The sequence below is a fragment of the Azolla caroliniana genome, unplaced genomic scaffold (genome assembly GCF_043228905.1).
Source record: "Azolla caroliniana isolate FFs.n. ecotype wild unplaced genomic scaffold, voAzoCaro1.0.p SCAF_14, whole genome shotgun sequence".
NCBI lineage: Eukaryota > Viridiplantae > Streptophyta > Polypodiopsida > Salviniales > Salviniaceae > Azolla > Azolla caroliniana.
Genome location: NW_028230449.1, coordinates 19,918,120 through 20,206,477, shown reverse-complemented (window position 1 = coordinate 20,206,477; position 288,358 = coordinate 19,918,120). Strand labels below are relative to the sequence as shown.

The window sequence follows — 288,358 nt, the reverse complement described above, 5'->3', positions numbered from 1 at the left end:
AACATATTCTTTAGGGTTTGCATACTTATGTGGCCAATCCTTTTATGCCACATTTCCACATCTGAGACTACACTCATTCCATTTGCAAACATAGCTGAAATCTGTCTAGGCATGTCAACATCCAAAATAAACATTCTTCCTTGTCGTTTTCCTTTTGCAATGAGCTTCCCATTCTTTTCTATATAGCATCCACTTTGCTTAAACTTTACTTGCATACCTTGCTCTACTATCTGTCCAACAGAAATCAGATTCTTAGCAAGATTTGGAACATGCATTACATTCAACATATACTTAGTCTTTCCTTTTTCTTCCCACAATGGAATATCTCCAACATGTTCTATTTGGTGAGTACTATTATCACCCGTCTGTACATAGCCAGGAATCTCTGGTTCTCTCAACCTTTCAAACCAGTTTGCATGTCCAGTCATATGGTTAGATGCCCCCGAGTCTACATACCATGTAAACTCTTCATTACATTTCTGTGAGCTTTCAGCCACTGCTGCTATCTCATGTTGTACCACAAATGCACCATCTTTTTCACAATCTTCACTAGTTTGGGCATAGTTATTCTGCTGACTCTTTCCTCTTTTCTCATCATTTTGCTTCTTGTAACATTCAGCTTGTGTGTGGCCTGGTTTTCCACAATACCAACAGCCATTATCATTTACATATGTTTGCTTACCTCTACCTTGGTTGCTCCCCCTGCCTCTGTTGTTGTTTCTTCCTCTAATGGTTTGTTGTCCTCTTCCTTGATAACCATTATTGTTGGTTCTTGCTGAGCCAAATCTTCCATGGTCTCTTCCTCGGCCTCTTCCGGCACTATTATATAGGGCTTGCCCCTCATTCTCAAGATTTCCTTTATTTACATCATCCATCTGATTCCTTTCTTCTACTACAAGCATTGAAACCAGATCTGGAAAACTTGGGATACTATCCCTTGTAAGCATAGAGGTTTTAAAGCTTTTGTATTGAGGTCCCAAGCCTCTCAAGCATATTTCTACCTTATCATCATCTTCTATCTTTACATTGATAGAGGCAAGTGATTCACATATGCTCTTTATTTTCAAGGCATACTCATTTATTGACATCTTACCTTTTTCTAAGGTATTTAGCTCAGTCTTCAACTGTAGCTTTCTAGCTTTTGTGTTTACTGCAAACAATTTTACCAAACTGTCCCAAGCTTCTTTTGGGAGCATAGCATCCTGTATGTGCCCAAGCATCGAATCTGAGATGCTAAGTGAGAGCCAATGCATTACCTTCCTTGCCCCTTGATTCCAATCTTTGAATGCTTTAATCTGTGCTGCTGTGGCATTTTCTTCTGGGATCTCCGGAGCCTCTTCTAGGTCTCCTTCAATGTAATCCCAGTATCCTTTCCCCATTAGGAAATTTGTCATTCTAAATTTCCACGCCGGGAAATTGTTTTTATCTAGTTTCTCTGTAACTATTTGGCCCGCATTCTCTGCAGCCATTGTCTCTTCCAAACTAGGTTTTCTGTTACAATTACTTCAGCAAGTAACTTTCTGATTCAGATAAGCAAACAGAGAAATACCTTTCTCAGATCTATGCACTTTTGTACTCTTCTTTATGAGCAACTCTGCTCTGATACCATGTTAAGAAAACATGAAGAAGGCACTTGGGCTCTTGTTATGTGCGCGGCGGATCATGGTGTGCTAGATCGTTTAGTGCTCAAACACAGAAGGGAAGGGGGAAGGAGACTTACCTCTGTAGCAGCCAAAAACTTCTTCTATTTCATTATGCGCAGAGCTCTACTTGCTCTCGTTTGTTTCTCTCTCTCGCTCTCACTCTCTGAGTTCTTTCTCTCTATACTTTCTATCTCTCTCTCAGAGTTCTACTTCCTGTATATCTTCTTCTCTCTATTTTTCTTACTCTCTTACTTTCTACCTAAGTAATAAGTTACTTACGTATGCAGCTAATTAGCTGCCTGTAGCTAATTAGCTGTTAGTCGCTAAATAGCTGTCAGTAGCTAATTAGCTGTCAGTCGCTAAATAGCTGTCAATAGCTAATTAGCTGTCAGTCGCTAAATAGTTGTCAGTAGCTAATTAGCTGTCAGTAGCTAATTAGCTGTTTCTCCTTTATGTTCACAAGTAGCTAAATAACTACTATAGCTTATTTCCCAATAAGCATCGCATACCATGTTGAGCTTGCTTCTCAACACGGGACAGGGTCATGAAGGCTACAAATCGGAGGCCTACGGAGGATCCTTCACACCGGTTCTAGAGACTTCGGTAGTTGGCAACGCGATCGACGTAAGACCAAGATACCGACGGTGGCGGCGAGGTGACAAAGGCAAGGGCTACCAATCGGAGGCCTACGGAGGATCCTTCACACCGGTTCTAGAGACTTCGACAGTCGGCAACGCGGTCGACGTAAGACCAAGATACTAACGGTGGCGGCGAGGTGACGAAGGCAAGGGCTACAAATCGGAGGCCTACAGAGGATCCTTCACACCAGTTCTAGAGACTTCGGCAGTCGGCAACGCGGTCGACGTAAGACCAAGATACTGATAGTGGCGGCGAGGTGATGAAGGCAAGGGCTACAAATCGGGCGGTCTACGGAGGATCCTTCACACCGGTTCTAGAGACTTCGGCAGTCCGCAACGCGGTCGACGTAAGACCAAGATACTGACGGTGGCGGCAAGGTGACGAAGACAATGGGCGTAAGGAAGTCCGGTCCTACGGGATCCCCACACCGGTTCCAGAGACTCCGGCTGTGCTGCCATCGTGGCAACGTGAGACCGAGGGAGAAGGAAGGTGGCGGCGGGAAACGGGACCCGGCTACGCGGAAGACACGAGGAGAGTCCGGGAGGGACTCAAACAAAAGTCACCCGAGTTTCGGCAAGCATAGAAACGAAGTCCGGTCCTATGGGACCCTCACACTGATCCGGAGACTCTGGCAGTTCGGCCAACATGGCAACGTGAGACCGAGGGAGAAGGACGGTGGCGGCAGGGAACGGGATCCGACGACACGAAGTTCGGAAGAAGCCGGTAAGGGCAAACACGAAGAGGTGTGTCAGGCCGGAAAGGCACACCTTGGGCAAAACAAGAGTCTCGCAAGTGGCCATCGCGGGCCGGATCGAAGCGTGACTACGGAACGGTGTTCGGCGCGGGCGGGCCGAACAAAGGAAGCGGAAGACGGCACAAGGGAGGTGCCGAGAATGAAGTGACAAGTGCCTAGTGGACTGCACAGGGTCGGGATCAGGATGGCAAGAGAGGCCGGAGGAGGATCCTCCACACTCGCTTCGTAGATCTCGGTAGCTCCGTCGAAGTAACGAAGACTGACACGGCAAGCCGGGGTGACATGCTGGTGGGGGCGAGGGGACGACGGCAAGCGGAAGACTCTGGACTTATCGTGGCAGCATGAAGACGGGAAGGGCCAAGCGGGCTACTACGGGGTGTTCCTCGGATGCAAAGGACACCGGTATGAGGGTAAACGACGATGCACGATCTGGCCAAAAAGGGGGCCGACGAGGTGTGCAATAAACCGGAGTGCGACACGGGCGGTGCCAAACAACGGGCGAGGGAACATGGCACACGGAGGTGCCGAAGCGGAAAGGCGAGCGCGGAGATAGGTTGCGCGGTTCGGAGGTAGCGCGGGGAAGGGACCCTCCACACCATTCCGGAGACCATGGCGGTTCGAGCCGACGCGGCGACGTAAGACCATGGAGAAGGAAGGTGGCGGCGAGAGGACGAGGGCAACGCGAAACGACATGGGACGGCAATCAGGATGACGCGAATCAACAACGGAGGCCAAGCGAGCTGCCACGGGCATTCCTCAAGTGGAGGACATCGGGCATACGACGGAAGCGGGGCGTTCATACGGCCGAACAAGGGCTAACAGAAGTACGCGTACTACGGAGATCATGGCCGAGGACCCATCGACGGATCGAACAAGCCTACGGGGAGGCGAGCGCGAAGGAAGACTCGAAGCCGACGGGTCAAACCGGCAGCGAGCCGGGATGCGGATCACGGGAGACCGGTTTCTCACCGGCCGAAATCTCTCACCCTTCAACCAGATTGGCACGTACCGGTGGACGTGCGTGCAGTTAGGTGGGGGCGGATGTCGTGAAGAATTTCGGCCATAGGCGAAAACCGGGAAACATTGGCTACATCGGCGGGGTGCAGCGTGTGTACGCACCCATGTACATTTAGTGTGAATATCGAGGGCGCCTTTATGGCGCCCAAGAGTAGTCAAGTCGGGACAGATGATCCCATGTAAATCAGGATTTGTCCCACATTGTAACGCATCCCTTTCCTTGATCTATAAAAGGAAGGGAACGCCCTTTGTGTAGGGGTTGCCCATTTTTGCATTAGAGGGTATACCGGTAGGTTTAGGGTTAGGTTTCTTCTACTTCTTCTTCTTCCCCTTCGTGTTCGCTTAGGGTTTGCTTCAGCTCATCTCCTGCGCAAGACCCCGCTCGGCGTGATGAGCCCGTGAGCTCCCCGACGGCGGCTTGGCAGCAGACGACTACTGTAACCTACCTCAGTCCGGCTCAAAGCCGGGAGTGTATTCTTCTTATATATATATACATATACGTTTGCGTCTGTCTATGTATATTGGTGTCTTGTTGGTGTCGGGTGCTCCCCTCCTTCCCTGCGTTTCCTGTACATAAGGGCTTGAGTCGGGTCGGGCTGTGTGTGCGTGTGTGTGCATGAGTCGGTGTTAAGCACTCTCTCTCTCTCTCGCTCTCTCTCCCTTTGGTTGCTTCTTGTGTGCTTCTGAGATGCCCCAGAAGTAGTGAAGCACGACTTCCTACGCTCCGTCGCTCCCTAGTCCAAGACCCCCGTGGCCCCGCCTTTCTCCACGCACGCACGCGCGTAACAACGCGACACCGCATTGGGCCAGGGCGACTACGGAAACCCCTGTACGGATCGGGAACGTTCTGGAACCAGTGGTGGCATTGGTAGACCATGGATCCGAAATCAATCTGATGTCCATGGATTTCTACAAGAAGGGTAAATGGCCGATCAACACCAAGCATGGCTGGAAGATACGGGTAGCGACGCGCGCCACGGAAGAACTACATGGGGCCTGTCCGAACGTACGGGTGAAAATCGGCGATGTCGAGATCGACCAACACTTCTTCGTGCAGGAGACATCCTCGCATCCGGTTATACTAGGAAAGCCATATATCACGGCAGCACGGATGGAGACCAAGGTGCCGGAGAACGGTTCAGCCTATGGAAGAGTCAAGAGCCAGGACGGGCGTCACTCGGTCCAGTTCCTAACGATGCAACCAAACCACGAGCGTAACCGTGAGGCCCTCGGCAGCGAAACCCGAGGGGATTTTTAGAGAGGGCTATCCAGGCGTGGGGCCACGATAGTCCGGACACCCGGGAACAACCCCACAAATGTACAGTACGGAAGAAGACTTGTACCATGGGTAAGAAGTTTTGGTTCTTTGACAATGGAGGTTGTACCATAACCGGCGTCAGCGGCCAGGAGAGGAAGCGAGCAGAGGAGTGGCTCAAGGGATGCAAAGTCCTCTTCCCCGACGAAGACATCAGTGGCGCCGTGGAGGCGGTCTCTTTTGACAACACCTTGGGCGAACTACGAAAGGTGATCGATGAAGATCTTAGAGAAGACCGGACCATTCCGGTAGGATCGATGGGAATGTACGAAGTCATCGCGGACTTCGGAGAAAGGATCGGGTCGGATCAGACGGCCCGTGTGGATACAAAGTACAAGACGGTAGACCGGAAGGTGAGGCCAGTCGCGACACCCTTACCGGAGGGCAGCGAGGGGCGGATAAAAGGGGTCGCGTCGGACCCAAGTTCACGGAATCCGGCCGGCATAGGGCACCGGTTCACCGACATAATGCTACGGGAGCTCAAGGTCGGTGGGGGCAGCTTCCTACTGCCGGCGGAAGAGGACCGGTTTCGGAGAATGCTCGGGAGGCAGGGGAAGGCTTTCGCATTCTCACCGGAGGAGATCAGGTGCGTAGACCCGATAGTTGTCGAACCGATGGTGATCTTCACGGTACCTCATGTACCGTGGAATCTCAAGCCGATTCTGGTGCCGAGAGCTCACATCCCGAAGTTGATGGAGCTCCTGAAGCAAAAGGTGGAGATGGGTGTCCTCGAACTGTCGAGTGCCCCGTATTCGAATCGGTGGTTTACGGTGCCGAAGAAGAACGGCACGCTGCGCTTCATTCAGGACCTGCAACCAGTCAACAAGGTGACCATCCGTTGTCGTGAAGAAAACCGTCCGCAAGCGGAATCGGTGCACAGGAGCGTAGGAACCGGCTCTTCTCGAATGTTGTCCATAGAAGATCCTAGGCAGGTAGATTTAGTGGGTAGGAAGTAAAGGGGGAAACGGCTCCTTCCTTGCCTATAAAAGGAGGGAGACGCGAAAGGGGGAGGGCATCGCGGAGAGTCGAGGACGAAGTGCTGGCGGTTTGTGTGCGAAGGCTTCTCTCTCTCTCTGGTTCGCAAGCTCCATAGCTTCCTTCTGTGCAGGTTTCGGGAGGCTCGCGCTGCTCTGAGGAATGCCCGAGTGCTTCCGGCAGCACCTCCAACCTACTCCTTCCTTTCTGTGTGTTTACGAACAGGTATCAGCATCTGTTCGCCGGCCTGTTCGGTTGTAAGCGACTTCGCGTTTTGTCGTTTGTCTTTGTTAATACATACATACATTCGTGTCTCTCTATGTCGCTGTCCCACTCGCGTCTTTGTGTCGAAGGGCCGTGTCCCTGTGAATCTACTCTCGCACGTAGTGGGTCTCTTCTCCTTTCTCTTTTGCTCTTCGGTACAGGACCCCCGAGGTCCCGCCTCATTCCACGCATCCGCGAGGAATACCTCGACATCTTTGGTGAACCCGACGTGAAGGAGGCGGCAGAAGAGCAGAAGATGAAAGGATCGGATCTTGCGGAGGCCATGGCTTCGGCCGTGGATCGAATATTGAGTGCACGCGAGGGCACCGGCACCCTCGACAGAGCCATTGAGGCGGTCGTCGGTACGATCGGCCGGTTCAGCGGAAAAGATGCCACGAAGTATTTGGCGTCCTACGGGGCAGAAATGCTGATTCGGGACATTCCAGAAGAGAGGCGTCTTGCCGGGTTTCCTCGAGTGGCGATGCCGAGCATCCATGCGGAGGTGCTCGAGGTGCGGTGGGAGAGCCGTACCTGGGAGGAGTTCGAAGGCCGACTCCTGGAAAAATACGGGCTGGACGACGCGCTCCGGCTTTCGAAACAAGACTTCATGGAATGGGTGGAGTCCCCCGGCAAGGGAAGAAACGCGTTGGCACTCCTCCGGGAGTTCGAAGAACGCTTTGCGCGCCTTTCGGCGCTTGACCGAACCGTTCTGGATACGAGCCGGGTCCTACTGTTCGTCAAGTCGGTGGACGAGAGGGACAAGGATCAAGTCGGCTCCTTGCTGGAAACCGAAGATGGGCTGACAACGGGGCGGCCGATGCGGGCTCTGTCACAGCAAGGAGGCTTGAACCGGCACCGCAAGTGTGAAGGGAAGAAACCCGGGAATGCCTCGAAACCGGTCCGGCTTCGACCGACGTGGTCAATGGCTCGTCCGGAGGAGCAGCGCTGGAGGAGTTGACGCGGGCGATAAAGGATCTCCAGATCGCCCAGACTCGAAGGGAAGGCGGCGAACCGGCTTGTGACCGACGGCCGACAGCGGGGAACAGGTGCATGTGGTGCGACGAGGTCGGCCACATTCAGAAGGATTGCGGCGATTTCGCAGAGGCGTTGAGAAACCGGGTGGTGTACCTGTGGGAAGGCCGGGTGCACGTTGGCGACACCAGGAGGGCCCTGAACCGAAACAACGGGCGAGGAGGTATGAAGAGACTGATGGAAGAGGCAGCGGCCCGACACGTGGAGGCCATCCACTACTCGGCGTCAGCCGGTATTCGGGTCAGGGGCAGCGAGGCCCGAAAGGAGAGCAAAGACGGTTTCTGGTCGGCAATGCTGGAAGGCCTCGCCGGCGCACGGCTGAGGAAAGATGAAACGGACCGCGCTGAGAGACGGGTCCGGGAAATAACCGGGTGGAGCGATCCGGTCGAGGAGAAGACGGGCTTCGTAGAAGCCGCCTGCCGGAACTACGAGGCTCTGGTAGAAGAAAAACGAGTGGGGAAAGCCGGAGCGGCCGGGCCCTCACAACGGTACAAGACCCGATTCGGGCAACGACGGAACGATGCCGGTGGGTCCGGCTCGCGAGATAACCCCAGGAAGGGCGGGTACCGACTGGGGACGGAAATAGAAAGGACTACGGACCTACGAAAGGTCCTAGAAGAACGGATCCTCGACAGCAAAGTGGAGCTGTCATTGCGGGAGGTGCTAGGGATCGCCAAGAAGGAGTTCCACGACTCCATTGTAAACTTGGTGAAACGGAAGAGATTGTCGACGGAGACGGAATCGGAAAGACCGGTGGAGCTGCGGACGACGCACATCGACGACTCGGCGCTGGAAGATGAGTGGGCGGAGAGCCACTATTCGAGGCCACACTGGGCCCGAGCGACCACGAAGACCCCGGTAAAGATCGGAGATGTTCAGGAACCGGTGGTGGCGTTGGTGGACCACGGTTCGGAAATAAACCTAATGTCCATGGACTTCTATAAGAAGGGAAAGTGGCCGATCAACACTAGGCACGGGTGGAAGATACGGGCGGCGATGCGCGCCACCGAGGAACTGCACGAGGCCTGCCCGAATGTGCGAGTAAAGCTCGGCGACGTCGAGATTGACCAGCACTTCTTCGTACATGAGACGTCCTCGCATCCGGTCATATTAGGGGAACCATACATCACGGCGGCGATAATGGAGACCAAGGTGCTGGACAATGGTTCGGCCTACGCGAGGGTCAAAAGCCAGGACGGGCGCCATTCGGTGCAATTTCTGACGGTGCGGCCGAACCACGAGAGAAACCGTGAATCCCTCGGTGGCGAGAGCCGGGAGGATTTTTAGAGAGGGCTGCCAAGGCGTGGGGCCGAGATAGCCCGGACACTCGGAAAAGACCCCACGACTATACGATAGGTAGGGAATTTTGCTTCTCCAACAACGGAGGGTGTATGATAGTCGGCATCGTCGGCCGAGAAAAGACAAGGGCGGAAGTGCGACTTCGTGCGTGCGGAGTTCTCGGCCCGGACGAGGAAATCAGCGGAGCCGTGGAGGCGGTCTCCTTCGACGACACCTTGGGAATGCTGAGAAAGGTAGCCGGAGAAGACGTTAACGAAGACCGGACGATACCGGTATGTTCCGAAGAAATGTACGAAGTCATCGCGAACTTCAGTCAGGGGCTCGGGTCGGATCGGACGGCCCGAGTTAGCACGAACTACAAGACTGTCGACCGGAAGGTAAGGCCAGTCGCGGCACCCTTGCCTGAGGGCAGCGAGTCCCGAATCAGAGGGGTGGCGTCGGACCCCAGTTTACGAGATCCGGCCTGCATAGGACACACCTTCACCGACGGGATGCTCCGGGAGCTCAAGATCGATGGGGGCGGGTTCCTACTGCCGGCAGAGGAAGACCAGTTTCGGAGAATGCTCGGAAGGCACGGGAAAGCCTTCGCATTCTCGCCGGAAGAGATCGGGTGCGTAGACCCGACAATCGTGGAGCCGATGGTGATATTCACGGTACCACATGTACCGTGGAATCTCAAGCCGATTCCAGTACCGAGAGCTCACATCCCGAAGTTGATGGAGCTATTGAGGCAGAAAGTCGATATGGGTATTCTCGAACCGTCGAGTGCGCCTTACTCGAACCGATGGTTTACCGTACCAAAGAAAAACGGAACATTGCGCTTCATTCAGGCTCTGCAGCCGGTCAACAGAGTGACCATTCGGAACGCAGGAATCAGACCGACCATAGACGAGTTCGCGGAGGCCTTCGCCGGAAGGTCGATTTACTCGGTCGGTGATTTGTACTCGGGGTACGACCAGTTCCAGCTAGCCGTGGAGAGCAGAGACATTACGACGATGCGAACTCCACTCGGCCTAGTGCGAATGTGTACCCTGCCGCAAGGAGGGACCAACTCGGTGGCCCACATGGTGAATGCAATGAACAAGGTACTGAGGGATTGCATCCCGTCATGGTTTCCGGATGCGCGACACCGGACCTGGCAATGCTCAGGTGGATAGCGTACATCAGGTCCCTGGATCCGGAAATACGACACATTTCCGGAAAGGACAACGCCATGGCCGACATGCTTTCGAGGGCGAGGTTTGATGACGAGGGCGGCATGGTTTCGGAGGACGAAGAAGTCGGCGTGGACTTCTTCGAGGCGGCGTACGTGACGACCGATGGGACGAGCACTCCGGCACTTAACGACTTCGACGAGAGCAAGTACGACGGCGAGTGGCTCCAGATCGGTGGAATTTTGAGGACAATGACGCCGGATGCGTCATGGACGAAGGACGAGGCCAACCGGATCCGGAAGAAAGCTTACCGATTCTTTCTCCGAGACGGATACTTATGGAAGCACCCGAAGAAGAGGAACGGTGTCCCGCTCCGGGTGGTGGCGATGAAGGAAGAACAGGAGGAGCTGCTGACGGCCTACCACGACAGCCCTTGGGCCGGACACCGTGGAACCTGGGCCACGTTCGAGAAGATAAAGGGGAAGTACTGGTGGGCGGGACTGTACCGGGACGTGCATCGGTTTGTGACAACTTGCGAGAGCTGTCAGATGCACTCCATAGTCCGACACCGGGACGAACTTCACCCTACGTACCCTCCGACCATCCACTTCAAATGGATGGTAGACCTGGTAACAATGCCGATGGGAGTAGGACAGATGCGGTATCTGGTCCTGGCTCGGGAAGATCTGACGAACCAGGTGGAAGGCCGGGCCCTTCAGAACAAAATGACTGCAGCCGTATGTCGGTTCCTGCTCGAGGACGTAATATGCCAGTACGGGTGCGTCGGGAAGATCGTGGCTGATCGCGGGGAGTTGGACGCCGAAGAGGCCAAGGAGCTGTTCGACCGGTTAGGGGTCAAGCTCTCGCTTACCACTGCGTACAATCCGGAGGCAAATGGAAAGGTGGAGCGCGGACACGGACCGATCGTCAAGGCGTTAGTTCGGGCATGTGGAGGGCAAGTCGGGAACTGGCCACGGCTGCTGCCTTACGCGTTGTGGGCTGACTGAACTACGCATAGTTCGGTAACCGGATTCATGCCGGCAGAGCTCATGTTTGGGCAGAAGCCGGTCATGCCGATGGAACGTACGATCTCCTCATGGGCAACCGTGGACTGGAGAAACAAGATGAGCCGGGAGGAACTGTTGGCGGCGCGCATACGACAGCTCGAGCGAAGACCGGAGGACGTGGAGCAGGCTGCGGAAAAGCTTCGGGAAGCAAGGATGAGGAACAAAGCCCGGTTCGACCGAAGAAGATCGAGGAAGGCGACTGGGTGCTAGTCTACGACAGCAGCCTTGACAACTAGCACCGAGCGACACGGAAGTTCGCAAGAAGGTGGTTCGGGCCTTACGTGGTACAAAGCGCCAACGACAACGGAACGTACCATCTGGCGGAACTCAACGGTACGAGAATGGTGATACCGGTAGCGGGGAAGTGGATCAAAGCGTTCAAGAAGCGTCACGACGACGAGCCGGATTCGGTTGACCTGGACCGCGACGACGAACGATCCGAAACCGAGAAAGAACCGACGAGCGGGGAATGAAGGCTGGACCGGTTTTCTCCGTCCCAACTCAATTTGGCGCATGTCGGTGGATGCGCGATTAGGTGGGGGCGGATGTCGTGAAGAAAACCGTCCGCAAGCGGAATCGGTGCACAGGAGCGTAGGAACCGGCTCTTCTCGAATGTTGTCCATAGAAGATCCTAGGCAGGTAGATTTAGTGGGTACGAAGTAAAGGGGGAAACGGCTCCTTCCTTGCCTATAAAAGGAGGGAGACGCGAAAGGGGGAGGGCATCGCGGAGAGTCGAGGACGAAGTGCTGGCGGTTTATGTGCGAAGGCTTCTCTCTCTCTCTGGTTCGCAAGCTCCATAGCTTCCTTTTGTGCAGGTTTCGGGAGGCTCGCACTGCTTTGAGGAATGCCCGAGTGCTTCCGGCAGCACCTCCAACCTACTCCTTCCTTTCTGTCTGTTTACGAACAGGTATCGGCATCTGTTCGCCGGCCTGTTCGGTTGTAACCGACTTCGCGTTTTGTCGTTTGTCTTTGTTAATACATATATACATTCGTGTGTCTCTATGTCGTTGTCCCACTCGCGTCTTTGTGTCGAAGGGCTCCACGATCGTGAATATCACCATCGGCTCCACGATTGTCGGGTCTACGCACCCGATCTCTTCGGGTGAGAATGTGAAGGCTTTCCTGTGCCTTCCGAGCATTCTCCGAAACCGGTCTTCCTCCGCCGGCAGTAGGAACCTGCCCCCACCGATCTTGAGCTCCTGGAGCGTCCCGTCGGTGAAGGTGTGCCCTATGCAGGCCGGATTTCGTAAACTGGCGTCCGACGCAACCCCTCTGATTCGGGACTTGCTGCCCTCCGGTAAGGGTGCCACGACTGGCCTTACCTTCCGGTCCACAGTCTTGTACTTCGTGCTAACTCGGGCCGTCCGATCCGACCGGAGCCCCTGGCTGAAGTTCGCGATGACTTCGTACATCTCTTCGGAACATACCGGTATCGTCCGGTATTCGTTAAGGTCTTCTCCGGCTACCTTCCTCAGCATCCCCAAGGTGTCGTCGAAGGAGACCGCCTCCACGGCTCCGCTGATTTCCTCGTCCGGGCCGAGAACTCCGCACGCTCGAAGTCGCTCCTCCTCCCTTCCCTTTTCTCGACCAACGATGCCGACTATCATACACCCTCCGTTGTTGGAAAAGCAAACAATTTTACTTATCGTACAAGGTTTCTTCGGTTTCGCTTGTGGTTCGGTCGTACCGTCAGAAATTGGACCGAATGGCGTCCGTCCTGGCTTTTGACCCTCGCGTAGGCCGAACCATTGTCCAGCACCTTGGTCTCCATCCGTGCCGCCGTGATGTATGGTTCCCCTAATATGACCGGGTGCGAGGACGTCTCATGTACGAAGAAGTGCTGGTCAATCTCGACGTCGTCGATCTTGACTCGCACGTTCGGGCAGGCCCCGTGTTGTTCCTCGGTGGCGCGCGTCGCCGCCCGTATCTTCCACCCATGCTTGGTGTTGATCGGCCACTTTCCCTTCTTATAGAAGTCCATGGACATCAGGTTTATTTCCGAACCGTGGTCCACCAATGCCACCACCGGTTCCTGAACATCTCCGATCTTTACCGGGGTCTCCGTGGTCGCTCGGGCCCAGTGTGGCCTTGAATAGTGGCTCTCCGCCCACTCATCTTCCAGCGCCTGTCGTCGATGTGCGTCGTCCACACCTCCACCGGTCTTTCCGGTTCCGTCTCCGTCGACAGCCTCTTCCGCTTCACCAAGTCCACAATGGAGTCGTGGAACTCCTTCTTGGCGATCCCTAGCACCTCCCGCAATGACAGCTCCACTTTGCTGTCGAGGATCCGTTCTTCTAGGACCTTTTGTAGGTCCGTGGTCCTTTCTATTTCCGTCCCCAGTCGGTATCCGCCCTTCCTGGGGTTATCTTGCGCGCTGGACCCACCGGCATCGTTCCGTCGTTGCCCGAATCAGGTCTCGTATCGTTGTGAGGGCCCGGTCGCTCCGGCTTTCGCCACTCGTTTGTCTTCCACCAGAGCCTCGTAGTTCCGGCAGGCGGCTTCTACGAAGCCCGTCTTCTCCTCGACCGGGTCGCTCCACCCGGTTATTTCCTGGACCCGTTTCTCAGCGTGGTCCGCTTCATCTTCCCTCAGTCGTGCGCCGGCGAGGCCTTCCAGCATTGCCGACCAGAATCCGTCTTTGCTCTCCTTTCAGGCCTCGCTGCCCCCGACCCGAATACCGGCCGACGCCGAGTAGTGGATGGCCTCCACGTGTCGGGTCGCTGCCTCTTCCATCAGTCTCTTCATACCTCCTCCCCCGTCGTTTCGGTTTAGGGCCCTTCTGGTATCGCCGGTATGCACCCGGCCTTCCCACAGGTACACCACCCGGTTCCTCAACGCCTCCGCGAAATCGCCGCAGTCCTTCCGAATGTGGCCGACCTCGTCGCACCACATGCACTTGTTCCCTGCTGCCGGCCATCGGTCACGAGCCGGTTCGCCGCCTTCCCTTCGAGTCTGGGCGATCTGGAGATCCTTTATCGCCCACGTCAACTCCTCCAGCGCTGCTCCTCCGGACGAGTCATTGACCATGCCGGTCGAAGCCGAACCGGTTTCGAGCCACTCCCGGGTCTCTGCCCTTCGCCCTTGTGGTGCCGATTCAAGCCTCCTTGTTGTGACAGAGCCCACTCCGGTCGCCCCGTTGTCAGCCCATTCTCGCCGTTTGTCGAAACGGACACAAACTCTCTTAACCGCAGTCTAGTCGGTCGTCAGCCCGTCTTCGGTTTCCAGCAAGGAGCCGACTTGATCCCGGTCCCGCTCGTCCACCGACTTGACGAACAATAGGACCCGGCTCGTATCCAGAACGGTTCGGTCAAGCGCCGAAAGGCGCGCAAAGCGTTCCTCGAACTCCCAGAGGAGTGCCGACGCGTTTCTTCCCTTGCCGGGGGACTCCACCCACTCCATGAAGTCCCGTTTCGAAAGCCGGAGCGTGTCGTCCAGCCCGTATTTTTCTAGGAGTCGACCTTCGAACTCATCCCAGGTACGGCTCTCCGCCCGCACCTCGAGCACCTCCGCATGGATGCTCGGCATCGCCACTCGAGGGAACCCGGCAGGACGCCTCTCTTCCGGAATGTCCCGCATCAGCATTTCTGCCCCGTAGGACGCCAAATACTTTGTGGCATCCTTCCCGCTGAACCGGCCGATCGTACCGACGACCGCCTCAATGGCTCTGTCGTGGGCGCCGGTGCCCTCGCGTGCGCTCAGTATCCGATCCACGGCCGAAGCCATGGCCTCCGCAAGATCCGACCCTTTCATCTTCTGCTCTTCTGCCGCCTCCTTCACGTCGAGTTCACCAAGATGTCGAGGTATTCCTCGCGGATGCGTGGAATGAGGCGGGACCTCGGGGGTCTTGTACCAAAGAGCAAGAGAGAGAGGAGAAGGGACCCACTACGTGCGAGCGTAGATCCACAGGGACACGGCCCTTCGACACGAAGACGCGAGCGTGGAAACCAACACAGAGAGGCACAACGGTATGTAAGTATATATTAACAGAGACAAACAACAAAACAGGTAGTCGGTTACAACCGAACAGGCCGGCGAACATATGCCGATGCCTGTTCGTAAACACACAGAAAGAAAGGAGTAGGTTGGAGGTGCTGCCGAAAGCACTCGGGCATTCCTCAGAGCAGCGTGAGAGCCTCCCGAAACCTGCACAGAAAGAAGCTACGGAGTTTGCGAGCCAGAGAGAGAGAGAAGCCTTCGCCCACAAACCGACAGCACTTCGTCCTCGACTCTTCGCGATCCCCTCTTCGTCCTCGTCTCCCTCCTTTTATAGGCAAGGAAGGAGCCGTTTCCCATTAACTTCCTACCTACCGAATCTACCTACCTAGGATCTTCTATGTACAACATAAGGCGTACGTGTATGAGGAGCCGGTTCCTACGCTCTGGTGCACCGATTCCGCTTGTGGACGGTTTTCTTCACGACAACGCGAGCACACTTTTCATTGTATAGTAAGTAGGTAGGTACAAGTCGGCTGAGGTGAAATCCTAGGTAGCACGCATTCAATAGGGAGAGAATCAGATTGTATCTCTGTCCGAAAGGACAGAGAATTAATATGATGTAACGGGTGATAACGGCCTCCCTCCTTGTGCTATAAAAGAGAGGGAGAGGAAGAAGAGAAAAATATTGCGCGTTGGTGAGGAGGAAGTGTTGTTGCAGAACTGAGGGCCGAGCTCTCTCTCCCAATCGTCGTTCTCTGCGGGCGTCGGGAGTTCGCTGCCTCTGCTTCGTGGACAGCCCGTGCGCTTCCGGCAGAGGCTCTCCCCTTTTTGTTTTCTTGAGTCATGTGTGTTCTGTCGGTGTGCGTGAGTGGGAACCCCGTGTCGGGTCCATCACCGCCTTGACGGTTGTAACCGTCAGAGTGTGCAATCTCTGAATATTGTAATCTATAGTTACTGTAATTAAGTGTGTCGTTTGTTTCTCTCTCCTTCTCCGTGTTGCGTGTCTCTCTCTCTCGCTCGGTTCAAGGCCCCCGTGGTCCCGCCTCTTTCTGCACGCGCGCGCGTAACAACGCGACATATTTGGTGAACCCGACGTGAAGGGCGGAAAGGAGTCGAAAGATGAGGGGATCAGAGCTACCAGAGGCAATGACGGTAGCAGTCGACCGGCTGGTAAGCACTCGTGAGGGGACGGGTACCCTCGACAGAGCCATTGAATTGATCGTCGACACTATAGGCCGGTTCGGAGGGAAAGACGCCACAAGTTATTTGGAGGCTTACCAGGCCGAAATGATCATGAGGGATATCCTGGTGGATAGGCGGTTGTCCGGATTCCCTTGGGTGGTGACGCCGGGCATCCACGCAGAGGTGCTCGAGGTGCTGGCCGAATGCCAGACTTGGGAGGAGTTCGAGTTGCAGCTCCTCAAGAAGTACGGGTTTGACGACTCGCTTCGGTTGTCGAGGCGGGACTTCATGGCGTGGGTGGAAAGCCCCAGAAAGGGGAGGAACACATTGGTGCTCCTCCAAGAGTTCGAAAAACAGTTCAAGCACTGTTTGTCAAGTCGGTGGACACGCTCGACAGGGAAAAGGTGGGTCCCCTATTGGAAACGGACGAAGGGCTCACGGCAGACTGGGCCATGGTAAAATGGGTCTGCAGCCATTTCGACAAACGGCGCGATTGGAGCGACAGAAGCTCGTCGGGGTCAAGGCCGGTCTCGGGGAGGAGGCTCGAGGAGCCGGTATCGATGCCGGCCGGTAGGAAGGAAGAGACCTAATTCTGGCTAAAGTCGGGGTCGGCATCGAATGACGTGGTCAGAGGCCCATCCGGAGGAGCGGCTCTGGAGGAGTTGACACAGATGGTGCGCGACCTGCAGTTCGCACAGGCCCGGAGAGACAGCGGCGAACAACCTCGCGACTGGAGGCCGCCGACTGGGCAGCGGTGCATGTGGTGTGACGCGATCGGTCACCTTCGGAAGGATTGCGCGGATTTCGCCGACGCACTCAGGGCCAACGTGGTGTACCTCTAGAACGGGCGGGTGCACGCGAGCGAGACACGGAGAGCCCTAGAATTGAATACGGGGCGCGGCGGAATGAAGAGGTTGATGGAAGAGGCCATGGCACGGCATGTAGAAGTCGTTACCTACTCAGTGTCAGCGGGAATTCGGATCAGGGGTGACGAGTCCCGAAAGGTGAAGGACTCTGGATTCTGACCGCTAGTGCTAGAAGGCTTCTCTGGAGTTCGGCTGAAGAAGGAAGAGGCGGACCGCGCGGAACAGCGGGTCCAGGAGGTCACCGGATGGGACGATCCGATCGAAGAGAAAACTGGCTTCGTAGAAGCCGCTTGCCAGAACTACGAGGTTCTGGTGGAAGACAAACGGGTAGGAAAGGCCGGGGGGGTGGGTCCCCCGCAGAGGTATGAGACCCGGTTCAGACCGAAACTGACCGGTGCCGGCAACCCAGGCGCGCCAGACGGAAAGAAGTAGGCGGGGTTTCGGTTGAGCACCGAAATCAAGAGAGCAACGGACCTACGGAAGGTCCTTGAAGAGCGGATCCTCAACAGTAAAGTGGAGCTGTCGTTGCGGGAGGTGCTGGGAATCGCCAAGAGGGAGTTCCACGACTCCATCGTAGACTTGGTGAAGCAGTAGAGGCTCTCGACGGAGCCAGAACCGGAGAAGCCTGTGGAGGTGCGAACTATGCACTTAGAAGACATGGCCCTAGAAGACGAGTTGGCGGAAAGCCACTACGCGAAGTCGCATTGGGCCAGGGCAACTACGGACACCCCTGTGCGGATTGGCGACATTCCGGAACCGGTGATGGCCTTGGTAGACCATGGGTCCGAAATCAACCTGATGTCCATGGATTTCTACAAGAGGGGTAAATGGCCGATCAACACCAAGCATGGGTGGAAGATACGCGCGGCGACACGTGCTACGGAGGAGTTGCATGGTGTGTGCCCGAATATACACGTAAAGGTCGGTGACGTCGAGATCGATCAACATTTCTTCGTGCAGGAAACATCCTCGCACCTGGTGATTCTCGGCGAACCATACATTACAGTAGCACGCATGGAGACGAAGGTGCTAGACAACGGTTCGGCGTACGTGCGCGTCAGGACGATTGACATTCCGTCCAATTCATGATCGTACGTCCGAACCATGAGAGGAATCGTGAGACCCTCGGCGCCGAGGGGATTTTTAGAGAGGGCTATCAAGGCGTGGGGCCGCGGTAGTCCGAACGTACCAGAAAAACCCCACACATGTACAGTAAGTAGGAAGTTTTGGTTTTCCGAAAACGGAGGTTGTACTATAGCCAACGTCAGCGCCCGGGAAAGGAAGCGAGTGGAGGAGCGGCTCAGGGGCTGCGGAGTCCTCTCCTCCGACGAAGAGATCAGTTGCGTCGTGGAGGTGGTCTCTTTTGACGACACCTTGGGCGAGTTGCGAAAGGTGATCGGTGAAGAGCCGGACCGTTCCGGTAGGGTCGATGGGAATGTACGAAGTCATCGCGGACTTCTAGGAAAGGATCGGGTCAGATCGGACGGCCCGCGTGGATACAAAGTACAAGACTATGGACCGGAAGGTGAGGCCAGTCATGGCACCCTTACTGGAGGGCAGCAAGGAGCGGATAAAAGGGGTCGCGTCGGACCCAAGTTTACGGAATCCGGCTGGCATAGGGCACCGGTTCACCGACATAATGCTACGAGAGCTCAAGGTCGGTGGGGGTGGCTTCCTGCTGCCGGTGGAGGAGGACAGGTTTCGGAGAATGCTCGGAAGGCATGGGAAAGCCTTCGTGTTCTCGCCGGAGCAGATCGGGTGCGTGGACCCGACGATCGTCGAACCGATGGTGATCTTCACGGTACCGCATGTACCGTGGAATCTCAAACCGATTCTAGTGCCGAGGGCTCACATCCCGAAGTTGGTGGAGCTTCTAAAGCAAAAGGTGGAGATGGGCATCCTCGAACCATCGAGTGCCCCGTATTCGAACCGGTGGTTTACGGTGCCAAAGAAGAACGGCATGTTGCGCTTCATTCAGGACTTGCAATCGGTCAACAAGGTGACCATCCGTAACGCAGGAATCAGACCGACCATAGACGAGTTCGTGGAGGCCTTCGCTGGAAGGTTGATCTATTCGGTCGGTGACTTATACTCAGGGTACGACCAGTTCCAGCTAGCAGTCGAGAGCAGGGATATCACGATGATGCGAACCCCTCTCAGCCTAGTACGGATGTGTACCCTACCACAAGGCGGGACGAATTCGGTGGCGCATATGGTGAACGCAATGAACAAGGTGCTGAGGGACTGCATCCTGGACATCACCATGCCATTCTTGGACGATATCCCGATAAAGGGGTGCCCGGTGGATGACGCGGACGAGACTATCGGGCCAGACGGATGCCGGAGGTTCGTTGTAAACCACATCAACGAATGTGAGAAGGTGTTGCAGAGGCTCGAAAGCGCACGGCTCACCTTCTCCGGAGAAAAATCGGTGTTCGGGCAGTCAGAGATCTTGGTGGTCGGACACCTGTGCGGGCCTTACGGAAGGAAACCGTCTCCGGCAATGGTAGAGGTCATCTCCGCAATGAGGAACGATTGCGGGTCGGTGACGGAGGTCCGCAGATTCTTGGGAGCATGCGCGTTCTACCACGTCTGGATCCCGCACGACGCACATGTCGCGAAACCCCTCTACGGACTATTGAAAAAGGGGCATAGCTTTGAGTGGAGGACGGAGCACACGGAGTTGGTACGGAGACTAAAGGAGGCGCTTACAATAGCACCGGCTCTTCGTAAAGCAGTTTACGGCAAGGATGTTCCCATTTGCGTTACGGTGGACACCAGCCCGATTGGAATCGGGTGGGTAATCAGTCAGGAGGACAAGGACGGCGTACGATTCTCGATCTGGTTCGGGGCGAAGGTATTGAGTGAACGACAGCGAGGATACGCCCAAGTTAAGTGCGAGCTTTGGGGTATCGTTTCGGCAGTCAAGGCCGACAGGGACTATCTGATCGGGACGGAGGTGATCGTCGAGACGAACTGCCTGCCGATACTCGACATGGTTTCTGGATGCGCGACGCCGGACCTAGCAATGCTCCGGTGGATAGCATACATTAAGTCCCTAAACCTGGAGATACGGCACATCTCCGGAAAGGATAACGCCATGGCCGACATGCTTTCGAGAGCAAGGTTCAACGACGAAGACAACATGGTTTCAAATGACGAAGAAGTCGGCGAGGACTTCTTCGGGTCGGCTAACGTAGTGATGAGGGAAAGGGACACTCCGGCGCTTAACGATTTTGACGAAAGCAGGTACGACGGGGAGTGGCGCCAAATCGGGAGGTTCCTACGAACGATGACGTCGGACACAACATGGACAAGAGAAGAGGTGAGCCGGGTACGGAAGAAGGCATACCGATTCTTCCAGCGGGACAAGTGCATATGGAGGCACCCAAAGAAGAGAAACGACATCCTGCTCCGAGTAGTGACAAAGAAAGAAGAACAGGAGGAACTACTGGCGGCATTTCACAAGAGTCCCTGGGCTGGGCACCGCGGAACGTGGGCCACGTTCGAGAAGCTGAAGGAGAAGTATTGGTGGCGGGGGTTATACCAGGACGTGCATTGGTTCATAACGACTTGCGAAAGCTGTCAGATGCACTCCACAATCCGACACCGGGACGAGCTACACCCGACCTACCCTCCCACGGTCCATTTCAAGTGGATGGTGGACTTGGTGACGATGTCAATGGGAGTAGGACAGATGCGATACCTGGTGCTTGCACGGGAAGACTTAACGAACCAGGTGGAAGGTCGTGCACTATAGAACAAGACAACCGCGGCGGTATGCCGGTTCCTGATCAAAGAGGTAGTGTGTCAGTATGGGTGCGTCGGGAGGATTGTGGCGGACCGGGGAGAGCTAGATGCGCGGGAAGCTGAGGAGTTGTTCAACCGGCTAGGCGTCAAACTCTCCCTCATTACGGCGTACAATCCGAAGGCGAACTGAAAGGTAGAACGTGGGCACGGGACGATCGTAAAGGCGTTGGTGCGTCCATGTGGAGGGCAGGTTGGGAATTGGCCGCGGCTCCTTCCTTACGCACTATGGGCGGACCGAAGTACGCACAGTTCTGTGACAGGGTTTATGTCGGCAGAGCTGATGTACGGGCAGAAGCCGATCATGTCGGTGGAACGGACGGTTTCTTCATGGGCGGTGGTAGATTGGAAGGACAAGATGAGCTGGGAGGAGTTGCTGGCAACGCGGATTCGGCAACTCGAGCGGAGGCCGGAGGACATGAAACGGGCGAAGGAAAAGCTGCGGGCGGCAAGGGAGCGTAACAAGACCCGGTTCGACCGGACGCGCCAGTTGCGACAAAAGAAGATTGAGGAAGGCGATTGGGTCCTAGTGTATGACAGCAGCCTCGACAACCAGCACAGGGCAACGCGGAAGTTTGTACGGAGGTGGTTCGGGCCTTACGTAGGGACAAGCGCCAACGACAACGGGACCTACCATCTTGCGGAGCTCGACGGTGCAAGGATGGCAATACCGGTAGCGGGGAAGAGGGTCAAAGCGTTTAAGAAACGACACGAGTACGAGCCGGATCTGGGAAGCTTGGACGACGATGAAGGGCGGTCCAAGGCAGATGACGAACCGGAAGACGAGGAGTAAAGCATGGACCGGTTTTCTCCAGCAGGAGCCCAATTTTGGCGCATACCGGTGGATGCGCGGCTAGGTGAGGGCGGATGTCGTGAAGAAAACCGTCCCTAGGTGAAAACCGAGTTTAGCATGTGTAAATCGGCACTTGCACACGAGCACACTTTTCGTTGTATAGTAAGTAGGTAGGTACAAGTCGGCTGAGGTGAAATCCTAGGTAGCACGAATTCAATAGGGAGAGAATCAGATTGTATCTCTGTTCGAAAGGACAGAGAATTAATATGATGTAACGGGTGATAACAGCCTCCCTCCTTATGCTATAAAAGAGAGGGAGAGGAAGAAGAGAAAAATATCGTGCATTGGTGAGGAGGAAGTGCTGCTGCAGAACTAAGGGCCAAGCTCTCTCTCCCAATCGTCGTTCTCCGCGAGCGTCGGGAGTTCGTTGCCTCTGCTTCGTGGACAGCCCGTGCGCTTCCGGCAGAGGCTCTCCCCTTTTTGTTTTCTTGAGTCGTGTGTGTTCTGTCGGTGTGCATGAGTGGGAACCCCGTGTCAGGTCCATCACCGCCTTGCCGGTTGTAACCGTCAGAGTGTGCAATCTTTGAATATTGTAATCTATTGTTACTGTAATTAAGTGTGCCGTTTGTTTCTCTCTCCTTCTCCGTGTTGCGTGTCTCTCTCTCTCTCTCTCTCTCTCTCGCTCCTCTGTTCAAGGCCCCCGTGGTCCCGCCTCTTTCTGCACGTGCGCGCATAACAACGCGACAACGTGGAACGGGCTAAGGCGAAGCTGCACTTGGCAAGGGCGAGGAACAAGGGCCGGTTTGACCGAACGCCCGAAGAAGATCAAGAAAGGCGACTGGGTGTTGGTTTACAACAACAACCTTGACAATCAGCACAAGGCGACACGGAAGTTTGCAAGGAGGTGGTTCGGGGCCTACACCATAACGAGCGCAAACGACAACGGTACTTACCACCTTGTGGAGCTCGACGGGACGCGGATAGCGGTGCCAGTAGCCGGGAAGAGGATCAAGGCTTTCAAGAAGCGGCATGAAGACGAACCAAACCCGGGAAGCGAGGACGTCGATGACAACCAGTTCGGAGCGGGTGAAGTTTCGGAGAGCACCAGGTGAACACGAGCCGGGTTTTTCCAGCACTTGTCCCTCTTTGGCGAATACCGGAGGATGCGCGGTTTGGTGGGGGTGGATGTCGTGGAGAAAACCGGCCTTAGGTGGAATCAGGGAATTCGGCGCGTGAAACGACACTTTAATACGCGTGTGCATTGAAACCTACGCGTTGTACATAACTAGGGATAGGCCGGTGTGATGTGTATATCCTAGGGAGAATTTATGAATAGGCTAGTAAATCGAAGTGGATCTCTGTCCGAAGGGATGGAGAATAAAGGTGATGTCGCCAGGATGCAACGGTCCCTCCCCGACGGCCTATAAAAGGAAAGGGGGAAGACTGAGATTGGGATCGCGTTTTGGCGAGGACAAGGTGTTGTCGAACTGGGAATCGAGCTCTCTCCTCCTCCATTGTTGTCTTCTATAGGGTTTCTAAGTTGGTTTCCTCTGCTTCGAGGAAAGCCCGTGTCTTTCCGGCAAAGGCTCCATTGCGTGTGTGCGTGGGTGTGTGATTGTCTGGGTTGGGTCTGTCGTCGGCTATCCGGTTGTAATCTTGCAAGCACTGCAACCTTTACTATTATTGGAATCGAATCTCTTGTTTCCCCTTGTCTGTGTTTCTACGAGTCTCTCTTTTACGCGAGTGTGCATCTTGTTCAGATACACTTTAGTGGTTCATTCAGCTAGCAAGCACTGTCAGTTGCAAACAAGCCTAACCGACCCTACGCTTGCACTCTTCTCTCACTTACAAGATAGACTTACAAGAGGACATGCATCCCTCTCACTCCTTGAGAGACAATGCCACCAAGCATACTTCCAAGAGCCACGAACTAAAGGGTGGCTCTTTGACTCATTAGTGACTCCCTCTCTCATGTATGCATCAGCGGTTTGGGCTCCAGGACTACCATCTTTCATGTGGACGCAATTAGAGAGACCATTGGTGATGATGTTATCACGCCAACTCCGAAGCAAATCGTCGGTACCACATGGAATTTTTAGGGCTGAGTTCACTCTACCCCCTATGTTAGTAGAAGCACTTTTTCAACTTGTAGTCTTTATCCACAAGATACATAAACAACCACTTGATAGAATATCCCATCAAGCCTTTTAGGCTTCTCAAGCACTGTATGAGTCCGGCTATACTAGCTCATGGTATGGCATGATGGTGAGTTGGCTTCTTGCCAACGGTCTAGACATTGATAACATCCCCCCCCTTAAGTACGACCACACGATTAATAATACTTTAATCTCTCATGAGGACCGTAATAAAGTAATACGCCAAGAAATATGGCAAATTTATACTCGGTATAAATGGATCACCCCACTAGAGCCAATCCCATCTAAAATGTCGTACTATAAGGAGCACTTTATGCACTTCTCTAAGTTAGGTTTTATCACGCGACCAAGATATCTAGATGTATTCTTACCACATGCACTAAGGGTTGCCATTGGTCAACTTAGATGTTGTCGCAGTAACGAGGAGTCGGATCCTTGATGGAAACGCCCAGATCCTTCAAAATCCTCTTGAGCCATACAGCTTCACATGCAGCTACGGTTGCGCCCCTGTATTCCGCCTCCGTACTCAAAAGAGCGACGGTAGGCTGCTTCTTGCTACTACAGGATATTGCTCCACTGCCAAGGGAGAAAACAAATCCGGAGGTTGATCTTCTATCGGCTTTGTAGCCGGCCCAATCGGCGTCTGTGTACCCCTCAAGTCGTATTGGCATCGCAGTCTTGTAGAGGATGTCGCAATCCATTGTGCCGCTCACATATCGTAGAACTCGCTTAGCGCAATCCAAGTGAGGTAGATGAGACTCCCGATGAGTTGTCGATACTGAGTCGGCTCACACGCGTTGGTGCCGGAGTTCGCATCTAGTCTGAGATTACGATCGAACGGGGTTGCCACGGATTTGCACTGAGCCATACCAAACTTGTATAACAAGTTGAGGATGTAGTGCTGTTGAGAAATCATGATTCGGGCTACAGTCCGAATTACCTCGATGCCGAGGAAGTAGTGGAGTTCCTTCATGTCCATCATCTCGAACTTATTGGAAAGGAGGGATTTGACTTTATTGATTTCGATGAGATGCTCACCTCCAATGACTAGGTCATTCACATATCAATGATGACGATCGGACTTGCGGAATCGCTTCGTATGTAGAGGGAGTTGTCCGATTTTGACATACGGAAGCTGATTTGATGAAGATATTGCGTTATCTTCGAATGCCAAGCACGCGGTGCTTGCTTGAAGCCGTAGAGTGGCTTCTTGAGTTGGCACACAACTTTTGGATGGGTGCTCGAGTTGAAACCGGGTGCCCTAAACCCTTGTAGAAAGGTGTTCTTGACGTCCATTTGATGGAGGTTCCACCCTTTCGCCGCGGCAAGCACAATTACGGTCCGTACTGTCGTCATATTTGCCACCGGGGCAAAGGTCTCCTCGTAGTCAATTCCGTGCGTTTGGGCGTAGCCTTTCGCTACGAGTCGCGCTTTGTAGCGGTTGACGGAACCGTCGGTGTTGTACTTCACTTTGTAAATCCATCTACATCCGATCGCCTTTTTGTGTGGTGAGGTGGGAACGAGATCCCACGTCTCGTTCTTGCGTAATGCCTGCATCTCCTCGTTCATGGTTTCGATCCATCGCGGATCCTTGGCTGCTTCGGAGAATGTTTCCGGCTCGCATACTGTCGCCACCTTCATCATAAAGGCATAGTGATATGCCATGTAGTCGTTGTGGCCGAATCAGCTTACTGGATTCTTTTCACGGGTGGAGCGATGGAGCTTTTCATTTGCAAAGATGAGGGCTTTCTTAGCTCCAATTGGTACATCGAAGCCATTGAACTCACTATCGAGTGAGTGAGTCGACGCATCGTCGTCGAAGTGATCATTTGCGTATTCCACCATTTTTGACTTGCCTTTGTCCATCTTCAGGCTAGGTCGTGATGTGCTTTGATCGCTCAAAGGCTCTTGTGGTCTACTCAGTCGAGTCATGATCGGACTTTCTTCGAACATGCGCGTAAGGCGATCTTCATCCTCTATCTCTTGTTTGGTGGATTCCAGGTCAAGCGGAGTCGGAGTCGAAGTTGTCTCTGGTGCGTACAAGGATGCAGACTCGTCAAAAACGACGTCTCGACTTACTCAAGATTTTTGAGTTTAGGGGTTGTAGCACTTGTACCCCTTTTGCTCTAGTGAGTATCCTACGAGGATACATTTCTCCGACTTCGGGTCGAGCTTTTGACGCTTCTTGTCGGGGATGTGCACATACGCAATGGAGCCGAATATCCGAACATGTGATAGGTTCGGCTTCTTTCCGAAGAATCTTTCGTGCGGAGTGACCTCGTGCATGTCGGATGTTGTGCACCGGTTCATTAGGTAGACGGCCGTATTTGCAGCTTCGGCTTAATAAGACTTGGGCATATGCTTCTCATTCATCATTGCCCGTGCTACTTCGAGGATGTGCCGATTTTTGCGCTCGGCTACCCCGTTTTGTCGCGGAGTGTGTTAGCAAGTGAATTCTCACCGAATTCCTTCCTTTCGGAGATACACCGTGAAATCATCTGAGAAGTACTCATTGCCGCCATCCGATCGAAGACAACGTACATGTCGGCCCATGGCTTTCTCGACTTCATTCTTGAATTTTTGGAAGTGTCCGAACACTTCGCTCTTTTGCCGCATCGGATAGATCCAAGTGTGCCTAGAAAAGTCGTCGATGAAGAGCGCATAATATCGGCATCCGCCGAATGTCGCCGTTTGAGACGGACCCCATACATCAGAATGAATTACGTCGAGTACACCTTTGCTCACGTTCCGCTCCTTTGGAAATGGGTGTCGGTGTTGCTTGCTGAATTGGCACGCTTCGCATACACCTTCAATCTCCTTCTCTTTGAATGTCGGGAGTTCGATGATGACTCCTTTCGATTTCATTGCTTTGAGTTTGTTGAGATTGATGTGGCCGCTTCGCTTATGCCATAGCTCTATGTCGGAGTCGGCTTTCGTGCTTTTCGCGAACATGGCGGATTTCATCTCATGCAAATAGAGAATGAACATCCGACCCTCTCTTCTTCTGCGTGCGATGATTCGGCCTTCTTTTTCAATGAAGCACCCTTCTTGGTCGAATCATACTTGCATCCCTTGCTCAACCATTTGGTTGACCGAGACCAAATTCTTCGTGATGGTGGGAACATGCAAGACATTTGAACATTGCCGATGTGCCGAATCGGATGCGTAGTGTCATCTCCGGTTTCGACATAACCGGGTCGCTCCGGCTCTCGAAGTTCGAGAAACCATTATTTATGGGATGTCATATGGTTTGAGGCTCCGGAGTCAACAAACCATACATCCTCCGGATTGAGGGCACTAGTTGAGGTAGAGGCCGACATAGAGTTTGCTCTATGTTTCATCATGAACATTCCGCCACAGTCGGAGTTGTATGCGTACATTCCGCCAAGATCCTCGTAGTCGGAGTTGTGCCCGTACATTCCGCTATATACTCTTCGTAGTCGGAATTATGCGTGTAATTCGTGAGTTGTCAGCTTGTGGAAGCTGATTCACGCATCTTCTTTCAGCACTCTTCTTCGTGGTGGCCGAACTTTCCGCAATATCCACATTGGGTTGCGTTTTGACGGCTCGGGCCGGAGTGGAAGCTCCCCCTTCTTGCGAAGGTTCCTCGTTGGCTTCCATTTTGCGGCCGAAATTGGGAGTTGTTATCGTAGGTCGGACCTCGTCCGCCTTGTCCTTGGCCGAATCAGCCTCTCGATCGTCCACGTCCTCTTCCTCCGTTCGAGTGCGTGTAGAGCATGTGGCCTTCCGACTCATTGCTCCTTGTACGCACGTGGTTTTCTTCGACCAATAGCATTGATTGGAGCTCGACGAAGGAGGGAGATTTCTCCCGTGCTAGAACGGCAGCTCGCATCGCGCCGAACCGTGGTGCGAGGCCGTCGAGGCATATTTGCACCATCTCATCATCATCTATACTTATGCTTATTGAGCCAAGCGAGTTGCAAAGCTCCTTGATCTTCAAGGTGTATGTCGTGATGGACATGTCCCTTTGTTGAATGTTGTTCAACTCTTGGCGGAGTTGAAGCTTCCTCGCGGTGGTGTTGGCGGCGAAAATCTTTCGTAGATTTTCCCACGCTTCCTTCGGCGTCTTGGGTTTGCAAATGTAGCCGAGCATGTGATCGTGAACACACGTCGCCAACCAATACATCACGTAGCTTGCGGCTTGCTCCCATGTCGCGTATCCGGGAGCCGCTTCGGCGGGTTGGTCTTCATGCGCTCCTTTGATGTAGCTCCAATAGCCTTGTTTGACAAGGTATTGGTGCATCTTGTACTCCCAAGATGCGAAGTTGTTTCGATCCAACTTCTCAGTAGGGAGAGCACTCCCCATTTGAGTATTCATTATGTCGATTCTTCTTCTTCTTCTTCTCTCTTCGAATCCGAGCTATGTAGCGAAGCTACGATAGCGATGAGCCGGTTCTTGGTCGTCGGCGTGGAGCACAACACACGATCACGATGAGGCGAATGGGCTAGATCGAACTACCAAATCGCTCTAATACCATGTAAAGAATCAAGAGATAGAGAGAGAGAGAGAGAGAGAGAGAGAGAGAGAGAGAGAGAGAGGAGTAATACATAGAGAATACGCAAGATAAAAGTATATTAACAAAGGAGAAAGACTCAACACAATAAAGGTGGAAGGAGGGTGCTTTATATAGTCACCCTCTCTCTTCATTAACTACAAGACTCATGGAGCATGGGGAATGTAAAATCTCATAAGTTATGTGTCATAGAATATGATGCTAGAATACAAAGAGGTGACATAATGGTGACTCTTGACCATTGGAGTGTCTATTCACTCTCAAGGTGAGTTCACACACTAGACCAAGTTGAGCTTTATTCTCAACAACTCCTTAGGGAACTTCCCTCTAGTTGTAGTTACTCAATCTTCAACATGGGGTGACAATGATCAACCATTGTTTGGCGGCAGTGATGTGGGATAGGAAACCAATCAACTTGGAAATGTCCCTTGAATATTGAGTGGGAGTTGATGTTTAATCTCATGTATGGATGAATGGAAGGAAATTGAATGAAGCTTGATCCTTGATTTGACTCATTTGATGTCAAACAAAACCATTAAGTGATGTTGGGAGAATGGTATCAATTTTCATCAATGTTGTTGTGGTTTCGTGTTTTTTTGTACATGCAAAATCCTTTTACATGAGGAACCAATGTTTGTAATGATCCCATTAGTGGATAAAGCTCGTGAATCGTGGGAGGAAGGCACACTCAAAGAAGCAATGTCTATTTGATCTACAATATATCTTAACTATTTGGATGTAACTTTCTTGTGAGTTTATACCAAGGCGTATCTTTAATTAAAAAAATAAATTATTTGGATACAAGAATGAAATATCTTAGTATCTTTGATTTGACTTAATAACAACAGTGGAGCACATAGTGGTTGGATAGACCAATTACCAAATGAAACAAATATGCTCAAGTGATAAACTATTACGAGGCTATGAACATTAGGTAATAGGTTCCACTTTTCCTAACCCACACGCCAAATTCGTGTATCGAACTCACGACCTCAGAAACGTCCCATAACCCTATCATATATCTCTACTTTCTGATCCCCCTTTGAATTGGCCATAATTTGAATGTAAAATACTAATTCGATATGTGGGTTCGATTGAAACCTCTTCAGTCTAGGCAAGGCAACCATAATTCTACAATCAGTCATCACTGAATGAGCACGTTAGGTTAGTAGCCGTGGCGTGCCACTGTTTGTGGTGAGAAAGAGCCACATCATCATCATCTTGTTCTTGTTCTTGTACTTTCTTTTTCTTTTTTTCGTAAGTGTATGTTTATATTAAAACAACATGACAATACAAAAAAACCTTGCTATCAAAACTTCTTCAAAAGTAGTGATGTGGCAAGGGCAACCTTCTAAGGTGTTGCAATACAAAATGACATAAATGTAACTCATATGGGGACAAAGTTCCCATACAACATAATTGTGGAAACTGCCAAATCATCTTTCCTCTTATCCTGCACATTTGTTGAGATACTCTAGAAAGCCCATCAAATAAGAAACCATTCCGCAAGTTCCAAATATACCGCATGCCCAAAGTACCTCAAATAATCAAACACATACTTATACGCTGGGGTTGGTAAAACTCTATCACCTTCAATGAAAACCCATTGAGAAGGTGATAAAACATTTCCAGTTAATGACCCCCACAGTTGTGATATAAATATCCATATACTTTTAGTAACATGGCAAGATATAAATCTGTGTCGAGAATCTTCATCAATCGTCATAGTACAAAAGACACATGTTGAGGGTCTTCTTGTTCTTCTGCTTCTTTCTTCTTTCTTCTTCTTCTTCTTCATTTAGCTTGGTTTCATGCGAAGAGGCCTTGTGAAGGGTATTTTGGGAGTTTCGAAAAATAGGGGGCAAATATGTAAGTAAATGGAAAATTGTTTCGCTCGGCTATATAAATCTGTGTCGAGAATCTTCATCAATCGTCGTGGTACAGAAGACACATGTTGAGGGTCTTCTTGTTCTTCTACTTCTTTCTTCTTTCTTCTTCTTCTTCTTCTTCTTCATTTTGCTTGGTTTCATGCGAAGAGGCCTTGTGGAGGGTATTTTGGGAGTTTCGAAAAAGAAGGGGCAAATATGTAAATAAATGGAAAATTGTTTCGCTCGGCTATATAACAGAAAGCTGCGTGATCGAGCGAGGGCTTCTTCTTCTTCTTCTTCTTCTTCTTCGATTTCCCTGTCACTGTTCTGCAGACGATTCAAGGAGCTCTCTCTAATATCGACGCTGTGGCGATGGCAGACCTTTCTTAGCTCTGAACTCCTCGTATCCATCTCCATCTTCTTCTCCATCATCATCTTCTTCTTCTTCATCATCTTCTTCTTTGTCAGCATTTGATTCCCCTCCACCAAGCAGAAGAGATACAGCGCCGAGCTTCTCCACATAACAACAAATCTTGACAGTCTACCTCTTTAAGCTTCTTCGCGAAGAAAAGGACCAGTTTCCTGCATCTGTTTCTCAAGCTTTCTCCATGGCTCAACCTGACGAAGTTGCGGTGGTAGAGAAGTTGTATGAATTCGGCCAGCGCCTCGCAGAAACTTCTGGAACCAAGGTAAAGTCAGAAAAAGTTCTCTCTGTATTTTCTTTTCTGCTTTTTTAACCAACAGGAAAACTGTCTCTCAGAGCCTTAACATTCGAAGATGGTTTTATAAGGAGTTCTTAAAAAATCTCCTCTCCTTGTATAATCACTCCTTTTGTGAAGGAAAGTAGATGTAATTTGCAAATAATTTATTCAGGATTTTGGATGCAGACGAATTATGAGGTCATGAGATCTCCTTCATTTGAAATGCCTTTTTTGCATTCGTGAATATGATACAGAAGTTTTCTGCATTCTTGTATCCAAAACACACACACACACACACAGACAGATCATGCTGTTCAATGAAAAAAACGTTTTTCAAACATGTCCATTGCATTTAGGAATGTTTCTCAAGGCCCATAAATGCCTTCATGAGAATGCCGTTTTATGATGGAGAAAGCTTTATATTCCAATTATTTCTTCTCAGTTTGTATGCATACTGCTTTCGCAAAAGCTCTGCCTATTTTAAAATGCCCTTCTTATTGTGAAGGAAATTGGACACTCTGCAAAACAGTTCTCTACTCTATGTACTCATGTCATTATTTTCCTATGTTTTCTTGTTTTACTTCCGAATTTCCAAGGAAACTAGAAAATTAAACTGTAGCGTCCTAGAAATAGCTGTACTATTCATAAAGGCTTCTGCTTAAACAGTTGGGAATTCGAAATTTCTGCATGTTTAGGTGGTTATTTAAAGCTTTTCTGAGAAGGAAATTCTATTTTGTGGAGTTTTGGATTCTCTGCAAAGAATTCCTGTGCTTTCATAATATATTACTGAAATGATCAGTTTGCATTTCTTTGGTGTTATCTCAACGTGGCCACATGAGATTATAATAGAAGCAAAATGTATGTTTAGATCTTGCTTATTCGTTGTTTGAACTATAATTTCTTACTTATCCGTGATATGATTAAATTACAGGATGAGAGCGACTATGTTGGCATTATTTCAGCAGCCAAAGGGAGTAGCAAATCTAAGCAGCTTGCTGCACAGCTTATTCCACGTTTCTTCAAACACTTCCCGAATCTTTCATCAGAAGCTATCAATGCACAACTGGATTTATGCGAAGAAGATGAGCTGGGGGTGAGTTGTTTTTTTCTTTGCTCGGATGCTTTTCCTTTACTCGAAAGAAAGCAGATGATGATGGTCTTGGCCCCGTAAACATTGAGGTGGAAAATGCCAGATGGATGGCCTCAGTGTCAATGGACATGAAAAATTTCAAGAGCAAGCTCTTGTATGGTGAATTAGATACCATAATCCATGCTTTATCAAAGGTGGTCGAAGCAAAGTCCCTAATTATGCATTCACATTGCAATTGAGAATAAGTATTTGACTTTTTTGTTAAGAATGCATGAGAGTTGTTGGAAGTGACCCAAGAAAAAGCAAAGCGACTAAGCATTTCTTTGAATTTAGGATCGAGAAAACCTTTATTCGTTGTCAGAATAAGTATGGGTATTTGTTAAGATATATAAGATTTGTCAGAAGAGATCAAAGAAACATCGTCCATTGCTTTCTCAATGTCATTCTGATATTTCCCATGCATATATTACTGGAGAATGATGGAGCTGTTTCCTAATACAATCATCAGCATAAAGTCTTCTCTTTTCAGAATGAATCATTGCCTTCTGTTCAATGGAAGAAACACACACATTTTGTGGTTTAGGGATGTATTTGGAGGTGCTACTTATTATAGTTGCAAAGTGTTCTTCATGCTAAAGGAATCTTGAGGAAAAAGTTCAGTATATGAGATGATCTCTTGTGGCGAAGATCTGTAGATCTGTTGTGTTTCTATCTCTCTTATTTGTCACTCATCCTAATGAGCTGCAGTAGGTATTGGCAAGAAAATCTGAAGGTTCTGATTGAAAGCTGTAACTGTAGTGCAACTAAAGTATTTTCCGTTCATCTGAGATCATGAACAACTGCCAGTTGGATTTTGGCACCCTAAGACAGAACACAAATCTGTCTTTCTTCAAGGGATTCTGATTACATACATTTTTCAGCAGTAGGTACTATATATTAGATCACAATACAACTACTGTCTCTAATCTGGGCTTCAGAATTAGTGAGTGAATATAAAGATATACTTCAGCAGGGTTCAACCAGTGTCAGAATTTATTGAACTATTCTCCTATGCTCCAAACTGCAGTGGGGTCAGGGAACTAGCGAGTTAGTAAATGAAGTCCTAACCAACATCTGACAACAATGTCTGTTCATTGGTATGATTTGATGGATTTTTGACATCGAAGATGTTCGTTGCATTATATCCAGGCAGATGGTTGCTATGCTCTTTTCTGTTCCAACAATAATCCCTTTTTTGCATAACCACTTTATATTTCAAATTTGGGTCTGGGAGTATCAAATAATTATTAATATATAGAGTGAGTTTTGCATCACCGTTTTTGTTCCATTAGACATTAACCAGGCTGATCTTTAAAAGTTTTGTAGACATTTAAGCTAGCACTTATTTTCTGTATTGGAAGACAGGTTCTCCAAATCCCATTTCATTTATTGTCATATTGCTGAATGCCAGCAAGTATTTTCTTTAACTTCAAATTCCCCCTCTTATTCACTCCAGGGAGGTGTATAATGTAGCAACGAAACATTTTCTCATGTTGATCAAGTTTTATGCAGATAAGAGTACAGGCGATTCGTGGCCTACCGTTGCTTTGCAAAGATACTCCTCGACATTTACCAAAAATAGCTGATGTACTGGGACAATTACTGCTTGCAGGTGTGCTGAGTTCGAAATGTAGTGTTACTTAAGTTAATGTTGTGTATAATGTTTAGTTTGTTGATTATTATTGTGGCATTGATTGAAGGTTCTCATTCTATTAAAAATACTGCGTTGAGAATTTCATGTTCTTGTGTCCTTGAATGGACATTAGTAACGGTATTCTATAAAACTTATGAAATAAAATTCAAGCATGTTACTTGTAACCAAGTATCAATTACATCAAAGGTGGTTTCAAGCTGCAGTAAATAAATCAACATATTATGCAAGAAATACCAGCTCATTTTCTAAAATTGAAACAAAATGATTTTTCAAGTAAACTAGTATATGATCTTATGAATTTTAATTTGAGTATATGCATGAAACTGTAGTGTATAAATCTACATAATATGCAAGAAATAACTGCTTTGCCATTTTCTAAAATTGAAACAAAATGGTTTTTCAAGTAAACTAGTATATGATCTTATGAATTTTAATTTGAGTGTAAGCATGAACCTGTAGTGTATAAATCTACATAATATGCAAGAAATAACTGCTTTGCTGTTTTGTAAAATTGAAGCAATTGTTTTCAAATAAACTAGTTTATGATCTTATTAATTTTAATTTGAGTGTGCATGAAGTTTAATTCTAACTTCAATTAGTAAGTAGATAATCTGGTTATTTATTAGGTATACCCTTTTTTTACACGTATACACCAGAAATGATCTATTTTGTTTTGTATGTAGCTGGAAACTCCAAGGGAAAATGGAAATGAGGGAAATTGTTTCGAAAGTCAGAAAGAAGATGGGAGTATTAAACTTTTTGTAGTTTTACAGAACAAAATATCTCTCTCCATCATGGCGTTTTAATTTATGATACCCATTTATCAATAAGTAATTGACAAAGTGGGAAACTTCAGGAGTTTTAAGTTACGGGTCTAGCATAGAAGCCAATGATGATAAATTTAGAGATAAGTAGGGAAAGATTAGAAGGAATAGCAAAAATTTCCACGTTAGAGAGAAATAAGTTAGCATGGACTTCTGAATAATATAGAGATATAGAAGGCAAAAAGAGTTTTTGTTCTTGTAGAATTTCAAATTGCTGGAAATCCACGGCAACCAATGATTAAGAGATGATGGCAAAGGTTGGGGAAGTGATTATGAAAATGAATAAGATGCTTTTATTTTTCTATGGGCAGAGGACGTTGTTGGTGCTCGATTCTTGCAGAGAAGAGAATGTTGTCCAAGTTTTAAGATTTACATTCACAGTAAATAAAAATGAGTTACTATGTGTAGTAGCCTTAGGAAACACATTTAAAAAGTAACCTCATTTATTGTTTTAAAACTTGGCATTGAAAATTTGTGTCGCACTGAATAGCATGAGAAACATTTATCTGGTTTTCTATGGTTTTCTACCCTTTTATCTTCATCTTGGACTCCTGTAAAGGCTCTCTCCTGGCATCATGGTGGCAAAGATTATGTTGTTTAAATTTATCCATATGAGTTTGTTGTTTGGATTAATTATATGCTATTTGCATGAATTGATTTTATTACAATCTATGGAAATCTCTATGAGTACTGATCTCAAAGTAAAACTCTGACAGAAGTGTTCATAGATTGCTGTTTAAAAAGAAATTTATAAAAGAAATGTCTTGTAGTTTTGATTAATCGTCTGACAAATAGAATACTTTTGGTTTTGTTTAGAGGAAAGCTTGGAGAAAGATGCTGTGCAGAAAGCGTTGATGTCGCTTCTTCGGCAAGATGTAAAAGGTATCGTGGATTGGTTTGGTTCAATGGTTACATCTATAAAGTTAATTCCTTTAAAATTAATTTAAGAATTTGGTCTTGTCAGCATCTTTGACGACACTGTTTGAGCACATTGAGAAATCTGATGAGAATATTCGGGATAAAGTTCTTATTTTCTTGAAGGATAAGGTAAAAATGGTGCTAACATTTCACAATACAGTATGATAATTCGTTTTTAGCATTCTGTGTGAATCTTTGTGTGAACAGGTATTCCCTTTGAAAGGAGAGTTGCTGAAACCCCAAGAAGAAATGGAAAGACATATTACTGACCTTATAAAAAAGGTAAAAACGTATTCTCAAGGCTTGTGTTCTGCATTTCTCTATAATTGCACGGCTCAACTTGTTTGATGCCTTGTTTTTTCAGTGCCTACAAGATGTCACAGGGGCAGAATTCAAGATGTTTATGGATTTCTTAAGAAGTCTTTCTATATTTGGGGAGAAGGCATCTCCCGAGCGAATCCAAGAGTTACTTGAAGTTGTAGAGGGTCAAGCAGATTTAGATGCTCAGTTCAATGTAAGAAAATTATCTTAAAAAAGCTTATGCATCATTTGGCATCTTCATTAAGAAAATTTGATGAGTATTATTTTACTTTTCCAGGTTTCTGATACAGATCACATAGACAGGCTTATGTCTTGCTTATACTTGGCTATTCCAATTTATATGGTAGATATCATTATTACATTCACCTCATTCTATCCTTAGACTATTGTTTACATAGTAACTACAAAATATACGTGTATCACTTTCAGAGGGGAGCCTCAAATAGCAAGTTTCTAAATTATATCAACAAAAATTTGCTCCCGGTATTTGATAAGGTCTGCAATGTTAACTTTCAAATTGTAAATTGCGATATTTTTTAACGCTAGTTTTTTGCTATATGTGAGATTTTATTGTATTGATTGGGCGTTATTTCAGCTATCGGAGGAGAAAAAGCTTGATTTATTAAAGAATATTGCAGAAAGCTCTCCTCACATAACTGCACAAGATGCAAGGCACTTACTTCCATCTATTTTACAGCTCTTAAAGGTATACATGGGCTGTAAAAACCATCCTTTCTCAATTTTGTGCATGTTGCTATGCTGCCTGTTTATGTTCTGAAGCACCTTTTTTGACAGACGTACATGCCTAAAAAGAAAACAATTGATGAATTTAACTACACATTTGTGGAGTGTCTTCTGTATACTTTCCATCAACTTGCAAATAAGGTAAGCATAATGGTCATATCATACAAGAATCATGAATGCATTTGAGAACCAGTCCTTAAGCATCATATGTCTTTTGTCAGACACCCAATACAACCAACAGCTTATGTGGGTACAAGATTGTGACGGGTCAACCATCTGATAGATTAGGAGAAGATTTCTCTGAATTATTCAAAGATTTTACAGAGAGGTATGTAGTTACTGTAGAGTCAAGCTTATCAGGCACTTTTTACCAACTACACGAAAATATAATAACATGTCTACCTTGGTTGAATAGATTAGGAAAAGACTTTGAGATCTCCCATGTTTTTGTTTATTCCCTCAGATACCTGTAACGTTTGTCATTTCCCCTAATACTGTGTATCAACCCTTCAAAGAGAGAAGAACAGGATGAACTAAGCATATAATTGTTCAGATAACTCATATTCATGCTCTTTTAGGGGTTGACCATGGTGTTTAGGAAAATAGTGAAAACTCAGGGGTATTTTGAGGAGGCACGAAAACTCAGGTGTATATAAGACATTTTCCCAATATAATTATCTTGCAAACACATTTTACTTTTTCCATTAGGTTGACTATAGTTGAAGAATTGGCTAAAGCTACCAACAAAAAGCTGACGCAAGGTGTTGGTGAGTTTGGAAAGGCCATGTCTGCTGCTAAGGATGAGGCAACAAAGATTGATGTGGTAATCCTGATTTGTCACTTCAGTTCACTAAGTATAAGACACTAGTTGTAACTGGCTTCGTATTAATTACCTTAAATATGCAGAGAGCTAAACAAGCGAAGACATTGTCTGGAATGAGGACTTGCAATAATATTCTATCATTGACAAAGGTAAGTTCAACATTTAAAAGATAAAGACGTTTGGGACTCTCAAATTACTAGGGGATTAACAAGGCCATTGCACAAAAAAATGTCAGCCACTACACCAGAAAGCTCCAACATTCATTGGTGATCAAAGGATCAATTTATCATGGAAAGAAGCTGCCAAACTGTCGCCATTGGCCACTACAACAAACGGAAGGTAAGCAGTTCAAACCGACATCAGGAAGTATAATTATTCCAAATAGTTTTTATTTCTATATATAATATCTTAACAAATTTCGAGTATATTTTCTTGTTTTCTTCAAATTATTGATCTGTTTGTATGCATATTTATAGCAAACGAGAAACCTCAGGACCAGAGAATGGAGCTAATGTAAAGAGAGTGCGTAGTGGTGATGCTCCTCCATCTCTAGTAAACCGTGCATTAGCTGGACTATCTCGTGGGGATAGAGGATCATCATATAGAGGTTCCAGAGGTGGTAGAAGGGGTCGAGGGAGAGGTCGTGGATTTTGGTGAAATTGGGTTGAGTAAAATTATCTTTTATATTTGCTTTCTTCCTCTCAGCATTTAAAGGATATATATGCCCATGTAACAACTGCACAAGCATGTCTTTTGAGATGTGGAGCGTCCAAAAGAATTTTTATGTATATGGAGAGGAGTTTTGGGTCTATGTTTCACACTTTTGCAGTATTACGGGTAAGAAGATCTTTAATTTCTCATTGGCAGAGCTGACGTATAATTTTCTTAAGTAAATGCCAAGCAAGAAGAGAAGAACGTGGAACATCAGACTGAACTATTACGTGGAACCTGTGCAGTCTAAAACATTTCAGGAGAAAGACTGTATCCCTGCTTTGTTTCAAGGATGGTTAAAACGACAAGAGCTTACTAATGTTTGCTGCATTTTCTTAGTTTATGGGAAGATTGTATTATTACTTAATCAATTACTTAGCAAAACTAATGTTAGGGTTTTATCTGTTTTCTTATTTGCACCTTACTTACCATACATCTCTTGTTATCATTCTTTGCTTTTCTTATGAATTAGTTATGTTTGTTTTACTGTTTTATTTATTTGATTACAAAATGTGAGACATTTTTTACAAAAAAGCTGCAAAACGGCTGTTAGGGTTTGCTGGAGTTATCGTATGTGAAGTTAAATGATGGTTTACTGTAGTCTTGTTTGTGAAGTTCTTTCCATTTTAAATCGATGGTTAAGAAAGCTCTAAATGACCATCATGTCAAGTTCTAAATGACTTTCATGCACAGAAAGTAGTTGACTGACAAATGACAAGTTTAACCATTTGCACCGACTTTGGAAGGTAATAAATAATGAAATCATTGATATGAGGGGCTCAAAAGATTTATAACTTTCCAGTAATGTATAAATAATAGACATCCAATTTTTTAGCATACATGATATCTTTGGTGCTTTTGTGATCTCTCTTGTATTTTTTTGGGTATTTTAGTGAGATCTATTTGATCATGTCAACTATATTTGAGAATCATTGATATGAGGGGCTCAAAAGATTTATAACTTTCCAGTAATGTATAAATAATAGACATCCAATTTTTTAGCATACATGATATCTTTGGTGCTTTTGTTAAATCTCTTGTATTTTTTTGGGTATTTTAGTGAGATCTATTTGATCATGTCAACTATATTTGAGTGAATGCACATTGCATATGCGTTAATGGATGTCATGTGTGCTACAATTGTTGTTGTCGTTGAATTGAAAAAGCCACATGTAGAAGCAAACTGTGTTTAAATTCACATTTGGTAAAATTTTGGAGAGTGCTATACATGCATGCATACTTTGTTATCAAGGTTACAATACCCTATATTCAAGACTAGTCTTGGGGACAACTAAAAGTTAGGGTTCCCATGGGCAGCCGATTTAGATGAGCAAAGTTATGTTTGTTGCAAAAGTGTCAAGGGGAACTTGACACCTATCCATGTGGGTGAAAAGTTAAGATGTATCCAAATATATGCATTCTCCCCATTCGTTTTTCCTGAATATATACAAACCAAAAAAACGATAGCTTTTATTAATACATATGTACTCATTCATACATCGTACTTATATTAAATGTCCGACATACATGTTGATAGTGTAACACATGAGTGCCTTACCTTGAACTTCGAATGTTGTTCAAGAGCCATTGAATTTACGTTTGTCTTGATGTCCTTTTGGTTAACTGCCATATTTAAATGTTTTGTGAAACAAAAGAAAATTTCAAGATTGTTTGATTTTAAACTACAATGAGTTGCTAGAGTTTGCATTCATGCTAATGTTGTGATTACGTGCACTTGATGCATGCTTTTCACTTAAAGAGATTCACCTACCGTCCTTGGAAATAAGTGTTTCTTTTTTCATAAGCTTCATTCTATTATGATTCAAAGGCATCAAGAGTACATATACTCTTGACTTAGGTATATTATTCTCGAAATTGTTTCATTACACTTGAGCACATACCAATCTCTTTGTCATGATAATGAAGAGATGATACATTACCTACAATGGCCACTATTTTGTCAAGCTAATACATGCTTTTGAATCATGTGTCATAAAACTTGAACCATGTAAACTACCAAAACCATGGAAATATATTAATTTATAACTTATGCAAAGATGAAGTCGATTATGATTTACCCTCTTAGACATAGCAAAAAATGTAAGGTTCAAGCTTGATATGAATGCATGTAATACAAAATGGAATTGTGTCAATGTACAAAGACAACGATATTTCCTTATATACTAGGGAATGTCATTCTCATGTGGCAATTTGGTTGTTATTGTTCAAACCTTGATCAACCATTGACATGAAGACTAGCGTGTATACGATTCAAACAACTCTAGAGTAATTGACATCTCTATAAAGTAGGAAGCCGAGTTATTTTAAACATAGTATAATAGTAAACAATCAACATGAAGTCCTAACTAAGCTTTCTCAAACGATCTTAGAAACAATCATTTTCATTCATCAACCTAGATATTTAGTTTTCTTTTGTTGAATATTATGTTTAGTCAATGGAGCAAAATCCTCTTAGCATACAACTTGACATAAGAAAGTGATTGCATACATGTAAATATTAAATGGTGTATCAGCATTGGGTAGCACAAAGCATAAAACTGCCATTCCTTTGGCTGGGTTGTCTACGTGAGTTGAAACCTAGGTTTGACCACTCCTCGTTGGTCGTGTCCTCATCAATGATCCAAACTTGCATACTACGTGGTTATAGAAGGGTCGACCACGATAAGTAGTGATAAGCACTAACGGGGCGGGTTACTTGGCCTTGGGTTGAAGAGGCTTGACACGTATGTGGGTTCAGTAACTCTTGTATATAACAGGTGCACCTCTTCAAAGTTGTATTTGGGAATAACATTACCCACATGGGTGGAGTCTAACACGAGAGTGGTTTCCGGTGCATTCTAGGTCGGCTATTTAGGGTGTGGGGGATTATATCGTGGTGGAGATGGGGATGGAGGTGTGAGAGTGCTACCGACATGACATGCATGCAATCGGTGCGGGTACTTGTGATGCAGAAGGATCCGAATCTTGTTATGAGGAATGCAGATCTAGGGAGTCGGTATATAGCTCCTTCACCAGGCCACACTTCTACAGGGGCTAGGGGCTAGGGGCTAGGGGCTATGCTATACCACACAGAAAGCGATATAACTTTGAGATATATATACATTATATGTACATATCAATAATCATATCATAACATATCATATCATATTCATATTATGTGAATGTGTGTGGAGTGTGGCATTTCACATGACAAGAAGGAAGCTTTGTTTTTTGCTTTGTATTTTGGGAAGGCATGGGTTTTGCATGGCAACTGTTGGGGACCCAAAAATCAAAAGAAAAAAATTTCATCCAAATGATAATGATATGATGAAGAAAATATGTACATACATACATATTTGATATATGGTGATTCATGCCTTCTCTCTATCTCAGAGAATGTCATCATCATCCTCATCCTCATGCTCATCCATGGCCATGGATTTACAGAACAGAGAAGCCAACGGTCAGGTCAGTACACACATTAACATTTGCCTCTTCCTTCCTGTTTATTATGGCCATGGATTTTCTATATCCGATCCCAGAAGATAATCAAGATGCCCTGTTTTTTGCTTTTCTTTTTGTCTTTACTCTATCTTCCTTTCGGCCCTTCCCGCTCCCTCTCTTTCTCCCTCTCTCTCTCCCTCTCTCTGTGAAACAACAGAGTAGTAGATAAATCGTCTCGTTACCACTGTGGAAAAAAGTCCCCTCCTTTTGCTTCTTTATTCTTATGTTAAATTTCTTTTTCCCATTCCTGATTCATCATGGAAACACCACTAACCCGCTATGAAGAAGATCCTTGGAGATTCTCTGCCTTTATATCTGCAACTATGGAGATTCTTTTGCTTTTCATGTTACTTGTTTCTTTATCTCTTTCCCTGGTTATGTCATTCCTGGTGAAGATCTCGGGGTTGGACCCTCCTTGCACATTTATGAGATGCTCGCACAGATCCCTCCATTGTGACCATTTTTTAAAATCAGACAACGAAAAGAAAAACATTGTTAGCCCTTTTTGCTACAAGGGCCTCTCTTTTTCCCGCAATGGCACCATCGCTCACGATAGATTTTTGGTTAAAGATGGGCATGGCAATGTAAAGGAGGCTAAAAATAGTGGAAATGATGTGGTCCGTTCCAATGCATGTAGTAGACATTGCATAGAAGACCGCCCTATAAGTAGAGGAATTGATGTAGGTCCACCTCAAAATGATGTGGGTTTACTTCAAAGTGAAGGCCATGATATCTGTTTTCATGTCCATGATGTGGGTACCCTTCAGATAGATAACCAAGATGTGGGTTCGCTTCATAACAATGACCATGATATGGATTCACATGAAAATTATAAGCGACAACCAGGTTCTGATGAACATAATATGGGTTTGCTTTTAAAAAAGGGTCCCCAAGATGAGGGTTTTTATGGGTGTGATGTGGGTTTAATTGGTAATGATGGTCAAGAAATGGATTTTGAGGAATGTATTGTGGCCTCGCCTCAAAATGATGGCCAAGTCTTGGCTTCCTATGGACATGATGTGGATTCACTTCAAAATAGTGATGCCCAAGATGTCAGTTTTTATGGCCATGATGTGGGCTCCCTTGAAATCAATGACCGCAAAGTAAGGTTTGAGGGACATGAAATGGGCCCACTTCAAAATGATTCTTGTAGTCCAAAAAAACAATCTCATGAAAACGAGAGACAATTGGAGTGTTTGAAGAGGGAAGAACTTAACTACATGCCTTCTAAGGATGATAAAATTCATCGAGACTCTAGAAGGTTGGGACGTGTGAAAATGTACATTCAAAGGGATTCCTCAAAATTATTAGATCGTGGCCCCATTCATGTGAATGATGCTTTGGAGATAGAATCATTTAGTGATGATGGTAGGGCTGATGCTTCTTCATACCATGATGGAACTTGGAGTGGTGTTGATGATGATATGAGTGAAGAACTATTTGAGATTCCATTGCTTCTTTGTGGGTTGGATCAGACGAGCAAGTCTGAAACGTTCTCACAACCATCTTCACAATGCTTTGGTGATGATATATTCGTGAAGAGAACGGAAGAAATAGATAGTTTGGGTAATGGCGAAGATGCCGTGGAGAAAAAGGAAGTAAGTTTGTCTTTCGATGCCCTGCTTAAAGAAAAGCATGATAATGTACAAAAGAGGACATCAGAACTTGTAGAAAAGGGCGTTTTCTCTTTGGAAGTTCAAGAGAAAGATGAGAATCATCTTGTGGATGATGACTATGGTGAGGAAGGTTTAAATTCCTTGAAAGAGGCTCTGAAGGTAGAAAGAGCAACATTAGCTTCTTTAGAAGCTGAGCTCGAGAATGAAAGAAATGCATCGGCGATCGCCACTAGTGAAGCAATGGCCATGATATCTCGTCTTCAAGAAGAGAAATCGGCTATGCAAATGGAGGTAGCACAACTACAAAGAATGTTTGAGGAGAAAGCGAATTATGATGGCGAGGCCATCACATTCTTGAAAGAAAGCCTTCTGAAAAGAGAGAGGGAGAACCTTGCGTTAGAGAAGGAAATAGAACTCTATAAGGAAAGGCTTTTTGCACAAGTGGTTCGTAATAGGTTGATCATGCATTCCCCAAAGAATTTGTTGACATACAACAAGATTAATGAGAAAGCGGAGCTGGTTTCTATAGTGGACAATCTTGAAGTGTGCTCTAGAGAAGTTAATAGTGTTTTCAGTGGCTGTGACAATAACATACAACACATTCTTGAACGCTTATGGTTATTAGAAGAACAACTCCAAACTCTCCATGAGAATGATGAAGAGATTATCCGAAAGAGGGGTCTAAAATCATATAAAACTCAAGGTGAATGTTATGAAATGAATACCGAGTTATGGGATTTTAAGGCTTCTTTGATCAGCCATAAAAGTAGTGGGCGGGAGGAAGATCTAAATGAAGGATCTTTACCTATTCATGATAAATATGAGGTGCACTCTGCCTTACCTGTTGAGGAGAAAAGTAAGTGTGATGATCGAGGATATGATAATGTGGCACTCTATATAGTCAAAGAATCACTTGGTCAGGGGGAATATCTAGGATCTGGATCAGATTATATGGATTCGAGTATAGATAATAATCACAAGGAAACGAACGTGGCTCAACAACTTATATCGAGGCTAGAAGCTCTCGAGACGGACCGAAGTATTGTTAGAGATGTGACGTGTTTGTTGAAGCACCGAGATGTTGAGACTACACTCCTTCAGGAGATATGTCGGCACTTACGGAAGCTACGGATTTGTGGTTTCATGAAAGGTTATGTCAGTACCTTAATCGGAGATTTATCATTTGAGAAGGTACGTATGTCAATATGTCTATTGTGTATGTATGCATGCATGCATGCATGTGCTGTTTCCCAAAGTCTCTCTGTAAGTTTTGATGCTTGAACTTTGGGTTAATGGGAACAGGGTGCATCAAAAAAGCGAAGATGGTCCATTGGGTAAGCACAGCTTGTAGATAGTTGCTCAAATCAAAGTAAAAAGACTGCATAGAAATAATTTGATTGATTTTACCGTGTGAGGTAACTAGGTAGCTAGCAATGCTGGTTATTAGTATCAACACGCAAAAAGAGTTAATAGACAATATCACATATCCAATGTAAAAGTAGCATAGAAAATAGAAAATGTAATAATATAATTCAATGCGTATAGTTTTAGATGTCCATGCTTGACTCAAGGTTATTTTTCCAAGGTGCAAAGATCAAAATTTTGTTCTCCCTAACTACCATCTTCAATGATCGCCTTTTGTGGCTAAGATTATCTTTAAAATATGGTAATTGTGTAGTAGCATCAATGCATGCTCAATTTTTTGTAAACATGCAAGGTCTTGGCAGCACGGTGTTTTTATCCTAGGCTTAATCCAGGCAATATGCCAGGAACAAACAGTGACTATGCCTCTCCATTTGAAAAATCTTCTCTTTGATGCTCAACACATGCACACATTGTAAAGCAGTTTTCAAACAATTTAAAACAGTTAATGGTCTTTATGCAATTGGTAGAACTAAACATATGCTTAAAGAAAACACAAACAATTATATATCTCCAGAACAATCTGATCAATCAAATATGCTGAAAATTTTGGAGAATAGATATTGATGTAATGTTAAATAAAATAATGCAATTTATGAGCAATATCATCTTTGTAGATGGCAAAGAAGAGCAAATCAAAAGGTTCTAGACAAAGATAATTGACTCAATAATTCACACGTAACTAATATGTAAAGTTTGGGTGTGGCATTGTGTACAAAGTGACTAATTTGAGTGTTTGTAGGTCCCTTTGTTTGGGCACTCCATGCAAAATTACTTATGGGTTGAGCTATGTTGCTACATTGGTGATGAGCGGTAACACCTTTTGAAAGTTAATGAGAGTAGGGAAATAAGGATGCTATTGTTCTTTGTGATGTTTGAAATACAAATGTATCATTGCATCTCTTACCTATTACGACACACTTCTTGAAGCAAGAAGCCAATTTTAATAGTACTTTAGGGACAGCCAACAAATCTATGCATGAAAGAAAATAGCCTCATGTATTTGTTGTAGTTAAGATAAGGAGTGTTAGGACTTAGCAACATATACCAACTTTCAAGTTTGAAGGTAAGATATTTTAGAACAATGTGTTGCTTCAAAGTTGAAGTGGATTTTCATTTATGTTTTTTATTTTAGTCAGGCTTTAGTCTTTTTAACCTCTCTCCATTAACACTTGGTGACACTAAACATTGCAGGATTCCTATTCCTTGTTTCGAGATGGAATCTCGCAATGCATAATTACATAGTTTTACAAAGTTTCCAAGTCACTATTCTTCCCCTTGGGTTTGAGTTCTTGTTGGAGGGTGCTTCTCTTCAAAGATCACTTGATTCATTAGCTTCAGTACATCTTTTGCAGAAGTATGTTGTTTAACTTTTTTCTTCAACATGATGGCGTCATCAAAGACAATATCTTTATTGATGATCTTATGAAGCCCAAAACGGACACACACTTGTGTTTCTACTAGTGTTACTATGGATTTGGGGTTTTGCAACAAACACACACTTGTGTTTCTACTTTGCATTTAACCCTTGTATACAAAAATGTGCAAAGTACAGTAGTCAATTGACCCTTGAGTCGAAACCACAGGAACAAACTCACAAATCGTAGTTGAAAGAATCTAAGGTTCCCAAGGAGATGAATTCTTTTCTTCAACTCAAGCATTTGTTAAACATTGGCTAACATTATAACAATTTTGTTATTACATTTGATCTTCATTATACCCATTTTGATAACCTTCCAATTAATATGACTACCCATTAAAAAGGTATTAACATTGCAAATTGGTAGATGCTAAACCATTCCTTGTGATGACACATAGTATCTACATCCCAAGTCGTATCCATGAATTTTTGAGACATCCTCCATTGTGTTGTGGACAACATAGCCTTGGTAGTTAACTACCCATTGCATGACAATATAATGAGATGTTGTGTTCGAGTGAGTTCAATGGTGCAAAAAAAGTATTAGAGGAAGGGAATAACAACAAGAAAACACAAGTATTTTTGGGGTGAGTTACGGGTTTATGGCAAAAAGTAGAGCTTGATGAATTTATGGAAGTGATGCAAAAGGTTGTGGAACTCCATCCTGAAATAGGCCCACAACAATATTTTCAAACAGAAGGAGTAGCTACCATACAATGCCCAACCAAACCTTGAGAACTTAGAGGTGATATACAGAATTAAGAAATCGGAGAGGGAGAGGTAAAGTAGGACGTTGATAATGTGATGGAGACAAAAAAACTACCATAGTTAAGTCACTGAGTGGATTGGCAAAGGCTTGGAAGAGGTGAGACTAGTTATGAGTCATGACCTAGATCAATACTGAATTTCTGGAACTAGTGGTAGACAAAGAAGAGTATGAATTTCAGAACTCCAATGAAACAATAGACAATACCCTTAATTAGCACAAGCTTTGAATAAATACCATGTATGAACAAATTGTGTCTTAAAGAAATGTAATGCCTAAGAGAAATCCTAAAGAATGAACGGAAGAAGTAAATGTGATGACTAGGTTTCCTTCAAAGTAAACTTTGGAATATTTTGGGCTCAATCGGAAAGGGTTGGGAATTATGTCGACTTCTTGGAACTAGGAATTACCATGTTATTGAAGAGATGACAATTGCTACAATGGAATTTGATATAGTGAGTGCAATTGTGTTGTTGTGGTAGATGTCTACCTAAAGGTGCATTGAAACATGGATACCCTACCTGGAGAATAACGCCCAACTTCATTTTCTCCCAATTGGTTTCCACACCTTTAGTGAGGGAGAGCTGCATGGCATCACTCTTAATCTCATTTGCATATTGGTCAACTTTTTTATTGTAAGGTTGCGTAATGGACATATTTTCCTTTTGTACTCTAATACATAGAAAAAAATGTATGGGTTTTCTATTGTAATGTGCAAGTATGTGGGCACGTGGTTGGAGTTTAGTAACAATGTGTCAAGTTTAAATGTATTCACCAATACAAGTAAACTACACTTCCTTCTCCTGGTGTCGGGAGACATGTCAAAACACTTGCCATTAGAAATGTGGAGATAAAGGTGGAAGAGGAGCAATAGAAGTCCATTCCTTTTTTCTTTTCCTCTTCTTTTATGGGACGTTACGAAGGGACAAACAATTGTATTGACAGTGTTGTTCCAGCATACAATTAGTAAAGGTTGTTGGTTGATTGAAGCACATGTTTACATGACTTTTACTAAGTAACTACAAGAGAACTTAGTACTAACAATGACATAGTAATTTGATACTAGGGCTCCTTTATATTGATAAGCCTCTAGTCCTAAGTTTACTGATTGTTATAACACTATAGTCAGTCAAATAACTAACATTATGGCACATCCATAGGATAATAGCATAGTTGTAGATAAACCCGGAGAACAAAACATGGAAACAATTGTTGTGCCCCTCATGCTCACTATCAAATGGAGAGCAAGATCATTAGTGCATGCAAGTTGGTGATTTGAGGATAAAGTTAGTCGGGGGAGTGGTTGATGGTAGAGTGACTCTTGAAGGGGCTGACACAAGTTGTCCTCAAAAGTGTTGGACTTCCATGGGGTGCTATTGGGTTTTGTGTGGTTGCCTTCCGTACAATGGGGTAACTAAGGAATTTGGGATGTCACTCCCTGATGGGAAAGACTACCCCATGCTTCAACATGTAAAAGAACTTTCCTCTCCATTTTATGTATCTCCGTGGAAGCCTCAAAGGCTTTAAGTTAAACTAAATTTAGCACAAACCTAATCACTGCACTAATTAAGAAATATGTTTGTTTTAATTAAATAGATCATTTCTACATAATAAAAACATGAGGTGTCTCAATTAAGTAGATAATTGTTATATAAAAAAATATGCATATATCAATATTGTTTTCCAATCCATTTCTTGGGGCCATTTTAAAAGTAGGTGTAATAACTCTTTAGAGTCAAAGAGGAATTGTGGTAGCGTTTTATGGGAAAGGCAATACGACTTGTAAAATTTGTTGTATGCTTTTGATCAATATTTTCTTATCAAACATGAATCTAAAAGGAAACATTACTTGCAAAGGTGGGAACTAGGTTGAAAACTAGAGCACGGAATGACAATAGGCGAGCAACCAGCCTATCAAAGAGATTTAAGGTTGATTAGCCTGATAGCAAAAAATGGAAAGGATATGTTTATTGACCCTAAGCCAAGGGAGATCACACTAGCGACAATGTGTTGGCCAATAGAAGGGCATTTGGATCAATTATCATGGAACCCAACAATGTATTTCTAGAGAACTCAAGCACGAATTGATGTGGCAAAGCTGGTTCAATTTTTCAGGTACAACACAAAAATTGGGAGGCAAATTATTCTAGAACAAGAACACGACAAGATTGCAACACAGAAATTTTGGATACAGGAGGGCATTAATGAAATGAGACTTGATAAATTCTGGAAAATGATATGGCATGACAGTTATGACCGCAAGATAATGATGTGTTTATGGCTTATTGTGCATAGAGCCTTGCTGGTAGGGACGTGCGGTAAAGGCCCCAATGTAGACCCTAGATGTTATGCATGTGGACAGATAGAAAGCATTTCCCATTGTTTATGGGAATGTCGCGAGGCAACGACTGTATGGGGAAGGGCATTACATTTGCTTTGCTATGCCTCTAGTTCGTTCACCCTCAACTGGGGACATGCTTACTAGAACTGTCTTGAGGATGATGTGGCGAAATACGATATCACATGCAAAGCTAAGTATAGAGGAGAGAATTACATTGTTCAGTTGATCACTGGCAACAGGGTACCTACAGTTAGTGCGTAGAAGCAAAAACTTGGAGATCGATGGACGATGCTTCCACCCATTACCATATGGTGCATATGGACAACAAGGTGTACCCGGGTATTTTCAGCAAACAAACGCCCTCCATCTGAATCGATTAAGCTAATATGACACACATTAATAACTACACTGAGAGCTCAATATGAGCGGGTTGATGGTACTGATGATCCTTCAAAATTAATGAGGTTGAATTTCAAAAAACGGCGGTGGATGACCACACCAAATGGAATGGATATACGATGGCAGTATGTAGTACCCAGATGACTGTTCCCCGTGTTGAATGAGGGGCGTGAAAGAGATGTCATGTGGGATATTGAATGTAGGTGATGTGGTGATGTGTATGAAAGGATGGCTAGAGACACATGTGAAAGTGTAAGATAAATAAGTGAGATCTCTTATGAAGGATAGGATAGTTTAAGCAAGGCCTACCCGAGAAATAGATCGAGTTTGTGTATATTTTAACTAATGGAGTATATTCTTTTTTGGTAAAAAAAAAGCTATATATACTAGCTCATAGTATGATTGTCCAAATGAAAAGAGTGTGAAGGTGTTGAGCCACCATTAGCTTTTTGAGGTTGGTGAAAACAACATTATGATGTTGAGCCAAGTGGTTGAGATTGCATACTCGGTGGAAAGTTGTCATGTGCAGTTTGCAACAGTATCTTCACAAAATTTATCACAAGAGTATTACATATTGATTTTGGAAAGGATTGATGCAATATGTTGATCCGCCTAAATGGGAACAAAGTTGATCCCCATATTCTGAAAAAAACAACCAACGGTATACATTGCTTGATAGGATACCCAAGGATGCGTTGGTTCTATGTTAAGTGAAGGTGTTTCTTCTCTTGACATTGCTTCGAAGGATGGCATGACCTTTGAGTGACATTAATCTACCTCAAATGTATCTAATATTGCCTCTTACCTATGACCTCTTACAAGAACGAGGGAAGGCTATGGAGAGTAAGCTTAGGAATCGATAATAATGTAACATCGTACCATAGATTAAGTCAAAGATCCAAATCAATAATGGGAGAGAGAAATAAAATCATATATACTAGAATACAAATATTTGATTCACAATCAATAAAAAATAACATATATATATCATTCTCCCTTCCAATGTGTCATGTTGGGACCCCTTAGTACCTTACGACACAAGAGTCTTGACCAACGATTCCTATCCTACTAAAACTAGTTTAGATACAAATTGACAGAAAATGGGAGAGAGAAATGGAATTATAGTATTTACCAAATGTAGAATCTTTTGACTCACAACCGATCAATAATCACACAAGTATATCGTTCTCCATCACAAATGCACCATCTAGGTCTCTTATATATGTTACACGGCCAACCTCTATTCTATCATTTAGTTCGTAATGTCATATTCCTTAAACCCATTGATTAGTTGATCCAATTGTACTAAAACTAGTCCTAGGACCTAATTAGTGTATTTAAGTTTTCTATTATTTTACATTTGGCCCTTTGGCCGTTTCATACCTATTGAATGGCTATGGGTATGATAGAAAATCCCATTCAAGAGAAAAGTAGAGAAAGATACAAACTTTGTTTTGGATGAGGGTGTCTAGACATATCTCATAGAATGTTCTCCTATTGTACTTGATGAGCAATAGAGGTTTTGAATTTTTCAAAGAGGTTAGAGTATGGATATAACCGTATTAGTGAATGCTAATCCAAGTCCATTTTTGTATTCTCAAAATATGAGGTCACGGTTAGGAGGCATTATTGGCATTTCTATTTCTAACTAAATTATAGTACAACGCCATTATACTTTACTCAACTTTTGCAGATAGTCATGTCTGATACAAAATATTGTTGTCGAAATTTGCCGATGTTTTCTTGACTTTTAGAATTATCATTGCATTTTGCCAGCTATTGCTTAGTTTGATTTTTTGTGCGAATAATTTGTAAAACATTATTGTACATTGAGATTTTGTGTACAACAATTTTTACAACTTTTAGGAAAGAAGAAGGAAAACAAGATTAAGATGGCATGTCTCAATTAAATATGTAACCCTCTCCAATGTCCATTAAATACTACATTTGGAAGACCAACTTATTGATGATGTTGCTTAGGTCCCTCTTTATATGCCAACATTTGCATAAGTAGTGCTATAAAATTCAGTTAGAAGAGATTTATAGTTGACACTAGAACAAGAAACTATTGACGGAGCAAGATTATGCACAAACTAAAGATAGACAAACAATCAAACACAAAGAGATTAGAGTACTTAAATGTTCTTTAGAGGGAGAGAACATCCAAGAGTCAAGTTAATGTGTGTGACAACTCAGACCTCGGAGTACTTGTTGAGAAGACAAGCAAAGCGAGGTTGCAAAAGAAAAGGGAGGCTAAAGGGTTTGCGTCCTTTTTTTAGATGTTTATTTTTCATATGAAATAGGTCAAATGCATGCTAAAATTTCCGGTTCGAAAACGTGAATTGCCTAAATTCTAAAGTTTTGAAAATTCTAGCTGGAACCACTTCTACTCTCTGACACGGTAGACAAACAAAGTCCTCCCTAGATGGGACACTTACACTGTGCCTAGAAATTTGTCTACTATTGATCATGACCATAGCCATTTTCATTTAAGTACCAACTGTGATGTGATGAAAAGACTAAAGATGAATAATATTTTAACATAAATTATAAAAATATGCATTTTATAGATATCGTTTATATATCATCATACACTATATTTTGGGTCATAATTTCAAGCAATCTATGTGGCTTGTGACCAGATAAGTAGATTATCATGTCTATATATTTATAAATGTCTATTCCAAGTTAATAGTTTCTTTTCGGTAGAGATAAGATTGGGACACTTGGGAGTCTCGCTATAGTTGTGCTGATAAAATCTCGTGTATCTTTCTTCTTAGGTTGTTAATTATATGATAGAGATGGTCAATGTTACAAGTTGTTTTTTAACACTTCTAAGCGTAGAAACCATTAATGTAACAATTGTGAACTACTAAGGTAATAGTCATTCACACCTTGTTATCGTCAACATATGATTCAATAATTAGTTTAGCAAAACACCATGTACATAATATTTCCTAACTTTGTGTCTTGTCCTAGAATACAAAGGTCCATTATGGTGGAATGTTGTATGTATTGCTCAAAATCACTTGGAAGAATCGAAAACAGATATTTATTTATTTATGATCCATTTGCAATCCTCTACATATCCATTTATCCATCCCATAAATGGAAGACATAGATTTGCGTACACATTTGAAAATGTGAAATATCAAAATTTGGTGCATATATGCAACATGCTTAAAAACATACACTTCATTGATTTCTACATGGAAGATGTGGTTGTCGAGACAAGGTGGACGATGTCGTGATGTGGCGTGCTCGAGAGTGGGAAAAACCGGCGAAAGGGGGGGGGGGGTTAAAAATGTGCATGTGCAATGTGTGTGCACACAAAAGCAATTAGTTATGCATATGCAAAATAAAAGGGAAAAGAAAGGGTGGAAAGGATGTATAGAAGCTCGTGCAAAAAGTAAGAGAGAAGAGAGATAAAAGGTAGAGGGGAAACAGACTAAGAATTTATAGAGATAGAATTATATATTATACAAGAGAGAGTTAATGGGCTAGTGGATAGTTACATTGACTTCTAGCTAGAGGTGCACGGTTTAAATCTACTCTTAAAGTGCAGCGTGATTTAAGGAATTTTATTCCTTTTTCATTGAAGACAAAATTGGCGACTCCCCCTTCTTTTTTTTCCTATAAAAGGAGGTCGAGGGGGACTCATTTGGGGAGGACGTTTTGGGAGGAGAAGACTATTGCCAATTTTCCTTCGGAGCTCTTCATCTTCTTATTCACCACTTCTCTTCATTTCATAACCCTTCATCCCCCCACCACCACGTGCCCGTCTTCTTCACGTCGGCACTCGAAGTGCTCATGAGCCCAAGCTTCGTTGGTTTGACGTTGCTCTGCCCCGTTCGTCGTTGCGAGCCTGTGTGCTCGCCCTTCGGGTGGTCGTGGTTCGTTGGGATTGACATTTTGGTGGTGCTCGTGTGTTCATCTTCGTCGTGTTCGGATTTGCTCTTGTCTCTAAGGGCATTTAGTATTTATGTTTTGATTGAGCTCGTGGTTAACTATAAGTTGCCATTGGAATCGAACACATATTTATTTCTTTGGCGGATATCATTCGTGTTTCTTTCTTTCCTTCTTTCTTTGTTCGTGTCTTCCTTGCACATTCGGCCGTCTTGTGACGAGGGACCGTTTCGGGCTTGCCCATGCACCTCTCCTCCTCATAAAGGCATACGAGCATTTTGTGTGTGTGTTTGTGTCTTCCTTGTATGTTCGGCCGTCTTGTGAAGAGGGTCTGTTTCGGGCTTACCCATGCACCTCTCCTCCTCATAAAGGCGTACGAGCATTTGTTAGTGTGTTTGTGACTTCCTTGTATGTTCGGTCGTCTTGTGACGAGGGAGCGTTCGGGCTTGCCCATGCACCTCTCCTCCTCATAAAGGCGTACGATCATTTGTACGTGTGTTTTGTGTCTTCCTCGTATGTTCGACGTCTTGTGACGAGGGAGCATTCGAGCGTGCCCATGCACCTCTCCTCCTCATAAAGACATACGAGCATTCGTGTTTGTGTTATCGTCCCCTTGTGCGTTCATCTTGCGTGCTCATCTCTCGCTTGTACCCGTTTGATCACTTGGCTCGTGCGGTGATCTCGAAAGGTCGACGAGTCGTGATCAACGAGAGCCATCGGCCTCACAAAACAAAGGGCAACGAGCCCTTGCTCGGGAAGGGGTCGGGAAGTAGTATTGTCGTAAAGCAAACCTCGGGTCTTCTCTATCCCTTGAGTACTCCCTAGTCCAAGACCCACGTGGTCCCGCCCAAGTAACACGCGCGCGCAAAACTTCGCGACAACGCTGGCCAAACAACCCACTTTGGGGCTTTGTGCCGGAAATGAGACCCAAATATTGGGGAAGTATGCAGAGTCGTCGTGCTATTGGAATTATGAAAGCATGGCAAGAAATAAGAAAGGGGATCACATGTAGGTGAAAGGGGATCACATGTAGGTGGAGAAATGATGCATATGTGCGGATGTACATGCCAATTGTATGGAACCCATTGATTAGAGATTGGATGGGCTGATGATAGGCCAAAAAGCAGGTTTCAAATGGGCTGAATCAATCAATGCCCAAGGGAATGCATTAGTGGAGTGGGAGAGGTTTTTGTCCAATGAGGTGGGCACTCAAAAGGCTAGAATATGGAGAATAGGCAGGGGTAAAGGCATGCTCAAGAGAATTACAGATGCCATTGCATGCTACAGGAATACCGTGGAAGAGGAAGAACTAACAACCTCTGAAATTGCGTGGACAGAACTTATAGATGTTGAGAACTGTTTAATTGGCATTAAGGGAATGAAAGTAGAATCAAATGAGGTATTCTACTACAAACTAGAGCACGAAATGGTAAGAGTTGAGCAACAAGCCTTTCAAAGAGAAAGGTCGATTAGGCTAATCGCAAAAAATGGCAAGAATGTGATTATTGACCCTAAACCAACGGATATCACACCAGCGACAGTGTGTTGGCCTATACAAGGGCATTTGGATCAATTATCATGGGACCCAATGATGTATTGTTGGAGAACTCAAGGACGAACTGATGGGGAAAAGCTGGTTCAAATTTTCAGGTATAACACGAAGATTGGGAGGCAAATTATTCTAGAACAAGAACACGACAAGATTGCAACACAGAAATTTTGGATACAGGAGGGCATTAGTGAAATGAGACTAGATAAATTCTGGAAAACGATATGGCATGACAGATATGACCGCAAGATAATGATGTGTTTATGGCTTATTGCACATAGAGCCTTCCCGGTAGGGATGTGGGGTAAAGGCCCCAATGTAGACCCTAGATGTATTGCTTGTGGACAAATAGAAAGCATTTCCCATTGTCTATGGGAATGTCGTGAGGCAATGGCTGTATGGGGAAGGGCACTACGTTTGCTTTGACATGCCTCTAGTTCGTTCACCCTCAACTGGGGACATGCTTGCTGGATTCGTCTTGAGGATGATTTGGCAAAATACGATGGCACATGCGATGCTAAGTACAGAGGGGAGAATTGTCGAATACAAGTGTATAATGGACGTATTCATACTATCCCCTTGTATAGCTCAAGTTTGGGCCATTTGTGTAATTAGCATAAAGGGTAGTTGCCCTAAGTCGGTCACTATATAAAGTGACATTGTAACCTTTTTGTAAGGTTGGTTGTATTATTGTTTTCTATTGAATAGAAAGAGTTCTTTTGTGCCTCCTCTCTCTCTCTCTCTCTCTGTGCACGATCTTGGAAACTGTCATACGCAGGTACTCAACCCCAATCGAATGCTACTTGATCTTCCGCGACACGGCCTTGTCTCCAACATTTGGTATCAGAGCAAGGTTCCTCAACCCACTGTCGGCCGTCGTCTCAGCCTGCACAGCATTCGGTCCTTCGCGTCATCACAGCCTGCACAGTATTCGGCCTTTCGCTTCATCCTAGTCGTCATTCGAAGAAACAGAGAAGAAGAAGAAAAACGAGGCTTGCATCTCATCGCGTTAGATCATCTTCGCTTGGAGTAAGCCAGCCGGTTGTACTCTGTTCCTTGTGATCGTAACCGCTCGAGGTGAAATCCCCTTGTGCAACATTGACACGATCGTGCTCCACTCGGTTAAACGACATCCGAAGAGGTCATCAAACGCTGCTCGCCGCTCATTGTAACCACTCGGTGCAGATCGGTCTCAAGACAACAACCCCAATTCGTGCTTCATCCGGCTGATCGACATTCGGGAGGATCAGTTGGATCCGTCTCTCTCGTCGCTGCAGCCACCCGAAGCAGAATTGGTCCAGACAATCGGTTTCAATAATCGGTATTTGGCATATATATTCGGAAGCGAACCGGGCTCACTCCGACTCGGCAACATTCGGGAAGACCAGTCGGTTCTGTCCCTCAAGTTACCGGAGTCAATTCGAGCAAGTTCAACAATACATATATCCGAAGCCGAACCGACTCGGGTTCAAATCCGACTAGAACGATATCGGGTGAGCCAACCGGCTGCACTCCAACAAGGTTCGTAGTCAACTCCGAACCGAGCTTCGTCAACCGAAACCAAATTTGATGGCATCAACATCCGGCTCGTCAGAAATGAGTCTACGAAAGTTCGATGGATCGAACTTCAACTTCTGGAAGGAGCAAATGCAGGACTATCTCATAGTCAAGGGGCAAATCGATCCCATCGAAAATGAAGAACCTCCAGAAGGATACAAACCAATTGAGTGGCAGAAGCTGGACAGAATCGTCCGCGCCACGATTCGGATGCACCTATCGGAATCGGTATACTTTACGGTGCAATCGTGTACGACAGCATTCGAACTGTGGAAAACACTGTCGGACACCTACGAAAAGAAGGTCGCTGCAACGAAGATGTTTCTGATCCGGCGTCTCTACAACTTGCGGATGAAAGAATCAGACTCGGTTCAAGCACATCTCAATGAGTACGAAAGCATAAGCTCCCAAATCTCATCTCAGGGGACGGCAATCGAGGATGAACTCAGAGCAATGATACTCATGAGCAGCCTTCCCTCATCATGGGAAACTTTCGTCACAACCGTGTGCAACGCGTCAACCACGGCTGTTAAATACTCCGAAGTCACGAGCGCAATCCTGACCGAAGCAGCTCGGAGAAAGTCTTTCGCTAAAGATTCAACAGACGACGCTTATGTAGTACAAGGTTCGACAGACCGATCGAACATACGAGGAAGAGATTCCTGACGGCAGCCGAACAATCAGCGAAGACGGAGCCAGTCACGGGATAATCGAATCTGCAACTATTGCAAGAAACCCGGACACATCAAAGCCGACTGCCGCGCACTCAAGAACAAGAACGACAAGTCTCAGAAATCAGACAAGAAGAGTGGCCGACATGAGGAGATCAATTACGTCAGCTTCTCAGCTGATGTGCTACCAAACGACCCAAATATACTATCAATCGAAAATCCAGTCGGATCAGAAGTTCTACTCACGACTGAAGAATCGAGCACATGGCTCTTAGATTCGGGCGCGTCATTTCACGTGACTCCTCATCGATCCCAATTTCGGCAATATACGATCCGTCACTCCGACTCAGTTCGAGTCGGCAACTCGCAACACTGTGACATCATTGGAATCGGCACAGTAGAGCTCAACCTTGCAGGTGGCTCTACACTTGTACTTCACAATGTCCGACATGTACCCGAGCTCTCAAGGCCATTGATCTCAGTCGGACAACTAGATGAAGACGGCATTCTTGCCGGTTTTTCTTCGGGAGGGTGGACACTCCACAGGGGGAACCTCCTGCTTGCTAGAGGACCCAAGATACACTCACTGTATCCGTTACATGTTACGCTCAGAGAGGGTAACCTGTTTTTGGTGGATATTCCTGTGTCATCACTATGGCACAGAAGATTAGGACACCTCAGCAAGGCCGGCATTACGCACCTATCTAGAGCCGGATACATCCCTAAACTCTCCTTCTCGGACCATCAATTCTGCGAACATTGCCAGTATGGCAAACATGCAGCCGCATCACACCCGACATCAGCACCAAGAGAAACGAGACCTCTCGATTTAGTCCACTCGGACGTCTGTGGCCCAATGCCGCATCAGTCTCTCGGCGGTGCCTCTTACTTCGTCAGTTTTATTGACGATTCGACTCGAAAGGTGTGGGCTTATCCAATTCGCACCAAAGATCGTGTCCTCTCGATCTTCTCCGATTGGCTCGCTATGGTGGAAAATCAAACTGACCGAAAACTGAAATGCTTTCGGACCGACAATGGGGGAGAGTTCAAATCAGAAGAATTCGTCAAATTCTGCCGACAACGCGGCATCCGACGTGAATTTACGGCACCACACAGTCCGGAGCAAAACGGGATTGCAGAACGCATGAATCGGACAATCCAAGAACGGATAGTTTCCATGCTCCAACACTCCGGACTGTCGGATGGCTTCTGGGCAGAGGCTCTACTCACGGCAGTACACATAATCAATATGTCGCCAAGCAGACCTCTAGGACTTCAAATTCCTCAGGAACTATGGATCGGCAGTAAGCCGAATTACGACAAGCTGAGGATTTTCGGATGCGAGGCGTACGCCCTTATTCCGAAAGATGATCGCCGAAAACTTGCACCTCGGTCCAGGAAATGCATTTTCCTTGGATATGGATCAGACGGCGAAATGGGATACCGACTCTGGGACCCCGAACGCAGACAAATCGTTCGAAGTTCGGACGTTGTGTTCAACGAGTCGGCTATGAATCCATCAGTCAAAACACCGATCGAAGTCCGAAGGGTAACATTTTCCGATGTGCCGACCCTTCAAGAAGGCCCCGCTCTTAACACACGGTCAGCTTCACGGGTAGCTGAACCTTGCACTACCGACTCGGACAACTCCGACTCGGTACAGCAGAATAATTCGCTTTCGGACCATCCGACCTCGATACCCGATGCGACCAGTCCAGTCATACCTCGACGATCCGAGAGACTGTCGCAACCTCCGGAGAGGTATTCTCCTGGAATTTTCTTCACCGACGCCGGCGAACCGACGTCTTACGAAGAAGCATCGACATCTGTCGATTCAGCCACCTGGCATCTGGCGATGGAGTCGGAAATGCACTCCATTCGGGCAAACAAGACTTGGGACCTGGTCGAATTACCTAAGAATCGACGTGCTCTTCCTTGCAAGTGGGTTTATCGACTAAAAGAGACGTCTGATTCGACCACCCCAAAGTACAAGGCCAGATTAGTTGCGAAGGGCTTCCGACAAGAATATGGCGTCGACTTCGACGAGATTTTTTCACCAGTGGTGAAAATGACAACCCTTCGTTTTCTACTCGGCGTAGTGGCAGCCGACAACTTGGAGCTGATTCAGCTAGATGTCAAAACAGCCTTCCTCCATGGTGATCTTGAAGAGGAAATTTATATGGAGCAGCCAAAAGGCTTCGTAGCAACTGGCCAAGAACATCTAGTCTGCCGACTCAGGAAGAGTCTATACGGCCTCAAACAGGCACCGCGACAATGGTACAAGAAGTTCGACGACTTCATCCAATCGATCGGCTTCTCCAAAAGCGATGAGGACCATTGTCTCTTTACCACCACAGCTCAAGATGGATCACCCATCTTCCTCATCATTTACGTGGACGACATGCTAATTTCTGGACGCCACGCGGGCGAACTTGCCGATCTCATTCGGCAACTGCGGTTGAAGTTTGCCATGAAGGACCTCGGTCCGGCACGACACATACTTGGCATGAAGATTAGTCGGCACCGCGATAAAAGACATCTTTTTTTGTCTCAGACCGACTATATCGGACGTGTCTTGGAACACTTCAACATGCAATCAGCCAAATCTGCTTCAACCCCGCTCCCCATGAATCTTCGGCTCTCTCAGCGAGACTGCCCGACATCCGGCCCGGAGGGGGAAGATATGAAGTCGGTACCGTATGCACCGGCAATCGGCTCCCTTATGTACCTGATGGTCGCGACACGGCCTGATATCTCTCATGCCGTAGGAGTCATTAGCAGATTTATGCACAATCCTGGCCGATCGCATTGGAACGCAGTCAAGCATGTGTTCAGATATCTGGCTGGCACAAAAGACCACGACATTCTTTTCGGTCCGAACCGAACCTCAGGCGTAGTCGGTTACACCGACTCGGATTTCGCCGGCTGTATAGACAGTCGGAAATCAACAACCGGATACTGCTTCAAATTCGGCAATGGAGCAATTTCGTGGAAGTCGAAACTTCAGGAGTGCACAGCGACCTCAACGACCGAAGCAGAATATGTAGCTGCGTCCGACGCTGCAAAAGAAGCTTTGTGGCTCGGCCGGCTGGCGCACACGTTTCGGCAAGTCGACCATGACTCGGCCCCAGTTGTCTATAGCGACAGTCAAGGTGCTGTTGCCCTGTCGAAAAATCCGGTTCACCACAACGCCTCCAAACATATCGACGTTCGATATCACTTCGTTCGGGACTGCGTCATTTCAGGGAAAATCGGTCTAGAGAAAATATCCACAACCGACAATGTCGCAGATGGAATGACCAAGTGTCTTTCGGCAGACCGCTTTCGGTCTCTTCGGCATCAGATGGGCGTAACGACAAACCAGTCCGGTTAGAGCCGGACACAGCGCAGGATGGTTTCCGACAACCGACATCAGTTCCTTAATGATCGGCTTCAACTCTTCCGACCCGACCAGTCCGGTCTTCTGCCTTCGGACCCTGCCGACTCGAACAAAACTGATATGTCCGAGAACCTAGGTTTATACCTGTAATCTAAGATAACCCATGTATACGCCCATTACGGGGGAGTGTCGAATACAAGTGTATAATGGACGTATTCATACTATCCCCTTGTATAGCTCAAGTTTGGGCCATTTGTGTAATTAGCATAAAGGGTAGTTGCCCTAAGTCGGTCACTATATAAAGTGACATTGTAACCTTTTTGTAAGGTTGGTTGTATTATTGTTTTCTATTGAATAGAAAGAGTTCTTTTGTGCCTCCTCTCTCTCTCTCTCTCTCTGTGCACGATCTTGGAAACTGTCATACGCAGGTACTCAACCCCAATCGAATGCTACTTGATCTTCCGCGACACGGCCTTGTCTCCAACAAGAATGGCATTGTGCGGTTGATCACAGACAACAGGGTACCTACAACTTGTGCACAGAATCAAAAACTTGGAGATTTTTGGATGTTGTTTGCCCCCATTACTATATGGTATATATGGACAACAAGGTGTACCAGGGTATTTTCAGCACACAAACGCCCCCCCAGCTGAATCGATTAAGCTAATCTTGCACACATTAATAATTACACTAAGAGCTCAATATGAGCGGATTGATGGTACTAATGATGATGCAAAACTAATGAGGCTGAATTTTCAAAAGCGATGGTGTACTACACCGATGGCCGCAACAAATGGAATGGATATACTATGGAAGTATGAAGTACTCAAATGGTTGTTCCCCCCTCCCATTAGATGAACGAGGGGCGTGAAAGACATGGCATGTGGGATAGTGACTGTAGGTGATGTGCATGAAAGGATGGCTAGAGCCATATGTGAAAGTGTAAGATAAATAAGCAAGATCTCTTGTGTAGGATAGGATAGTCTTGTCTCGGTCTTCCCGAGAAAGGGATCGAGTTTGTGTATATTTTAACTAAAGGAGTATATTCTTTTTTGGAAAAAAAAAACGATAACGATAATGTACAATTTGTATGCTCAATAATCGTATTTCTAATGCATGAAACCCATGTTTGAAATATATTTAGGGTAAATTGGGGAGGGGGGTAGAGAGAATGAACTCTATCAATTTCTTCATGAACAAATAAACTTATGAAACAATGTTCCACTTGTAACGAGTGTAATAAGGGTTTCAACATGATGATACAACGAGAAGATAGAGAATAGAGATGGGAGAAAGCCCTATATGATCGTGGGTGTATTTAGTGACTTTCGGATCAAATGTCTTGGATGACCTCTTGTCCCCATCTCAGGGGATAGTTCAAATGCCCTCTTCTTATCTTGTAATATGAGCAATTAAAATATTTCTAGGAGTGAAATATGTAACTTTTACAATTTAAGGACATAAAGTTTGGAAAAACGGAACATATATTAGAGTAGTTCAACAATGTATGGGGTAGTTGCCAAATCTCAAAGAGTAGGTCAATGGGAAAAGACTAACTAAAAACCCACATCCTTTGTCTAGTGATGGTAAGCACACCATGTACCTAGATAGAGACGGAGAGAGACATAGAGTTAAATTGACATGTATCTTTTAACATCTATTGGAGATTGATTGTGATATGTGGGACGAGGCCGAGCCTAGGAATATAGACAAAAGGGGAAGGAGAAAAAGAGAGAACAATAGTAAAATAGTATATCCCAAGTGCATGAGAATTGGTAGTTTCCATGATTTGTCATAATGCATATATGATATACTACCATTTTATCATAGTGTTGGAAAGCTTGAAAACAAGTAATGAAAGTTCTAGTAATTGAAACTAATGTTGGAGATTCAAAACTCATGGGAAGGGCTCAAATATTTGATAATTGTATGTAGAAAATGTTGGAAATTCTGAAAGTAATTAAAAGGGAAAAGTACCAGGATACCCCTGGAAGTTCGTCTATTTACCAGAATACCCCTGGAAGTTCCAAATTGACCAAACTACACCTATGTCCAAAAAATACACTTTATAAAGTAAGTATACACTCAAATCTTTGGTAAATAGCGCTAGTTCGGGTCCATTTCTTCCATCTTTGATAAATAGGGCTTGTAGATTTGTGTGTATAATTACTTTATAAAGTGTAATTTTTTGGACATAGGGGTAGTTTGGTAAATTGGAACTTCCAGGGGTATCTTGGTACTTTTCCCTAATTAAAATTGCCAAAAGTTGTTTATGGTCTACAATACACCAAAAAAATTGACTCTAGTAGAAAAAACAAAATTTATGTTTGTTTAGTTGTGAAGGAAATTTTTTCACAATTATATTGAAGGGTTGAAAGATTCCAAAGTCATGGTGATTTGCGAGGAATATCCTTTTGGCCATCTACTTTAGTTGTTATTGAAGAATCACATGGAATGTTCAAGGTCTTGGGGGATCTTTATGTAAACAATATAAAAGGAGATTTCGGCAAGAGCTACATAAATGTATAATTGGGCAAGTGGACATAGTGATGTTACAAGAACATCACCTAAATGAAAGGCGTACTAAACCCTATGGTTCATTATTGCCTGGAAAATGGGAAATGGTGTGGGTTCCAGCATATGGATCAACACAACTTAAAGGTGGATTATGTATGGCTATTCGGGATATATGGCAAGTAAAGATGTTGGAGGTAGGAAATTTGTTCTTGGGAAGAGCACAATATGTTATCATGGAATTTCATAATAAAAAGGTTGGTGTTTTGAATTTATATGCTCCTAATTCTTCTAGAGAACGATTAAAGATGTGGATTGAATTGGATAGATCATTGCCAACTGTACATCATTGGTGTATAGCAGGAGACTTTATATGATTGAGGACCCTGAGGATAGGAGTGGTGAGGGTGGAGTAACAATGCATGGTCTAGAATTATCTGCATGGGAAAGATTTACTATAAGTAGAAGGTTGGTGGATGTTTGGCATTTACCATCATTTGGAAAACTACATAATTCGTTACGGTTTTCTAGATCTGATAGAAGAGTAAACGGGGCAAACCTGTCAAGAATTGATAGGATTTATGTTGATGATTTATTTGCGGAGATAGGAGGGAGTGTTGGCATTTATCCAGGTACGACTTTCTCCGATCATGCCCCAGTTGTATTACAACTTAAGGTTGGGAAAAAACATAAGCAGCAAGGGAGAATAAGAATTCCACCAGAATTGTTTACAAAGTCTATAATTACTGAACAAGTTATGTATATATGGAGACAAACTTTATCGCAAATTGGAAATGTGGAAGACAATGTGACCTTGGCAATATCTCATATTAGTAGTTTTTTAATCTCTTGGGTACAGGGGAAAAAGGAAACATATACACAGAAAATTAATAGTATGCATCGTGCCTTGGCATCGTTGCAACATTTTCAAGAAAGGGATCCATTGTGTGAATGGACAGCAAATGCTTTACATAATGCGAAATGGGAATTAAGAAAGATTGAGGACAACATTTTAAACTTTCAATATCAAGCTTCCGCTTCAAAATGGACACAAGTAGGTGACAAAGTAAACAAGATGTTTTTTTCCCAAGTTGCACCGAAATGGTCGACAATAGGAATTAAACAATTAAGGAGGGAAGATGGCTCCTTAACAGTAGATGAGTCAGAAATTGTACAAATTGCTACTACGTATTATGCTAAATTGTTGACTGCTGATGTGGCTACAGAATCTGTCCACATAAGTAGGAAACGGGTGTGGGATCAAATTAAGCCAAAAGTTACAAATGAAATGAAGGTTGCATTAGTTAAGCCCTTTGACATTATGGAAATACATAATGCACTTAGAGCTTTAAGTCTTATGTCTTGTCCAGGGGAGGATGGAATTACTCCACATTTTTTCCTCAATTATTGGGAATATATTGGGGAAGATTTAACAAAAGCTTATCAAAGAATTTTTGACACTGGGTATATGCCTCGTAGTATGGCAGTTGGTTTGATTTATTTAATACCTAAGGGTGAAGGTATATCAGATGATATTAGAAAATGGAGACCAATAACTTTGTTAAATACAATATATAAAGTCTTTGCAAAAACATTGGCTTTGAGAGTGCAACCTTTTTTGCATGATTTGATTCATATCACCCAAACAGGTTTTATTCAGGAAAGAAGTATACTGGATAATTTGTTCTTTTTTTGGGAAGTCATTGCCTTGGCTAGGAAGAAAAAAGAGAATTTAGTGATTTTGTTACTTGACTTTGAAAAAGCATATGATCGTGTTGATTGGGAATTCCTTCAGGGTACTCTTGTAAGATTGGGTTTTCCGGAGAAATGGGTGATAGGAGTGTCTTCTTTGTATAATTCAGCATGCAGTTCTGTTTTGGCTGGAGGGGTTAAAGGTGATGAGTTTCAAATTTCCCGAAGTGTAAGACAAGGCTGTCCACTTGCACCATATCTATTTCTGTTTTTTGCTGAAGCAATGAGTTTGTTTTTGACTGCTGAAGATGTTGGATTAAAAGGAATAGCAATGCCCATTGATGGGACAAATGTGGTTGATGTAGAATTTGCTGATGACACAAGTTTGTATCTGGATTGTCACAATAATAATCTGCAGAAAATGTACACAGCAATGCAAACATTTTGTATAGCTGCAGGTGCAGCAATTAATTGGAATAAATCAGTGGGTTTTTGGGTGTCGTCCGATTCCACAACTCCACAATGGAGTCCTCATCCAGATTTCAGATGGGTTCCCGAGGGCACTTCAGTTAGATATTTGGGATGTCAAGTAGGGTTGAATATTTCTTCAGAAATTCAGGTTGCTTCTTTGTTATTGAAAATTAGGAAAAAACTTATGTTTTGGAGTAAAGCTAAACTATCATTTGCGGGTAGAGTGATAGTCGTTAATCATGTTTTGTTGTCTAGTCTCTGGTATATTATGTCATGTTGGAGTTTTTCGAGATCATGTATGGGACAATTGCAAAGATTGATTCGAAATTATTTGTGGTCTGGTAATGATGGAAGCCATGCTAGGGCAAAAGTCTCTTGGTCCACAATTGTTAAGCCATTGGATCAAGGAGGATTAGGGATTGTGGATCCATTACAACAATCGAAAGCTTTAATGGCAAAATTGGTGATTCGAGGATTATTGCCAGGATCGGAACCTTGGAAACAATTGTTGTTTTATGAATTGGAAAGGTTTTGTCCCAAGACGGGTGGAGATTGGACGCCTAGTGCTAGATGGGCTTTTATGGAACATAATAAATTGGCTATTGCTACAAGTTGGGAAGATAGATTTGCTCGATGTGTTCTTAAAGCATGGAAAGATATTTCTCGTGATGTAGTTAAGACATTGCCAAAAACAGAATCTGAATTCTGTAGGCAACCGCTGATTTGGAATTCATGGTTGACTGATCTAAGAGGACAAATGTTGGGAAAGCGTACTAAATGTGCATGGGCAGAATTAGATCGTGGGCCAGCACAGTCTATAGGTGCATGGATAACTTTTTTGTCTAAATCTATAGATCAACAAATGCTATTAATTAGTAATATAAGGGGTGGGAAGATAATGTATTCTGCGATCCAGAATGCCCTTGTTAATGTTCAAATGCAAATTGGATATACTACACACAAGTGGATGGGTTTATTTACTCCATTGGATGTTTTAATTGGAGTGAAAGCCTATATTGCGGAACAAGAATGCATGACTTTTGATGTACAGGATGATGGTAGGTTAATCTGTACATCTATGGAACATGATTTGTTTAGTTTTTGTTTACATAAAGAAGTGAGGGTGATTGCAAATGATGGATCAAATTGGGTATTAGACCCGGATCCTCAAAAGGTGAATTGTTTGTGGAGGATTTGGATTTTGGAAAGGAGATCAATATCTACACTAACTTGGGATCCTGGAGAACTGTATTGGAAGGTGAGGATGCAAGATAACATCAATTATGTGCCGTTTTTTCAGTATTCTGTGAGGATTGGTAGGAAAGTATTAGCTGCTAGATCATGGAAAGAACCAACTGCAAATATTGTTTGGAGACGAAATGAACTTTCTCCACAACATCTTAAACAATTTTGGAAATGGTTATGGGGTATAAAGATGAGTAGGAAAATTGTTGGTTTTCGATGGTTGTTGGTTCATAATGCTATACCAGTTAATGGGTGGCGAAAAGGAAATGTAGACAAGATGTGTCCTTTTTGTACAGATGTAATAGAGACTGCTAAACATTGTTTGTGGAGTTGTGGTTTTGCTCTGGATATATGGAAACAAATTATAAAATTTTTAATTCCAATATATCCTAGAGCAGTGTACACATGGGGTGCAGTATTATGGGCAGCGGTACATGATAAACCGATGGAATATGAACATGAGGAGGTTGCGGATGCTATTATGGTGAGGCATGGTATGATGGAAAAAATTTTGATCCCTCCGAATCCACAAATACAAACTGATAAACCTCAAATATGGCAATTGGTAAGTAGTATTACAATTTGGTATATTTGGAAGGCTCGATGTTTGAAGGTATTTCAAAATATGATTGAAAGACCTGCTCAAATAATCTCCGGAATTTGGATAGAGATTGTACATAATCTTAGAGGGATTTTGGATGGTATAAAAGGTAATACGCATCAAGCGGAGCTTAGGCGGGTGGAGTTTCATGCCATTTGGGACATAGGTATATTTTATAGACGGTATTTTGGTAAGGTGGAGTGGTTCTACTCAACACCAAAGTGTTTATTCAAGCCAATGGTTAGACTTTAGGAAAATATAGGGGATCGGTATAGCTTGTATGTTTAGCCTTATGGCGGTTTTCTAATACTAATGTAGTATCTTTTTTTGGAAAAAAAAAAAAAAAAAAAAACATATATAGTACAAGTTACAACTCATGGCTTTGAGGAGCCTTGTGTTCCCTGGTATGTGGTTATGAGAGAAAACATTGTTGGTAATAATCTCTTTGATGAATAATTTCGTTATTGATGTTGTGGGCTATGTGGCTAGCTATGAAAGAAATAAAACAGTGCAAGCGATAATCTCTTCGATGAATAAAACACAAGGTAGTGATGCTATGCGATTAAGTTGGATCAAGGAATTAGAATTAACGTCTATTTTACCTATATAAGAAAATATACCTCAATGAAAAATGGATGGAATATCTATAGATAAAGTAATACTAACTAAAGTTTTGTTTCAAATAACATGAACTTATAATAGGAAATTTGGGCATTTACAATAGCATATATCTTCACGTTACTACCAATATTTTGTTCATGCCTAGAACATACTGCATGCAAAAGTAGTTGACATGAACATAGAAGAGTGTACATTTATAGATGGGCACACGTGTACAACTTGAGAACCTAGGTCGTAGTACCAAAACGGTTGTGCCCAAGACAAAAACAAATTATTTCAATTCTCATCCTTTCTCTCAAAATGACCAATTTGTATAGTACCAATGGCATGCATAGTTGTGACCATCTTAATAAAAAGGTGATGACTTGGGTAAACCTTTCGGATTCATAAAACTATTGATAGAGGTTTCGTGCATACATGAAGAGTATGCAATATTAGATTAGGCGTCAAAGACCTCTTAGGGAATATATTAGTAAAAAAGGTTAAGCCTTCTTGAACCATTTTATGGCACCTAGTTGCTAGAACAATTTAGTACCAAGTTAGTAAAATTACATGACATATTTGAAAGATAAACATGAGGAGATCAAAAGTCCAATAAAAGAGAGTTGGGATTTTCACAGAAGAGAAAGTACTAGTTGTCATGGAAGAGGCCAACGTATTGGATAATAAGCTGATAAATAATTCTTTTAAAATGAGGTATAATGCAAATCCATCAAAAACAGTAAAAACCTATGGAAGATGCCAACTAATGCTAACCACTTCGGTTATATTGATAAAAAGGGTTTTCATCATACATCTCTCAAGAGTAATTATGACTTGTTCGAACATTATCGTCATCGTAGGAAGGCTTTATATAGTTTTTAAACATACTAATGATTTAATGTTTATAGCTCCCTCACCATTTAAATTGTAACCCAAATGAATTTTCAAGAAAAGGAGAATTAAAGAGGTGAAAATTGTAGAGAGCCATACAATGTCTTTTAAATTTCAACATAAGGTAATTTCTCTAGACTCCTTCAATAACACTCATGTGTATTATTGAAGTGATTGTGACAAGCATTGCGCTATGATTGAGGATACCTTAACAATTGCCCATTGTGAACTATGTATAGTTATTATAGCAAAAGTTGTGAATATTCAACGGTTTTGATACAATTGTAGAGCTATGAAATCACAAACTAATTCTAGTTTCTTGATAAATAATGTTTGACAAATAAACTGAGTTGTTTTTCTTACAAAATTAAGGGTAGGTCTGAAACTCATGCAAGGTTTACAACAATTTTTGCATCGGTTCATCAAGTGAATCTAATTGAATAAATTAACCTTTTCGATGCTTTGTTGATTTTGTCGATTGGCAATCCATATTATGTAATGTTTGGTTGGTAATCTCTCTAAGCACTCCTTCTTATACTTTCTTTAATGCATAGTCCATTTCATGAGTTGTAATTAAAGTTAAGGGAAAAGTACCAGGATACCCCTAGAAGTTCGTCTATTTACTAGAATGCCCTTGGAAGTTCCAAATTTACCAAACTACCCCTATATCCAAAAAAATACACTTTATAAAGTAATTATACACTCAAACCTACAAGCCCTATTTACTAGAATACCCTTCAAACACAATTTATTTGCTTAAGCAATTCAATCACAAATTTCTACAAATTAAATTTCTCTTAATTAACGCTTAAATTTTTGCAAATGTAATTATTACATTTCGATAATTAATTTTGATTTGCAAGTGTTTTTGAAATTGATGAGATTTAGTTGTGATTGCATTTTGCTAACAAAATTTAGTGTAAAATCATGAAATTTGGTTTAAGATAGCATTTTAATAGCAAAGTGTTATGTGAGATTTTGTTTAAAATGACATTTTGGTAGCAAAGTTTTTCGTGAGATTTGGTTTAACATTTTGGCCGCAAATTGTTTGTGAATCCGCAAATTCCTAGAATTTGGCTTCAAAATGGCATCCCAATGGTAAAATTTGGTGTGTGATCAAATGTTTTGGTTTTAAGATTAAATTTTGGTCACTTCAATCACAAATTTTGGTTTTATGGGATTAAGCCAGTATAACTCGGTGTAAATTCATAGAATTGGATTTTCAGGTGACCTTTCAATTGAAATTTTTGATATATAATATAATCTTGATAATTTAGTTTGATTTATGATGTATTTTGAAAAATAAAAGTGGTATAAATTGGTCAAAATAGGTATATAGTGGCATTATGGTAAATAAGTTTAGGTTTAAGGGTACTCTGGTAAATAAGGCTTGTAAATTTGAGCATATAATAGGGCTTGTAGATTTGTGTTTGAAGAAGTTTGTGTTTGAAGGGTATTATGGTAAATAGGGCTTGTAGATTTAAGTGTATAATTACTTTATAAAGTGTATTTTTTTGGACATAGGGGTAGTTTGGTAAATGTGGAACTTCCAGGGGCATTTTGGTAAATAGACGAACTTCCAGGGGTATCCTGGTACTTTTCCCTTAAAGTTAATTTCGAGATTCGAAGTCCTTAATATACATGGAAAAACATATGTTGGTTATAAACCCCAACTATGTACAAAGAATGACAGAATTTTATTCTTCTATACAAGTTCATTCAAGGAACGTGGTCGATTAATTTTTTTCGAAATTCAAAAGGCTAGATAGAGGGCTACTTTTGTAGTTTCTTTAATATAGGGGATCCTTAAAATTAAAGCATAACAACTCATAAAGGATTTCCTTTAGAGTAAAGTGTGTGAAAAGAAAGAAGATTTTCTTTTTTAAAGGAAGTGTAAGAAGATAACCATGGTATGAATAAACCGATAAGCATACCACGACAAGGAGATCTCAACCCCACGAGATGCTAAACAAAAGTGGGTAAAGTGGAATTCTAGTTCCACTGAAAGAAACCCTTAAAATACATATGATAATGAAACATCCAAACGATGTCGAAGTAGTCAGGTTTTATTAAAGGCTAAGACATGTCATGCTTTCTTGATTCCGTGGAAATCTTTTGGCAAATATCATATATATTGCGAAATATCTCCAAGAACTAACCTAGTCCTTCCTTTAGTAGTTTCAACGTATTCTTATATCGTGATAGAGAGAACAATAATTAGGTTTGGGTTAGGCAACACAAACCATACAAAGGTCATGTCACACCTTTTCATATTGATGTTCAACGATTTTGATAATTAGCAAGAAGAAAAAAAACTATCCAAAGTCATCGAAAAAGTTCACTAAGATCGTGGCATGCTAAAGGTGGGCCTACATATGATGATTACGCGTGGTGGCAACAGGTGGTGTCCACTAAGAAATTTCAGATGACCTTTTTTTAATGTTGAGGGGGACAACAAAGTAATGTTGTGTACATTGTTCTTGTGATGATTGATGGACACTATTACTTACATAGGGGGAGAAGACATGTCGGGGATTCAGGGTGGGACAGATCAACAATGGCTATGGCTATGAACTCATTATTGACGGAAGAAATAAATCTCACTTTATTTTGTCACTTGGTGTCGATAAGTCTCCTCTATTGTTATTTCTTGTGGTTATGGCATATTTATAATCAAATAGCTCTCTCTCTCTCTCTCTCTCTCTCTCTCTCTCTCCCCATGTTTTCTTTGTTGTTGTTCAAAGTTGGCAAAACAAACCACCCAAAAATAATGTATTAGGCTGGCTCTCTCAAGACTTAGCTGGGTGGGTTGGGTCATTATGTTGGTCACAAGGTTCTTGAACACATGGCCTATCATTAAATTTGAATAAAACCTTTGATCATTCTCTTGGAGCCAATGACTTGTTTTTATTGTGTTTTTCTTTTCTAACTCCATATATAGCTTCCTTTCAAACAACTAGAATTTTGCAAACATTTCTTCTAAGCAATCCATTTAAACCAAGCATATCATTTCTAAACACCAAACATATAGAGCGACACTACCCCGTGTGGAGCCGGGGGTATATATGGGGAAATTGCTACACAAACTAGTACGCGGCATTGTGCCCTCTTGGTTCACGAGAATCAAAGGAGGGTCGGACGCATCGCCTAAGAAATTGTTGCCCTTCTTCAAGGGAGCTGGAATGCAAAGTCCAAGGAAGAAGAAGAAGAAACCGCCGGCGTCTCATTGGTCGGGAAGTGTCGAGGTCTTCCAACTAACGGACAAAGACAATGAAGAAGACGAAGGCATCATCGGGGGGTCGGGGTCCGAAGGACAAGAATGTGGGCGAGTGCACATGGAGAACACAATATCTACTACTACCACCATGGTGGCGGAAAGCATATTGATGGAGAATTACGGCGATGATAGTGATGATGACAATGCTTTCTATGAGGAGAGCATCCACCACCACCACCACCATAGCCAAGTTCATGAAGAATCTTATATCCATCATCCACAACATGATGAGGATGGTGATGAGGATGATCACATCCACATTCATCATCCGCGGCATCATCGCGAGGACATCGCCTATAGCTACCATCCACAACAACATAATCATCATCATCATGAAGACCATGGAAAGACCCATCATCAACATCACATAGATCACAATCATCGTCGACAACACCATCATTGTGATGATGAAGACGGCATCGATGAATTATATGACCATGGAAAGGCCCATCATGATGATGATGAAGATGGTATCCATGAATTATATGGCCATGGAAATACCCATCATCAACATCACATAGATCACCATCAACAACAACATCATCATCATCATGAAGATGGTATCCATGAATTATATGGCCATGGAAAGACCCATCATCAAGATCACATAGATCACCATCCACAACAACAACATCATCATCATGAAGATGGCATCCATGAATTATATGGCCATGGAAAGACCCATCATCAACATCACATAGATCACCATCATCATCATCATCATCAACAACAACAACAACATATGAAACCAGAGGTGAGAGAGGCAGAGCATTCTAGTAATGGCGCCCATCATCATGTGCTCATGAGGTCTTCTAACAAGAGGAAGGTGAATGCATGTGGTGTGCAGGAAGAGACAACCGAAGAAGCAACAAGAAGGATGAAGAGGCCAAAAGAAGAAGGAGGAGAAGGAGAGCAGGAAGATATGGTGCTTCCACAGGGCATACGTGCGGTTGTGGGCGATGGCAGAGCAATTGTGAGGTATAGCGAGGATCCAGACATGGCATTTTGGGAGTCGATGGTGGAGATGATAGTGAGCAACGGCCTGTCTGATGACATGGGGACCCTCCAATTCCTGCTATCATGCTACCTGAGCCTGAACGACCCCCACCTCCATTACACAATCCATAAGAGCTTCATCAGAGCCTTGGATGATCTTCACATTGCCTGACCTGACCCACCGGTTCCGGTTTAGGTTTAGGTTTAGGTTTCGGATTCGGTTCCGGTTTAGGTTTAGGCTTCGGATTCGGATTCGGTTCCGGTTCCGGTTTAGGTTTAGGTTTAGGCTTAGGATCCGGTTCCGGTTCCGGTTTTTCTAAACCTAAACCCAAATGGACAAGCTTTGGTCGGTTCTCTTTTTCTATCAGAAGAACCAAATCTTTTCCACACTCTTGTAAAAAGTAAAGAATGTATTTGAGCTTCATACAAACAAGTGTATCCTATAGAAATCAGAATTGAATAAAGAATATAAGGACTTCATGTAATTCTAGCAATGTATTCTGCCTCGAAGCAAGTTAATTCTCTAAATATCAAAACCTAATCTAGGAGCAGAGGACTATATTTAGTCATACGAAAGCGCGCTTGCGTCCTCGAGGTAAAGGTAGACATCTTTTAGAAGAGATTGAAAGAATGAGAAGACGTAGCATTCCGAATAATCCAAATTATTATCAAGGAAAGAGAGGCCTTACTTATATACTCAAACATGATCAAATTATGAGTGTTAATTTGATTTTTGTATAATTTTAAAAAAACTTAAGGGTATTCTAGTCCATTATGTAACCCAATGTAAGGGTGTCATAGAATTTTGTTAAAGATCAAAGGTAATCTTGAAAGCTTCCCTTTGTTAAATGGTTCTTGTGGAAACTTTGGTCAGAAACACAATAATAGGAAAGGGTGCATTCATATATGATGTGGTTAGCAAGGTCTCTAGAGAAACTTTGACAAACATTATTCAGATAGTTTATGACACAACATGGGAAGTAACCTAAGGTGTACAATTCAAATCCCCAGTATTTTGCTTGAACAAAAACAAAATTGTATATATATCGTCCTTTATTCTTATGGTTTGCGTTGTGTGTCAAAATTCGTTTTAATGATAGGTAGCATGTCTATTGTGATTTTGTATTCAAATTATAAATTTATTACCCCAAGCTCCCTTAACATCGTTCAAGCCTAGAGATAATTGTTAATAGAGAAGACACTTACTCTTCATTGTTCAACTCATCTCATATGCCCAAATTGAATAACGTTATTGGTGCCACACAATCGGGAGTACATGGATGAGAATCACACTTTACAACAGAAGCATCCAATTCCTAATCATATAAAAAGGGAAGTTCAACAATACAATGAACTTTTGGGTAGGGAGAGAATAAAATAAAATAAAATAGATGTTGAATTGCCCATGAGGAGGCGAGGTGGCCAATTTTAACATTTGTCACTGAATTAACATTCTTGTTCCATGTGATTCCTTCCTAAGGAGGTTTATAATATTGCAGTAAAAACTCTCTATGTGAAAATAATGCACACACACATGTGCTCACCCTTCTTGGTGGAGATCTAGAAGTCATCATACTTCTCGTTAATTACATTATATTTTGAGCATGCAAGAGTAAGTGATATTCATCATCCATGTCTTCATATTCGGTGATGATTCCATGATGCTACCTCAAATCCTAACGTGTGTGAGCCAGTTCGAGGAAGTGCGAAGGTTCTATGAGAGCCTGAGCCAACGCTCATGTGGGTAATGATATGTGGTTTGATATGTTCTAACATATTTAGTATTCATCATCCACTAGGTTATTATTGCCTACCTTACATGTCTTCATAGTAGGTGATGATTACATGGTGCTACCTCAACGTGTAACGTGTGTAAGCGAGTTCAAGGAAGTGCTAGGGTGTGGGTAGTGAGATGCAATTGGATATGTTCTACCATTTTTACTTTGTATTGGGGTCAACATTGAGGGTTAACATTTAAAATGCAGTATTCCAATTTTGACATTTTCTCATTTGTGCACTTCATCCGAAATAACTCTACCTTTGATGATCATACTTCATACATTACCTAATTCTTCTACTCTCCATCTTCTAAACCATGTCATAATGCAAAGCACCAAGTTGGATGAAAGGATTTTTCTCAAACTAGTTTTTTTGTATCTTGAAGCCTATCTTCCGAGTTTGTTATGGAAACCCAAGATCAATCATTTTTTTATATTTTTGTGATATATTCATATACCATTTGCATTGTTAGAACCCCTATGGGCCAAGCCCATGTTTCTATTATCATGACAAGACAGGACGTTGAGGATTTCTCTTACTAGTTTTTTTGTACCATGCAGCCAAGCTTTCAGGTTTATTTTGACAGTCCATGATCATGTGCATGCATATTATTCACTTTTATGACATATTTGTATACTATTTGCGTTGTTATCACCTATACAAGTAGAGCACATGCGTCTAATAGCATGATAAGATAGATGTTGAGAAATTAACACCCCATTGTCTCTTGTAAAAACAATTTTTGAATTTTCTCTATTTCATTCCATGCACTAAGTGATGATATGTGCCAATCTATAAACAAATGCTTTGATCACCATAGCATTTAATAGCTTCTCACCCTCATGTATTACTTTGGTTGCATTGATTCTCAAACATATAATAACTATTCCAACTTACTTGAAGTTCATATTTATAGCATGTGCTCCACCTATTTGTCGATGGGACATTAATACCAAGATATTTGAAGCTTTGCACCACTTGTGTTGGCTCTCCCTTGTATGTAAAAGTCGCGTAGTGTCTTGGTTGTATTCCCTTGGTAGTGTCCAAGAATAACACCACGTCATTGAGATATAGGGGTACAATAATAAGCTCTTCCATATGTTTTGGGCCATCTAATTTGTCTTTCTTTTTGTAGCCTTTCATACTATTTCTTCTACACAATGTGCATAGACTTGATTGACACCCTTGATTGACCCTCATGTTTCAAAAAAGGTACTTCGAGAAACCATTATCCATTTTCAATCGGCATCAAATTTGCTCATATAATTCTCTTGCATTTCCTCTATCCTTTAATAGCATTGTAATTTATATTGTTCTTTTCCAGGTCACGTCTTTGTATGGTGTTAAAGGCTTTTGTCAAAGTCCATAAAACAATAACATGGGGTTCCCACTTGTAAAGAAATGACAGAAATGGAATGTTGTGATCTAATGCCTACTTGACCAAGAGTTTATTTGTTATGATGACGTTCATGTCATGAAGTCATGAGACGACCTTTTGTTCCATTATAGACAATGCTAACACCATGATAGTTCCATAGATATTGAAATCTCCTCCTTTATGGATTGGTTCAATCCAACTCATGAGCAATTCTTCGGATTAACCTTGGTTGAAAGCTTCATACACAATCGTTGTTATCCATTGCCATGTTTGGCTCTTGTCGATTTCAAGAGCTCACTTGTCACCAAAATTGCATCTAGCAATTTGTCATTAGACATATTTTTCTTGGTTTATTAATATCTTCATAGAATATGTATGTACTATATGTTATTTCCATAATTTGGCAAGGATTATTCAATTGTGCATATAAAGTTTATGTACATAATGTTCCATCATTTTCCAATAGATTGTGATAGACATATCTCGGACACCTATAAAAGCTTCCCAAACCCATAGGAATCAATCAGATCTAGAAATGGATCTTTTGATGCCTTTAATTAGGCTCACCTTAACCTTCCACCTTTATGTTGATCTATCAAGATACTTTTCATGACAATTTGATCTTCTCCAAAACCAATGAGAGGCGAGAAGCAAAGATCAACATATATGCAATATAATCCCACAAGTTTGATAGAGAAAGTACATAACAATTGGCGTACACATCTATGAGTTACATTTTGATACTAATATAATTTCTCATGAGGGAATCTAGACTATATATACAACCTTAGAATCAATGTCATTTGGGCTCATCTTCCCAAGTATTAGGACTTTAGATAGCTTTCTTTAATCATTTGCTTGTTTAGATTTCAAGTTCATAATATTCATCAAACCTTTCAATTTGATGCCCCCCAATCACTTCCAATGTTCTTGTGGTTTGTTTTGTTTTCGTTTTTTAATACAATACATATATACAAATTTACATGTGTTACTACATTTGACGTGTCCCATACTCTTTTTAAGCCAAGTAATATTTTGTATATAATGATTGTGTGGCTTGTAGTTCAAGAATGCTGAATGATAATCACCACTGAAATCCACCTATAAGTGGCCCCCGTGTGCTTCATAACGTTGGTAAATGCCACGTTGAAGAGAAAATTACCAAGCTCACCTCATACCCATCAAACACAAACAAGTAATGTTGAAAGGGACTCTAGAAAAACCATCTTCAACATTAAAACAAATATGATCCCCGTTTGGACATGTTTTGATGCAATGATGCTAGCATATCTAATCAAAGAATCACCGTATGTCTGCCACCTGGGAGAAGCACTGAGACCAAACCTGAATCGGTTAATCGTGTAGTGCACATTCTGTCTAAGTAAAAATGAAGTTCGACCAACAGCATAACTAAGAGATCTAGTGCTCATCTCATCAGTATATGCATGATATGATATAGCGAATGCTGAAGGCCGACGTATAAGCCGTTTCTTTTCATGATTGATCAACTCATGAATAGCTTCTGTGTACATCTTTTCACGATTGATCAACTCATGAATAGCTTCTGTGTAGCTTCGGTGATACCGTAATATCGTACCATTGAAACCATAGGACCCAATATCACCAAGCATATCTAATGGATGAGGCACATTTAGAAAAGCTCTCTGAGCTGCTCGTAACTCGGTCGCACTCCCGATCTCATCATTGGGATGCCGTACTATGTATAATCCATGTCCATCTGGAAGGAAAGGGTGAGAGGGCGTAGCATTCACATTAGGTTGCAATATAAGCATCTGGCCCATAGGAGCATATAGGAACTTCTGAAATTTTTATACATGGTCAGTTCGTATCATGTCTGAAATAATGTTGTAATTTGGAATATATTGTTGGTAAAATTGTAGAAAGAAAAAAGAATGTTGAGTACCTGATTCTTTAAACAAGGATGGTCCCGGAACCTTCCATTGAACCTCTTCAAAACCTCAACAACATGATCAGGATAATCGCAAGAAAAAGCACGTGGTACAAGGTCCCTGTGCATCATGATACATTTGATATGGCTTGATGGCCTATTCATCTTGTGTAGAAGATGGTCACCTCCACACATAATGCAAGGAGATCCGAATGTTATGACAGGAAGAATGGCCGACTGAGGGAGTAAACCTCGCCATTCGAACATGAGTGCCAAGAGTGTTGCAAGACTACCTCCCAATGAATGCCCTATGAACCGAAACCGAGCAAAATGTCCATGTGTTGAAACATGGGCACGAACCTCAGGAAGCACTTGCTCATACAATGCATTTGCAGCCTCATATATCCCACGATGCACTAGAACATCCGATCCCTACAGATGTCCGTCCAAAAGAGATCATATTATACATTGATACATGCATACATAAGAGCATACAGCATACAACTTACATACATACACACATACATGCATTGTGCATCCATGCAAACAACAAAGATACATCCATTCATACACACATATACATGAAATACTGTTGAAGTATACCTCAAATTTAGTCGGTTCGAAACTTAGGTTAGCTTGCCATGATGCCAGTGATTCTGAACCCTAAAAATACAAACCTTCAGGAACTTGATAAACCAGCTCAGAAACTACCATCACTTTCAAATTCTTACCTGAATGGCAAATATACGTAAATGCTCTGTCGGATCATCACAAACAAACCATTCTGATGGGCATGATCCTGACGACTGTGAACTTTGTGCACCACTAGATTTGGCCTGTTCTTCAGGAACAATCTCAGTCCTAGAGCTGGGAGTTCCAACAAATTCCAGTTCCTCAAGATTAGATCCACCTGTGTACATGAACAAGCCCAGTGTTTGGAAGCTTCTGTCACCCTTTTGAACATTGCTGTCATAAGCTCCAATTCGTTCATTAACCATATGCAATCGGAAACCATCATCACTCATAGGGCTACTGGATCCTGAATGTACTGATTCCAACTTTAGAGTAGAATGGTATGCAGCACTCGATGTCTCAACCATTGAGTTCACTGTATGAGCTTCATATACAATACTTGGCGACATCATTGTTTTAACTTTAGGACCCTTGTCTATGATACTTGGCACGACCATTGATTTGACCATTGATTTAACACTACGACTCTTAATGTTCAGAGGCAGTTTCTTCCTTGAGTCAACTTCATTTTCTTTGGAAGCAATTGTCTTGGCTTTTTTATTGAGTGAGGATGTAATAAACTGAAGGCCATGATCCTCAAACAACAATTGATCCTACATACACAAACACACCAAAGCAAAATGTTTGAAGCATATCATGGAAAAAACAAAGATCGGAGAATACAATGAGAGACAGAAATATAGATAGTTATAGATCTCCAATATAAACATAAAATATAAGATGCAGAATAATTGTTGATGAAAAGCATGAGAGACAGAAATATATATATAAGATCTATACTGTGAGTAATGTCAATTAACATATATAATGATAGAAGAACCTAAAGATCTAACAAACGATCTATGATTGTAATAGATCTCCTATATCCATATAAGATGCAAAAGAATTGTTAATGAAAAGCATGAGAAAGAGAAAAATAGATGCAAGATCTACACTGCGCTGTGCATATTCAATTAACAAGATGGATAGCTGTTATATACAGAGATTCTATGATGCTTCTTAATAAAGATATTACAAAGTAGTACCTGGATATCTAGTATTGCGTAGGTCATGTCACAGAGGGACGACATTCGAGCCAATAATTCCATCTCCTCCAAAGAAGCATCCACTAAATATGTAGACAAAGATTCCTTACTATGAACAACTGTCGTGTGAGGAACCTCCAACCAGCAACCAAGGCAGCGAGTTTCAGAATTGGATTTGGTAACTTCGGATTCTTCTCTTGAAGGATCCGTTGCCCTATTTTCCTTAACTTTATCCGATGCATAGAAGGAATTTTCACTCACGATTTTCCCCAGTTTTTGGTTTGATAAATTTCCAGTTAATAAGGTCTTGGGATTTAGCCAAGTTGTATTGATATTTTGATGCCATATTTTACCCTTACTAACTTTATATTGATCAATGAGATCCTTGTCTTCAGATTTATCAACGTCCACATGTTTGCAAGCATCTGATAATACGTTTATGCCCATCAATGAAGACTTATGATCATTACCATTGCTATGAAGTTCCATTACATCCCCTGTTTCATCATCATCATCATCATCATTACTATCAAGCTTAAATCCATCCACTGTTTTTTCTTCTTCTTCTTCATTTGGTTCCATTTCTTCTACTAATATGAAATCATCTCCCATGGTTTTCTCTGTAGATAAGTCTATTTCTTTTCTGGGGAACAGAAATGCGAGGGGATCAGGAACCACGGAAAATTGAGAAGGAAATGGTAGAGGTTTAAACTTAGTACTAATCGACTCATCTGTTCTGATCTTCTGATTACTAACGATAGAAGGAGGAGGAGAAGACGAAGGAGGAGGAGATTGGCAAACACAGAGTTTCACAGATCTCTTGGACGATGCTGATGTTTCTGCTGCTGCCTCATGATGATACTTCTTGCGAATCAAAGAATAAAAACTGAATTTACTCAGAAGTAATTCCATGAACGAACGAACGAACGAACAATGGATCAATCAAACGAGCAAACAAATGAGCAGAGTAGTAAGAAAGATCAGGAGAAACAGAGCAGCAAGGCTTGGGTACAACTAGAATCTTTCTTCCGATCGAACAAATGAGGGCAAGGCAACTGTCCTACACGGAACTGTATCGATGCCTGCACACACACGCTTCTTGTAGAAGAAGCAAGCAAAGAAAGGAAGAAATGGAGGGGAAGCCATCGCCGCCATCAAATCATTCGTGCACTTTTACTCTTCTCATTTTCTATATTTGTTCAGAGACTCTGACAGATTGACTGCATGGTAGAAACCCTAAACCCAAGGTTAAAGTCTAAAGAAGAAGAAGAAGAAGAAGAAGAAGAAACAAAAGAGAGAAACAAGAAAACCCTAATGAGTTTTTATATGTATACATACATAGAGACAAACAAACCATATAGGGTTCTTGTCGCGGAAACAAGAACCCCAAGAGAATTGTGAGAACATGTCGATCCAAAAGAACACGGACGATTTTTGTTGGGAAGGGGTCGGTCAGAGTGGACACACAACACAACACACTCTGAGAATGAGATTTCGGTCAGCCTAGAAAAGAGGGTCCCGAAGAATCATACACACACACGATTCTGTCGGGGAAGCAGTTGAAGAAGATCCCGCCTCAAAATGAGGATCCAGAATGATTCGGCTGCTGCCTCGGAAAGAGGGTCCAGAAGAATCTGAGTTCGTGGAAAACAGGACCATGGCACACACGCCCATCGGCCTCAAGAACCTACCCAATGTAGACCTCAGAATGGCTTGCCACGCACAGGCGATGCATGCGATTGTTTGGCAAGCTTTTCGCCTTGGCATCCAATGAAGAGGTAATCTATCTATAGCTCCATATTTGCCCCTCCCTTTTCTCCTTAGACCATGTGTTCCTTAGATTCCCTTAGACCTGATCCATGTCCTCTAGTCCCTAGTTCTCACATTGACCACTTGTGTGGATAGTTAATATTGCGGTGGCATGATACATGTGGGATTATGTGGACATGCATAATATAACATATACCTAATGATCCTATAAGCATCTTCACAACAATGATTACGTATACTTCTTGTGTCTCCTATTAAAGGGCTTGATTATGAGTATCCAAATGATTCCTTATAGCCATTGCATCAACAATAACCCTAATGTGTACATTGTGAAGAAGAAATTAGAAGCGATTAACAGATGATGATGATGACAATGAAGCTTGAGGATCCATTCACCTTATGAATAAATTAACCTCTGACTTGTGAAACAAAAGTATCTTCTTCTTTTCCAAAAAAGAACTCTTTCCATTAGTTATAAAATTTTACAAATGAGACAATTATGTACAAATCCCTATAGGGACGCGATAGTTCCATCTTATGTGGATGCCCACTGACTCAAGAAAGGGAGAGGACGACCATTGTTGGATGAAGGCTATTCATTGTCTTTCAACTCCATCGGAGCCACCCTTAAAGCCATCATATTGGCTCTTCAGAGTGGCTACAATTTCACTCAACAAGAGTATCTATGGACAGGTACCTTATGTTTCTTCCTACAATGTGATCATTTCACTTCAAGAAATAAAGTTGTCTATTGTTGCAATAAACATATGAACTAGAACCTTTCCATATCAAAAGTTATTAAGTAGCCTTGCAATTTAATTCTTTTGGCCTTTTTGTCATTTGTGTGTTTTCAAACACAAGGTTACCCTTGTTCCTCTCCAACATAGATCATTAACTTGTCTTCATTAAAGAGCATTAGAAATACAATGACAAGGTTGGCTCCCTCATGACATGAAGAACTTAGAGACTTCTATTGAGAGGTGTTACTAATATACATAAGTTTTCATTGTTGTAATTCAATCACAATCTCAAGGTCTCGGCCCTTAGGGATATTTATGTAGAGTTTTAGATGAATGAAGATACAAATGTCATACTTAATTTACCCAGGTAACTCAGTAAGTGAGATCAAATAGTCATTTCTAAAACAATAAATAATCAATACAAAAATCGAGCATATAATGTGCAAATAACTTGTCAATTATTTCCAACCAAGTGACATGCTTGATGTGGTAGTGATGGCACATGTGATAGTAAAAAGAAAAATACATAGAAATTACACCAAGAGGAGAAACTTTTTGTTCAACAAACTATTGATACCAAGGCTTCACCATAGTTGAAGTGTATGTTGAGAGTAAGTCATGATAGCCAAATGAATCAATTGAATGGATGCTTGTATCAAGTATAGATTTTGACTATGTATGCGCTCACTTGTTCATACCATGTAAACTCAAGAATGAAATGTGTAGCAATTTCCAAAAATGTAAAGACTATATTGTTCAGAGCGACAAGATACACATTAACAATGTGTTGATTTCATATAAAGCTTCAATGTTTGAGTTCATTATCAATACTCTGTCTTGATACATACGTTATTACAATTTACGTTGATCATAGAGTGCTCTTATATCAAGTGACACATACTATCATTTAATATTATTAAGTATATTTTCCATGTCATAATATGGGACCATGGAAAAAAATAAAAGAGATATTTATACCTATCGACCTACAATGAGCACTTCATCGTATACAAGAAATGTCAACCATGAGCTGGAGTAAGAAGAATACAGTTGGTTGGGAAGTTAATGAAAAATGTTGGATCTATGCATTATACGTATGGTATTAAAACTTTTAAAATTCATTGCAACGTCGGAGAAGTTTGAGTGTGTTTGATATTATAATAGTTGTTAGCAAGAAATATCCCAACACGCTTTATGTGTAAAAGTTGTTGTAGTGTGGGCAAGCATTTGTGATATATTGTTTATTAGACATTAGAGGGACGGAACCTAAATTGTCGGTGAAATCATTTGCATTTACCATATCATAACTCAAAAGCGAAGAAGTGGGACTCCTTAAAAGCTATTTCTTGTGTTTGAGAAAACAATTGGAGTACATACATTAATAGTTACCTCTAGTGTGTGATCAAATTTGTCATGATAAAATTCATGAATTTCGATAGAATCCATGATGCGAGTTTATCAAGGCTTATGATGTAAACATGTTTATGACAACTATTGATTGCAAGTATGTGCCCACATGTTAGTTATACTATGTATACTCAAATATCCTACATGATTTTCCTTATGTTATGCATTTTAATTGTGAGTTTGGTCATTGTAGTAACTTTATTGATGAAAACATATTAGAGTACCCTACGCGATTTTTCTTATGCTAGAGGGAAATCATAAATATGTTTTCATGTTGACCTACACGACGAGCTATACAAATACAATACATCATGTATGTGGCCCCAAGCTGGAGTAATCCTTTTATTCAAGAAAATTGTTACGTAAGTTTGCACCCATTGATGCTCTACATTTTCAAAGAGTAAATTGGAAAAAGGTAAATATGGTTGCATTTATTCGTCCTCTATGTCTACATATGCATACGAGGCCATAAGTTCATTAGCTACCCATGAAGATAGTCAAATTGAGAAATTTGTCCGGACCTAATTAAATTTCATTAATGAATCTCTCCTCCCCCCTTATAATTCTTGGTTTCATGAGGTTTGCAAGGATCGTATAAAAAAAGGTTAAGTTCACAAAAGGGGAAAATGGAAGAATTGAAGAGTCGCGAGGAAGAAAAAGGGACAATACTAGCAAATGGACAAAAGAAAAATGAAAATCATGGTTAAACACTAACCAAAGCTAGCTTGGAGACAACAGAAGGATAAGAAGGAAAATGTCAAAGGTGAATTTAAAGATAAAGAGATGCAAAATAGAAGAAGACGAATATGTACAAAAGTTTTTTTTTCCCAAAAAAACCACTACTTCGCATTAGTTAGCAAATAGAATACAACAAAGTTTATCCAAATCCACAATGGGATCAACATATACAACTTGGAGAAACAACTCCAAAACTATCAACCAAAAGCAGCAAAAAAAACTCAACCGATCCTTAACTCAAGCAAAATTGAATTAAACCCTATTTTACCCCGACTCTACAACTCCATGACGCATGTTTGTGTCAGCTATACATACATAATTACAACCCATGTACAATATTGGAAGCCATCGATGGAAACAACCACCTAGGTGCTTGGTAATTCCACTTAGGCCTCGATGAAGATTTGACTAGCATGGGAGAGCTACTACATTTTAGCAAGAACTTTGACCTTGCCCTTTCTGCTTCTTCCGAATCCCCTTGAATCGAATCATACCGACTACGCAACCAAGCCACAAGATCAAACCGGATATTTAACATCATCTCCCCGCATGAGATCTTTTGTTGCTGAAAAATAATCTTATAACGCTTGATCCAGATGTGCCAAGCTGTCAAACAGGCCACCATAAGCCAAATCTCCTCAAAAATTTCAGAATTTGTGCCTGGTTTCACCCCATCACATTGGAACACGCTACCACCCTGCACTATAAATCCATGTCCTTGTGGGTTTAACCGTTCACCCCAGCTTTCCCCTTTTAAGGACAACCCTTGTATTGAGCCCCACACAATGTTCCCTTTCACACCACAGGCTGCCACGATTCGAAGGTTTCTACTCCAAATGCTAATCGCCTTTGTACAATTCCAAAAACAGTGAGAGATTGATTCCAAAGCCTGTCCACATAACTTACAGCTAGCCTCACCACCACGGGAGCTCAATCACTCGCCTATAGGTATCGCCTTGTGGCTAAGAAGCCACCACCAAGCCTTAATTTTTTCTGGCATATCCAATGCCCATAGTCTCCTCCAAAACGACTTCAAATCGTCGTCTGAAATGCCTTTATCCTTCCAGTTGTTGCGAATCATTCCAGCATCCACGGTTTTGGAGCCAACGATTCGTCTTCCTAGCTTGGTATTGTATTCAAAAAACTTTTTCAAGTTTTTTGTTCTTGGTGTCTGCCACCAAACCTCCAATGGGTCCCACTCCAAATCATATAAGTGCTTGTTATTGTAAAACCATATTTTACAATCATGATCCAGTGTCTTAGGGTTTGGGTTCAATTGCCACCACTTACCCTCCAACACTGCCACCCGCACTGCCATCCACCTACCATCATCTGTCAAAGAACTTCGGTTACCCCACAAATGATCCTCGCTAGTTGAGCACCTACCACGGATAAGTTGTGCATCACCCTCACCTACAAACTAGCCCGACCAAACTGTCTCTTCCGTAGTCAACTTATCCAATCCATCAACAATCCCATCTATCAATTGGGTTACCTTTGCTAGTCTTCCAGTAATCCTACAATTAACAGTCTGACCCGTCCGCCTCTTCATGCTGAAAACCTCCCAATCGTGTACCGACTGAATCTTGTACCCTAGCATCTTCCCCCAAGGCAAGTACTTTTGTTGTCCAAGCATCTTACCATCTTCACTTCTAATCCTAAGGTTCCAAAACAACGGTTGTCGTAGTTGTTCATCCAGTGTTTTCAGTTGCATTAAGACTAACCCTTCTCTTAAACTTGACCATGCCTTCATTATGGTGCGAACCACTCTATCCTCCATGCTAGCCGGTTCTTTCAACTTTAGAGTTGGGCTGAACAACCACCATGTATTTGCCTGCCAAGGACCACCATTCCTGGGACACCAAAGGTAAACTCTATTCCTAAGGAGCACCTTCCACAATTCTGGTCCGGGTTGCAAACTTCACACTAAAAGCTTACCAAGTAGAGCCTTACTTTGGTGAACCGGATCCACCAGTCCAAGTCCTCCCTCATTCTTTGTCTTAACTAAACAACCCCACGCCACTTTAGCTAATGCCTTTTCATTGTCTCTACCCGACCACAAGAAGCCTCTCACCATTGCCTTAATATTTTTTATGCAGGCTTTGTCTAACCTCCAACATGCCACTGAATGCCACATGGTGGCCAGCAAAATATAGTTCACCACCATAACCCTACCAGCAAGGGAGAGCTTTACTGATGCCCACAACCAAAGCTTTTTTCTAATTTTGTCTTTGACCTGCTCAAGCTGTTGATTTTTAGGTGTCTCAACTCCCACCAAAAAGCCCAAATACGTAACAACCATGCCATCGGGGACCCATTGAAAATCAACGTTGGGACACCATAACGGTCGTGGGTTTGAACTTACCCAGAATCCTCTACTTTTGTTCTAGTTAATTTCCCCCCCTGATGCATTGCAAAACCACTCAATCTGTCCTTCCACCTTCTGTAAATTAGCATCATTCCCTTGCAAGTAAAGCATAGTGTCGTCTGCATACTCGGAGTCCAGCAACTCCTTACTCGCATGTGGGATAGCTAAACCTCTTATTCCTGCATCCGATCTGTTCAAAAAGAAAGAGAATGCTTCTGTAATAAATAAAAAAAGGTAGGGGGCCAGCGGGCACCCCTGTCTAACATACCTACGTAATGGAATCGATGGGCCACGATGCCCTGTCACTAACACCCTACTTGAACTTCCTTTGTAAAGGGATAGCGCAACTAATCGCCATTGGGCCTTTCCATGAATTTATCTAAAAAAGGTCACTGAACTCTGTCATATGCCTTCTCAAAGTCAAGCATGAGACAGACAATGTGTTGATTGGTTTTCTTTGCCAAGGCAATCGCCTCCCAAAATGTTAGCACATTATCAATTATGCATCTGTTTTCCATGAACCCTGTTTGTCCAACATGGATTAGTTCCTGCAGGTAGGGTTTTACCCTCTTGGCTAGTATATTAGCAAATATCTTATATATTGTGTTTAGCAACGTGATTGGTCTCCATTGCCTTGCATCAGCTGTTACACCTTGTACCTTAGGAATTAGAAATATCATCCCCTCTTGAAATTGCTCAGGTAAGTACCCAACATCCCATGCCTCCTTTAGCCCATTGACCAAATCTGCCTTGATTACGTCCCAAATTTTTTTGAAAAAATCTCTTGATAACCCATCGGAGCCTGGGCAAGATGTTCTACAAATACTTGCCAAAGCATCAGCCACCACCTCCTCCTCCAAGAGAGGCCTCACCAAATTAGCTTGTGCCACATCTGAAATTTTATGTTGCATTCCCTCAAGCACATATTCTATCATAGCAGGTTGTTCGGGGCTATTGTAACTATCCGAAAGCAACTCATGATAGTGTGAGGTGACCGCCTCCAAGATCTCTGAAATATCCTCCGAGATAGAGCCATCTTCCTTAACCAGCTTCGGATTGTAGCTATAGTTTGTTCTAGGTTGTTTATGCATGAAAAATTGTTTATTCACCTTATCCCCATTTTTGCTCCACCATGCAGCCGAACTCCTAAATAACATTGTATTTCTGGATGCAATCAAGCATTGCAACGTTTCTCTGGCAGCCTCGAGGCCTGCCCTAGACCATTGGCATCGGGGATCTTTCTCTAGTAGCCTTTGGGCAACCGCTATTGATCTCCTTAAACACATTTCTTCCTCCTTAGACCTCGTAATTCTACTTTTCGTCGCCTTATGGAGATAAGTTGACGTTTCGATAATCTTCCCTTGAAGTTTATCAAGTGCGCCACATCCAACCGAATTGCTTTCCCATATACGCCTTATGTTTCTACTCACCTCCACATCCTCAAAAAGTTTTTTGTTGATCCTCACATTGCAGTCCCTTGATGGTCTCCTTTGCGTTTCTAGCGTTATCTTAACCGGCATATGATCGAAGTAGGCTAACCCTGCAATGATTTCAACATTGGTTCCAAATTTTTCTAGTGCCGGACGGATGTATATTCTGTCTATGCATGACATGCAAAAACCATGCATACTGTAGCTTGCTCTCGAAAAACTTAGCGAATTTCGAGGTTTTTTTATTACATGCCAGGCATCTTTCACCCCCATTCTACCCATCAGCAAATCCCACGCAACAGCTCAGCCCCCTGCACCACCATTGGCAACCCTCAGCCCTGGGCCTTCTTCATGACATAAGTCAATCAATCTCTTGCGAGCCTGTTGGTAAACCTGCACCCCTTGTCGAACCTATCCTTGATTGATCTTTTGGACTCAACAAATTTCACTGGAACTCGAGCATCTATGCCTAAAGTTACTTGTCTTGTCTCATGCAACTTCTGAGTTTCGGAACTGAGTGGAGAGCTTTCTTGCCCCCTCCTAGTACGCAACCACTCTTTCACCGCTCTCAATCCGATACTTCCACTCTTACCAAGCAAGGCATCAGGTGTGCACACTACCACCTCTTCAACATTATTTGAGCTTTGATCTTAAAACAGATCCTCTTCTTCCAACAATGCCTCAAAGCTATTCTTCAACCTTACATGAGGCATACTTGTGTCTCCTTCTTGCTACAAACGATTTTTTCGCCCCAAAACCAGAGTCTAAGAGTTTGTATTAGCCTTCTCCTTCACTACCCCATTGAGGGTGTTATGATATTTCACTCCTATATTCTCTTGCCTAACAACCTACCCTTTGTCCTTTCCCACCCTCCCATTACCATTGATCTTCCTAGGGCATTCCTTAGCAATGTGGCCCTTCTTTTTACAATAAAAACATTGACCAAGTAAAAGCCCTCGTATTCCACCGCCACATCTATCAAACCTGCTTCTATATCATGAACCCTGATTATAGGGGGGAGTTTGGACGAACTTTGCACAAGCACTCTAATCTTAGGGTAGCCCCTAACTCTATCTACCATCGTTGCCTTTGAGGGACAAACGAAGCCAATCTCATCCCCAATCTTTGGGATCAAGGGGTATAACTGTCGAGGTAGATTTGGGAATATCATAGAAATCACCCAAGGGTTACCAATTTTCTTGTCTTCCTCCATAGTGTTGAAGTTAGCATGCCACTCCAACAAAAGAGCTCTTCCATATTTGAGCTCTACAAATTTCATATCCACAATCCGCGATACATCTGATTCACCCCCCTTGACCACTTCAACATGGAAGAAATTTTGACCCATAGTGTGCACATTTAATATTTGCGGCACTTGATCCATAAGAGCTACTTGTAACATGTCACGAACCATACCTCTATTAGGTCTACCACCAAGTAGCTTACAAATGAACGAGCATTTCCTTAATCTTTCAATCTCTGCATTCAAAATTTTACTTTCATCTTCTGACAAAAAAACCTCTAGTAACTCAGAGCTCTCATTCATATCCATATCCTTATCATGACCTCCTCTCGGGCATGCATTATGTGCATGACCACATTCCTGTAGGAGATTTTCTACTTGCAACATGTCCTCTGTGGCGTCCAATTCCGCAACACCATCCAACCCTTGTGACGATCCGCCTACCTGTCCCCGCGGCCTCCCTGCACTCATCACTTGCCATAATGCATGGCTGGAATTATTCCCCCCAATTGTTTGCTTCCCAACTTCTTTATTCCAAACCACCAGCACTCCCCACACTCTCAAATCCTTTGAGCATTCAACGGTGAAGACCGTTTCTGCCTTGCTGTTGAGAGGAGCCCTATCATCCTCTTCCATCCAACCCGCCTTGTCTAATTGATTGAGTGATTCCTTACCCAACTCCCTATCTTCGCCAATAATGTGTTGCCTTGTTTCTTTCATCATCTCATCTACTTTCCTATGCCCCCCATTTGCCATCTGATGCTTCTCCCTATCCTTGTTCCCACCTTGCAATGTGTACCTCGATTCCACTGCCCTCATAGTGGGTACCCTTGCCGTTGCTACCTTAATTGCAACCACTGATGCGTTAACTCTCACTATTGGATCCTTCGCCCACATTTTTCCAACATGTTTCTGCATGCCTGTGTCCCCGACTCCTACCTTACACCTTAATGGACGAGACATACCTATCGCTTAAGAAGGAGAGTAGCTTTGTCTCAATCGTTTGCTTTCGAGGCAGGCTTTGCAACCCTAAACCACATCCCTCTCCCTCCGGCTTTAACCCTGACAACACCACAGAGCAGAAGAAAAGCCACTGATGAGCGGCCAAAACACCCTCCGGAGACAGCCGCTGCGCGTGAACTTGGACAGTAGCTCACAGCTAGCCAACGTGCACGCTCCTCACCGTGCTCCTGCTCTTGCTCGCCATTTCCTTTTCCCGCCATGCTCTGCTCCTACTCCTCGCCATCGTTGTTTCTCTCAATGCATGAATTTATGTACAAAAGTTATACATGCAATGTTTCAAAGAATTGAAATGCCTATTGATACATGTGTGGATATTGGGGATATCAATAAAGAAACTAAAACAATGGCTTGTGGTAAAGCAACATATGTAGCTTCTATTGCAAGCAGGGTCTTAAAATGGACAAGGTCACAAATTCGCCATTGGATAGAATCTGTCATAGACTAAGCTATGAAAGAAGAGTTTAGAGATTATTTGCTCACGAATTGATTAAACCAATCTCTAAAGTAGGACATATAAATAAAATATAAAGTTGTCGGATTTCATGTTCAGGTCAACTATAACAAAATTGTCTAACACATTGTAGTATCATGGAGCAAAAGATAAGTGCACGGGCTAAAAGATGAGCACTTGGGGAACCAATATTTCCACCAAAATACTCCACATTGGATCATTTGGTTAAGTTATGAGTAATTATGGGGCAAAATTGTCCCAATCAAAGACCTTCATCTTTGTTTTGTTAATTTCACTAAAGCATTTGATATAGTACCAAGAGGTGAGGTTGGAATAGAAAGGTTGAAATTGGAATACCATTAGAACATGCAATGACTATTGCACAATTGTGTTAGCAAGTTATATGCCAATTAAAAATCAATTGTGGAACATGGAGGTTAAGCAAATATGTCCACCCTCATGTACACTCTTTGGTCTATGAATTGATAAATGGGATAAACTAGTGAATAAGGTTGAATGAGAACAAAGATTAAAAGCCCCAAATATATGCATGTGATGTGGTTCCTTTTTCATATGAGCAAAGGGTTTGCAATGTTTACTTGGTGTTCTAGAAGCATTTTGCCAAACTAGTGGACTAATGTTAATGTGGATAAAATAAAAATGATCGTAATGAGGAATATGTGACCTCACCAATACCCTAGAGCAGTGTTGGGCAAAGTCCCAAGAACAGTGTTAGCGTTCCGGTTGGGTGAGGACTTTTGCCGGCCAAGGTGGGGAAGAGCCGGAATTGATTCCGGCTAGAATTTCCCCAAAACCGGAATCTAGCCAGTTCATATTTTATGAACCGGCTATTTATGCATTACAAAAAAAAGTAATAAAAAAGTAACTCTCTCTCTCTCTCTCTCTCTCTCTTTCTCTCTCCTACACACACAGAGTGTCTGTCACTCTCTCCCTCTCTCTCGTATAAAAAAAAAGTAATTCTCTCTCTCTCTCTCTCTCTCTCTCTCTCTCTCTCTACTACACACATACACAGTGTCTATCACTCTCTCCCTCTCTCTCGTATTTCCCCCTCCCACTTTCTATCTGTCTTTCTTTCTGTTTCCCGCACATTTTGTTTGTTTTTCCCTGTTTCCCTACACTATCCAATCCCTCTTTCCCCCCCTCTTTTCCATGTTTCCCCCCCTGTTTCCAAACTCTCGAATCCCTGTTTCCCCCTGTTTCCCCTCTCTTTTCCTATGTTTTGTATTGCCTCTTCGCGAATAGTGTGTTTTGTTTTCAAGGTTTGTGCTTAAGTCGTTTGGTTGGGTTTTTTGTGCTTAAGTTGTTTATCATCAACTCTATTTATTCATTTTGATCTTTTGTGCAGTTAATATGGGGATTGCTCTAATCTGTTGTCTCTGTGTCAATTGCATAACAATGATGTGGGACGCAAGGTCATCTGTTTGTACTCATGTTGTGGAGATTATCATATGTTTGATAGCCTTCCGATCCACGCAAATGCAGAAGGAACCCTCGACTCGTCAAACCATTAGATGTATGTTTTCGTGGTTGCCTTAATGGGGCTAATTCATTAGTTTATTAAACTCCAAGTAGTTTGCACATACATCTCGATTCTCGACTATGGGCTGCTTTGTTTCTTTAATCTCATACACCTTTGTGGGTTAATAATAATGCAGGAAGAGATTGATGATGAGACAGATGAATATGTGGATGTTCATAAAAGGTAATGCCTAGAAAGTGAAAGTTTAATTTTGCATGTTCAAAATCATCAGTTAAAGAATATGCATTAATTTAAAAAACAAGTTCTTTTGGGGAAGATAAATTGAACTTAATGATTTTTTATCTATTGATTTGAACGAGAGCAAAATTAGAGTTGTTGTTTCTTTTTGTATCATCAACGAGGTCTACATCAACTACTTGGCTCTTGAGTTTGACTAGAGTGAGTATCATATCATTCCCCTATCTAGCTTTCTTTTGTTAGTTTCACTTGATATGGTGTATATGTAGAGATATTGGCTCTTAAGTTCAATTCATTCCATGTCATGAATCTCACTAATCAATTCGTGGAGGGGATATATGCACACTTACAATGATGGGTCTATGTCAATGCAATACAATTATATTTGTTTTATGAGAATCAAGCTGTATTATAGACTAAATGAAGGTGATTTTTTAAAATACAGGACTATCTTGCCTGTGCATGTTGTTTGAAAATAGGGATTGATAGAATTTTTACTGTGTTCTGATTAATTATAATCTACCATGTTTGATCAAGGCTACCAAAGAAGAAAGATTGGGCAGGGAATTTGAGGCGGAAGGTCGAATTATTCCTCCCAAGGAGAAGTCTGAAGCTTGTGATTCAAATGTAATCACACCAGGGACTCCTTTCATGGACAGGTTGGCAGTTACTCTTTGATACTATATACACCTTTGACTCAATCATGATCCTGGATGGCGTCAGATCAAAGTAGGAACCTAGAGTCTACTGGCTAAATAGCATGACCATCACATGTTGTTCCCACCCTGTAGTATTTCTACATCTTAGGTTATTTTGTTGATGCAAACTCCCTAGGTGAAGGGGGGCATAAAGTCATGTCATACATTTGCTTGGAGATAAATCTTCGTGGCTTTGATTCCAATACTTTCCATTGTTTGTATGGACTTCTATGTATTTTCTACTGTACATGAAATAAAAATGGTTTTGATTGTTATCAACTGTTTCTAGTATAGCATCTTTGACACTCTAGAAATTGAGCAGGATGTTGATCTTATAATGTTGGCTCTTGCAAACCATGAAATAAACTTTTCCATGTTAAGAGAGGTAATATTCCTATCATTGCCAATCTGATATCACATACAAGACAACTGGTAATTTATTTGCTGAAATTCAGGTTACATGACCCTTGTTTGTGGAGTTGTGATAGTAACATGCTAATATGGACATACGACTAAGTTTTGGATGCTTGGACTTGTATGTCATTACTCATATCTTAGAGATTATCCTTTTCACTTAAAGGTATACTCACCTATACGGGTTTAGTGGTGCTAGTCATTGTTTTTGACTGATGTAACAATGCTTCTATCATCAAAGGGGGAGGGTTTTGTCAATTGAACTCAAATGATCTCATGTGGGGTGGATAGTTTGCTATATGTATATTTAGGACAACATAATGATTAGTGGACTCTCTATGTGCATGTGTACATGGGGCATCTTAAAGCCCATATGGTTGTTGCATCATACATGTGCTAAAAAAATTTGGTATGTGGTAAAAAAATAATTTAACATGTTCACTTGTAGGAAAGTGGCCGGTTAAAAATTTTAATTTCCGGTTAGGATCACAAGCAACAGGAAAATTTCCGGTAGGAGTTAAAAACTTTGCCCAACACTGCCCTAGAGAGAATCCATATAATCCGTACAAAGCTTAAAATATCTTGGTATTGATGTATTGAATGTCTTGAATCTAGGCTTCAAGGTAGTTGGAAATTTTATTAAATGTTGGAAGGTCAATAAAGTGACAATCATGGATGGGAAGTGATGCTAATGTTATTTAATGTCATGGTAACCCAAGTCTGGCTCTATGAAGTAGAACTGGGGGATGATACTATCTCACTAAATTCATGGAATGAGACTGAGAAGATTCAAACTAGGTTTTTGAGGAGACAATTAGGAGTTAAATCCATTGCTACATACACTAGGTTATGCTATTGGTCACAATCATTGGTTCGAAAGAGATGATGGCATTACAAAGAGTATACTAGTACATCACAAAAATGAAAACCATCAATTAGCAAATACAATTTGAAATTTTGGGGGCAAACTACAAAAGAATGATTAAAGCAAAACTCTCTCATGTAGTTGGATGGTTGACATAAAGGTGAAATGTGGAAGACCTCTTAGAGGTTTTAGGTGATGTTATATAATATGTGGTTATTAAGGAAAGACTAATGGTAAGTTCAAGGATGAAATGACAAGATGGTATAATGTCCAAATTGGAATATTACACTACAAACAAGTTAACAACCCCTTGTGAAAGTTGGATCCAATATAATGTAAGGATCCCTATAGTTTGATCGTGTTCAACCATACCATATAACCAACATGAATCTTAACTCTAGCAAAACCTTCACACACGCTCACACAAGCTAGGTACTAAAGTTGCATCATGGCACCAAAATACATAAAGTATGATGACATGTAAGGTATACAATGAAAATCTAGTAGAGGTTGAATATCACTTTTTCTTTTTTTAGATATGCTCAACAAATAAATTTTTTTGTGAGAACTTTAGTGACATATTAAGAGAGTTTGGTAACTTAGGCAACATCCTTATAGCGCCAACTAGAAGGTTGAGCTTGTATGTGAGTGCACTATTCACAGATAGACACAGTTTACTACAAAGCATGAAGATCCATTCTTAGGAAGGAGATACATATCAAGAAAATTTGCATTTTGAGGTCCCATAAGTCCATATGACCTCTTTGTGAACATTAAAAAATTTTGAATTCTAATTATCTTTCTTTCTCTTCTTCCTTTCCTTTATTATGCTAGTAACATAAGGTCATGGATTAAAATATTTTGTTTCACAAATCTTTGTTGTACCACAAATCTCATGCCTTAGACCACATGGTAGATTGTCATTTTTTTAGTTTTTTTGAAAAAGATTCACCTCAGGATTAATGGAAAGATGCCCAAAGGTTACAAAGAACTCATACATGAATTTTTTGGAAAAAAAAAAGAACTCATACATTTGACATACCCACATCAATCAACATGTTGAATAACAAAAGCCCTCATGTAACTACCTTAGAAACCGCATTTACACATCTAAATTTGAGATCCTTCCATAATGGGGACGGAAAAAGCCACCTTGGTGGAGCATATCTCCACGTTATTCTCTCCCCAAAAGAGGTGAAGACCTCTGCCTTTGTCTACATTTCTCTAAAATGTTGTTGCTTACGAAACACAATATCAAGCCCACCAATTATTGCCTCATATTGACCTTTGATAGTATGCAGAAGCATCAACCATATCTCCTTGACTAACTTGACCACATTCTATTTGACTTTCTGAAATACACATTTACATCTTGCCTTCCCCATTACCCAATTTACTAAAGAAGATATTGTAAACCAAACCTTGTCCTCTACCAAACAACAGACTGTTGTAGCATAAGAGACATCCAATACCTACCTTACACCAGAGAGAAGAAGAAAATCAAAATAATCTATTTCATAATTCTATATTTCTTCAGCAAGCCTTCCCCATCTCACAAAACCCCCCATGTACATCTGTTTACCATAAACAAGATACACAATTCTCAACACTCTTTTCCAAACTGCTCTAATAATAAGACATCCATAAGACATGGTGAACCGATTCAATGTGAAAACCACAATGATCACATTTTAAATCATGGCAATGTCCCCACATCCATGACTTCACAAGAATCCCATAATGTACCAACAACCATCTAAATAATATAACCTTTTTAAGAATTTGCATGGCCCACAACCATTTCCAATAAGCACCCAACCAAGAGTCTTGTACATTACCAAATCTCCAAATTTATAAGTTGATGGCACAATAGCCAAACCACTCCTTAGCATTTCTCTTCTTTTTTTTGGTAGATTGTCCTTTTTCCTTTTTATTTGGCTATTATATCAACATAAGGTGATTGGTTCAAATATTGTACATCCTCCCAATATAGTTTGGATATTTCAATAAGTGAGCCTCCTTATTGTTAGCAAGACCTAGAGCAAGAATTGGAAAAACATCTCACTATATGGTTTTCCTAGAACCGAATCTATTGTGATCATGTTTGTTCTGTTAGGGTGATACTTTTGGAACGATAAAGTTCCCATTTTTCCTTCATTTTGGTTAGAATCCTATTAGGAGGAGCTAACTCAACCCCTTTGAGTAAAATATGAACAACACTTACATTCAACCTGCCCTTTTTTCCCATAAGCAAGGACTTGTTTTACATATGTATCATAGGGAATCTTAATGATTGCTTTGAGATACGAGTACGTCTAAAGCTTGACAATTAGTGAAAAATGAAAAAACCATCAAAAGTTTCTATATGAATACAAAAGACTAATAAAAAATAGGAAGGTATTTGAGTATTACCCTTTCACTTATCTATGAGATTATGCTAGCACTTTTCAATTGGCATTTGTAGGAAGTGAAGAAAGCCCTTCAATGTCTATCTAGAGGGAAGATGTTATATACACTTCACCAAGAAAGTGGAGCATGTATAATGGTACATGTTTTTGCTTGAGAGTGTATATGCACCTTTCTTAAGTAAAACTCTGAGGAAGACCCGCCCAAAGAACTACAGGAATATCAGTTCAAACTCATATGAAAATGTGCAAACAAGAATGAGCTTTTAACTAGGATACTAGGCCCAATGTCTTGCAAAATTGTATGATACAGTCATGAAAAAATGAATCAATAAGTAGGCAAAGGCCAATACAATTTCAGACCAAACACTCCACAACGAATTATCCACTTTTATCATCCACGCCATAATGAAAGAGAGTTTGCTTAAAGGAGAGTTGCTTTATTGTTGTTTTTTGTGTTAAAAAAAGGTTGAGGTTTGGGTTAGACACTCAATGAAGTAGTGATCGAGAGTTATGGGGAGGAAGTATACTCTTATATGTCTGGGAATGACATTTGATACTCTTGAGTCTTATCTACTTGGAATGACATCTAGAAGGTACAAAAGAACAACATTTTGAATTTTGTGTGAAAAGGTAACACCAAATCTTATGTCAAGTTGTTGGGTCTTCTCCTTTTTCATGTCACCATTGCGGAATTGGTCGACTTCCATACTTGTAGGTGTAAAAGTATCAATCATAGAAATATTTTCCTACACTTTCAAACTAGGTTTAGTTGCAAGTCTAGGCAAACATTTTAGACAACATATCACTTTCAAATGAGGTCCTCGGTAACAAGACATAAAAACTCATTTTTTATGAACGTTTCATTATTCAAAATAAAACCTCACTAAGGATTTGGCACGGAATTTATAAAACACAAAGACTCATAGTTTTATTTATCATGATACTCTATAATTTTGTAAAAGACAACTCCTAAACACTAGCCCAGTAAGCCCATTGTTGACCTCTACCATGATACCCATGTGATAGAAGCATTGTCTTAGGCCTCTTACAAATGTTTTCATCCTTCAAATGGGAAGGCAAATTCATGTAAAATGAGAGTAGTGAACACATTTCACTATACTATCTCCAGACATTCAAACTATTTGAGTAAATCTAATCTTAAAGTAGAATGATGACTTTGTTGTTCAAATGCTATAATCAATTGTGGGTCATATGGTAAGGTATCGCAATCCTTAAATAGATCTACCACAAAATCATGAACAAATACAGAATATAGTGTAAATATGCAATGGAATAGAGTACATAAGATTGTTTGTGTGTATGTGTGTGTTTGAGAGGAGAGAGAGAGAGAGAGAGAGAGAGAGAGAGAGAGAGAGAATTAGAATTAGAATTAGAATTAGAATTTTTATCGTCCATAAAGAGGCCAATTTTGACCTATGGGACCAGAGTATACATGTGTTCTTGATATATGTCTCCTTCCTAAGAAGGGTTATTCATATGTTGAAGCACAAAGTCTCTATGTGTTAATAGAGAGAGAGAGAGAGAGAGAGAGAGAGAAACATTAGCAGAAGGAGAAGGAGATTTCTCGAATTAAAGGAAAAATAAAGTGTGAAGATCACCACATGGAATGTGAGGGTATTGTGTTCTAGATTTAGAATGCATGAGGTTTGGAGGATTGTGTTAAGTGAGCAATGGGATGTTTTATGTGCAGTAGGGCATAAAGATCATTGTAATGTTGGGTTAATTAATCTAAGGGTTATACACAATGTTATGCTGGCAATGTTCATGGGAATTATTATGGGATTGTCATGTTTATAAGAGATGGAGCTTTACCATTGGGGGATGCATTAAAAAAAAGAAACATTAATAAAGGATCATGTTTCTTTTGTTCGGTGGAATTGGAACATAATAGGCATTGATTTTATGCCCATGGCGAGTATGGTTTGGAGGTCTATCAATTTAGTGTGGATGTCTCTAACTGGAGTAAGCATATCTTCCTTCAGTTGGGTGTTTGCACATATGGAGAACAATGAACCGATGCCTCATTTCCAAATTAATTTCAAGTTCTTGATGTATTGGGGGTTATGGTTCAATTGGAATATGCGAAATTCCTTCACTTTTGATTCGTTTGTGACCATTGACAATGCTAGAGAAGTCATGAAATCTCAACCATGAAGAGAGAGAGCTATGCAAGGTCACATATAATCATATTCATCATTTGAATTGGTGTGTAGGGTGGCATTGAGTTTGGAGTCGTAGTAGTAATTAGCTCCCTATAAGGGTTCTATACTGTGTACTAAGTTTGTCATGTGGGTGTATTTTTCTTTCGTAATGGAAGCCATTATTTATGAGAGAGAGAGAGAGAGAGAGAGCCCAGATGGATGTAGCTTAGTTGGTAAGGTTGCCCAATGGTGACTAGTAGTCATGGGTTCAATCCTTACATTCCATAGTGGCATCTAGTGAAATCAAAGGGGAGAGAGAGAGAGAGAGAGAGAGTGTGTGTGTGTGTGTGTGTGTGTGTGTTATACCAATGAGAGTAGTAGATGAAGATGAAAATATTAAAGTGATAAGAAACACGAGTGAGTGTGTGTGTTATACCAAAGAGAATAATACATTAGCAAATGAAGAAGAAAATATTAAAATGATAAGAAACACTCCTAATCAAAAGCTAATAAACAAGCGTAAACACTTTATAAAAGAGGGAGAGCATGATTTATATAAAACTTCACTGAAAGTACACATAGAAGTTAGAATGCATCAAGTACAAACATGAAAGTAAGTTGGATGTGTTTACTTTATAAAGGAGGGAGAGCATGATTTATATAAAACTTCACTAAAACTACACATAGAAGTTAGAATGAATCAAGTACAAACATGAAAGTAAGTTGGATGTCTAAAGTCTGCACTTTGTTCAATACAAAGGTATCTCATGTTCAATAAGTCCATGACGGGCTTCAACACACATATGCTTGGTTGACCTTGTTATACCAAGAGTCCATTCAAGCCAATGATTTTAGGTGGGCATAGGCCACATGTTGTTTAAAGTTGATTAATCTCGTATACTACAACTATAGATGAGTCAAGATGAGGTGTAATACTTCAATTTTATAGGGATCTTGAATCTCTTCATGCATTGTTGTTACCTAATGAAGTCATAATTTGTTTGTGTGAAGCTCTTTGGCTCAGGGATGGGTGCAACCTTTATCATGACAATGTAGTGTTATGGTAAATAACTATTACAATTGAACTTGGTCACCCAATTCTTCCCACAACTTGCGTAATGTATTTGATTATAACCTTCAACAATGCCTTCTTCGCTCTTTGTGTATACATTTTTAGCACACCAAACTCATTGTCTAGGGATGAATTGAGCTTGTGCAATTATTGGATTGGCCTCTACATGGAAGCTTATTTCCTTTTCCTTTGATAGAGTGAGTGGAATTAACAAAACTATGTTGTTGAGCTTTTTTTATAAATATTTGGTTGTTTTAGACAGCTTGGACGTGGTTCCAAAGCTGATAATCATAAATATAACAATGCACCTAGTTCATAAACTTGTTTGGTAACTCCTTGTCTTGTTGTTGCTTCTTAATCTTCTCAATACTAAATTGTTATAAGTCATCGAGAAGTCATCGATTCTCTTTCTTAGTGTTCCAAATTTAGTTCTAAGACAATTGAGCTATGATGTGTGAGTATCCGTATGTTTTAATATACTCCATTGCTACGAAAAACAAACTTGCAACAACTCTCAAGGAAAAGAAGGAAAAAATGATTTTGGTTAATTAGAAAATAGAGAGTAAGAAAAGGAAATTATATTATGAACAAAGGGGACAAGATTTATAAGGATACATTGAAGACTAGCATTGAACCAAACTGCTAGAGTGAAATGGCATCTTCAATACAATGCGACACCCGTATCGAATACAGGGCAACAGATCAAACTGAAACTGATAGGCAAAAAGTGGTTCAGGGAAATGTGTGGAATTGAGATGAAGAAGGACAACATGTGTAAAATCAATATCTATGGTAATTGTGACAAAGAAGGCCAAATCGTTGGACTTAAGGAACCCCACAACAAAGAAGAAGCACTCGGATGGCTAGAACAACATATGGGTGCTCATGTAGACTTGTCATATGGTACCGCAATAGGCGTGAAAATGAAAAGACAATGGAAAGATGCCATGATATGGAGTTCGGGCAAGGCGAATGAGCAACACATATGCTACATAAATGTGAAATTTAGGAAGCTTCCTAGAATGATCAAGGAGTTCATGGTATACCACCTTGAAATGTTGACACTAGAAGAGGAAAATCTCCAAGATAGGATCTTAGCTAACCTGGTGGAAGTTGAAAATGCATTGGCTAGGCCACAAAAGATGCAGGCTATATGTTGAAATGAATCTTAATAGCTTGCTAACATGGAATATACAAGGAATTGGTGGCACCCAATTCAGAATGTATTGGCTGCTGAAATTCAGCGATGCACTGAGGCAATGTTGCCTGATATTATCATGGTGAAGGAGCACCATCTAGATGGGGATAAGATCAACAAAATTGGAAACATTTGCCCTAGGAGTTGGACCAATACATGCTCGGCAACTACAGGGGATAGACAGATTCATGGGGGAGTACTTACAACAATGAAATGTAAGTTTAATGCAGCATACATAGGCAGGGGGAGTTTAATAGAGGGCCGCGTTGTCTATATAAGGATAAAACATAGATATGGGCACTTGGGCATATTGAACATATATGCCCCCAATTGAGCTACCGAAAGAAAAGAATTTTGTTTGCAACTACCTAGACAAGAAACCGGATGCAAAGTTGTGAATCATTGGAGGAGATTTTAATATGGTGGAGCAACAAGAAGATAGAAGAGGAAATGCAAATGGCACGGTGTAGGGGCCGAAAAGACGCATGGGATAAGTTTTGTTTAGCATATAATGTGATAGGTTGTTGGAATGCACCTAACTTTCAGATACAAAAAGAAAAATATCTTCTATACTTTAGAGTAGGAGGAAGTGTGCATGGGAGGACAATGTCTAGGCTGGACAGATGGTATTTGGACCCTTTGGCTCATTGATAGCAAAGCCAAATGCATTATTTGTACTGGAACGATGTTCTCAAACCATGCACTAGTTCTGTTGCATATACAAGAAAACAATTGATGCAGGCCACATAATGTGAAGGTGAGCAAGGAATTGGTTATGGACAATAAATGGACTGATGATATAAGAAGAATATGGTCTAATGTCAAATGGATGTATCATGAACTCGCTCATAGGCTGGTTGGGAAAATTGAGGAATGTGCATGCTTCTTTCAGAAGAAAGCAATTGAAATTAGAAAAGAGATGAAGGAGAAACTATATAGAATGCAATGGACACTCACTTCTATGCAACAACTAAGAGAACAATACTCGAATAATGTATGGATTGAGGCCCGACTAGAGGAGGCCAAATGAAAACTAGATATGTATCAAAAACTAAGGACTACCAATGCCCATCGAAGTAAAGTGGCAAGTTGGATGTGGGTAGGAGGCCATGTTACGAAAGGTTTTTTTGAAGTTGTCAAATGTAGAGGCTCCAGGACTCAACCTTCATGTTTAAAAAAGATAGATGGCACAATGACCACGTGCGAGGAGGAAATGCTTGAAATGGCCACGAGCTATTATATGCAACTACTAAATGTATGCAAAGAGGAACATATTGATCAAGATGCCTTTAGAAATATAATAAATAGGATACCGAAGAGACTACACAAATGATGGACCAACTAAATACCCCTATATGTATGCAGGAATTGTGGGATGCAATTGTAAATATGAACAAACAAAGTTGTGTAGGCATTGATGGACTCCCTATATACTTTTACATAAAACATTGGGATCAAATTAAGGATGAAATGCTGGTAGGGATGCAATACATTATGACAGAAGGTTTAATGCCTACAACAATGTGCAAAGGAATGATTTATTAAATACCCAAGGATGGAAAAGATCCGACAATACTCGATAATTGGCGACCATTGATGATTCTCACCAATGCCTATAAGATCATGGCTAAAGTTGTAAGTGCCAATTGAAAATGGTACTAGGGGACATTATACATACAATGCAAACTGGCTTCCTAGAAAACCAGAGCATTGTTGACAATGTGATAACTTTCTGGGAGTATTCAGCATGGGTGGAGGAGCAAGAAGTGGGCCTAGCAATAGTTCTAATCAACTTTGAAAAAACATATGACAAGATCTAATGGGAATTCCTAGAGGCAGTGATGGAGGCCCTAGGCTTCAAGCAACAATGGATCCTTGGAATGGCTGCCTTTTACAGGGATGCCACCTGTTAGGTTTTAATGGCTGGAAGCATGGGGAAGAGCTTTAAGACGTCACGATCGATACGCCAAGGATGCCCATTGACCCCATACCTATTCATTATTGCAGTAGAAGCTTTACATTATCAGATTGCTGATAGATCTTGGCAAATACAAGGCCTTCCCCTACCTGATGATGCAGGAATGTTGCTTGATACAAAATATGCTTATGATACACGACTTACGTTAAGGGGGATGCAAACAACTTGGACAAACTGCAAAGTGCAATTAATGAGTTTTGTAGGGGCGCGACTGCTAAAATAAACTGGAATAAATCAGTGGGCATTTGTATTAGTAATAAGCCCGTGTTAAATTGGGCACCAGACCCCAATTTCAAATGGTTGAGGAGAGGAGAAGTTCGATATTTAGATTTCAAAATCAATATGGACATTGATCGATCAGAACACTACAATCTACTTGTGGACAAAATAAAAGCGAAGCTAATATGGTGGAATGCAAGAAAACTATCCTTTGCAGGCAAGATTGTGATTGCAAATCAAATTCTAATGGCCACTATATGGCATACTACCGCATGCTAGATAATTGTGCCCAAGTCAATGAAAGTGATAAAAAGGCTTATTGGAAATTTCTTATGGGGGGCACCGAGGAAAAACATGCTCATGCAAAGGTTGCCTAGACCACACTTATAAAAGAAAAAAGTGAAGGTGGGGTGGAACTAATGGATCCCGTGGTGCAAACGAAGGCCTTACTAGGCAAATTGGTGGTTAGGAGCTTGTAACCACCTAAGGCACCTTGGACAATTCTTTGGAGATGCAAATGGAAGATGTGGCTGCCGAGAAAAGGTGGAAGCTAGCCAAGCAACCCTTTTTGGGATTTTGTGCCAGAGATGCAATCCAAATACTAGGGATGTACACAAAGTATATGTGTTGTTAGAATTATGAAGGTGTGGCAAGGAATAAAAAAGGGAATCATTTATAGGTGGAGAAATGATGCATATCCCTAGATGTATAGGTCAATTGTGTGGAACCCCACTAATCAAAGATGTGGATGGGCTATTGATAGGACAAAAAGTTGGCTTCAAATGGGCCAACTTAATCAATGCCCAAGGGAATGCGTTAGTGGACTGGAAGAGATGTCTCTTTAATGATGTGGGCACTCAAAAAGCTAGAATATGGACGATAAATAGGGGTAAAAGCATGCTAATGAGAATTACGGATGCCATTGCATGCAATAGGCAAACCTTGGAGATGAGGCTATAATTACCCCCGAAATTGAATGGACAAGACTTATAGATGTTGGAAATTATCTAATTGGAATTAAGGGAATGAAAGCAGGATCTAATGAGGCATGCTACTACGAAATATGTCAGCAACCAACCTATCAAATTGAAAGTCTAATTAGGGAAAGGATATGATGGTTGACCCCAAGCTGAGTGAGATCACACCGATGACAATGTATTGGCCAATAGAAGGGCATTCAGATCAGTTATCATGGAACCCAGTGATGTATTTCTAGAGAACTCAAGGACGAATTGAGGGCGCCAAGTTGGTTCAATTTTTTAGGTACAACATGAAAATCGGGAGGCAAATTATTCTAGAACAAGAACATAAAGATATTGCAGCACATAAATATTGGATACATGAAGGCATTAGTGAAACGAGATTAGATAAATTCTAGAAAGTGATATGGCATGACAGTGGTGACCGCAAGATAATGATGTGCTTATGGCTTATTGCGCATAGAGCCTTGCTGGTAGGGACGTGGGGTAAAGGCCCCAACATAGACCCTAGATGTAGTGCATGTGGACAGCTAGAAAGTAACATCCCATTGTCTATGGGAATGTCGTGAGGCAATGGTTGTATGGGGAAGGGCATTACGATTTTTATGCCATGCCTCTAGCTCATTTACCCCCAAATGGGGACATGCTTGTTGGAATTGTCTTGATGATGATGTGGAGAAATTTGATAGCACATGCAAAGTAATATATAGAGGGGAGAATGGAACTATTCAATTGATCATTGATAACAGGGCACCTATAGTAGTGCACAAAAGTAGAAAATTGTAGATCTATGGATGTTGCTTGCACCCATTATCATATGGTGCATATGGACAACAAGATGTACTAGGGTATTTTCAGCAAACAAGCGGCCTCTAATTGAATCTATTAAGTTAATATGGCACACATTAAAACCTACATTGAGGGCACAATATGAGCGGATTGATAGAACATATTCATGATGCTTCAGAACTAAGGAGGCTGAATTTCAAAAAACGTTGGTGTACTACACCGATGGCTCTAGAAACTGGAATGGATATACGATAGTAGTACGTAGTACCTAGATGGTTGTTCCCCCTCCATTATATGAAAGAGGAGCATGAATGACATGAGATACATAGAGAACAAACATGTGGGCTATTGAATGCAGGTGATGTATAAGATAAATAAGTGATGTTGCCCATATGGAAGTATGCAAGGACTATTTGATAAAGGGACTAAAGTTGTGTACTGAATGACATTTTAACTAATGGAGTATATTTTTTTTTGGAAAAAAAAGGGCTTTTAAGAAGAAAAATACATGCTCCCTATATATGTATAATGCATAGTTATGCAAAGCATGATTGTTATTTGGTCATTGAACGAGAATAGTTTTACTTAGAAAAAATATAGTGCATTATTGTGCAATATATAGGTTGCAATTTTGCCATCATGGATGTTGTGACTTAGCTAGCATTCATGCATGCCATTTGGTGATCAATTGCCTAGGTAATGTCTATCATTTAAAATATTATAATATAATGTTTTAAGTATTGTATATGATATATTATAAATTATTATATAATCTTTTGGGATGTCATGACACGTGCTTTCTTCATAAAGTGGGTTTTATAATTCTTTATGGGCATCAATGTCCTGAAACTTGTGCTTGGTTTATGATTCTTTAGGAGCACTTTTCGATAAACGCCATCTTCAAAGTTGGCAATGTAGTTGGTGAATTGTCGGTGTTTTGCACTATCACTCGTCTTTTCCAACAATTTTCCTCCACAATTGATTGGAGTGCCGAAACACCTATACTGTATACATTGACTTGTTTTGATGGTTTTCTCCATCGTGGAATCTCCCCACTCTTTTGAACATATACAAACCTCAATGTATATGCATGTCATTCACCACCTTTTCATCATCAACTTGCACATCGTAGATATAAGAGAATCACACAACAACTTGATATTGAGGTTTTGGTAATCAAATGAACATACCCCTTCATTGCATGACATTAAACTCTTGTTGGAGTTGAAGCTTGCATGTAGTTGTGTTGGTAGCAAACATCTTACATAGATTTCCCTCACATCCTTTGCCATCTTCTTATCTTGTATACAACCAAGCATGTGATTGCGCATGCATGGTATTTAGAACTATACTCAATTAGACCCTTGCAATCATCCACATACTCAACACTTCTTGAACTCAGCAAATCTATCAAGTTGTTATCAAGTTGTTGTCTTTGTAGCCCCAATCTCCATGTCCTAAGGGTTTTCTTTTTTCATTTTATACTTCCAAACTGTGAATTTGGTTCTATCAAGCTTCTCACTAAGATGAGAGCTTCCCATTTGCTTATTCATCTTGTTGGTGGTGATGTCTTCTATTAATTTCTTTTTATCGATCTTCACTCACGAAATGTGGTGCAACTCCTCCACATACAAATTATGTATCTGCACTACAATAACAATAATCATTGACCACAAGGACACGTATGAACTAGTTCTTCTTGATTGGCCCATCAATGAGAAACACACAAGCAATAGAGAAGTTATGTCAATGAATAAACCTAGCATTCTAATACCTTGTGAAACATTAGAGGATACATTTTTATGGAGGATCAATTATATATACATAGTGGAATAGATCAATGATAAGAACACTTCTGATGAAAGGCTAATCAACAATAATATACCATTCATACAAGACATGGCCTTGATCTATATAGAAGTCATCACAAGTAAACATAGAATTTAAGGTCAATCTAATAATCATGGGAGAGTGAAGAGGATATTAAAGATATTCACCTTATTCAATGCAAAGGCATCTTTCTTTTATAAAGTCAATGATAAATCCCAACAAATGTAAGTGGTTCAAGTTGTAAATTTAATCTCAACAAGTCAATGTTCGTAGAGTATAAATCTCCATGTTTAATATACGTTTGTTGTGCATTCTCAATCATGCGTTATCGATGGCTTTAACAAGTAGCATTGCAAGTAGGACACCTCATATGACCAAGGCCAAGAATGCCAACAATATTCTCAAAAGGGAAGCTTGGCAAGATAAACTACAAGTTGTCAATATTCACCATGTTCAATTCATATGAGCTCCCATACACCATGCTTGGACTCCAATGGCTATGATTGCTCCAAACGCAACGTAATTATTATTGATAAGCAAGAATGAAGATGCTTTGTAAACAATTTGCATGGGGAGAATGCATTTGTTATTGACAATTATTGAACTTAAAATGAGCTCGACAAATGGCTAAAAATTTATTGATCCAAAACCTTGAGAATAAATTGGTAGATGTTGGGTTGACAAAGTTTGGAATCAAGTTGGTCTAGAAACAGCTCTATGAATTGCCTCCAAAGTATCATGTGTGGGACACATTACAATTGAACCATTGTTGGGATGTATGGCTAAAGGAGTGAAAATGTGCAAATTTTCCTATGCTAAGAGAGTTAAGATTGTGGCATACATAGTCATCTCAACTTTCACATCCAAAATAGAAAATGTGGCCCCATAAAATGCATGTACAAACAAGAAATTTGTCCATGCATTTGAAAATGTCATAAAGTCAAATGTGCACATTCTAACAAATGCAAGATTAAATTGGATACCAACAAAATGAAATCCTTGTTCGTAGGATACAACCCAAAGTCTAAGGTCCATGGGCTCTATGATTCACCTAGCAAGAAAATGAGTCAAAATGTGCGATTCAATCAATGTCCACATACCTTAGATGGTAGATTCAAAACATTTGAAGGAAAACATCCCATGAACTATCAAAAGATGGAACAAGTCCAGGCGTTAGAATTCATACATGTTGACAAAGTTAAGGATCCATTGAGTGCTTAAGGAACTCTTATCTACCTCAAGATAGGATGTCACTCATTGATATTCATGACAAATTGAGACTGAGTTAGTTAATTGAAGATTAACAATAGGACCAAGAAAGTTGAGGAGAATAGAGAGCTCATTTTACAAAAGCATGTAGCAGATCAAATTGCTATCCTCGCGCACATGGTTGATGTACTTTCTGGGGGTAGCAATGAAGGATCCAAGGATTTTGAGCTACACAGTATTGTGGATGAACCAATTTTGGTACTGTGATTCCAATTGCACACTATAGATATTTCATTTCTTGGTAGGATCAGAAATGTTCTCTTGGATTGCTAATCAATTACTTTACAAGATCTAGATAAAGAGGTGGCTTTCCCAGTTTAAACAATATAAACTAATATCCATTTAGTAGGCACTAGATTATGCACTTTTAGAAGGTTTCCCAGAACAATTGATAAGATTTCATATGGAAATCACTACATAGTTCAATGTTTCCCATTCCAACAACTTGAAGAAAGGGTTTCCTCCAGATGATGACTATCCACTTGTCATCACCCTCATTAGGCGAGGACCGATCAATATAACTTGTCCTTGAGCTGATCCACCTACATGGAACTCCTTTAACTCAAACAGTGAATTGTCCTTAACTCCACTGCTTCCGCGATTTACTCTTCATTTGGTGTAAGTAAGAATCACAAAGAAGATAAAAAAGACGTTTAAACCAGACTTCTCTGTGCACAAAATAATCATACTGAAGGTAAAAAGGGCATGCAAAGTTGAAACCAGAACTGTTGCACTAAATACTATCATATTACCAGTGAAAACCCACAAAACCAACTGATATCACAAGTGCTTCTGATCTGAAGCTGCATGAAGCATATGTATTGTCCAAATAGAAATAAATTGAAATTCAAATATGAACACAAAAAGAGGGTGAAAATTAGAACATATACTTTTTTTTTAAGTTAAAAAAGAAAAACCATGTGGCTGAAATACCGAGGTTAGTTGGTTGTCCTAATACACACTACTAAGAAAACGATCCGACGCCGCAATCCGAGGCATGAACGCGCTAGAATCATATCATCAAAATAGTTAAAATATACTGTTTTTCTGTTTTGGTTTTTATTGGTGGTAATCAAGGGCGTGCCCGTTTGTTATTGGTGCATGGAGGACACTTGTATTGTTTGATGTGCTCGGCTCTTGCCGCAGTCATCTTCACACACTTCCCATGGTACCACTTTTGACAAAGATCACACGCAATCCAAAACTCTGATCCTGAGTAGAGCCCTCCACATATACCACAATATGTCTCATTATCTTCCTCTTCATCCTCTTCATTTTCATCTTCTTCTTTTGGTGGAGGCGGGGCTTGTTTCATAACTTTTTCCTACACAAATCCATCAAGCAAAGTGGTTTCTTATGATGACTTATAACACATTTCCTTGAAAGAATCCATGACCCAACATCATGTATATGAAGATATATAACACCATCCTTATAAGAATCCATGAACCAAAATCGTGTTTACTGCAAAATTAAAAACATAATCCAACACGAGGTCTTTTTCCCTATAAGAATCCATAAACCAATATCATGTATATGAAGAATTACAGTGCATTTTTTTTTTCAACACAACTATCTAAGTTTACATGGAAATTAATTTGATACCTTTTTCACACTTGACTTGGTTTTGCTTGACCCATTCGTAGTTACGATCTTATCTTTCATGCTAGACACATTTGTATTAATGATCTTCTCTTTCGTGCCAGAACCATTAATATTATTAATGGTCTTCTCTTTAGTACTAGACCCGTTAGTAGTATTGATGACCTTCTCTTTTGTAGACTTTCTTCCACTCACCACCTCATACACAGTTGGAAGCTCATTGATCAACCCAAATAAACGTTTTCTGCAATAGTATGAAGTCATCAATGTTCATAAGGATCTTGTATTAGTCAATTTCCTTGTTTCAATTTGCAGATTTAGATATATGTCTATCCACACAAGAGTATTAGGGGGTGAGCCTTTCAAATAAGTAAATCTCACATAACAGCCAAAATTTTGACTGAGTGTGTAGCTCAAGCATTACATAGCAGGTGTGTATATAAACAATGTCTTATCGAGAGCACACAAACTGCTCTTACCTTTCTAGTTTGTCAAAACGAGCGCAATAGTAGAATGCAACCGCATAGAGCCATGAATCACTGTGAACGGCAATCAGCGAGAGCCAATCACGATGCTCCATCCCATCACGTGCAAAATTGATGCCAAGGGCGGGTTCAGGGAGCTCTGGGGGCACTTCCTCTACAGGGAATGTCACCTCCCAATTCCCCTGAGGATACCCATAAAGGCACAAATTCTCTTTCTCTGTACAACATCAAAACCAAAGACCAAACTCTCACTTATTATTTGCATTAGCTTATATCTTACCAGCTACATTGTGTATGTAGCTTCTCTCTCTCTCTCTCTCTCTCTCTCTCTCTCTCTCTCTCGTACTCTGTGAATTTTTAGCTAAATAATGTATCAAATGATGGTTTTACCTCTGGTCTTATATGTATTGGTGCCCTGCTGTAGACACTATGAATACTACATTTCTTTTTCCATCAATCCTGTCTATCTCTCTTGATCCCTCTTCCTTATTTCTTTTCTCACATTCCTTACAGCAACTTTGCATTCAATGAAAAGCATTCAGGCTCATTTACATAACTTTATCTATGCATAGCTTCATCTTGTATTGAAATCTACCAGCATTGTCTCCAGAAACATGCATACAATTTACAAATTCTCTCTCTAGATCAATATTGTGCATTTGACTTGATCCTTTTTTACTAGTTTTTCATATGAAATTTAGGTAACAGTGCCTTCAATGAAATGCTTTCTTAATTCATTTATACCATTTCTTCCCAGGTAAATAGATGTATATCCTTTTATTATGTTCACTTACAGCAACATTACCTTCAATAACTGTACATAACTTGTATTAATGCAATTCATGATTGATACATTGGAGGAAAATATTGATTTGAAATGTGACTCATTACTTACAACCAATGTACATAGCTTATCTTAACCTCCCTCTGTATGCTTCTCCGTGTTCGGCAAATGCACATGCAAATGCATCATAGAAAACAGCCATTATAAACCTATGTGCTGAACATGTTAATCATACTTTGTAATATGTATGTGTATGTACACATATACATACATACATATATGCGAGTAGTATCATATATTCTTGTATAAATAATGGATAGAAAAAGTATAGGCTTTTGGCAGCAAACCTGGATCACACTGGTTGTAGAAATCAGTCACATCTGCAGAGAACAGCGAAATCGAAGAAAAGTTAGGTGCAAAATAAAAAATCCCTACACCCTAATCCTAAAATCCTAACCGTGAAGAAAAAAGGAAACGGGGCATAGAATCTAATCGAGAAGGATCTAAGATCATTGAGTCACCAGTTGTAAGAGCCGTAATGAGGGCGGCTCGACGACCTCTATAATCATCGAACACTTCTTCCACCGTGCTTGGCATAGAAGAAACCTCCATGGATTGATCAAACAGTACACAGCAAAATATTCGGCGGAGAAAAAACAAAACAAAGAAAGAAAGAAAGAAAGAAAGAAAGAAAGAAAGAAAGCGAGAACAGTGGAGAGAAGGAATTTTATATAGATAGGCTTTTCTCGGAACAGAGGAAGATTTGGGTTATGTGTTATGGGTTTTTTATGTCAGTGTTAGGGTTAGGGTTAGGTATTTGGGTTCAGGATCAATATTAGGGTTTAGGGCTTCTAGGTTACCGTTTGTTGGGTTAGGGACGAATTTAGAGTTTCTGGTCTTAGGAATGGATAAGAGTTAGCGGTAGAGGGGGGGGGGGGGGGAGGTCAGCGTTAGGGTTTTTTTTTGTTTCTCACTCGGGAGGAAGGATGGCTATGGAAGGAGAAAAAACAGAGGAATCGAATTAGAAGGACGAAAGGAACCCATTAAAGCGAAAGAACTCAAAAAAAGAAGGAAGGAAGAAAAGATTTCAGAGAAGGTGGGAGATGGAGATGGAGATGGGAGATCCAGTGATGGGTTTCTCTGTTTTCTTCTGAATCTATGTATGGATGTATCTTCAGAGACACACAGAGAGAGAGAGAGAGAGAGAGAGAGAGATTGGGGGGGGGGAGAGGGTTTCTTCTAGGGTCTAACTAAGTCTACTACTACATACTTGATTCTCTCTTAATGTATGTATGTATAGAGAGAAAGAAAGAGTTTTTTGCCTTTTATTTTTCTTCTGATCATAGTGATGATGATGATGATGCTGCCTCCTTTTTTCGGTTTGTAATTTATGTTCTCTATCTCCTTTTTTTTACATGCATCCCTTCTTCACTGATCTCTCTCTCTCTCTCTCTCTCTCTCTCTCTCTCTCTCTCTCTCTCTATGTGCTTGCCTCTTGTCTCTGCCTCTTTGGCCTTCCCAGCAAAGCCTTTCATTCATTCATTGCCTTCATCCGATCTTGACTCACTTCATTCATTCGCTTCGTGTCCGATCCCGACTCACGCACACAATCACTACATAGTTGTGTCGAACTAGCACTAGCATGCTTGTTCCGAGGATTCACTTCATCGTCCTCTTCAGATGAGGAGGATTCACCTGAATACTCTGTATACTCGTTCCAATGTCTCTCACTCTGCATGTATCCGTGTTTTTGTCTCCCCCCCCCCCCCATCTCGAATGCCGCATTGAGGATTTTGCTTCATCAGCTAAACTTGTATGCTCAAATATGTTTGCATTGGCGTGTTGGCTTGTTTCTACAAGAACACAATTTTAGAAGAACATTGGTATAGACTATAGTATTGCAAAAAAAAATGTTCAATGTGCTTGCTCGATGGGAACTTGAACTTGTGCAATTTTTGTTCGTTTCCGTGGAGAACAAATGATGAACGAGAGGACCTCTCTCTCAACGATCCAATAGACATATAAAAGCAAAGTTGTGTGTTCGATTAGAGGCAAGATATGAAATAAATGGTTTGTTGTATTGGATGGAGCACAATTGCTTCACAATGCATCAATAGATTCCTCTATGAGCAAGGCCTTGCAACGCCAATGTATCATGACATGGGAAAAATGAGGACGCTCACACTTCACACGTTATGCTATATACGTCGCACCTAACTACAAAACCATATTCTTCCTTGAGTGGGGTAATCACACACATCTATACTTGTTATAAGAGCCCATTCGTTTGTCCACTATCCAAACCATTGCTTCCATATGTCTTACTTCACATTTGCTTCGATGTGAGATAGGATGTTGGGGCACATGTGATGAGACTAGTCCATTATGCACTTTTTTCCCTAAACAAGTTTGGGAGTCTAAGTATCATACTAATACAATGCTTTGTCTTTGATTACATTCAACGATGCTTTAGATGCATCTTTGACCCAACCCAATCCTCGCACGAATTTCTCTCACAACCACAATGTGCAATCCCAATTGCAATGGAAAATGTGATACATTACATGTGCTTTAGGTGTATCAATTGAACATATGTTGCACATTCCTCTATCCACCATCTACACTATTTCTTCCACACAAGTTAGCTCACATTTGCTTAAATGTAAGACAGGGTGTTGGGGCACATATGAGAGACTCATCGACAATGCATATTATTCCTTGAAGAAGTTTGGGAGTTAGAGCATTACACTTTGATCTAATGCACTACATTCAACCACATTCAGGTTTGCTCTCCACATATTTTCAACTTGCTCCACTCTAACAAGGTAAACACACCAAGATGATGCAATATTAGTGGTGTTAGAGTGTTGGTTGTTTTACAAAACCAACTTTTCTTCATGGAAGAATTATATCTACAATGTTTTGAGCCAAAGGAGCTGGCAATGGAGATCGATTGACCAAAAGAGAGCCATTTGTATGAAAGATAAAGATTGGTCAAAACTAAATAAATTGGCCATGTTGATGAACCACTTGCAATAATGTTCAACAATTGAAGGGACAAAAGACATGCCTATATCTAGAGATGCAAGTCTTCATGCTCAAGTGCACATTGTCTAACTCGAGGGACAATTAACGAATATTAAGATTACGCAAAATTGATTTAAGTGTGCTTAACCACTTCTCCTAGCAAAGGATAAGAGACCAACATAAAATACCATCAACGCCCCAAAACATTGGATATTGCCATATATGAGATGCACTCTCCCCTATCAATCATGGAAATATGAGATGCACTCTTTGAGTTAGATGCAGATAATTTCCCTGGAATAATGGCCTAACTCCTCACTTCTTCACTAGCCTTTGGGATATTATTAAAGAAGACCTCCTCCAAACATATGGTAATATGCCGAAGGAATGCTACATCTCATTCCCAAACATTGTTGTAGAATACTTAACATACAATACATGTAAAATACATATGTTAAGTGCTCTAACTTTTTTTTCTAAATACTTAGAATACGTATTTTATAGATAAAATACGTTAAATACTTGAATACGTGTAGAATATTTGTAAAATACATTAAATACTTCTTAAAATTTTAAGTTTTTTTTCAAAAAATTAAAAAATTTTAAACTTTTTTGAAGTGATAAATGCTTGTTAAATACGTCAAATTCTTAGAATACGTGAACATTTGCAAAACAACCGTTCTAAAACGTAGAATACGTTAAATAGAATAGAATACGTGTAGAATACTTCAGAATATCTAAAACGTAGAATACACGCTTTTTAACAACTATGTTCCCAAAGGTGGCGGGAATGCCAACAACATAAGTAAGTAGCAGCCCATAACTTTTCTCAATATTGTCTACCATTTGCTAGCAAAAATCATGGCATGCCTTCAAACACGCCTTTTCAATCAACTCATTCACTCCTCCTAGATAGGCTTCGTTAAAAATCAGAACATCTTAAACAACCTCTTCTCATTCTGGGAAGTAATAGCCCTTGCGAAGCGTACCAACAATAAGGTGGTTGTGGTGCTTCTAGATTTCGAGAAAGCATACAACATGGTAGGTTGGGGTTTTCTAGAAAGAATGATGGGGAAACTTGGCTTCCAAGGGTCGTGGATTAAAGGCACGGTAGCCCTGCACAAAAATGTCAGCAATTGTGTATCAATAGCAAGTGAAAGGGGGCCCTTCCTCCAAATATCACGTTATGTGCGACGGGTGTGCGACAGGGATGCCCACATGCTCCATCCCTATTTCTATTATATACAGACGCACTATCTAGCTTCCGCAACCGGAGGCATGTAAACCTACGTGGTGTTCTTGTGTCACACTCTCACCAATGACTCCTAGATATAGAATTTGTGGAAGATACCACAATCTACATGCAAGGGGACATGGAGAATCTAAAGAAGCTAGAAAGTGGACTATCTTTGTTTTGCGAGAGATCAAACGCCATGATCAATTGGCATAAATCCTGTGCAATATGGCTCTATGATGAACCGCATCCAACTTGGTGCCCACATCCCAATTTCACATGGATAAACTAGGGAGTGAGCACCAAGTATTTGGGTTTCCAAATTGGCTTCAACACGCCTCCTGAGACAATGATTGCACCAGTTATTCACTCCATACAACAAAAGTTGATACATTCGAGCTCGAAAAAACTTTCACTGGCAAGACACATCATAGTGGTGAATCAGGTATTTCTTGCAACAACACGGTACAACCTACTATGTTTGACGATCTCCAAAGGAAGTATAAATAAGAGGCAGAGACGGGTACACAATTACATATCATCATGTAAGAAAAACTATGCAGCCTCAACCAAGGTGGCATGGCATGTTCTCACTTCACCCAAGTCGAGAGGAGGGATCGGTTTGATTGATTCCCTCTCATAGTCCAAAGCATTACTCGCCAAATTTGTGATGCAAGGACTCCAACCAAGGGATTATTGTTGGAAAGCGTTATTGAGACTACGCATCGCTTACTTTAAGCCGCGTACATGTGCTAATTGGGCCCCTCAGATGGGATGGATTCTAAACATGGGTCTCAAACCAAGATTCTCACGCCAATTGGAGGATAGATTCAGTGCATCCATGTAGAAGGTGTGGTGTGACATAAGAAGAGGGCTCACATGCGGTCAACCTAACTTTGAACTTGCCTAACTCAATCAATGCATCTTGTGAAACCCATGTATCTGAGATGAATTAGATAAACTAATTGGATCAAGTAAGGGGTTGTTGTGGGGAAGCATTGCAAAAGGTCCATCAAAGAGCATAGAATGTCGGAGGCGGCTCATGGCATTGCCATGACAGGATCAAACCAACCTACTGCATGGAATCAAGGGCGAATGGACTATGAGATTTGAAATTATGAACGCTCTACTACGTGGGGAAGTTACTAGTCCAAGGACGACAATGGAGAAGTGGATAGGCAATGAGGAGGGTTCCTTGATTCCAAGAGTCAAGGAAACACCCAATAGGATCCAATGCCACAAGTTGTGAGACAATGCGGAACCAACACTAGTGAACATGGCTATTCAAGTGCTCGCGTATACATGTAGTAAGTGGATTGTAGATCCTGTTGAAAAACAGTGCTCGGCCACAACCGAGGAATAGGATCAACTCCAAGAAAACGGGAAATACAAAGTGCACGAGGACAATAGAGAGAAAGGTACACTAGATATTTTACGTGGAAAACCCTAAATGGGAAAAACCACGGGAGTCCTCAAACTCCAACTATCACTATGAACAGGGATGTACAATGGTGAGGCTTCAAGGCAACAACCTTGAGCTCACTGTCTTCGCCACAGGCGGCGGTACTACACAGAGGCAACGACCTCTTCGTCTCTCTCTCTCTCTCTCTCTCGGCTGCTCTCACTTCGCTCCCTCTAAGTGGAAAACAGAAAATGAGCAGCAACATTTAAACTGTTTGCCCTAAGTCATATTTATACCCATATGACTTTCGGGCTATTTACAAATATAGCCTCGAGGGCCCTTGGCAAACATATTCACAAATATGTCCCCGCATCCGGATCTCTCTCCGGGTACATGCGTCATCCGGCTCCGTAACCGGGGTCTTCAGCATCCGGCTCCGTAGCCGGGTCTTCGTCATCCGGCTCCGTAACCGGGGTCTTCAGCATCCGGCTCCGTAGCCGGGTCTTCGTCATCCGGCTCCGTAACCGGTGTCTTCAGCATCCGGCTCCGTAGCCGGGTCTTCGTCATCATCCGGTTCCGTAACCGCAACCGGGCTTGCCGTCATTCATCTCCGGACATCCCATCCGGAGGGACCGTAAATCCCAACAAACTCCCCCTTCACTTCGGCATGGGATGTCTCTCCAATCCGATCCTCTTCCGGCATGCTTCCAGCTTGTCGGGTGTAAGTACCTTAGTCAGCATATCCGACCCGTTCTCGTCCGTGTGGATCTTCGTCAGCATGAACTCCTTGTCTTCTATCCTTTCCCGGATCCAGTGGTATCTACGCTGGATGTGCTTCGTCCGGGAGTGATAAGCCGCATTCTTCGCAAGGTGGATGGCACTCTGACTGTCGCAGTAGAGTCGATACTCCTCCTGCCGGATACCGAGCTCTTTAATGAAGTCCTTCATCCATATTATTTCCTTGCCGGCTTCAACAACCGCCATGTACTCCGCCTCCGTGGTTGACAACGCCACCGTCTTCTGCAGCCTCGACTGCCATGAAACAGCTCCCCCTGCATACGTCATCACATACCCTGATGTGGACCGGCTGGTATCTGCATCAGCCGACATATCCGAATCGGTGAAGCCGTCGAGTTCGGGCTTACCGGAGCCGAATCGGAGGCACACGTTTGCCGTGCCCTTCAGGTATCGGAGTATCCACTTGGCCGCGTTCCAATGCTCTTTGCCGGGGTTGCTCATGTACCGGCTCACCACTCCGACTGCGTATCCAATGTCCGGTCTTGTACACACCATTGCGTACATCAAGCTTCCGACGGCAGAGGCATATGGTACTTTCATCATGTCCTCCTTCTCAGCCTTTGTCTTGGGGCTTTGCTTGCTGGACAACTTGTAGTTTGCCGGGAGTGTTGACCCGACCGGTCTTGCTTCCGACATGTTGAACCGGTGAAGCACCTTTGTCACGTACTTCTCCTGTGACAGCCACAACTGCTTCTTCTTCCGGTCCCGGATGATGTGCATCCCTAGTATTTGCCTCGCCGGACCCAGGTCCTTCATTGAGAAGGTTCGGTGAAGTGCTTTCTTCAGCATCCGTATCTTGCCCTGGTCCCGTCCGACGATCAACATGTCGTCCACGTACAGGAGGAGTATTAGAGAGTCTCCCCCTTCGAACTTCTTCACAAACACGCAGTGATCGGACTGCGTTTTGTGGTACCCTTCGTTGGTCATGAAAGAGTCGAACTTCCGGTACCATTGCCGGGGAGCCTGCTTCAGTCCGTAAAGGCTCTTCTTCAACCGGCATACCAGGTGCTCCTTCCCTTTCTTCTCGAATCCTTCCGGTTGCTGCATGTAGATCTCTTCTTCGAGGTCACCATGAAGGAATGTCGTCTTCACGTCCATCTGTTCTACCTCGAGGTCCATGCTTGCCGCTATGCTCAGCACCGTCCGGATGGAGGTCATCTTCACTACCGGGGCAAATATCTCGTCGAAGTCGACGCCCTTCTTCTGCTGGAACCCCTTCACCACGATCCTGGCTTTGTATCTCGGGGGTTTTCCGGCATCTCCCGGTTTCAGCTTGAACACCCACTTGTTACGGAGTGCCCGTTTTCCTTTCGGCAACTCCACAAGTTCATATGTGTGGTTCTCATGCAGGGAATCCATCTCCTCCTGCATGGCACTTAACCACCTGCGGCTATGGGTGTCATGCTTTGCTTCTTCAAAGCTCTCTGGCTCCCCCTCGTCGGTTAGCAGCACGTGCTCTGGTTCCGGAAATCTCCGGGGGGCCCTTCTCTCTCTTAGAGGATATCTTCGTTCCGGAGCTTCGGTAACCGGCTCCTCCGTTTCCTCTTCATCCGAATCCATTTCGGGATCGTGGCCAGTTCCGGTATCAGTTTCATCTTCCTCGGCCGGTTCTGTTTCTTCACCGTCTTCGGCCGGGTCCTCGAGTGCTAACCGGTCCCTTGCCGGTCGGGACTGCTCCTCGTAGAGTTGATTCTCACCGGACGACTTGGAGCTCTTCATCTTCTTCTCCGACTCCCAGTCGGCGAGTGTCTTGTCCTCCATGAAGATGATATCGCGACTCCGGAATATCTTCTTGTCGACCGGGTCCCATACTCGGTAGCCGAACTCGTCATCGCCGTAACCGAGGAATATGCATGGCCGGGTCTTTGGGTCTAGCTTTCCTCTCCGGTCCTTTGCCACATGCACATATGCGAGACACCCGAACACCTTCAGGTGCCGGTAGGATACTTCCCTACCGGTCCACACTCTCTGCGGCGTGTCTCCGTCCAAAGGTACTGGGGGTGATCTGTTTATCACGTATGTCGCCGTCGACATTGCCTCAGCCCAAAACCCCTTGGGCAATTTCGCATGCGCCAGCATACTCCGGACCCTCTCCATTATGGTCCGGTTCATCCTCTCGGCCAGCCCGTTCAGTTCCGGCGTCTTCGGCACAGTAAACTCGAGCCGGATTCCCTTCGAGCGACAGTACTCCTCGAACTGCCCCCGGTATTCCCCTCCGTTATCCGCTCGTATCGCTTTCAGCTCCTTGCCGGATTCCCTTTCCACTCTCGCGTGGAGTTCTTTGAAGACGGACAATACTTGGTCCTTTGTCTTCAACGGTGCCGTCCACAGCTTCCGGCTGTGGTCATCAATGAATGTCACGAAGTACTGGGCTCCGCCATGTGACTTCGTTTCTACTTGACACACGTCAGTGTGCACCAGCTCCAATGGTGCGCTACGTCTCGTCGGTGGCCTTGAGTGAAAGGAGGTCCGGTTTTGCTTACCGGCCAGGCAGTCGGTGCACTTCTCCAGGTGCACATGCTTCACTGGAATAAGGTTGTCTTCTGCAAGCCTCTTCATCCCCTTCTCACTCATGTGGCACAGTCTCTTGTGCCACAGCTCACCGGCAGTGTCGGCTGCCACGTTCAGCTCCTCCGGACATAGCCGGGAATTCATCAGGTACAGTGTGTTGACCTTCCGGGCCCGAGCCACTATAAGGCTCCCTTTGCTGAACTTCATGACACCGTTCCGGATGCTACCCGTGTAGCCTTCATCATCTAGCCTCCCGGCCGAGATCAGGTTCAATCGGACCTCCGGAACGTGTCGAACATCCTTCAGCAGCATCTTGCATCCGGTTGATGTCATCAGCCACACGTCTCCTATGCCAGCAATCCGGCATGTGCCTTCATTTCCCATCCGGACACAGCCGTGCTCACCGGCTGTGTAGGATGAGAAGTATCTTCTCTCCGGGGTCAGGTGGAACGATGCTCCGGAATCGACCACCCAGGTCGTCTCATCGCCGGCAACGTTTAGTTCACCTTCTTCGGTGATGAGCATGATTTCTTCCTCACTTGCCGCGAGTGCCGTTGTTCCTTTCCGGTCCTGCCCTCGCCGATCCGGACCTCTCCGGTCCGTGGCTCCCCGGTATGCACCGTTTCTCTCCGGCGACTTCTTCGAATCGGTGTCGTCGGCTCCGTTGTCTTTTCGGTAATGCCGACAATTCTTCCGGAAGTGCCCCGGCTTCCCACAGTGGAAGCATGTGGGCCTTCCTCTTGACTGCGACCGGGTCCCCGACTTCTCCCGTCTTTGAGGACTCCGGTTCCATTGTCTTCCCCGATCCGATTCGGTAAGCAGCGCCTTCGAGTCGGAGGCCGGTTCTTTATCTCTCCGACGCGCTTCTTCGTTCAAAATACTTGTCTTTACCGTTTGTAGGGACAAGTTATCTTCCGTGCAGGAGGTGCTGAGAGTCACCACCAGGTTCTCCCAGCTTTCCGGCAACGTACACATCAGAATGATGGCTTGCATTGCATCCTCCAGCGGGAACTTGATCGCCGCAAGCTGGTTCACGAATCCCATGAACGTGCTCACGTGTTCCACCATATTCTCGCCGTCCCGGTACTTGAGGTTCACTATCTTCCTCATCAGGGAGGTCCGGTTCAACGCATTCTTCCTCTCATAGAGGCCCGACAGCTTCTTCCACATCTCATAGGCGTTCGTATCGTTCGCCACATGTTGCAGGACACTTACATCGACATATTGCCGGATCGTCGCTACGGCTTTCCGGTTCAGGAGCTTCCACTCCGACTCTATTTCCCCCTTGGGTATCTCGGCATTGTCGATCGGTTCGTACAGGTCTCGGACGATGAGAAGGTCCTCCATCTTTATCTTCCAGTCGGCGTAGTTCTGTGAGTTCAACACCATCATGCCCGGAGGCCCACTACCGCCGCCTTCCATTTTCTGTGTTAACCTCGCTCTGATACCAGTTTGTTGAAAAACAATGCTCGGCCACAACCGAGGAATAGGATCAACTCCAAGAAAACGGGAAATACAAAGTGCACGAGGACAATAGAGAGAAAGGTACACTAGATATTTTACGTGGAAAACCCTAAATGGGAAAAACCACGGGAGTCCTCAAACTCCAACTATCACTATGAACAGGGATGTACAATGGTGAGGCTTCAAGGCAACAACCTTGAGCTCACTGTCTTCGCCACAGGCGGCGGTACTACACAGAGGCAACGACCTCTTCGTCTCTCTCTCTCTCTCTCTCTCGACTGCTCTCACTTCGCTCCCTCTAAGTGGAAAACAGAAAATGAGCAGCAACATTTAAATTGTTTGCCCTAAGTCATATTTATACCCATATGACTTTCGGGCTATTTACAAATATAGCCTCGAGGGCCCTTGGCAAACATATTCACAAATATGTCCCCACATCCGGATCTCTCTCCGGGTACATGCGTCATCCGGCTCCGTAACCGGGGTCTTCAGCATCCGGCTCCGTAGCCGGGTCTTCGTCATCCGGCTCCGTAACCGGTGTCTTCAGCATCCGGCTCCGTAGCCGGGTCTTCGTCATCATCCGGTTCCGTAACCGCAACCGGGCTTGCCGTCATTCATCTCCGGACATCCCATCCGGAGGGACCGTAAATCCCAACAGATCCCAACCCAGTCAAAGTACAACTAAAATGACACATATGTGTTCATGAAAACACATGGCTACATAAGGTCAGATGGAACCCTTTGCAATGGACATGGCACGATCCATATGGGGGACAAGGAAGCAAAGTCATCCCCTTCTTCCAATTCACAACTAGATCGGGTTACCACATCTTAGCTGCTCAAATTGACAGAGAACCGGCTATTGCGAGGATATGACACACATATCATGTTCCCCATATTATGACTATTGCCAAGTTTTGAGAGCAATTATGGAAACAACAACAAGCTAAGCGAATTACCACGTTTCAATGGCTATTAATACATAGGTCACTATCGGTCGAAGCATGGTAGCACGAGATCCTTTGCTCTCCTAATTATGTCGTGTGCCCTAATGAAATAGAATCAATATGACACGCTCTATGGGACATCCTAGAGACTCATTGAATATGGAGGGGCTTGGTCGAATATTGCAATTCTACAAGGTGCAAGGCACATTCAAGTGGGGGAATGTATGTTGGTTATCATGGCATGCTCCAATTGACATATACCGAACATCAAGAGCAGGGGATGATGTTGGTGATAAAGGCACATGAGATCTCCACTGCCATCAATGTTCACTCAACGCCCATCAATTCTAAAGATCAAGTCGTGCCAGAATTGATCAACCCAGTAACACTATGGACTATATGGAAACAAGTTGTAGTCAGGTCTTCTCTTATCAAACCATGCACCAGATGATGTTATTGCAAGAGATATGGAGTGACGTTGTAGCCATGCTAAAGCGCCAATACGATGGCATCATGGGTGGATCCGACGGAGCTGAAAGACAACAATTAACCTTCATCTAACAATGGTCGTCCTCTTCCTTTCTTGAGTTAGTGGGCATCCACATAAGATGGAACTATCGAGTCCCTTCTGTTGTTTGTATATAGCATTCACAACTTTAAAATTTTATAACTAATACAAGGAGTTTTGTTTTTTGTGAAAAAGAAAAGAATGTTGTTTGGTGAATGAGGCTTAGAAGATAAATCCTCTTTAATTACTAGAACTTCAATGGTTATTGTGTAGTCATTAGAATTGATAAGTTCTTTTTGCCAACTAACATGAAAAACAAAATACTTGTCAATACCCTTTTGAAGTTTGAGACGATAAGCAGAAGGACTAATATGCTTTATGAAAGGTCCATAACAACATAGGGAAATTTTAGAACAATTGCCTTTAGAAAATGATTTGGAATTTGGAGGTGGGTGTAATAACACCTTTTTACGAGGGGTAAGAACATGAGGATAACTATTATGATAAGCATAAAAATGTGCTCTATCTTGAGAAATCTTAATATTACTTTGGAAGACCAAGGACAATCTGTCCACACAACAATGGTCCTAGTACAACCACACTATTACTCCTTGCCATGTGGATTGAATCAATATGCTTGATAAGATGGACAAATCTAAGGTGAGTGAGTACTTTGCCCAACAACAAGATTTCATCCCCTTGTCAAATTGATGTTCTAAGTTTGTATCCAATTTTGCCAACCTCTTAACACATGGGAGTTGCATCTCTAAGCAAGTTCAATTTATTTGATGGAACTCACCAAGGCCATGACAAGCTTGAACTATATATGTAAGTTTCAAATTGCATCTACCCCATCGAGCTTGAAGACATCAATTTTGGCTTGACAAAGGAGTCCCAACTCATTCAAATCACCAAAAGGGTCACTTGACATACAATTTTGACAAAAAATCGACAACCACTTGGACATCTTTACATGATCCTATGAAGATATTCAGATTTTGAAATCATAGTTGGACCAACATAAGCTCCATCTTAAGACTGATGCAAGCTCCATCAAAAATCAGAGATACCAACTAAATCTCGATTATATCGCTTGAGTCAAATCTCAAATCATTCAGTTCCTTTGACTCATCGAGAACAACCATTTTCTTAGCCCAATTATGGTGTTGCTAAATGAGAACATAATTATTGGGTTCGCATGGACCACCAAAAGCTAAATGTAGCCATAATCACCAACCCATTTATCTTTGCTTAACCAACTCCATCCTTGATACAATTGCTAAACACAACATAAAATTTTCACAACCACTTCAACAATCAATGAAGGATTAGGAGAAAACTACCTCTTTTACATCCCTAGCTATCCCCATTAATTGCATCTATTTTTAACCAATTAGACAAGCATTAATTATTTTATTTTATTTGGTTATTTAATTATTGTTTTTCCACAAATAACATTCTTTTCCCATGATTTTTCTTCTTTTGTTCTATTTTATTTTAAATCTTGTTAAGTGTACTACATACTTGAAAACATTGAAGGAACTTTGTTTATTTAATTATTATTTATCATGAATCACATTTTTATTTTTTAAATATTTTTCCTAAATTTTTTCTTTTTGTTCTATTTTATTTTAGACCTTGTCAAGCGCCCTAAGTAGTCGATAATATCGAAGGAATTTAAGGATCCTTCACATATTCCTTGCCAAGCTCAATTTCTGATGCCCCTAACTCTTAAAGATAGTTTGCCTTGAAAAACATCCTCAACCCTAACTTTGATTCAACAATCCACCATAACATCAATTCCGCTCTTGCCCTAAACCCTAACTCGATAAGCTTGAGCATTATATACCATAACAAAAATAAAGGCTATGTCAAAAGGCAATTTTGGATCAACATCCTAGCATTCTAGGACTAAGCTTGACCTAAACCCTAGGACATATACCACATTAGCACAACTGGTAGATCCACTACTATGACATCAATGTTAGGAAGTCTAGAACAAAACTTTTGATTCCCTCAATATGAACATGCAAAAAAATTCTAGAGATACTAGTAATTGCAAAAAATGGAATGATGGAAACCCAATTTCAAAAAAGCTACCAACCCACCCTCATGGTGCATCGATTTTCCATAACCCTCTAAGACCCGCCCACATTAGTATGCACTAATTCTAGGTTCATGATGATGGATTCCCCAGATACATTTTGGACACTCTTCATCTACTTTTTGACAATATAGGGTTTGAAAACTAAATGGTAGAGTATGCCAAAGCGGGTAAAGAATTGAAGGTTGATAAGACCTTCACTCTCTTTTTTATATATGTCGTAAATTTCCATGCCACATTTCAACAATAATTGATCAATCACCATAAATATATATTACTTATGGGATGCATCAAGATGGTGTAATGACACAAACTTGTTGCGTCGTGTAACCACAAGATTCCCTTTTTGAATCTTGAAGGACTAATCTACTACATGCCCATTTTAGATATCAACCGAATATCTCACATTTTGCGATACACTCTAGAAATACACCAACAAAATACAAACTCAAGACAAACTAAGAGATGGGTAATGTATTGTAAAGGGGTATAAAGGTAATATCCATAAACCATTATACCCCTTATATGTGAAATTGACATAGTTGTAATTATCTTAAATGTCATGGGACTATGAAAGTGAAAGTACAAACCTTATAGAGGGACTCTTTCTTATTTGACTCCCTATCATGGAGAAATTAAGTGTGTGGTCTTCAAGAAATACCTTTTGACACTTAGGTAACACAAGTGCTTCTCTATGGCGTGGAAGTATGTGGTGGTAGCATCCCTTAGTCCCCTTTGAAAGAGTTCGAAAATGTTCAAAAGCATTTTCTTACAAAGTTTCTGTAGTCAAGAAACAAATATCATATGCCCTGTTTCTTCAGACAGGATCACTTTCGATTGACATCATGGCCATTGAAAGGGTTGTTGAATACATGCTTAAGATTTTAAAAAGTACCTCACATCGACTTCATAGAATCACATGGGAAGCAAGCAAAAAGATCCAAAAGTCACATAAAAGCAAAAGACCGTGTTCCGGTTAGCTGCAAGATATGGAAAAATGGTTTGGAAAATGGGATGCAACATGCCTCATGATTCATCACTAGATTCAATTGTAAATAGGCATTTTTGTAACGTGAATGTATCATGACATGGGAGAAATGTGGAGGCTCACACTTCACACATTATATTATAATGGCACACCTAACTACAAACCATATTCTTCACCGAACGGGGAAATCACACACATTGATACTTGTTATAAGAGCCCATTCTATTCTTGGCCATCTAAACCATTGCATTCATGCGACTTAGCTCACACTCACTACTATGTGAGATGGGGTGTTGGGATACAAGTGATGAGAGTAGTCGACTATGCACACTTTGTCGAAAACAAGTTCGGGCGTCTAATTATCATACTTTGAGACAATGCTTTGCCTTTGATCACATTTGACTATGCTTTCCATGCATCTTCGACCAAACCTAATCCTTACATGAATTTCTCTCACAACCATAGTGTGCACTCTTGATTGCAAGATTCCTTAGTAAAGTTCTTGAGCATTGAGAGTTAGTACTCATGTTCACATGTATTACGTGAAAACGTAACTTTTTTGTCTCATAGGTCATATTTGATCTTCGAAGACAATAGTACAAACTCTCGGCCTCTCCCTTGCTGAAGCAAAAAACCAAAGAACAACCAAACGCCCTCGGATGCCGAGCTTCAAAGCAACTTGACGTGGTGTAGAAGCAATTCATAAGATAAGGAAATGTTAGTTACACCGCCTAGAACCTATGGTTGGGGTACCACTGACCACACCCACATCAAAACCCTTTGACCTCCTGCTTCGTTTCACGAAATTTGGATGGAAATGAAACTAGGCCTAGCAAAGCCATTTCCTTTATAAAATATGTTGCACCATAACATGCTTTGTACCATTCTAGAACTCTTTTAGCTTGAGTTCTATTTTATTTTATTTTTATTTTCGATGATTGAGTAAACACCCCTTTTTTGTTGTAAACCAATTGTCTCATGGCCTGCCAATTTTGGTCTTAGAAGACCATGATATTTCTTTCTTTCTTTCTCTTTTATTTTGGTGAAAACACACAATTATATTATAAATGTGTGTGAAAAACACTACTTACAATGGGTGTGACAATGGAGTATGGTCACCCACTAACTACACTACATGGGTAGTGGAACATGTTGAATTGTCAATAAGCAAGACTGACACTCCACTGAGGAAAGAATTTCCACTTGCTCCAATAAAGAAAATTGCTACATTAGTACTACCCCTTCAACTTTTGTAGATATGCTTTCACTCCATGTCTACCATTGAATACAAAAGTGTTGTGCATGTCCCAATTATGATGCAATCGCCAATATCTCAAAAATAGAAAAACGACCTCCATCTTTAATTTTGGGTCCATGCTTTCACTCCATGTCTACCATCGAATACAAAAGCGTTGTGCATGTCCCAATTATGACGCAATCCCCAATATCTCAAAAATAGGAAAACGATCTCCATCTCTAATTTTGGGTAAACCTATGTAAATTGTACAAACACCCACTGTCTAGGTGTCAAATAACATCGTGATAAAACTTGCCAAATTTCATAAGTGTAACTCCAAATATGACAAGCAAGTGGACATTGTATAAATCGATGAGTACTATCTTTCATTTGAATAGTGCTAAAGAAGCAATTACTCGTTGCTAGTCCACGATGCTTTAGAGCTAATCCCAAAGGCAATCCTCCAATCAAAACTCTCCAAATGAAGACCTTTGCTACAAGTGGCAATCTAGAATGCCAACTACGTTGTAAGATCTGCCACCATCCATGATCAGATTTGTGTATTTTCCATTCTTCTTCAACCTTAAATGATAGCCATCCAAGAGAATCAACACAGCAATGATACAAGAGATTAGTAGTCACTTGAAACAACAACATTTGAGCCTGTAAACACGAATCAATCCACAATTGTTCTCCTATTTGTAGAGGTAAGGGACATTGCATCAATGCAATATTTAAATTGTAGTTGTTGCCAAATAAACCCATAATTAGGCGGGATGTGTAATACTTGTCGTGCTTCAACAAACTCCAAAATTCTTTGAGATGAAGCCTTAACTATATCTCCCACCTCTTTGATCCCCAAACGAAACAAACGATTAAATTAAGAGCGCAATCTCTCCTTTTCTGGCCAACATAATAACCAAGAAGACACAAGTAACTCTTTTTGCAAAGAATTACAATGCTCTCTACTAGATGATGGTTTCCATACACATAACAAGAGTGCTTCTTGCCATGAGGTAACCAAGTGTTGAACACATGAAGCCCGAAATCATTAGTGAAATACATCCATTCAATAATTGCCACCATGAAGCCTTAATTATTGTCCTCCCATGTGTTAAACTCTTGTTCTCAATGAAATGTTGAACAATAGATATCCATGGTTGTGAGTTTGAACACATGTCTTGTAATAATGAAAATCTATGAGCCATCATATGCATAGATAAGTTCAATATTCCAACTCCCCCCAAGCGCTTAGGGGTTGCTAGATGATTCCACGCAACCCATGTGATTCCCATCTTATCCCTCTTCTTCCACAACAAATATCGAAGAGGTTGCAAAATAGAATACAAAGCCTTCTTTATCCATGGCAACAATGGCAAGTATATAATATCATGGGTTCCATAATACATTGTACAACCTTAAAGCATACATGAAATGGCCAAGATTGAGACTTCCAAATGGAAATGGAAGGATTTGCTAGTTTTTGTGGAGAGAAATGACAAAATGGAATGGCAATATGTACCCCCGCGATGGTTGTTCCCTCCATAGGTGGAGGTTCATTTCAATTTTGACATAAGGGGGGATATCTTACCCGCCACTAAAATGTACCATTATAGGTTTGTATTTGCTTATTGCATTGGTAATGGAAACTATGGTGTAGTTTATGTTAAAAATAAAAATAAATAAATAAAAGATTGTGACTTCCAATACATGAACTTATCCCTCAACTTACTAGACATCCATTCAATCAATTGACCATTTGTAACATTCATTCCTAATGGATAGCCCAAGTGTCAAAAAATAGAACCTTTCTTCACCACGGATCCTTGCCATCCTAAACATTCTAAATTCCTTTCAGTACATGATATGAGACTAGACTTCCTCTAATTAATATGTAATCTGGAAGCCAATGAAAATTGGTTCCATACAAGCATCTTCTTCTCAAGATTCTCTTGTGAGGCTTGTAGAAACATGAAAGAATGATCAGCCAAAGCTTGTGCTACTAGTTGCCCTCCAGACGGAAGGTGTAGACCCACAATGTCACCATTTGTTGTAAGCCTTGATAACATCACTAGCAAGGGATGAGTAACAATAGCAAACAACAATGGGCTAAGTGGGAACCCTTGGCGAACGGATCTTGTGAGGGCAATATTTGATGTAACTCCCCCATTAAGCATTACTCGAGATACCGCATCTTGTCCTAGTAAAAATACGAGGTGACACATACGAGGTCCAAAGCCATTGTATGCATTAACCTAGAAACAAAGGACCAATTAACATGATCATAAGCTTTCTCCAAATCTAATTGTACACCATAATCAATTCTTGATGAGTGTTTCGAGCATAATCCATGGCCATTTGAACATCCAACACATTATGCAATATATTCCTACCTGCAATAAAACCATATTGGGCGGGATGTATCAACTTTGGCAAATACTTTGTAATCTATTTGCCAAGACCTTTGTAACTATCTTATATAACCCCCTCATCAAAGAAATAGGTCTCCATTGATGAAATGACTCGGGAGATGCCACCTTTGGAACTAATTTAATTAGACGAACCTTCCAAGCTTGAGGCATACAACCAGAATCCCAAGAATGTTGAAACATCAAAGTCAAGGGCCCCTTTAAAATATTCGAATATCGTTTAAAATTTTCATTTGTCAAACCATCCCAACCAGGGCTCTTACCTCTAGGAAGATGCCTTAAAACCATGTCCACCTCATCCTCAGTGAAATCCGCATCCAATTCATGACTAATGAGATCATGCACAATACATCCAACCACATCATAAAACCATGAAGTGCTCTACTCACCTCATTTGTCATTACAATTGTGGGCCAATCAACTCCTTAAAGTAATGAACACATATTTCAATTATTGTAGTAGGATCCACAATCAATTCATCCCCTTGATTCACATGTACCACATTAGATCGTGCATAAGTAGGATGTAATGCTTGGAAAAGCAAATGAGATTGTTTTAATTGGATGAGTTTATTTACTCCATTGGATGTTTTAATTGGAGTTAAAGCCTATATTGGGAAACAAGAGTGTATGAGTTTTAATGTACAAGATGATGGTAGGTTAATCTTTACACCTATGGAAAATGATTTGTTTAGGTTTTGTTTACATAAAGAAGTAGGGTGATTGCAAATGATGGATCAAATTGGGTCTTAGATCCGGATCCTCAAAAGGTGAATTTTTTTTGGAGGATCTGGATATTAGAAAGGAGACCAATATCTACATTAACTTGGGATCCTGGAGAACTGTATTGGAAGGTGTGGGTGCAAGATAACATCAAATACATGTCGTTCTTTCAGTATTCTGTGAAGATTGGTAGGAAAATATTAGGTGCTAGATCATGGAAAGAACCAACTGCAAATGTTGTTTGGAGACAAAATGAACTTTCTCCACAACATCTTAAACAATTTTGGAAATGGTTATGGGGTATAAAGATGAGTAGGAAAATTGTTTGTTTTCGATGGTTGTTGGTTCATAATGCTATACTAGTTAATGGGTGGCGAAAAGGAAATGTAGACAAGATGTGCCCTTTCTGTATAGATGTAATAGAGACTGCTAAACATTGTTTGTGGCGTTGTGGTTTTGCTCTGGACATATGGAAACAAATCATAAAATTATTAACTCCAATATATCCTAGAGCAGTATTATGGGTAGTGGTACATGATAAACCGATGGTATATGAATAGGAGGAGGTTGCAAATGCTATTACGATGAGACATGGTTTGATGGAAAAAATTTTGACCCCTTTGAATCCACAAATACAAACCGATAAACCTCAAATATGGCAATTGGTAAGTAGTATTACAATTTGGTATATTTGGAAGGCTCGATGTTTGAAGGTATTTCAAAATGTGACTGAAAGACCTGCCCAAATAATTTCGGGAATTTGGATAGAGATTGTGCATAATCTTAGAGGGATTTTGGATAGTATAAAAGGTAATACGCATCAAGTGGAGCTTAGGCGTGTGGAGTTTCATGCCATTTGGGACATAGGTATATTTTATAGACGACGTTTTGATAAGGTGGAGTGGTTCTACTCAACACCAAAGTGTTTATTTAAGTTGATGGTTAGAATTTAGAAAAACATAGGGGATTGATGGTATATCTTGTATGTTTAGCCTTATGGCGTTTTCTAATACTAATGTAGTATCTTTTTTTGGGAAAAAAAAAGAGCAAATGAGATTGGCTAAAAGCTTGTGCCAACATTGGAGCAATAGAAAAGGGCAAAGAAATTCATGCAAAAATTGAGGAGATGGGCATGTCGAAGAGAAACCAGGTTGTTGTCAATGCATTGGTTGATCTATATGCTAAGTGCGGAGTCTTAGAGAAAGCACATGAAGAATTTGATGTGCTTCCAACTCGAAATATAGTCTCATGGAATGTTCTAATTACAGGATATGTTCAAGTTGGAGAAATTGAAAATGTTTTCTCTATATTTGACCAGATGAGAAGAAATGGAGTTTTACCAAATCCGGTCATATTTCTTGTTGTGCTCAATGCTTGTAGTCATACAGGCATGGTAGATAAAGGTCACACATATTGTGAAGCCATGACTGGAAATTATGGAATTCATCCATTGGTTGGGCATTAAATTTGCATGGTTGATCTGTTTAGCCGTGTAGGCCAGTTGGATGAAGCAGTAGAATTAGTGAAGTAAACACCATCCCATCTCAATACCGTGATGTGGCTGACTATTAGGTGCTTGTCGAAACTCTGGAAATGTAGAGCTTGGAAAGCAAGCTTTTAAAGAAACAATGAGTCTGGATGAATCACATGTGATTGCATATGTCTCTATGTACAACATCTATGTAGATGCTGATATATTATAAGAAAGAAACATGTGGTATTTAAGTTGTGTTACCGGCCGGCAAGGAGTCCAAAATACGGAGTGAAGAAATTAATTAAGTATGGTTGTAAATAAGCATAGTGTGGACGGACGGACTGGAAACGGTATGCCGTTCCAGATCCGGACGGATCCCGAATAGGTGCGATAGGCACCGTTTTGTACTACGGGCCAGAAACCTATTTAAAGGCCCAGACCCCATTGTAATCGCAGCGGATAATTAATAGAGCGTATGGTGTTTATACTTCTGTGTTGATTTCCGTTCTGTACTTACTGTTATATCTTACGCGTGTAATTAACAAAAGCGCTTTAATCGTGTAACCTACGTAAGTCGGTGTAATCGTTGAGTCTTAATCCTATGCCGTAATCACCCTTTGGTGAGGTGTCTCCGTGACACCTTGTGTTAGGCCTTGTCCGGTCAGAGAATAACACAGTTTTGGTGACCACGATTCCTGCTTTCTCGCAGCGAACGACGGCTTAATGGATGACGAGACCAACGCACGACCTGGTTACAGACCGAGCTCGACGCCTCGCCGAACGGCAAAGCCGGCGTGAGACTTTCCAGCAAGCAGCGCAAGAAATTCGCTCGGATCGTTCGTTCTCCAACGAGATCCGGAGAGTCGTGGAGGAATCTCTTCGGTTACAGCAAACTCGCGACCAAGACGACGGACGCGGTCTAAGTAGTCTCCGGGAAACCGAACGCCTCCTCGAGGCGCTGGCAAGCGGAGAAAACGAGGCAGAAGCCTTTTCAGCCTACGAATCGGATTCCGAAGGGGGATACAGCGTGCACACGAACTACCGGAGCAGCAACGATACCCTCGGCGGCCCGGAGGACGACGGGTCGGATACCGTGCCGACTCCAGAACCGGAACCGTTCGACCAGGGCTATCCGGAACCGCAAACGGAAGCCGTCAACCCACCAACACCGGAAGTGGAAGAAGCAAAGCCACCGACACCAACGAAAGAGCCGGTGAAGGTACCGGAAGAAGAGCCGGTGAAGGAACCGGAAAAAGAATCGGAAGAGGAACCGGAAAAAGCACCGGCAAAAGAACCGGAAGTAGAACCGGAGAGAAAACCGGAAAGATATCAACAAACGCCACTAAACCGCGGCCTAATACTGGACGACGACATGCCATTCCAATACTCAAAGTATTGCGATGATCCGGACGCGGAAGCGCATGTTCATGCCTTCGAGCAGACATGGGAAGCAAATCACACGTCCCAGCGAATGACACCGGAGGAAGAAGAACGCTCGAAGATAGCGGAATTCGGGGTCACGTTGGAAGGACCAGCGACACGATGGCGGCGGACGCAGGACCCGGCGACCATCACAACTTTTGCAGAATTAAAAGCAAAATTCTTGCATTTTTTCCACAAGGAGGTCGACGAGACGACAATGGTGGGCCTGTTTTATACGATCCGACAGGAGGCAGGGGAAAGCATTCCCCAATTCGTCATCCGTTTCCAACGAATGCATAGCCAGCTTGCCCGTGCACCCCCGGAGGAGGAATTACGGACGATATTTTTAAACGCACTCAGGGAACCGTTACGCACGGTGTGTACGGTAATCGACTTTCGAGGAAGCACCATTGACCAGGTCATTGACCGGGTCAGAGAAATGGAAAAGTCAAGCTCATGGCTTACACTGGGAACACTGCAACGGGCGTTACCCACCGATGAAGATCTCCGGTTCCGGCAGGCAATTCAATGCACAATCTGCTTGAATGCCGGACACTCGGCAGTGGAGTGCACCATGCGAACTCAGTGTGTGATTTGTCAATCCAAGAGTCATACAACGGACCGGTGCGAGTATAACCTGTTAAATCGATAAGCACCACTCGTCCGACGGATCGAGCCAAGAAGCAGCCGAGACGAAGATGACGATCGTTGGCAAAGAATGAACCGGTACCGACCGGCACAGGATGTCCGGTACGGAGACAGACAAGAGAATGATGGCCGGTACGGGGACCGGCATGATAACTACGACCGGTATGAGCGATCGGACCGTTATCGGGAGTCCAACAGACGACACGAGCAATACGACAGAGACCATTCCCCTGGTTACCGAAGGCACCAGGAGGACTACGGCCGATTTTACGATCCACCACGACCGGACTACCGAAATAAAAATAAGAATAATAAGAAACGTAATTTCAAGAAAGGTGGTCACACTAGGGACCCGGAACATGGAACCCCAAGGAGCCAACCGGCACAGAACGCACCACTCACTACGGGACCGACTCCGGATACCAGCAATGCTGAATCCAGCAATACCCGTAAAGAGTACTGCTATTACTGCAGGCAGGAAGGCCACTACAGTAACCAGTGCCCGGCAAAGAGCTACGATAAACGACCAGCAGTTAATATGGTGGTTCCGGAAGTGGCGGATGTACAGCAAGTAACCACACGGTCGAAAGGCATGGCCAAAGAGTGGGAAACACAAGAGGCCATACGAAAACAGGCGACGGAATGGGTGAAGGAAGCCAATGAAAGGAACGTCGCGGACGCGGAACGGCAAAAGGCGAATACCATAGGGAGTGCCGGCGGTAGCCACCAAGAAAACGAGACATGGTAAGCACTGCAAGAATGTCAGATCACGTTGCCATTAGGAAGATTCTTGCAGCTCGTGCCGCGATTTACGGAAGGACTAAAAACGGTCATGACAGACGGTATAGCCCCACCGGCACCAGTCCTCTTCTCGAATCCGGAGGAGGGACCGACGGTGGTGGACACTAGTAGTCCGGTGATTACAGCTATTGTCAAAGGGCACGAACTTCCCGGCACAGTAATCGATGGAGGTTCCGGGGTGAACGTAATAAGCCTCCACACGTGTGATGCCTTGGGTATACATGAATGGGAGCCATGTCCGTTCTGGCTACGGATGGCGGATACGAGCTCTGTACGGCCGACGGGCTTAATATGGGAATTGGAAGTCACCATAGGAGGTCACACATTTCACATCTCGGTTGTAGTGCTGCAGCTACAGGCGCAAGGCGCGTACCCACTATTGCTGGGCAGACCATGGTTGAAAACAGCACACATCAAGCAAAATTGGCGGAAAAATATGATTACCTTCCGGCGCGGAAAAGCCAAGGTCCGGGTACCGACACAACCACGGACGAGCAACGGTAAGGAATGCACACCGATGTATGCGGAATGCGTGAATATGCTTGAAGGGTTGGCAGACGACGAAGAAGCCCAGTACTTGGAGGAACACCCGAAGATCATACCACTCTTCGAGATTGACGTAGTTGAAGCCGTAGCGCCATACTTGCCGCAGCGGGATGAAACCGAAGCCGAACCAGACAAAGATTCGATTCGGGAATTACGGCAAGCACAGGAAGCGTTGGAACGGGAAATGGTCGTTTCCCAACGGGTAAAAACATCCCAGCTCGACGAAGTGAACTTAGGAAGCAAGGACGAATCAAAGCCGGTACACATCGCCAAAGAAATGAAGCCCGAAGATAAAGCGGCGATGATCAAACTTCTCACGGAGTTTCGCGACGTATTCGCCTGGTCATACGAAGACATGCGAGGGCTGGACCCTCAATTATATCAGCATCAGATCCACTTAGGCAAGGACGCGAAACCAGTGGCGCAAAGACGTTACCGAATGAACCCCAACTACGCCGCCAAAGTGAAGGAGGAAATCGACAAACTCCTAAGAGTGGGCTTCATCCGGCTGGTAAAGAAAGCGACGTGGCTGAGCCCCATCGTCGTCGTACCAAAGAAGAACAGTAAAATCCGTGTGTGTGTAGATTACAGGAAACTAAATGCAGCCACAATTACGGATGCATTCCCTCTTCCGTTTACGGATGGAGTACTGGATGTCGTCGCCGGCCATGAAGTTTATAGCTTTTTAGACGGGTTCAGCGGATACAATCAAATCCGGATGCACCCTGACGACCAGGAGAAGACAACGTTCGTCACCGAATGGGGGGTGTTTGTGGCCGTAGTAATGATGTTCGGACTAAAAACGGCACCAACAACTTTCCAGCGAATCATCATGGAGATCTTCGGCGAATACATTCCTGCCTTCATGCAGGTTTTCCTGGATGACTTTGCAGTCTATAGCCGGGAAAAAGACCATTTGCAGCACCTACGGTTATGCCTTGAAAAGTGTAGGTTATACCGGCTAAGCTTAAACCCAGCAAAATGCACCTTTGGGGTTTCAAGTGGAATCTTACTGGGACACATTGTAAGTAAGGAGGGCATTGCGGTCGACCCGGACAAAGTAAACGCGATACTAGGGGCACCGGCGCCGAAAACGGCCAAAGCACTAAGCCGATTCTTAGGACAGATCCAGTGGCACAGCCGGATGCTCCGTCACTTGGCTGACTTGGCTACACCATTACACACCGCGGTACATCGGACATCGTTCCAATGGACGGATACAGAGGATACGGCATACAATGCCCTGAAGGTTCTTTTGTCGCAAGCACCCGTCGTGCAGCCTCCGGATTGGAGCAAGGAATTTCATGTGTTCGTTGACGCTTCCGACATCGCTATCGGCAGCGCCTTAATGCAACTTACGGAGCCTAAATGGTACCGGCCGGTATATTACGCCAGCCGGAAGCTGTCCCAAGCGGAGAAGAACTATTCGACGACGGAACGGGAGGCCCTGGGCATGATCTACAATGTCACAAAGTTTCGTCATTACCTATTGGGAAGGAAGTTCTCCTTTCATGTGGATCACTCGGCGCTCTTGTACTTAGTGTCCAAGGCGTCCCTGACCGGTAAGTTGGCCCGTTGGACCTTGCTGTTGCAGGAGTTCGAATTCGAGATCTTCCACCGGCCCGGTATCCAACATGCCGTAGCAGACTACCTGAGCCGGTTAGAGTCCGGAGAATCAGGCGACGGAGTATCGGATGAATTCCCGGACGCAGAGTTATTCCGTATCACCCCGGAAACGGCAGCGGACGACACGGTGGCATCAGAAGATAGGTGGCTGACAAACATGCACCAGTTCCTAAGCACGGGCCTGCCACCGGAGGAAATGAACCGGGATGAGAGGAAACGACTGGCGGTGCAGAGCCGCAATTTCTGTCTGTTACGGGACACTCTCTACCACAAGGGAGCAGATGGAATATGGAGACGGGCAGTCCGTAGTGACGAGAAACAAGTAATCTTAAGGGAAGCACACTGTGGGGTTGCCGGAGGACACTATGCCGGGGAAGCGACAGCAAGGAAAGTATGGCAGAGCGGCTTATGGTGGCCCACGACGTTAAAAGACACCGTCAAGTACGCTAAGGAATGTGACCTATGCCAACGAATGGGCCAGCCTACGGAGCAAGCACGGATGCCACACCAACCGGTACTTCCACTAGAGCCATTCCAGAAGTGGGGGTTGGATTTTGTCGGACCGTTCAAGCCACCGGCAATGAGAACGGGTAATCGTTATGTCATCGTGGCAACAGATTATTGCACTAAATGGGTGGAGGCTAAGGCCTTGAGAGACAATACCGCGTCATCCACAGCAAAATTCCTGTACGAGAACATTTGGGGCCGATATGGATGTCCGATTGAATTAATCAGCGACCAAGGAGGGCACTTCCTCGGCCAGGTAGTTGAAAGCTTAACAACGTTCTATGCCGTGGTCCATAAACGGAGCACACTGTACTACTACCCACAAGCGAACGGGTTAGCAGAGTCCACCAACAAAACGCTGCAGAACATTCTCCGCAAAATCGTCAATGAAAACCAGACGGACTGGGATACAAAGCTCCATAGCGCGCTATGGGCGTACCGAACGGCATACAAAACAAGTATCCGGACAACGCCGTTCCGGTTAGCGTTCGGCTTAGAGGCGGTCATGCCGGTGGAATTTCAGGTACCAAGCTTACGGATCCAACTACGGGAACGGCTGAATGAAAAGGAGTCGGAGGAAATGCGGCTAGCAGCACTATGCGAACTGGAGGAGCAACGGCTGGCCAGCATCCTACACATGGAACTGGAGCAACGACGACGGAAAGCGTTCGTTGACCGTCACCGGAAAGGTAATGAGAAGATGTTCGAAATCGGGAAGCCGGTGCTAGTATTCCAAACGAGGATGGGCAAGATGCCGGGTAAACTCTGGTTTAGATGGACAGGCCCATATTGGCTGACACGGGAATACAACGGGTCCTATCAGTTAGGGACACTTGCCGGTGAAGTGCTAGGCAAGTGGGTCAACGGATTTAGACTAAAGCCCTATAAAGGACCGATGCCAAGTAACCCGTTTATGCAGCCCACCGGCACTATACCGGGAACCTGTCCGGGAACGGTACGGATGGAAGAAAAAGACGACGGGGAACCCATAGCAGAGGCAAAGGAAGACACGGCAACCCGTAAGGAAAACGGTAAGGGTCCGAAGGGACCTACGGATGTGTAAGATCACATACCGTCATAAAAAGAAAAAAAGAAAAAAAAAAGAAAAAAAAAAGAGAAAGAGAAATCATTAAAAATCGAGGTATGAACGGACGTGAAAGCAAGGAGCGAAAAGGTACGAAGTGGGCATTTAAGAGCCGCCACGCTACTTAATACTAAAATGGTACACGACGTGTGCATGCTCGGAAAAGGCGCCAAGACGCACAGAGAAAAAGCAGAACGCATGGAGAGCTTTTCATTTCGCGAGCCAAGAAGCACAGAAGCACCAAGGCAGTGGAAGCTTAGCAAACGCGAACTTGCACTCAGAGAACCCCCACGTTCGGAACTCTCTCTCTCTCGCTCTCACTCTCATCACCACTCTACCTCGCCATCTTTCCTCGACCTCGAAGCAGACATGGACCCACAAACGCTGTCGGAAGCGGCCAGGAAATGGCTCAGGCAACACGGACTGGATGGGTTCTTGACCATCATGGAGGCACCACCACACAAAGAAGCCGACCGGGTCATCAAGGAGCTCGACACGGAAGTCATCATCGAGGAAGCGATCCGTGCGCTAACAGGCCTTCCGGAGGGAGGTATCTTTCAGATCGATAACCCAACCTCGGAGCAACTCATCCGATATTTCGGTGAGTACTCTCTAGCCGGCAAAGGCTATCGAACGCAGGGCGGCGAAGATCCGCTATTCAGGGAGATAGCTCGAGTGCTCCATGAGTACGGCCACGTGTACCCCCGACCCCCTGTCATGCCAAAAAATCGGGCAGGGATGATCATAGCCACCTATGAAGGGACCAAGGTGGATTGGCCGGTGTTGATTGCAGACGGTTTGTGCGCGGCAATCGACATGGTACGAGGAAAGGACGGCAAGGAGGGCCGGAAGCTGTGGTTTGCCGTAGCTCAGTGGATAACATTGCTCGTGCCGCCGGTCGAGACCGTCCAGCCAAAGAAGCGGCCAAGATTATCGGAAGGAAGCACCTCGAAACCCGCGTCTAAACGACAGCAGCTGCTGGCGTCGAAGGCGACGAAAGGGAAGAAACGACTCCCAGAACCGGAGGAGGTGTCACCGGTCCGACCCGTTAAGATAACCATACGGCGACCGGGACAGAAGGAACTGGAACCCTTGACGGCACAGAAACATGCCGTTACCCAGGAAGAGGAAACGGAGGAGCCAGAAGAGCACCTCCAACGACGGTCAAGAAGTAGGACCGCCGGGACAGCGGGGGAGCGTTCGGATCCGCAAAAGGAAGAAACGCCCCCAACTCAACCTGAGCAAACCGCAAGGGAGGAACCGGAACCGGTGCGTAGAGAACCGGCCTTGTCGACTTCTATACAAGAAGTCATTCCAACGGCTCCGGAGACGGCGAGAACCGGAACTCAACAGCCGGCGAGCCCAGCCAGCACACACGGCGGCCAAGGAGTAGAACCAGAACGGCAGATACAGGCACTCAGGCCAGACAATTCCACAGTGAACGAGCCGACACGACCAGTACAGCAGCAAGGCACCAGTAGCATGTGGCTACGGTGGGTAGGCGAGCAAATCACCGGAGCGGTCGAGTACATAGAGGCGGAGGAGAGAGCGCACCACGAACGGTTGCTCGTCACAACCGTAGATCTAGAGACGGCCCGGTCCAGAATCCGGAGCCTTGAACAAGACTTGGACAGGGTCACAAGGGAAATGGCTCAATTGGCTTTGACAACACAAGTCCAAGCACCGGTGACTCCGGGCAATGTACAGAATAAAGCGTCAGATCAACCTGTACATAGCAATCAGACCCCGGCTACGGAAACCGTTCCGGAGAGAAATGCAGCACAAGCCCAAGAGCTTGCGGATTTAAAGGATGAGCTAGCTGCCCAAGAATCGTTGAGGAGCCGCGAAAGAGAGTTGAAGACGGCAGCGGAGGCAGAACTCAAAAAGACTGCTGAGAATCTATGCCGGGCCGAGGAGAGCTTACGAAAAGGCCACCAAGCGTACGACCGGCTCAAGGAGGAAAAGGAGAAAATGCTGCAAGAGAAGGACAGGCTCCGGAGAAACGCCGAAACAGAAGTAGAGCGCCTGAAAGAGGAACTCCGGCAGCTAAAGGACCGGGAGGACCGGAACCATCGCCAGATCAACGGCAAGCTCAAACAAAAAACGGAGGAATTTGAGCACTTGCACCGGGAGTATAAACGGTTGCAAACGGAGCACAAGGAACGGACGGATGAGCTCCGGCAAGCAGTTGATCGGACCGCAACGGCATACGCTAAGGAACAAGCGGAAACCAGAAGACGGTTGGAAGAGGCGGAGAAGGTTCGGACAGAGCTCCTCAGGCAACAGCAGGCGGAAAAAGAAAGAGCGGCGGAGGTACTGCAGAGGCTGCAAACAACATATCAAGGGCAGCTGACGCGCTACAGAGAGCAGGCGGAGGATACGGCTAATCTCATTAAGCAGTTGAAGGAGGAACGACAAGTTGTGGAAAGTAGAGCGCAAATGGGAGCAAGTCGCATCCAGGATATCATGCGGGCCTGGTTGAACCAGACCAAGAGCTTGATTGACAACGGTTCCGTCAAATGGTGGACCAAGTGGGCCACGAACGCGGCGGAACTCCAATTGCTCCGGACTGACGTAGAGAACCGGCGGAAGGAGGGAGATGATTGCTATATGCTGACTTCCGAAGACTTCACCGGCATAAGAGATGAGCTGGCCGAAGACTTTCAAGCCTTGGCAGAGGACCAACTAGAGCAAGTCCGGCAACTTGTAGCTCAGCTGGACGACGACAGGCTGGAGGCGCAGATCCAGTTTGAAAGCTACGAGAGGTCCCGGATCCGGGAAGAGAAAGCACGAGAACCGGTTACGGTCAACCTCAGTGATGAGGAACCGTTACTGGAAGGAGACCGGACCGGAAGCAGTCAAACGGGGATGCCGGAGTCAAAGAAACAAACGGAGCAGCCGCCTATAGAGCAGGCGGAGCAGTCTCAGTCCCAACCGCAACCACAGCAGCAGCAGCAAGCACAGCCGCAACAACCACAACCGGAAGAACAATTGGAAACTCCGGAACAAAGTATTTTGGACAATTTGGGTGAACAATGAAGGGGCCGAGAAGGGTTCGACGTACAAGGTACTGTCCCACGGGCGTGCCATGTGTTACCGGCCGGCAAGGAGTCCAAAATACGGAGTGAAGAAATTAATTAAGTATGGTTGTAAATAAGCATAGTGTGGACGGACGGACTGGAAACGGTATGTCGTTCCAGATCCGGACGGATCCCGAATAGGTGCGATAGGCACCGTTTTGTACTACGGGCCGGAAACCTATTTAAAGGCCCGGACCCCATTGTAATCGCAGCGGATAATTAATAGAGCGTATGGTGTTTATACTTCTGTGTTGATTTCCGTTCTGTACTTACTGTTATATCTTACGCGTGTAATTAACAAAAGCGCTTTAATCGTGTAACCTACGTAAGTCGGTGTAATCGTTGAGTCTTAATCCTATGCCGTAATCACCCTTTGGTGAAGTGTCTCCGTGACACCTTGTGTTAGGCCTTGTCCGGTCAGAGAATAACAAGTTGTCCACTCTGAGTCTTTGAGCTCTCTTATTGACTTGTCATGGCTACAACTTTTATAATGTTGTCAAACTAATCATTTCGTCATGTTTGTAGAATTTCTACTACTGAAGAATATTTTTTTGGAAAAAAATAACAAATGAGATTGGCATTGATTATCTATGAGCTCATCCCTAACTTGTCACATCTTAGCATAACGATAACTTTGGCATTGCAACTGAGAAATAATAACATGCAATTGACTCTGATATCCAAAAGCTCATCACCTAATGGTGCATGTATCAATAATGCATTACACCTGGACAGAACTTGTGAGAATTGTCGAAGAAGACCTCTTCTTCGTTGAGCATTAGTTACTCCACACATACGATGAATTATCTTAATGTTTCATAATGTGATATCCCATGCTTTAACTCTTTTAAGATTCACTTGTTGTGTTCCTACATCTTGTAGAACTGTCATACAAAGTGATGTCGATAAAAAAGAATCATCGTGATCACATAAATTCTATCTAACCGACTCCATGTTTGTCTATGTTGAGCGGATTGGAAGGTAAAACCTGGATTATTCCCACACAACCATGTCCAAACATCTTATTTCAGAACCTCCATAACCAATGAATCCCAAACAAGTTGCTCAAGATCATTTATGATTGAATGTTTAGACGTAGATTGAGATGCATGAACAGACATGTTAAAATAACCCATAAGTAATCCTGGACAGCCCACACATAGGGTTTGATGGAGTGAGCCCCATAATGCAATACGTTGAGTGGCTTGGTTAGGGGCATAAATCCCAACCACCCACACAACCTCGCCCAAAAAAGTGATTTCTAGAACCAAAAACTGACCATAAGGATCAATGTGCACCACTTGAGGATAATATTTATCCTACATGATTAATACCACACCTGAATAATGATTATTAAGATGTCATAGAATGATGAATATCTACACAAATGAACTAAGGATCCTGCTAACTCATGACACTTATGCTCAACTGCACATAATACATCCCATTCTTTACTTAACAAAGTTTCCCATAATATATACTTCTTATGAGGAGAACATGCCCATCTCACATTCCATTTTACCACTTTCATTCAATCAACAATGTTATGGGTGCACTTGCTCCTTTAGAGCAACCGATGTGATGAAACTAGTGAAAGCATGTTCCAATGTTGCGTATGGATTTTCATGCACCACATCCTTAGGGTTGTCTATCGAAATCTTTTGTTTAGGTCCTCCTACTTGATGAAAACCTCGAGAATTTGATGAATTTACAACCGTCCCAATGAATCAAATTGAAGGTGAAGGGGTAAATCCCTTATCCGTAAATTGTCGTTGCCAAGGAGCTTTTTGAGGACCCTCCCTAGTTCCTGAATTACCTTGCCACGTAGTCTCACGAGTAGTGGGCAAACTATTACATTGAATATTCATTGATTTCCCCTTTGACTTGCCCTTAACTTGATGCCAATCTTTATCAACAACATCACTAGTTCTATCCAACGGTTTTTCCCCCTTATCTATAAACACTAAACTTTGTTTTTTCATATCCATAGATTGAGTTCCCTTATTCTTAGGGCCCAAACCTTGAGGTGAGACCTCTTTATAACCTACTGTAGATGATATTCCTTCGTCCTTAACAACTTCAATATCTAACACACCAACATCTCTCCCCAATACTTCCTTGCCATTCCCTTCATTAGGAACCTCTAAAGTTCAAGGACAATGCCGTTAGCATTCCGCCATAAAGTGACCCTATTCACCACATCCAAAACAAAGCATGATAGTCCACTACGGGGGACCATTGCATTACATGCACTAATCGTTTATCAAAAAACACTGGAACTATAGCCAACAATGCACTTTGATGTTCAGGGGAACTAAATACTACCATAAAACCTTTGTGGTCTTGCAAATATATCCTCAACACAACTCGGTGATAGAATTGTGTTCAACCATTGTTTAATCCAATTTATATATGGGAGTTTCCCGGTAAAAAATAATATAACCGCACAATCATAGAATACATCAAAAGATTGCAACATTGCCTTAGCATCAACTTCCACATCATGCACATCCTCATTGATGCATTCTTTTGTTGCATTTTTATTTTCTTCCACAAAATCAGACAACAAGGTATTGGCAATTCCCCATAAACTATCCCAATTACGACGATCCTTGTCAACTTCATCTACATGTATTGCCTTAACATATGTTAATTTCTTCTCATTAACTTCTTCAAAACCCTTAAACCTCCTAGAACTTCTAAATTCTTCCCTTTCACGATTGCATTCAACCATCACATTACTCTTTATTGAATCAATGATTCCCATATCGATGTCCCCCACAATTTGTGAGGAATTAATGTTTATATCCATTATTCTTGATGTGATATCGATCCACGATTGTCATAGACACGATGGAATGTAGGGGGTTGAACCCATGACCTCTTAGTCTTATTGGGCAACCTTACCAATTGAGCTACATTCCATCTATGCATTATTGTATTGTATAAGTTTCAACCTATTGCATTGTAAGTTAATCACTAGAACTTTCAAGAAACTTCTAGAGAATGCATAGACATGCACTCTCTAGAAGTTTCCATGCACTCTCTAGAAGTTTCCATGCATTCTCTAGATGTTTCCTAGCTTACATGCATACCACCACATTCTTGTATAAATACTTTGGTGCACCTTGATTACAATCAAGGTGAACAACACCAGTTACAGAAGCATAATTTAGTTCTCGCTCTTTTGTCTACCCTCTCTCTCTCTCTTGTTCTCTTGTCTATGCTCCTCTCTATCTATATATCTATCTTTCTCTCTTTCTTAATATTGAGCTCGCCTACTTGTCCTTGCCCTCGTCTACTTCCGTGACAGTTTGTTCACCTTCTCTTCTTGTTACCATGTCCGACTCGGCCTTAAACCAAGTAATGGCAGCCTTGGAGCAACTTCAAGAAAATGAAAGCCTTCGTCAGTCATTGTGAGAGCTTCAAAATAGCACATCCAGCAATCCTTCACCCGTTGAGCCTCACCTTCCGTCAGCATCTAACCCAACCCCTTCCTCTTCCCATTCATATGTCCTCGAACCTAACGTCAGCCTACCTGACAAATTCAACGGCCCGAGGGCACATCTTAGTGGCTTCATCAATCAAATTCGGCTTATCATCCGCTTACAACCCCAATGTTATGCTAGTGATTTCTCTTGGGTCGGCCTCGTTGGCAGCCTTCTCTCTGGGCCGGCACAAGCGTGGTTTGCACCATTGATCGAGACCTCATCACCCCTCCTAGACAACTTTTCTGCCTTCCTTGCGGAGCTTGAAGCCACATTCGGAGAGACAAATCAGCGACGAACGGCACTCACGAAACTCTATTCTTACAATAAGGCTCACGTTCAGCTTTCGTTTATGCTTCAGAGTTTCGTCAGATCGCATGCGATGTCAGCTGGGATGAGCAAGCTTTATGCGACCAGTTTCGTCGAGGCCTCCGAAATGATATCAAGACTCTTCTCTTAAACTTTTTGGAACCCACATCATTGTCCCAGGTAATCTCCCAAACCGTTCAATGTGATAATTGTCTTTTTGAGCTTCGACAAGAGGAACGGGGGACTCGAGGTTTTCCATCTTCCTCTCGCAATGCTCCACTCACACGGCCATATATATCAGTTTCGCCAAGCACACAAAGGCTACCTTCTTCCAATAGTGCTCATACCCCGATGGAGGTCGATCCCCATTGTCGTGAAGATTCCGGGCCATGGTGAGAAACCGAGGAATATCAGAAGAATCGGCGGGGTGGAGCATGTGCACTCACACTTGTACAAATCGTGTAAATGATAGGGGCGCCATCATGGCGCCGGAGAGTAGTTAATTCGGGACAAAGGATCCCATGTAATAAGGGATTTATCCCACATTGTTACGCATCCCTCTCCTTGTTCTATAAAAGGAAGGGAGCGCCCTTTGTAAAGGGGTTGCCCATTTTGAGTCATAAGGGTATACCATTTTGGTCGAGGGTCATTTTGTTAAGAATTTTCTAGGGTTAGTAACTTCTTGGTAGTCTTCTTCTCCTTCTCCTTTTGGAGAAGTTGGGCGTCGCAGCCATGGCGGCAAAGCTCTGTTAGGGTTAAGTTCTTCTTCTTCTTTTGGGTGTAGCCCGGCTTGAAGCCGGGGTTACATCTTCCCCTTTACATATATATACTTTTGTCTTCTCTTCATCTTTGTGTAGGGGTGCATTGTCTCTGTTTTCTGTTAGGGTTTCAGTGTCTTCTGTGTGCGGGCATAGGTGGTGTGTTCAGTTGTGGCAGGCGGCGTGCAAACTGTATGTGCTTTCCCTAAGTTCCTGCTCATTGGCTCTCAGCACTCTGCGGTCCAACATGTCTGCGAGTGTGTGTGTAAGTGCTGGCTTTCGTCACTTATGCGGAGACCGTGCACTAGGTGGTTCGTTGGCAGGTCTCCCTCCTTGGCGCGCAAGACCCCACTCGTTTCAGCGAGCCCGTGCGCTCCCTAAAGGTGGCTTGGTGCAGGAGGCGGTCACTCTAGAAAAGGCGGGCCCTGCACAAGCGTCCCGTTGCGCGAACGAGCCTGAGAGCTCCCCGACCGGCCCTAGGATGCAGGCTCCCTCTTCCTCTTCGCGTGGAACTAGCGTCACAGCGAGCGTTGCGTGTGTAGGTGTGTGTGTGTGTGTGTGTGTGTTTAGCATAGGGTCTAGGAGCGGGTGCGTGTGTGGTTGCCGGTGTAGAGGTGTTGGTTGTAACCGAGTGTGCATGTGTGTGTGTGTGTGTGTGTGTGTGTGTGTGTGTGTGTGTGTGGGCACGGTTAACCGTGCCATATCCCGTGCCTCTTTTGGGCCCCTTGTACATATCGGTGGAAGGGGCGGCAAGGACGATGGCGCGCCCTCTCATTTCTTGTGCGGTTACCGATCGCGTCCAGAGAATATCCAGGATCAAACCAACCGGCAACGCGGCAAGCCCCAGAGGATTCGGGTACCCGACAACTCCTCCCCTCTTGGTCCATGACCCTGGTGGTCCTGCCCAGATCCAACATGCAAACGTGGATGACTGCGACACCGTACCCCAATGGAGATCGACCAAGCTCAGTTCCAACCATTAACCGATGCCCAACGGCAACATCGACGTGACAATGGCCCCTGCCTCTATTATGGTACCCCCAGCCATGTCATCCGCCACTGCCTAATGCAAAGCCCTCGTCATCAATCCCACCGTGTACGTCTTGCAGAGGTTTCTCGACAACAAGAAACCGACCGTGCACGTTGTTGTGAAGAAAACCGTCCCCTGGCGCAATCGGTGAATAGCGCACATGAACCGGCCCTTCACGTTGTCGTGAAGAAAACCGCCCACAAGGGGAATCGGAGGAACAAGGCGTGGGAAAACGGCTCTACACGCACGCGCGCGCCAAGAAGTACCTAAGGACGAAGTAGGTACATACGAGGATCCTAGGTGGGTAGATTCGGTTGGTATGCAGTTAATGCCAAACGGCCTCTTGACGGGATATAAAAAGGAAGAGGAAGAATAGAACGGGGCTCTCGCGCGGAGAGGAGGAAGTGCTGCCGAACCGATTTCGAAGCTCCTCTCTCACTCCTGCTTTCTCTGTCTTCTGCTCCATCGCGTACCTGTGCAGGTTTCGAGGAGGCTTGCGCTGTTCCGGGGAACGCCCCGAGTGCGTCCTGCAGCACCTCCGACCTGTTTTCCCCTTTTCTGTGCGTCGCGACATACAGGGGTCGGCATCTGTTCGCCGCCCTGTTCGTTTTCGTTAGTATCTATTTCGTGCCCCACCGTGGGTTGTAATACTTTAGTCTGTTATTCTCCCGCATTCATAAGTACATATCTTTCGTTGTTGCGTCCATCTGCGTCGGCGTTTATTTGTGATCTCTGTTTGTTGGGCCGTGTCCCTGTGCAATCTTCGGTTCTGTGTAACCGGGTCTCTCTCTCCTTCTCCTCTCTCTCTCTTGCTCTTCGGTCCAAGACCCCCGTGGTCCCTCCTCCTTTCTGCACGCAAGGGCGTAGCAACCCCGACATCTTGGTGAACCCGACGTGAAAGAGGCGGCGGAAGAGCAGAAGATGAGGGGGTCGGATCTCGCAGAGGCCATGGCTTCGGCCGTGGATCGGATTGTAAACGCGCGCGAGAGCACCGGTGCCCTCGACAGAGCTATTGAGGCGGTCGTCGGCACGATCGGCCGGTTCGATGGGAAGGATGCCACGAAGTATTTGGCGTCCTACGGTGCAGAGACGCTGATGCGGGACATTCCGGAAGAAAGGCGTCTTGCCGGATTTCCCCGAGTGGCGATGCCGAGCATCCATGCGGAGGTGCTCGAGGTGCGGACGGAGAGCCGTACCTGGGAGGAGTTCGAAGGTCGGCTCCTAGAGAAATACGGGCTGGACGACGCGCTCCGGCTTTCGAAGCGAAGGTTCATGGAATGGGTGGAGTCCCCGGGGAAGGGAAGAAACGCGTCGGCGCTCCTCCGGGAGTTCGAGGAAAACTTTGCACGCCTTTCGGCGCTTGACCGAACCATCCTGGACACGAGCCGGGTCTTGCTGTTTGTCAAGTCGGTCGACGAGCGGGATCGGGAGCAAGTGGGCTTCTTGCTGGAAACCGAAGACGGGCTCACTACCGACTGGGCGGCTGTCAGGAAGGTCTGTGGCCGTTTCGACAAACGGCGAGAATGGGCGGATAACGGGGCGACCGGGTCGGGCTCGGTCGCAGCAAGGAAGCTCGAACCAGCGCCACAGGTGCGCAAAGAAGAGACCCGGGAGTGGTTGGAAACCGGTTCGGCTTCGACCGGCGTAGTCAGAGGCTCAACCGGAGGAGCGGCGCTGGAGGAATTGACGAAGGCGATAAAGGACCTCCAAATCGCGCAGGCCCGAAGGGAAGGAGGCGAACCGGCTCGTGACCGACGGCCGACGGCAGGAAACAGGTGCATGTGGTGCGATGAAGTCGGCCACATTCGGAAGGACTGCGGCGACTTCGCGGAGGCGCTGAGGAACAGGGTGGTGTACCTGTGGGAAGGACGGGTGCATGCCAGCGACACCCGAAGGGCCCTGAGCCGAAACGACGGAAAAGGCGGTATGAAAAGGGTGATGGAAGAGGCGGCAGCCCGACACGCGGAAACCGTCCACTACTCGGCGTCGGCCGGCATTCGAGTCGGGGGCGGCGAGGCCCGGAGGGAAAGCAAAGCCGGATTCTGGCCGACGGTGCTGGAAGGCCTTGCCGATACGAGGATGAAGAGGGAGGAGTCAGACCGTGCGGAGAAACGGGTACGGGAGATGACCGGGTGGAGCGACCCGGTCGAGGAAAGGACGGGCTTCGTGGAAGCTGCTTGCCAGAACTACGAGGCTCTGGTAGAAGAGAAGCGGGTGGGGAGACCCGGGACGACCGGGCCCTCACAACGATACGAGACCCGGTCCGGGCCACGACGGGACGAAGCCGGCGGGGCCGGTACGCAAGATAAACCCCAGAAGGGCGGGTACCGTCTGGGGACGGAGATAGAAAGGACCACGGACTTACGAAAGGTCCTGGAGGAACGGATCCTCGACAGCAAGGTGGAGCTGTCGTTACGAGAGGTGCTAGGGATCGCCAAGAAGGAGTTCCACGACTCCATCGTGGACTTGGTGAAACGGAAGAGGCTGTCGACGGAGACGGAACCGGAAAGACCGGTGGAAGTGCGGACGACGCACCTAGACGACATGGCGCTGGGAGACGAGTGGGCGGAAAGCCACTATTCGAGACCACACTGGGCCCGAGCGACCACGGAAACCCCGGTGAAGATCGGCGATGTCCAGGAACCGGTGATAGCTTTGGTGGACCACGGATCGGAGATCAATTTGATGTCCATGGACTTCTATAAGAAGGGCAAATGGCCGATCAACACCAAGCACGGGTGGAAAATAAGGGCAGCAACGCGCGCCACCGAGGAACTGCACGGGGCCTGTCCGAATGTGCGGGTCAAGATTGGCGACGTCGAGATTGACCAGCACTTCTTCGTGCAGGAGACGTCTTCGCATCCGGTCATTCTGGGAGAACCGTACATTACGGCGGCGCGGATGGAGACCAAAGTGCTGGACAATGGTTCGGCCTACGCGAGGGTCAAAAGCCAAAACGGGCGCCATTCGGTCCAGTTTCTGACGGTAAGGCCGAACCACGAACGTAACCGCGATTCCCTCGGTTCCGAAAACCGAGAGGATTTTTAGAGAGGGCTGCCAAGGCGTGGGGCCGCGACAGTCCGGACACCCCGGGAAAACCCCACACCTGTACGATAAAACCGAAGAAACCTTGTACCATAGGTAGGGAATTTTTGTTCTCCGACAGCGGAGCGTGTACGATAGCCGGCATCGGCGGCCGAGAGAAGAGAAAGGCGGAGGGGAGACTTCGAGCGTGCGGAGTTCTCGGCCCTGACGAGGAAATCAACGGAGCCGTGGAGGCGGTCTCATTCGACGACACCTTGGGAATGCTGGGAAAGGTAGTTGAAGAAGGCCTTAACGGAGACCGGACGATACCGGTGTGTTCCGAGGAGATGTACGAAGTCATCGCGGACTTCGGTCGAGGGCTCGAGTCAGTTCGGACGGCCCATGTAAGCACCAAGTACAAGACTGTGGACCGGAAGGTAAGGCCAGTCGCGGCACCCTTACCGGAGGACAGCGCGTCGAGAATCAAAGGGGTTGCATCGGACCCTAGTCTACGAGATCCGGCCTGCATAGGACACACCTTCACCGACGAGACGCTCCGAGAGCTCAAAATCGGTGGGGGCGGGTTCCTACTGCCGGTGGAGGAAGACCGGTTTCGGAGAATGCTCGGAAGGCACGGGAAAGCCTTCGCATTCTCACCGGAGGAAATCGGGTGCGTGGACCCGACGATCGTGGAGCCGATGGTGATATTCACGGTACCGCATGTACCATGGAATCTCAAGCCAATCCCGGTTCCGAGAGCTCACATCCCGAAGTTGATGGAGCTGCTGAGGCAAAAAGTTGATATGGGAATTCTCGAGCCGTCGAGCGCCCCATATTCGAATCGATGGTTTACCGTACCGAAGAAAAACGGTTCGTTGCGCTTCATCCAGGACCTGCAGCCGGTCAATCGAGTGACCATTCGGAACGCAGGGATAGGACCGACCATAGACGAGTTCGCGGAGGCCTTCGCCGGAAGGTCAATATACTCGGTCGGGGATCTATACTCAGGGTACGACCAGTTCCAGCTAGCCGTGGAGAGCAGAGACATTACGACGATGCGAACTCCCCTTGGCCTAGTTCGGATGTGTACACTGCCGCAAGGAGGGACCAACTCGGTGGCCCACATGGTGAATGCGATGAACAAGGTTCTGAGGGACTGTATCCCGGACATCACCATGCCGTTTCTGGACGACATCCCGATCAAGGGATGCCCGGTGGAAGAAAGGGACGAGACGATCGGGCCGGACGGATGCCGGCGATTCGTGGCGACGCACATCGACGACTGCGAGAAGGTGCTGCAAAAGCTAGAGGATGCGAGACTCACCTTCTCCGGGGAGAAGTCGGCCTTCGGGCAGTCAGAAATCATGGTGGTCGGACACCTGTGCGGACCATATGGCCGGAAACCGTCTCCGGCAAAGGTAGAAGCCATCTCCGCGATGAAGCCCGACTGCAGCTCGGTCACGGAAGTACGGAGATTCCTGGGGGCATGCGCGTTCTACCACATATGGATCCCGCATTACGCACACGTCGCTGAGCCACTGTACGGGTTGCTGAAAAAGGGGCGAAGGTTCGAATGGCTAGACGAGCACGCGGAATCGGTCCGGAAGCTGAAAGAGGCTCTTGCAGCGGCACCGGCACTTCGGAAGGCGGTATACGGGAAGGGTACCCCGGTATTCATAACGGTGGATACCAGTCCGACCGGGATCGGATGGGTCGTGAACCAGGAAGACGAGGACGGCAGTCGGTTTCCGATCCGATTCGGCGCGAAAGTCCTCAGTGAACGGCAGCGAGGGTACGCCCAGGTTAAACGCGAACTCTGGGGTATTGTTTCGGCGGTTAAGGCCGACAAAGACTACCTGATAGGGACAGAAGTGATCATCGAGACGGATTGCCTGCCGATTCTCGGTATGGTTTCCGGATGCGCGACTCCGGACCTGGCGATGCTCAGGTGGATAGCGTACATCAAGTCCCTGGACCCGGAAATACGACACATTTCCGGGAAAGACAACGCCATGGCCGACATGCTTTCAAGAGCGAGGTTCGACGACGAGGGCGGCATGGTTTCGGAAGACGAAGAAGTCGGCGTGGATTTCTTCGAGGCGGCATACATGACGACCGACGGGATGAGCACTCCGGCGCTTAACGAGTTCGACGCGAGCAAGTACGACGGGGAGTGGCTGCAGATCGGCGGGTTTTTGAAGACAATGACGCCCGATGCGTCATGGACGAAGGACGAGGCCAACCGGATCCGGAAGAAAGCATATCGATTCTTTCTCCGAGATGGGCATTTGTGGAAGCACCCGAAGAAGAGGAACGGCGTCCCGCTCCGGGTGGTGGCGATGAAGGAAGAACAGGAGGAGCTACTGGCGGCCTACCACGACAGCCCTTGGGCTGGACACCGTGGAACGTGGGCGACATTTGAGAAGCTGAAGGGGAAGTACTGGTGGCCGGGATTGTACCGGGACGTGCATCGGTTCGTGTCAACTTGCGAGAGTTGTCAGATGCACTCGATAGTCCGACACCGGGACGGGCTTCGCCCTACGTACCCTCCGACTATCCACTTCAAATGGATGGTAGATCTAGTGACGATGCCGATGGGGGTAGGACAGATGCGGTATCTGGTCCTAGCGCGGGAAGACCTGACGAACCAGGTGGAAGGCCGAGCCCTTCAGAATAAGACGACCGCGGCCGTGTGTCGGTTCCTGATCGAGGACGTGATATGCCGGTACGGGTGCGTCGGGAAGATCGTGGCTGACCGAGGGGAGTTGGACACCGAGGAAGCCACGGAGCTGTTTGATCGGCTGGGAGTCAAGCTCTCGCTCACCACTGCGTACAACCCGGAGGCGAATGGAAAGGTGGAGCGCGGACACGGGCCGATCGTTAAAGCGCTGGTTCGGGCGTGCGGGGGCCAAATCGGTAACTGGCCGCGACTTCTACCTTATGCTTTGTGGGCCGACCGGACTACGCACAGTTCGGTAACCGGGTACATGCCGACAGAGCTCATGTTCGGCCAGAAGCCGATCATGCCGATGGAACGAACAATCTCCTCATGGGCAACGGTCGACTGGAGGGACGAGATGAGCCGGGAGGACTTGTTGGCAGCGCGTATACGACAACTCGAACGGAGACCGGAGGACGTGGAGACGGCTGCAGAAAGGATCCGAGTGGCGAGGATAAAGAACAAGGCCAGGTTCGACCGAACGCACCGACTCCGACCGAAGAAGATCGAACAAGGTGACTGGGTGCTCGTCTACGACAGCAGCCTCGACAACCAGCACCGAGCAACGCGGAAGTTCGCACGGAGATGGTTCGGGCCGTACACGGTACAGAGCGCCAACGACAACGGGACGTATCATCTAGCGGAACTCGACGGTACGAGAATAGCGATACCCGTGGCCGGGAAGAGGATCAAAGCTTTCAAGAAGCGGCACGACGACGAACCCGACCCGATTCTCCTGGACAGCAGCGACGACCGATCCGAGGCCGAGGAAGGGCCGGCAGGCGAAGGGTAAAGGCGGGCCGGTTTTCTCCGTGCCAACTTAATTTGGCGCATGCCGGTGGATGCGCGGTTAGGTGGGGGCGGATACCGCCCACAAGGGGAATCGGAGGAACAAGGCGTGGGAAAACGGCTCTACACGCACGCGCGCGCCAAGAAGTACCTAAGGACGAAGTAGGTACATACGAGGATCCTAGGTGGGTAGATTCGGTTGGTATGCAGTTAATGCCAAACGGCCTCTTGACGGGATATAAAAAGGAAGAGGAAGAATAGAACGGGGCTCTCGCGCGGAGAGGAGGAAGTGCTGCCGAACCGATTTCGAAGCTCCTCTCTCACTCCTGCTTTCTCTGTCTTCTGCTCCATCGCGTACCTGTGCAGGTTTCGAGGAGGCTTGCGCTGTTCCGGGGAACGCCCCGAGTGCGTCCTGCAGCACCTCCGACCTGTTTTCCCCTTTTCTGTGCGTCGCGACATACAGGGGTCGGCATCTGTTCGCCGCCCTGTTCGTTTTCGTTAGTATCTATTTCGTGCCCCACCGTGGGTTGTAATACTTTAGTCTGTTATTCTCCCGCATTCATAAGTACATATCTTTCGTTGTTGCGTCCATCTGCGTCGGCGTTTATTTGTGATCTCTGTTTGTTGGGCCGTGTCCCTGTGCAATCTTCGGTTCTGTGTAATCGGGTCTCTCTCTCCTTCTCCTCTCTCTCTCTTGCTCTTCGGTCCAAGACCCCCGTGGTCCCTCCTCCTTTCTGCACGCAAGGGCGTAGCAACCCCGACAACGTGTGCGCGCTCTCAATGTATATAATAGAGAATTAGGTACTGAGAGAGATCCGGGGTAGTTAGATTCGGTAGGTAGGAAGTAAATGAGGGAGACGGCTCCCTTCTTGACGCTATAAAGGAGAGGGAGACGCAGGGAGAAGGGATCGCGCATTGAGGAGGACGAAGTGCTGTCGGACCGGAACCAAACGCTTCTCCTCTGTCTGTTCTCTATTGCTCTTCTCTACAGGTTTCGGGAGGCTCGCGCTACTTCGAGGAATGCCCGTGTGCTTCCGGCAGCACCTCCATCTTATCCCCATTTCGTGCGCAGATGAACTCCGACAGCCGCTATTTTGGAACCCTTGGATTAGAAGCGAAGGAGACATGATGTTTGGATAGAAAAAATATTTGCCATGGGGGCGCATGTTAGGGTACAATGTTAGTTCAGTAAGAGATTGGGATGTTTTCAGAATGAAGGGGAGTGAGGGTCAGTTTGGTGGCATTTCTGGTAGGCTTGAGAAGGTGACCCAACTGATAAACAAGGTTGTTGATGGTCTAGCAAGGTTCAATAAGGAAGAGGGGTTTTGGTTTGGGTGGTTTGTAGGTGAGAGTGATGGACAAATTATCCGTGGCAAGTGCCCATCTAATCAATATCGTTTGTGGGGAAACCTAAGTGCTTTGTCCGATAATGGCCGGTGGCTGGCAGTGCGGGTGGCAGTGTTAGAAGGTAAGAAGTGGCAAGTAAACCCGGACCTAGGGAAGCTAGATAATGGTTGTAAACTATGGCTATTTGACAACAAGCCCCTACATGATTTGGAGTGGGATCCACTAGAGGTATGGTGGCAGAAACCGGGAACGAACAAACTAGAGGGTTTTTTTTATTATAATACTAAGCTCAGAAGGCAAATCATTGGCTCCAAATCGGTGGGCGCTGCTCAGACTCGCAATAGTTGGAGGGATAAAGGCATATCATATGACTTGTTGAAGTCGTTTTGGAGGAGACTATGGGCATTGGATATGCCATAAAAAATAAAGGTTTGGTTTTGGCTTCTTGGTCATAAGGCGATACCCGTAGGGGAGTGGATGAGGTGTCGTGGTGGGGAGGCTAGTTGTAAGTTATGTGGTCACTCTTTGGAATCGATACCTCATTGTTTTTGGGACTGTGCAAAGGCAATCAACATTTGGGGTAGAAGTCACAGGATAGTGGCAACATGCGATGTGAATGGGAGACTTGTGTGGGGGTCCTTACAGGGTTTGAAGCTAACTAGGGAAGACTGGGCGGAACAACTAAATCCACATGGTCATGGATTTATAGTGTAGGGTGGCAGTGTATTCAAATGTGTCAGAGTGAAACCTGGTACAAACTCTAGTTTTTTTTAGGAGATATGGATGTTGGTGGCATGCTTCTCGGTCTGGCACATTTGGACCAGACGATGTATGTTTGTTTTTTAGCAACGAAAACTCCCAAGCGGTGAAGTGTTGCTAAACATTTGGTTTGAGCTGGTATCTTGGCTGCGCAGACGATACAACTCAATTGAAGGGAACTCGGATGAAGTAGAAAGGGCTCAGTCAAAGTTTTTGCTGAAATGGGGTCGTTCTCCTATGATGGTAAATTCAACGTCAGGGCCTAAATGGAACTACCAAGCACCGAGATGGTTGTTTCCGTCATTGGCTTCCATTAGTGGACAGAAGATGTAATTATGTGGTTACCATGTAAAAAGAGGTAGCAGGATACTTTTGTTGTAAATAGCAAGGTGGGGACTATGCTTAGTTTTGTGTGGAGTAGTGTGAGTTTTGTTGATCATGGCTGAATTTTGATGTACTTCGTTTGCTAACTAATGCGAAGTAGTGTTTTTTTTGGAAAAAAAAGAAAAGAAGTTTTTCTTTTTGCCAATATCACCACCAAAAAGTTCCTTGAACATTGTATGGGAAATAAGGAAAATTAAGATTTTCTAAAACAAGTTGTGGTCGAAGTTATCCATCTAAGAGAAGGAAATAACCAACATCTAAAATACTTTGATCCTTGGAAGAAAGACAATCTTTGAATGATTTACTACATTAAAAAAGAATACATGCTTATGTTGATGCATGATAAGTTGTAAATTTGTAATTGTGGTGATGCTTAAGGTGTTTTATAATATGTATTAAAGTCAATGATTTCATATTGCATCCATTGCAATAACTTATTTTGTCCTCATTGCATTCTACTCAACACAATGAATACACATTTTGTCGAGTTTTGACTTAGTAATGCTTCTTGGTCATTGATCCACCGTTGCATCAAACACAACAAAAGTAGTTGAAGGATACTACATTGTTTTTTGTATGTATGTCTCAAACACATCGATAGTAATAAAATCCAATGTTGATTAGGTAGTCTCAATCCCTAACGCATCATCGCAATTGTAAAGACACCCAAGTCCATGATGAAGGTTGTCTTTTCATGATCTAGAAGTACCATGCAAATTTGATATACTTGTTGGAATAACATTCAAGAAATTATACCATCACATTGATGTCTCAAACACATAAGTAGTAATCAATTCGAATGTTGATGATGTATCTCAAGCGCTAATATATCATTGTAGTTGTAAAGATGCCCAATTCCATGATGAATGTTGTCTTTCCAAAATCTTCTAGCATCATGCGAATTTGACATAGTTCTTGGAAGACCATTCAAGAAATTATACCATCATGAGCAACTAATGTATTGCATCCCTGAACGGTAGTGGGAATGGGCCACAAGTTATTGGTGCATTCAACTTCCACTAAAACATGTTGCCTATTTTAGCTTCGTAATGAGTTCTATCCTAAGTTGTTTGTCCACCTATTGGACTTTGGTGTAATTTAGATTCATCCAATATGTTCTTTGTTGTATTCACACAACTTCTTTTAGGTGCACCTTGTGTTGATAGAAACCTTATTTTAAAATTATTAAGCAATCAATGGTGGTAATGCAACAACCACAAAAAAGGACACTCATAAATATGTATAAGATTTTGTAGCTATTTCCAAAGTCGGTGAGGATTATCATGATCAATGGCATCATGGCAACATTTTTAGGGGATCCTATTAGTACTAGCCACTTTAAATGAGGAGATTGAGGATCAAATAGGCGATTGGTGTAGTGTTGATGATTGAAAGTTATTATAGGTTGTGTGGTGATATGACCGAGAATCTTTTGATGACATTGCAAATCATAAATGGACTATGTTATAAGCATAACCTTAAGGACCAATTCTAACGCTAATTTTAATGGATTAAAAAGAGTGGCAAACCCATAAGGACATATAACACGTGGAAACATGTGGTGGTTTGGGAGCCTTAGGTGCTGGAAAGTATAAAGGGGAGCTTAGCCTCACCAATAGAGTTTTGACAACGTGTCAATATGTGGTAATGAAGGGGATAACCTTAAGGACTAGTTCTAAAGCTAAATTTAATGGATTAAGGGTATGATAGTTGGGAAAACCAACTATCCTAAATTAGCTTTAGAATTTATCCAAGTAGGGTTATGCCTATAACAAACTATGACATGGGAATGATTGTGTTAATATTGTGAGGGTAAACTAAGTCACAATAGTCATAATCGACCAATGGGGGTCGTTATCATGAGCCTAACATATTGTTGGTCCTATTCTCACATTCACTATACAATGTAATAGGTGCTCGTACATCCTTACAATGATTGGGATTGTGCAACTCAAAGCCTAGTTGTTTTAAACCTACTAGCCCCTTGGAAGATTAGTTGACCATATTGTTTAGCCTCATGTAGGGTTATTCAAACAATCAAACCCTATCTTGAGTTATTAAGCTAGAATAAGGATTTCAATATCTTTCACGTACACACGTAATACCAATGATGTTAGGAGTAGGTATGGACATCGTAGTGTGTGGTGGATGTAATGTTCAACATCCATGGAAGAGGGGAGAGAGAGAGAGAGAGAGAGAGAGATGAAACTATCATTGGTCATCTTGACCAACATGATCAATATGTGCATGATAATCGTTAACATATGCATCATTATTGGGAAACATTTTGGGAGCACCATAATGTTGGGCAACAAATAATCAATTTGTTATCTTTAAATATCTATGATTTATATAATATTACCTTTGAATTAGATGTCATTTCCCAGATTGCTCAAAGACTTCAGGGTTTTTCACATGGTCATCAACGTGTTAGAGAAGGGTGGAACAAGGAGGGCTTGTGGTACCCACTATACAAAATTTCATGTTCATCCCGAAACCAAAATAGAATAGAATCATATCTTATTAGTACTAAAGATGATCATGATGTCTTGAAGTGTCGAGCATTCATGTCAGACAAAGTTTAGTGAAGGGGACTTCTCGTTGGTTAGGCGTGTAAGTAGAACAACTTAAAGTTGGTGAATAGATGCAAACACCACTAGAAAATCCAACAAATGAATAAGAAAGCATGGATTTATTGGTGATGTTACCACTTACTGATAAATTCAATGGTTTGCGCTGAATTTTTGTTAAGATAAGAATAATTTATTCCAAGACATTTTCACATGAAAAAGAGACTAAGCCAACTTTGAGAGAGTCAAAACACGTGGTTGTTGTAGACAAATATGCACCCTCATGTTTTAGTAATGTTTGAGTTTGATGTTTGAATAGACTATGTAATATTTCTATTTAACATAATTGACTACATGGTGTATTTAATCATTGTTTTCATTATGCGACAAAATTCCTACCTAGGAGCCCAATGTAAACGACATAATTATTTAGTGTCTAACCTGGTTGGCTATGATTTTTGGGAAGCCAAATCTGCAAGTCATTTACTTCATTATACAAGCATTGGTGATAGATAACAATCGGCAACAGTTCGGTTCGGTTCGGTTTGAGAGGGTCCAAACCGAACCGGTTAGGAACCGAACCATTTTAAAATGTTGAAACTTGAACTGAACCGAACCGAACCGAACCGTGAAACCTTTAAACTGAACCGTTAAACATTTTTCAATCCGTTAAACCTTTAAATCGTAAAAACCGCAGTTTCGTGGTTCGGTTTCGGTTTTCAATATAGGTCAAATTTATTTTTATTTTATTTTAAATTTATAATATTTCATTATTTAGAATTTTTAAGATGTTCCTAAAATGTGAGAATAAGAGTAAAAATGAAAAGATTGTTTAAAAACAATTTTTAAAATTTTTTAGAATTTTTTTTTAAATTTTTAAAAAAATTTTAAAAAAAATTAAAAATTAAAAACCGTTAAACCGTTTAAACCGCGGTTTTTTACTGCTAAAACCAAACCGAACGAAACCATTAAGCCGTTAAACCGTGGTTTGGTTCGGTTCAAACCGAACCATTGCCGATTGTTAGTGATAGATTGTGTTATTACACATTTTGTCTCTTTAGATATTGATTTATTTCTTTTGTGGGTTTGACCTAACTTGAACAAGTCCACCCAAATATATTTTATTGATACATCTTTTATAATTTAGAAATCCCATGTGGCTTTGCGATCCACGTACGATTTACATTGCACATGTAATTCCTTCAAAACATGGATTTGCTATTCCATCTCAAAAGGATTACAAGATAAGGTGTAAATAAGAGGTCTCCAAAAGCATGTTTGAAGTATCTATCTTACTCCTGAGAGGTACGCAAACAATCCATAAGATTCCCTCAAAGAATGTGACTCTTTTTATTTTTTAGATGTATTTATTCCTTAACTCTTGATACTAACTCTATTGTTTTTTGCTCCTCACTATTTTCTTGTCCAAAATGCTTGCATTATTCTCCCAAGAATATGTTTGATATTTCAGATTTAGTTTATCAGTAACTTTGACCTTATTTTTACTAAGTGTTATTCTTCATGGTAGATACAATCATAGTTTTACTCTATCTAAGCTTTCTTAAGTTCATGTTTACTTTTCAATAACTATGATATTATAAGATGCCTTTAGAGTGTGCTTGTTGCAAGTTGCCTATACCATGTTGCAAGTTGCATTTGTTGTAGCTTGGAGAGCGTTTGTAAATGTGGAAAGAGAGAGATAAGAATGACTACAACCATCATTGATGACTAGCACACATGAGGGGTCACCATAGTCACCTTGGTGGAAGTTAAATACCTATCACCTCTTAACCTAAAAGATGTGCTTAATACTACATTTTCCAGTTGTAAAGTCATATATGCCACCAAGGTTGGATTCCGATTGGCTCAAAGACGACCTGACCTGTCTTACACGTAATCATGCGGTTCAGGAACTTACAAGATGGTGGTTTCCTTTTCTGTGAACTTCAATGTCTGTAAGGGTGGTTTGGACGCCTCCCATATGGTCGAGTGCACGGATATCTCGAGCGTCTCTAAGGGTGGTGTGGACGCCTCCCATCTGGTCGAGTGCACGGATATCTCGAGCGTCTCTAAGGGTGGTGTGGACGCCTCCCATATGGTCGAGTGTACGGATATCTCGAGTATCTCTAAGGGTGGTGTGGACGCCTCCCATCTGGTCGACTGCACAAATATCTGAAGTGTCTTTAAGGATGGTGTGGATGCTCCCCATCTGGTCAAGATGGAATGTTGGCAGAATGCGACATCTTTTTCCTCAGGCTAAGATGCGCGTGCAAGAAGAATCATAGCCCATCGAGAAGAGCATGTCAGGGAGGGTGTAGAGATTGAATGGAGTTGAGGTGTACATACATATATGTATGTATACAAATAATGAATACATGTCCACACATGAGTCATTCCATCCATTTAAATTTTGTGGAGGCTTCACTTGGAAAAGTCTTTATTGGACTAGTTCAAAAACTCTTGAAAATTTACTCATTTTATATTTGCTCTGTTTTTCTTTCCATAGAAGAATAAAGAAGAAGAAGAAGAAGAAGAAGAAGAAGAAGAAGAAACTCTTGAAAGAATCACTCTGCTATTTGCTCTGTTTTTCTTTTCCTAGAAGCAGAAGAAGAATAAGAAGAATAAGAAGAAGAAGAACTCTTGAACAATTACTCTGCTATTTGCTCTGATTTTCTTTTCCTAGAAGAAGAAGAAGAAGAAGAAGAAGAAGAAGAAGAAGAAGAAGAAGACCCCTTCTCCTCTCTGTCTCTCTTTGCGTGTCTCTGTCTCTTTTACAGATGCATCAGCATGTCCAAACATGCACACGGTATCATCTTTCAAGGATCCAGGAAACAACTCACCTTCCTCTCCTCCTCCTCCTCCTCGGTCTATCAGTCTTTACCATCGCCAATTCTGCTACCCATCAACCAGATGGTAAACCTTCTCTTTTGTGTTTTAGTGTCTTGTTTTATCGCAATCGTGCTGAAACAATGGCCAAACAAGAGCATCGAATCTGTTTCTACAGATGCATACAAGTCTGGTGTTAGTGCTAGTATTAGTCTGGATTTTATAAGGATAGGGTTAGGGTTAGGATCAGTGTTAATGTTAGGGATAATGTTATTATTGTTAGGATTCGGATTATTTCTAATGTTAGGATCAGGGGCTTAGGTTTTAGTAAAAGAGTTAAGGTTCAGGGCTTTGCTCTGCATTGATGTTCCGAAATAGGATCTGCAAATCCTAAAAAGGACGTTTCTTCTCTTGCAGTGGATGCTCTTCTAGCCTTGCGGTCGGCTTGGTTGGACAAACCATCTATTTGGGATGTGAAAACGGATCCATGCGATGAAGCATGGACTGGTATTTTGTGCACAAATACGACTGGTGTTACGAGAGTCTATGGCATGTAAGCTTAGGGCATCTATTTGTTCTGCTTTCCGTAGCTTTTTCTTTAGTTACTTTGTTTCCACGAATTTTGAACAAAGGATTTGTTTGAATGCCTTATTTATCATTGTGTTCGTCTGATTTGTTTTTCTAGTCTCATTAGCAACCAGGATTTAGCTGGAACATTATCTCCTGCAATTGCCAACTTGACATCCCTTACCGATCTGTGAGTTATTCCATATCTTTCTTGTGTTACATGGGCATAATAGAATTGAGGCAAATTGAAAGAAAAAACATGCCTTTGTGAGTCCAATCCTTCATTGTTTGTGTAAGCCTTTTTTACAGGTATATGTATATATATGCATAAGGAAAAACATGTCTTTGTGAGTCCAATACTCCATTGATGGTGTAGACCTCCTTTACACCTATGTGTATGTTTAAATATGCATATACATATACATACTTGTATATGTATAATATGACATCAAAATGCAATAGATAAATTCCATGCTTTTCTGTTCATGTTCTCTTTTCTAAGACACGCTTGGTTGCACTCAGGGACCTTTCATCCAATCCAAAATTGGGAGGCAATCTACCTGTTGAGATAGGAAATCTAACTGAACTAACCAGATTGTAAGTATTGGCAACAAATCAAAATGAGTAGGGATCAATATGATGGGTATCTAACACATTACTATACTATTATCCTATCAGTTATATACTGTTTTGTAACTTCACGGGGACGATTCCAAAAGAGATTGGAAACATTACATCTTTGCAATATCTGTGAGTATAGTCTAGAATACCTGAAATATCATTCGTGACATTCCCTTTTTTCATATGAAATGCTATTTCAATTCAGGGGTTTATCTCAGAACCGCTTTACAGGACCATTGCCAGATACCATTGGATACCTTCACAATTTGAAATGGCTTGATGTATCTGGAAACAGCCTCACAGGATCTCTACCTGTATCAGCTACTAGTGAATCTGGAAGTGGTCTAGATAACCTCACAAATGCCGAACACTTGTAAGTCATTATTACAACTCAAGAAATGAGAGTTATTATATACTTGCATACAAAGGATTCATTGTCTCACTTTTATATTTTTTTATCATTGTATGCTACTAGCCATTTGCAAAACAATTCCTTTACAGGGAGCATTCCATCCTCGATGTTCAATAAGGATATGAAATTACTACACTTGTAAGTGATCCTCTACTATCCATATATCCATGGTCATTATGCTTATTGAGAGATTTATCGTTTTCCAAATCATGAAAATAACATGAACAATGTTGGGCCAGATTGTTAAATAGTAACAACCTCACTGGAAACATTCCTTCAACCATCGGGGATCTACCTCATGTAGAGATCATGTATGCCAATATTAAATCTCTCAACATTATTGTTAATACTAAAATGCACACTGTTGCTGAATTTTGCTAAATCTGACTGCAGATGCTTGGAATCTAATTTTTTGAATGGTACAATTCCATCTAGTATCAATGCTATAAAAAATCTCACAACACTGTAAGTACTAAAAAGTAATGACACTGAGATGTCAGTAAAGATAGATTGTTTTTTTCGAGTTCTAAACCTTAAAATTATTATGTTCTGTAATCACAGGCAGTTAAACATGAACAACCTAAGTGGTGAGCTGCCTGACCTTTCCAATAACACAAACCTACAGATGCTGTAAGAATTGATTTTATTGTCTTACCATGGAGGTCCAATTCAAGGAATCAATTCATTTCATGTATCATCCAATGCATGTTTGGTTGTTTTCAGGATTGTAGGGAGCAACCCGTTTGATGCCACTGAGATTCCAAGTTGGATAACAAAGCTGAAAAATCTCTACTTATTGTTAAGCATCGTTTCATCTAATTTATATTGTATCAGATTGAATATAGATCCTTTGGATATGAATGCTGACATAGCTACTGCTTTGTGGTTTACAGATCGATGGACTCAAGCAACTTAATCAGCACCATGCCTTCTGACGTATTTGGATTCAGTCCATATCTATCCAATGTGTAAGTCATACTTACAAAGACTTCTTTCATGTGACGGTGGTACCGAAAGAAAGACTGACATCTATTTGTTCTTTTCTAATTGTTATAGGTCATTTGCATCAAATAAATTAAATGGCACTTTAGACCTCACATCAGCGAACACATCCCTAAACTTTGTGAATGTCACATGGAACAATATCACTGATGTTATCAAAGGAAGTTATGCACAAGAGCTACTGTAAGTATTATGATTTTGCAGGACTGTTATTACTTTTAGAAATCCTGCAAAAGTTCACTTGATAGTGTAATCATATCTTGATATACACCCTCTTCCAATCTTTTTGTTGACAGATTGGATGGAAACCCTTATTGTGCCAATGCAAATTCTGATTGTTCAATCACACAATCTAGTGCACCCTCTTCAACTCCTCCTCCTGAATGTACAAAAGAGTGTTCTACGGACTATGCAGTCAACCCACGAGCATCTTCTGGATGTGAATGTGCACATCCAGTGATAGTCACGTGTACCTTTTATGCAACAAAAGTTCCAATCTTAACTGATTTCAAGATCACTGATCTCGAGGAGTGGTTCATAACTGAGTTGAGAGAGAGTCGATATATGGCAAGCTTACAGTTAGAAGATACCCAAGCAGTGATAAATATCATCTCCACTAATCAAATGGAGCTCTCTGTTTTCCCACCAAATAGCACATCAGTTTGGTCTCCAACTGATGCAGCCATCTTATCATATGTACTCCAAAATCACGATGTAGAGTTCCCACAAATTGGTCCATTATCTTGTGGGAGCAAAGGGAAACCATATACATCATCATGTAAGCATTTTTCTTAAACTTAACTGTTTCACATATGAGATAGGCATAGAATACATATACATATATAGCTTCACCAAATATAACATTTATTTATCTTCATAGCCATAATGTACTGGAGCTTTGATTTCTTTTCTGTTCCTGCTCTTATCTTTATTCCACATGCTTGTCTTAGTTTTCTGATGATTCAATGCAGCCAATGTGGGGAATCCATTGAGCACTGGTGCCAAAATCGGTATCGGAGTTGGAGTGGCTTTTATGATGATTATTATTGTGGTTCTAGGGATTTTTGTCTTTAAACTAAGAAATAGAGCTTTGAAGGCAGAGAAATTGAACAAGCCCTTTGGTGAGCAAACTCCCAATTTTTTCTACCTTTTTATGTCACATATTTTAGCACAATTTCTGTGACAAATGATATCAGCAAACTCCTCATGTTGATAACTATTAACAAATAGAAGATTAGATGGAGGACTTATTTGTGAATAATTATTATTTTTAAATCCCATACAGCGGCGTGGATTGGAGATGAGAATCCAGCTATCCCCCAGTTGAAGGGTGCTAGGTGGTTTTCTTTGGAAGAAATATCAAAGTGCACAAATGCTTTTAGTCAAAGTAATGAGATTGGCGAAGGAGGATATGGGAAGGTACAAATTTCATCTATACTTGTTCACACAGCTACTTACATGCTGCAGTGTAGATTTGAAAGCGCTGATGTTTCTTTTTCGGCATCAGGTATATAAGGGTTTCCTCTCTTCGGGTGAAGCAGTGGCAATTAAGAGAGCAAGTACTGGTTCATTGCAAGGTGCAGCTGAGTTCACCAATGAAATAGAGCTTCTTTCTAGAGTTCATCATCGGAATCTAGTTGGGTTGATCGGGTTTTGCTTTGAAGAAGGGGAGCAAATACTTGTGTATGAGTATATGCCAAACGGGACATTAAGAGAATGCCTAGTTGGCCAAACTGGCCTTAGCATGGACTGGGATCGACGAATGACACTTGCCCTTGGTTCTGCAAGGGGTATTGCTTACCTACACAACGAAGCTAATCCACCTATTATCCACAGGGACATCAAGTCGAGCAACATACTTCTCGATGACAAGTTGATGGCGAGAGTTGCTGATTTTGGGTTATCAAAGTTTGTACTTGATGGGGACAAGCTTGAGCATGTGTCCATGCAAGTAAAAGGGACACTGGTATGTACTGTTTCTTCTCCCTGATTCTCTTGGACTATACAATGTTAAAAGTCACATACACAATATCTGTTTGTTTTATGTGTGCTGCATGCATTTTCTTCCTTGTTACATATTCCTCACACGAATCTATTTCTGACCTTGTTTATGTATGTACAATAGTGTATTGCATGTATATATTTCCTCCCTTTTGTTTGATTTAGCATGTATATATTTTCTTGTTTACGTATGTATATTTGTGTATTGCATGTATATATTTCCTTGTGAATGTACAGATGCCCTCACATGTATGTATGTATTTCCTTGTGAATGTACGTATGTACAATTCTGTATTACATGTATGTATTTCCTTTTATATGGACGTCTATTGGCATTTATATGTCTATACATGTAATTATTTCCTTTTTCATTTGGTATATGAATTCCAACTTTAGATTATATTCTGTGTTGATGCAGGGTTACTTAGATCCACATTACTATATGACCAAGCGGTTCACCGACAAGAGTGATGTGTACAGTTTTGGTGTAGTGTTACTTGAAGTAGTTACTGGCAGATTACCCATTCAGGGGGGCAAATATATAGTCCGAGAGGTTAGGACTGCACTTGAAGGCGGTGAGATTGACCGTGCAATTAAAGACATCGTGGATCCTAACCTCAGGGATTATCCAGTTAAGGCTGCAAAGAGACTTGTGGAGATTGCTTTAAATTGTGTACAAGATCAACCGGATGAGCGACTCACAATGTCTGAGGTGGTCAAGGAACTTGAGGCCCTCGTACATGCCGAGACTACTAAAGGATCAATACACATAGAAGTGGCTGGGGGTAATTCCAATCTATATGGGGAACAGTCACCTTACATGAGACAAAAGAATAATCGCACATCGTTTGAATATAGTGGTAGCTATATTGGAATGTCTAGACCTTTAGAACCTAAGTAGTAAGGCAACGTGTGCATATGCAACACCATTCATTTTCTGACGTCAAATGTTAATTGAAGGGGGAAGGACAAGTTGCAATTTGTTGTATACATACTGACTTTAGAGAACCAAATGTTAACTGAGGGTGGAAGGACAATTTACAAGAACCAAACCTTGATTGAGGGGGCAGGACAAGTAAGATTGTGTATACATATGAAGACTTCAGGAACCAATGGCTCTGCAAGATTGTTGTTGATAAACCCATTATTTGAGGATAAGTTCCTTGTATGCTTGTTAAATATGGGAATTTAAAATGAAGTAAAATGTAACAAAAGAACTATTGATTTGCATGTAATTATAAAGAGACTCAAAATAAAGTGAAAATCTGTCAAGAAATTTGTACATAACGGATTGTTTACAAATATGGCATTTTGGCTGCTTCCGTTGTGTAAAGCATAATTGTTACGTTTTTGGCTGCTTCCTATGCATTGGGGCTCAAGTTAAATAAAAAAATTTTGGATCTGAATTTTGAATTTTTCTCTTGTATGGATTGGATTGGTTTCACTATCACCTACATTGTAATTTGTAATGGAGGATTGTTTTCAATTCGCATGTTTGATGTGCATGAATATCATATGTTCTTATTGACTCGACATGTTATCAATGTCTTTTGGATTCAATACACGCTTTTTAACTCAATTTGTGTTTATTAACTCAAGTTTTTTGGTCATGGATTATTAGTTCTTGATGACCATAACCTATTGGGAATTGCAATAACATGGGTGAGTGTGTCAAGCCAAAACCACCAGGGTTTTGGAACATGGAGATTTGGACCTAGGGAATGATTTAGTGACAATGCTGAAACACATTTATGAAGATTAAGTGTTCTCGGGTCTATTTTAAAGATTACGAGCCACTTAGTGTTAAGTTGGAAGAAATGGTATGAGTGAGGTGATGGTGGACCATGGCATAGAGTCCCTTCCTCATTACTTGGCTCTATAAACAATAATGTAATCTTAGAGAGAGAGAGACAAAGAAAGAAAGAAAGATATATTAATGTCTTCTAAGGCCAAAATTGGCCCATGAGACAAATGGTTTACAAAAAAATGGGATATTTACCCATTCACTGAAAGTAAAAATAAGATAAAAATAGAGTTTAAGCTAAATAGTTCTAAGAAAATAACATGCCTTTCCTATATAAAAACATGTTCTACAATGAAAATGATGTTAAACTAGGCCTAATTTCATTTCCATCCAAGTCTCTCGAAGAGAAACGGGAGGTCAAAGGGTTGTGATGTGGATGTGGCCCGTGGTCCCAATGTAAAAGATACCCCAACCATAGCTTCTAGTCGACGTAGTTCACGTTCCCTTATCTTCTTAATCTTTTCTACTCCACGTTGACTTGTTTTGAAGCCCAACATTAGAGGGTGTTTGGTTGTTCTTTGCATTTCTGCTTCCTCAAGGGAGAGGCCGAGCGGCGTAGGTGTATCCACATTCATCGTCTCCCCTTGTTCCTGAAAAATTACACTAGTTACATGTTGATGAATAGTAAATCGGTTATGGTTAACACTTTGTAATTTATTCTCCCTATATTGTTTTAGTTCTAAGATACAACTACCTAGTCTCTTTACACTCAGGGTATCTAATAGTTTGGAGAGGGTCCTAATAGGTCTTGGTATTCCGCCCGTATCTCAGCATAAGTTGGGCACTTGCATGTGAAGTGATACTCATCCTCTATCTCTATGTGGCATAACCTACATAGCCTTTCCTCTCTAGGGACTCTATTAGCCTGACCATTCTCAATCTCAAGTTGGTGAGATGATATCCTAAGTTGTCCAATGGCCACCCTTAGTGCATTTGACAAGAATGTATCTAGATATCTTGGTCGTGTAATAAAACCTAACTTAGAGAAGTGCAAGAAGTGTTCCTTATAGTACAACATTTTGGATAGGAGTGGCTCTCGTGGGGTGATCCATTTATATCGAGTGTAAATTTGCCATATTTCTTGGCGTATCACTTTATTATAGTCTTCATGAGATATTAGAGTTTGATCAGTCCCATGGTTGTACTTAAGGGGAGGTAGGTTATTAATGTCTATGCCGTTTGCAAGTAACCAACTCACCACAATGCTATACCAAGAGCTAGTGTCTCTAGACGCATGTAGGGATCAGGATGCCTCAAAGGCTCGACGGGATATCCTATCTTGTGGTTGACTATGTATCCGATGAATAAAACTACCACTTGAAAGAGTGCTTCTACTAACATCGGGGGTAGACTGAACTCTGCTCTAATAATGTCAGGTGGTACTGTTGATTTGCTTCGGAGTTGACGTGATAACATCGTCACCAAAGGTCTCTCTAATTGCGTCCACATGAAAGAAGGTAGCCCTGGAGCCCATACAACTGATGCATACATGAGGGAAGGGGTCAGTAATGAGTCGAAGAGCCATCCCTTAGTCCGTGGCTCTTGAAAGTATGCCTGGTGGCATTGTCTCTCTAAGAGTGAGAGGGATGCGTACCCTCTCGTTAGCCTATCTTTGGTTGTGTGGGCCATCGAGAATTTACTTGAGCGAGCACTAAAAGTGACTCCCAAGTATACATATGATCCCACGACCTCAACTAGTTTATGAGAGAGGATTAGGTGACATTTACTCCTAACTCGGGACGATGTATGAAAGATAAGGACTTTAGTTTTCGCTAGATTCACTACCAGTCCTTGTTGTGTACAAAAGTCATCTAGGGCATTAAGATGCTTTTGTAGGTCGTGTTCCGACTTCGAGAGCAAGACAATGTCGTCTGCTTAGAGTAAGAGACTAGCTTGCATATCCCCAATAGCTATTCCCTTGCCTCCCTTACGAGCAATAAAATCAGTGATCTCATCAATGTAGATCCCAAAAAGAGTCAATGATAGGGGGCAACCCTGTTTTACACCAATGGTGCTAGTGAAACAATCGGATAGGCCACCTGGGCATCTTACGCACCTAGAGACTTGCTCATATAGGGCATAAATGGCCCAGATCATGTCATTTGAGAGAGAGAATATATATATATATATAATTAAACTTGTTGCCACTATATTGTGTTTTGATTTCCATTAAAATACTAATTGAGATTTAATTAAATTAATTAAGTGTAATCATGTGTCTAAGTAATTAACTGGACGTTATGAGTAATCGACAATGATTCTAAAGGCTTTCTCAAAATTAATTAGCATTACCATACTCTCCCCCTCATTAGAGAGTAGTCTTGCATGTTATGTTCCTATTGTAGCCAATCCGAGTGGACCCTCTTGGTTCACAATCTCCCTCCTTAGCAAGAAGTAGTCTTGTGCATCTGTGTGCCATTGTAGTCGACCGAAGTGTACTCTCATGGTCTAGTATCTCCCTTACAAATTGTGGTAACAATTAGAGCACATATTTACCACCTCCTTTTACAAACATCCCTACTATTTGAATGATTATGAAGATAACGGTAGAATCTGTTAGCAAAACATGATGATTATGCATATAAATTTCTTCTGTGGATGAAACCTTGATCTTCCAGCATGTTTCTTGTTTGGGTTGATGTTATATTATTGACATGGCTTTGGCTATTATCTATACACTGTCTGAGCTAATATTCATCCATACAACACAAGGAAACTCTCTAATGACTAATGCTCACTAATGCATTCACTGATGAGCCCTCTACACATCGAAATGATAATGTTCAATGTTTCTCGAAAATTTAGTTCGAGCTTCTATATTCCAAAGTCGTTTTAGACAAGAGATTGTGCTAGCAAAAATATGGAGAAGATCTGCACAGACAAAACATTTGTAAAAGAGAGCCTCGATTGAAATGCATCCATTCATCCCTGTTTCTCTTTTTCTACACTCACTATACACACACACCTTTAACACATTTCACCTTACGTAAACCAACGAAACATATTCATATCATTCTAGCTAGAACAAACCTTGATTTGTTTCCACAAGCTTATATGAAGTTCAAAAGCTTCCATTTTCATTTACATTATTTAGCTCCAAAGAATGTAAAACAAAAGGGAATAATGTTTTTTTATACATTTACAGCTGAAGAGCATCTTCCCACATACACGTGGCGTGAGACATCAATCAGTAGAAGTGACTTCAAATGCTTTGGCTGATGGCAAATTGATGGACGAACATATAATGATAACAAAGATTTGCTCTGCCACACATTTTTTCTTTTTTATGGACTCCTAACCTTGATACATGGCTAGTCATAAACATAAAAGGGGCTGGACCAAAGGATTGAATTAAGCAAAAGTGTACTTCTAGCAAACCTTGACATTGGTTACGAGCCAACTGAACTAATCGACAGCAAATTTTACACTGATTCTGGCATAGTGGGCAACCTGTGAACTTCCACCAGATGCTTTAATATGCAACTGGCCTAGTTACCAAGTATGCAATGTAACTAGTCCAGTTATCAAGCGCATTTTGTAGCTAATCTAGTTGTCAACCATGTTAACTGACCAGTAAAGCTACCAAGCATGCCATGGACATAGTCTAGTTACAAACTTACCAAGAATGCCAACCTTAGCAAACACAACAATATGTATACCTATATGCACTGGGGAAGCAGTCCTTTGTTGGCCATTGTCAAATATCTAGCAGCGAAGGCAAGTAGTCACCATTGGCACTAAAATCAGGCTCCTCGGGCTTTTTAAGTCTTGTTGCATTAGACTGATGATCGTGGGTATCGGAACTATTTCTATGGGTAGCCATGCCTGCTGACTCCTCAAGGCTGCATAGCCGTGACAATGATTTCCTCTTCTTGCAGCGTTTCCATGCCGCCTGAATCACACATGCCGCCCACGTCTGCCACTGGGGAGAGTAAACCCTAAAGGTGTATTGCAGCTTCTTACTTTGGAAGCGACGGAATTGCTTAGCCACAAATTTCAAGTCATCAGCTGTGAGTGAAAAGGCTTCCACCTCACTCTCCGCAACAATTGTACGGGTCGAGTTCGGTAAATGTAGACTTGGCTTGGGATCAAGCACCCAGGTTAGTAGCTCTTCACCACAAAAACTACCTTGTCCTAGCTTTATTTGGTTGAAAAAACCTGTTTGGCCGCCATTGGTGGTTACACTATCAAGCTTTCCTCTTATTATGAATAACATCTCATTCACAGGATCCCCTTCCCTCATGATCACGCTATCTTTTGTTCGTAGAACGGGTTTTAGGCGAACGCATACAGCATCCAATAGCCTGCTGTCATCCATCTCTTTGAACAGGGGAACCTGCCCCAAAAAGCAATGCCACAAATGCTGAGTGTGAAATCCATTCCAACCATAATGGCCGTTTCCAAAAAATATTCAAACGATTAATTTTAAAAAGGTTTTCATCATTTTTACCTTCTTTGCCTTTTTTGAGAGTTTTCAGGTAGCTATGTTTTATGTCATTCTTTTGAAATTTGTGGTAAATCCAAGAAATTGGTGCCTCCCCTCAACCCATTAGCCATTGATGAAGTCAACAACGGGAAGAGTGATGATGATGATTTAGATATAGATTGTATCTCTTTAGATCTATTAGCGTATGCCTAACTAGACTTGTTCCACCTTGTTTTCTACTTGTTTCCTCTTGTTTTCATCTTCTAGTTAATATGCATGTTTGAAATCTATGTCTTTACTTTTTGTTAAATTTAAACATTTCACAACTTATTCAATAATTTACATTGATAAATAGTTAGTGTTTCCATTTCCAAGATTCAGAAACTCCGGAACATGTTTCTGCCTCCTGCTGACAACTATGAGCCAAGGAATATAACAAAATTCATTCTGGCATTCAGTACCTTCTTGACCAGATTCAGACATAGATGTCGCTTTATGTCACGATGCAGATCTGTGGGTAAACTCTTCAAAAGAGAATCTTCATCGACTCCTCTTGTTGCAATCCATTTGCATTGGTTATACTGTCGCACACGACGGCGCAATTCTTCTGGGAGCTGTCGGTGTTGCATCCATTCCTCAGTATCACTTTGCTTCACTCTCCATTCCTCCGCACGAACCCCTAGAGATTGAAGGTATGCCTGACCCAAGAAAAATGCAATTGTATATATGTATGTGTCTGTGTATGTGTCTGTGTGTGTCTGTGTGATGTGTATGTGTATGTGTGATGTGTATGTGTATGTGTATGTGTATGTGTATGTGTATGTGTATGTGTATGTGTATGTGTATGTGTATGTGTATGTGTATGTGTATGTGTATGTGTATGTGTATGTGTATGTGTATGTGTATGTGTATGTGTATGTGTATGTGTATGTGTATGTGTATGTGTATGTGTATGTGTATGTGTATGTGTATGTGTATGTGTATGTGTATGTGTATGTGTATGTGTATGTGCATTGTGTATGTGTATGTGTATGTGTATGTGTATGTGTATGTGTATGTGTATGTGTATATGTATATACAGCAATGGTAGATACTTGAACTAGTCTCATACCTGCATGTTACCAATCAAAAGTGCAAAGAGAACCAATCCAACAATGGCAACAAATACTGCGAAAATTATTTCCCCAGCGAATGTGCTAGTTTGAAGACCTTGCCCCAGAGAGCTGCAAAAGCACATCCCATTATATATTTTATATTTCAGATCACTTCATCCATTAAAACAAATATGTGTTGGCTTTAACATTTGTTCTGCATATGCTTGCTTACCTTAGCTGTCTAAGACCAAACCACAAGCAGTATAGATATTTATTCAAAAACTTGGCTGATCCAATGTTCTTGTCAAACAAATCCGTGTAAATCCCAAGATCAAAAATATTCGGATCCAGACATTCTGCATAGATATTTGTAGTGCTGTTCCATGCCAACCTACCAGCATCATCACCCGCACAATAGAGAAATGCATGTTCACAATGCTGCTCTTTGAGACATTGTCGACGCCAGCACGTATCAATACGTTCAATGGACAGAAAATACCAGGATGCTCCAATCAACTGATGGCAAATCAAGCAACAAAAAACACACTTTTCAGTCTCTAATTACCCTAAAAATATAAATAGAAATTTTAACTTTGTAAAAACGGGAATCCAATGGACTTACATGGCTAGCAAGGATGTAAAGAGCTAAGTTGTATGCAGCACCGGCCCATGCTGTTTTTGTTACCACACCAGTTGACTTCACGATCTTTTCTAATAACTTATATACAAGGTACAGTCTTGGGAAAAACTGAAAGAAGATAATGAATCTCAAGGCATTCTTTGTAAAATATGCAGGTGGTGTATTGAAGAATCCAACAAACAGCCAGATAGCCACCTATGAATCCCATCAAAACTAATAATACATTAGCGCATTGTTCAAGAAACATGAGAAAATTTGAATAGATAGTCTTTTTAATTCAGAGTAGAAAAATAAACGTTCCCAAAATTGCAGCTAAAAGGCTAGCAACATATCTGCAATCAAATTTTAAAGAAATCCGTGAAGCAATTTTTTACTAACTCATTTTGTTGGAAACAACAATGCAAAGCAATGTGAGAAATTTATTATATAGAAAAACAGACAACTATCCCTACTAGAGCAATATTTGTATTTCTCAGACTCCAGGTCCAAAAGAAATGCATGAACTGTTTATAGAAAGGTGGAAAAAGGCATTTTATATTGCACAATGGCAGAACTTTTGCCCTTGGGCAATCAAAGAATAGAACCCCATCAATCACAGGATAAATTTTAGTAAGGGAGTTTTAGAAGTACAGTAGGAAAAGATCATCATTATGAATAAACATTGTAATAGGTAATAAGATAAGATTTTTTTCTTTTTCCATATTCAATCAGAAAGTCAGAGTGTAAAATGCAATCTAGTTGCTATTGGTGATCAAATGTTCTATTCTTTGACCTTATAACTCAGCCCAGAAATTCTTTAGTTCATTTTTGGATTTTTTTTCATTCAATTTTATGATGATTGAAATCATGGATATGCTTCAAATATTCCAGCTTCAAATCATTGCACCTTTTTAATCATTCTTCACATGATGATCTAGTGGGCAAGTTTGTTGAACCATTGTGAGCATTCAAATATGTGTGTTCTCCAAAAAAAGAAACATGTGTTTTCTAACAATCAAACCCAATTGTTTCATTGTTCTAATGAATAATACCACATATGAGATTGTTTAGGTATGAATTGAGAAAAATCCTTATCTATGTACTGAGGATGGTGCTTTTCTTACCTGTGGAACCGGAAGGACAGCTAGAAGATCTAACCAAAATGGTCCAGACAAGTAACGCTTTGCAATGAGCATCGAGTCAACCACAAGCACTCCTCTTCCAAAAACTTTGGAATACGGTGCAACATACCCCGTCCGAAACTGGAGACCGATATGTAAAAGGTAGAATGTGTCTGTAATTGTGCGGACAACTGTTACCGCAATCTCTAACCCTTTTTCAATCTTAATGCACCGACCATTTTCCCCTATTTCGGGCAAGAAAAAGAAGAAAGGATCTACAAATAGCGCCACCAGACACGACAGAAGAAATACTTTGTTCCATTGTTGCACAATCCTACTGTCAGGATCAAAAATTTTCATTTCCGAAGCGTGGTAATCTTCCTGAAGTTGGAATTCCTTAGACAAGTCACGCTCATCTTTATGTTTGGAATATTGAGATCCTTTTCTCATGTGATAAAATGGGAACGACATATGTGTGGAAGGAAGTGTTTTCTTCTCAGAAGTGAAAAGCCCATCTTTGTACCTGAAACAAACAAGCAAAAAACATGGGATAATTATGCAATTACATGTGGTATAGAGAGTCATTTTTAGTCACAAAATGTAATATGCGATATTTGGGTCATCAAATATAAGAAATTAAATATTCCCTTTCACTAAGTATACATTTCACAACCACAAAACCAATTTAAGAAATATTTTCTATTGTTTATCTTCTTTTTAGTTAAGTATGCAATTCACTGATTACCACCGTCACAAAAGCTTCTTTTTACATAAGATATTATTGTTTAAATCTTGTTTTTTTATAATCCATTTTACTTGTAGAAAAAAAGTTTGTCTGTGGTGCTTCTTCTGATTTTCTCTTTAGTTTTTTCTCAAGTCTGCGTCATATTCATTATCAAATGACCAGCAGACATTATGTTTCTCTATGGTGTTTCATCTGATTTTCCTTTTAGTTTGAGTTTTGTTCACTATTAGATAAACAAAAGCTACAGAATAAGCTTCAAATCTCTTATTTTGCACACTTGGATACTAGCATAGCACCATGACAAAGATTTCCTGATGGAATTAATGGATTGCTGATTTACTCTGTGCAAATGCAAAAACTCGGAAACATACAGGGAGAGATTGCCAATAAGATTGCATACCTCAATTTTTTCCTGTGGGGCCTATCCATGGTGAAGACAGACAGGTACTAGAGTTGTTGTTTCTGATCCTCCTCCTCGTCCTTCTTCTGCTGCTGCTGCTGCTTCTTCTGTTTCTTTAGGATCACAGAGAAACAGGGGAGGGGGGAAGGTCTAGAACCAAAAGTCAAGATAGGGAGAAGAACAAGTCTTAGGCTTTTAGCTCAACTGGTGAGGTAGTCAACCCAATTGAATTTATGTGTGTATATGTATGTCCCCTTATTTTGAGCATATTTATATTTGTGTCCCCTCCCCCTAATTTCAAGAATTACAAAACTTACATATATGTATGTATGTGTATATGTATACACATTCATACATATGCATATAATATCATTGCATAGATTTTAACACTTATTCGAAGCTCGGACCAGACAGGCAATATATATGACCCACATACATACGTGTCTGTTATGCCCTTTACTTTATACTAAATCACGACATAAGTGCGCCCTTCATTTTCATGCTCTTGTATTTCGGAACTTCCTTAGTTGAGAAAACATATAACAAAAATATAAAGCTATACTGAAATATGACGCGCACCACGGGAATATAACAAGTGGGACGACCGCATGAGAAGAGAAAATTCTTCTTCTTCTTCTTCAAATAAATATTTGAACCAGTTACAACTGTAGGAAACTAGGACGAAATCAATCCGCGTTTTTGTGTGTGTTTGCGCAAATTGTTGAAGAAGAGTATAGATAGATCAAAATTATTATTGTGCTCGAAGGTCAAATATGATCTTTGGGACCAAAAGTAAAACATTTGTATATAGTATATATAGGATTGAGTGGTGACACTCGATGTTCAAAATTTTTACTATATGTTTTTGTAATGCAATGTGAACATTGTGATTGTGGGTGGATTGTGTGTAGGGAGTGGACCAATTTGACAGTCTTACTCGAATGTGATTGAATGTAGCACGTTGTACTAAAGTGTGATACTGTTACTCTTGAACTTGAGTTGTCAGCATAGTCGATTAGTCTCCTCAATTGTCACATCGATAAGAATATGATGGAGGCAATGGTTGGGATGACGGAAAAAAGGATGGGTTATAGCTTGTATCAATAAGAGTGAATTTTCTGTTAGAAGACGGATATTGCTTTGTGGTACATTTTTAATTATATATGTATTTGTTGAAGCCCAACACTAATTATATTATTTATACGTACAATTAAATAAAGCAAAAAAAGCTCTCTTTCTCTCTCTTTCATATTTGTTGATTATGAAAAGGGAAGGGGGGCTTTATGGCACGTTCCTATCCCTACACATGTTACGTAGATCATAGTTTGAACCATACGTACCATACGTTCATTCGCATTCGAGGTTGTTTCAATCATTTGAGGATGGTAAACTCCCTCAAAGCATGGTAAATACTATACTTTCGTGTTCATTATTTATTATAAGGTAATTTTTTTAAGGTAAGAAGTGTATAAAAGAACATAAGAACAATTTGATAACATACGCATTCGTAAGAAAAAGAATGTTTGCCGATGCATTTGAGTATATTACGTACTATGACATAGATAATAGATAAAGGAGATTAAGAAATCATAACAAGTGTGTGCTTTTGCCAGAGAGAAAAATGGGAATGGGGGGGTTATAAAGGTAGTATAGGTAATATTGTAAACCTTTACAGATATTACCTTTATTGAGGAAGCATAGAAAGAGAAAACCTGAGATTATAATTGGTATAAATGTAATATCTATAAACCTTTTTACTCTCTCCGTAGTCCCAAATATGAAAGTGACAAATTTATAATAACAATGAATAAGGAAGAACTATAAAGGTGAAATGATAAGCATGTTGTAGAGGTTCTTCCTCGTTGCACTCAGCCTAGGGGCTTAAATTGTAGACTAATGGAAGGTTAACCGTGTTGGATATTTCTCTAGTATTTGGGCCATGGTAAAATCTCTCATAAGTGAAGTAACTATTTAACCATGTGAAGGGAAATAGATCGTAAAGTAGGATTATCTTTTACTCTAGTAGTTATCTTATACATTATTAGTAGGTCAAGAGTGATTGATCGACACTCTATCTCGTCCATCTCGCCAACAAAAGGGTAGACAGTGGTACATTTGTGGACATTTGACCGCAAGATAGTTCTCAAGGAGAACACCCTAGTGAGAAGTAGCTTTATCACACATTATAAGTGAGGAAGAATCACCCACCAACCTTAACTTTGCTTTTACTTTTCTGTATATTGTTGTTTTCATTGTTATTTACGATAATTAAGTTACAATTAGTGAAACCGTATATGGTGCTTACATTTTACTTTGTTATTATTTCTAATTTTCCCACTTGTCGAATAATCGCCCGATGTGATTAATCGCTTTAATAAACGCGTTAATTATGTTCGAAGAAAGTACGACAAATTTCCTTATAAACCAGATTAGTGAGAGCAATAATTAATAGTGCAAAATAAAATACACACAACTTTGATAATAGAGAGTTCGGCCAATTGTGCCTACACCTCTAGTTCCTGTTTCAAATCATTTCACTAAAGGGAGAAAATATACAAAGTGTTTACACACAAACACTTAGCACCTCACAAAGATTTTCTCTCAAAAGTCTCTAAGTTTTTAGGGGATGCCTACAAATGAAATGTTATAGGATTCAGAATAACATGGGTTGGTCAAATTGAGGCAGAAAAATTAATGAAATGGTTAATTCACTTCCATTTATACTTAATTGCCTAAGTTAGGCACCCCTTAAGTTTAGCCAGAAATGGTTGGTGGAATTCAAACAAGAAATTAAGTGATGGTTATGCAATTTCCATGGGCAATTAATTGCCTTAGCTAAGCACTCCTCCAAGTTAACTTTCAACCAAAAAATGGGTTAGGGCTAATTTCCTTGATAGATTTACCATTTGCCTGATCTTAATTGCTTATTAGAAACTAATCTGCTGAATTCAGACAACATAGAGATGTTCTCTTCCCAAGAAAGACAATGTAAGGCATAGAGCAGAGAATATAAGCACCATTAAGAGCTCCAAATGTATTTGTCAAGAATTTCTCAGAATAGCTCTTTAAAGGTAGGCATGGATAAGTGTGTAGAGGCAACTCATGAAAACTAAATAGCAACCATTTTGCAGTTCAGCTATGAACTGCTCCTATTCCTGTGGGAATCTGATATTCTTCCCCAATTAGTTAATAGAAAGCCAATTTGGTGTATTTCTTCAAGGGATGGATGGATGGATGTCAGACAATCATTGTGATGCATGTGATGGATTAAACGAGCAGGAATCAAGACAGGGCAAACATGGCCCAACAGATTAATCTGACTATGAACAAGAGATATGAAAAGTATGGTCAATTTTGGAGGGAAGGATGTATCTTGTTACAGAAATGGGAATCAAAGAACTAAGCAGGCAAAGTTTAGGGTTTAGGGTTTAGGTTGTATCATCAGAAGATATCGGTAACAATGTGGGGCATTTACAGAGAATGGCATCAATATGAGACATTGTTGAGACTCTATTGGTGAGCCAGAGCTCTCTTCTTTCAGATCTTCTGATCATCTCAACTTCTAAGAGATTATGTAACCAGTACCTTAACAAAACATAAGACAAATTTGACAAAAAAATTAAGGCAAATTTGACAAAACATAAGGCAAAATTTACAAAAAACCTAAGGTAAAATTTAGCTGTATGAGATATCTACCAATGGTATACATATATTATTATCCTCACCTCTTTCCTTTACTCAAAGGTTGGTATAAATATATTAAAGCTCAATTTTGGGCTGGAGCATATAAATATATTAACTCCTAAAGAGTACCTACTCCAACACTTCCTAATGCATTTTCTCTAGAGAACATATTGCACACTATACTAAGTCTAAATATATAGTTTGTTCTCATTACACGCACAATAGGCGTGTTTACGCATGAAGATGTGTTCTACATAAGCATGAGCTTGAATATTGACAAGCTTCACTCAACTTACTCTCTTGCGATGCCTTTTCACGTTGATCGTCGATACTGTGGACGATCGACTATGCCGATTGATACGTTGTATATTATCCAAAGGGTTACGATTGTTGATATGGCCAACACTTAATAGATATTGTGAAATGGTTGCAATATTTCCATCAATTGTTACCCTTCATTACCTTGGAACTTTGCCAAGGTGGGAGAAGATAATGTTGGGAATGACTTTAAGGAGGCACTGTTTTTAAGGAAATGGAGGACGTCTTGAATATCTTCCTCTAAGAAATGGAACTCTACATGTGGTCCATTGTGGAAGATTTCCATTATAATTACCAAACTAATGTCTACATTATAGTAGGTTGGAACCTCATGAAACTTCCCATGGTCTAATACCAAATCTAAAACATAATTCAATGCACACCTATGTGGTGAACACCAACTATTTCTAATACTATTGTTGTGCTAGGTACGTGAGGGATTTTGACTACCTTGTTGGAAATGATAATGCATACAAACATTCCACACCAATCGTAAAAAATGGAGTAAAGTAGTACACCATTTTTAAATTGTTCAGGTCATTTGAATCTTTTCTTTGGGGTTTTCAAGGGTTCAAATACCCAACGAGGGAATGGCCAGGAGACTCAAATGGGCTTTTGGTTCTCTAAGTCTTATTGTTTTTCATCGGAGTCTTTCATTCAAAGATTTTCTTGGTTTGAGGCTTCCAAATGTTTCTTTTGAGGCTTTTGGTTGTTCAAGGCATTTTATCTATTAGTGTGGCACACAATTGATGCAACGACAAATGAACATTGAAGCAATCCTAGACAACTACATGTTATGAAGGTGGTTATAAAGACTTGTGAGAGGCAAACATATGAAGGATAAGATGGAGGGAGAATTAAAAGGAGATTAAAGCTCGCACGACAAGAGATAATCAAAGGAAAAACAAAGAAATAAATGCTTTTATAGCTTTTCTAATAAACCTTTGAAAAACCTCCAATGTCTACCCCTCCCCCACCCCCTTTTTTACAATCCCAAGTATTTTACCTAAGCCTAAGTCAAAGGAAAATCTAAGTAGTTAATTTGATTTAACAAAGTCCCCAAAGCGATTATTATTTGTGATGAAAAATGTCTCCAAAGGTAAAACATTTTGTGGTTAGTTGTCACAAGGTTCATTTATGTTTTATGTGCCCTCTTTTTGTGTTCGAATGGTATTAGGTGTGTGCATTGTTGAGGGTATTGTTGGTCATGTGTGTTTTGTTTCTTGCTTTAGTCTTGCTCTCTTAGGGGAAGAGGAAATCTATATTAGCCACAAACAGTGCCCTTCTTCTGTTGTGTGTGTCTTCTTTATGTTGTGACAACCTTTTAACTTGCCCAATGGTAGCCATGCCTTTGTTGGGGTCTCTAGTTAGGTTACATATTGTGCACATTTACCTAGGCACTGGTTTTCTTTGCTTGAGACATCCTTTACTTTACCGACGAGAGTGTGGTCAATTGTCACTTACATTGCCCTAAATCTTGTGCTTTAGGGGATTTTTTCTTCCAAACTCTAGTAGCTCTACTCAACACGAGAAACGGGTTCTATCCTACATGTTTGGGACTTGCACGTTTCTTGATTGATTAAAACCTTGAAGTGATCAACTTGTAGCGCATATGTGAACCCATTACTTGTTTTGAAATATACTCCTTTGTTACTGACCTTGTCCTAAATTACGCTCTTCTTGGAGGATATCTTAGTGGTGTTACTCTTTATTTTAGCATAAATTGCCTTGCCTGAGTTTAGGCTTCCCAAGCACAATAACGTTGTGCCTTCAAAGCATTTTTGTCATTCCTTACAGTCATGAAGGTCGGAACATGAGGTCAACCAATTTCTTGAAAGAAAGCGTTATCGCACTTGATCCCATATCTATACATATAAAACTATAATGTATTTCTCTAGAAATATAATGTAAAAAATTGGGTATGATTCTTGTGTAGCGGAATAGGTGTGAACTGTGTGTGTGTGTGTGTGTATGAGAGAGAGAGTGTGTGTGAGAGAGACAAGGAGTAAGACACAGAGTATACACAAGGTAAGTATTTAACAAAGGAGAAAGACTCAACTTAATACAAGGTGGGAGGAGGGTGCTTTATATAGTCACCCTCTCTCTTCATTAACTACAAGACTCATGGAGCATGGGGAATGTGAAAGCTCATAAGTTATGTGTCATAGAATATGATTCTATGACTTATACTAAATGCTAGAATACAAAGAGATGACATAATGATGTTTCTTGACCGTTGGAGTGTCTATTCACTCTCAAGGCGAGTTCACACACTAGACCAAGTTGAGCTTGATTCTCAACATGCCCCCTCAAGCTCAAGTCGGGTCGGTTTTAGATGGTATCCGAAATCTGCTTCGACTCGCATTCCGGAGTCCGCGTCGACTCGCAATTATGCGGAGTTGCGGAATCCGTGCTCCAGCTTGCGTTGTGCGTAGTTGCAAAGTCTGTGCTTCGGCTTGCGTCTTTCTTTGCGGCTTTGCGCGGTAGATCGGCTCTTCGTGGCTTCGTTGCGCGGTTGCGTAATCCACGCGTTATTGCGTAGTGTCTTCAGTACTCCCCCTCAAGCTTGGCAGGGTCAGGGATCGTCAAGCCGAGATCGGTCATGAATTGCCATAACTTGTCGACCCCTAATGCTTTAGTGAAGATGTCGGTCGTTTGAAGATTGGTGCTAATGTGTTGTAGGTCAACATCGCCAGCTAGAACGCGCTCTCAGATGAACTAATAGTGCACTTCGATGTGCTTTGTCCGTGCGTGGAACACCGGGTTCTGAGCCAAATAGATACTGCTCATGTTGTCGCAGTAAAGGGGAGTCATATCCTTGATGGGTACGCCCAGATCCTTCAAAATCCTCTTGAGCCACACGGCTTCACACGCAGCTACGGCTGCGCCCCTATATTCCGCCTCCGTGCTCGAAAGTGTTACCGGCCGGCAAAGAAGGCTAAAGGAGGTCCAAACTCCAAACCAGAGTGTAAAAGGAATAGTTGTTCGGGAACTGTTGGAATTAGTAGTTTTAATATATACATATTATTATATAAGAAGATGTGGACGGATAGACCGGAATCGGTATGCCGATCCGGATCTAGAACGATTCCGTAAAGGTGCCGTTTGGCACCGTTTTGTATTTCGCACCGGAGACCTATATAAAGGCCCGGTTACAATGTAATCAATAGCGGATAATTAATAAAGCTTATGGTCTTAATCTTCAAGTGTTGATTACCTTTCTGTGATTATTGTCATATCTTACGTGTGTTAATTACGGATGGCTAAGTAATCGGTTAAGGTCTAATTAAGCGTTGTGTCGTAAGTCATTCTGCCGTACCACCCTTTGGTGACGTGTCTTAAGTGGACACCTTGTGTTAGGCTATTGTCCGGCCCTAGCAATAACACAGTTTTTGGCGACCACGATTCCTGCATTATCGCAGAGAACAGTGGCAGGAATGGATGACGAGGCCAACAGACGACTCGGTTACGGAGAGAGCACGAAGACTTGTTGAATGGAGACGACGACGAGAGGCTTTTCAGCAAGCAGTGGAAGAAATCCAAACGGATCGATCATTTTCCAAAGTGATCCGGAAAGTGGCGGAGGAGTCACTCCGTTTGCAACAGAACGCCTACCTGGACGAAGGAAGCAACTTAAGTAGCCTCCGAGAAGCGGAAACCCTTCTCCAGGCCCTGGCCGGAAGAGAAGGCGAATCCGAAGCATTCTCAGCACCGGAATCAGATTCGGAAGGGGGTTACAGCGCGCATACGAACTATCGCAGCAGTAACGACACCCCAGGAGGACCCGAGGACGAGGGGTCGGATACTTTACTGACACCGGAACCAGAGTTGGCAGACCAAGAACTTCCGACACTCGTCAGGGAGCAACCTCCGGAGACGGAAGTACACCGGCAAAAACCTCCAACACCAGAAGTCGAGGCGGCAACACCAAAGGAAAACCGGCAAAGACCTCAAACGCCGGCGGAACAACAGGAAAGACTACCAACACCGCCAGACCGCGTACCGACACCGGACGACGACATGCCGTTCCAATACTCCAAGTATCGGGATGACCCGGACGCGGAGGCCCACGTTCACGCATTTGAACAAACATGGGAAGCAAACCATGTGTCACAACGGTTAACCGCGGCAAAAGAAGAACGATCTAAGATAGCCGAATTCGGCGTGACATTAGAAGGACCGGCTGGCAAATGGCACTAGACGCAGGATCGCAGCACTATCACCACCTTTGCGGACCTGAAAGACAAATTCTTGCACTTCTTCCAGAAGGAGGTGGATCAGCGAGAAATGGTGGGCTTATTTTACACAATTTAGTAGGACCCCGGCGTGAGCATCCCACAGTTTGTCATCCGGTTTCAACGGATGCACAGTCAGCTAACCCGCGCACCTCCGGAGGAAGAAACGCGGGCTATATTTTTAGCCGCGCTCCGGGAACCTCTACGAACGGTATGCACGGTCATTGACTTTCGCACAAGCACCGTTGACCAGGTCATCGACCGGGTTCGAGAAATGGAGAAAACAAGCTCTTGGCTAACAATGGGAGCCCTCCAACGAGCATTACCAACCGATGAGGATCTCTGTTTCCGGCAAGCAATCCAATGCATGACTTGCTTGAATTCCGGACACTCGTCACTGGAGTGCACCATGAGGACGCACTACTTACTCTGCCAATCTACGAGCCACACGATGGACCGGTGCGAATATAACTTATTGAATCGGCAAGCTCCACCAGTTCGGCAAATCGAGCCACGTAGCAGCCGAGACGAAGAAGACGAACGCTGGCGACAAGAGGAGCGATATCGACCAGCACAAGATGTCCGGTACGACAATCGGTGAGACAACTACAACCGTTACAAGAGATACGACAAGTACCGAGAATACAATGGACGGTACGAGCATCACAACCGGGATCACTCCCCCGAGTATCACCAACGACGGGAAGAGTACGGGAGGTATGACGACCAACCCCGACAAGGGTACCGCAACAAAAAGAACTTTAATAGAAAACGACATTTCAAAAACGGGAGCCACCCACGTGAACCGGATAAAGGCGCCTCAAGCAGCCAACCAGACCAGAGCCCCGCAGTTACCACAAGTCCTCCACTGGGTACAGGAAACAATGCCGAGTTCAGCAACACCCAGAAAGCATATTGCTATTACTGCCGGCAAGAAGGACATTATAGTAATCAATGTCCGGCAAAAAGCTACGATAAGCGACCGACAGTAAACATGGTAGTCGCCGAAGTCGCAGACCTCCAGAAGGTCACCACAAGGTCGAAGGGGAAGACTACGGAATGGGAGACCCAAGAGGCCATCCAGAAACAAGCAACGGAATGGGTAAAAAAGGCCAATGAGCAAAACGTAGCAGAACTTGCGCAACAGAAGGAGAACACCGAAGAGCTCGCCGGAAGCAATCAGTCTGAAAACGCGACATGGCAGGTATTGCAGGAATGCCAGATCACGCTGTCGTTGGGACGACTCTTGCAGCTAGTACCAAGATTCACAAAAGGACTCAAGGAAGGCATGACAACAGGTGGAACATCACCGGCTCCGACATTCTTCTCAAATCCGGAGGAGGGACCGGTCGTGGTGGACACCAACAGTCCGGCAATTACGGCCATTGTGAAAGGGAAAGAAATCCCCGGCACAATAATAGACGGAGGCTCCGACGTTAATGTAATCAGCCTCCGGACATGCGATGCTCTTGGAATCCGAGAGTGGGAGCCATGTCCGTTCTGGCTCCGAATGGCTGACACAAGTTCGGTGCGACTGACAGGATTAATACGGAATTTGGAAGTAACCATCGGGGGCCACACATTCCGAATCTCAGCCGTAGTTCTCCAGTTGCAGGCTCAAGGAGCGTACCCATTATTGTTGGGACGACCTTGGTTAAAAACGGCACATATCAAGCAGAACTGGAGGAGGAATATGATTACGTTCCAGCGGGGAAAAGCCAAGGTACGGGTACCAACACAACAAAGGAAGTTGTCGAAGTTGTCTCTGGTGCGTACCAGGATGTGAACTCATCAAAAACGATGTCTCAACTTACGTTGTCGTGAAGATCCGTCACTACACGCGGATCGTGAGGCGGAACCGCCGGGGTTCTGGAACAGAAGGATTCAAAGTTGGTACAAGCTTTGGCACAAGCTTTGGCGAGAAAGTACTTAAGATAGATTGGGAAAGAGAGAAGTTGAGATTAAACGATTGAGAGAGATCGATTGAACTTTTATCTTTGGATTTAAGAAACAAGTTACACAATCAATTTGATAGTGAATTTCTTCTTCTTAATTTGATAACAAAAAAAAACGTGTTTTTTCTCCTCCCCCCTCTTTCTTTTATAGATGCTCTCATGTATATGATGCATGTGAGGGTACAAGACATGCATAAAATGCATGTTTGCCATTTGGCGCTTATGTATTACATGTGGTGCATGATAACCATGTCACTCATTTTAGCTCTCATGTATGAGAATTTACATGTAAAAGTACAATGATAGAAATATAAATTTAACTAAATGGCATGGCTTAATGGTAAGCCAATTGACTCCTAACTCGGAGGTGCAAGGTTCGAATCCTTACTTGCCCTCCTTGTATATGTATATATGTATATATATTTATTTATCTAGTCACCGGACGCCGGTTCATCAGATGTCGTCGGTTACCGGTGCCTCGCCGGATGCCGTCGTCTCACCAACACCGCCGCCGGATTGCCGTCAGATGCCGTTGTCTCACTGGCGCCGGATCACCGACTCCATCTCCGATCCGGTTTTGGTTGGCCAAAACCCTTTACGAGTAGCTAGCCCACCTCCACTCTTAGTTCAAGTTACCTTGAACTCTCTATGCTCCACAAATAGACACAAAGATAATATCTTTTGCTCTACCTTATATATGATGAGAGCTGTATTTGTCATGCCTATGTGGGATATCTCACAATTTTCTCTTTTCCTTTCACAAACTTTATACCCTCATATCTTGACATTTAGTTGTCCGTCTCTCGTGTAATAAAGTGCATTCGAAACCTCCATCATTTTGTACTTAGATATTAAATTTATTTAAAATGTTATCTTCACAATTATTGTATTATGTGATTCATACTCGATTTCGTACGTTTTATGGGATTTTTACACTATTGCCGAAAATCTTCACAACAACGCGAGATTTTCGAGTTGAGGGGTTGTAGCACTTGTACCCCTTTTGCTGCAATGAGTATCCTACGAGGATACATTTCTCTGACTTCGAATCAAGCTTTTGACGCTTCTCATCGGGGATGTGCACGTACGCTATTGCGCCGAATATCCGGATGTGCGATAAGTCTGACTTCTTTCCGAAGTATTTTTCGTGTGGAGTGACCTCGTGCACGCCGGATGTTATGCACCGGTTCATTAGGTAGATGACCGTATTTGCAGCTTCGGCCCAATAAGACTTGGGCATATGCTTCTCGTTCATCATGGCCTGCGCTACTTCGAGGATGTGCCGATTTTTGCACTCGACTACTCCGTTTTGTTGCGGAGTGTGTCGGCAAGTGAATTCTTGTTGAATTCCTTCCTTTCGGAGATACGCCGTGAAATCATCCGAGAAGTACTCCTTGCCGCCATCCGATTGAAGGTATCGTACATGTCGACCCGTGGCTTTCTCGACTTCATTATTGAAATTTTGGAAGTGTCTGAACACTTCGCTCATTTGCTGCATCGGGTAGATCCAAGTGTGCCTCGAGAAGTCGTCGATGAAGAGTACGTAATATCGGCATCCGCCGAATGTAACCGTCTGCGTCGGTCCCCATACGTCGGAATGGACTACGTCGAGTAGACCTTTGCTCACGTTCCGCTCTTTCGGGAATGGGTGTCGGTGCTGCTTGCCGAATTGGCTCGCTTCACATACACCTTCAATCTCCTTCTCTTTGAATGTCAGAAGTCTGATGACGACTCCTTTCGATTTCATTGCTTTGAGTTTGTTGAGATTAATGTGACCGATTCGCTTGTGCCATAACTCTATGTCGGAGTTGACTTTCGTGCTTTTTGCGAACATGGTGGATTTCATCTCGTGTGAATCGAGAATGAACATCCGGCCCTCTCTTCTTCCACGCGCGATGATTCGACCCTCTTTTTCGATGAAGCATCCTTCTTGGTCGAATCGTACTTACATCCCTTGCTCAACCATTTGGCCGACCGAGACCAAATTCTTTGTGATGGTGGGAACATGCAAAACATTTTTAATGTATGTTTGCTTACCTCTTTCGCCGAACGGAACATTGCTGATGTGTCGAATCGGGTGCGTAGTGTCATCTCCGGTTTCGACATAACCGGGTCGCTCTGGCTCTCGAAGTTCGAGAAACCATTCTTTATGAGATGTCATATGGTTTGAGGCTACGGAGTCAACAAACCATACGTCCTCCGGATTGAGGGCACTAGTTGAGGTAGAGGCCGACATAGAGTTTGCTCTATGTTTCATCATGAACATTCCGCCACGGTCGGAGTTGTGTGCGTACATTCCGCCACGATCTTCGTAGTCGGAGTTGTGCCCGTACATTCCGCTATACTCTTCATAGTCGGAATTGTGCGCGTAATTCGTGAGTTGTAGGCTTGTGGAAGCTGATTCACACATCTTCTTTCGGCACTCTTCTTCGTGGTGGCCGAGCTTTCCGCAATATCCGCATTCAGTTGCGTTTTGACGGCTCGAGCCGGAGTGGAAGCTCCCCCTTCTTGCGAAGGTTCCTCGTTGGCTTCTATTTTGCGGCCGAAATTGGGAGTTGTTGTCGTAGGTCGGACCTCGTCCGCCCTGTCCTTGGCCGAATCAGTCTCTCGCTCGTCCGCGTCCTCTTCCTTCGTTCGAGTGCGTGTAGAGCATGTGGCCTTCCGACTCATTGCTCCTTGTACGCACGTGGTTTTCTTCGACCAATAGCATTGATTTGAGCTCGAAGAAGGAGGGAGATTTCTCCCTTGCTAGAACGGCGGTTCGCATCACGTCGAACCGTGGTGCGAGGCCGCCGAGGCATATTTGCACCATCTCATCATCATCTATACTTACGCTTATCGAGCCGAGCGAGTCGCAAAGCTCCTTGATCTTCAAGGTATATGTCGTGATGGACATGTCCCTTTGTTGAATGTTGTTCAACTCTTGGCGGAGTTGAAGCCTTCTTGCGGTTGTGTTCGCCGTAAAAATCTTTCGTAGATTTTCCCATGCCTCCTTCGGCATCTTGGCTTCGCGAATGTAGCCGAGCATGTGATCATGAACACATGTCGCCAAGCAATACATCACGCGGCTTGCGGCTTGCTCCCATGTTGTGTATCTGAGAGCCGCTTCGGCGGGTCGGTCTTCGTGCTCTCCTATGATGTAGCTCCAATAGCCTTGTCCGACAAGGTATTGGTGCATCTTGTACTCCCAAGATGCGAAGTTGTTTCGATCCAACTTCTTGGTAGGGAGAGCGCTCCCCATTTGAGTATTCATTATGTCGATTCTTCTTCTTCTTCTTCTCTCTTCGAATGCGAGCTATGTAGCAAAGCTACGATAGCGATGAGCTGGTTCTTGGTCGTCGGCGTAGAGCACAACACATGATCACAATGAGACGAATGGGTTAGATCGAGCTACCAAATCACTCTGATACCATGTAAAAAATCGTGTATGATTCTTATGTAGCGGAATAGGTGTGAATTGTGTGTGTGTGTGTGTGTGTGTGTATGAGAGAGAGAGTGTGTGTGAGAGAGAAAAGGAGTAAGACACAGAGTATACGCAAGGTAAGTATTTAACAAAGGAGAAAGACTTAACTTAATACAAGGTGGGAGGAGGGTGCTTTATATAGTCACCCTCTCTCTTCATTAACTACAAGACTCATGGAGCATGGGGAATGTGAAAGCTCATAAGTTATGTGTCATAGAATATGATTCTATGACTTATACTAAATGCTAGAATACAAAGAGATGACATAATGATGTCTCTTGACCGTTGGAGTGTCTATTCACTCTCAAGGTGAGTTCACACACTAGACCAAGTTGAGCTTGATTCTCTAAAGTGGTCTCCTTTGAGCCTTTTTGACGTGGTTCACTCTTGCTACTCACTTGGGTCACTTCAATTTAGCTTATGCGTTTTGAAGGATGGGTTCCAAGTTTGCTCTCCTTTCCACTTCTTCATCAAGTGCTTTTTTTGTGTGTGTGTTTTGATCCTGCGAAGGGTAAGCCAAGTTTTGTTAGTGAGTGATTTAGTACCTTTTGAAACCCGACATGCGCATGTGTTTAGTGATTTGGGATCTAGGTGCAATCACCAGAACATGCCACAAAGATATTGCTTCTGTGGCCAGGGTAGGGGGGGAACCAAATGCAAGTCCATCATTGATTCCTTTCAAGATGTTCCTCCACGATTCTTCGACAAAGGAGTCACAATGATGCACACGAGGAGAGATGCGCAAGGTGTGAAAACAATAGATAATTGGAGGTCATATATATGCATGCTTGTTTCGAGCAAATCTCTTTCGAGAGTCATGTTCTGGTGAGCAACCCCCTTCCCCCATACCCTTGGTCATTAGACCAAGCTAGGGTTTTTTTTTTTGGCCCTTACTAGAGAGAGACAAACTCCTTTGGAATTCATATCATCACAAGAGAGGCTTATTAGGGCTTTGCAAATTGAGATACCACACACACACACACACACACACACACACACACACGGCCATTAGACCAGTCTAGGGTTTTGTTTTTTTGGTCCTTACCAGAGAGACAGAGACAGACTCCTTTGGAATTCATGTCAATTAGAGCTTATCGGATTCACTCTCACACACACACACACACACACACACACACACACACACACACATGGTCATTAGACCAGGCTAGGGTTTTGTTTTTTATGGTACCTTACTAGACTTAGAGGCTCCTTTGGAATTCATATTGATATAAATTATAATCATAAGAGGCTTATTAGAGCTGTTTTTTTATTTGATTGAGATAACAAATTGCCTTCCATTCTTTCTTAATTTCTTTAGTCCTAATTTGTAAAGGACCTTCCACATGAAGGTTCAACCCTTTGCCTCCTTTTGCTGATTCCCTGAGATCTAATCCCCTGTTTCCTCTCTCCCCCAATAACCTCGCCCATTTTTCTCTGTATATGCTTTTATTGAACCTTCTTTCCCTCCCCCTGTTTCTTACATTCATGTAGTTTTGCTGCTGATCTCCGCCATTGGAGTTTAGATCGGGCGGTGGAGATGGACAATCCCTCTTCAACAAGCTCTTCTTCGAATGAAGATGATGTAGTAAGGATCCTATCTTTTCATTAAACACCGATCTCCCCTCAAATATTTCCCTTGAATGAAGTAGGGTTTCTCGTGGAGATGAATAGGATTTTCCTCTGTTTTTTTACATAGATCTTCGATGTTATCTATCTTTAAAATAAATTACCATTACTATATTTCATTAAGTCACTTCCTCCTTCAACATCTCACTTGAATGAACTCGTGGTCGCTTTGGAGATGAATAGGGTTTTTTTTCTGTGCCTTTCTTTACATATTTATATTAATGTTATCATTCTTTGTCCATTATAATCAAAATATTATTTAGGTGCAAATGTATAGTAAATACCATCATAATTACGTAAGCGAATTCGTACCAAATTTCTTCAATCAATAATAATTTGTGTAGGAGAAGAGCTAACTAACATATTGAGCAGAACATGTTATGGAATAAACATTATGTTGATAAATATAAATGGGTTAAGATAAAATTTGTGCAATATCTAAACAATTGCATGTATGATGTTGGAGTGAGATATATAGATCCTAGTATTAACAAATTCTTTAGAAAACACACACCCTTAGAACCAAACAATTATTTTGAAGTTGTGTCGTTTTAAACTAAACTTGTTCTTCATGATGAATAAAATCAATGCAATGTCAAAACGATTGGTGCTTAATATACATATATGTATATGTGTGTGCATGTCTGTATATGCCTATTTACAAATGTGTTAAAATAAAATTGGGGAAATGCTAGACGTACCTACATAACGTAATTGCTAAGTATAATGCTGATGAAGAAAATGTCTAGTAGAATAGTGAATTTGTCTATTAAATGTGTACATATGTTATATTTATATGTGTGTGTCTATATATATATGCGCGCGTGCGTGCGTGCATGTGTCTCTCTCTCTCACATTGGGTAAAATCTAGATGTACCCACTTTACCTAATTGCTAAGTATAATGTGGCTTATATATACCACCTCTACTGCATTGTATTTTCTACCCCTCTATGACCATATAATTTTTTGAAGTATTCTTCTATAAATTTGACTATGTATAATGGTCATATTGCTCTTGGTTGAAAGCGAGACCACTATTGATATGATTCAAAGTCATAAGAAGCATATGGTAGTTCCAATCATTCTTGATAAATCACCTTGTGCACAATTGTTTCAGAGAACCATGGACAAGAAACTGGTGCTCCTGTCAAAGGTCATGGACAAGAAACTGTCAGTATAGGAAAATCAATTTGATAAGCTGTTTGGGGGTGTAGATTAAGTTAGTATTTGAAGGTTGTAAATTTTTACGAAATTTCAACAAAAAACTCCAGTGGAAAGAAATCTTGCAACATCGTTATATATACAGAATAATGTTCTTCTATTTAAACTATACCTTTTCAGGTGCTAGTTATTACTTATAATACGAAATGAATATTGAGAATCTGTTTTTCCTTGTGCAATAGCTTATCTGGAACTAAGCTAACACATTTCTGTTTAGTGTCTAATTAGTTACTTGTTATGAACTCATATTGAGTAATATGTGATTCTCTTTATGATATGACAGGGAATATTTAAAATACCAGTCATGGTAGAAGAAAAAAAATCATTCAAGGATTTACCATCCAAGCCTAAAGAACAGAAAAGCTTTTGGAGTGTTTTAGCTAATAAAGCAAAGTTGACACTTCTCGATGATGAAGAAAATAATTATGAACCATTGCGACAGGTGAATATTTCCTAATAACAGATTATGACCATTATTTCAATGCTCTTCGTGTAATATTTAGAATAACTCTGTGAAATGGTGTTAAGTCTCCACATGCAAGGTCATCATCTGACAATAAGCAACGACATAGTGAAATTCCAAATTTTCAGAAAAAGCTGGAATCTCTTACGTCTTCTTTATCAATCTTTGGAGATACCATTGGCAATGTATTAGAGGTAGTGAACCAATTTGAAAATGAAAAAATAAATCCATATTGAGTAAATAAATTCATAGTGAATGAATAGATTCATTATGTGTATACAGCTATTCTTTATAGTATGTCATTGTGTGCAGGAGGGGTTGAATATAGTTGAAAGTAAGGCAACAGATATTCTTTCATCTGATTCAAAGCGTTTGTTCACAAAGAAGACATTTGGATCTACCAAGGCTGCTTTAGATTCTTCTCGAGAAGAACATGACCCTACAAAGAATTCTTGTTCTAGAGAAGAGCAAGATTCAGATTCATCCCTACAGAAAGGTTCTACCTTGGGGGCCTATTCACAACAAGGGCACGACACTGTCCTGAGATCTCAGCAACAAAGGCAGACTGGGCCGAAGTCTCACAAAGGAAGGGAATTTGTGTTAGATCCTATGTTGGTGCAAGGAGAATTAGGTCCAAAAATAACACAGTGGAGTGGTTATAGGTCAAAGCAAGACTCAGGAGTAGAATATCAAGCAGCAATCCATAATGACTTACAACTTGAGACATCTCGAGACGTAAGGTGGCAAAATAATTGTTATCTTTCATTCTAAATGCTTTTGGCATACAATCCAATATATGTTTTGAGGCTCTATTCACCACAAAAGGGATTATTCTGTTTTTCAGACCTCAGCAGGGTAGGGAGAATCTGACCAAGCTTTTCCAAGGAAAGGATTATAACTCTGATTCCCAGCAAATTGAGAGAGACTCGGGCACAAAGCCAATACAACGAGATGTCTATATGGCAAAGCCTCTTCAGCAGCAGGATCTAGGCGGACAAGATTCGTCAACTGATGATAAAGACATGCAACTCAAGGCATCTCGCGACGTAAGGTGGCAAAATAATTGTTATGTTTCCTTCAAACATTTTCACATGAAGCCCATCTAATTTTTCAGTTCAACTCTTACAAAAAAACTTAAATCATGTTCGGTATCATATTGAGCCAAATTTGATCTCTTTATCAAAATTCATTCTTTTTTTTCATAATTAGGCTGATATAGTGTTATATAGCATTTTGCACTTATACAAACCCTTCATCTATTTCTAATAGTAATATCATATCTTTATAATTTGGTATTATGGGGATGTTTTTAAGCAGTTTCCACATTTCATATGCTGAACCAGGTTGCCATGGCTATGGCTACTAAAGCAAAACTATTGTCACGTGAACTAAAGGAGGCAAAGGCTGCATTAATGATTGCTAAGCAAAGGTGTGCACAATTAGAGGAAGAGAACAAAACAATTCGGGAAGGTTTCTGCAATGGACTAAAGCTTGATGACGAAGATCTGGTATTGTATATTCTCTTGCTTCCATTCTTGAATAGGCCACAGCAGTCACGTAATTCTTCCTCCTTGTCATTTGTGGCTATGTCTAAATTGAAGCTGAGATTCTTCCTGATGACAATCATTTATAAGAAAACTTCTAATAGTTTGATCTAGTAGCTTTAGTACAAGCTCTTTTGCAGTCAAAAGCAAATTGAAGTAATCTTGTACCCATCTATCTGATCAGGTAAGAATCCAATTAGAGACTCTTCTTGCGGAAAAGGCACACCTTGCTCAAGAAAATGCATATTATGCAAGAGAGAACCAGTTTTTACGAGAGATGCTGGAGTACCATCGATTGAGTATGCCAACAAATGCTGCTTCACTCGAGTATACTTCCGATGCAACTGAATTCGCTTTCGAAGAAACAGAACTTCCACCAGAGACCATTATTTCAATGGTTCCAAGTGAGATGTCCCAAATAACACATGGAATCATGTAATATCTGCTTCATTTATTGTCTTTATCATGTGCATATGTCGATAAAAATATACAAATTTCAATGATTTTGTTTTGTGAGCTTGTTGCCCCTATAATGCTGAGCTCCAAAATTTTCCCTCCATGGATTTGCTTATATATACCCTTATTTTGTGGGTGAGCTTTACCTAGGGAAGTCAAGGTTTAATCAGGAAGATGTTCCATGTAAGTTTTTTATTTTGATAATGATTCTTATTGTTTCCACATTATCAGTACATAAATGATAACATGCAAACATTGTACAATTAATTTTGAAAAATCTACTTCTGGAATTCTTTATAGAAATTCATGATTATAATGGGCATATTCGATTACATTTGCTCCATTTGTGCCATTTTCTTTGACTTCAAATAGGCAGATTCACATGTTTAGAATTGTGAGTGGCATGGTATAAGAAAAGTGCTATGGGTTAGAGAAGTCTGGATCTCAGTCGTTGGATTTCTCAAATTTATGAAACTGAGATTCTACATAGTAATATATTCTCAAATCACTAATGATTTTGGATGAGATAAAGCATACTAGCTTTATAGATGGTTTCAGAATTTTAGCGACTTCTAAGTAAGCACACCATTTCTATTGATATGAACAATGACTGATAATAAAAAGTCGTTAGCATGACAAACTTTAAATCAATTTGATATCCCAATTAAACAAATCTAAGCCAATCGCATTAAACCAAGGGTTATTCTATCTCATGCCAAGCTTATGACTTCAAAAAAGTGTTGTGCGATTGGGTGCTTCATATTATGCGAAAGAATGTTGTTGGAAGTCAATGGAAGATGGGAATGTTATTTTGAGAGGGCAGCGTTTATTCTCAAAGACTTCAAAGAATGCATAGATATCGGAGAGATGGAGAGAAAGAGTCCAACAATTGTGGATATCTTTCACTCCATTTTTGAGGAATATACTGCGTTTAGAAAGAGTTCTTCATACTTCAGGTCAGGCTTCTTAAACATTCATTCCACAAAACTTGTAAGGATCATCCAATAATTCTGGTGTATTCAGCATGACACAGAAGGGAATTCCATTTGAATTTCTTTAAATCAATTCATACATAGTGATGCACTAAATAAAACAATGATCAACTTTTCAAGTAGTTGGAGTGGTCACAAAGGAAATATTGCATCACACATCAAGTAGGCTTTGTACTCAATGAAGTCTGATTTGGGCGATTCTAAGCTAGGGATGTTGTGGCCAACATTAACTTGTCTTTGTAATATTTATCCCTCACTGACACTTGCCATCTTAGTAAATTCTTTTTCATAGTTATATATTTTTCATTGTGCACAGAAGGATACCTTCAACACACTCTTGTCAATGGCCAAAGATGGAGCTCCTTGAGAGGATACCCCCCCACACACTCTCTCATACACACACACACACACACACACACACACAAAACTAATGTAATTATTAAAATAAGATGACTATAAAAAGCCATTGTCGTCCTTGCAATAGTGAGGATATAATGGCAAAAGAAAAACCTCTCATGATTTGTAAGGCTAGCTAATATAAAGACAACTCCCTAGAGAACAAGGTGTCCATGGAGCTTAGTTGCAAGAATCGCCAAATCAAAATTTATTCCACCCTATGTACCTTTTATGGTACTTTCGGACATAAGCAAACAAGAACCCATTTTGGAGCAACTTTAAGGAAAAAAACAAAGGATTCTTTGTAGGTACAAATAAACCATGACTTTAACGAGAGAGCATGACCTTTTTCTACCAAATGATGCAAAAAGTGAGGTACGAGGCCGTTGTTTAGGATTGAAGAAGCTCTTAAGGCAATCCTGTTCCACGTACTCGACATGACTCTAATTTCGAACACTATGACACAACAATCCACCGAGATGGTAATAAGGCAGACCGCAAACCCACTAGAAATCGTGTTCGGTTCAAAGGATTATACGAATGTTGTAGTGGTTCCGAAGAAGAATGGGATGAGCAGGAACTCTAGAGTATTCCTAAACCCTCAACCCGAGTATCCGATAGAGGAGTCACACGTTCGAATCCCGAGAGTATTCCTAAACCCTAAATCCTCAACCCGAATATCTGATAGAGGAGTCACACGTTCGAATCCCGGAGTATTCCTAAACCCTCAACCCGAGTATATAATAGAGGAGTCACATGTTCGAACCCCCAGAGTATTCCTAAACCCTCAACCCGAGTATCTGGTAGAGGAGTCACATGTTCGAATCCCCGGAGTATTCCTAAACCTTAAACCTGAGTATCCGATCGAGGAGTCACATGTTCGAATACCCTAAACCCTAAACCCTCAACCCGAGTATCCAATAGAGGAGTCACATGTTCGAATCCCCGGAGTATTCCTAAACCCTAAACCCTAAACCCTCAACCCGAGTATTTGATAGAGGAGTCACATGTTCGAATCCGGACCTTAACCACAGAATATATACGCCAAGTAAAAACAAAATAAAAAACACAGAGAAAGTGATGGCAATGCCAATCACAAAGGGGTAGTAAACAAATGGCAGTAATTCTTGGAGAAGGGATGAGGAAGGCCACCTTTTTGCAGAGCTACACACACTCACATACATACATATATGTCATGCACTACATGTGACTCTCTCTCTCTCTCTCTCTCTCTCTCAGACCATCTCTTCTTCCTCCTCCTCCTCCTCTTCTCCTCTTCTCCTCTTCTTCCTCTGCCCACCATGTTGAGGTTAATGTTGCTTCTTCTTGCCCTGCTCCCATGGATGTGCATTGTTGTTGCCACCCTTGAGCTTGATGATGTCAGTGATGCTGATGCTAATACAGTAGAGGAAGTTAATAGTGTTAGCTATGTTCTAATCCTTGATGCATCCAATTTCACTCATGTTATCGAGAACCATCCTTTCATTCTTGTGGAATTCTACGCCCCCTGGTATGTATGTAGGTAATGTCTGTAACGTAGTTATGTTTATGTATTTGTATGTATGTATATATATGTATGTAATGTCTGTAACGTGTGTATGTTTCTGTATTTGTATATATGTATGTATGTATGTATGTGTGTGTGTGTTATAGTGAAAACTCCAGCAGCAACATTAAATTTGTATGCACGGTAGTGAAGTAGCCCTTGTTAGTGAAATTAAAAAATATGAAAGTACAGAGGCAAATAAATGCTCGTGGATAATGGTGGTGAATTTTAAGTTCCTTTATACTGAAACTGAACCGTGAGTGATGGGAACCTAAGACTCTGTTTGCATTTGCCTGCAAATATAGGTGTGGACACTGCAAGCAACTTGCTCCTGAGGTATATTATACACATTCATAAACATATTTAAATGTATACATGGATACATATATATGTATGTATGTTTTCATATATGTTTATGTATTTGTTTGTATATGTGTATATGCATAGGTACATATATTGAATGTATGTTGTGTAACCCATTTTTTTCAAATGTTTTGTTTTAGTACGAGAAAGCTGCAGCCACACTGCAAACAAATGAGCCACCTATCATTCTTGCAAAGGTTGATGCAAGTGAGGAGCAAAATAAGGGTCTTGCTACTGAATTTGATGTACAGGGGTATCCCACCCTGAAGATGATAAGGGATAGAGGGGCACACATCCATGCCTATAAGGGCCCCAGGGATGCTGATGGCATCGTTTCCTACTTGAAGCGGCAAGTGGGTCCGCCTTCAGAGGAGATCATATCAGCTGAACAGGCTCACAAGCTCATCGAAGACACAGATGTTGTCATTGTGTGTTATTTATTCAGCATACATTCACATACACATTCGCATGAACCACATTGCACATCGGATATACACACAGATATGCACCTCATGATATAACTATACACATGCATACGTGCATACATATAGATATACATTCATATATGCACACACATACATACATGCATGTATAGGTACCCCATTATGCTGTTTCTTTCAACTTATAATTGTTTTTCTTCTAAGACATTAGAAAGTGGGTTTTTACTTAGGTTGGTGTGTTTACATCCTACGATTCTGAGGATTTCACAAACTTTGTATCTATCGCAAGTAAATTGCGTTCAGATTATGATTTCAAGCATACAATAGATGCAAACTTGTTGCCCCCTCTCAAGGATGCTATCACTGGACCAATGATTCGAGTATTCAAGAAATTTGATGAAGGTTTTAATGATTTGAAGGTATAATATGCTGTATATGTATGTAAGGACTTAATTTTTTTACTCCAGTTACACAGCAACAAAACTCATCATAATTACTACTCTAATATGTATATGATCGTTCCACAGGATTTCAATAATCCTGAGGTTGTAAAGCACTTCTTGGATGAAGTAAGTGTTCCTTCAGTGGTCTATTTCAATGATGACCCTGTACAAAGACAGTATTTTGCCAAGATCTTTATGAACCCAAAATATTCTAAGGTGAGCAGAAGAGGATATGAAAAGGTTCATACAAAAATTTTGTTCCATCAATGTGGAGGATGCTAGTACTATCACCGTGATAAATAACATGGGCTTGGCTCACTTGAATATAGGATTCATTGTTTTTATTCAATGAATATGAAGTTTTGTTCTATGGTGTTTTCTTTTGGGTCTTGGAATATAGGCATTTCTGTTTTCCGAACAAGGTGAAGAAGAGACACGAATGATGATAAAGAGTGCATACATGAAACTTGCTGAAGAGCACAAAGGCAAGGGCCTCAGATTTATAATTGCTGAGGGTGCAGACAGCTTGAAAATGCTCCTTAAGGTTGCACAAGCCTCACTATCAATGAAAATCTGTTTTTCAGTTAATTCCTTTGTTTCACTATTTTTATTGTTAACAAAAACCAAAGAAATCAAATAGAACAACAACAACAACAAAAATGTTGTTTTGTAACTCCTTTGTTTCACTGTTGTTTTACAAAAGCCAAAGAAACCAAATAGAACAACAACAAAAATGTTGTTTTGTGACTTGTTATTTTTTTCCCTTTCTATTTTTACAGTATCTTGGAGTGAAGAATGACACCCTGCCTTCCATTTTTATCCAAGACATGAATGAAAAGAAGTACCTTCTCAAGAAAATCCAATCTTCTGAAGAAATAGCACTCTGGTTTAAGGACTATTATGTGAGTCCATGCTGAAATTCTCTCTTTTTTCTTACATGTATCTCTTCCAAGGGATGATGACAATAAAATCTGTTTATCTATGTGTGTGTGTGCCTGTAGGATGGGAAGTTATCCGAATTCTATAAGTCACAACCTATCCCTGAGAGAAACGAGGAGCCCGTGAAAGTGGTTGTACGAGATACATTGGCAAGCATGGTTCTGAATTCCGGGAAAAATGGTATATGCCCCTTTTTTTCCACAGAATTTCGATTCTCTATCCTTTCCATGTTGGGCTGGTGTCAACATTCCAAACCTTTTTCGTTTTTTCGAACATGTTATGTACTGCATAGATGATGTTGTTATAGTTTATCTTTTGTATGTAGCCAGGATTTGGGTCACAAACACATGCACAACCTTGTTAAAAAGTTAGATCACTGAACCTTGGACTTTTGTCTTGTCTTTTTGGGCGTGTTTTTGTAAGTATTACTCGAATTCTATGCGCCTTGGTGTGGGTATTGCAAAAGCCTAGCTCCGATATTAGAGGAAGTGGCGGTTGAGTTCGAGTCCGATCCGGATGTGGTAATTGCGAAATTTGTAAGTGCCGAAGAAAATGTTCCTTTTGAACTTGTCATGATCTATCGATTTAAAAAACAGAAAGTGCACTTCATATGTATGTATATGAAAAAGGAATAGTGGGCACATGAATATCTAATACTTTCTCTTATTCTTGAATATCAATGGTCGCTAATCAACACCAGATTCTTTCCCATGTGAAAATGTTTTACTTTTGCGCCATCACTCATATTGAACATCTGATTGTGATAACAAAATCTAGCTGTCCATCTTTGTTTGTTTGTTTGTTATAGGATGCCACTGAGAATGACATTGGGAAAGAGAAAGAGTTTGTGGTGGAGGGTTATCCAGCTCTGTATCTCCATTCTGCCTCTGGGAAACTTACCTTTTATGAGGGCGATCGAACCAAGGAGGACCTCGTTACCTTTATTCGTGTTCATCGAGACCCATCCGAGAAGAATAGTGGTGGTGGTATGAAGCATTTGGATTTCAAAGATGAATTATAGCAAAAAACTAAACGGGATAAAAAGCAAAAAGAATCAATTTCTCAAACTACTTTGGAAGGATAAACATATTTTACATTCCTCATTAGCAAAGTGAATGAATTCGGACATGAAAATTCAGCAACATTGATTCATCTTTTGTTCTGGCATGGAGAACCAAAAGAAAAATTAAAGCAAATATTTAACAAGTAATTATGGTATGCATAGAAGTGTACTAATAATGAAACTCTATTTGAAAATGCTTGATTACAAATTTACAATCACATTAATTGATCAATGTAATGCAAATTAAAGAAGATTGAAATTCATCTTATATGATGTGTGTGTGTGTGTGTAAATATACATATATTGGAGAGGTTGCAAGCATTGCATTTATGGAATTATAATGGTAAAGAGTGTCATTGATGTCTTACAATACAATTGCTAAATATTTCCATCAATATTTTGACAATATGATTATTCAGTTGTCCACAAGAGTTTTCATTCTGACTTAACAAAGTGAATAAGCATGTGTTTCTAGCAAGTAACACAAAGAAATCAAATGGTAAAAAGTTTCATTGTGTCCATATAGGCATGTGCAAAGTAGCCCTTACAATGACTTATAATGCTAAGATTGCTTGCATATATGGACTCCATAAGCATGTTCAAGAAAAAACTAAGTACAACAAGAGGACTACAATTTGACTTCTATTATTTAATTCTTCAAGTCTTTTTAACATATTTTTTGTGGTACAATGAATGATAAAGGTTGATGGGGGGCAACCGCTGGAACCACCATAAGTCAAGGCATGACAATTTAAGGGTGCAAATCATAAAATCCTATATTCGTTGCAAATCATGAAAGGAAGAGATGACTTATTTGACTTGCTTGTAACTATGAAGAAGTTTCGAGTGGTAATGCTAGGCAAGGTAGCTCTCATATAAGAACATGGGGTAGGCAATTTTTGAGGGTGATTGATCAAGTTAGAGAAGTCAAATGCTATAGATGGTCTCTCTATAAACACCCAAATTGAAAATGCGAACAAGCCAACACAAACAAACACATGCACACACATTGTAGAAATATTTGTTCTAGTTATACTTGTATTACTCGAGGGCAACCTCAATGTGAAGGTGAAAACCCAAAATATCACAAAGAGAAACGTACAAAGTGTCTTTGTAGGCACGGAAGTGCTTACAAGTAGTAAAAAGTAAAAAAATGTAAGTTTGAAGTGGGATATCCCTAAGTTACAGACAAAGAAATAGAGAATGCCCAAGGGATTCCTTGAAGAAGCTTGACTTTCAAAAAGACCTTATGATTGCAGGTCATGGACATGGTTAGAAGTGCCCCAAATCTTGCCCATTGGAGTTACCATTAATTTTTAATGTGTTGTGGACGTTAACACAAATCACACACACACACACACACACACACATTAAATTTATATATGTGAAGGTAAGGATGAGTGGAGGTGAAGAAAAAAGCATAAAAGAAAGAAAGAAAGAAAGAAAAAAGCATGGCGTATTATAGAGGTCCTTTCATTAAAGATTCTCCTTCTCCTTCTCCTTCTCCTTCTCCTACTCTTCCTCCTTCCTCCTTGTTAACAAAATCCATGGCACCCCAAGGCGAAGTAGGGAAGACATGGTGGTGGCTTCAATATTGGAATAGTGCCAATAATAATCACCAAAATAATAATAATCATGATGACAATAAAAGTTACAAGTATATTGCATCTAGGAAGGAGACGAAATGGCGGACATTTGTGACACGTGTGGCCTTCGTCGCCACATTGGCTGCCATGGGATGTGCATTTTTTTTTATCCGGAGACAACGTCGATCATTGTTGTTGTCATCTTTGTCGGCGGGCCCTTCTATCGAACAATTGGAAGTTGAGGACACACTTGAGCAACAACTTGTTGAGACACCAACACTAAATGCAATTGGGTAAATTTCTTTGAGAGAGAGAGAGATTTTTATTAACATCCATAGGGAGGCAGAATATGCTTCCATCGTGCATGATCTATGAGACGAGACTATGGGGGACAAAAAATAATTATGGTGAGGATTGAATTCATGTTTATCTAGTTTACCCTCTTCCCCTTGTTTGGAAAGATGGCTCTTTAAATAGGTTAACCAAACTATTACTTCAGTGCACGATGAACCTTGAGTTGCATCGCATACAAGATGAGGTTTTATTCAATGCCAATATCCTCATGTTATTGTGATGGTATTTCAATCACCATATATGCACTTGACTAAGAAATGTGGTGACCAACATGTGTCAATGTTATTTGTTGAACTCATAATGGTTTAGAGAAATTTTTAATTAACTTTGTATATTCTTCTCTTTTTTGAATTAAGGCTTTTGTATGCATCTAGATAAGTTTGATGGTTTTTATCATCTTTGGCTACATCCAAACTCATCAAGTACTTTTGGGCTTTCAACATTCCGTATCAAACCATTTTTCCTTTGAGCAATAATTATCGATACCTTTATAAGGCTTGTGCTTCACAAAAAATCATGTCTTTATTTATGGATAAATGGCTTGTTTGAAAGCTTCCCATTTGCATGCTAAACTTGCACCATATTGGAGTTCTAAACTTTGGAGTATGTATGTCCTCAACCATCCTAGCAAACATAGGCACTCTTTTAAAGTCTATGGACAAATATGGTCATATTGAACCTTACATATTCGAATCATTTTGAGATCCATACATGAAATTAAATGATTTAGTTCCATATTGCATTATCCAAGTTAAGAGTCATGTATGTGATTCAAGATACCCTCTGATAATAACATACTTTCTTATTCAAGATACCTTCTTTCTCTTTTTTAATGTGTTTTCAACATGTGAAGCCATTGATGGGTCATTCCATACAAATATACCATTTGCAAATATATAATATTTGATTAATTGGTTAGCTCATCCATAACAATTTCCATGTTCAATGGGTATCCATTGTTATTCCAAAAATATAATTGTGTAGATCTTGAGATAGTACCATAGGCCATCACACTTCCTTGTTTGTTTAAGAACCTTTCCTCTTCCTCATGGATCTTTCTGTGGTCTTAAATCCTTAAAATTTTCTTTCTTTTTCTTCCCTATGATGAGATTATCAATTAGCTATGTTGATCACATTTCCCATTTTGACTATGAAGATAGAAATGATGTTTCAAAACTGATGGGCATTGTTTTCATACTACAAAATTATCATTACTATGGGGGGGATCTTTGATATTCTCTCTTTGAAGAGTTCATTAGGAAAGTTATTATCATTTTGTATATGTCATTGTGTTCATTTTGATGTGATGCACCTCTTGCCACTTGATTATTTTGACCAAAAAAGTGTTTATAAACGAACATTATATTTGACTATGTTTTAAAATGAAAGTGCAGATTAAGGATATATTGTCGACATTGAATGACCAATATAACATCCCATCGTTCTTCTTGGATCATATTTTCTAGCTATAGTATTTCATGGATGCTGGATTTCGTCATTCCTAGGCTTCCTAAATAATTAACAATATATCTATATGTTGGCCTATGATATGACTAAATATATGTTAGGCTCAAGAATAACTCATTTCTTTGCATACTTTTCCATTATCACAATATTGGATGTAGTTGGCAGTTTGTAGCTTGCGATTTGGTTTACATATAAATTGATGCCTTTTATTTTCACTAGCTCCAAATAATAAATGGAAGATATTTAATTTGGATTTTAACACGGTGATGAAGAAACGTCCATCCTCACTCATGGTCATCCATTGTTTGTTTGCAAATAAAACATGACGTTGATTTACTTCACGAATGTAAGCTTGAGTTCTATGGATTTCATTGAATTTTACAATAGAGATGAAAGACTACCAGTGGAAAGTAGTGGCAAAAGTGAAGAAGCCACAAATTCGACACATTTATCGATGCATCAAAATAGTTTCCCGTATCAAATCAACAAGAAAGTGCAAATGTATATTGAGAAATGTCTCCAACATGATAACGAGCAAGATTGGAAACAAATATATACGAACGCGACAAATACATTGACATATACCTTAAAAAAAAGGCAACTTTACAAGGTATCTAATGTCTTTCTATACTTCAAAGAAGAAATATAACTAGTATTAAAATAGTCTCTTGCTTAAGTTTCCCCCTCAACAACTACTTATAGACATACTTGTACACTAGTTGCTAAATCATTTTTATATTTGCAAGGCCCTCTTTGTTATGCAAGTGTAGTGCCACACTCATTCTTCATGTAATATACTTTGTCTTAGTCCATGTAGGTAGTGTCTCGCTCCTTAATTGGATATGATGTTATCAAAACAATTCTATTATACCTCAATCAATTAGGTTCAATGTGTTAGTATGCGAGCGGCCATGTGAATGCATCTTTTGAAACCTTAGAGTTTGATTACTTGGGTTGGATTACTTCTTATACACTTAGACAAATATCTCTATTTAAAGGTAGTTACAATTCTTTCACATATGATGGACATTATACCCTACGAGTGAGAGTTTCATCAAAACACTATGATTCCCCCAATAAGAGCCTAGGAAATTAGTCTTATTACACAATAACTTCTAGTGATTTAATACAATCCAACATATTTAACGTTTTATATCTTTTGAAATTTTAAATAGGGTCCTACTGAATACCTCAGCACAACAATATATAAGAACTTCTCGGATACCAAAAAGCTAAAAGATTTTATGATGGACAATGAGTACAAATTGAAGACTGATGACAAATTCAAGAAAGCACAACGGTTGATGGTCGATGAAATTTCTGGAACTACAGTTTGGCACATCATCAAAGTGTATCCATATCTTGGTCAAAGGGACTACGTTATAGCTTCAAAATTGTGGCAGCAACAAGAAGGCGATGAACAATTCTTTTGTGTTTCAAAGGTATTTGTAGTAGAGGTTTTGAGAAATAAATTAGCATCCCCATTGCAATCAACTATTTGGATGGTATGGTGCCAATAAATGCATAATTTCGATAAACTTGATGTTAAGTTTGCTCAAAACTTAAAACTTGTAATGCATTGAAAAATGTTGATCCCATGACTTTCTAAATTCCTTCTAGGCATGCCAACATCCTATTACAAATTCAATAGATCAACAAACACTTGTGCGTGATTATTTCTCAGGGTGGCGAATCTCCAAAGGTAAATCTAAATCAATATAGTCGGGCAATATGCATTGTTACTCATATAGAAAACATATTACAAAATATTACCTTTCCAAGAGCAATAGACATTGATCTAATCCCTTTATTATCATCATATGAATTCTTAAAAGTGAACAAGATCTAATCCCTTTATTGTCATCATATGAATACTCGAAGTGAACGAGTCAAAGGACTGTGAAGTTAAACTATATCACAAGGAAGACTTGAAATCAACAACTGCAAATTTGATGAAGAGTATGTTTATCTCTAGCGTGTGGGCATATGTCCAAGAGACTGAAAAACACCTCCAAAATTATACTCCCTAGTATAACTTTAGCCAAAATAGAGTATTGATCTCATTTCATTGATTATGATGTAATTACAACTCAAGGTTTCCCGATTATGATATCAAAATTTCCAATGGAAATCTAGTGGCTTGTACCATTTTAATTTGAGCAAAAATAAGTAAATGCATAGCGTGTGCATCTTTGTCTACATCCGCGCTAATAAACTCCATAGTATCGTGCTTGCAGAGCAAAAGAATCAGTTTGAAGTTGTTTTATCTTAATCAATTCATTGAGTTATTATTGTCATCTAAAGATCCAAAAATTAAGAGCAGCACATAATTGATAATTGCCAATCATCATGCAATAATATACAAGTTGCATTTGCTGGAGAAGCAAAGATAGATGATGTTGGATCATCATTGCTTCCATCTACATTGGCAGTTAAGGTTTCTTTTTCTTTTTTCAATTTCTTTTTCCTGTAGAAATAGCATTCTAGCAAAACATGGCAATACAAAAAAAACTCGCAGATAATGACGCAATAGTAATGATCTTATCACAAGGTAAACCATAGAAGGTGTTGTAAGACTCACAAACAGAAAGGCAACTCATATGAGGACAAGGTGTCTCTAAAGTTCAATTGCAAGACTAGCAGGCAGAAAGGCAACTCATTTGAGGACAAGGTGCCTCCAAAGCTCAATTGCAAGACTCACAGCCAGAAAGGCAACTCATCTGAGGATAAAGTGCCCACAAAGCTAAATTACAACACAAGACTGCTAAATCAAATTCCTTCAACTTCTTTTGTTACAGCCAAAGTTGCAAAAAAAACATCTAAATAAAATTATCAATTGGTCAACCTCCTTTTTTTATGGAGGGGTGTTGCAATAAATAAAGAAACAAGAATCACTGTACATTTAAATCTTTGATTGAATATAGAGGATAAAGTGGGAACAAGCATCGGGTCACTGTACAAGAATGGAAAATTATACAAGGAAACATATATACAGAACAAGATCTGATTATTTCAAGGACTGAATATACAAGCCTTATGCATCCAACAAACCAACCAACCTTCAAGGAGGATGCATGTCTTTATTGGAAGCCTTCGCTATATCAGATCAAATGCAATGGTTTTATATGTGAGAATTTTCCCATGATGATGGGTTTTTATCGATTCTCTCGCATCACTTTTGCTTTTTCAAGAATAAATTTTCCTTCTTTATACTTTTGGGCCTCTTCATAAGCTTTTTCATACTTCCAACCTAGAACTTCATGGCACTGACAACATGCTACATCTGCAACCGTGTGAAGACCTGTCATAAGTTGCCGATCTTCTTTTTCACCCGCTGTTATATTGACAAGATTGCATATAAGAAATGCGCGCCCATGTCTTCCCTGTGTTTATCATACTTTATCTATTTAAAATTATATGCAGCATTAATAATAATAAAATGATGTAAGGGAGCAAAGGGAAGTGTTTAGATCTTCATCTTGAAACAAATTTACCATTAGTTTCTTCAATGATTCTCAGGTCGTTCGATGATTAAACAAATGCCACATGATCAATGCATTACATGCCAAAAATAAGACTACAAACCTTGAATAAAATAAGTAATTACAATATTGTACAATTGAAAACGTCGGCCTGCTCTAACTTATTAGCTTTTTAAGATTTGAGTATGGCAATGGAGAGATCTCAATCATGTTAGCGATGTCCATCAGTTTACTTGATTTCTTCGATCTCTCACATATCTTCCACACAACCTCTCTCTTCCACTTCACTCCCTCATAAGACAAGCTATAAATGATCCTACTAAAAGGCTAAATATCCCAGGTATAGCCATTTGGAACATTCTTTCACACAAGCATTACTGACAAATCAGATCAAAGTCTCAAGTGGTATCTTTCACATCAGATATAAAGATGGTATAAAGAACATAAAAGATACCCAATCAGAGACCATCCTTCATCCTTGCGAACTATGAACATTAATATCGCATTGTAGTTATGCATCCTGGTTAGCTTAAGATGATATTCTATAGAAGAATTGTCATATATTGAACTCAAACTGTAAAAACCCATTTCCAATCTTGTGCGAGCATATTTGAACAGCTATTACAATGATTCTGAATTTACTAGTGTGTAGTGCAATTTTGCTTGAGGCAAAAACCAATTAGCATTACTTTCATATTGTTGATATTTTGGCTTCTTCATTTTGTTTTATTTTATTTTATAGAGTATAGAATGGATTGGCAATCCATCATACCAGAGGAGAAGGGAAGAATGCAGGGATAAAAATCACAACAGTAGGAAAATGAAACCAGTAAAAGAAAAGGACAAATTGAAAAAGCATTGAAAATTTGAAGTTAAAGCTAGTGTGATCACACAGTATTCTCATATTCAATGAATGTGCATGAATCCCCAATGTCCACACTGATTTTGTGTAATGAATGAAATGAATTCCATGATATTTGGTGATAGGAACTCCACTTTTTTAAGGTCATCAAAAGATTGTGCATTTAGTACAATACACTGCACACCTTTTCTAAGAAACCTCAAATGCCCGGTTGTTTATTCTCCTTCTTTGTATGTGTTTATAAGGTCTTGAGCCACTGGACACTTGTATGTACGTAGATGTACGTGTGTGTATGCAAGAATCATCACAAGCATACTGAGATATACGTACTTCCAGGAATTAGAAACTATGATTTTGAACAAAAAACATCTTGTTTCCCCATCAAATGTGTATGTATCTATATGCATAGATATATGCAAATATACAGATATATTCATACAAGAACCATTGATGTATTTAGTGCATTACCACATAAAATTCGTAAGGACATAAAGCAAAGGGGTCAATAAACTATATCTTCCCAGAATGGGGATGTGTTTTGTACTTCTTTGAGATGCAAAGGTATCTACATGTACATAGAGATTCATACACATTTGCATATATATATATATATATATATAAAGATATAGATTATTTAAGTATCATCATTAGTCCCAATCACCTATCATGGATACAGGTAACTCTTAACATGATTGGAAAAGCAAGAAACAAATAATCTTAAACAGAGTTGTATTCTACAAACACAATGGGTATCGTTGTATCCACATACATATTCAGGATTTGAGAACAACCATCTGTTTATTACCACGTACATGAATACATCTATTGAGAGAAACCATTTATGCGTTACCCTTCATATAATCATAAGTTAATCGACATGTACTCATTCAAAAGGTATCAATTTTACAAAGATGTTTGTTTTATGACATGTACACACACATATAAGGTGTATGAGTATACATACAGACATATTCACATACCAACATATATGAACATATAGAAGAACTATCTCTTTGCATGTCTCCCTGTGTGAAAGCCAGATAGAAAGTACCTGGAATGTTTTGGAGATGATGTCTTCGTGGGATGCCACGGGGCTTCGGCATTTGCTGCAACTATAGAAGACTGCACCGAAGAAGGAATCCCCCATCACCACCAATCAGAAGAATACTGCGACACAGAGAGAGGGAGAGGGAGAGGGAGAGGGAGAGAGCAAAGAGGCAAAGTAAACGGCCTATACCTGCAGATCAATAGACTGCACGCGCTACTGGGGTACACTATTCTATTTGTTGTGCAGCACAATCATTCATGTCAGTACACCCAAATATTCTCGAGCTGAACCCTATTATATTCTCAACCCTAATCTCTGTCTCTCCATCGTCCCTAATCTCCCTCTCTCTTTCTGTCCAGACAAACCTAATCTCTCTCTCTCTCTCTCTCTCCACCCCCCCCCCCCCTATTAACCCTAATATTCAATTCTTCCTCCTCTTTCGATGCTATGCTACCTCCCCCGCCACAGTCTCCTCCCTTTTCCAATCTTACTCTCTCAACCCTAAGCTCTGCCTCTCTCTCTCTCTCTCCACAGGCTTTTGATCGATTGATCAATAAACTCTTCCACTCTCTTGGCAGCCCTAATCTCTCTATCTCTCTCTCTCTCTCTCTCTGATCACTCCTGTGAATCCTAGTCTCTATCTATGTCTCTGGGCGAACCTGAATCTGTCGGTCGTCTTTCATTAAGGCGACAGGAATAGAAAGAGGAAGCGATTCAGAGAAAATAGAGGGCAGGAAAGCGCGGCCTCAAAAAACAACAACAGAGGGGACTCAAAATAACTTTTCTGTAGAGAGAGAGAGAGAGAGAGAGAGAGAGAGAGAGAGAGAGAGAGAGAGATCTACGAATGTGCACGCAACCTTGGGAGGAAGTGGCGATGGCGATTGCAGAGGAAAAGCGATGGCCTCCTCTGTGTGTGTGAATGTATGTATGTATGTATGTATCCATGTATGTATGTATCCATGTATGTATGATGATCCATAGTATGAACCATACGTACCATATGTGCATTCGCATTCGAGAATGATTGAACCATTCTCGAAACAAAAACACCCTCAAAGAATGATAAATACCATACTTTTGGATTAACTATTTACTATGAGGTAAATAAGCCTAAAAATTGAAAACAATAAACAATAAAAACATTAAAAAATGGGGAAAAAACACACACACGAATGTTTGAATAACATTCTCATTCGTTTTTCAATGTAGGAAAACGAATGTTATGCTAGATGAACATGAATTTTACGTACTATTAATGTATCCATGTATGTTATGTATGTTAGTATGTATGTATGTTATATATGTTTGTATGTATGTATCCATGTATGTATGTATGTATGTATGAATGCATGTATCATTGTATGTGTGTATGTATGCATGTATGAATGATGGTATGTATGTATGTTATGGATGGATGGATGGATGGATGATGGATGTATGCATAGAATGAACGATACATACCCTACGTGCATTCGCATTCGCGAATGATTCAATCAAACAGGTATGGTAAATCATCTCAAAGTTGGATTGGATTGGATTTATAAGTTGGAAAAAATAATAAAGTTTGGAATTTCAAAAAATGACTAACAAGAACTTTCAATATGCCCAATTAAGCGTTGTAACCATAGGCATTCTCGGCTTGCTTCATGTAATGCCAATATCTCAGCATGATTTGAAGATGTTGCAGCCAATGTTTGCTTTGATGATCGCCAAGAGATCGTTGTGCCACCAACAAGGAAAACATATCCTGTTTGTGATCTGCCAACGTGAGGGCCAAATAAAAACCCATTGTCAGAATAACCGGTCAATTGATTGTGCATAGAATCGTTGGTAAAGAAAAGACCCATATCTTGAGTGCCTCGCAAATATCGGAAAATCTGCTTAATTCCAATCCAGTGTCTTCTGATAGGATCGTGACTATATCGAGCCAGCAAATTGACAACGAACGAAATGTCCGGACACGTACAATTGGCCAAGTACATAAGTGCACCAACAATAGCCATGTAAGGATAATGTGAGCCCAATGCTGACTCATTAGAAGATCTTGGCCGAAATGGGTCACAAGAAGGATCTAGAGAGCGCACTACCATAGGAGCTCTAATAGAATGAGCTTGATACATAGAAAACCATTTTAATATTTTATGGATATCAAAGCCCTGATGAAGAAGAATTCCATTAGATAGGTGCTTGATCTGAAGACCCAAGCAGAATGTAGTTAAACTGAGGTCTTTCATTTCAAATTGGCATCTACGCATAGCCACAACATTTTCAATAGCATTGGATGTTCCAATAATATTGAGCTCATCAACATAAATAACAATGATGACAAATTCTTTGAGATAATGCTTGATAAATATACAAGGACAAATATCATCATTCTTAAATCCATGAGAAAGATGTTGATACTGTCAGAACCAAGGATAAAAGATAGAGTGATGGAAGAAGGATAGAGAAGAATGTATGTATAAGATAGAGAAAGAAAGAGAATGGATACAAGATATGTAATGAGAGCTAAAGACTGATGTTGATTCAAATTGATTTGAGAATACATGTATGCGCTTATTTATAGGTTCCTATAGAATAGCTTAGAGATTTCTAGAATGTTCTAGAATGTTCTAGACCTAGAATGCTCTAGGACATTCTAGAACATTCTAGAATAATCTAGAGTTTTTACAATAATCAATGTAATACAAGAAGTAGCTTTTATTATTTCATATAACAATAAGCTATCTTAATGATTAAGGTTTTCAAGTATGAATTACAAGGTTCGAGGTTCAAGTCCGAGTGACGCCATAATGGTCATGTGTTCATGACACTATCCCTCCTTCGAGAACGCCGAGTGGAAGTCGGCGTTAACATTGTTGGGCCGGGCTTGTTTGGATAGTGACGATGGAAGTCGTTGACCAGAGCTTCAGCTTTATAAACGTTATCGATGGGTTCCCAAGTGCGATCACTCGGAGGATAACCAAGCCAATCAACTAGATAATAAAGCTTATTGCGCACAATCTTAGAATCGAGAATAGCAGCTACCTCGTATTCGGGGCCGTCCACAAGTTGTACAGAAGGCGGTGGTGGCACGACACGATTAGGAATTAAAGAGGTGTGGCAAGGTTCCAAAAGAGAGCTATGAAAGACAGGGTGAAGTCGCATATGTGCAGGAAGGTTAAGACGAAATGTTGCATCATTAATCTGCGCCGTGATGACAAAAGGACCTAAGCATTGATAGTCAAGCTTAGCACACGGTCGGGTAGTCTTGATGTGACGACGAAGCAACCATACACGGTCACCAACCTTAAACGGAGATTAAGACGATGTCGATTGGCATTGGTCTTATGGTGTGCTTGCGCTTTCTGAAGATGTGACGATAACTCGAACTGGATTTGTTGTAGTCGGTGGAGGTGATGCGCCGCACTAGGGTTTCGTGACACCTCGGGAAGATCCAGTATACACCATCGAGGGTGGTTGTCGGTGTAGGCAAAGAAAGGTGTAACTTAGGTAGAAGAGTGGACCGTGTTGTTGTATGCAAACTCGGCAAGATGTAAAATTTTACTCCAATCATCTTGTTGATAACTAATGAAACATCAAAGATATTGCTCGAGCGTTTGATTTGTGCGCTCTGTTTGTCCGTCAGTTTGTGGATGATAAGCCGAAGAGAGTTTGCAAGAGATTTTGAGGCCTGCCCATAGGTGCTTCCAAAAGTGTGAGATAAATTGAGGACCTCGATCGCTAATAATATCATTCGGGAGACCATGATGGCGAAACACTTCACGCATAATGAGATCTGCAGTTTCTTCACTATTGATGGTCTTTACACATGGTACAAAATGTGCCATCTTGGTGAACCGATCCACTACTGTTAAAATAGTATCAAAGCCTTTGGAAGGCGGCAGATCCATAATGAAATCCATAGAAATAGACTGCCATGGCTTGTTGGGAGGGGGTAACGGTTGTAGTAAGCCATAAGGGTGATGCCGGGGTATTTTGGCGGGACAGCAGGTGTCACAAGTGCGAACATAATCTTCGACAAATTTTTGCAAGTGAGGCCACCAAAACAAACGTTTCACCAGCTCAATGGTCTTGGAAATACCAAAATGTCCAGCCATGGGGGCATCATGACAATGTTCCAACACTTGAAGTCGGGGTGATCCGTCGGGGACGTAAAGGAGATTCTTGTAGAAGAGTAAACCATCTTGCCACTTGAAGTCCTGATAATGTTGAGATGATTCGAATTGATTTGAGAATACATGTATGCGCTTATTTATAGGTTCCTATAGAATAGCTTAGAGATTTCTAGAATGTTCTAGAATGTTCTAGACCTAGAATGCTCTAGGACATTCTAGAACATTCTAGTAACAATCGGCAACGGTTCGGTTCGGTTCGGTTCGGTTCGAGAGGGTCCAAATCGAACCGGTTTGGAACCGAACCATTTAAAAATGTTGAAACCTGAACCGAACCGAACCGAACAGTGAAACCTTTAAACCGAACCGTTAAACATTTTTCAAACCGTTAAACCATTAAACCGTAAAAACCGCGGTTTTGTGGTTCGGTTTCGGTTTTCAACATAGGTCAAATTTATTTTATTTTATTTTTAAATTTATAATATTTCATTATTTAGAGTTTTTAAAATTTTTAAGATGTTCCTAAAATGTGAGAATAAGAGTAAAAATGAAAAGATTGTTTAAAAACAATTTTTAAAATTTTTTAGAATTTTTTTCAAATTTTTAAATTTTTTTTTTAAAAATTAAAAACCGTTTAAACCGTTTAAACCGAGGTTTTTGACTGCTGAAACCAAACCAAAACCGAACCGAACTGAACCGTTGAAAACGTTAAGCCGTTAAACCGCGGTTTCACGGTTCGGTTCGGTTCAAACCGAACCGTTGCCGATTGTTACATTCTAGAATAATCTAGAGTTTTTACAATAATCAATGTAATTCAAGAAGTAGCTTTTATTGTTTCATATAACAATAAGCTATCTTAATGGTTGAGGTTTTCAAGTATGAATTACAAGGTTCGAAGTTCAAGTCCGAGTGACGCCATAATGGTCATGTGTTCATGACAGATACCACATATGATCGGCTTGTTTAAGTCCATAAAGTGACTTACATAACTTGATCAATGGATTGAGAAATTTTCCCAGCTGCATAGATTTGCAAAGTTCTTCAGGTATCTTCATGTATATATATTTATCCAAATCACCATAAAGATAGGTTGTAACCACATCCATGAGATGCATATGAAGACTTCGTTGAATAGTGAAATGAATCAACCAACGAAAATTCGTTGCATCCATAACTGGAGAATATGTATAAGTATAATCAATACCAGATCGTTGTGTGAAACCTTGAGCAACAAACCTTGCCTTAAATAACTTCGCACAAAAACCCAATGATAGTCAATGGGTGTATGACCAATAGGCATCTCTTGAATTTTGCCAAAAACTCTTCATTTGAGAAGACTAAATCAACTTGAATAGCTTCTTTCTGTTTATCCCAAAAAGGAGATGATTTTGCTTCTTGAATAGTTTGAGGATCTAATTCGTTAACGAAAGTTGTTGTCATGAATTGATGGGGAGAGTAAACATGATATGATGACGGCCGTAATCGGAGAAGTTTGCGCTGCATGAAGTACTGCATGTCCCCATGTTGAACTAGGCAAATTTGATTTGAGAAGAATCGGCCGCGCAATTACGATAGATTCGTAATAGCGAATAAAGGTTGTTGACGTAAACTCGGCAACGTTTTCCATCCGAATTGACTTAATTGAAAATCTGGGAATTGAGCACACAACTTCTAGATAAGGATGAGGAGTTGAGGCAACGCCATGTTGCGAGTAGAAAGAAGTGTGACTTGAGAAAAACGCGATGACACAGCTTTGACTCCCATGAAGTAATAAATGGTCTAGAAGGAGGGTGCATTGGTCCATGGATATCACCATGTATATGCTCCAAACATTTTGCTGACTCATACGGTTCCTTGTGCAAGGAAGGAAGAATCACAAGCTTTCCTTATGCACATGGAACACAAAAACGAGTTTTAACTCGATTCAAGTATTCCAACTTTAAAGGTAGATCTTGAACATAATTGATCATTCTCCTAATCATTGTATTGTCAAGATGACCTAGTCGATCATGCTAGAGATCCATTATATCAGTATTGACCTTCGAGGAAATATTGTAGTAGTGGGCAAATACGACCATTCGGATCTCTGGGGCTTTAAGGTTGAAACAATACAATTGATTTGGCATGACTTCTAACTCATTAATAACTTGGGTAGTATTTGATAGGTGCTTGACAACTCGCATTGCCTCTTTCCCATCTTGTTCCCATGTCATGAGGTGATATCCATTGCATCGTACATCTGCAAATGTGAGAAGATTTCTTAGTGAGGCGGGCGCATAGATAGCATCATGTATTTCTAAGAAAACACCACTTGGAAGTTGGATAGTGGTGGTGCCTCTTCCTTGTCCAATACAAGAACCAACTATAGTCTTGATGTCGAAAGGGATTTGATCTTTAGTATGATGAAAGAATTCTTTATGACAGAATAGTGTGTGTTGAGGCGCAATGCAATCAATAAGACAAAGAAAACAGCTTGTATGCAAATCAATCATATGAGCTTCAATCATGTTGGGTTCGGGCTCGAATTCCAAAGGTTGATCAATAAAATTATATTCCAAGATTGGAATTAATGGTGAGATCGTTGATGTTTCTGTTACCATATTAGCCTATGGTTTCCTATCTTGACCTTGCTTGCCATACTTCTAGTAAAGATCAACATGAAACTTAGAAGTTCGGCAAGTAATTGCCCAATGCCCTCGTAAACCACATCGAAGACATGAATTTGATGAAGGCTTATCTTGACTCGACTTTGATTGATGATGCATTGGCTTGACTTGATTACTTGCTGGATATTGTTTCCTTTGTTGATTTCTTCCTCCTCTTCCTCTTCCTTGACTCTGTGCATATGGATGTTGGTGACAATGTTGTCGTCTAGAATAATTACTCTCGACATGTGTCAAATCCTTGAATTGTAGAGGAACCGTAGGTTGACTAACTGGATGTCATTGAAGTTTGTCGTCCTTGAGGAGAACTTGGTGGTGTTGCTCAGCGACAAGAAGTGCAAATAAAAGTTCAACATAGGTTTTAAAATCACGATTATGATATTGTTCGGAAAGATTAAAATTTGAGGGATGAAAAGTAGTTACCGTTTTGTTGATTAGATTCGCCTCTTGAACAAGGTTATCATGACCACAAAATTTAAGTTTAGAAACGATACCAAATAGTGAGGCATTATATTCAACCATTGTCTTGAAATCTTGAAAACGAAGTTGATTCCATTCATGCAAAGTGTTGGGACCGAGAACAATTCATTGATGATCAAAGCAGGCTTTGAGTTGCATCCAAAGAGTTGATGGATTCTTGATGTAGAAGTATTGATTCTAAAGGCTTAGATCAAGGTGATGAAGGATGAAGATGAATGCTTCTGCTCCCTTCTTCCTAGCATTTGAGTTCTTAGCATCATTAAAAGTATCACATATCGTATGAAGGAGATCTTTCGCCGTGAGATGTCCTTCGACATGAACCATCCAAGTCATATAATTGGACCCATCCAACGCAAGTGGCGGGAATAAACATTTCTCTATTTGTAGAGTTTGAGAAGCCATGCTAATGGTAACAATAAGGTAGATTTCTATAAGAGAATAATTAATTACTATGGTTGAGGCTAATCGTGTTGATCACGTGTTATAGAATAAACTATTAAGCAAGATCAAAGAGTGATTAGATATAAATCAAGATCACTAATCACATATCAATATAATCTCTAGATAGAGCTCATAAGCTATGCTCTTCTCTATCTAATCCAAAATGATTGAGATACATAAGTTTTATGACTCACAAGATGATGGGACGCATGTAAGTAACTCGAAGATTAGGTGATGCCTTAAGGTAGATCACACTGTCATTTCAAGCATGAGATGACTCTTCATACGCCTCCATGCATGGAGATTGAGAGGTGCACCCATTGCAACTGCGCTTAATGTTTCAAACATTACCTTACCTTGACCTGATAAATCTTTAAGCATCAAATCATACGTACCTCTAGTGAATGCAAAATACCTAGCCGAACAGTATATGTGCACACTCAACACGCATTGCAGAGCTCATATTGTCTTCTTCATCTTCGATCTCTTCAATCGGGTGAGTTTTGGTTTTCTCTCTTGTTCATGGAAGATTATCTTTATCCTGGATCGATATCACATCAAGAATAATGGATATAAACATGAATTCCTCACAAATAGTGGGGGACATCTATATGGGGATCATTGATTCAATAAAAAGTAATGTGATGGTTGAATGTAATCATGAAAGGGAAGAATTTGGAAGCTCTAAGAGGTTTAAGGGTTTTGAGGAAGTTAACGGGAAGAAATTAACATATGCTGAGACAATACATGTAGATGAAGTTGGCAATGATCATTGTGATTGGGATAGTTTATGGGGAATTGCCAATACCTTGTTGTCTGGTATTGTGGAAGAAAATGAAAATGCAACAAAAGAATGCATCAATGAGGATGTGCATGATGTGGAAGTTGATGCTAAGGCAATGTTGCAATCTTTTGATGTATTCTATGATCGTGCAGTTATATTATTTTTTACCAAGAAGCTCCAATATATAAATTGGATTAAACAATGGTTGAACACAATTGTGTCATCGAATTGTGTTGAGGATATATTTCCAGGACCATGAGGGTTTTATAATGTAGTATTTCGTTCCCTTGAACATCGAAGTGCATTGTTGGCTAAAGTTCCAGTATTTTTTTATAAACAATTAGTGCATGTAATGCAATGGTCCCCTAGTGGACTATCATGCATTGTTGAAACAAGAATGTCTTGTTTGGGTAACGATGGATTGTAAGCATGCATTTTTATGGCCACTTTTACCAAAGTTGATGAGTCAAATAGGTAAAGTATTGGTATCTCTACATGCAAATGCTACAAATAAGTGCAAATTCTGTGTTATGGGATACAAGTTGTAAGCGGTCAGGATGGGTGTGTATGAACCCATCTGGTATAAAAAGACTTTGTTTTAAATTGAAGTGGGAGGCATTTGTAGGTCATTGTTTTGGATGTGGTGAATGGGGTCACTTTATGGCAGAATGCCAACGTCATTGTCCTTCAACTTTAGAGGTTCCTAATGAAGGGAATTAAGGAAGGAGTGGGGAGGGATGTTGGTGTCTCAAATATTGTGGTTGTCATGGATAAAGGAACATCATCTAGAGCAGGTTATAAAGAGGTCTCACCTCAAGGTTTGGGCTCTAAGAATAAGGGAGCTCAATCTATGGATATGGAAAAACAAAGTTTAGTGGTTATAGATAAGGGGGGGAAATCATTGGATAGAACTAGTAGTGATGTTGTTGATAAAGATTGGCATCAGGTTAAGGGCAAATCGAAGGGAAAATCAATGAATATGCAACATAATTGTTTGCCCACTACACTACTTATCAAGGTAATTCAGGAACTAGGGAGGGTCCTCGAAAAGCTCCTTGGCAACGAAAATTTAGGGATAAGGGATTACCGGGGAATTACCCCGTCAGCTTCAATTTGATTAATTGGGATGGGTTGTAAATTCATCGAATACTCAAGGTTTTCGTCAAGCAAGAGGACCTAAACAAAAGATTTTGATAGACAACCCTATGGATGTGGTGCACGAAAATCCATATACATCACTAGAACATGCTTTCAAACTAGTTTCATGACATCAGTTGCACTAAAGGAACAAGTGCACCCATAACATTGTTGATTAAATGAAAGTAGTAACATGGAATGTGAGAGGGGAATATTCTCCTCATAAGAAGTATATATTATGGGAAACTTTGTTAAGTAAAGAATGAGATGTATTATGTGCAATTGAGCATAAGTGTCATGAGTTAGCAAGATCCATAGTTCATTTGCGTGGATATTCATCATTCTATGCAAGACATCTTAATAATCATTATTCAAGTGTGGTATTAATCGTGCGGGATAAATATTATCCTTAAGTGGTGCATAATGATCTTTATGGTCAGTTTTTTGTTCTAGAAATCACTTTTTTGGCAAGGTTGTGTGGGTGGTTGGGATTTATGCCCTTACCACTCAACGTATTGCATTATAATGGGGTTCACTCCTTCAAACCATATGTGTGTGTGGGTTGTCCATGATTACTTATGGGTGATTTTAACATGTGTGTTCATGCATCTCAATCTACGTCTGAACATTCAATCATGGATGATCTTGAGCAACTTGCTTGGGATTCATTAGCTATGGAGGTTCCAAAGTTGGATGTTTGGACCCCGTTTGGACATGGTTGGATGGGAATGATCCAGGTTTTACCTTCCAATCCGCTCAACATAGACAAACATGGAGTCGGTTAGATAGAATGTATGTGATGCACGATGATTCTCTTTTATCGACATCACTTCGTATGACAATTCTTCAAGATGTAAGAACTTCATATCACTTTCCTATTTGTTTGGATGTTTGTAATCATGCAATTGACATGTATAAATCCTTACTTGGAAAACCTCCATTACGCTTTAACTCTTCTCTTTTGCTTCAACCTCGCTTTCATTCTCTCATGGATCAAATATTGGTAAATTTTTCACAACAAGTGAATCTTAAAGTAGTTAAAGTATGGGATATCACGTTATGAAACATTAAGATCATTCGTCGTATGTATGGAGTAACTAATGTTCAACGAAGAAGAGGTCTTCTTCAACAATTCTCACAAGTTCTGTTACGGGCATGGCCATATAATATCTCGTGGTCAGAATTTACTGTAGTATTCTATACATGTGGATAAGTGTGAGGGTTAAACTAGTTGTAGTAAATGAGGGCGAAATAAGGACTCTTGACATATATGTTTCTTTTAAAAAAACATATATGGGCACATGCCTTGCATATCCTTTATACGCATGAAACATTAAACATTCAAGATAGTAACCTACTTGGTTGGCTCAACTGTTTAATGTATTTGTTCTCGAGGTCTCGAGTTCAAATATGACCAAGACCATACAACATCGTTGATACATATGACTATAACACATGTTTAGACTTGAGGTCTAAGTGCACTTCGGGGTCCTCGTAATAGGACTTAAAGAGTCGAAACCACATATGTGGGCACAGAAACATAGTTTATTGTTAACATTTTTTTCGTGTATAAACTATTCATGACGCGAACATACATAGTTGAACCTCAGGGAGCCGCCATGAAAAAAATCAATATAGAGATCAGGGAAAGACATTTATTTGTCACCCCCATGGTTTTCAAAACACCTTTATATTACCATAGTAACCTGATCTTGAACCTTATCTCATACGTCTAGAGGGGTATTGACATGAGATCATGATATCGATTAATGTTTGCCCATGATGTGTTTACATCATGACATGATGTTAGGACTATTTGTTTGACCTTATCCTATTTCGTTTCCAAAAATAATCATTTAATGGCTCAAAATAATGACCTGATGTCATCCGCTCAAGCGGAAGGAACTCAAGGGAATCCTCCTGGACAAATGTCCATTGAGATGTATTTTTCGCAAATAAGCCAATACCTTAGTTTCACCGCTCAACAAATGACCGAACTTCGGAAATCTCAAAAGTGCTCTCGAGGAACGTGTCACTAGTTTATAACGTGAGACTAATAGACCGACAAGGTGAACCATCGTTTGTCATTAAGCCATTTACGGGAGACAAAAAGGAAAGAACCGAAGAAGCAATTTGCACGTGGCTGGGCCGATGGGAGTCTCATTTTGAGCTCTATCCCATGCTAGATAGTACGAAGATTGCATATGTCGGCCGAGAACTAGGGGGTAAGGCCGCTACTTGGTGGTGTGGGCTTCGAACTTTGGGGAAATTGCCTGATACCTGGACAGATTTTGTCACAGTTTTTAAGGGCCAATTTCTGCAACCTCGCTCTCGAACCGAGGCAACACAAGCTTTAATGAACCTCTCTAGCATGAAGTTTTCTTTGCTAGAAGACTATGTCCACCATGTTAGACCCCAAATCCAAAAATCAGGTCTAGAAGGGGACAATTGGTTAATAGCTTGTTTTGTCAATGGCATCCCCAATCGGACTATGACTGGATAGTGCACGATAAGGATTCAAAATCCTTTGAAGAAGCCATTGAAATAGTTCTTCGCTATCAACGCATTTCGAAGAAGGACCACAACAAACCCAGTGAAGCGCCTGGGACTAAGCAGTCACAATTCGCTGGGAAATGCAAGACACCCAACAAATTCATGGATCGCAATTGTAAACGACAACATCCTTTTTGCGTATTCTACAAAAAGAAGGGTCATACAAAAGAGCAATGTCGAAAGCTCCAACGGAAAGAGCACGACAGCAAAGCTAAAGCTGCAGACCATAAAGGTCAGATTCCTAATGTCCTTCAGGTCTATACACATCATTTAAGTAATTGTCAATGTTCTTTCCCTCACTATGTATTGGATCCCAATGATTTACTACGTGCAAACGGGTATATCAATGGATCTCCCGTACAAATTTTGTTTGATTCGGGAAGCTCACACAACTTTGTGAATGATTGTTTGGTTCAAATATGGGGAATCCAACCCACCGTAAGTGATCACACCTATACGGTGCACTTGGCTGATGGAAGAGTACAATACATCAACGGGGCGATTCATTCATTAGGAATTTCTATTGATACTTATATAGAGGAAGTAGACTTCCATGTAATGAATCTTTGTACCACTGATGTAATAATGGGTTATCCATGGTTTTATAATAAAAACTCTTCTTTATTTATGTTGGGAGAAGAACAGTGCCGACAAACAAACTCGGCCGAGGCCGATAGGCCGAGGCCGAATCCGTATGAGGTGGACCCGACTACGGAGAGCCGAATGATACAGACCCGGTGAAGACCGGATGAGGAGTATCCGGTTACGGAGAACCGGATGGTACATGCCCGGTGAGAACCGGAAGAGGAGTACCCGACTACGGAGAGCCGGATGGTGCAGACCCGGTATGAACCGGATGAGGAGTACCCGGCTACAGAGAACCGGATGATACAGGCCCGGTGAGAACCGGATGACGTAGACCCGGTGAGAACCAGAGGAAGAGACATATTCGTAAATATGTTTCTAAGAGCCCATCGAGGCTATATTTGTAAATAACCGAAAAGTCATATTAATATAAATATGACTTAGGGCAAACTTTTAGAATGTTGATGTTATCATTTTCTTGTTGGTGCAAGAAGTGAGAGCGTGTGACAGTGTACAGGTTGAGAGAGAGAGAGAACGAGGTCGTTGCCTCTGTTGTAACCGCCGCCTGTGGCGACGATCGTGAGCACGAGGTCGTTGCCTCCGTGAACTCACTGTTTGTACATTCCAATATAGTGATAGCTTGCAGCCAGTGGGCTGTCGTGGTTTTTCCTTCTTTGGGTTTTCCATGTAAACATTCTGTGTACCCTTTTCTCTCCTTTGTGTCGCGTGCATTTGTTTCCCGTTTTTCTGTGTATGAAAAGAATCTCGGTTGTGGCCGAGCTTTGTGCATAAGGAGCGTTGAGTTCCCGTCAATTTATTGATTGGGTTCATCATTCAATAACTTTTGTACTGAACGATTGTACTCATTTTATTCAATGTGTCAAAAAACAATCCCTCTCGATTGTTTCCTCGTGTCCATCAATATCTGAGTTGTCTTGTTCTACTCTATTTTATTGTGCACTTGATCCGGACATTCACGTTTACAATATCGATAATGTCTCGGTTCAATTAACATATTTTGAACAACAACAACTTGATGAAATCTTAGATGTTTTTCGTGATGTTTTTCAGAGTGAACTACCAGATGGGTTACCTCCTAAACGTAATATAGACCATCGTATAGATATTGTACCTGGCGTTGCACCAATAAGTATACCTCCTTATCGCTTAAGTCGATCCGAAGAGGATGAGGTATCTAAGCAACTCAAGGACTATTTACGAATGGGTTATATACGTTATAGTAAATCTCCATGGGGTGCACCAGTTCTCTTGGTTAAAAAGAAAGAGGGCACATGGCGTATGTGTATTAATTACCGATGCTTGAATAAAGTGACGATCAAGAATTTGTATCCATTGCCCCGGGCTGACGATCTAATTGACCATCTCCAGGGAGCTCGGTATTTTACAAAACTTGATCTCCGTACTGGCTACCATCAAATTCGTATAAGTGATGACGATGTTCCTAAAACGGCATTTTGTATGCGCTATGGCCATTATGAGTTTTTGGTTATGCCTTTTGGTTTGACCAATGCTCCGGCTACATTTCAACAAGAAATGAATGACATTTTCCAAGAACAACTTGGAAAATTTGTCGTTATTTTCTTGGATGATATTTTAGTTTATAGTCGTACATTACAAGAACATGCTAAACATGTCCGCTTTGTTTTACAAACATTGCGTGACAAACAGTTTTACGCGAAGATCTCAAAATGTGAGTTCTTCAAGAAATTAGTTACTTATCTTGGACATCTCATAACCGAACGAGGAGTTGAAATTGGTCCTTCTCGCATCGAGAAAATCAAGCTTTGGCCCACTCTTCGGAACATTCGAGAAGTTCAATCATTCCTTAGTTTTGTCGGGTTTTTTGCGAAAATCCCTTTGTAATTACTCCCAATCAACTTCACGAACAACAAGACCTTATCCACCCCCACCAATCTTTGTTCCTGCTCCAACAGTTGAGAAAAACGACGCTCAAAGAATAGGAATGCTTGTGTCGCACCTTGGTGGGTCTTCACCGATGCCACCCACTGGTCGAACTCACGCCGATCTCGTCCCTTCGGTCTCTCGTAGCCATATGCCTTCAATAGAGCCTTCGTGAAACTCATCCACAAATCATGAGCTTCTCGAAGCTCTTTTACCTCTTTGTAGATAGGTTCGGCCACCACCCGACAAAAGTACACCAGCCTCATAGCTTCATTCACACCTCTCGAATCCATCTCGGCATTGTAGGTGTCTAGAAAACTTTGGACTATGGCCCTGTCGAAATAACTGACTCGCTCGACCACGCTTTTGACGGCTTGTTGGGCCGCATCTCGTCTTTTATCTTCTCTCGAAAATTCCATCATCATTTTCGACATTGCCTTCATGAGATATTCCTCGTCCATCTTCATCCTCCTCTGCCGCTCTTCACGTCGAGTTCACCAAAAGATGTCGCAAAGATGCGCATGCGTGCATGCTTCCCTTGAGCGGGACCACCGGGGCCACGGACCAAGGAGATAAAAGAGGTAAGGAAGTGGAGATTAAGACGACGATGCGTATGTACGAGTTAGGAAACCAATATCACATTTGAAAAGAACAAATATTTGTATACTCAAGAAGAAGATAGATGTCAAGAAGAATATTATATTATTGATGATGGTGATGGTGGTGATTTCACATATTGAACCCCCCCCTTACACAAGCCCAACTAGAGGCTTTTATAGGTCTATGCATGCTTGCGACATGCACAAAACCATGGGCTAAAACCGTGGTTTTGTGCAAATAGTTTTGCTTATGACATGCATAAAACCATGGTTTTGTGCACACGGTTTTGTACGTTTGTTTCCTATGGAATACTGAATATGTGAAGGAAATATATAAAATCTAAAGCACTTAGTAGTAGCTTTAGTGGTAAGCTAATCGCCTCCTATCTTGGAGGTGCAAGGTTCAAATCTTACTTGCACCCCTTTGTATGCACTCAATGCCATTATGCCCTATGATTATTTATTATTGATTTATTTTCATTTTTACAAGTATTTGTGTAATGTGCGTGGAACCACACTTTTTCACTTTTTCTCCCACGAGACGTGCAACATCACGACAACGGTCCCAACATACTTCCCACCCAATATATATTGCTATGTTGACACGAGTTATTGGGCACAATGTGTTGTAGAGTTTTGTGGGTGGAGAAGAAGTCTGATGTCCAATAGGAATAAGATCTTATCTAAGAAGAAGGGCTAAGACTTGCGTTGTGATCAATATGCCTTGCAGTCAAGGAGAAGGCATACATCCATTATCCAAATAATAGGTATTTCCTGCCTAACATGTCGCAGATTACAACGTAGGGGTTGTTAGGACCTATAGAGCCAAAATTGTACCCATCATTGACACTCTGTCGTAGTTGGACATGCGTGCAAAGCACAACGCAAGGTGTTGATATAGAAGAGGAATAATGCTAGGGTTCGGACCAACAGATCAACCTATCTTGCGTCTGATACTCGTTTTTTCGATCACCTAGCACGTGCTACACACCAAAGTTTTATTCGATGCATCGTGCCACACATCGATAAGTTTACAAACGACGAGAGGAAAGACATATGCCATCACGTGTTGTACCAAGATGAATGAACACTTAAAATGGAAGAATGTTTTGACAATGAAGAGAACTTGAAGGATCGCCCCATAATTGACTCCCAAATTGGTCTTGTCATGGGCATGATTAACCGCAACACAGAGAATTAAAAGGGTTGTGTGCCACGTCCCTATGCATGTGTAATGGTCCGAATAGCATGTTAACACATGACGGCCTAGTGATACTATCAATTGCATACAACAGTCGCGTCGTCTAATCAACGCTTTTATGTTAGATTTTGGTGCACTTACGTCCTATATAAACGTAGTTGTGTTATAAGAAATCGATGAATGGGGTCGAGGTCCCAACCCCTGTGTTGTTACCTCACGAGTTCTAGGGAGAACATGTAAACAACTGCTCAACTGATGGAAGGTGAACTAAACGTCTGTTCGCCATTACTTTGTGTGTGCTCGTATTGTTCGAGACATGCTTTCTATTAAGATGGAGGATAATGCACGACATTGCACGACATGTTAACGGGATGTTCAAAAAGTCGAGCATAATGTTGTCATCACGTATGAGCACACGGGGATGGGCAAGTTTTTTACATGTACTTGTGCATCTAGAATACATGCTTCCCTCGACACCAAGACGATCAACATTCGATAAAGGAGGGAATGAGACCAACATGGTCACTACTCTACGAGTCCATTGGAAGCCAACGATCCTCAAGAACTTAGCAAAAGGATAAGAGGAAGTGATTTGGGGTTATGTAGGCATACGGATAGGTGCGCGTGGATTCGAGATGGAGTGAGTTGGGGAAGCATTGCCGAAGCAAGGCGACATTGAGCTTTGTAATGTGGATTATGTATGTATGTATGGAGCGAGGTGCACGAGAAGCAACGAAGCTTTCATGAAGGTTGTTATTATTCATGGTATTGTTATATTTGGTGTGGGAAGAGAAAAGGTTAACATACGTAACTGTAGATCAGAGGTGGGGGGGGGAAGATATCCCACATAGGGAGTCCTGCTCATGCTCAGCCTATAAGTATGGAAGTAGAAGCTCAGAAGGAAGCATACCTTTCTCGGCCTTTTGGCGAAGATCAAGTGTAGTATCTGTTCTTATCAGTTTAATATCTGATACATGGCCACATCATATTAACCTAATTTCTTTCATGGGGGCAGCACCCGTTGGAGGCAGCCCACGAACACGGACCGGAACCTAAACAAGCAATGGGTAGTGTAGGCCTAGCTGGTAGATAATTTTGCCCGTTTGCCTACAATCCTCGTTACACCTAATGGTTTTGGGGTATGTATACCCGTGATTTTCCACACCCGTATCATGGTAAGAATTTGGTGGCATCTAGCATGTCCAGGAGTGATCAGGGGTGTATAGACATGCCCATGTGATGCTTCCTACTCCACTGATCTATATTTTTATGCCGCCATATCCAATCCATGATTCTGTCTGTGTCTCAATCATGTATATATATATATATAATTTGCCTCCCTTATTACTCCACGTCCCCCTATCTTTTGTTTATCTCTTCTTCTATATACAGCAATGACGACTCCACCGCATCAGTGGTATAATATTACATCACATACATACATTCATACCCCATCTGTTATTTTATTTATACTGACTGGTACACCCAAATTTCTTACATTCAGAGAAACCACCATCCGGCCACAGCCAGAGATTTTAAGCACTGACGCCTCACTAGTCTAATTGATTGGAGATTATTTGAGAAGGGGGCCGCGCAAACACGAGCCCCCGTTTAGCCCCTTCCTGTTGTGTTGGTTCCTCTATGTATAATGCTATAGAGATGACAGAAAGGATAGAAGAATGCGGAGGATGCGCAAGCCAAGATGAAAGTGTCCATGATCCAAAAACCGCTCGAGACTTGACGGAGGTGCCGTTGTACTTTAAATGCATTATTAATGTGCTCGGAGGCGTCGAGATGGGGCCGTGCCTACAAATTATGAAACCTTTTCTCAACTATTCATGGTGTTTCCACGTGGTCGGCAAATAGTTTAGGCATGTGGAGTTACATCGGGGAAAATGTGTCGAAAGCATGGCTCCCTCCAACACGAAGGAATGTGCCTTCAATGTCTCAACTAAATGACTCCTCTTTCCAAGAAAGTTTACAGTTATCCTCCAAGCCACAACACCAACAAAATGTCCACGCACGGTCTTCATTCCCTTGGCAAATTCACTCCCTTGGCAAATTCACACTTGCGATAGCACATCCCGACACTTTGTTGCACAAGACTTCCTTCGCATGGACAATGGTTGAATAGAAAAGCATACAATGAACTTTGGGTCGTGTTCTTAGAAGCATCAAAGAATCAGCCATCGGTCTAGAACAAAACGTTTCATGTTACCTGAGCGTATGTCATAAGGATTCCTACTTCCCTCATTTCGATCCACCCTACACAATTTGTCCGATGTCTGTATGCAACATTTGAGGCACATAGAATATTGTCAATCCCAATTCGTACAGGATTCGCACCCACCGCACTAATTGATGCTTAACATGGGTTACACCACCGCATATCATAATGGGACGTAGTCAATGTGGAATATAGACATTCTCTCATGATGGGCGGTCTTATAACTTGTTCTTGTTATCGATAACGGTTAGTGGGCCCTGCTCTTGTCATTCAATGGTTTCCTTGTACTACGGCAACAATGTGTGAGTTCTTGCTTCAAAATGTCATAGGCCCATACGGGTTTGTGGAGAATGTAGTGGCAAGCATGTGAGATTTCAATGCCAATGAAGCCACATAGCTCTTCGAGTAACTAGGAGTTGAGCTCTCCCTTACGATTGCTTATAGCCAATGGGCAGATAGAGCTTGGGCCACGGTCCCATAAACAAGGCTATTGTCTGAGCTTGTGAATGAAGGGCTGGTGATTGGCCTCCTTGCGGGTCGATAGGACCACCCACAACTCATTGAAAGGGTTTATGCCAACACAGCTCGTGTACGGTCAAAAGCTGTTAACGCACATAGAAGAGACGATCACATCGTAGGTGACAATGTCCTGCATGTTGAAAGCAGTCGTCAAGATGCAGAACAAAACTAGCACTCTTAGAGATGAAGATCTTGAGATGACATTGAGCAATAGATTTATAATAATAATAGACAACTGAAAAATAAGACAAGATTAACAAGAAAAGCAGAGAGAATTGGAGGATTACCATTGGGATTAGCTCTAAAGCGTTGTGGACTAACAACGGGCAATTGTTTCTTTTGCATTGTTCAAATGGAAGATAATACTCATCAATTTATACAATGTCTAATTGCTCGTCAGATTTGGAGTTACATTTCTCAAATTTGGCAAGTTATTATCGTGATAGTGTTATTTGACACCTAGACAGTGGAGTGGGTGCTCAATCGGAGATGGAGATCGTTTTCCTATTTCTGAGATATTGGGGATTGCATCATAATTGGGACATGCGCAACACTTTTGTATGGATCAATGGTAGACATGGGGTGAAAGCATATTTACGAAAGTTGAAGGGAGTAGTACTAACGTGGCAAATTTCTTTATTGAAGCAAGTGGAAATTATTTCTTAAGTGGAGTGTCTGTATTGCCTATAATTGGCAATTCAACATGTTCCACTACCATCATATGGTGTAGTGTAGTTGGTGGGTGACCATACTCTATTGTCACACCTAGGGATCGACAACGGCTCGGCTCAAGCCTAAACCATTTGGCTAAACCGGCTTAAAGTGGCTTAGCGACTCGGCTCGGCTTAGGCTTGAGCCCGCCTTAACGGTTTGAGCTCAACTCGGCTTGGCTTGAGTCTCGCCAAACCGGTTAAGCCGTTTAGAAACTTGAGATAGAGAGGGCGAGGGAAGGAGACTACACAGACAAGGAGAGAGAGAGAGAGAGAGACTACACAAACGTGAGAGAGAGGGAGGGAGGGAGGCAAGGAGCTTGTATTCTACATAGTGGATCGTATGAGGGAGGGAGAGAGAGAGGGAAGTTTCCAAACCGTTTGACAAGCCGGTTTTCAAGTTGTTTCTCAAACCGATTTAGGATCGGTTTGGTTTGGTTTGGTTCAGGTTCGAGGATCCCAAAACGGTTTAGGCTTAACCGGTTTGTCCAAACCGGCTAAGCGTAAACCGAACCGTTTCCGATCCCTAGTCACACCCATTGTAAGCGGTTTTTTACACACATTTATTAATATAATTATGTGTCTTCACCAAAAATAAGAGAGAGAGAGAGAGAGAGAGCAAGGAGGAGGAGAGGGAGAAAGAAAGAGAGATATACATATATATATATATATAGAGAGAGAGAGAGAGAGATAGAGAGCAAGGAGGAGCCAGGAGGAGAGAGAGAGAATGCTAGGAGCATCATCATCATCATCATTAGCATCAGGATGGTCCTCTGTGGAGCTGGATGCTGCCTTGTTGATCCGTGCCGCCCAGCTTGCTGATAGCTCAGCTGGCTACACTGCTCCCCACCCCAACTCCGCCTGCATCATCGCCAAGGGGTGGGACCACGTGGTGGCCCAGAGCTTCCTCTATGCACAGGGCACCGACTCGGCAGAGGTCCAGGCGTGTCACGCCGCCCGAGATGGAGCGCGCGGAGCCACCGCGTACCTCAACCTCGAACCGGGTGATTGCCATGGCGATGACGCCTCCATCTCCGCGCTGAAACAAGTATGTATACATACATATATGTATGTACAAAGAATGTTTTCTTCTCTCTATACACATGCATTCGTTTGTTTCCATGGAAGAATGCAACTAGGAATTTAACTTGCAATATATTGTGGTAACTGTGATTATTGTGCGCATTTTTTTTCACTGTTTAGGGTTTAAACATCAGATATCTCTGTTTCATTTCTCACTTGGTGTAATCAATGATCATAACATGGGGTTCGGCGGTTACAGAACTCAATTCTTCAGAATGCAATATGTCGTGATAACTATGACTATCTGATGCATATTCATTCATGGGTAGATTATATATAGCTGAGGCATCTACATGGTTCACATGGTATTGTCATATGCTTCAAGTTTTTAAACCCATAAAGGATCAGATGAACCAGGGGGAACTACATCTCTTGGTTTCCTTAAATTTCCTTTGGCATTAAAGACATTGTTTGGGGGTGCTTGAAAGGATGAATGGCTAGGAGAGTGGCTGAGAATGAGATTAGTTTGGGGTTGGGTTTGTTGGTCCTTAGTATCCATTGAAGGCATGGATTGTTGGAACTTGGTGATGTCTTTTATTCTGTCACTATCGTCGATTATCTTACAGTATACAATATTTGGAGTTTAATCATTAAATATTTGACACATATTTCTCCGTTTTCATTTTTGTTTGTGGTCCAAGTAGTGCCTCCTGTATAAAGACTACTTGTTATGTAAACTTGATCATTACCTTTGATTGCTTCAAGGGTTTATTTGATAGGACTTGACATTTGGCGTTTAGTAGTGCAGGTCGACTTGATAGAATATAATGTGCATTGTCAGATACCAAATCCTTTTGTAGAGTTTACATTAAAGGATGGAACTAAATGTAACTCAGGGTCCAAGTCAGAGAGTCCCAGCTATGTAAGATTCTTCGTAAAGTAGTATTTTAATAGATGTTGATTAGATAGGTGTGTCCTGTAGATACTTAGGCGAGCAGAGATATCTGATGTGCAGCCTGCTCCTTTGTCTGGGACAAAGGACTTTACCAAGTGTATATACAATTGCAGAACAATACGTCAAAGGTAGGTGAGCTTGACCCATTTCAGACTCCGTGAGCAAACTTTCTTTGATAATGTCTATTGTATGGAAGAAAGGTTGTGAATAAGCATATGCAGTTGCTGAAGAACACATTATAGGTGAGTAGGAATTTAGACATCATTTGGAAACTTCTTTTTAATGTATCTCTAGATATATTTTTCTGCAATGTAACTTGACATTATTTTATGTTTCTAACTAATTGGACACATGCTTTTGAGAGACCACTGTGAAGATCAACCTCTTTATGTTTCCGTTTTCCATCCATAATTCGAGACGCATTTCTGGTTTTTGTGTTAAGTTATAACTAGCGGACTGAGGGCAATGAAGTTCAGTACTAGGATGCAACTTAAAGTCGAGAAATCGCAAAGCATGTCACACTTACCTTTCCTGCACCGCTATATTTATTTCAAAAACTTGCACTGCTTCTTTGTAAATATTATGCATTTCTCATGCGTGAATGTCGTTAACAGGCTGCTTATGATGCATAAATGTTTAAATTTATCAAAGCTACCTAGATCTGATCTTGAAGTTTCAGGCAGGGATTTCCCGAGTGGTTGTGGGGCTTCGCCATCCATTGCCACACTTCAAAGGAAAAGCAATAAAGGACTTGAGGAAGGCGAATATTAGAGTCGATGTTTTTGGAGAAAATATGCAAGTGAATGCAACTACTGAGGTTGATTTTGTCATATTATATCATGCACAGCTTCCATTAATATTTGAAATTTTAACTCTGGTTGCTATCCATAATTATGCTTCTACAATGCTCAGCAACGGTCAACATACTTGTCTTTCAATGTTTGATGTTTCCATAAAGTGATTGTGCTTGGAGATATTGGAAGAGGACATGCTCAAGAATCAAAGAATGTGTGTCAGAAACAGTAAAGCCATAACATCTTAATTTTCTAAGGAATGAGCTGTCACATCAAAAGTACACAATGAAGGTCAACAAACTTATAAAGATGAAAACTAGTAATGAAGGCTATATTGTTATGTCCCGGGGACAAATGTGAATCAAATGATAAAAAGGCGTCAAATTTATTTGAAACTGAACTCATCTTGAAGGCTGTATGATAAATAACAATGCATTGATTCTGTAAACTACCATAATGGCGTGTTAAACCTAGCAAAAATCACACATGTATAGTGTCAATGCAAGTAACAAAAGAATAGGTTCGTGTTTGTGAGAGAGAATCTAAATGTGCTATTTCTAGGATGCTTATTTTATAGTTTTGAACAGGGTCTTTTTCGAATCTAGATGTTATCCAGCTAGATCCACTGAACTACATTGTACTGACACATGGCGATTCTGATCAACTTCCTATCTAAACCCTGTTTCTGCAACATTAGAAAACTCAAGTGTTTTTAAGTTGCAAATAACAGGATCAGGGAGAACTAAACATTTAACTGACCTTTCCCAATGCTTGCTACAAGCAGAAGGCATTGGATGATTTTGCTTGTAGTTGTCCTATAGGAAGCGGCTGATTCTTGAATAATGCCCGATCCATCACTGTTCAGTTCATGTATGCAGCCAGTAGCTGCTGAAGCACCGCTGGCTACTAAGATCATTGGGTGAAATTGGCCTATGTAACTTCCAGAGGGTGATAAACCACCTGCCACCGATTTAACCAAAATTTCAACTCCCGAAAAATATATTATGAATGAAGAAATGTGTCCTTAAGATTTTAGACTCCCTAGGACCTAATTTCACATCTAGGAAACTATATCGCTCCTGAACAATAAAGTTGACAGCAATTGGCTCCAAAGATTGGCATCCCTTTCATTTAGGGATAATTAGTAAGCAATGATATAATTACGAATGCCTACCTTCTAAAAGTACAGCCAGAAGTTTAAGCCTATCTCAGTGACTGAAACCAGCACATAGGGTTTCATAGGTACTCTCCAGTGGGCATAACAGAAAGAGAACAAATCAGCTAGGGGTCTTTCTAATCAGCTATATCTGCGTTGTCATTGTCTTCATCCTTACATCATTCCTAAAGATGTCCCTCTACATCACATTTCCTGTCACTCAATGTAGATGACTATAAATGTTTCAGACAACACTCATTTGATTTTCGCTTCTTTTCTCAGAAACAATACTCTATAGTTATTGTCTATAAAACCAACTAATATACATTTAGTGCATTTTCATATGCAGAAAAGCCTCTTCTTATGTTTTGAAGTTTTTGAATTAGAATTACAAGAAGCTCTAATTCATCTCATTTTGGGGTAGGGTTTTTAATCCGTTGATTTCTGCTATCTTTTCAGAAAGCTTTGAAAGCCTGCCAAAATGTTAACATTCCTCTTCTCTATAGGGCATCATATCATAGTCCATTCTCAACTCTCAAGTACGGGATGACACTTGATGGTGTGGGTCTTTTGATTTTGTTCTCTTATTTTGAAAGGTGTAAAGGAATGCTGTTATTTTAGGATTTCTATCCATGATGTTGATTATCAGGTAAGATTGCTGCAAGTAGTGGGCATGCAGCATGGATCACTAGCAAGTTATCTCGCCAAAGAGTTTTTGCTACACGCGGACGGAGTGATGCTATTGTTGTTGGAGGGAACACTGTTCGTCGTGATGGTGAGCATAAACTTCTCCCTTTCTCATTCCCATCCTGTTGCAATGAAATGAAGCTCCTGTCTTGAAGTTCTTTCTTTATGTTACACCCTTCGGAATATTGGTGTTCAATAGCCAGCGGACACTTGCTAGCTATTGCACAATTGATTTCTATCAGAGACTATATTTGGCTCTCCGTCAATGAATCTGGTTATTGTCATGGGAATCCCAATAAAATGCGAAAACTGGGGAAAAGAGGATGACATAAGAAGAGTGAGTAAAATTGTCAATTATGGAAAATGGTATGAAGATCCTGTGGACCACTTTCTGGGAATATTATTTCCCTTAAATTGCGTGCATATATGTATAATTGAAACGTATAGAAATGCACTTTTTTTTGCATGAGTGTTTTTTTAAATTTTCAATATGCACATTCCTGGGGGTTTACCCTTGAAAAAACATTCAATTTCTTAACTTTGCAGGTCACAGATAATGAAATGTGATATAATATTATGCAAACTGTGATACATTGAATCAGAGTCTTGGTCGTACATCTGCATGCACATAAAAAATTATGGGAAACAACAAAAAAATTATTTGTTGTGATTCTATGAAATTGGATCTCCTTGACCGTGATTTACTTTAACCAATGGTGTTTGCAGATCCCCAATTAACAACTAGGCAAGATGGTGGTCATCTACCTGTCCGCATAGTGATGTCTCGAGGTATGAATTTGCCTGAGGACGCAAAACTATGGGATGTCTCTTTTACACCTACCATAGTTATGACACAGAGAGGAGCACGGAAAGATTTTCAACGTAGACTTCAGAGCAAAGGAGTAGAAATTGTAGAGTTTGATTTTCTAACACCAAAGGGAGCTATGGATTATTGTTATGATCGAGGCTTTTTGAGTATTCTATGGGAATGTGGGGGTACTTTGGCTGCACCGGCTATCACATCTGGTGTAATTCATAAAGTATGGCATCCTTACCCTCCTTTCTTACCGTTTCAAATCCTTCATGTGCAAGTGAAAGCAAGATAATTTGCTCCACTCCTTGATTAGTAAGTAGCTTTCATTCTCTTCAGAGCAGGTGCTTGCATTTGTGGCACCCAAGATAATTGGAGGTGTTCATGCACCTTCTCCAGTTGGTGATATGGGAATGGTGGAGATGACACAGGCACTAAATCTCGAGGATGTATCTTTTGAGCAGGTAAGCCCTGTAGTTTCTCGATACATTTGGCCAATGTTATGCATATTTCAATTCATAGAATTATGCATGTTTGTGTGTTGCAGATAGGCCCAGACATGCTTATCACTGGGTACTTGCAGCCAATCCCTGATTTAGTAGTTCCTGCTGGAATTGATGAGCTTGATGCTTCTGAGGCAGCTTCCTTTTCTGACAAGCAGAGTATAATCTCATTTTACAAGTCATGGAATGTTTTTGGTGCCCTTTCCAACTTCTCTCCTCATCCAATAACAGTTACTGACTCTGATGGAAATGATGTGCTGTGGACTAGCGTCGAACATTACTATCAGGTTCATTTTTCTGCAAAAACGTAGCTTTTCTGCTCTTAGAAAGTCATTATGCTAATGTAGCCCAAAATGTTTTGTTTATACTTTAGAAAGTCATTATTTCATTGTAGCCCTCCAAAAAATCTGTTCAGAGGTCAGAGTTCATTTAAGGGGTATGGTGTGGTCTGAGTTCAGTTCAATCCTAATAGTGATAGCAAATTAGCTCAAAGATATTCTTCAAATTGATTAAAGATCATATTGGTAAGTGAAGAAATTGGAAAATGAAATATTGTTGCCACTAGATCGATTAAGTGTCATTGTCTTTCTTTTGATGAACTAAATTTCCTGCTTACATAGATTTTATGATTTTCTACTTTATCTACTAATCTCTGCTGGATGAGTTGTACCTCGGAATATGACATGGCGATGCACCATCTTTATAGTGGAAGAGGGGTATTTTGATGAAGTCACTTAATTCATTGCTTTCTCCATGTAACAGGCGCAAAAGTATAATGGTGTTGAAGATCCTCTTGCACTAAATCAAGTCAAAATGATTAAAGCTGCCAAAAGTCCAGAGGAAGCAGCAAGATTAGGGAGGAGTCTAGCAAAGCAGAGGCCTGATCTGGTATGTATGTATAATAACACCAACTCTTTCATGCGAGAAAATCATATTATTAGTCTCATCGTCTTTTGTTTTCCTGTAGGTACGGGAGGATTGGGAAATAATGAGAATAGAAGTAATGTACACCGCATTACGTGCCAAATTTACAAGCTATCCTTCTTTGAAATCTTTGCTGCTCTCGACAACTGGATCTATACTTTCTGAAGGCTCACCTCATGATCTCTATTGGGGGTCGGGTCGAGATGGGGAAGGACTCAATCACTTGGGCCGCTTACTTATGAGACTCAGAGCTGAGTTTCTGAGAGAAGAACATAGTAGTATTCCTAATTTTGTTGGCATGGAAAGTATTGAGCATGCTTCCAGCTAGTGAAATAAGTTTTTTCTAAATGCCATCAATTTTCTAAATTTTTCCTCCAGTGAAATGAGCTTTATTTTGTAATGTTTATTCTGCTTTCTGAAATTTGACAATTTTCGTGATTCATGAAATGAGTTGTAGATATTCATTGTCCCATTTTAAATCAGGTTGGCGGTAAGAATAAAAAATTGATTTGTTGTATTTGCTTACCACCTATTTAGTATGAATGTAATGGATTCTTTATCCCTTTGGCAATATCCATTATATGGTGTTCTTGAAGGATGTTTTGAAGCATATCCATTACTCCATATTTTGATCATCTATAAACCCTAAACCCACATATTTCACCATAAAACAAATGGACGGGGCATACATTGACCTTGAAAGGCATCCACAATTTAAGAAAACCTTATTAGACAACCATTCATCATTAATTTTAATGTGCAAATCAATGGTGCCTATTTGCATTTGCCTGACACTGATGTCAAGTTCAGTGAATGAGATAGATTGACTAAGCTCGAAAGTCCTTGTATTCATTGCAAGTAATTTAAACCCTATGATGTAGATATTCAATGGATGTTTCAAGTTGCATATGCTACACAGGTTTTTGGGCCTGTAAAGAAGACATTTTAAATTTAGGACCATATACATTGTAGTGTAATGGTTGGTGACATGATAACTCGGTCAAATTCTTGAATTGTTGTGTGCTTCATGATGTTGGGTAAACATCGTCCAATGTATTTATACATTATATGGAATGATTGTCATGCACATGAACATGGTAGGATAATTGGCATTGTAAACAAGGCATTTCTAAATAAAGATCATACCATGTAGTGTAGTCCTTGGTGTCATGCCTAACTGAATGTTTTGAATTGGTGATGTTGAGGGAACATCTTCCAATGTATTAATGCATTTTATGGCATGATTGTTATGCACATGCACACAATACGACAAGTGGGAAAATAATGTGTAGAATAATTTAAAATGAACTTATTTTGGGAGAATTAAGTAATAGAAAAAATTTACGAATATAGGAAAGAACAACCTTCGATGATTCTTCTTGAAGGAGATTGATTTATCCATTTTCATTACATGTTTTTCTGCACATGTTTCATGTTGTGCCACGAAAAGATGGATTATCTAAAATCAATTGAATTCCTAAATCATGGAAACAACTTTCGCATGATAGCATCAAACGGGGAAAATCATCCATCCCCTGCCATTGCCAATTAAACCAATTTAAGGGAATACAAGAGCAACCATCAACCATGCTGCTTTTATGGGATGCTCTTCCTTTTCCCCTATTGCTTGTTCTCTTCAGTCTAAACATTCATCCCAATTCATATGTCATATATGGGTTGTGGATAGCAATGGGCCCGGTTTCGGCTCAAACTAAACCGAACCGTTAAACCATGGCTTAACGGTTTATTGGTTCAAAGATAAATAAGCGGTTTGGTTTAGGTTCAAATGTTACTACTCGGTTTGGTTTTGAATTTCATGGTTTAGCAGTTTATTGGCTTATCGGTTTCAGTTTATGTGGTTTGGTTTTAAGGTTTAACGGTTTATAGGTTAAAAAAATACTCCTAAATTTTCCCAATAGGTTTCAACTTTTAGCTTTTAATTTTAAACGCCAATTTTATCTTATTAAATCTTATATGCATTAATTTTAAACACCAAATTTATGATAACTAGGATGACCAAATTTATGATTAGTATGATAACCAAATTTATGATAAGTGTATGATAACTAAATTTATAATAAGTATGATGACCAAATTTATAATAAGTATGATGTCCAAATTTTCAATAAGTATTATAACAAAATTTATAATAAGTATGATAAACAAATTTATGATAAGTATGATCACCAAATTTATGATAAGTATAAGGATCAATACATATCTGTCAAAAATTGTTTGGTTTGGTTTGGTTTTGATTTATGATTAGCTGGCTTGGTTTGGTTCTAAATTTTCAATAAACAGTTTGGTTTCTCCTATTTTTAAATGGTTCGATTTAAATGGCTTCATAAATTTTAAACAATTTGGTTTGGTTTTTATTATGAATAAATGGTTTGGTTTGGTTTCAATTCGAAGAAACCGAACCGAACCAAGGCCATTGCTAGTTGTAGATAATGGATTTCATATAACCATGATCTGTAGTCATCTTGTCCAATTTGTCAGTTCCAAATAACAAGAGTGTAACCCATATCCTCTGCTTGGAAGGCAGATACTAAATGGAATTACACTTTGGAAATATGTTGGTAAGTATGTTAGATGGATTCATCACATCACAAAGCAAGACAAGAGGTCAGTCCAGCTTCAGATCAAGCCTTCTTGATAGCAAGACCTAGACCATCTTTGCAATGCACAATCTTCAACAGTTGACAAATATGTCAAGGACTACATATAGCTCAATCCAAACATAGCAACATTGAGTTATAGATAAAGACATCTTTGATTGGAGCCATTACGTAAACAGAATTTGCACTTTAAAGAAGCTTTACTTTCTCCATCTTTATTTCAAACTTCATATCTTTACAGAATGTATTCATCTTTGCTCATATACAGCATAGCCACATTTAGCTCCAACCAAAACTAATATTGATTATAAAAACTCATTCAATAGCCACAACCCACATGTATTACAAAAACCTTGAGCTGGTTAACCCAAGATGACCCATGGAATATTTAAGAATATTCTCTCAACCAATTGTGGAAAATGAATCAAGTGAGACCAATCGTTCAATAAATATTTGCTAGTATTCTGCTGGATTCCATGTGTGCCAAATGTGTGAACCTCAGTTCAACTTTAGGATACTGGGACAAACAGCCAACCACACACCATTATGCTATTGTTCTCAAATTAAATACATATCAAATCCTGGAAAAACATTTGAATATTTTTAATGACTTTCAATACCTGATCAAATAGCATCATTGTTAAGTACAGCCCTTGTGAGTTTCATGCTTGACCCTCAACTAAAAGATTTGTTGCTCTTGTTACATCATTTCGGGCCTCTGTAAGCGCTTGTACAGCTCTATTTCTATCAAACCCCATAGATACCAGCATGGCAACAGATTCTTCCGGGGGTGGAAGCGAGACAGGTACTGAGGGAATCAATGGGGGTACGTGTCCCTGCTTTGCTCGGCCACAAAACCAAGTCAAAATCAGTAAATAGAAGTACAAAGGGCATGAGTGATGATACATCTACAAAGAATCGAAACCTGCAATCCACTGATAACCTGTGCATTTTGAGAGCTTCTAGAATTTTCCCTTGAAGCTGGAGACTGTACTCTTTGAAACAATGCTCCGAAAGCACGGCCCATAGCTGAAGCCAATGCTTCAGGGAACTGTTAAAACCAACATATGAATGAGAGGAAGATTCCATTCCAATTCTTTTTGTTCCCCTTTTTACCATGAGTACGTGTGTACATAGGCACGCTTTATTTACCATACATAATATGCTGGTGGAAAACCACAATGTAAGGTGAAAAATCACAAAATAAGACATTACATACATACACACATGTACACATTTGATAAGAGAGATTTAACATTTCAAAAAGATTTACTTTGACACGTCGAATCTTGAGCACATTCATGTGATAAACAGCCCCAGCCAGAAATCCGCACATACCAGGTATCAACGTCCGTTTCCATGAAGAAACTAAAAGCTGCAAGGAAATGGCAATCATTTAGCAGACATAAAAAAAGATGTCAATGTGAGATCATAATGTGTATAAGCTATCTTGGTACCTGTAATCCAGCGAGATAAACAAATGACTTGTCTGAAAGGTTAGCTCCAAATACTCGGAAGTGAGTTGTCGTGGGAATATCAAAATAGAACTGAATAAATGAAGCAAATACGAGCCCATATGGCCCAGGGGACAATCCCAAAGGAGAATGATCTGAAGAATAAATCTTTGTAAAACGACGGAACTAAAGAAGACGGACATAGAATATAAAATTCAAACTATAGCTATTTCTAGAGAAAAATTTCATGTTTTTACAAAGGTTTTGTTTGATCATTACTTTATTCATGAAGAACACACATGCTTAGAAAAACTTACAGCAGATACCTTTTAAACAATAAATAGCCACTAAATTAAGTATTGTACTCAGGATTGTAGAGAATGTCAAGAACACCTGGAGCAAAATAAGTATCAATAACTAACTTCAAGAAGGGAAAGAATATACAAATCGCAAATTATCAACAGACGTACAGCATATTTATTGGAGCCAATTTGTCTCTCAAATATGCGGAAGTAATAGATAAGAAAAAGACCGAATATAAGTTCAGGTGTTGATGCAAAAACGCAAGATGATGTGAGAACTCGCCAAAACTGATATTTCTCGACTATTGCCTGGATTTATTGGGAACAGAGCCATCAGTTTCCAGATTCTTCAAAACAAAATAAAAAATTGCCACTTACTTAAACAGGGCTGTGGATCTTCCAGAGGGCAGTAAAATGCCAATTGGACAACCAGTTTAGCTAATTTAATTTTTATTTTCCCAAAACAAAAATACTACATTAGTACAAGAAACGCCCTAAGGCTGTACATGAAATATGTACATATGGATTAATTACCCCCATGTTAAATTCTAACTGTCGACTTAGATAAATACTTTGGTGTAGAGTAAAACCATTTCACCTGGTCAAAAACCTGCCTATAATATATTCTTTTGTCCCATAACATGAACTCCTATCTTTGTAACTCTTCCTGTTGAATATTACCTTTTATGCTATCCAAAAAAACTATAAGCAATCTCCGTTCAAATCCCAATAATTATCTGGGCAGGGTTTTCGGTCACATTTTGGAATACCTTTAAAACATCTGGCCTTCCAAATATACCAAATAATGATACTAGTTACCAATTGCCATATTTCAGGTTTACCAGTCTCTATTTGTGGATTCAAGGGTATAATTGTTTTTTGCATCAGACCATGTCTCATAGAACGAGCATCTGCAACATCCTCTTGTTCATATAACATCGGTTTGACCTTGTAGCACAGCCCATAATACCAGCCCCATGTATAACCCACTCGAGGATATACTAGTATTTATAGTGTTACGATTCCTTTCCATATTTCCATCGCAAAATCACAACTCCACAAACATGCTTAGCAAGGGTTGTCTACAAAATTCAGCTTCTGTTTTTGGAGATCTCTTAACTAAATCCAGAGAGACATCCTTCCATGAATTAAGAACAGATCGAATAAAGCTGTCTTCCCATTTTGTAGAAATAGCAGACTTGTAATCAAATATTGGACTTCCAAACGCCACCAGTTTTGGGACAAAGACTTTGCAATTTGTACATCAACATTTGTTTCCTTGGTTCTGGTTCTGGTTCCGGTGGCAATCCCCAAATCACCAATTTCACAAGCAAAGCTTTTGACTGGTGTAATGGATCAACAATTACTAATCCTCCCTGATGCGACAGCTGAACAATTGTGGCCCAAGAAACCTTTGCCCTTGCATGACTTCGTTCATTGCCAAGTCACAAATAATTCCAAACATGATCTGGAAAAACTCCAGCATGACATAATATACCAAAGACTAGATAGAAGAACTTGATAAACTACTACCACTTTGCCCGCAAAAGATAATTTAGCTTTACTCCAAAATATCAATTTTTTCCTAATTCTCTCAGGTGCCACCCAAAAACCACTGATTAATAAGCTGCAGCCATACAAAACGTTTGCAATGCTGTGTACATTTGCTACAGATTAATAAGCTGACCATCTAGATACAAAACTGTAGCATCAGCAAATTCCACATCCATAACATTTTTCCCATAAAGGGGCATAGCTATTCCTTTCAAGCCAACATCCTCAACAACCCAAAACAAACTCATAGCTTCAGTGAAAAACAGAAAAACCCTATTTTACACATCGGGAAATTTGATGCACGTCACCTTTAACCCCTCCCAACAAAATTGAACTGTATACTGATTTGTACAAAGAGGAGACTCCTACCACCCATTTCTCAGGAAAACCAAGTCCTACAAGAGTACCATGAAGGAAATCCCAATCAAATAAAGACCTCCGTCAGATTTTGGACTCGCTAAGGATTAATTTCACATCCATGATGCTAGATTGCTCCTGGAAAAGGATATTGACACTTTGCTGGTTCCGAAAATGGCATCACTTTCAGAATTTCTTTTAGATAGAACTTGAAGATTAAAAGGAAGAGGATACAATAAGATAAGGCTTGACACCTAAAAACACTGCCAGAGATTTAAGTCTATTTAGCAGCTAAAACCTGAATATAGATCTTTCAAGGGACTCTCCACTGAAAAAAATAGAAAAAGAGATCAAATCAGCTATTGCACCAGCAGGATTTAGCGCTGTAAAATAACTCTCCATTAGCTATGAAGCTAAATTTGGGGTTCTACTCAAAGGATTTTTGTTTGAATAATGCTCATACTGCCAGTTCAGAAAACATTTATCTTAGCCCACTTATCCTGTCAGACTATGGGCAATTGTCTCTCAGCCATTTCACACTGGCTTTACAATATCTTCTTAATTCACGAAATCCAGGCTAAAAATAAATCAAATACTTTATTAAATAATGCAACAAAAGAAGAACAAAAGTAATTTTTCATGATAAGATTCACTTGCATCAGATAACACCTAAAAACAAAAGACATGCAAATTTTGCTTACTGGCCTGGTAAGAAAGACTGCAACCCTTGGCTGCTCGTGTGCCAGCCAATAGTGATGCAATGCTGCATGCCATAACTAACACCTTTGACACGGGGGCATTGTCTATCAGCAAAAAGTAGAAGATACGTGTTAATGATAAGGGATAAAAATCCATGAAGTTTCATGTTTCACAAAATCTAGATTGATATAGAAGATCAGATAATGCACCAGTGCACCATGGGTAAAGCAAGCAAAAGCCAGATTTCAAGGTTTCTTTTTTTGTAGAATCATATGTCCTTTATAAAATCAGAATATTTTGGGATGACTAATCAGAATATTCCAGTACTGATATTTTACCATAGGCTCATATGTAGCTTTGGTCGTTTGGATGGAAAGATCAGAAAAGAATGGAAAAACGAGGAAGATGGATGCCAATTGGTGATGGGAAATATTCTGGGATGATTGATTCTGAAGCTATAACTAGTGCTTTATTTTCCCGTGGGTTCATATGTGGCATTGCTTCTTTGCATTGGCAGGTGACAAAAGTATGGGAAAATGAGGAAAATGGATTCCTCGTAGTGATGTTAATGTGTTCAACTGGTAAGTTATTGCCAGTGGTTGCCCAAAATGGCAGCTCCTTTAGAAAATCCACACATTCAATGGTATTGGCTATTTCTGTGGGGTCTCTTAGGAAGATAGTATTCACAGGTTTCTTCACTGTCCAATACCTCAGCATATATGAGCAGTTCTTTCTTTGTCTCCAGACCGATGAGTGTTTGCACAAGGGAGAAATTTGGTAGCATCCTACAGATATAGCTTAGCTTATAATATCCTTTGATATTGGAAGTAATTTGGTAACACCTCAAGGATATAGATTAACTTAGAATCTCCTTTGATATTGGTAGATGTGAAACGCATTCCCACTTTATGCACAACTTACCATTTTTGGGCACATTCGCCAGTTGAAGGGTTCATCACTATTCTAGATAGTTGCCACATGCAGAGGAAATTTTGTAATTCATCACTTCATGCCGTACATCCCATTGCCTATATGGCATTTCCTTGTTTTTTAATTGACAGAGTCCACAGAGAATCCCGAAGGGTTCATGTGACTGTAAATATTTGTGTACCGTTTTGTGCACAGCTATTTGATCATAGAGACAAGGAAATTGAAATGGATATAAGAGGGGCAATTGCTAGCTTTGTATTGTTTGTGATCTTGGATGGTCATCTCTCTCCAGCTATTAATTAGGAGGTTTGCATAGTGACATCAAAGGCATAAAAATCCTGAGATCCCAAGTTCAATCCTCCCCATGGACATGGCATCATAACATAAAATCATATTCGGTCTCCACGATCTTTCTATCTTTCTCACCTGGTTATGCTTTTCCCTACACACATTGCTCTCTGTCTCAATGTGCACTTTCCATTGCAATGCTCATTAGAAAAATCCTTGGACGATGATAGTCACTCCTTAACTCCAATTACTAAAATGTTTAACTTTTGGTTCCATCGTTCATATTTGACCTCTGAGGATGATAATAGAATCTATCTATCTATCTCTTTCCAATAATTTCATCAGAGGCATCAGAGCCTTACAGATGTACAACACTTGCGGCTGAGATTATTAACAAAGAAGAAAGGAAGCAGGACCAGAAAACAGGACTTCATTTAACTTCTGGGTTCCGTGATTAGGAAGACAGGAGGAAGAAAGAAACTCACGGAAACCAGAATGCCCGGTGTTCATGCTGCCGATCAGAACAGAGAATGGAGGATCGAAGGTTGAATGGATGGGGATCCCTCCGATTTTGCGCCGACCTGCGTGGTACTCCCTCCCTGTTTTTGTGGGGGGGGTTGCGCTTTTCAAAAGACTCTGTTCTTTGTTCATATGTATATGTGCCAATCAATCTTACAAAACTGTCCAGAGTCTCCAAAGTCATCTCAGACTAATACAAAAACTGAGTCCAAGCAAATCATTGGGGAAGATGAGCCCTAGAGATGTAGAAAATGTGTGGCACTAGAAATCTGGTCTCCGGAAAATGCATCCATCGATCTCATCTTTTTGTGGGTTGTAATACAGTAATTGGTGTTTGTGGATGATTTCTCTCCCACACGTGAACAAGATCTCCCATGTAGCACGAAGAGACCCGTAACCATCCAAAACATATGCCTTAATACAAGGTCAAACATATTACGTAAATGCATGTGTCAAGGGAGATGATCCGATGGGTTCCACCATTGAATGTTTGTAATCAAGACTCAATACTATTCTACGAGAGACATGTGCATTGTCACAAGCTGATGGAGAACCATACACACGACAAGGTGTGAACACATGAAGAAGTATACACACCCATGGAGTAATTACCTCATGTCTAATGACTTTGAGTATGTTCATTGCAACAAGGTAGTCATTAGAACATTTATTTATAACTGTGCTGAATCAGTATATATACAGCATTTGATATGATGTTTGGTCCACATGAACAAATCAAATTAGCACATTTCACATATAAAGAGATTAAGAATGTAAGGCACATAAGAACCAAAATGATAATGATTAGTAAGACATTGGTGTTTGCATTAATTATATAAGAGAGATTTTGGAGAGACTGGGGTATTGTTCATGTGTGAGCTTGAATATTGTGTGTCCACACTAGGCCTAATATTTCGGCAACTACAAAGTTCTCCACCAAGACTAAGGACGCATCGCAAACCAAGTTTCGTATATACCTTGGTTGAGTTGCAATGTGAAATCTAGTCATTGACGATGTTTTCATATTCACAAATCATATATACATGTGTAATCAATTATCATCCAATTGCTAACAAGTCTACTATAAATATAATTAACCATAGTGTATGTTCATCATTTTCTGTCCCATAGGAATTCCACCTATAGTTATGTACATATCAAAATATTTAGTGCCTACCTACCTTCAGTTTGGTGTTGTGTACAACATAGATTTTTCAGGTGCGATGACTATATATGGTTGATATGGGAGCTTCAGCAACTTTTGCGACATGAAAATCCAAGAAGAAAATCTGATTGTGATCATGGTTAGGTAAAGTGTTTGTATTAATCCAGCATCTCCTTCCCCTTTCAAAGATGAATCTACCACATAGAAATGGGGAATGCTGTTCACAAGTTTCTCATGTTCTTACTTCCAACGCCATGCACACATCGCATACAGAAACACTGCTCATAAAAACCTATAAGTCGTTGAGTCAGCAGAGTGATGACTCTTGACACGTCGAACAATATCAAAACAAACCAATTGTCATCACTACAATCCTCAAAAATGTGGCAACAGTTTGCAGCATTCAGCTGAATCCTGCACTTCTTTATCATTGATATACGATAGAGCAACAAATGGCAGTCATACAAATCTGGAAGTGTGTTTTGACAAACCTTCTGAATGTATTATCAATGTACATGTAATATACATAAAGAATTCTCCTTTTTATAATCTGAAATGATTTCTGGCCTTTGAGATGTACTACTTAAAGTACATGCAACATAGAAATTTCTCCTTTAAATGATATGAAAGGGCTTCTGATACCCAATGCAAAATTGTGCCCTCTTGCGATAGTTATGATCAAATCTCTTCCAGCTAGGCATTATGCTTACCTATATACATGGGTATGAGAAAAATACAAAAGATGAATACATCTACAATCTCATTGACATATGACAATGCCTCGGGTATTTCATGTTTGCTTTATTCTTCACTCTCAATAATGTTTTCCATACAAACATACGTGGCAGCACACATTTTATCCAGCCGTATTGATTGCTCAAATACCCATTTTCCAAGGATCACATTCTTCCACTTCCTACAAGCACCCAATATACTTGAGAATAGTGGGCGGTGTGGCATCTTGTCCAACAAGGCTTTTGCATTGTCAAAATGTCCTGCACGGCCAAAAAGATCGATCATACATGTGTAGTGTTCCACTGAGGGTACGAGACCATAGACAACACACATCTCATCAAACAGTATTTCACCCTCCTTCAATAGGCCTGAATGACTTCATGATGTGAGCAATCCAGTGAAAGTGACCACATTCGGCACAATGCCCTGACCCCTCATCCTTCTATAAAGGTCCAAAACCGTATTTGCTTGACCTGACTGGGCATATCCTGAAATCAAGGCACTCCAAGATATGATGTCCTGCATAGGAAGCTTCTCGAACATTTTCCTTGCTTTCTCGTGTGCACCACACTTGGAATACATATCCACCAATGCAGTGCAGAGCACAACATTTCTCTGCAACAACCCCTGCTTTCTAACCGTGAGATCTATACCTTCCCCTATTTCTTGAGACCCAAGCATACCGCACGTTTTCAAAACATACACATATGTTACCTCATCCAGGATCACCCCAGAATCTTGCATTTGTCTAAAGCATTTCAATGCTTCATCGGCAAGTCCAAGCTGGACATATCCGGCAATCAAAGAGCTCCAAGTCACAACATTCTTTACCGGGAGTTCTTCAAACACTCCCTGTGCTTTCTCCATCACACCACACTTGGAATACATGTCCACCAATGCATTGCCAAGTACAACATCTTTTTGCAACAATCCTTGCCTTCTCACTTCGGCATCAACATCTTCCCCAATCTCGAGGGTTCCAACAATGCCACTTGCTTTCAAAATGCAAGCGAAAGTTACCGCACTCGGGCGAACACCTAAGCTGGGCATGTTTCAGAAGCATTCCAGAGCTTCATAGCAGAGGCCGTTCTGGGCATAGGCGGTGATGAGGGCATTCCAAGACACGACATCTCGCAAGGTCAGGTGGTTGAACAATTGTGTAGCTTCCTCTAGCGCACCACACTTGGCATATGTAGCGATGAGGGTAGTGGCCATGTGGGCATCCCGTGCAATGAAGTCTCGGTGATCGAGGATCATGCAAGCGTGGATGCGCCTCGCCTTCTGCAAGTTCTTGCCTTTGCGGCATGATTTGATGAGGGACAGCAAGGACATCCTGTCATGTGGGAATTCCTCCACCTCCACCTCCACCTCATCCTTACAGGTTGTAAGAAGGAAATGGAGTTGGGTTGGAACCTGAGGGGGAGACAATCTTGAGGAGCTTGGCTGTGGAAGCAGACAGGAAGACCCAAGCCCAATCATCCGGGAGCTATGAGGATTTGGTTCTTGTTAGTTCTGCAATGAATGAGAAATAGTAGTTTTGTAGAGACACATTACATACATACATACATTTGTATGTATGTATGTCTCCTATGGTCGGATCGGCATCGACTTCTCGGCATCTCAATAAGTGACAAATAGAGAGAGTGTCTGTGTCTCTCTCTCTTTCTCTTTTTATTGTAGCTTACCCTAGTGGTATGTTGTTAACACTACAAGCACTACGTTTTGGGTTCAAAACCCAATTTTCTCACTTCTCTCTATTATATACTTCATATATATCTCTTAATTCACTAGATGCCAGAGATATATTCACTAGATGCCACTGTAGAATGTAGGGGTTGAACCCATGACCACCTAGTCTCCAGTGGGCAACCTTACCAACTGAGCTACATCCGTTGGGCTCTCTCTCATAAATCAATGTTTGTTATTAAAACAAAATGATAATATACCCCTTGCTATCTTCGCTACTTCATAAATAGTGATAGTGCAAGGGAAACCCTCTCAAGTGTTGTAAAACTAGATGACATAAGTCTATCTCTTCCTGGGACAAGATCCACATACAACATAGTTGTGAAATTTGCCAAATCAATTTCCCTTTCATCCTACGGATTTGTTGTATTATCCCATGAAGTCCACCAAACAAGAACTCATTTCTCATGGTCCAATCAAACCACATCCCCCAATATCTAAGGTAATCAAAAACCACCTTATATGATGGTGTGGGCATAACTTTATCCTCATCCATAAAAACCCATTTATAAGGTAACAAAATATTCCCTGTTATAGATGCCCAAATTTTTTACATAATCGCCCAAATGGCCTTAGCAACTGAACATGTAATGAACCTATGTCTGGCATCTTCTTCAAACACCGTACAGAAAAAACATGTCCCATTCGAAATATGTCTTTGTTTTAAGGCCATTGCCAAAGGCAACCCACCAACTATGGCATGCCCAAGAAACACCTTTGCACAGAATGGAAGATGAGACTGCCACCATGCATCTAAAACTCTACGCCACCACTTTACATTTCTAGTAATGCTCAATGTATCCAACACCTTATTTTCTAACCAAGCTCTACCTTCAACCAACTTATGGTACACATCATTAGCGTGCACCACATAAATCGATTTCCCATTACCAAATGACCAATCTTTCCATGGTTCCTCGACCACCAACTCTCTCTCTCTCTCTCTCTCTCTCTCTCTCTCTATTTCACACCGTTTGTTAAGTGGGTTGGCAACACATCCACTTCGCCTCAGTCGACCTAATTATATGGGGTCTTTGGTGGAACAATCTGGCTGGCGGGTTCGGCCAACAAAACGTCTACTCAATCTTCGTTGACCTACTAATATGGAGTCTTTGGTTGAATGATTTGGCCCACAAGTTCATGTTGTCTCTATCAAGCTCATACGCATCTCTTTGTTGGGTACACATACCATTTTTGTAACCATTTGTCTCATGGGCTAGATTTGGTCTTAGAAGATGTTAATATTTCTCTTCTTTCTTTCTTTCTTTCGGCTAACTTTGGTCGGCAACCCCACTACAACGAGCTAACATGTTGCACCTTCTTTTAAGGAAAATAATAATAAATTTGAAGCAAAATAAGATGGTGCTGATGATGTGCATATAAGTAGCAATGTAGGTTTTCTCTCGCTCTTGCCATGGCTTGTTGTTAGGGTTTTCCTACATGAGCCACATTGTCGTACAATAGACTTTACCTTGGTTAACCCAATCAAAAACATGTTGTATCCACACTTATAAGATCGCCTTCCTTCGGCACAATTTTTTCAAGGGCCATTAATATGGAATGTTTTCCATCTCTACTTAATTTACTTGTAATGTTTCAAAGGGGCGCATTTTCTAAGATGGTGTTTATTATTATTTTGTTTTATGTATATTTCTCATTGTTTTTTAATCTTCTCGCTATTGATTTGTTTAAGACAGTACATGTTACGGTTTTGCATATGTTCTTTACTTTCGTTATCTAGGTTTTATTTTATGTACTTACCGTGTTCTATATTTATTTATAATAGAAATATGTAGTTTTGCTCCTTTGATTCTACATTAGCCATCTCAACAATCATTTGACTTCTGAGATCTATTATTTAGTAATATTCTAGAGTATTTGAACACATCAATCAACTTCGGATTCCCTCAAAGTTTCAACTCTACATACTTTGGAACTCCATTCATGAGGTATTCTTCTCTCAACCAATATGAAGACAATATTATTCTACGCCATGGGTTGGCACGTTTTAGACTTTAAAGTACAGACATCTCGTCTACAATCTTGAGGGAGTTGAACGATTTGTCCAATTTGCTAATAATTGTCTTTCTACCAAGGTGAAGTCAAATATGGTCTAGCACAAACTAAACCTCTCTTGGCCTCTTATTGGAAAGACTTTAGCTTATGTTGAGTGAACAATGTACTAGCCCTCTATCCACATATTTGCAATAACAAGAAACTCATACGATGGTTGCTAACCTCGACATGAACATTAGATTCCAATGCCGTTGGGAAACACATAGTTATATCTTCAAAGTACTTCTTTCAACTCATTTGAGTCTTCACATAAGTCAATGTCTTTCAATCTAGTATAATGAAGTCATAACATCACCCACCTACTAATGGGATTTTGTAGAAGGAACTAGAATTATAATTTTTTTTGTCCATGAGGAGGCCAAATTTGACCCATGGGATCAAAATAGACATCAATCTTGTATGTGTCTCCTTCCTACGAAAGGGAATTGCTAGTTTGTGGAAAATCTTTATGATATTTTTTGAGCCATAATTTCATACTCACTAAACAAAGCCATAATACCTTAGCTCACTAAACAAAGCCATAATTTCATGAATCACATCATATGCTTAGTACATGTGAATTAGGTGAGATTCATCCCCCATTAACTCTTCCATTACATATAATCACACTTCTTGTATTTTAAGCCATGCACAAGTGAGTTCAATATAAGTGCCAGGGATGTGTATCATTTAAGGCTTCAACAACAGTCAAGCTTCAATGACATTTGTCATTATGCATACGCTTGTCCGTTAGAGTACTACGGGAGAAATGGGATCAATTCAAGTGTAAATAGAGCTTCTTTTTTTAAAAAGAAGAAGAAAATATATCCTGTCATTAGTATAAACATTTTACAAGATTTTAAACCTTTATGTGATCAACCATTTCGGCGGTTGAAAATGCCAATGAGTGTTGTAATTGGCTGTCACGAATGGAGTAGTTGACCAGATAATAAGAAACTCATGCCATTGAGCGATTTTAGCCTTCGAATCTCCAACTATACCATCCCAATTGACCCTTCAAAGTATGAACTATGTGTAACCAAATTTTTGAAACCACTTCAACTGCTGGTGTTTTAAGTTGATGGAAAACAAGAGAGCACCGAGCCTTCCAGATGTAATATACAATGGTTTGACTCAATATCTCCCATACTGGTTGGACTTCCTTCCGCACTCTTGAAAATTGTAATGACAACAGTGGTAATGTATGAACACTTCTATATCTAGTGTAAAGAGAGTTTAGCGTGGGTGTGGAAGATTTCTCGATATCATGATGCTCCAGAGGGGCTAGGAATTTCACAAATATTTGAGATATCTCTTTGCCCATCCCCTGCCATGCCATCCCAACCCAACCCATCCCATCCCATCCCATCCCATTCCATGCAATGCCATCCTATCCCATGCCATGCCATTCCATTCCATCATATCCCATGCCATGGCATGCTATGCCATCCTATGCCATTCCATTCCATCATATCCCATGCCATGCCATCCTATCCCATCCCATCCCATCTCATGCCATGCCTTTTTACACACACACCCCTTTTCACACTTCATACAATACAAATGAAATGCGTGTGCCTCCTTACTTACTTTCTTTCTTTCTTTCTTTTACTTCCTCCCCTCTCGAGTCTCCCTTCCCAATCACTTCTATTTTAACCGCTAACAGAAACACCCAGCCACCCATACACACACACATACATACATATACATACGTACATATATAGATACATACATGTATGTACATATATAGATACATACATACCTCCTTCTCATACAAAAAGAGAGGAACAGAGCAATTTGTTGTTAAACGAAGGAAACGGCCATGGCCAGGCCCGGCCTGCTACAGCAGCTCTTGAAGCCGTTCATGCGGAGGAGGGCCGCCAAGAGAAGAAGCGGAGATGGTGAAGACGATGAGCAGGATCATTTGCTCTCTTCTTCTTCTTCTTCTTCTTCTTCCTCCTCCTCCTCTTTCTCTCAGGATCAGCAGCCACAACAGCAGGAGGTGAAGCAGAAGAAGCAGCAGAATGAGCGGTCACGTGCGATGCTTGGGGCCGTGGCCGTCTTGTATGTGGCTGTCGATTACCTCCGCGTCACTGCCCCAGGCCTCCATTCCGGCCTTCAGCCGCTCCTGTGGGCAGTACTGGCGGTGGTGGCAGCTTCCCGGGCACCCTTCTACCCCCATTGGTCTCACGAGATCCGGGCTGCCCCCGCATTCCTCGCATCCCTTGCCTTCATGCTCCTGGCCTTCTGCATTGAAGCCATTGCAGTGCAATTCGTCACTTCTGTTCTCGGCCTCTCCTGGCACCAGTAAGTCTTCTATGTCATGTCCCCTGCTCCTCTTTGTCATTTTCGATCAACATGATGAAGCAAATCTCCTATTTTTCTGGGAGGTATGTGTGCATATATATATATATATATATATATATATATATATATAAAAGAAAGTATCATGTCAGAAATGCCATCTTTTGTAACCAATTCTATTAGTGATAAAAGATGGGTCGGGAACAAGAGTTTCTATGTTTTCTGTTTATTTTCCTTTAGAACGGAGAGAATTTTTAAAATGGACTTATATATATATATATATTCTGTCTATACTCCCCATTTTTGTGATTGTCATGCCTGTCATCTGCCTCAGGGTTGAATGGATACAACAACAATATATTTATTGATGTCTGTATCAAGTAGAAGGGGTCGCCACATCAGAAGGATGCTTGTTTTATGGGTGGTTTACAGATGGAAGTATCTGATTATAATTTTTCTTCTATTAGATCCATTTTGAGATATGGATAATTGCAAGTAATCTCTGTTCCAGTACTGGTCACCATAGATCTGTGAATACAAAGAGAAGTTATAATTTGGTCTTCCATATGCACACATTTCCCATTTTTATGACAGCTGCAATACCAAAAACTGTTTACAAGAAAGCTAAAGTTTGCTTTATTGGCACATATTAGTGAGGAGCAAGTAATCCTCTATTTCAATCCATATAATCATAGCCACAGTGAGAAATTCTAATTGAATTGTGATCACTGGCAAAGCAGACGGGATTCACCACCAAACCACTAGACATTTATAACATGTCGCAACTCTAGAAATTGAATTGCCCTAGGACGTGTTCAATATGGCACACGGTACGATCACAGGATAACTAAATACTTAGCACACCAAATTGTGTACCTTTATAGCAGCCTTGGCTACTTGTTGGACTTCCATCTATATAACTAACCACTATACTGCTGCTTACCCTAAACCCTAATCTTGTAAACCTGCTTATTCACCTAATCTAAGTGCAGGCGTCACAACATCCTTGTGTTTTCTGCTTCACCTCACTTGTTCACTCATCCCGGCCTGGACCTTCTTCCTCCTTTTTGGTCAACCTCCTCTGTTCAACCTTTATTTATTTTTATTAATGCATACATTCTTGTTTGACGTCTTACCTCAACTATCTCTGAATGAAATGAACCAACTTGAGCGTGAAAAGTCTTGCAGTAAGACTGCCATGACCTTGTTCACATAATAAATAAGTTACCAGGTAAACCACACTCCCAACTTCCTGCTTGGTGCATGCTAAAGGAAACTTTGAAAGATTGCGCAAGAACTCAAAGCCATACTTGGTGCTTTTCAATGAAAAACAAACGAATGGAGGAAATTGTCATTCCGTCATGAAATTTGCACATAATAATGCTAAACATTTAGCTTTGGGTAAGTCTTACTCCTTTTGTCCTCATGCACAATCTCAATCATGCCCATTGTTTGTGTATTGGCTTGCCTAAGCAGAAAGTGTAAAAAAATCAAGGAAGTTTTCCAAGACTTATGTTGCAACTTGAACTTGGCGACTTGCTCTTTCTTAAAGTCCCAGACTTATTTTCAAGTGATGTTGGTTTGTAGTTAGTCAAAAGGGAGCATTGTCACATTCATAAAATCAATATAAAATATGGAATCTTGGTCACTTATGACATTCATAAAATCAATATAAAATATGGAATCTTGGTCACTTGTACAATGAATAAACGTTATCCGCAAAGGACCTTTGTTGACTATGAGCAATGCCATTCACTTCATCTTGACCATGCAGAGGTCATAGCAAATCCAAGGCGGAAATGTGGGTGCTGTAGCAAATGCACTTCACCAGTGAGTGCTTATGAAAATAGGTTGATATGGTGGTGTTGGTAAAATCACAGCACGGATACCCCTCATCAATCTCCTCATATCTTTTACAGCAGACAATATTTTTTCTTGGAATACAGCTCTCACTAACATATGGATGAAATGTTTTTCCAGATAATGATGCACAGATACATGTATTTTCCTGTTGTGATATTTTGTTGAAAGGTTCAACATTGTGGGTTAAATTGGCCTGAAGTAGTATTCATTCCTTCTCATTTTGAGCGAGACTGTTCATCTTCTTCTGTTTTGTTGGATTGCATTGTTAACATTATTGCAAGTTTTCCTTAGCTTTATATTCTGTTATATGTAATGTGATAATACATTATTGAATTGACATAGCATTGTGTCACTAGTCTTAAAGATCTGCTACCTGCCTTCGTTCAGATTTACTAATGCATTTTTACTTGTTGAAGCACTTTGGCTCTATGTTTTGTTTTACAAGTGTGTAGTGTTATATCTCTGATGACTCTGCTTGCAATGCAGGGAAACTGCTCCCCTACCAGATACAGGTCAATGGTTCCTGCTTGCTTTGAATGAGAGGCTTCCATCTATGATTGTGGAGATCTTGCGAGCACACCTATTTGTCCTGCAGCATTATATGATGCTATTTCTCATGCTTGCGTTTTCTGTCCTCTTTGATTTTGTCAAAGCCCCTGGATTAGGCCTAGCTGCCAGGTATATGTTTAGCATGGGTGTAGGGCGGCTTTTGAGGGTTATGACATTTGTGGCCACCATACTTCCTTCAGCCCGGCCATGGTGTGCGCAGGGAAGGTTCAATATTCCGAGGCATCCACATCCATGGGCTCAGAAGTTCTACACACCATATGCAACAGATGCCCAACGAATTCGAGATCTTCTTACACAAGACATGGCTTACGGCAAGTATTTTTTTTATTGTCTCTCTTCTTAATTATTTGTTTATGCTGGGCATTGTGCCATGCATATAGGAAGATTATCATCATCTTTGCTCAAATGCATCTAAGAGAAATTTCTTTTTGTGTCACTTTTATTGATGCAGCGGCTGTAGGAGAATATCCAGCTGAATATATACCAAACTGGGGAAGTATGCAGTTCCTAGTGAATTTATTGAGGCCACAGGAATCCAGTGGGGAAGAATCTTGGTTTACTACACTCAAGCGAGCTGGTGGTGGCTGTAATGACCTTATTTTCAGTGGGCATGTTCTTGTGTCTTCATTGACAGCAATGGCATGGACGGTATATAGAGTTGTGACTTTTATTGCATGCATGTAAATACTACTAGTAGAAAACAAGGAATTACAAAACGAACTCACTAAAATATGTTTTTATCTGTTTTGGTATTCAGGAGGCTTATCCAGGTTGGACATCCGTCTTTCTCTGGTTGTCTGTGTTGCACACTGCACAGCGGGAAATAAGAGAGCGCCATCATTATAGTGTCGATGTTGTTTCTGGCATTTACATGGGTATATTACTTTGGAGGTCTACTAGCTTTATTTGGACATCGAAAGATAAGGCTCAAGAAGCCAAACTACATACTCTTGCTAAACTTGAGAGTAGAATAATGCAAGCGGCAAAAGATGGAGATATGAATGTTGTAAGGGAACTTTTAAAACAGGTCGAGGATAATGGCAAAGAGAAGCAGCCATCTCGATTTGTTATTAATATTGCGGCTTCTATTGTTATCACGTGTTCTTTAGGCATTGCAGTTCTTGCCTTCTTTTTGACAACCAATGGATGAATTGAATGATTGAGAAAAAGCAGTTCATAGTTACATATGTTTCATGACTATCATTATGCATCGCAAGGTTCATCCCATGTATAATTTTGGGGGCTTTCTGTAAGTTTATTAGTTTTATTTACGCATGTTAGTCGTCTCCTCGTGGTTTTTGAAAAGTCTCTTCAATGCTAAAAATGCTCTTTATGTATTCAACCATCATTAAGCTTTCCGCCTGTCCTTTTCATATAGAAACCTAGGTTAGTATGGACATCTTGTGGAACAAGATTGTTTTGTTGGCTAGGAGTTCCTTTGTTTTGCAAGACTCTTCATTTCAAAATGGGTCATAATCTTACTTGTAGTTGAGCATTTAATAACATCAATCACCAACATAGGCAACCACAGCATATATGCATTGAAGTAAAACAATTTGCAACTACTTGTGACATATCCAAGGGTCAATTTTGAATCTTATCACCTAATTCATTCATAACCTCACCTTGTGTACATACATTGTTTTGTTATCATGCACGGTAGTAGTTTGCTTCCCAAAACATGGCTTTTCGAATGAATCCTAAATATCTAGTAAAGAATGGTGTCATAACATTACTTTGAGGAAATATTCTCCTTTGTAAGTGAATTTTGAATATAATTTATAATAGCACTTTACAAGCTGGTTTGACAAGTTTCATAGTCTAACGTTTTCACAATCTTGTCTAGCTTTATGAAATACTCTATGAGGTTTCATGTGGGTTGTGAAGACATACCATCTAGCATGATTCAATATTAAAATCTGAATCTTGGTTATCTGAAATATGATATGGCCTTAGGAATAATCTAGTGGTTCAAAGATCCTATGTATTCCATGCTACCCTTAAATATTATGGCCATTTATGTTAGTGATATTCTTGTTGCATGTCACTATGGGATTGGGGTGAGGTCATAACATGTTAGTCATGGGTGGAGACTATAACTAAAGGTGGAATTGGATGGAAATGAAGTTAATATGTTGCTCACAAAATTTTAGTAGCACCACAAAAATTTTGGGGATGCGATTTAGGTTTGCATTTTGCTTGCCAACATTCATAAGGTTTAGGAACTTTTGGAAATTGGTTGTCAAGGTTCACCTTGCCAAGATTGGTTAAGTGCACTTCTGAAATATTTCAACACAAGTTCAAATTACTCCTTATGCAAAAAGGCTAACAAAATCACCTTTTCAAAATATACCTTTTTCTATCTTCGTGCACAAAAGTTTTCGTAGGATGTTAAGTTATTTTAAACATTATTATTGGTAATGATTAATGTATTGAAATAATATTCAATGACATCTCTAACCTTTCCCACTATGGATGGGCTTAGATGAAAAACCATACATACATAAAACATGCAAGGAGTATAGCTCCTTTACTAAATGATTAGCTTTATTATGGGCAAATCACAACCATGAGATTCTCTTCCCTCCATTTTGCAACAATACCTTTCAAACCAATTATCCCAATCTAAATAACATATCTTCTATGCCAAGGAATGTGAATGAATAACAATAAATTTCCTCTTATGAAAAAGTGCATTCTATAGGTTACCAAGCCATTCTAAGTAGGAAAAAGCATTACAAGATTTAGTTGCAATATTGGGAAAAATATAAGATAATAATGGTTGTGACGCGGGCTGTGTTTATAAATTTCGAAGGGAAAAAGTCAACGATTGCAACACTAAAACAGAATCCACGAGTTAGTGCATGGTGAAAAAATAGGTGGAAGTTATGCATCAGACAGACAAAGAGAATAGAGAGCATGGGGGGTGAGACCAAGAATCATCCAAAATGGCGAGGTAGTTCATCGAGTGAGTGGGTCGAAACCCCACCTATGTTGTAGCATAGGTCATGGTGAACACCAAGCATGTATATGACAGAGAAAATACGAGGAAACCATGGCTAAGTGATATAAAGGAAAGATCAAGATTAGGAGACCCATGGTGAAGCTTGGCCATGCTCTCTCAATCTTTCCTCTACATATACATATACATACGCATACACAAAGACACATACACAAAGACACATACACATACACATACACATACACATACACATACACATACACATACACATACACATACACATACACATACACATACACATACACATACACATACATATACTGTTATAGACATACACATACACATACATATACTGTTATAGACATACATATACATATACGGTGCCTTCTCTTCTCAGAATTTTATTGATATGTATTATGCATAGTAGAGACTTCGAAGGCGGAGGTGGATTTGAACCCGGGGCGCAGGGGAAAGGAAAGGACACAGCGACAGAGGCCGAGGCCGAGGCTGAGGCTGAGCCTGAGCAGAGACAGCCCCAGAGATGGTGTGGTGCAGTTACTGCGCCAAGGACCAGCATGCGGAAGCTGACGACGTCAATGGCTTCACGTGAGCCATCCTTCTCTGTGATAAATCCTGCTAATTGTGTGTGTATGTGTATGTGTGTGTGTGTGTGAGAGAGAGAGAGAGAGGGGGGGGCGGGGGGGTGGGGGGAGCCATGAAGTCACCAGTCTTCTGCTTGCTGAGATAAATCCTGTTAGATGAGAGAGACGGAGGGCATTTCGTTATTTCTGTGTTAGATCCTATGAGATGAGAGAGAGAGAGAGAGAGAGAGAGAGAGAGAGAGAGAGAGAGAGAGAGAGAATTGTTGTCCTTCGGCTATGACGGGAGGCTTCCAGGTGTTGCACGGGCTGTGGGCGAGTGCTGGATGACAATGTTTATTCTTCAGATCCCACTTTTGTGAAGAGCTCGGATGGTCAGGTGAGGATTCTCAACTCATGAAGATGAGAGGGCACGGCAGCTAATTTCTATACACCCCTTCCTCTGTTTTCATTTATCTCTCTTTTGAGTTGGTTTGGTTTATGTTCTTCTACAGAGTCAACTTCAAGGTAACTTCGTGCGCGATCGGCAGTATAGAGACAATTCTGGAACTGAAGGACGTGCATATGCAACTGATTCACATGAGAAAACATTGGAGAAAGGTAACACTATTCTCTTTGTATGTGTTGGGAACCTAGCTTCATTTTGAGGGAACATTGTAATCCTTCTGGATGCGATCTCCTTGAAGAACCCTTGAAGACGGTTTTATGTGTGTGTCCTCCTGTACTATTTTGTCAGCTCAATGTAGGATTAAATTGAAATGTATTCCCCCCTCCAATGTTTCCTCTAAAGCAGAAGAACCCCTCTATGGACACCTCAGTTTTTGTTCACTAAATAATGACCGGAAACTCTATAATCTGGCATGATGGTGGCTCGTAAAGTTTTGCCACATTTTTTATGATGGATAGGGACAGTTGATTGGAGCATTACTCATTGGAGCCAATGATAGCTGTGCATCATCCTTACATCAATTCTCGAGAGGACAACTAATTTTGGGCCTCATGATATTCTTGTATTAGTCATTCCTACAGTGTGATAGATCTGGTGGCGATGCCAATTCTTAGGATTTTGCTCTAATTTTGACAATATATAGGGATTGTTGATTAGAGCATTAGTAATTTGAGAGTATGATCATTGTGAGGGTCGTCCCTCAGTCCAGCCTCAACAGATGGCAAGTCTTAGGATTTTGATCTAATTTTAATAATTAATAGGTAACATTGCTTGATCTTTGAACTGTGAAGAGTCATTCCTAATTCAAGCCTCGAGAGCATAACTATGCTAGGGTGTCATTGTATTCTCGTATTTGTCATTTCTGTAGTGTGATAGATCCAGTGGTGATGGTACTTTTTAGGTTTTTTTTTCAAATTTGACTATGGATAGAGATCCTTGATTGGAGCATTAGGCATTTGTGTGGACGATCATTGGGAGGATCATCCCAAGGTCCAGCCTTGATGGACGGCAAAACTTAAGGTCTTGTTCTAATATTACTGATGGATAGGGATCATAGCTTGAGCATTAGTCTTTTGAGCAGATGATGATTGTGAGGAGACATCTCTAGGTGAAGCCTTGAGAGCAGGGATATTGAGGTGGCATGGTTTTCTTGTATTAGTTATTTCTATATGTGATAGATTCAATGATTGGTGCTCCAAACAGCTATGCATAATGTTAGAAATGTAATTGGGAAGGCAGATTATACAGGTATAAATACGTTGGATGCTTTAGAATTATGGCATGATCTGCAGGATATTTTGGGGAATTGCTTGAAGATTGTAACATACATTGAATGATTTTGGTGGTTTACCTGAAACCCTTGAAGGTTGGAGAAGAAATTGAATAGGGTCACTGGTTTTTAGGAGGGGATGGATATTGTTTTGTAGCTTCTTACTTGCCCTTGAGGTGCAGACTGCAAAGAAGAATAAATAATATGTTTATGTGCTTTATCACGAGATTCTATTTTTATTCATGTGTTTTTATAGATTTTAAGCACTTATTATCTGTTAATGGCCGTTTTGTAAGATAATTAAGCTTTTTGGATCATTCTCGTAACCCCTTTACAGGACGGAATGAGATAAGTGACATTGCAGATTTTCTTTGTATAAGTAGCAGAGAGGATGTAGTAAATGCTGCCCATCGCTTATATGTTGTAAGTTCGTTTAATGGATAATGAGTTCTGAGCTTTATGCCATCATTTTTCAACTCTGGGTATTCATGTTATTCTGTTTATGTTCAATTGTGGTAATAGATTGCAGTAGAACGCAACTTTACCAGAGGCCGTAGAACAAATCAGGTTGCAGCTGCATGCTTGTATATCATTTGCAGGTGCAGTCTGTTGCTCGTGTCACTGTTGTACCTGTTGTTTTTTATGGTGATTTCTCTCTATTCTGATGTGTGTTTGTTCCTCACAGGCAAGAACAAAAGCCATTCCTACTGATTGACTTCTCAGACTTTCTGCAAACTAGTGTGTACGTAAAGTATTGTAGTGATTCTGAATTGAAGAACATTGAAAGACCTGAACTGTATTTTACTATTACAGTTTTTGAATTTCTTGGCAGGTATGTGCTGGGCGGTGTTTTCCTTCAGCTTTGCCAGCTTTTAAGCCTAGAACAGCACCCTATCATGCAAAAACCAGTTGATCCAAGTCTATTTATTCATCGTTTTACTGATCGTAAATTATTCTTGCTCTCTTCTTGATGTAATGGACATATAACTTATGTATTAAAGGGGTAATTAATTAACAAAAGATTAAGACGGGGAGAGTGAGACAATGCAAATGAAAACTAGAAAGCATGGTTCTGTAGTAGACGTATTCCAGCAAATCTTACAGTGAGCAGCCAGACTCTAGGAAAAAAGGGGTGACCTCACCAATGAGCATTTAATGCTCCAACAGCTACTTGTTTAATGCACTTGGTCGTTGAGATCCACTTGCATTTGGTAGGATTCCCTTAAATCGAGGCACTTTAAGGGGGTTTACATAAAAGGGATACTTAAGGCATATCCCGTCACAAGCATGGTTGCGTAAGGCCAACACACGTGTTCCAGTTACTGTAGTGAAGATGGCATTGATGTATGTGGTCTACCCTTATAATGAGTCCTTTATTTAAAATGTAATCCACAGTGATAATTTCCCAGGTAAATCTTGCCAGCTGATGGCAATGGGGGGAAGTCAAGAGGAAGTTTATCGATGCTCATTGCTGGCAGTGTAGAATTTTAGTGGCTGTATATATTGAGGTTTCATGTATTTGTGTACATTTGTCTGTATTGACAGCATGTAATTGATCTGGTTGTTTTCTCTCATCCCTCTTGTCTTCCTGATACAAACGGATTGTATAAAGGTAAAAATAGGATGTACAATATGCAGTGTAATTGTTATTGTGATTACCTTTTGTTAGGAAACTGATGGTCTGAAGGAGTGTAGCTGTTGTGATTATCATTTTACGTGTGGTTCCTCTTTACAGGGCTGGTCAGGAAAACATCTGGTCAGGAAAAGAAGTTTCATCCAATTGCTAACATGGCTCTCAGGCTGGTAGCAAGCATGAAGCGGGATTGGATGCAGGTCTTATTCTGTGCATGTAGCATAGAAGTTCTTTATAGAATGAATTGCTTAATGTGTTAATTTGGCAAAACTACAGACTGGCAGAAGACCAAGTGGAATTTGTGGTGCGGCATTGTTTATATCAGCACACATTCATGGATTTGAGTGCACAAAAACAGATGTGGTAATATGTTAGTGGTTAGCGTACCACTTTGAGAAATTCCTTTTGAAGGTTCGTAATATTCTTCTTTCTTGGCAGGTCAGTGTTGTTCATATATGTGAAGGAACTCTAACCAAGCGTTTGATTGAGTTTGAGAAAACTGAGTCTGGAAGCTTAACTGTGGGTAACATATCTATGGGCAAATGCTTTCATGTGCATGCATATTATATATTCATAGTATCTGATCCTGGCTATTCAAAAAGCACTTTTCAGGCTGAGGAATTCGAAGCACGGGCAAAAGAGTATGAATTGCTTTCTCAAGTAATTGAGCCGCCTAAAATAACGTGTAAAGTTGATGCTAAGCAAGAGGTTCTATGTGAGCACAAGGTTTCAGGAGCAGTCCACTTTGCAGTTGGTCTATGTAAAAGCTGTTATGAGGAGGTAAATGTAATTCTTTAATGTCATTTTTTGAAAGCTGAAACTCTTCAATAATTCCGATTGCATAGGTAGGCATATTACTGAATGCTGAATCTGTGCAGTTTGTGAGGGTTTCAGGCGGCCTTGAAGGAGGTTCGGCCCCCCCTGCATTCCAAGCCGCAGAGAAGACAAGAATGGAGGCTGAGCAGAAACTACAAGAGGAACAGGCAAGTGCTGCTAACTATGGAAAGGATAAAATTAAAATATCAGAAGAGAAAGAGAAGCGAGGGAGGGGCCGTCCTAAAAGACAGGGAGTAAACCTGGAAGTATCAAAGGATGATTTGCTGAGAGTCGAGAGAGATAAAGGAAAGAGAAGCCCTATCGATGGTGATGTACATACTGCAGACAATGTAAATCCTACTGAAAGTGATGTGACAAAACTGCAAAACACTTCTGCTTCATTAAATAAAAAGGTATGTGGCTTAACCCACGATACAAGTAAATGGTGGAAAGGACATTATTCTGTACAATTCATTCAATTCCTTCTCTTTTATGTTGGCCTATAACATTTTCTCTTATGAGATTGAGAGTAGTGTTTCTAACTCTTGTATATTTGCAACTTGTTCATCTTTATGACCAAAGTTCAAATGGTGTAAACACATTGCAAATATTTTCATGAAACAATTCAATTTTTCCTTGAATGTTTGGAATTCAGTCTCATTTATGTACGTTTCACAACTCTACAGATAAATTGAGACTTACATATGCTCTCGTTTTGTGAGAGGTGGTCTCCTAGATTATTAACAATGAGTATGGGGAAGTAGAGGAAACCATTTAAATCTGATCTTTATATGTCGCATGCAGCAAAGCACATTTTCCTCAGTTTAGTGCATCATTGGGTTCTGAAACATGGTTTCACGACAGATTGCAAACTGTTTCACAATGAGCAGACCTGCCCATCTAGTTAGTTAGTAGGTTCAGAATCTATTTATTGAGCTCTCTACCAATCCCTGGCCATTTTTCCCAGTTGCACCTACTAAAAACTAGTTTAGATTTATTTTAACTTTTATTGTTAAGTTATTATTAAGAAATGTTTGCAGACGGCACATGCCAACTGATTGATTGCACACTCATTTAAGCATCTTCCATCCTTTCTCTGTAAACAACATAAGTTTTTTCTAGGGCATTTAATTCATTATGTTTTGGCTAGAGTTTTGAATGGAATAAATGTGATTTACCAGAATTCTAATGTTTGATCATTAGCAACCATCACAAGTATGTAAACAAAAGATCAGCTTTACATACTTCAGCAACTATTTTCCAGAATAAAAGACTTAATGTTATATATTGTCACTTTTATCTGGTCATTGAGTATTGTTTCTTTCTAGGAATGCTCATTCAGCAGAGCTGAATATGGATCTGATGGAGAAAACACATGTGATACTGCTGAAATGTCTAAAGTTGATGATTGTGTTCATAAGGACCTTGATTCTTGTGAACTGAAACCTGCAACAATGCTTGATTCACCCGAAGAGCTTGTTGGGGATGAGAACACATTCTCTGACATTGATGATGATGAGGTAACTAATTTGAGTGGCGTATTTTCTTGAAAGCAAGTCTTCTTGAATTCTCTTTATGTTTTATAAACACAAACATTTTGATAAAGGTGGATGCTTATCTTCATAATCAAGAAGAGATTCGGTTAAAGACAATCATCTGGACAGAAATGAATAAAGAGTATCTGGAGGTAGTGGGCTCAAATGTTTTTTGTACCAATTTTCCTATCATTAAAAAACAGCATCCTTATATTTTGATAATACCAGGCGCAACAAGCCAAAGAAGAGGCTTTCGCTGCCAGTCAAGCGGCACAAGCTGCTATTCTTGCTGCTGCTGGTGCCGACTCTGTTGAGCTTGCTGCTGCTGCTGCTGCTGCAGTTGCTGAGTTGAAAAAGGTTCTTGTTTTGAATCACAGCACTCTTATTTGCAATATAATATAGACATTTCATGTATTACCGCCTCTGCTTGTCTAGAAGTTTTATAAAATTCCTAATATGCATGCACACCAGGATAGAAAACGAAAACGAGAGGAAGCAAAAAGTAAAGGACCTGCTGAAACTGCTACTGAGGCCACCAAACAAATGCTCCAAACCAAGGTAAATTTGTAAGATTTCCATCCTCTTCTTTTTGCCAGACGATTTCATATACCCCAGCCCTATCTGAGGACAATTATGTCTTTCTTGATGCCTTTTATATTGCAGAAGCTTAGCTCAAAAGTTAACTACAGTGCATTGGAAAATTTATTTGATGGAAAGGTATGAATATTATATATATTTTTAGTCATGATGGCTTGGATATGTCGTTGAATCGTTTCTATATGTTCATTAGATGCCAATTCTGTAAACATCTGTATTTGTTTCTTTTATTTTATTTTTGGAGGGATTTTTTTTGTGCATTTAATTTTCTTTGTCATGATTATAAGGCATTAATAGGGAATTGAACACCTAGTAAACTCTGCTTGTCCATTTATGGAAAAAATACAGATTACTAGATCTCGCCTATACAATCTCAATGGTGATCACGTAAGCCGTCAGATCTGTATATCTTGTCTGTCTCAAAGCTGAAGGGATTTTAACACCACTCTCCTTTCATCCATGAAATCTAGGTACTTCTTTCTTTGGAAAATAGTTAGTCAGACTAAGCATCCATGATCAAATCAGTTTTTTCTTCTCTTGAGACATGATTCCTGTCTACGGGGTGAAGCTCATATTGGCATGTATTTGCTAGAACACCCTGACTCTTACCCTTACGTTAATATATGGAAATAGGGTCGAGCTCTTGCTGACAGATTATACAGAATGGACTGTTCAGGTAGTTTGTCACCACACCATGAACCAGATTAGAGCATGGGATCTTTAGCTAATTCCCCTCCCTTTGTGTTTAACATGCTGGCGCCACTATCAGTCCAAGCTTTTCAAACCAACAGGCCACCAGAGATCTCAACATTCTAGTTGGAGGCCCATTTAAGAAGCTGATTATTTGTCCACAAGCCAGTTGTTTACTAGTCTCATCGTGGAGGGAGATATGCCTGTTCTTTAACACAGATATATGTAATCCACGAGAGATTGAAATACTTTATGGGGTCAGGCTGAGCCCATGTACAGAATCAAACTAGGTTCTCTCAATTTCAAGGTTTTTGATACCATGGTGCAACCAGAGAGAGAGAGAGAGAGGTTCACACATTGATTAATTTATTATTAAAACAGAACACGAGCAAAAATGATGAGAAGGCAGAGGATGCAAACATGGTTAAAGAGAAACGTGTGAGTTGGGCTGACAGCAATGTAATTAATAGTGAGGTGGCTGGCATGAAGGAGGAAGTAAGTGTGAAAGAAGGGGAACTTGACAATGGTGAAGTGGAGGATGAAGATGAAGATGAAGATGAAGATGTGGGGAATGAAAGAGAAGAAAATGAAGCTCCAAACTTTGAGCTGCCATATGCTGCTGATGAATACGATGATGACGATGGTTATGATGAGTATTAGCTGTATCTCTAGTCTCTTTAGGGGACAGTGAATGACATTATTACACAATTAGATGATGCGGCATTAGTATGTAGTATAATTGAGGATAAAGTTTTCATACTTGTACTATTTAAGAACACAAATAACTATTCTTCCATTGCCATAAACGGAGGACCAAAGGGTCTCTTCATTGTAAATGAATGACATATAGTTGTATAGTAACTGGTTTATTACTTTCATTTGGATATTGTAGCAAATATGATTCCCTGTTCGCTATTGAATGTCTATGTATATGTACTTTAAAAGTGTAGGGGAATCGCGAAATCAAACAATGCAGTTACCACCAATGTTTATGAGTGTGTGTGGTCTACTATCAAACGTCTGTATATACCTCAAAGGTTTAGGGGAATCTCGAAATCAAACCATATAGTTACTGGCAATATCTGTGAGTGCTTTTCTCAAGTGTGAAGATACGCAACAATCAAAGGTAAAAGGACTTGGTTATGAGCTACCTTTTTTGGTTTAGGGGAATCACGAAATCAAACCATATAGTTACTGGTTTCAAGTGTGAAGATACGTGACAATCAAAGGTAAAAGGACTTGGTTATGAGCTACCTTTCTCGGTTTAGGGGAATCATGAAATCAAACCATACAGTTACTGGCAATGTCTACAAGTGCTTTTCTCAAGTGCGAAGAGACAAGACAATCAAAGGTTAAAGGACTTGGTTACAAGCTACTTTATTTCTCACACAACCCTAAATAGGCACCTATTTGTTCTCTTAGGTTGCTCTCCAATGAAAAACATTTGCGACTAAATTGTATCAATGGCGCTTTTTCCAAATATCCTACTCGGCAAAATTGTGATTGCTTTGATTCGTTTTAGAAAATTAGATTGCACCTTTGATGCTTCTTATATAATTTATAACGTGCATAATTGGGATATTTCTTAATGGATTGAAAAACCATGGGGCTTCAAATCCTTACTGTCTCGATTACCACTCAAACTAGCTCAATTTTTCCAAGATGGACAATTACTATAATTTGCAGTTCTTCAAATTGTGCTCGGACAAAGTTTTCCACATGAGCTTCTCAATTGGCTATTCTTTGCACATAAGGAACATTGGGACCTTAGAAACTACAATTGGCATAGTCGCAATCTCTGAAACTAATAGTTTAGCTAAAGTATTGGACAATTACAAGGGGCCTCAGAGACTGTATTGCATATTTAAAATCCTTGAAACTAGATGATAGTCTAGTTAAATTATAGGATGCTATAGAGAGAGAGAAAGGACATCATGTTATCTAAAAAGCTTGACCCAAGATCAAAGATGGAGATCCTTTTCCGCTTTCTAAGATGTTGGGGATTGAATAATAATTGGGATGGTGGTTGGCATGGAGTTAGAATAAATATACAGAAGTTGAAGACAGCATTTGTGTAGCAATTGTTTATAACAAAACAAATTAGTGGAGCTTATAACTATTGGTGATTCAGCTTGTCCTGTTATTTTAAAAGTGACACAAATCAATTGTGTTACCATTGGAGTGTTCTAAGTTCTTCACACATTTCTTAATATCATTGTGTGTTTTCAGAGAGAGAGGGAGGGAGGGAGCATATTGAAAGGCGAGATCACCATAACACATTAGAAACTGATGATTACAATAAGGAGCCTTGGAGAATACATCTCGCACATTTAAAAAAAGGAATTGCCTATCTTTCAAGCTTGCTTACTAGATCATTTAGAGGAGGAAGCTCTTTGACAAGCTCAGCCCAGTCTGGCATGCCCTGCATATCACATTCATCCAAAGAGAATAAAACCTCTTATAGCTGCTATGACAAAACCTACAAAGTTATGTATCAACAAAAATGTTTGTGCATACATATATACATACATACATACATACATACAAGCTTCAGATTTAGAGAAATACCACTCCTGATTTCCTGACACGTCCATCTAATCTCAGAACAATGTAGACATCAGCCCCTAGAGTAACACCCTTTGATTCTTGCTCCTCTTGCACCCATCTGCAAGATGAAGCCACACAAATGGTCAAAACATAATTATTTAGTTTTAGAAATTTCAGAATCAAGCCTTTACAACAACCCAATATTTTCTACCAGCTCCAGAAGAGCATTGTGCGTCAAATCCAGTGACTAAAGAGAGATAAAAACACACTGCATTAATAATCTTACTTATCACACAAGCTGTTACATACATGCAATATTCGTATTAAGACACATTTATTCTGTATATCGCTACATTTTTATCTAACTACTCTGGAGTATACGACTTAACTCCAAAGGGCAGTAATATGATTGCTTTTGGTATTGGTAATTCCTAACTGAGACAAGAATTAGCCAATCACCTTTCCCATTCCAGTGGAGAAATTACTTCAGCTTTGAAGCTCCTTTCCGCTTGCTCTACAGTCTTTAATGCTATACTCTTTGCTCGAGCCTCAAAATCATCCTATAAACATGTCTGAAAAATATTTTAAGCTAGTCATAAACATCATATATCAGAGACATACACAAATTAAATCGTAATAAGGACATTCCATGAATGCAGCAGGAAACAAACAAAATCAAAACGTTCATTACTGAGACAGTAACACGACAAACACAAAGAAAACATTCATCTGACATAAAAGTTAAGGATCAATATATACTGCAGCTGGAGCATTTGCAGATACAGCAGTTGCCGACCCTCCGAATCCCTTTTTGCTCAGTTCTTCTTTTGTGTTATTCCAGATCAAAGGAATCAGAAGAACCCCTCTTTCAAGTAGCTCCGAGCGGAACCTCTCTGAACGTTGGATGGCTCTCGTCACCATATCTTTGCTACCAGCCAAGATCAACTATATAGCAATGCAACGGTAGCATAAGAGCACATCAGCATTGATTACCTACCATTAACATTGCTTACTTAGAAAGGTTTCAAAAATGGTGATCTTACAGGACGGCATGTGTTTCTGAGTTGAACAAGTTCTATCACACGGTTCTTACTGAGTCGCAATGGTAGGCGAGATAGAGTTTCATCTCGGGATATTCTAGCAAGCTGTTCCTCTTCTTTTCTGCTCTCCCATATGAACAATGCCACAAAAACAATAATTCCTGCAAAACTCTAGAACAGAATTTTACTTCAGACACCAACATTAAATATGTGTAAATTGAAACAAAGAAAACAATATCAGCACAAGATCTAGTTTTCGATACTTCATTTGAAAAAGGAAGAGAGCAGACATAGGTAAACTTCAGGAATGTGTTTATGGTCGAGAGAGAAAGACGGCTTGGAATCATGGCATGGACATTGGATACTTTATGTACAATATTCTAGGGAAACATTCTCTTCATGCTTCACAACCCATTAGCTCTACATTTTTTACCATTACTATTGTTGCCATGCTGAATAATATGTAGGTTTAGTAAATGTGCATATCTACGAATCACATTCTTGGTATCTCTTTTCACTTTAAATGAGCCACATAGCCTTCAAGAGCACATTTGCTAGTTTTGCCATGAAAAAGTTGCCATTGCATCTTCGATGAAAAAATTTCACCCCTTCACAGAGTAGTACACAGACTCTTGAGATAAAAGATGATGATCACAAGACCCACCCAGACAATGAAGTTTGAAACACTTCTTTATAGCAAAACTGCATTTCATGCCCGCAACCATCCCATCACAGTCGGAGTCCCAGCTCATAGATGTGATGGTAGATAGAGCCATAGTTTTGCGCCGCACATCCATGGCCATGATCACTGTATCTCCAGTTATTAGATCACATCGAAGGTACCTTCCCCAATTCAATGACATTTCCATACTGGACAACCCCATAATGGAGATTTTCAAAGGATATCAATTTTCAATTCCATTAAAGCCCCATTCCTCTTGACTTGTTATGCTTCTTCATCTGCTGATTTTGTTAAAGCTTTTACAATATTGTTAGCAAATATTTCTCTTTTTGTTCCACGACTTTAAGAGACAAGAATAGCAGTATAACAGATTAAATTAGATTTCATGCGCCATGCTGGCCTTTTAGAGATGTTAATATTTCTCTTTTTATTGTTTTTCACGAAAAGATGTGTTATCTTATATATTTCTTTCTTTCAAGTATGCAATAAAACAGCAATACAATGTAATTAAAAACTTTGATAAGCAGCCCAACATCTGCATGCCCTTGCTTTCGGTACAATCCAGAGATGAGCTTGTTAATTTTGATATTTTGTGAAACCATCTCAATCTTTTAATCATACAAGAGATACAAGATTATGTCCTCTGCCAAGGATTGGTTCACAGGAATGAGTGCTTAGGTGAATAAATTCAAGAGCTCATATAAGTCACAAATCATTACCAGCAAGGTTTATCCCCAAGTTTTGAACTGTTTCCAGAAGATCGGGTGCATTATCTCCACCTTGAATCGCACGAAATAATCTAGGTCCATTTATAATTGTTGATATCCCAGCTGCAGCAGAGAAAACAACATACAATAATTTTCGGACACCCCGAAATGGAGCTTGAACTTCTCCAATGAGTTTTAAATCCCTTCTAAATCCTGGGCCAACTTCTTGTCCACCCTTTCTAGCCTGACAGAAAGAGTAAAATATTCCTACATTACGTTGTGGTCATGAATTACCCTTAACAAACTACAACAGAAATTCTGAAGAACATCACAAAGGCACACCTCCTCTTGCAATTTCTTGAACTCAATTGTCCCCCTGAAATTAGCTAAATCGGGATCATTCAAAATTACACTAAATTTAAGACCATATTCTCGAAGAGCTCTCCGCAGCGATTCAGAAGCCATCTGGTCTTCATCACTATTACAAAATAGCATAGTTATATCATTCCACATATAATTCCATCAATGGAACATCTTGATCTCAAAATTGGCAAAAGACAAGAAAACTAACCGCCGTGCATGGCAGCAAGCTTTGTTGTAGAGAGCTGCCTGAGTTTCTTCTGGATTTGGATCCATTGTCAGAGCTAAATCAAACTGAGAAAGTGCATCCCTGACCTGTTTCACGCAACAGAACATATGATGTGAGGTCTTGAAGGAAATTAATGTCATAAAAAACCAACAAGAAGCAAAAAACTTTGGAATGTCATATCTTAAGTGACTGCAAGATGGCCTCAACATGTATGATGATATGTGCTTATCTATTTAAAATATCACGGTGGTCATATGGTGCACACAAATACAATAACAACCATCCTGGAGTGAAAAGCATATCAACATTTTCACCAATCAACCTTCATTGTCGTGAACAACAAACATCTTGCATCTTATCATCATTGAAATAATATTTAGTTCAACGAGGTTCCTACAGATGTTACTGTTTGTGAATCCCCTAGGGAACAATGTATTGTGTCTTGAATTCCATGGGATGAATATGGGTGTACTTTTTAGATACAGTCAATTATCACCCCCCCAAGTGGTCAATTTATCCCCACATATATTCTTAAAGTGCACATTTTGTGATAGCACCCCAAATGAGGAGTAGCCATTGTGGAACCTAACCACATGGGTTGATGAGGTGTCAATGTGGGAAATCTTAGATGAGTAGGAAAGAACATATTTAATAAAAAGGTAAGTAGGGTAATGGGATTGACTAGTCACGTCGACTAGAAGAATATTCTCTATTGGCAGGTTAAGAATGACAAGTTAGTTGACAAAAAAGGAATATCCCCACTATTATGAACTGATTTGCACATTTAATGTGATAATAATACCAGACACAGAATATATATGTACACCCTCTTTCTCTTACACAGCTGTTGTGACTATTATCTGTGTCAACTAGCTCTATAGTCATGGAGTCCAGATTCTAATCTAAGCTCTAAGGTGTGAATGTACGGGAGGACTAACATTGTGAGCTACTCTAATATGTAATAGGAAGTTTGTATTGAAACAAATACATCTCTGTCGGTGTGTAAAATATTTCTAGACAATTCTCAATATTTCTAACACTTGTGACTATGAGGAGTTAGTGATGGTTCTTTGTCTGACTGGGTTAACTTGTCTCATGTCCCACAACATGTGTATTCCATTGCTTTTCAAAAGTTTATCCAACAAATGTAATAGAGTGAGGGGAAATAAGATAGATAATTCGACCTTGTTACAAAAAACCTGGGATATATGCAAAAGAAGTCGAAAATCATTTGTCAAAGCTCTCTTTAGGTAATGATGTGAAAGAAAATTGGAAATATTGAAAGATGTTATCCTTGAGGTAGGATATCAATACTTTCAAATGCATGTTGGTGGACATAAAAGATCTAGTTTGCCATGTAATTCTTGGTTTGATGAGGAACGCAAGATGTATCTCAAACTATATACGTCTGCAAAAAGGGTAAGTGAAAGAGCCATAGCATGGCACCAATATAAAAAGGTGGTGAGGAGAAGGAGTAGATGATACTTCCAAATGCTAGAAAAAAATGGTGTTTGAAATCCAACCAAGATTGGCATGGAGACAATGCAATGGTAAGAAGAAAGATATCGAAGGTGAATTACAAATGAAGAGATGCTAGAATATGTACAAAGGCTATATATGCATAAGGAAGTGGCTCCTATGGTTAAGAACATTGAAACACCTTATAATACATCCATTGATAATGACGATGTCAATAAAGGAACAAAAAAGATGGCTAATGGCAAAGCAGTAGATGTAACCTCCTTATACGTGAGCTCCTAAAATAAACAATGCCACATACCCGCCATTGGATGATGACTATTATAGATCAAGCTATAAAACAAGGTTTACCGAATGATTGGCTCTTGTTTCAAAGAAAGACATATAAATCAGTGTCTCAGAATCATGTCGAGCTCAACTATATCTAAATAGCAAAAGGACGTACATGGACTGAAAGTGGAAACAAACAAGCACTTGTGCAAGCAAGGTTTAGATCAAAACACATCAATGTGAATCATTTGGTTACTTAAAGAGTAAATATGGAAGAAAGTCCGCTACAAGGGAAAACACTCTATTGTTGTTTTGCTAATTTTAAAAATGTTTTTTGATACAGTTCACAAATTTAGCTTTCAAATAGAATGGTGAAAAGAGTATCGAGTTGCAGGATTATATGAGCAAGTTAGATGCCAACTAAAAACTGAGAATGAATTCTCGTCATACTTTTAGAGTAACATGGGGTTAAGCAAGGATGTCCACCATCACCTACACTCTATGATTTATGCATTGATAAATTGGAAGAAGTGGTCAATAGGGTTGCAAGAGAAGGATTAGATGCTCTAAAACTTCTACAACAATTTATCTTATTGCTTTTAATTGTGGATGATCTAGTTCTCTTTTCATATGATTTTGATGGCATGCAACATTTACTCAAACCATTAGAACCATTTTGCCAAAGTAGTGAATTAACTATAAATGTGGATACAACAAAATTGATGGAAGTGTGAACCATCCAGCCTCAATGATACCATGTGTTTACATATAAGGGAGAATATACAGAATTTGTGCAAAGCTTTAAGTATCTTGGTCTCGGTGTACCCACCACAAATAAATGGAGTGTATGCTTTGAGCCTAGGCTTCAAGTCAGTTAGAAAAGTTATTATATGTTAGAAAAAACCAATGCAACTAGAGTTATACTCAAAGATGGGAAGTGAAACTAATGATATGATGCCACGGTAACGTAAGTCTTGTTTTATGGCGTAGTGTGGGGAGGCACTATCTCTCTTAATGCATGGAATGAGATTAAGAAAATCTAAAAGATGTTTTTAAGGAGACAACTAGGAGTTAAATTCACCACCTCCTACCACCTTATGCTCTTGGAAATAGGTGCTTGACTTATCGAGATATTGGCACTATAAAGAGTATATAGATACATTATAAAAGTCAAGAATATGCCAACTCATATGTTACCACATCTTGTTTGGAAAATTCAACGCAAACTACAAAAGAATCACAAGAACAAAATTCTCTCATCTAGTTGGGTAGTTAACATCAAAAAATGGTTTAAACGATGGAGTATGGCACATCACTTAGAGCTTTCAAGTGATGCTATAAAATATGTAGTTATTGAGGAAAGGTTAATGGAACCACTAAGGAGGAAGTGGGAAGATGTTAAATGGACAAATTTAGAATATTACATTCCAAATATCAACCTTGAACGTTGGGTTCAATATAAGGAAAGAAGGCCTATTGATCATATTCAACCTTATCTCATTACCCACATGAATATTAACTCTCATAGAGCCCTGATGCTCCTTCGTAGTCGATCACATAAGTTAGATATTGAAGTTGTGTTAAATCCATCAAATGTAAAGGCATCTAAGGCATGTGAAGACAGGTTGGTGGAGGATTAGTATCACTTGTGTTTTACATGCTCCACATATAATGCAATTCGCGAAAGCTATGATGACATATTACGAGAGGGTGATGACTTGAGTGTTACACTAGAGAGAACATCTAGAAGGTTGAGCTCATATGTGTATGCCTTATTCACACATCGAGACATTGTGCCTCTAAGTATGAATATCACTTCTTAGTGACAAAGACACACATCAAGAAAACTTGTGGACTTAGGCCCCATGGGTCAATATTGGCCTCTCTATGGACGCTAAAAAATATCTAATCTAATCTAATCTACAGAGAATAGTTGGTAGAGGGAATCATCTGATTCCAACCCTTCACATTTCCCTACCTCAATCTGCAATTGGTGTCATGATGTGGATCTCTCCAACTATTCTACCTAATGCAATGTGAGAAGTGGGTACATGTAACTATAGAGGGCGACAAACTCATCTCACTATATGTGCAGGAAATTATTCTTGTCGTATTCTATAATCTTGGCATCTAAATTCATGTTGTATCCAGCTTTACAATGTCTATTTTGATCACACGGATCAATTCCTTGTGGATGAGATCCAAAATGGGGTGGTCAAGTCTGTATCATGGAGATCATCAATTATCGTGCCATGAAGATTCTACCAGGTACTCAATTGTGCTTCAAGCCCTCTCTTGTCTCTGCTATATGGGTGGGCAAGTACTCAGTCAAAACTATCTCACACATGTGAGAAGTGCTCAGAAACCAATACAGGTTGCCCTTGGCCTCTCCTATTTTGAAGTCTATCGATAGCCTCATTAGCATTTATCTTGTAAAGGAACTGGTCTTACTTGGGCAGCTTGGGGAGGTGTAGGGGGTGCTTTCGCTATCATAAAGACTTATGTTCATGACCAGTTATATCTACCAATAAATTAATGTGGCAAAATCTTGGAACATGCCAAATTCAACATGCAGATAAAGCATGAATAAACACCCATTGTGAGATCTGAGTGCAATGCATAGAGACCAGATCTTATACAATTCGATCAGGAAAACCTATATCCAATCAAGTTACTTTAACAACTTTGGTGCAGTCAGTTTATGCAACTCCCTTCACCATAAGCCATTAGGATGTATACAACTTTATTTGTTTAGAAGTATCAAATATTGAAAAAAAAAACCTTGTAAATAAAGGTTAAAACTTTGCAGCTCACAAAGTATATTCGTACAAAGGATTATGCATGTTCCATATTGAGGCTCCAAACCATGCTTCTAACAAATAGGAAAGCGCAAGTGAATCCATTGTGCTCATAGAATGAAGTAAAACAGAGTATGAAAAGCAAGGTCGGGTACATAGATACATACATACCCGTCCTTTTCGGAAGAGTGAGAGACCAAGCTCCACAGCCGCCTCGGCAGTTGATACTGGGGAAGAAGCATTGTCTTCGTGTGCGGTGCCATTCATTCTCACTGCTCTTCTCGTCTCCGCCTTCTTCTTCAGGCCAAACCTGCTCCTTCTTTTCATCACCATCATCGCAAACACGGTGTTGAAGGAACATAGCTTTCCTTGATGCGACAGCTCAGGATGATGGATTCGGAAGCAGAAGCCAAGGCCATTGTTGATGGATGGGTAGCAGGAGAAGAAAGATGAGGCGGGAAGAGAGGCTAGGTTTTGCGACACGACCATCTCTGTCTCTGTTCTCTTGTCTCTGTGTTTCTCTGTGTCTCTGTTTTCCGGCTTATCTGTTTGGTGTTATTGGTCCCATGTTTTCTGTATTTACCAGTAATACCCCTCCATACACACATCTTTTGCTAGGGGTATTCTCGTGGTTTTTGAAAACCCGGGGGATACAAAGTTAAGGGTGTGTGTTTTAGTCTCTTATCCTTCGAACATTTATGTATATATATGACAAGAGCTTGCGAAGTTGGCATTTTCAAAATGTATGCGTATATCTGTATTACAATTTCAAGAAGCATGGTGCTTCTTTAATATAACGATTATATGCATGTCTAAGCCAAGGTTTCTGATAACACATGACAGGAAAGTTTAATGGATTGTGCTTCTAATTTGTGTTTATTTGGACATGATTGATTTCTAACTAAGAGTGAATGTTAATCGAATAAATCAGTAAAACTCATTCTATAAATAATTATCATGTAAAAATCTCCGAGTTTTTCCCCTATTGTGAGTGGAGGGAGCTTGAATTCTAATGGAGGTCCATGAGAGCTCAAGAAAACACTAAACATATAACGAGGGAGACAATTCAAACACAAGCATACTTAACCCCTCCCAAAAACCAAACTAACACTATTGTGAACCAATATATCATAAGGGAGAACTAAGGGTGGACAAAGCAACTTTAGGATTGACCTATTATAACATTGTGGTTCGCCTACATATATTTTTTTACACATAGATTTGTTTGTTATCATTTGTAACTTTTTGTTTTAAGGGACACCTAAATATTTACACAAATGTACATATGGACGTTTTAACTTTATATGACCCATTAGGTTACACTTTCCAAGTGGATGAGACAACCACGTCCTTCAATTGAAAAAGGATACGAGACTTAAACATTATGTGTGTGTTATGCGTAAGTATTGGTGCGTTTGTATGTGGTCCCTCGAGGTAGCAAATAGTGCATAGATGCAACTTTTTGGCACCCAAAGAGGCATAGAAAATTTTTCATGTATGAACGTTCTCTAAGGTATCTTCTCCATTGTCATGACATGCTAAGGCTACAAGAGAAAAGTGCGCAAACTCAAGTTTAATACAAGTTAGAGTTATGTCAAAGAAATAGCAAGGAAGAGTTCAATGTAGATAAGAATCAAGTAAGCCAAAAAACATCATTTAATTGGTAAGAGCAAGCACTTAGAATGATAGATGCAAGCCTTAGAACCTATTTGGCCAATGGAAGAGGGAAACCACGAGCTCATTGTTGTTCAGGATCATTTTGGGATTTGAGGCAAAACCTTCGTCAAAGTTCAGTTTGGCACAAGGAAGCGAATCACGAGAGTGTGTAGGAGGACGACAACATAAAGAGCCAATGTGGTTGTCAATTGTAGCTACTACATGGAAACTCAAGGATCTCCCATTGACACAATTTTTATTTGATATTTCATTTTATTTATTGCTTGGGGTTTATATTTTAAAAAGCGAGTCCTATCGTGAGTCAAAGCCAACTATTTTTAATCTTGATGTATTAAAGATTTTATTTTGGATGAATTATGCAATTTGGTAGATTTTAAATTGTTGAAAGATTTGTATATGTTCGAGGATTGTTGTGGAACTTTCAGATTGAAAATACAAAACCTGACACGTAAATTGTTATTTTGCTAGGGTAGAATCTCAGTTAGAATTAAGAAATATTCATGCACCCTACCAAGCATACTTTTCTATTAAAGTGGAAAATTACGAGCAATGAGATTTGAACCGATATTTATGGGAATACAGTGCCCAACCATTGAAATGTGCCCATTTGAGATGAAGGTTGAGGAAGCATACTAACTCCTTTGTACTTGGGATGAAGTGTGGCAAGAGGGGACATAAATGTAATTTAAAAGAAAGGAGGGGAAATTAAGAAGAAAGAGAGGAAAAGGATGAACTCATTTGTTGCAAAGGAGGAGGAGCTCCCAAAGAAATACAACATTTGTTGGTGCAAGTTTGGTTGGCGATCAACATTCGATGCCTGAGCTAAAGCCACGTGGCATTGGCCACGTTACTATTAAACTTTTGTTTCCCTAAATACCCCTCACATACCAACATACCAATCACTTACACGTAAACATTGAAATTTATATGCTACCTACACGTTGACATAATCATATTTACATAAATACACACATACTTACACATAAACACACGCACGCACACGCACATATTTACTTACCTACGTATGTGCATATGTGTTTGCACATATACATGCACACGCATACTCATCTAATTCATACATTTGAATACACATGCATATATTTAGCTTACATACATATACACATACATACTCGACATTCATAAACTTGTAATCTTACGTATACACGTATTCAAATGTATAAGTACAACACATACACATACATTAATCACATAAATAAACCACACATACGTACACATGCACATACTTCTATGGATTAGTATAAGCATATTCATTCACACGTACATGCACATATATAAAGAAATACACGGTTCACTTACATGCTAGTTCATAAATAAACTACTCACGAATACACACACTCTTGCATACAAGTAAATACATACATAAGTATATACAAACTTGGATTCTATTAAGGACCTATCCCCACAATTTGTTGACCTGGCCTCGTCACCATATTCAATTCATATAATCGACGAATCCAATGGGTAGTTCATGGAGATAAAGGTTGTGTTTGTCTGGGCCAAATTTCACATTTATAGTTTTTCTATGAAGGGATTGTTCCCTTTGACATTAGGGTGGTCATATGGTCTGAAGCTCTAGAAATTATGATATATCCCCCTTTTCCCTGTATATTACTAAGTCTGGTACCCATGCTCATGTTGATGCCTCCATGGGTCGTGCAATGTATGGTGGATGCTTAATAATAGAAGTTTGAGGAGAATAGGTTAAAAGGCTCTGAAAATGACTTTTATAGCTTGATTACAAAAAGGTTGTCCCCTTTCACATTTGGACGTCCATTAGACTTCAAGCTTTATAACTACTTTGTTGTGTTCTCCTTTCTCTCAGTCTCACAAATGGTCTTTGGTATTAATGCTAATCTCTTCGTTTGTCACACTAAATAAGACAATTACTTCACACTAACTACAATATTTGGGGGCATAAAGTTTAATTGTTACTACTGAGTCCCATGGTTCCCCTTCCTTAAGTTGGCTAATCACAGGATCAAGGGCACCACTCTCAAATAACAAAGTCCACATCATACTTCAACTCATAAAAACACTCAATTCTCTACCCCATGCAACCAAGAAGGTAGTTGGTATTCTAATGTAAAACCAATGTTAGCATGCATTACAAGTGTGAACATAGTCTTCAACGAACTTACAATGCTTTGACCAGTATTGATCTAGATAGCCTCCAAAATGTCAAGACATTGTTGTGCCATGACTATACTAAACAATGGTCATCCCGAAAGAATAGTAGAAAAATGCTTCAAAAGACCAAATATATGAGGTTCTTGTGATCGTTGTAAACAATGAACGTGTTAGAAGAAGCATCAAAGAGGTGGTTTCATTGCTCCAAAATCTCATAATAAATCTCCTAATTTATTTTTGCAACTTCAAACTTTCACAAATGAAACGTGGTTGGATGCAACTACCCATAATCTCCTTTCCACAACACACTCCCATGCAAAATCAAACGTATCAACTTTGAGGATGAGAGTTCAATTGGATTACCATGGACGAAAAATGAGAGTAAATGTAAAAGCTCCCTTTAAATTTTAAAATATCTTTATTATACAAGTTCAAATACCAAAAGAATTTGTACATCACACATAAAACGTGATAACTACAAGTCTAGAAATTGTTTGAATGTTCATTGGATTCACAAATATACCCTCATGCGAGACTGTGTATCCTATAGTTCGACTTAATCATGATTGGAATTGAGTGTCTCTAGTTTGGCATAGAGCCATAATTGTATTAGAACTTGTGGAATGTGGACATTGTGTCCCTCTTAGATCTTTTGAGTAGACTAACATGTCATCCAAGCAAACAATGGTGAAGGTGTCAAAAAATTTCTAGAGAATATCATTTGTCACCTTTTTTTTTATTATCGGTGCATTCATATATAAAAAAGGTATAATTGCTTATATGAAATGTCTATACCATTTGTGAAATATGATCTTCCATTCACCCCCAACTTGAATTAGAACAAGGTATGTAGGTCAAAGGTCTAGCTTTATAAAGTAGTTGACTCCGCTTAGATGCTCCAAAAGTCTTGAAACAAATGATTCTAGCATGTTTATTTTGAATGGGAACCTTATTTAATCCTCAATAATCCAAGCACAAACGAAGAGAACCATCTCTCCTCTCGATAAAGAAGATGACCACACCGATAAAATATCAAATTCTTCAAAATAATCCACTTGTTGATTTCTCATTGACATATCACTGAAGAACCTCAAAGCTCCGGTGGAGGGGAAACGAATGCCAACAACATAGATTGTAAGTGCTAGGATATAAGGCACATATGCCAAAACATCTTTAGATCATGGAGATCATTACTTTCCATGACCAATCAATGCAAGGACACCCAAATGCAAGGAACTTGTGGAACTTCACAACCTAATTCCACTACAACAACCAACCTGCACTTCATGGTTGCAAATCATATCGAATAATATTTTACTTCATGCATAAAGATCATGATCATTTAGGTTTCGGAGACATGGAGGTTATATTTTTTGTCTCATTATGGGCAATATGAATTCACTCATATATTGTAATCATGATTTGTCTCATAACCCAAATTTGGCATTTAGTATACATTAATATCTCTCTCTACAATTGCATGGGAAGGAAGTAAAATTGTTCAATTAAAGAAATCTAAAGTAAAGCTTTGAGTGTCAAATGGATGAAAGATATGAAGAAATGGTTTGGAAAATGGGACGCCTCACATTTGCTTCATGATGCATTAGTAGGTGCCTTCGTGAATGAGGTTTTTTTTGCAATGCAAATGTATCACAATTTGGGAAAGGTGTGGAGACACATTTTTCACATTGAATTACAAGTGTTGCACCAACCTACAAAACCATAATGTTGTCCAAATGGAGAAACGATGCAAATCAATACATGTTAGAGGCCACCCCTTTGTCCATTGTTCATACCATTCCTTTAATGCAACTTAACTCACTTTCTCGTCAATGCCATGCATGTTCTTGGGCACAAGTGAGAAAACTATGCATATATATTTTCCCAAAACAAATGCAAGAGTTGTAATATCACACTATGAGAAAATGTGTTGCATTTTACCGCATTCGAGTTAGTTTTCCACATCATTGTTGATTCGGTTCACACATTCATTTCACAATCACAAGATACACTCTCGATTGCAAGCTTTATGAAGGTGTCATATTTTATCTCTAAATATGACAATGATTAAAATGATTACACAATTTTACGACAACTATGCAAAAGTGATTAAATTTTGGTCTCATAGGTCATATTCAACCCCCCTTGGAAGATGATAATAAAACCCATCTATTTATCACCCATAATTTAATCACTCATCTTCTTTATGTACACTTAATATCCTTTATAATACCCCTATTAGTTCTTTACATAAGTGAGGCTCCAACAACTTACATGTCAAAAAATGTAGGTCAAGACAAGCAAATAACTTATTGTCTTTAATACAAATGTATTATGAGGGGTAGAAATAGATGAGCATACATTATGGAAACAATTGTTAGCTCACACTACAAAAGGACTTGAAAACAACATGACAATTATTAGACATGTAAAACGACCATGTAGCTCACTGTGCCAAATTAAAATCACCAGCATGCCAACGACAATGATCGAGTAGCTCATGAACATCAATACAACACAATAGGAGGCAACAAATCCCACATGGCATCTCAAAAATGACCCAAACAGGGTGATGATCACTAGTGATGATGACCCAAACTTGAAAGAACCATAAAAGAAAATTGAAGAACTATAAATGAAGATTGAAGAACTATAAATGAAGATCGCGCGATAACAATTGCAACAGTAACAACAAGCACAAGCCCGTGGATAGAAAGGAGGCGTGACGGCAATAATGGAGTGACAGAATGACAGGGAATGGCATATTGAGGGAGCAACCTTCATTTTAATTTTCAACCTAAAGCATACTTCCATATCAGAGAAAACATTGACATGTTTGTCAAGATGTCGTTGTGAGACTATGATCAAACTAATCACAACCTTTGTACAACATAGGCATGTAATGCTATGACAACATTAACCCTCTAAAGCGGAACCCATTAGTTTAAATCCCATCCCATAGTATCGTTAGTGAAATAACACAATTAGTGACATTTGAACATGGGTGAATAGTTTAGTAAAAACAAGGCTTACCATTCCCTGTTGTTACTTAACCAACTTCATCTCCAACATATTTTTGAAATACAAGGATGTGAAGCATATTTTTATAGTTTTTCTATAAAAAATTGAGATTTATGCTTCAGTTTGTATCCTTGTGGAGACTTTATTTATTGTGAATTTTTTTAAGACACGTGCATCATGAGAAGTTTTAACATGAATTATACGGGCATTCCCCTGGTTGAGCATTTAAATCTATTTCTCCAACCAACGAACTCCATATGTATCCAATGTGTAGATGTGTGTTAACAACCTCTTTTGTGGACACTATGGATCTACGTTCTGATTTATGATTGGGAAATTAATCAATTCACCTAGAAACAACGTGCTCATGTGTGGCTCAAGCCGATGTACCCTTACACATTTATCATGGCCCACTGATGTTGATATGCCAAAGTTAGATGTAATAACTACTCTCACCCCCGAAATAATAAGGAACGAAAACAAAGCGCACATGTACACATGAGGATTTTGCCAAACTTAGGAATGGGAAGGTAGTATGTACATTATAAATGATTTTAGTAGTAATATGCTATTGTTAGGGGATAACCCTATCAAATTAGTTTTTTGCTACATTTGGCTGAGAAAAGCACATAAATCTAGAAGAAAAGGATGGTGGTTTGGATCACTTGCCATTACTAGAGCAAACAGACATTTCAAATTATTGTGCCTATTAATTAAATCATATACATGCATGTGCATGCTCATATATACATTCATTTACACACATATGTGGGCTATACAAGAGTGACCTATCTCTGTTGAGTGAGAGAATTGAATGTAACACTCGTATGATATTGTGTAGCTTGCATACTTGCATTGGACACACCCAACATATATCCCTCGTATTGAGTAGTATTTCAAATATCTTTTTCCATCCTTAAGTTGCGTGTAATTGACATGGTTGCTTTCTTGAAAGAAATTGTATGTTGATTAGTTCTTTATTCAAAAGTTTGCATTTCATACAAGCTTTATCCATTTTATTTATTTATCTAGTAAGAGTTTGAGACGGCAAAGAGACGATCCTATTGGTACATCTATTTACTCACATAGGACAAAGATGAGAGAAAGAGCTCGAAGATACATGAATTGACAAATTATTTGGTAGTTGAAGGCGAAAGTAAGGCTCGAATTGGCAGAAAATTTGAGGACATTTTTTCATCTCTACCGGTGAAATACCATTGTCATATATTTTATATATTAGGCCATAAAATTCCCAAAAACATGCAAAATTAACTTATTTTGTCGACAATCACCTCCTACATGCTATTCTTTCGAGATGATGAATGCAAAATGTATCGTGAAACCATCACACCACCATATTTGATTGTCTTGAGAGGACAACTACGATGGACCTACATATCATGTGTTATGATTTGCCTGGATGACATCATTTATATTCTTTGCAATCTTCTTCTTGATAAAAGGAAAAAAGAGAACCATGTCACAAAATGAAGATATTGGGCCATGCGTGATCTATAATGGGATAACCCATGAGAAATCCTCACGTCAAATATTATGATGGTGCACGCACATAATTTTAATGTAGAACGTAATGGTCTTCTCTAATTTACTAAAAAACATCAATTTGTGACTTAGACATCCACCACGTGATATAAACAAAACATCATTCTCTCAACTATGGTTTAAACACCCACTTTTTATCATCAATAGGTAAGGTATGTAGTGGTACTACCATGTTAACAATGTTAGCACTTAAGTGTTGTGGACACTAATTCATCAATGCTAATAACTCTGATAACATAACATGATCACTTATTGGATATGCTACTTCAATGACATCAACAAACTTATGTGATGTTGGCATCAAGACATCATCCAAACATTAATGGAACTTAGAAGTTCCAATCACTGTTACAGTAGTCTATTACGAATCAAAATGCTAATGATAAGCAATTAATATAAATGATGAGAAACAATATGGCTGCAGGATGCTTAACCACACCAACCACCTTCAAGAGAAGGGCAAAGGGCAAGGGGCAAATGTAAAATATCATTGATTTTCCACACCACCGAATATTACCTTATATTATACACCCTAAATTTGAGATGAATGAACATGAAAGAACACATGGTTGCCTCATCAATTGAGTCTCAACTACATCTAGCTAGAGATGTACATATTGATGAAGGGGATAGTTAGTCCCCTTTATATGACCCAATTCCATAGGTTTTGATGCCACCATGTATAGGTCCTCATGGGTTTATCCCACCCTAACAATTGAAATTAGTTTTAGAATTGGTACCTAATGTTATGTTTATAACACAAGTGCTCGAACAAAACATCAATGTTAGGAGGAATTTGATACGAGATTCTAGATTGGAATAATAACTCGATAAAAGTGGCTTAGGTGGTTAACTCAAGATGTGGCGGTGATGAAATTGAATGTTATTAAGGTAGCAACCCTTATGGTGGTTATAGAGCAAAGCCACCAACCCCCCATCATAGCGCAATATGTGACGTGTTATTGTAACTACTATGAGTGTCATGATGATCGATTCATCATCGTAAGGTCTCCAACCATGGGATCCAAGGGTAATAACGGTAACTTAGCAAGGCCAAACTCTATACATTTGTTTGTATTGTTTTATTCACACCCCAATTGCTCTTTCTTTGATAAGATGTATACACAATGTATTTTTTTACATGACGCATTTACAAGTAGATTGCATTAATTATTCTCTTATTGGTACAATATGGTGCATGCTCACATCTACCATTTGAGAAATATATATTATTATTGTCCTTGATAGTCAATTATCATATATGAGATTGAAACAAAAGCATGCTCACATGTTATGGATGGATTTAAGAAGCGACTCCCAATGTTCAATAATTGTAGTTTTGGTGATCAAGAGTACACGTAGTGAATGTGCGAGAATTTTGTGTAGGGATTGGAGTAGATTAATGATACACGGGAAGTAAACTCGAATATTGTCAAAGGCAAAGCATTCTAAGAGAGTGTAATAGGCAGACTCAGTGGTGGTGTGGGAGACACCAATATACAATTGCAAATAAGAAAAAAATCCAAACATGTACGCTTGGGAAGCGTTTACAAACAAGAGACATTTAAAAGAAATGCTCAAGTGCTGAATTGGATATAAGAGATCACTTAAGCAATTCCAAGAGGATGAACAAACTCATTGTTAGTGAAGGCCCAATTTGTGGACGTCTCCTTAGGATGATTGGTGCCTCTTTCATGAGACCCACACTTTAGTGTTTGCGTGCTACCATCAGAACGTGTTTATTGCAAACACCTTTATAAAGTGGCACCTACATTTTTCCTATTTCAATAACAACTCACGCCATGATGTTTTATGAGGAACTATTTTTAAGATGCGTGGTTCATTTGGAAAACAATATGCAATAGATCCAAGAGCGAGCACTCGTTGAGGTGAAAGATCTTGAAATTGGCAAATGGACAATCACCTAGTTGCATAAATGTTGGATCTCAAAGAGTGGTTGCGGTCTTTTGATGTGCAATAAGATGTTATAGTCTCCTTCCAAGGCCAATGTCAAAGAGGGAGAGATCAATCCAGAGTCTCAACAAGACAAGGAGAACATGAAAGCTTTGTTAACTAGCAACATTGAGATGAGACATTTGAAAATTTGATAACGAACTGGATTTGATTTCACACTACATTAAGTGGAACCAAACACAAACAACTTGGTCTTGGATGAGTTAAAGGATGCATTAACATGAGATGGTGGGGCAAAAGCAACGAGAGGGAGAGGGAGATGTAAACAAGAGTGAAAGAGATATGGAGAGATGTAAAAAGAAGAGGGGGAGAGACATACATATATACTTGTATGTGTGCAATTGTGTCCCTTCCTAGAGATATACAATTAAATGGGAACAATACAATATAGAGATCAGAGTGTAGCTTCGGACACCTTGGCTCATATTTGGGGTGTGTGGCGCCCTTTAGATAAACCACTCACCCTTGCAAATATCTAGCGTTCGACGATCGCAACAAGGCGGGTACATAATCCACTATGATAGAGTGGCATATCAAGATTGTATGGAATCATCACCTCCCATTTTATTTGTTTTATTTTGAGTTTTT

The 288,358-nt window shown here is 41.2% G+C and overlaps 16 protein-coding genes and 2 pseudogenes across 23 annotated transcripts; 11 read left to right on the top strand and 7 right to left on the bottom strand.

Annotated features, from left to right (window-relative positions):
• The first annotated feature begins 30,609 nt into the window (after positions 1-30,609).
• LOC147855824 (apoptosis inhibitor 5-like protein API5) lies at positions 30,610-38,540 on the top strand. Its single transcript, XM_087330118.1, has 16 exons — positions 30,610-30,991; positions 31,935-32,096; positions 33,645-33,744; positions 35,427-35,492; positions 35,575-35,657; positions 35,736-35,810; positions 35,893-36,042; positions 36,127-36,192; positions 36,279-36,344; positions 36,445-36,555; positions 36,645-36,734; positions 36,815-36,921; positions 37,302-37,416; positions 37,500-37,565; positions 37,652-37,755; positions 37,893-38,540. Exons 1-16 carry the CDS (start codon positions 30,911-30,913, stop codon positions 38,071-38,073), a joined length of 1,623 nt encoding a protein of 540 aa, XP_087186244.1. The 5' UTR covers positions 30,610-30,910; the 3' UTR covers positions 38,074-38,540.
• A 3,301-nt stretch (positions 38,541-41,841) lies between these two features.
• Positions 41,842-44,846, top strand: LOC147855823 (uncharacterized). The gene is made up of 2 exons (XM_087329978.1): positions 41,842-44,438; positions 44,550-44,846. The coding sequence occupies exons 1-2, from the start codon at positions 41,889-41,891 to the stop codon at positions 44,583-44,585; spliced, it is 2,586 nt and encodes an 861-aa protein (XP_087186104.1). The 5' UTR covers positions 41,842-41,888; the 3' UTR covers positions 44,586-44,846.
• A 26,506-nt stretch (positions 44,847-71,352) lies between these two features.
• On the top strand, positions 71,353-73,780 carry LOC147855822 (uncharacterized). 2 transcript variants are annotated; one of them, XM_087330787.1, is made up of 3 exons: positions 71,353-72,705; positions 72,799-73,149; positions 73,234-73,780. In XM_087330787.1, exons 1-2 carry the CDS (start codon positions 71,740-71,742, stop codon positions 73,117-73,119), a joined length of 1,287 nt encoding a protein of 428 aa, XP_087186913.1. In that variant the 5' UTR covers positions 71,353-71,739; the 3' UTR covers positions 73,120-73,149; positions 73,234-73,780. The 2 variants fall into 2 exon arrangements, with proteins under 2 accessions (XP_087186913.1, XP_087186912.1); XM_087330786.1 differs by having other exon boundaries at positions 71,355-73,149.
• Positions 73,781-76,769: 2,989 nt separating this feature from the next.
• LOC147855821 (phospholipase A1 PLIP2, chloroplastic-like) lies at positions 76,770-80,788 on the bottom strand. Its single transcript, XM_087330391.1, has 5 exons — positions 79,792-80,788; positions 78,745-79,359; positions 78,617-78,676; positions 78,029-78,445; positions 76,770-77,924 (listed from the first exon to the last, which is right to left on the bottom strand). The coding sequence occupies exons 1-5, from the start codon at positions 80,701-80,703 to the stop codon at positions 77,286-77,288; spliced, it is 2,643 nt and encodes an 880-aa protein (XP_087186517.1). The 5' UTR covers positions 80,704-80,788; the 3' UTR covers positions 76,770-77,285.
• A 28,664-nt stretch (positions 80,789-109,452) lies between these two features.
• Positions 109,453-112,129, bottom strand: LOC147855820 (PHD finger protein ALFIN-LIKE 2-like). Its single transcript, XM_087330276.1, has 5 exons — positions 111,974-112,129; positions 111,800-111,832; positions 110,663-110,885; positions 110,187-110,427; positions 109,453-109,905 (listed from the first exon to the last, which is right to left on the bottom strand). Exons 1-5 carry the CDS (start codon positions 112,062-112,064, stop codon positions 109,654-109,656), a joined length of 840 nt encoding a protein of 279 aa, XP_087186402.1. The 5' UTR covers positions 112,065-112,129; the 3' UTR covers positions 109,453-109,653.
• Positions 112,130-161,921: 49,792 nt separating this feature from the next.
• Positions 161,922-167,904, top strand: LOC147855819 (leucine-rich repeat receptor protein kinase HPCA1-like). The gene is made up of 18 exons (XM_087330173.1): positions 161,922-162,101; positions 162,432-162,567; positions 162,700-162,771; positions 163,104-163,178; positions 163,260-163,331; positions 163,408-163,575; positions 163,678-163,752; positions 163,854-163,925; positions 164,008-164,079; positions 164,176-164,244; positions 164,338-164,412; positions 164,508-164,582; positions 164,671-164,799; positions 164,913-165,394; positions 165,588-165,737; positions 165,902-166,035; positions 166,124-166,582; positions 167,036-167,904. The coding sequence occupies exons 1-18, from the start codon at positions 161,966-161,968 to the stop codon at positions 167,516-167,518; spliced, it is 2,934 nt and encodes a 977-aa protein (XP_087186299.1). The 5' UTR covers positions 161,922-161,965; the 3' UTR covers positions 167,519-167,904.
• A 3,537-nt stretch (positions 167,905-171,441) lies between these two features.
• On the bottom strand, positions 171,442-176,960 carry LOC147855818 (protein CNGC15b-like). 3 transcript variants are annotated; one of them, XR_015530785.1, is made up of 8 exons: positions 176,827-176,960; positions 175,685-176,204; positions 174,564-174,776; positions 174,174-174,457; positions 173,959-174,070; positions 173,309-173,545; positions 172,060-172,757; positions 171,442-172,028 (listed from the first exon to the last, which is right to left on the bottom strand). XR_015530785.1 is itself a non-coding variant. In XM_087330034.1 (8 exons), the coding sequence occupies exons 1-7, from the start codon at positions 176,853-176,855 to the stop codon at positions 172,119-172,121; spliced, it is 2,034 nt and encodes a 677-aa protein (XP_087186160.1). In that variant the 5' UTR covers positions 176,856-176,960; the 3' UTR covers positions 171,442-171,871; positions 172,081-172,118. The 3 variants fall into 3 exon arrangements, 2 of the variants coding, with proteins under 2 accessions (XP_087186160.1, XP_087186159.1); XM_087330034.1 differs by having other exon boundaries at positions 171,442-171,871; positions 172,081-172,757; XM_087330033.1 differs by having other exon boundaries at positions 171,442-172,757.
• A 14,969-nt stretch (positions 176,961-191,929) lies between these two features.
• LOC147855817 (uncharacterized) lies at positions 191,930-196,019 on the top strand. The gene is made up of 7 exons (XM_087330660.1): positions 191,930-192,066; positions 193,613-193,771; positions 193,858-193,986; positions 194,105-194,532; positions 194,637-194,838; positions 195,136-195,300; positions 195,521-196,019. The coding sequence occupies exons 1-7, from the start codon at positions 192,019-192,021 to the stop codon at positions 195,773-195,775; spliced, it is 1,386 nt and encodes a 461-aa protein (XP_087186786.1). The 5' UTR covers positions 191,930-192,018; the 3' UTR covers positions 195,776-196,019.
• A 2,418-nt stretch (positions 196,020-198,437) lies between these two features.
• On the top strand, positions 198,438-202,254 carry LOC147855816 (protein disulfide-isomerase-like). The gene is made up of 10 exons (XM_087330734.1): positions 198,438-198,690; positions 199,032-199,062; positions 199,230-199,517; positions 199,760-199,948; positions 200,057-200,188; positions 200,373-200,516; positions 200,752-200,874; positions 200,974-201,091; positions 201,335-201,447; positions 201,720-202,254. Exons 1-10 carry the CDS (start codon positions 198,482-198,484, stop codon positions 201,930-201,932), a joined length of 1,560 nt encoding a protein of 519 aa, XP_087186860.1. The 5' UTR covers positions 198,438-198,481; the 3' UTR covers positions 201,933-202,254.
• Positions 202,255-203,471: 1,217 nt separating this feature from the next.
• Positions 203,472-207,553, top strand: LOC147855815 (uncharacterized). 2 transcript variants are annotated; one of them, XM_087330413.1, is made up of 5 exons: positions 203,472-203,853; positions 205,769-205,991; positions 206,653-206,823; positions 207,002-207,083; positions 207,263-207,553. In XM_087330413.1, the coding sequence occupies exons 1-5, from the start codon at positions 203,522-203,524 to the stop codon at positions 207,409-207,411; spliced, it is 957 nt and encodes a 318-aa protein (XP_087186539.1). In that variant the 5' UTR covers positions 203,472-203,521; the 3' UTR covers positions 207,412-207,553. The 2 variants fall into 2 exon arrangements, with proteins under 2 accessions (XP_087186539.1, XP_087186537.1); XM_087330411.1 differs by having other exon boundaries at positions 203,473-203,853; positions 206,557-206,823; positions 207,263-207,550.
• Positions 207,554-208,276: 723 nt separating this feature from the next.
• LOC147855814 (protein yippee-like At4g27745) lies at positions 208,277-211,188 on the bottom strand. The gene is made up of 2 exons (XM_087330536.1): positions 210,777-211,188; positions 208,277-208,764 (listed from the first exon to the last, which is right to left on the bottom strand). Exons 1-2 carry the CDS (start codon positions 210,870-210,872, stop codon positions 208,537-208,539), a joined length of 324 nt encoding a protein of 107 aa, XP_087186662.1. The 5' UTR covers positions 210,873-211,188; the 3' UTR covers positions 208,277-208,536.
• A 16,975-nt stretch (positions 211,189-228,163) lies between these two features.
• On the top strand, positions 228,164-228,313 carry LOC147855813 (U2 spliceosomal RNA; annotated as a pseudogene).
• Positions 228,314-231,434: 3,121 nt separating this feature from the next.
• LOC147855812 (riboflavin biosynthesis protein PYRR, chloroplastic-like) lies at positions 231,435-238,092 on the top strand. 2 transcript variants are annotated; one of them, XM_087330284.1, is made up of 10 exons: positions 231,627-231,761; positions 232,719-232,819; positions 233,371-233,508; positions 235,101-235,200; positions 235,291-235,416; positions 236,055-236,368; positions 236,484-236,603; positions 236,687-236,929; positions 237,405-237,530; positions 237,610-238,092. In XM_087330284.1, the coding sequence occupies exons 3-10, from the start codon at positions 233,485-233,487 to the stop codon at positions 237,892-237,894; spliced, it is 1,338 nt and encodes a 445-aa protein (XP_087186410.1). In that variant the 5' UTR covers positions 231,627-231,761; positions 232,719-232,819; positions 233,371-233,484; the 3' UTR covers positions 237,895-238,092. The 2 variants fall into 2 exon arrangements, with proteins under 2 accessions (XP_087186408.1, XP_087186410.1); XM_087330282.1 differs by lacking the exon at positions 232,719-232,819 and having other exon boundaries at positions 231,435-231,761.
• A 2,273-nt stretch (positions 238,093-240,365) lies between these two features.
• LOC147855811 (rhomboid-like protein 20) lies at positions 240,366-246,368 on the bottom strand. 2 transcript variants are annotated; one of them, XM_087330742.1, is made up of 9 exons: positions 246,254-246,368; positions 244,557-244,654; positions 242,109-242,249; positions 241,965-242,031; positions 241,642-241,793; positions 241,458-241,559; positions 241,110-241,235; positions 240,805-241,020; positions 240,366-240,701 (listed from the first exon to the last, which is right to left on the bottom strand). In XM_087330742.1, exons 1-8 carry the CDS (start codon positions 246,276-246,278, stop codon positions 240,847-240,849), a joined length of 885 nt encoding a protein of 294 aa, XP_087186868.1. In that variant the 5' UTR covers positions 246,279-246,368; the 3' UTR covers positions 240,366-240,701; positions 240,805-240,846. The 2 variants fall into 2 exon arrangements, with proteins under 2 accessions (XP_087186868.1, XP_087186869.1); XM_087330743.1 differs by having other exon boundaries at positions 241,128-241,235.
• A 2,197-nt stretch (positions 246,369-248,565) lies between these two features.
• On the bottom strand, positions 248,566-249,237 carry LOC147855810 (pentatricopeptide repeat-containing protein At1g08070, chloroplastic pseudogene; annotated as a pseudogene).
• Positions 249,238-253,775: 4,538 nt separating this feature from the next.
• LOC147855809 (Sphingomyelin synthetase family protein) lies at positions 253,776-257,908 on the top strand. Its single transcript, XM_087330695.1, has 4 exons — positions 253,776-254,295; positions 256,642-257,036; positions 257,177-257,373; positions 257,483-257,908. Exons 1-4 carry the CDS (start codon positions 253,811-253,813, stop codon positions 257,873-257,875), a joined length of 1,470 nt encoding a protein of 489 aa, XP_087186821.1. The 5' UTR covers positions 253,776-253,810; the 3' UTR covers positions 257,876-257,908.
• Positions 257,909-260,117: 2,209 nt separating this feature from the next.
• On the top strand, positions 260,118-268,171 carry LOC147855808 (transcription factor IIIB 60 kDa subunit-like). The gene is made up of 18 exons (XM_087330130.1): positions 260,118-260,293; positions 260,584-260,665; positions 260,781-260,886; positions 262,342-262,427; positions 262,527-262,603; positions 262,690-262,746; positions 262,837-262,949; positions 263,740-263,837; positions 263,914-264,000; positions 264,076-264,156; positions 264,250-264,417; positions 264,516-264,866; positions 265,782-265,973; positions 266,060-266,140; positions 266,217-266,345; positions 266,460-266,546; positions 266,652-266,705; positions 267,657-268,171. The coding sequence occupies exons 1-18, from the start codon at positions 260,229-260,231 to the stop codon at positions 267,933-267,935; spliced, it is 2,193 nt and encodes a 730-aa protein (XP_087186256.1). The 5' UTR covers positions 260,118-260,228; the 3' UTR covers positions 267,936-268,171.
• A 1,357-nt stretch (positions 268,172-269,528) lies between these two features.
• On the bottom strand, positions 269,529-277,922 carry LPA1 (tetratricopeptide repeat (TPR)-containing protein). Of its 2 annotated transcripts, XM_087330556.1 has the most exons (9): positions 277,559-277,922; positions 272,823-272,926; positions 272,594-272,729; positions 272,264-272,495; positions 270,866-271,023; positions 270,582-270,767; positions 270,282-270,382; positions 269,844-269,940; positions 269,529-269,697 (listed from the first exon to the last, which is right to left on the bottom strand). In XM_087330556.1, exons 1-9 carry the CDS (start codon positions 277,874-277,876, stop codon positions 269,623-269,625), a joined length of 1,407 nt encoding a protein of 468 aa, XP_087186682.1. In that variant the 5' UTR covers positions 277,877-277,922; the 3' UTR covers positions 269,529-269,622. The 2 variants fall into 2 exon arrangements, 1 of the variants encoding a protein (XP_087186682.1); XR_015530846.1 differs by lacking the exon at positions 269,529-269,697 and having other exon boundaries at positions 269,919-269,940; positions 270,282-270,394.
• Positions 277,923-288,358: the final 10,436 nt, after the last annotated feature.

What these genes read in the sequence shown, in the direction of transcription:
- LOC147855816 (XM_087330734.1), top strand. Translation starts at nt 198,482, where the DNA reads ATGTTGAGGTTAATGTTGCTTCTTCTTGCCCTGCTCCCATGGATGTGC. An exon ending in GCAAGCAACTTGCTCCTGAG is followed by an intron (nt 199,063 to 199,229) that starts GTATATTATACA and finishes GTTTTGTTTTAG; the next exon opens with TACGAGAAAGCTGCAGCCAC. An exon ending in TCTGGTTTAAGGACTATTAT is followed by an intron (nt 200,875 to 200,973) that starts GTGAGTCCATGC and finishes GTGTGCCTGTAG; the next exon opens with GATGGGAAGTTATCCGAATT.
- LOC147855817 (XM_087330660.1), top strand. Translation starts at nt 192,019, where the DNA reads ATGGACAATCCCTCTTCAACAAGCTCTTCTTCGAATGAAGATGATGTA. An exon ending in CCATTGGCAATGTATTAGAG is followed by an intron (nt 193,987 to 194,104) that starts GTAGTGAACCAA and finishes CATTGTGTGCAG; the next exon opens with GAGGGGTTGAATATAGTTGA. An exon ending in AGCTTGATGACGAAGATCTG is followed by an intron (nt 195,301 to 195,520) that starts GTATTGTATATT and finishes CTATCTGATCAG; the next exon opens with GTAAGAATCCAATTAGAGAC.
- LOC147855821 (XM_087330391.1), bottom strand. Translation starts at nt 80,703, where the DNA reads ATGGAATTACTTCTGAGTAAATTCAGTTTTTATTCTTTGATTCGCAAG. An exon ending in ACGCAATACTAGATATCCAG is followed by an intron (nt 79,360 to 79,791) that starts GTACTACTTTGT and finishes TTGTGTATGTAG; the next exon opens with GATCAATTGTTGTTTGAGGA. An exon ending in TCGAACCGACTAAATTTGAG is followed by an intron (nt 78,446 to 78,616) that starts GTATACTTCAAC and finishes GGACATCTGTAG; the next exon opens with GGATCGGATGTTCTAGTGCA.
- LOC147855818 (XM_087330033.1), bottom strand. Translation starts at nt 176,855, where the DNA reads ATGGATAGGCCCCACAGGAAAAAATTGAG. An exon ending in CTGTCCTTCCGGTTCCACAG is followed by an intron (nt 174,777 to 175,684) that starts GTAAGAAAAGCA and finishes TGGGATTCATAG; the next exon opens with GTGGCTATCTGGCTGTTTGT. An exon ending in TTTGGTCTTAGACAGCTAAG is followed by an intron (nt 174,071 to 174,173) that starts GTAAGCAAGCAT and finishes GTGCTTTTGCAG; the next exon opens with CTCTCTGGGGCAAGGTCTTC.
- LOC147855822 (XM_087330786.1), top strand. Translation starts at nt 71,740, where the DNA reads ATGGGGAAATTGCTACACAAACTAGTACGCGGCATTGTGCCCTCTTGG.
- LOC147855815 (XM_087330411.1), top strand. Translation starts at nt 203,522, where the DNA reads ATGGCACCCCAAGGCGAAGTAGGGAAGACATGGTGGTGGCTTCAATAT. An exon ending in CCAACACTAAATGCAATTGG is followed by an intron (nt 203,854 to 205,768) that starts GTAAATTTCTTT and finishes ATTTTACAATAG; the next exon opens with AGATGAAAGACTACCAGTGG. An exon ending in AATTCTTTTGTGTTTCAAAG is followed by an intron (nt 206,824 to 207,001) that starts GTATTTGTAGTA and finishes AATTCCTTCTAG; the next exon opens with GCATGCCAACATCCTATTAC.
- LOC147855820 (XM_087330276.1), bottom strand. Translation starts at nt 112,064, where the DNA reads ATGGAGGTTTCTTCTATGCCAAGCACGGTGGAAGAAGTGTTCGATGAT. An exon ending in CTACAACCAGTGTGATCCAG is followed by an intron (nt 110,886 to 111,799) that starts GTTTGCTGCCAA and finishes GATGTTGTACAG; the next exon opens with AGAAAGAGAATTTGTGCCTT. An exon ending in CGTTTTGACAAACTAGAAAG is followed by an intron (nt 110,428 to 110,662) that starts GTAAGAGCAGTT and finishes ATACTATTGCAG; the next exon opens with AAAACGTTTATTTGGGTTGA.
- LOC147855823 (XM_087329978.1), top strand. Translation starts at nt 41,889, where the DNA reads ATGGAAACACCACTAACCCGCTATGAAGAAGATCCTTGGAGATTCTCT. An exon ending in GAGATTTATCATTTGAGAAG is followed by an intron (nt 44,439 to 44,549) that starts GTACGTATGTCA and finishes TAATGGGAACAG; the next exon opens with GGTGCATCAAAAAAGCGAAG.
- LOC147855809 (XM_087330695.1), top strand. Translation starts at nt 253,811, where the DNA reads ATGGCCAGGCCCGGCCTGCTACAGCAGCTCTTGAAGCCGTTCATGCGG. An exon ending in TACACAAGACATGGCTTACG is followed by an intron (nt 257,037 to 257,176) that starts GCAAGTATTTTT and finishes TTATTGATGCAG; the next exon opens with CGGCTGTAGGAGAATATCCA. An exon ending in TGACAGCAATGGCATGGACG is followed by an intron (nt 257,374 to 257,482) that starts GTATATAGAGTT and finishes TTTGGTATTCAG; the next exon opens with GAGGCTTATCCAGGTTGGAC.
- LPA1 (XM_087330556.1), bottom strand. Translation starts at nt 277,876, where the DNA reads ATGGTCGTGTCGCAAAACCTAGCCTCTCTTCCCGCCTCATCTTTCTTC. An exon ending in CTTGGGGATAAACCTTGCTG is followed by an intron (nt 271,024 to 272,263) that starts GTAATGATTTGT and finishes AGAGTTTTGCAG; the next exon opens with GAATTATTGTTTTTGTGGCA. An exon ending in CTGCAAATGCTCCAGCTGCA is followed by an intron (nt 270,383 to 270,581) that starts GTATATATTGAT and finishes ACATGTTTATAG; the next exon opens with GATGATTTTGAGGCTCGAGC.
- LOC147855819 (XM_087330173.1), top strand. Translation starts at nt 161,966, where the DNA reads ATGCATCAGCATGTCCAAACATGCACACGGTATCATCTTTCAAGGATC. An exon ending in CTGAAAAATCTCTACTTATT is followed by an intron (nt 164,413 to 164,507) that starts GTTAAGCATCGT and finishes TGTGGTTTACAG; the next exon opens with ATCGATGGACTCAAGCAACT. An exon ending in AGTCCATATCTATCCAATGT is followed by an intron (nt 164,583 to 164,670) that starts GTAAGTCATACT and finishes TAATTGTTATAG; the next exon opens with GTCATTTGCATCAAATAAAT.
- LOC147855811 (XM_087330742.1), bottom strand. Translation starts at nt 246,278, where the DNA reads ATGAACACCGGGCATTCTGGTTTCC. An exon ending in GTTGCAGTCTTTCTTACCAG is followed by an intron (nt 242,250 to 244,556) that starts GCCAGTAAGCAA and finishes CAATAAATCCAG; the next exon opens with GCAATAGTCGAGAAATATCA. An exon ending in GGCTATTTATTGTTTAAAAG is followed by an intron (nt 241,794 to 241,964) that starts GTATCTGCTGTA and finishes TTTATTCTTCAG; the next exon opens with ATCATTCTCCTTTGGGATTG.
- LOC147855824 (XM_087330118.1), top strand. Translation starts at nt 30,911, where the DNA reads ATGGCTCAACCTGACGAAGTTGCGGTGGTAGAGAAGTTGTATGAATTC. An exon ending in TTACTGACCTTATAAAAAAG is followed by an intron (nt 35,811 to 35,892) that starts GTAAAAACGTAT and finishes TTGTTTTTTCAG; the next exon opens with TGCCTACAAGATGTCACAGG. An exon ending in CTATTTTACAGCTCTTAAAG is followed by an intron (nt 36,556 to 36,644) that starts GTATACATGGGC and finishes CTTTTTTGACAG; the next exon opens with ACGTACATGCCTAAAAAGAA.
- LOC147855812 (XM_087330282.1), top strand. Translation starts at nt 231,441, where the DNA reads ATGCTAGGAGCATCATCATCATCATCATTAGCATCAGGATGGTCCTCT. An exon ending in CCATCTCCGCGCTGAAACAA is followed by an intron (nt 231,762 to 233,370) that starts GTATGTATACAT and finishes TTGAAGTTTCAG; the next exon opens with GCAGGGATTTCCCGAGTGGT. An exon ending in GTACGGGATGACACTTGATG is followed by an intron (nt 235,201 to 235,290) that starts GTGTGGGTCTTT and finishes GTTGATTATCAG; the next exon opens with GTAAGATTGCTGCAAGTAGT.
- LOC147855808 (XM_087330130.1), top strand. Translation starts at nt 260,229, where the DNA reads ATGGTGTGGTGCAGTTACTGCGCCAAGGACCAGCATGCGGAAGCTGAC. An exon ending in AGTGCACAAAAACAGATGTG is followed by an intron (nt 264,001 to 264,075) that starts GTAATATGTTAG and finishes CTTTCTTGGCAG; the next exon opens with GTCAGTGTTGTTCATATATG. An exon ending in AAAATTTATTTGATGGAAAG is followed by an intron (nt 266,706 to 267,656) that starts GTATGAATATTA and finishes TTATTAAAACAG; the next exon opens with AACACGAGCAAAAATGATGA.
- LOC147855814 (XM_087330536.1), bottom strand. Translation starts at nt 210,872, where the DNA reads ATGGGGGATTCCTTCTTCGGTGCAGTCTTCTATAGTTGCAGCAAATGC. An exon ending in TCATCTCCAAAACATTCCAG is followed by an intron (nt 208,765 to 210,776) that starts GTACTTTCTATC and finishes TGATAAACACAG; the next exon opens with GGAAGACATGGGCGCGCATT.